Genomic DNA, 265,000 nt, shown 5'->3' with positions numbered 1-265,000 from the left:
CCAGTCTCAGTCCTACCCATTCCATTAGCCCTCACTATGCTTGGACTCACTCCACTCCCATCCCCTGCCCTACCCTATCCCCATTCCCAAACATCCCCACATGCACTACACTTATACTCTTTCCTGACTAAGGTCTTCCCTCTAGACATCCCCAACCTGTCCTAAGCACCAGTCAAGTCTTACCCCTCACTAACTAACACCTCCTCCTCTTGCTCATAACCTTCAATCTAATCCTCTCTTTTCTCAACCTAACACCACCCCTCTCCTAAAAGTGCCTCCTACCACTGACATCACTCTACCCCCCTTAGCCACTTGCAAACACTATAGACCCTTTCCACTAACCACCTTTCCCACCTCACTGCCCAGCAGAACAAATCTTTAAATATCCTTAATCCACATTACGTTAGCTCCATATTATAAATCGTCTAGTCTATTTATTCACATTTATCCCCAAATATCGCTACATAGCTTAACTACTTTTAGCAACTTACCCACTCTTCTCCACCTGTTCTCTTTTATTATTCCCTCTCCACATGCTTACTCTCCATCCACAAAATGCTACACATCAAAACCTCCACTGGCCTTCTTCTTCGACTCTCACACTTGACCTCCTTCCAGACAACACTTACTCCCAGGATTGTCACACCTACCCTTACTGACTCACTTTCTAAGTCACTGACACCACACACCTTGGAAATTAACCCCTTACTATTCAACCACACTAATCCGCTCATACTCAAAATCAAACTGGTCATACACCCAACAACAGACCCCAATACATAACCCTATACTCTAAGATTCCTACGCTAAGATTAAATTCCAAAAGAAAACTCCTAATAGGAGACATCCACCCAAATCCATGCCACCTCGGTAGTACCTCTCCAGACACTCCCCCCTTCCCACAACTCCCTCTCCAAACTCATAATACTATATCCCCTAAACATACTCAATATACTCAATAAAATTACTGAATTCCACTCTTGGGCTCAACACTCCCCGGACATAGGAAATGTAACTGAAACATGGCTTAAACCCCACAACACTGACAATGAAATCACTCCCCTTGTTACAATATCTACCTTCCTGATAGGAACCACAAAAAAGGTAGTGGAGCAGCTATACTCTGTATCAACCATCTTAAGTGTTCCCCAGTCAACATCTCCCTCCCTAATTTTCATTAGAACTCTTTATAGTCCACTGTAAACTTAATACCATAAAACATAATCACCCACAATAATATCCCACTACTCAAATAAATAGTCTCCTGGCTAACACGCTCCATACCTAACTAAACCATAATCTTAGGTGATATCAACATCGATAGGCAAACCCTCACCCCAGCCTGAATCTTTGTCTCTAATGCTAACCTTTATCATAAGTCCAAATCACTACCTGATTCCTTAAGTGACTACTCTCCCATCATTGCATACTCTCAAAATTCAACCCTGACATATTCAATAACATGCTCTCCTTTATAAACTGGTCTTTTCTGCTCTACCTACCCTTTGACAAAGCTGTGCACAAATTTACACTATATTCTTGGAAACTCAAAGCTCCCTAGCTCCCCCAAGGAAAGTTAGAATAAAATCTTACTCTTCACCATGCCTATCAAAATCTACTCACTCTCTAATGCTGGGAAGAAATAAGGCTTGGAAACGCTGACTTAAATTCAAAACCCAGTCTCTTTTCCAAAACTACCAACACCTCAGCTTACCAAAAGCGAGTAATCACTAGTAAGAGCAATTTCTGTCAAAAACAATGTCAAACCACCACAAAGATCCCCAAAAAATTTTGGAACAGTATGAATAAAATTCTCAACCCTGGTAGCTTTAGTTCCGCTAACCCCTTTCCTAACAACACTACCCTGGAAACTGCCTCCATCCTTCACTCCTACTTCATTGACGCCAGCACTAAACTACCCCACAACAACACTAACCTCCCTCATTCCCCCCTCCCTCAACTGAAAAAACTACCTTCTCACTCAAGATCATCCCCACCACCTACATAAAACTGCTTCTCAGCAAACTAAAACCATGCTCTCCCTCAGTTGACAACCTACCCCTCCCACTTCCTAAAAATCACTGCTAGCTCTTTAGCTTGACATGTTTCCATCCTAATTAACCAATCTATCCAATAATTTTCTGTCCCCTCTATCTGGAAACAATTCTACACTATTCCCATCCACATGGGAGGGCACTCCACTGACCCATCTAACTTCTGTCTTCTAGCTATTCTATCTCCCCTATCAAAGTTACTGGAAAAATGCATTCATAAGAAACTAATAGACTACTTCCTGCAAGAGAATCTACCCACACCCACGCAACAGGGTTTTTGCCCTAACCATAGCACTAACACTGCTCTAATCACATTCACTCAAACTATCTCACAAGCTACAGACAACAATAAAATCATCTACTATTTATTCCTTGACCTCTCCAAAGCCTTTGGCACTGTCTCCCAACCCCTGCTCCTTACCAGACTGGCTGACCTCAGTATCTCTAACCATACCCTGATATGGTTTTCAAGTTACCTCCAAAACAAGCAGCAATCTGTCAAATGGTGCCTTAATTCTCCTCTTTTCTCCCCATCTGCACTGGTGTTCCTCAGAGATCCATCCTTGGACTAAAACTTTTCAACATTTTTACCAACTCTCTTCACACCTCCTGCTCCCACTCCACTCTCATGCAGTATGTTGATGACTCAACTATCATCATTACCTTGGGCAATATCTCTGGCCTCCCCTCACATATCCAAAACTCCTTTCACTCTCTCAAAAGTTGGCTTACTAACAGTCAACTTATACTCAAGTCCAAAAAAAAAACTTCTCCTATTCCTGCCAAGTCCCTTTTTCATCAAAAAACATCATCTACCATTACTTCTGTGACAGAAGGAGATTCTTCCAGCCCAGCTATCTGAAATTTGTAAAGAATTGCATGTAATTTGTGAATATCAACATTATTCATTTAAGATGCTTGTGTTACAAATGTATTAGAACTGTATGTCATGTGTATATCTAACTGGTTTGTACAGTTTGTACAGACATGTATGTTGAAAAGATATTTTATAAAGTGTATGTGTTTGAGATGCATCCACATGTGCCCTCCTGGAGGAAAACAGAAATGTGCATGCACTACTGTAACTGTTTAAATGTATATTTTAACAGTGGAAACTGGAATACAGGAGGTTAACTTCAGAAAAATAACTGAAATTAAATTACTTTATGGCTAGGCCATAAAAAGATGGTATATTTCGGTTTCAATGCAGCAAGGAGACACAATGTCTAAAACTAGGGAGATTTCTGTATTGTCTTTAGGGTGAAGTAATTACAAGTTTTGCAATGAGAAGGAATGCAATTGTTTTATGACTTCCAGTATCTGCCAGAAATCTTAGATCTATGTATTTTCACAGGTAGATGCTAAATGCTACCAGCTCCCAGCAGTGGAGGTTTCATCTGGCAACTAAAGCCAGATGAAAAGAAAAGGCCATCAGATTGGCTTCCAAATAGAACCAAAATGTTCTCCAAAAAAAAGGAAGCCAATCTGGTGGTGCCCAGCCATCAATAAACTCTACAACAGAAGGAAGAAACTGTTGCAGAAAAAAGTGAAGTCACAAGACTAGAAAAACTCTCTTATCAGCCTCAACAAAAAATTGAGATTCCTCATAAAATCCTCTAAAGCCAGATATGAAGACAGAATTGTGGCTGACACCAAAAACAACAACATAGCTATATAAAGAACCTCCAAGGCAATACCCAGATTTGCTCTGGGTTATTGCACAATGGTATCTCCTGTACGGAGCCAAAAGATATATAGCCAACATACTATATGACAGATTGAGTGCCAACTTTACCCCCCAGGCCCTGTCACAATACCAGAAGAAAGTCTGGTACCCAACATTTCTGCAGCTCAGGTAAATGCTGCATTGTCCAAAGCCAAGAATACAGCATCCATGGGAACTGATAATATCCCTGGCTGCATTCTACATGAGCTACAAAACAAACTGGCACCACACGTGTGTGCCCTGTTCAATCACAACCTTACCTCCAGGCTTTGTCCCTAATGAATGGTGCACTGCTACAGTCATCCCTCTCCATAAAGGGGGATTGACTACAGACCCTGGGAACTATCGCCCCATTAGCCTGATGAGTCAGGTATGCAAAGCTATGGAGTGCATCATCATGGACCTGATTAACAAAGATATAGGCAATCTCTAATCTCTTGACCCCACTCAGTTTGGCTTTGTCAAGGGGAGATCCTGCCTGCTGAACCTGGTTGACTTCTTTGAGGCAGTCAACAAGGCTGTGGATGAGGGTAAGATAATGCATACAGCCTACCTCAACCTGGCCAAGGTCTTTGATACCATTCCCCACTCGGGTATCATTGATAAACTCACAAAACTAGGCATCAATCCTTATATCACTAGGTAGGTTGCAAATTGGCTCACAGACAGGATCCACAGAGTAAAAGTTGTAGACTCTAAGTCAGACTCTTGACCAGTCATGAGTTTATTCCCACAGGGCTCGGTTCTCAACCCTCTCCTGTTTGACATATACTTCTCAGAGGTCCAGGCCAATACAGAGGGACTTTGGCTGACCACATTCATTGATGACTGCAAGCTAAGAGTCATTATTAACTCTCCACGTGATGCAGACATCTCACAAAAGGGCCTCACTGAGACCGATGACTGGTGTTGGAATCATGGCCTTAAGCTTAATGCCAAAAAATGTGTTATCATTCCCTTTGGAAAAAAAACTCAGTCCCCACTAATTACCATGTTGATGAGAGCCCACTGAACACTGAGGGGGCCATAAGAGGTCTGGGCACCGATGTTGACAGCAACCTCACCTTCGACCACCACATTGCCACTGTGGTCAGAAAGGCACATCTCATAACCAAAGGTTTCGTGTCCAGGAGGAAGAAAGAGGTCATTATCCCTCTCTACTCATCCCTCATTAGACCAATCATCGAATATAACACCCCATTTGGCATGCACCTGAGCAGACCTAGGGCTTAAACACATGTCTTACATAGACAGATTCAAGAAACTTCAGCTCTTCTCATTCTCTTGTCATCTACTTAGAGGTGATCTCTGCTTGACTTACAAAGCCATGTCTGACCCAGCCATACTTGAAATGCTACACCTAAAGCAATCCCAATCTCCCCACGCCACATGCTCCAGAAATCATAACCTCATTACCACAATCAACAGAACATGCTGGAGGGACAGAGACTCAGAGATGGCCCGTACTCTAGAATAAGGTTCCCATTCATGTCTAGCAGAGCACCTCACTGGCCCTTTTCAAGAGAAATCTCGACAAGTGGATGGGTAACAAAGTTCATCCCGAGGATCACTCCAGTTCCCCTACTAGATAGAGGCACTGTGAACTAACAATGGGTGGTACAGCATCAGGGCAATTTTTTGGACTAGGCTTGTAAATGCTCCAAGGCCATTAGTCTAGTACACACCTATGAACCTATGATGTCATTCTGCAAGCTATCCCAGCAGTAATATTAGAGATATTAATTTCAGAAGTCGCTTAGTGAAACCGTGCATTCTGTATTTTGTCTTGGACCTGACAAGAATCCTTCACCACACATTTGCCTTGCTCTGTCAGTCAGTTTCTAGGGTACAGTAACTCTCTTAGATTCACTCAGGAATATAGTGAAGCATAGTTTAGATGTTTTCTTTATTTATTTGAGACTGTCCTGCAATGTTATTTTAAATAGTTCCTGTGATTTTGAACTCTGATGCCACTGTGAATATTTACTGAGTATTTTCTTGTTCTTTTATTATTTATTATTATATATATTTAAACCGTTCAATGTGGGTGAGTTGTGTAGAGATATTTCAGTGTTGAGAGAACTTGCATATTTATTTGGTGACATTGTGTGGGTCATCCTAATAGCCTTGCTCTTGGACAAACTACCATTTGTATTAATCTTAATATTACACTGTAAGATTAGACACCCTTTGTTAAGGGCCTTAAAGTAGCAGATAAGGAGTTGGCTGGTGGCAGGGCTAACTACCTTATAGTCTGGGCAAAACGGGCATAGCTAGTAAACCTGTGCCAGCCTTTCCCAAGTGTGTGTGTGTGTGTGTGTGTGTGTGTGTGTGTGTGTGTGTGTGTGTGTGTGTGTGTGTGTGTATAAATCAAATTTCAAAGAGTGTGTATGTCAGCTACTTGGGCAGGGACATGAAGCACTGGTTGGACAGAGAGGGTGCTGGAGGTCTTGGCTTGGCCACTCAGCTGAGTTCTCAACTCTATAGCTGTGCCAGTGGGGAGTGTTACTGGGGATCTGGAGAAAAAGTGAGAAACCAGCCCCAGACTGACTGTAGTCTCTGTGTGCTCTTAAGGGAAATTGCACTTGTTGCAGAGAGCTGTATCTGGAAATACTGCATGTGTACTTGTCATCCTCCCAGTGAACATCTCCCACTGGTGCCAGTGGTGAGGATTGAGGGTCCATGATTACTGGTCCAGTGGTTGAGAAACACAACCTCACTCAAAACCACTGTCATAAACATTGAAACACACACTTAGCTACAGGGTGCAATCATAGACAACCAACTTAAATTTGATCTACATGTAATAATCTGTATAAGCAGGCACACCAAAAGCTCATACTGCTTTACAGAAACAAAAAATACTTCACAAATTACTCAAGACCTTCTCTTGCCTATGCCTTTCCTCTCCCCACCCTCTTCTATGCCTTCCCTATCTTGACCAACCTACAATCCTCTCTTAAGGGCAAGGTAGAAGTAACCTATAACAAAGTTGCCAGGTTTTCCGCTAACCAGCCCTACAACTCTCACCACTGCCTTTCTCTACAAACTCCACACTTGCTAGAACTCCCCCATCTACTCTTACTCCCTTAAATGTCCCTGATTCACTCCATCCTAAACAAACCCTCCTTCTACCCCACCATCTATTCCCTTATATCGCTATACACCCCTTTCTGAACTCTACAGAGCTCTGATCAGCTTCTCTTAGCAATCCACAAGCCAAAAAGAGCTATATGACAACACTTATATAGCTACTCAGTTGCCTTAGCTTGGAACAAACTTCCACTAAACATTAGAAATCTGCCCCATACCCATAGATTCAAAAAGGTATTAAAAAAAAACTACTAATCTCCTGGATCTGTGCTTGCCAAAAGCCCAGCTTAACATCTTCCACCTACTAACTGTCTCTCCTACTAACTAGTTCTCCCTACTCTACTCATCTTAACCCCTGTAACTAGCACTCTATTCCCGATTACTGACTCCTACTTCTCTACACCTCGCTTCTTTACTTTATGTCCATCTATTAACTCCCTTCCACTTTTTTTTTTCACATCTTCTTCCCCACTTACTGATACCCACCTCATATCAAACTACATATGTTTATCAACATCTGTTAAGTATTTAATCTAACTTTCAGGTGTATTCTATGTATTTCACAATCAGCTGTGATTGTTGTTATTCTCTCGTATGCCACCGTATTTGTAACTGTTTTTGTATTTGTCTGTGTGGGAATTTTCCCCCAGGCCTCTGCTGAAAATGGGCTACCACTCAGTCAGACATACTTGGCTAATAAATGTCAAAATAAATAAATAAAAAATAAATAAAAAATGCTTCTTGTATTCAATCCAGAGATGCGGAAAGCTTTCTAAGAGACTTTGATACTATACAATGTTGTACTTATACAGAAATGGTAAAAATGGATAAGACATCTAGCACTGGCAATGAGAGTAGAGAGATCGAGAGGATCCTCATTATAGGTTCATAGGTTCATAGGTTGGTACTAGGCTATTGGCCCTAAGACCTATACAAGCCTAGCCATAACAGTTCCCTGACTATTTCTTCCCACAGTATTTACTTCCCTGGACCCCTGTCTAGCAGGGTGACTGACGTGATCCCCAGGGTGAATTTCCTATCTCCCATCCAATCATCAAGGTTCCTTTTGAAGAAGGCCAAAGAGGCGCTATGCTTGACATGTATGGGCAGTCTATTCCAGAGTCTGGGGAGTCTCTGGGTCAGGAACCTATCCCTCCAGCATGTTTTGTTCATTGTGATGACAAGGTTTAAATCCCTAGAGTGTGTGTGTCTGAGGGATTGGGATTTCTTTAAGTGTAGCATGTTCAACAGCTCTGGGTTTGACATGGCCTTGTATGTTAAGCAGAGATCGCCTCTGAGTAGACAATATGCGAAAGAGCATAGGTGGAGTTTTTTTAGATGGTCAGCCTAGGGTATATGCTTTAGGCCTATGATTCTTTAATGAGGTATTTCTGCAGCCTTTCCAGTTGTTGCAGATGTCTTAAGAGGTACATACCAAATGGGGCATTGTATTCTATAATGGGTTTAATGAGGGATGAGTACAGTGGGACAATGACCTCCTTCTTTCTGGATGAAAAGCCCTTAGTGATGAGGTGCGCCACATAGAAGAATTTCCTGACTGTTGTGGTGATGTGGTTATTGAAGGTGAGACCACTGTCCACCTGTGTCCCTAAGTCTCTTATCACACTTTCGGTGTTTAGTGTACTGTCACCTATGTGGTAATTCACAGGTACATGTTTTTTCCCAAAGGGGATAACTATACATTTCCTGGCATTGAGCTTGAGCCCATTGCTCTGGTACCAAGCATCTGTTTCTGTAAGGCTCTTTTGTAGAATATCCACATCATTTGGGCATTCATTAATGGCTCCCAGTTTGCAGTCATCTTCAAACTTTGTTAGCCAGAGTCCCTTAGTGTTGACCTGCACTTCAGAGAAATAGATGCCAAAGAAGAGCGGTTCTAGAACTGAACCCTGAGGTACTCCACTTGTCACTTGTCTGGAGCTGGATTAGATCACTGTTGCACTAACCTAAGCTATATGGGGTTTATTCAGCCAAAGATAAGGCAACCAGCTAGTGTAGAAAAGGTTGGGGGCACCTTCCACAGACCATAGCCACTGTATATTTCATTGACAGCTATAGAAAGTCAGTGTTTAGGCCCCTGAATCTTCAAAACTTTCTTGCTGATGAAGTAGACCCTTCCCTGCTGGTCTTGATTGATCAACAGTTATAAATAAAGTTTTTCTGATCAAAAGTTAGTTAGCACTTCTACAAGGTTGGAATGATAAGTAACCTGCAAGGAAATACCTTTCATTTCATCATTTTTGTGTAAAAAATAAGTTGACTTTTCTAACAACATTTTATTTATTTAAAGCTAGGACTGGGAGTCTCCTTGGTTGTTACTAAAAAAAATTACCTGAACACTTTTATTTTTAATTAGAGTTCCCTGTTGGGACCTTCCTTTCAAAATATCACTTTTGTGAGAAAGATTTACTTTCCTGAAAGAAACTATAGGTAGGGCCTAGAGCTTGAGGTTTTGAGCAGGGCTATTTTAACAGCATTATTAGTCCCCAGACAAAGCAGTGCACTGGGGCCCCTACCTACACAACCACTCACAGGATTAAAAATGAAAATGGCAGATAAAATTAAACATATTTACTGATAACATCAAAAAAACTCATTGTTTCAACATTAAAAGTTATGCTTTACAGCAAAGATTAGTCAGCATAAACATTTGAACAATATAACATGAGCTTTGAAAAACACAAACATTTCAAAAAATTATGGCTATTATAAATAGTAAACCATATAGAATCAGATGGCACCACAAGTGTTCAACATAAACGTTTGTGAAATTTGTTTGCACAGAATTGCTTTATAATTGACTTGAAGTCAATGGTCTTCAGGATGTCATTTTCCATACATATAAATGAAATCCGTTTTAAATGCTGCTGCCCCATTGTGCTGTGAAGATGATTTTTTATAAGTTTCAGTCTTAAAAATTAATGTTCCCATGCACAGTTGGTAACCATCATGTACATGAATTGAGTGCAAGTCCAACTCTGGGAAGCACAGATTTCAAGTTGGCCAAAATTATTTTTCTGTACGATGAAGAGAATCTCACAATTAACACAAACAACAACATAGTGCATGAAGAAAGTAGACAGGAGTATAAGGAGATGAGGTGCATGGTAAAGAGAGAGGTGGCAAAGGCTAAGGATACGGTGTATGGAGAGTTGTATGAAAAGTTGGGCAATAAGTAGGGAGCAAACAACCTGTACTTATTGGCAAGAAAGAGGGACCGAGCTAGGAAAGATGTGCAGCAGATAAGGGAGATAAAGGATAATGAGGGAAACGTATTCACTAGCGAGGAGAGTATGTTGAACAGATGGAAGGAGTACTTTGACGGGCTGACGAATGAAGAGAATGAGAGAGAGAAGGTTGGATGATATGGGGATAGTGAATCAGGAAGTGCAACGGATTAGCAAGGAGGAAGTAAGGACAGCTATGATGAAGATGAAGAATGGAAAGGCTGTTGGTCCAGATGACATACCTGTGGAAGCTTGGAGGTGTTTAGGAGAAATGGCAGTGGAATTTTTAACCAGATTATTTAATGAAATCTTGGAAAGTGAGAGGATGCCTGAGGAGTGGAGAAAAAGTGTTTTGGTACTGATTTTTAAGAATAAGGGTGATGTGCAGAGCCGTAGTAACTACAGAGGGATAACATTGATCAGTCACAGCATGAAATTATGGGAAAGAGTAGTAGAAGCCAGGTTAAGAAGGGAGGTGATGATTAGTGATCAGCAGTATGGTTTCATACCAGGAAAGAGCACTACAGATGTGATGTTTGCTCTGAGAGTGTTGATGGAGAAGTACAGAGAAGATCAGGAGTTGCATTGCATCTTTGTGGACTTAGAGAAAGCATATGACAGGGTGTCTAGAGAGGAGTTGTGGTATTGTATGAGGAAGTCGGGAGTGGCAGAGAAGTATGTAAGAGTGGTACAGTATATGTACAAGGGTAGTGTGACAGTGGTGAGATCTGCAGTGAGACTGACAGATGCGTTTAAGGTTGAGGTGGGATTACATCAAGGATCAGCTCTGAGCCCTTTTTTATTCGCAGTGGTGATGGACAGGTTGACAGATGAAATCAGACAGAAATCCCCATGGACTATGATGTTTGCAGATGACATTGTGATATGTAGTGAGAGTAGGGAACATGTTCAGGAGACTCTGGAGAGGTGGAGATATGCTCTAGAGAGGAGAGGAATGAAGGTCAGCAGGACTAAGACAGAATATATGTGTGTGAATGGGAGGGAGGATACAGGAATGGTGAGGATGCAAGGAGTAGAGGTGGTGAAGGTGGATGAGTTTAAATACTTGAGATCAACAGTTCAGAGTAATGGCAAGTGTGGAAGAGAGGTGAAGAAGAGTGTACAGACAAGGTGGAGTGGGTGGAGAAGAGTGTCAGGAGTGATTTGTGACAGACGAGTACCAGTAAGAGTGAAAGGGAAGGTCTACAAGAGGGTAGTGAGACCAGTTATCTTATATGGGTTGGAGACAGTGGCATTGACAAAAAGGCAGGAGTCAGAGCTGGATGTGGCAGAGTTAAAGATGTTAAGATTTGCACTGGGTGTGACAAGGGTAGGCAGGATTAGGACTAAGTATATTAGAGGGTCAGCCCAGGTTGGATAGTTTGGAGCCAAAACCAGAGAGGCGAGATTGCGTTGGTTTGGACATGTGCTGAGGAGGGATGCTGGGTATATTGGGAAAAGGATGCTAAGGATGAAGCTGCCAGGTAACAGGAAAAGAGGAAGGCCTAAGATGAGGTTTATGGATGTGGTGAGAGAGGACATGCAGGTGGTTGGTGTGACAGAGCATGATGCAGAGGACAGGAAGAAATGGAAACAGATGATCCACTGTGGCGACCCCTAACGGGAACAGCTGAAAGAAAAAGAAAAAGAAGAACAATGTAGTGCTGGAGATGGTCACATTCATTTAAAAGGTGAGCATAATCAAGGTGTTTGTGGTAGACATTACCCAGATTTGCACTCTTTTCATTTAGCTCATCAGAACCAATTGTTTTCAATTCACTGAAGAAGGAAAACACATTTCCATTCGATAAATAAGCTTCTGCATGTTTTGTCAACTCAAAGAAAAGAGAGTCCAGAACAGAGAGGAATATTTATACCTTTTAGTAAGAAGTACCTCTTCTTCTGATCTGGCATATCTAGTAAGACACACACCACTTTCATTCCCATTTTTTCACATAGCTAAAATCTGAATCTGGACTCCTACTCCTGTCTTTTAATTCGTATTCAGTAAATGTGTCTCTAATTTCCTGAAGATAGGTTTTCAGAGACTAAAAAAGATTCATGGCAACAAATATTTTAACATTCTCTGACTTCAGGACATACTTGTTTTGTTCAATCTTTCAAGAATGTCATTCCAAAGAATTGATAAACATAATTTCCAGGTTCTCCATTTTCTCGCTCAGTCCTTGTGTTCACTTCTTGCTCAGTGTCAGCTGATACAGAATCCCATAGACATTTAATTTACTTGAAACCCCCATACAGAACATGAACAGCATCAAAATGTGAGGACCATCTCATGTCAGACAGATGACTGACCACATCTTTTCCTAAAGATGATGCCAGAACATTCCATTGATGTTTAGAAGCTGAGAAAAAGAAATACAGATACTAAACAAAGCCAAAGAATTTTGCAGTCTGTAGACAACACTCTGCTGCTTTTACTCACACCAACTTCAGGCTTTATCCAACACAGGGGGTATAGATGGCAAATTCATTCAGCTGATGAATCCATACTTACAATCCAGTATAGCTTCCAGACATATTTGAGGCATTATCATACGACTGACCATGGCAGTTTGATAGTGGAATTTTGTTTTCATTAAAGAAATCCACAACAGTGTCTTCTCGATTCTTTGTTCCATGAGAAAAGATGGGGATGTACTTAATGAAATGTTCCATAGGCTTACATCCTCGAATGTACTGGACAGTGACAGCAAGTGTCAGATGACCAATGTGTGAGATGTCTGGAGTGGAATCCACACTTATTCAGTAATACTTTGACTCTTTTATTTCTTCAGGAATAGCACAAAAAACATGATGTCCCATTAATTCAATAAATTCCTCACAAAAGTTTGCAAATAAATATCATGGGTTCCCTTTTCCACGATTTCCATACAGTTTGAGATGTTCTTCCAAAAAATGGTCAAATTCACTCAGCAGCTCTAGAATACCTAAATAATTTTCATTTTTTTGCTGACCCAATAATTTGATTTTCTCCACAAAATGGCAAACCTCTAGAGGCAAGAAAACAAATTACAGAAATACATGTGCCAACACTTTATGCCAGTACTCCTGCTCTGAGCGATGATGTTCAAGTAACAAAGAATCTACACTTTCATTATGTCGGATCAAATATGCTATCATGTACTTACGATGTTCTTCTCCATTTTCATGTTCTACAATAACAGTGGTGTGTTTCCAGTCACTGAATCCTGATCTAGAATAGGGAGACTCTGTCTTGGACAATACTTGACATACAAAGCAGTACAAACGACCTTGGGAATGTGAACAGAGTGGCCATTCACGTTTTACACACTTCCCATTCCACAGTTGACATTTGAACACATTCTTTGATAAATACCTTGTCTGAGTATTCTCTCCTCCAGCTCCTTTATATACTCTGCATGAGTCTGAAAAGTTGCTATCATGATTCTGACATGATGATGGCCCGCTATGAATCCAGTAATTAACTGTGTTAGTATTGTTAATGTCCCATAGCCCCAAATATGTCTTGGATCGCAAACTCCTTTACTGTCTCAGATTTGGATATTTCCTCTTGTGGAATAAACCAAGCAGTAGGAGCAGGTAATGATATCACCGCTATGCCCGCTGGAACTGGATGATTGGATGCAGCAGTAGATGTAGATGTGGATGCTATATCTGAAGTAGCAGTATTAGTGGCTGATGACCTTGCACCTGGGGTTCAACCCGGATGTTAATTTTGGAAGTTTGTACATTTTCTCCTTCTCCTCTGCAGCTCTTTCGTCTTCTGCACTCCACTCAAAACACTACATTTCATTTCTGCTCAAAAGGTTATTCACTGATATTTGAAGAAAAGTAAAAAATTAAAACACGGTTTAGTGCAGATTTAGCTCTAGAAAATGTAAGTCAGTGAGAAAAGTAAACACCTTCAAAATGTTGTATGTACAGTAGTGGTCTAGTACTATTACTACCTACAAATAGGACCAATCCACAAAAGCAACCACAAACGTTGCCACACTTGTTAAAAAATTATAATCAATATTTAAATAATATATACATATATATATATATATATATATATATATATATATATATATATATATATGGGAACACTACTAAATCTCAAACTTTTGAAATCTCGAATTTCAATAGCACATTACCGAAAGACCAGAAGCACGAAATTCAAAATCCCGATGGTAAGGGATTTTGAGTTAGCGCTTCTGGTGTTGCGGTTCAGGTAAGTATGTGTGTGTAAGTGTGTTTGTGAGCGGCTTTAGTGTGTGGGTGTGAGTTTGCCTTGTGTGTATGTTTGTGCGATCTCGGAGTTAGAATATTAAAGTCGGGGGCTGTGGGGGGGTGCAGGGCGGCCCTGCTTATCTTTAGTGTAGGGTGGTTTGTTTGGTTATGGGGGGAGGCTGTGTATATGTTTGTGTGTGTGCTGTTTGTATGTAGTACTTTCGCGATTTTGAATTTCGCACATTTAACATGTTGGTAATGTGGGGTTTAGGGATTATAGTCTCGGTATTGTGGGCTTCGGGACTGTGTACTTTCGGGATTAAGTAGTGATTCCATATGTATATATATATATATATATATATATATATATATATATGTGTGTGTGTGTGTGTGTGTGTATATATATATATATATATATATATATATATATATATATATATATATATATATATATATATTTGTGTATATATAATTTTAAAGGAGCAGCAAAGGTATTTTGGATCACAGCTCATGTATAGCAGAGAGTAGATTATCCAAACTACTTGGAACCTAGGATAGTTCAGATAATTTGTTCGGATAATCAAACATATAATTGAACCAGATAAAAAGCAGTATCAAGAATCCATCTGCATAGTGTGAGAGTAAAATTCAAGGCCTTCTACATCAAAAGCAAGTACACTCCAAGTTGTGCTACTAACAATGGTTTTAAATACTTTCTCACAATAGTGATATCATTTGCTAAAGAATAGTTGCACATTGTAAACAGACTTGGCATAAGCAGCACTAAACTTCTCTTCCCCTGAAACTCTCAGCTCCTTGTAAAATGCACTTGACACTCAACCATATCTCTCAACTTTGTAGCACAAGAAATCTGGAAAAAGCCAAAATTTATGGCGGGGGGGGGGGCAAAACCAGGGGCACATTTTAAATATTGTTTGTATAATCTTGGACTGTTGCTAGAAGAAAAGGTTTTGTGTTATCATGCATTTCCTGAAAGACAGGAAGACTGAAACTTAAATGGCTGTCGTGACTGTAGTTAATGAATTCAGTCCCCAGTGATTTGCCAGAAAACCACAAATTTTAAGAGGAACAGACCAAAAGTATGAGTCAAAAATTCCAGACATTCTATGAATATCTGGACAGTTGAGAGCTATACACTCAACTCCTTTAAACACAAGTAGTGGTAGCGGTACAGAATTCAGACTCTTACCCTAATTCTACTGTACACTTTCTAATATTTATAAGTTTCATAATTCTTCAAATATTTGTAATGTAGTATAGTGTAGTATTTATTTATTTATTTACTGACAGCAAGTCACAACATACATATATTAGCATGAGGCCCCCATGCTCGTGGGGCACGTAAGCAGTTGCCCATTGTGCCCATGTTTGCCCATGCGTTAAGACGGCACTAGCTGTGAGGGTTATCATTAAAACTTTTACCTCAAAACTTAACATTTCCAGTCAGGTTGTTTCACTCTCCAATGCTTTCGTACTCACTTGTCAGGTATTCCTTTCAACAGAACATGGACAAGGCTTTGGGAGTTTTAGTTCTTCCTTTTCTAGCTCACAAAAAGAAGAAAGTTGTACTGGAATCTTTAGTATGGGATTGGCTTCTCTTCACCTCAGCCCACCAATTAGTGGCTCTGCTCTGGCCATTTCTGGTACCTCAGACTGGTAATTGATTTTTTTCAGTCCATCTAGTGTTGCTACTCATGATGCCACTAAAAACCAGGAGACAGACATGGCCATTTTGCTGTCCTCAATAAGCATGAGCGAACCACACTTGTCATTATTGTGTGTATTTATTATCCTTTCCTTCATATATGAGATGCCCTCTCTGGTGTTAGTGGTGAGGATTGAGGCTCCTTGATTGCTGGGCCAGAGCAAGTGCGTCACAATTATCATGGACAGTGAATGTACATATATGCTTCTCTTCCCTTTCCTCTGATAATCCAGTGTCTTCTAAAGATTTCGAATGACTCTCCGGAGACAGATGCATGAGCCTTGTAGAATTACCTAGTGAACCTCTTAAACAAATACATACAGTAAATTAAGCTGGCAGTTTAAAAAGAGTTATAGATAAGTTGTGTAATGCTTACTAATATTTGTTGTAAACCAATGCCTCCCAGGTGTCTCATATAAAGCATCAGCTACCTCAACCTACCTGCCTGCTGTTTATCAAATGTGGAACTAACTATTCCCAAGAAATTCTTTGTTTAATAGTCACTCTGAGTACTGGGAGCTTAAGTGACCTATTCAGACATTCATATGTACTGTCTTGTTTATACACACACACACACACACACACACACACACACACACACACACACACACACACACATAAAAGCAACAAACATGAACATCTGACTTTAAATAGATGGAATTTACCTCTTCCGTTATAAGTGGAATTTCTGTTTCTGAGCCCTTCCCTTATAGATGGAATTATAGGTTTGGAGTTTTTGCCATATAGATGGCAATGCAGGCTCTGAGTTCTTGAGTTCTTTCCTATATATGGAAGTGCAGGCTCAGAGCTCTTCCCTATATATGTAAGTGTAAGCTTGGAGCTCTTCCCTACATATGGAAGTGCAGGTTCGGAGCTCTTCCCTATATATGGAAGTGCAGGCTTGGAGCTCTTCCCTATATATGGAAGTGCATGCTCGGAGCTCTTCCCTATATATGGAAATGCAGGCTTGGAGCTCTTCCCTATATATGGAAGTGCATGCTCGGAGCTCTTCCCTATATATGGAAGTGCAGGCTCAGAGCTCTTCCCTATATATGGAAGTGCAGGCTCGGAGGTCTTACCTATATATGGACATGCAGGCTTGGAGGTCTCCCTATATATGGAAGTGTTGGCTCAGAGCTCTTCCCTATTTATGGAAGTGCAGGCTTGGAGCTTTCCCTATATATGGAAGTGCAGGCTCAGAGCTCTTCCCTATATATGGAAGTGCAGGCTCGTAGCTCTTCCCTATATATGGAAGTACAGGCTTGGAGCTCTTCCCTATATATGGAAGTGTTGGCATGGAGCTCTTCCCTATATATGGAAGTTTCGGCATGGAGCTCTTCCCTATATATGGAAGTTTCGGCATGGAGCTCTTCCCTATATATGGAAGTGCAGGCTCAGAGCTCTTTCCTATATATGGAAGTGCAGGCTCAGAGCTCTTCCCTATATATGGAAGTGTTGGCACGGAGCTCTTCCCTATATATGGAAGTGTTGGCACAGAGCTCTTCCACTATCGGTGGATGTGTTGACTCTGAGCTCTTCCTCCATAATATCTTGGCTTTATTGTTAAGTGCTGCTAAGTAAAATACTCAAATTTTACTGCATAGTTAACAAATACTGCATTATACAGCTCCAAAACATGAATATACTGAGTGAATCCTAATGTGATGATTCTATTAACTGTTCAAATCAATGAATGTTTTTTTTAGCCTTTCCAAGCAATGCATAGTTTCAAAGTCATCCCTTAAACTAGAAAAAAAAAAAAAAATGAGAGATGGAAAACTACCTGATAATAAAATTTGCATTTCTGAGCAACAGATATAAACAGTGTACAACTCTCATTTCTGCCAAATTTGCATGCAAATTCCAGACTGTCAGAAAGAAAAGGAAAAAAAAATACAGAAACATAGCCCCAGGTCGCTTAGACTGTATTTCACTGACAGTGATTAGCACGCATAGGTCTGTTTTTTTAAAAGCCCTGATGGCCTTTGTTATCAGCTTTATTAAAATTGTATTCACTGAGGTCTAAGGCCAAGGATCTCTATTTTCCTAATGGTACAAACTAAAACTATGCAAATATAGGTTTTCCATATCATCCAACAGTGGATGAAATAACAGTCACTAAGTTAAGTCACGTGTGTCACTTAGGAAAGTTAGCGGAGTAGGTAGGACATACATACAGTAATTACAATAAGTAACTACTGTCATTTTGGAAAAATCTAAATAAAACACATTCCAAAAATATTGCTTTCTTATTTAAATGAATGATAAAGGAATACAAGTATGTAAAAGACAAAGTATACTATGAGATGAGCGCAAAAATAAGGAAGATACATAGCTACTGACATATTTGCAAGCACACAGACACATATACATACACATGCAGACAGAACTATTTCAGAGTTTTAAAAGCATGGAAATAAAGATACAAATGTTAACGTTTATAATCATAGCTGCATATCTATCTTTTCATCTCTGTCCATCCCAAATAATTTCAACTTTCTGCAACCCACAAAAGGAACATGGGTAGTTAGTAGGCATGCAGAGAAGGAGACCTTTGAAGAGCCCAACCCAGCTTCCCAGTTGTTCTGGAACATTGTCTGGGTAAGTGACTTGTTCACAGTCGTACAACAGGCCAAGAGACTCGAACACTAGACTACAGTAAGCAACTTGCAGCATCAGTCCTTTGCGCTAACTGCCAGATTTAAATTTTGTTCTGTACATATTGCTGTCTAGTCTGTCACATCACAAATCATGTATTTGTTTGTCAGGATAGAGCAGTGAATCACATGGACATATTTTCAGACTCAGCTCAAGAACACAGCCTTGCAAATGACTTGATCTGAGTCATAAAACTGACAGAGGGAATCTAATTCTGTACACAAGAAGCAACTTATTAACAGCTCATAGCCTTAAACCTCAGAACTAATTACCAGAATGACAGCCACACTTCAGCTGGGCAGACATATGCCCAGCAAACTCAAACCCTAAATACAAAGGAACATCACTGTTGCTTCAGTGATAGTCCCTATCACTCATCTGGTCAGTATAACGCAAACAAACATATGTGAGTTCTGTTCAAGCAGCCTTATTATGTACAAGCACATCAGGATTGAGGCTTAATAACTTTAACTTAGGTAAACTTAGAAACTAACTAGCTTTCCCATTAATACATGCTCACACTCTGGCTGCACTCTCAAAATGGCACTGAAGCTAGCACGTGCTTGCTATTTATATGTGCGTGCTGTCCTTGAAATACTTCTTAAAGGTACAACATGCACACACTATTCTACATCCCCTATTCTACATCTTTGAGAAATGGTCATGCATAGTTGAAAACATCAACTGACATGCAATTAATACAAAATAGTTCTTTGTCATGCAATTATACAGAACTAAATACATATAGACAATTATGTCCAGGTTGCTGTGTATTTCACACTAGGTCTGGAAATACAGTAAATTCTCAGTTATCTGGCATCTGTGGGGATTGGTAGATGCTGGATAACTGCAGTTTCTGGTTGCTTGAGAGTATTAAAAATAGGCCTGACTAATACTGTACCCTATACTATTTGTTTGGTTTGACTTGTTCTCAGGTTGGTAAGAGAGGGAATTTATTCCTATCTTCCTTTTTAAAACTCTAAAACTCTAAAAAATGTAAGGTATATTTCTGTGTTTGTTGGGGGGGGGGGCAGAAAGTGAAACACATGAAAACTGTACTGCACTTCTTGAATATTTTTTTTGCCAGTTGCTTGAGTGTGCTGGTTGCTTGAGTTTCAGTTAACTGAAAGTTTAGTGTACAACCAAATCATGTGACATAGAAAGTAGAAATAGGTCTAGCAACTGGGACTGTCTCTACTGAACGTTCAACTTTAGGGACATCAGGAACATCATCAAGAATGGAAGTAGAAGTTAAGACACGTTCTGCAACAGGTATATTATCTGGATTGCTCCAAGATCTAGAGTCTGCATCACAGGAACAAAGCTGCAATATCAGTTCTGATACAGGAAGAAGATGTCTGCAATATCTCCTGTACTCCACACCCTCAGATTCTATGAAATAGGATCTTGGTTCAGCACATATACCTGTCATTTGACCAATCTTGTCAAAACTTTCACTATTTCATAGGTTCATAGGTTCATAGGTAGATACTAGGCTATCTGCCCTAGGGCATTTATAAGCCTAGCCAGAGTGCATTTGGCTTCCGCCTCCCTATTAGATTAGCCTACTGTGCGTCTGTAAAGTAGGTCACAGAAGGTACCCTTTTAAGATTAGTTTAGTATGCCTCTGTCTAGCAGGGACACAGAAGAGATCCCAGGGGTGAATTTGCGATCTCCCATCCACGCGTCCAGATTTTGCTTGAAGAGGGTCAGCGAGGGGCTATGTCTAACATGAATTGGGATTCTATTCCAGAGTGATGGGAGCCTCTGGGAAATTAATCTGTATCCTCACTGTCTCTCCTTCTTTCAATGGATGAACAAATCTGCTTGATTTATCATATCTGGACTACTGAAAAGAACAATTACTGAATAGATGGGCTTTAATTGTTCTGTTGTTTTTGGCTTTAGGCCTCAACAAACTGGAACTGATAGGCAATGTGTTCTGGTTTGCCTAGATAGAAGTCTCTGAGCAGGCAAGGCAAGTATATCATCATGGGGTATGTTTCTGGGATTAAGTATAAAAAAAATGGTATTATCACACATTGACTTCTCTAGTAATTGCATTGCACTCTGCATTGCACATTCAGCTAGTCCATTTGACTGTGGGGATTCTAGACTACTAGTAACATGTATAAAGTCCCACTCTTTTGCAAATCTCTGAAACAGTTGACTGGTAAATTGGGTACCACTGTCAGAAATAACTTTGTGTGGTCTACCATGGACTGAGAAATGACATTTCAACTTCGTAATAAGAGCAGTGGACATTAGATTAGGTAGTAGATTGATCTCAAAACAGTCTGAATAAGAGTCTACCAAAACTAACTTATGCTGATTGTTCCACTTGAATATATCAGTGGCTACTGTTGACCAAGGTAGTTCAAGAACTTGACTTAGCTGAAGTGGTTCTTTTTGCAAATGTGGTTTACTACTATTGCACACTGATCAAGAAGAAAGTACTCTATCAATGTTTTTTGCTAGAGAAGGCCAAAATACTAGTCCTCTCGCCCTTCTTTTGATAGATTCAGAACCTTGGTGACCACGATGCAAAATCTGGATATATTCACATTGTAAGGAAGCAGGAACAACAATTTAAGACCTTTGAAAATAATGCCATCTTCCATCAACATCTCATCTCTGTAAGGAAAATAAGTTTGCACTTCAGGCAGTACACTAGATTGATTTGACGGCCATCCAACATCAATGCAGTGGTTGAGCTTTTGCAAAACTGGATCAGTCTTTGTATAATCTCTCAGCTCATCAAGTTTTGTGGTAAAAATAATTACACACTTCCACGACATCAAAGTCAAAATTCTCTGTATTAACCTGTTCCATTGTATTTCTGGGTTATCTGGATAAGGTATCAGCCAGATAAAGAAATTTGCCTTTTGTATAGACCATTTTGAAGTTGTCATTTTGCAATTTGAGCATCATTCTTTGCAATCTCACTGGAGCGGAATGCGTAGGCTTCTTTAAAATAGTGACTAGAGGTCGGTGATCAGTTTCAATCTGAATGGCTTGACCATAAATATAATCATGACACTTTGAACATGCAAATACTATTGCCAAAAGTTCTTTATTGTTCTTTCTCAATTTAAGTATATTATTCAGTTTGGGTAAGAGTTCTAGATGCATAGACTAGTGGTCTGCCTTCTTGAAGAATAATTGTGAAAGACCAAATTTTGAAGCATCCCTGGAAAGAGTTACTGGTTTATTGACATCATAGAATCTTAATATAGGTGGGGTGGCAATTCTCTGCTTAAGGTCTTTAAATGTTCTCTGGTGCTGTTCCAACCAAGACCATACAACATTTTTGCATGTCAGCTCTCTCAAAGGTGCTGTCAGCTCACTGAAGTCTGGTATAAACTTGGCTAAATAGTTGACCATACCAAGAAAACATTATAGAGCTCGAACAATATCTGGTGCTGGCATCTCAAGAATGGATGATTGCATGGACAGGTCTGGTTGCAAGCCAGTGCTAGTAAATAATTGACCTACATATGTAACTTCTGGTAGCCTGAATTTGCACTTCAGAGGACTGAGCTTCAAGTTCACTTCATGTATTCTGTCTAGAATTTTCTTAAGGTTTCTCTCATGTTCTGCTTCACCATTGCCTCCAACCAATAAATCATCTATTATGACACAAGGATAACCCAAAAAAAGTTACTCCATTACATGCTGAAAGACTTCACTTGCAGAATTTATTCCAAATGGCATCCTGAAGAATCTATATCTTCCAAAGGTGGTACAGAAAGCAGTCAGTAGTGAAGATTTGCGATCAAGCATTACTTGCCAAAATTAACTTTTTGATTCCAAGACAGAAAAAACAGTGGTATTTGGTATTAGGGCTGTGGCTTCCTGAGCTGTACAGATGGGATGTTGAGGTCTCTTTAATGCTTTGTTCAAATCTCTTGGGTCAATGCATATTCTGATTTCATCTGAGCATTCAGTTGGTTCTGTAACTGGACAGATTACACCTTGCTACACCATTTTATCCAACTGACCTTTGACTTTATCCTGCATAGCTATCGGAACTTTTCTTGCAGGTTTGGACCAATGGACTGACCTCTGGGTCTAACATCATAGAATACACAACTGGAAGTTTGCCTAACTTGTCATCAAAAACATCAGCTCTGAGAAATAGCTTCAATAAAATTGGAGCTGAGACATGTGCTTATATGATGAACTTCTTTGGTAAAAGAAAGCAGATTCATTCTCAAACTGTCTCTGAGACCCAATAATCACTGCACAGGTCTTCGAACTACATAGAATAACAAACTATAACAGTTCTTAGACAGGTAACATGAAAGCATTACTGAGCTTTTGGTTTGAATTTCTTCATCTCCATAAGCAACGAGTTTCACGCTACTGGCCACATTGAGTTCCTCATTAGTTCTCACTTTAGCAAATGTGTCTGCTGATATAACATTACACTTTAAACCAGTGTCTACTTTAAGCTTGGTGGATTTACCATTGATCTGGACTGTACAAAACACTACACTTTTTGCCAAAAAGTTTGCATCAGCTATTCCAGCAATTACTGATACACAATTTACGTAGAAAGTAGGGTTGCAGCTCTCTATATGATCAGTCTGCTTTTTAAGTGACCCTTCTTTATAACTGTGTGAGGTTTACTTGATTTACAAAACATTTGAAAATGGTTCAATTTTTTACACTTGTGGCATTGCTGACCAAATGCTAAACACTTTTCTCTTTTAGACTCAGTTAACAATAAAGCTTGATTTGGGTTTAGCTGACTCACTCTTGTACTGCACTGAGCATGTCCTTCTTAATGAAACAGTCTTAGAACTTGCTGAAATACTATGGGTTTTATCAGCCACACAAGCAGGGGTTACAGCTGTCTTGTGCTTAGGCTTGCTTCTGCTAGCCACATTATGCATGCTGTCTACATTTGCTTTGGAGCTTGTTGAAACTATGCTCTTATCACTTGCAAACATACTTGTGTGCCTTTCTATAATGGATTTGACAAATCTCAATAGCTTTGCTCAGCATTAAATCACTGTCACAAAGCAAAATCTTTCTCACTGCAGCACTATTAATACCACACACAAGTCTGTCCTTTATTAACTCATCTTATAAGTAACCAAACCTGCACATTTTAGCTTTGTTTCTCAGGTCAGTAACATAAGCTGGAAAAGTTTCCCCTGGCTTTTGATGTCTTGTGGAAAACAAATGCCTCTCTAATGTAACATTTGTCTGGCTGTTGCACATTTCCCTGAATTTGCATTTCAAACACTTGGGGTCCTCCATTGATTCAGCCTGTACACTGATATGGCAGCTTTCCCCTTCTCTTTCATATACAGCTGGTACATACATAAATGAAAGCTTTCTTTCAATGACCTGTAACCCATTTATGTTTAGCAAAATGAATGCCCTGGTGCATGCATTTCTGTAAGAATAAGCTGCTTGTATAAAAATATTGTACTCTTGCTCAAATATTCTCCAATTCTCTGCAATATTCTGATCAAATACAAGTGTACCTGGTCTGAGAAATGCCTCTGCCATATTAACACATACAAGGGAAGGTTTTTGCAAGTATGCACAGACACACACACATATATACATATGCAGCTTTTATGCCAGTACTTGTAACTATGCCCAGTAGCACAACAAACCTCTGAATAACTGAACTTTGCAAAATAAGTCTTCTGGGCACAAAAATACTCTTGAAATTACTGTACTGTAAGAAATCACCTCTTATCAGTGTAAAAAACATTTCAAAATAACTGCACTGTGTGAATAAACTGGGCAGAAGAAGCTCAGAATAACAAACATTTCGAAATAACTGTACTTTGTGAATAAACAGTACACAGCACACTGAAACATTCCCAAAATGGCTCTACTTTGCTAAATAACCCTTTACAGTGCAAGAAACACTCTGTAATGGCAGCACTCTGTGAATAGACACACTCGGCACAAGAAACCTTTTGAAATGTCTGTATTTTGACTGCACTTTAAAAAATAATTGTGCTTTGCACACAATAAACTCTTAAAAATAAATGCACAGTAATAAGCACACATTGTAAGCAATTTTACACACTTTGAGATTCTTCAAATAACTCTAGTTATGCCCTGAATAGCTTCAATCAATGTGAAACAGTAGTTATGCCAAAACACAGTACTTTGCCAAAAAACATGCCACTGCTTTGCTTTATGCTCAATGTGCCCTTTTTTGCCCTTATTATATTTGTTTTGCTTGTTTAATAGTTTTTCATGCCTGTTGTACCTTTCTTGTGCTCGTTTTACTCTAAACATGCTCATTTAACTTTAAACATGCTCGTTTAACTCTAAACATGCTCCTTTAACTTTAAACATGCTCATTTAACTCTAAACATACTCCTTTAACTTTAAACATGCTCATTTAACTCAACATGCTCATTTAACTTTAAACATGCTCATTTAACTCTAAACATGCTCCTTTAACTTTAAACATGCTCATTTAAATCTAAACATGCTCCTTTAACTTTAAACATGCTCATTTAAATCTAAACATGCTCATTTAACTCTAAACATGCTCATGTAACTTTAAACATGCTCATTTATCTCTAAACATGCTCCTTTAACTTTAAACTTGCTCCTTTAACTTTAAACATGCTCATTTAACTCTGAACATGCTCATTTAACTTTAAACATTAACAAGAAAGTAACGGCCAACCTCCGCTCAGTACCAAACCAAAATAAAAAGTTCGAAGGGATCCAGAAACTGCCACAGACCACAAGTTGATAAATTCATAGCTAACAAGATGTGAGTCAAAGGCATTTAAAACAAACCACTGATTTTCTCACTTCAATATTAAATCATTATCAGTTAACAAGAAACAAGTGGATCAAAAGATTTCAACATAATATAATGCTAGTTTAACTTTAAACATGCTCATTTAACTGTGAACATGCCCTTTGACTTTAAACATTCTCATTTAACTCTAAACATGCTCATTTAACTTTAAACATGCTCAGTTAACACTAAACATGCTCATTTAACTCTTAACATGCTCCTTTAACTTTAAACATGCTCATTTAACTGTGAACATGCCCCTTTGACTTTAAACATGCTCATTTAACTTTAATCAAGCACATTTAACTCTAAATATGCTCATTCAACTCTAAATATGCTCATTTAACTTTAAACACGCATATTTAACTTTAAACATGCTCCTTTAACTTTAAACATGCTCATTTAACTCTAAACATGCCCCTTTAACTTTAAACATGCTCATTTAACTTTAAACAAGCTAATTTAACTCTAAATATGCTCATTTAACTCTAAACATGCTCATTTAACTTTAAACATGCACATTTAACTTTAAACATGCTCCTTTAACTTTAAACATGCTCATTTAACTCTAAACATGTTCATTTAACTCAAAACATGCTCCTTTAACTCTAAACATACTCATTTAACTCTAAACATGCCCCTTTAACTTTAAACATGCTCCTTTAACTCTAAACATGCTCTTTTAACTCTAAACATGCTCATTTAACTCTAAACATGCTCATTTAACTTTAAACATGCTCATTTAACTCTAAACATGCTCATTTAACTCTAAACATGCTCATTTAACTGTAAGCATGCTCCTTTAACTTTAAACATGCTCCTTTAACTACAAACATGCTCATTTAACTCTAAACATGCTCCTTTAACTTTAAACATGCTCATTTAACTCTAAACATGCTCATTTAACTTTAAACATGCTCATTTAACTCTAAACATGCTCATTTAACTTTAAACATGCTCATTTAACTCTAAACATGCTCCCTTTTCAATTCCAAGGTAATTCCAAACCCCTTATGTGCTTTTCTGATAATCATTTTATCAAATATCTTAATTTCAAACATTTTGTTTAATTTACCAACTTTTTGTGCCTCTCACTACCTTAATAATGCATTCTGTGCCGTTGTAATGCTCGGTTTTATCTTTTTTTCATAATTAAATCATTTGTCCAAGTTTTCATTACCTTTGGAATCTTTCTGGCCTTTTTTTTTTTTTTTTGCTCGGTTCGCTTAGCTTACCTTCACTGTTAACTCTGCTCTTCATAGCTTTGTAAAGCAGTCTCTGGAATCCCTGTTCTGGTACCATGTCACATGTCTGGTCATGATAAAGCAGATGAACATACTTGGGTTCTGTTCAAGCAGTTTTGCTATGTACAAACACGTCATGATTGAGGCTTAATAACTTTAACTTAGGTAAACTTATAGTCTAACTAGCTATCACATTCATACATGCTCACGCTCTGGTTGCACTGTCAAAATGACACTGAAGCTAGCACATGCTTGCTATTTAGCAAGCACATACTGTCCTTAAAACGCTTCTTAAAGGTACAACACACACATACACTACTCTACAGTCCCTTAATCATATTCCAATCTGAAGGCACAGAAACACAAAACTAATTCTGAGAAGAGGTGGGGGTGATGTGGTCGCTGCCATGATAATCCACTGCACTTGTTTGGTGATTTTTTTCGTGATGTAAATACTCTGCTTGTGGTGATTAGAAATGTCTGGTTGCTCGTGATCTTAATGATTTGTGGCTTCAGTAGTTTTTTTGTCCCCTCCTTTGCAGTTCAGAAAGAAGTATTGTAAGAGTGTAGTGCAATTTGCTAAGAAGAGGATTGTGATAGTTCTCCACATCTTTTTGACAGTTTAGCATTTAAATATTTTTTAATGTGAAAGGGTGTGTGGCCTGTAGTTTTACTTAAAATTAACAATTAACAGTGAACTTTGATAGAATGCACAATACTGAGTAATACTGCAGCTTTGTGTACCCCCTCCCAATTATGTCACCTAAAGAAGAGGTACTGCTTGGTCATTTACCAGTAGGACTAGACCCGTCTGCCCTCTGCCAAACATTTGCAGTATTTCAACATTTTTATGTCACAGGAAGTATTATGTGCACCTCTAGTTTAATCTGCTATTATTGCATTAAACTGTGATTTTCATTTAGTAGCAAAATGTTTGATTTTTCAAAACCCCGATCTCTATAGCACAGTTTTTTGATGTGCAATGTGAAAGGGTGTGTGGCCTGTAGTTTTACTTAAAATTAACAATTAACAGTGAACTTTGACAGAATGCACAATACTGAGTAATACTGCAGCTTTGTGTACCCCCTCCCAATTATGTCACCTAAAGAAGAGGTACTGCTTGGTCATTTACCAGTAGGACTAGACCCGTCTGCCCTCTGCCAAACATTTGCAGTATTTCAACATTTTTATGTCACAGGAAGTATTATGTGCACCTCTAGTTTAATCTGCTATTATTGCATTAAACTGTGATTTTCATTTAGTAGCAAAATGTTTGATTTTTCAAAACCCCGATCTCTATAGCACAGTTTTTTTTAGATTAACATTCAGATGGTATGTCAGGTTTTGTATGATTAGGTACAGCTTACATATCTTACAAATTTTATATGTTGTACATTTTAAACATTGTTGTCTGCTAATCAGGTTTTTGTTTCTGGTCATTTTAAAAAATAAATAATTAAATAACTGAATTACTTGATCAGGAACTATCTATCTATCTATCTATCTATATATCTATCTATTACAAATTAAGTGGAGGGCTAGGCACCCCACACTCCCAATATAACATAACTAAACCCACTAAAACTCATATGATTATTACATTGACTTATTTAGGAAAATTATTAATGCAAATATAGATTTAAAAATCTGGTTTGATCTTTTAACACCATTTATAGTCATAAAGAACTTTCCACATAAAATATATATAGAGAAATTATTAATTCTTGGGAACAGAAATGATTTGTTTGTTGGCTCCAATGTATCAAAGAACTAAAAGTTTTAGATATGCAAGTAATAAAAACAACATACAAAATTCCACAACAGGACTGGCTAACTTCATAGAATATTCTGTCATATTCGCAAGGTTTAAGTAGAATAACTAACAATTCTTCATTTAGAAAATATCTAAATTTACGAAATACATATATGAAATCATATAGAATGACTTTGACATGGGAAACAGTATTTCAAAACTTTACAAAATATTGATAAACTATGAAACAACACCCAAAACCTCATATTGGAAATATATAACAAAAGGATACACAATACAGTTAACTGAATATATTAAAACAGATTATTATAGATAACATATACATCCTTTACACAATACTGGAAAGTTTTTAATTGGAAATGCTTGCACAGAGCATTCTTAACCCCAGATAGAATCAGTAAAATTAGTTCTTCCATAAAAGGAATATGTTGGAGATGTGAAAAAGTACACAATGCAGATTGGAACCACATTTTCTTTGATTGTGTTAAAATTAAGCCATTTTGGAATGGTATTAATAATTTTCTACAAGCTTTATTTAATTAATCATTTTATTTAACTAAAGCTCTTGTATTATTAAATGTGAACAAAGGTCCTCATTTGAATAGGTCAAACATGTATCTAGTATGGAAGGACTATACTTGAAATTTAAAGGAAGTGTATAACAAGAAGATGGAATACAAACACAATACCAACTTTGAAAGACTTCTACCACCTTCTGAAGACCACAGCATTATTGGAAATTAAAATTAAAGAACTAAGAATTTATCCAAAGCCGTTTATCAACAACACTTGGGGAAAAGTCTTATTGTTGATTGACACTATACAATAATTGATCAGACACTCTGATAATGGATTGGACAGACTTATAAAATAACTGTATACATTAAGATCTGTTATAGATTCAGGCTAATGTAAACAGTGTACATAATTATTTAAGACGTTATATATAAATACTATGGAATTCATTCAAATGTATTTGTTTGCTCTTCTTTTGGCTTTTCCCGGTTAGGGGTCGCCACAGCGGAACTCCGGTTTGCTAATGATTGGCAGTAGATTTTTTTATGGGTGCCGAGGTGCCAGCTTGACACCCAACCTTCAGTGAAGGCACACCCATTCTACGCATTTCTTTCGAATGCCACTCGACCGCGGGGAGGACATGCAGACTCCACACAGAAGGCGCTCCAGCCAAAAATTGAATAGGAGAACCTCTTGCTGTGAGGCAACAATGCAACCACTGCACCACCATGGCTCATTCAAATATATTTGAAAAATAAAAAAAAAAATTTGAGGAAAAAAAAGAAATGGCTGATTTACTGCATATTTTAAACCTGTGGTTTGGACCAACAATCCCTTAAGCTTCACAACTGACCATACAGTGCTTAGAGAACAGTAAGGTCAGAAATGGCTGATTTACTGCATATTTTAAAACTGTAGTTTGGACCACATGTATATAATGTAAGTGACATTGTAAGGACACTCTCTGGTAGTGTAAGAAACTGATTATTGCAGAATGGTCAAAAGTGCTTTGAAAGAAATTGCTGTTTTAGAAGAATGTCTGTTGCAAACTGAAATTGCATGCCCTAAATTAGACTTGCATGGACTAATATCAAACCTTCACCCAAACATGATGAAGTCTATGTTACACCCTAGATAAAAGCTCTTAAACCCATTCTAATTGAAATACACTAAAGTAGTTGATACTGTTATTGCATCTGGCTCAGTTTTTCTTTTGCTCTTCAACTGGAGTTTGTTTTTATATGTTTTGTGTGGTGGTTCGTAGTTGGCGTCAAGTATGTCTTCACCCAAAATATTTCTTTGCCTACAAACAAGTTAAAAAATGTCACCATCTGAACTGCCTGCTTAAAGTATGATATAAAACGTTATCTACTTGAGTACTACACAGTTAGTGACAACTGTACTATGAAGGTAAGGTTGTTAATGTTAGTCGACAAATTATATCTAAAATTATGCCTATGTAATGGGCTCATAGGTTTATACAAAGATAAAGACCACCAGGGCCTTTATAAGCTTAGCCACACAACCCAACCCAATTGTGTCCTTATGTATCATAGGCATTTATTAGGAGGGGTATTTTAGTTTAAAAGTTTCTAAAGGTTATGTGGGAGGTATATTAATCTGAGCATAGCTTCTGTCTATCTGAAACATGGAAGCCAGTCCTGGGGTGAATTTCCGATTTCCTATCCATTGGTCAAGGTTCCACTTAAACTGGATGAGAGATGAACTCTACTTCACATGTGCTAATCTTTTAACTAATATGACTGTAGAATCTGTTTTCTTTCACTGTGTTATTACTAAACTTGCTCAATGTAATAATGTGGCACTGGGAAAGAACTGCTGAGATTGCTAGATAAAGGGAGCATGGTTACATAAAACCACAATATATTTGTAAGCATAACTCAGCTAACAAGCAGAAAATTGAACTTATATGTGCATTTGAGGACAAGAGGACATATTTTATATCACAGGTCAAAATACAAACCTTTCTAGGCATAGAATTACACCCTGGATAATAAAGCATCATAAAGCATGATGTGATGGCTGGCGAGTTCTTTCCTCAGTCTAATGAGCTGTGGAAGATATGGAGGAAGGCTCTACTATATTTTTTTATTTTTTATTTATTTTACATTTGTTAACCGGGCTAGTCCAACTGGATACAAGTCCATTTTCAGTGGAGGCCCGAGGAGAAAAGCTTCACTATCTACTACATGATAACAAAAACAGTAAATACAATATATATATATATATATATATATATATATATATATATATATATACATATATATATATATATATATATATATATATTGAAAATATACATACTGCCAGTAAATAAAATAGTGTAGAGTTACAAGACACAACACATCTGGTACCTGGATCTGGTGGAAGTTACATAAATCTGATATTATGTCTAACCAAAAGGCTTCAATTGTTAAAATAATAAAGGAATATAGTACATAGATGAATACCAATCCAGCAAATGCAGCTGGAACTGAAGCACTGAAATGCTTTATGAGTTGTGAGTGGAACTGGTAAAATAATAGTCTCCATAATAATTCTCAGTCCAGAAAACATAAAAAATACATGTTACCCGGCTTGGCACTATAACGATTTTGGTATACCCAGTTTTAGTTCAGTGATCCAATATGTCTTGATGTAGAGAACTTTCAGAAGTGTTGGTGTTCTGGTTAATTTGTGGACAGTTCAAGTAATCAGCTGCTGTACTAGATTTCTCATTAAAATAAGCCATAAGTGATTACTTGAGCTAGAGCAAGTATTGCCTCTTAAATTGTCATTCTCGTATAAATTTGTAATATTATGTATCTGGTACATCAGTTAACACTTACCTTCAAGATCTCAGCTCCCATATCTTTCAGTGGGACTGTTATATTTATGTCTTCCCTACTACAAAGAGAGAGATCTGACTGCCTGATAAATGTATCTTATAGTTATGATAATAACAAATTGGGTTGGGAGGGTGGCCTAATGGTTAAGGTGTTTGCCTTACAAACACAAGGTGCAGGGTTTGAGTCTCACAAGGGATAATTGGCTAGGCTTAAAATGGCTCGCAAGGGCAGTTAGCTTAGTACTAACCTATGAACCTATGAACCTATTACCAGACTTGAAAACAACGCCAAATACTAGATGAGCTCACTACGGCTCTGTCCGTCACCACTAATTCTAGTCTACCCATACTGTTAAAAGCTCCCTTTGCTGGATCTCTTGTGATTTTTTTTTTAATTGTAAGTTTAGATCCTAAGTTTAGAGCCATACAAGTTAACTGTGAAAAACAAAAAGTGAATAACAAGTCATATGCTTTGGCTCTGGGCAAGGCATATTTTGCCCCATTTGTCATTATTTGCATGCATTCAGTACTGTAACTTCATGCAGACTACAGTTTATGGAACTATGCGTAGTTCTGATCGGACTCTGTTGTAATTATACCCTGGTCTTGGTAATGATGTTTCTGTAATTAACCATCACTGATAGTACATAGCAATAGTAGCACAAATCCAGTAACCATTAAAAGTTCTTACATGTCACGCATCAAGAGATCACATAATCTAGTTTTAAATTACCCTTTGTAGCAAAGAAGAAGGCAGTTTAACACACTGTCCAAATGACATTTTAAATAATAAATTCATAATGGTTAGTGAATGCCTGTAGTACACAAAATTTAAAGTGGCATTAAACCTTGTCTTACCTTTATGGATGTTGGGGAAGAATTCTTTTTCAGTAGATTTGTCAGACACAGAATGTAGTAGAACTTTTGAATAATATGGACCTGTTCCATTTCCACTGATAACAGAGACATCAATGTCTAGACCATGATTATTTAGCCCATCAGTTCTATTTATTTTATTTATTTATTTTATTTTATTTTACATTTGTTGACCGGGATAGTCCAACTGGATATTGTCCATTTTCAGCAGAGGCCCGGGAAGAAAAGCTCCACATACCAAAAAATAGACAGTACATACATCACTGAGTGACAAACTCAGACAGACATGTTTAGAAAAATATATACAAAGAATACAGGCAGATATCAATAAACACAATGTGCAGACTTACATCTGATTGGCAAAGATGTATCAGAAAATGGGAACATAGAATACAATCAGATCTTATAATTCACAATGCTTAGACATTCAAATTCTATGAGACATAGATACTTGGATTAACAGCAGGTTGGGTAGCAAGACATGTATTAGTGAAGTTGTTAGTCAGGTTTAGAACAAGAGCACAGCCAATGAGATGTGAGGTATTTTTTGAGTTCTCTTTTAAATAGGGGTAGTGAGGTTTCCTTGGTAATGGTAGTAGGGAGTAGATTCCAGATTTTACCAGTTGAGTTGGCAAATATAGCATCACCTGCAGAGCTGTTGGATTTTTGGGTCAGTATCATTAGTTTATCAGCTGAGCGTAATGGCCTGGGGGCACTATGAGGGGTGAGAATATTTTTGAGGGCATGGGTGTTATCAGGTTGATGGAGTATTTTATGTGCTACTATAAGCTGGTTGAAGTGTAGAAGGGTAGGATACTCTAGCCATCCCAGTGGTTTGATGTTCTGGCAATGGTGGGTCCTAAAAGTCATGCCAGTAGTGAATCTGTTTATATGATTGTAACATCCTGATAATTTGTTGAGATTGGTTTTGGATAGGTTGGTGAGTACTGGGAAGGTATACATAAGGGTAGAGAGGAGGTGTGATCTTGCAATAGCTACCCTAGCTAGAGGGGTGAGGAAAGGTTTGGCTCTGTACAGAGAGCCAAGTTTTTTGTTGACGGACTTAATAGTGTGATTGACATGTTTATCAAATTTAAGGTTGTTGTCTATTTTTACGCCTAGAAGCTTTGTATGGTCATCAGGGGAGATAATGGTGTCATTGCTAGATTTGATGTTAAAGGAAGGAGGAGAAATTCTATGGTTAGGGGAGAAAAGTAGTAGCTTGGTTTTGTTAGGATTTAGAAGCAGGCATCGATTAGCTAGCCATGTTTCTACCATGCTGAAAGTGGTCTGGGTGAGGGTTAGAAGTTGTGTGGGAGAGGAGGCGGAGCATATTAGCATTGCGTTATCTTCATATTGGATGCAGGTGGCTCCTGGGATGGTGGCATGCAGATCATTGATAAAGATAGAGAAAAGAAGGGGACCTAGTATGGACCCTTGTGGGACAATTAGGGTTAGAGGAAGTTGGGATGACAGCTTGCTCTGCCGTAAGACAGCCTGCTGTCTACCGCATTTAGGTAGGAGTGAAACCATTGTATTGCATGTTGGTCTAAACCGATAGTTTGTAGTTAGGTATTGAGCAGTAGCTGATGGTTGACCATATTGAAAGCTTTTGAGAGATCTAGGAAGAGTGCTGAAGATAGTTTGCTGTTGTTACAATGAAGACTGATGACATTAGAGAAAGATAGAAGAGCCGTGGTGGTACTGTGGAATGGCCTAAAGCCGTGCTGAGAGTCTGCGAGCTTTCCGTTTTGAATAAGAAAGTGCATGATTTGTTTGTGTATGCATCTTTCCATGATTTTAGCTAGTGGTGAAAGAATGGCTATAGGACTAAAGTTAGATAATTCTGTGGAACTTCCTCCTTTATGGAGAGTTATAATGTGATATTTTCCATATTGCTGGGATGGATCCTTCTGAGATGGATCTGTTGATCAGAATAGAAATGGGAAGTGCTATGGCATCAGCTGCTTTTTGAAGCTATTCAGCTGGGAGGTGGTCGGCAGCTAGTGTAGTAGGTTTTAGTTTTTGAGTAAGGTCTGGATCAGGTTGGTAGGTATGGCTTGAAAGGTAAATGTGGGTTGGGTGCTGGGTGGATCAGGGCTAGATGTGCCAGAGCTGATGTTTTTATCCGATGGAGTGAGATGGGTAGCTAGAGACTGGATAGTTTCAGTAAAGAAGGAGTTGAAGCTGTTTGCAATTTCTACAAGGGATTTATCAAGGGCAGCCAATGGAGTAGGAGTGGTGGAAGAGCCTGGGTGGAAAAGATTGTTAATACTAACTCTGAACTTTTGAGGTTTTAGCTGATATTTTTGTTGTAGGAGGGTGTAGTGATTTGTTTTGTCTAGAATGACAGATTGTTTGGTCTGGTTCCTTAGCTGCCGGAATCTTACTTGGTCTATAGGGGCTTTGGTAACATGCCACCTGGCCCAGGTGTTGCTTCTTAGTTTAATTTTGTTTTTTGTTTCTTTAGATAGCCACGGTGCAACTGAGGCTTTTACACGGATGGTAGGGGTAGGAGCATGGTGGTTAAGGATAGCCAGAAATCTGGTATTGAAGTATTCAACTGCTTCTTGTAATAGGAGTTGTTTCAAGACATTCTAATTACATGTTTTGAGTTCATTTTGGAAGTTGTCAAGGTTAAAGTTCCTGATGTTTCTTATAGTTTTGTGGGTGGGCTGGTTGGGAATGTCTGCTTTGAGCCTTATAATATAGGTAAGGCAGTGATCACATAGATCATCGGGTAATGTACCTGAACTGTACTTTTGGAGGTGGCTGTTAATAAGTATCCAATCAAGGATACTATCTTTGACTCTATTTTTGCTAAATCTGGTGGGGGTGTCAATGATCTGAGTAAACCCATGGAGGTTTAAATGGATGGAGGGAGTTTCAGAGGAACAGGTGTTCCAATCAATGTTAAAGTCTCCCAGCACAATGGTTTCCTGGGGATAGTTAGAAGCTAGCCAAAGTAAGATATTTTCTAGAGTATTATCATTCTTGCCGGGTGGAATATAAATGCAGACAATGTATCTGCTTTTATTTTTGTTTATTATTAGTTTGGTGCTGAGAATGTCTGCATTGCCAAACTGGGGTGGCTGTTGGGTGTCAGTTGTTATTGTTAGGGTAGACTCGTATAGTACAGCTACCCCGCCACCTTTCCTGGAGATCCGGTCCAGTCTAAGGATGTTGTACTGTGGGGGAGTTATTTCGTTATCTTTTGTTATTGGTTTTAGCCAGGTTTCTGTGAGGCAGAGGATATCAGGAGAGTGAACAGCTAATAGTCCATGTAGGCTATGGATCTTGTTGTTTAGGCTTCGGATGTTGAGATGACAGACCAGAAATGAGTTTGGAAGTTTATCAATCTGGGTAGTACACATTAGGTTGTTAGATGGTGTGCTTAGGTCTACTGTTGTGAATGGGCCAGGGTTGGATGTCTCCATCCTTCATAAGATTAATTTTTAAGTTGCTTATGAGTCTTAAAAATTTGTTTATGATTTTTTCATAGCTTTTGGTTTTTAAGCTAATGTAGCAGTATTTAGTCAGGTGATGGTAATTGGGGGGTAAGAAATTAGGAGAGGGGGTAGTTATGTGTGGATAAACTTATTAAATGCTGGGTTGGTGTCTGTTTGAGAGTTCTGGATCTGTACTTACTCAAGGTCTTGTGTTATTCATTATTTTCAGTAAAAGAACTCAGTGTGGACTAACATGGAATGCGACTCTAACCAAAAGACCTCAGTGAATAAAGTTATCAAAGAAGTCCGTGTGGGAATGGACAGGGAAGTACATATAGTCAAGAAAATGCTAACAGAAGTGAACAGAGAAACTGAGGAAGAGACAGATGAATCTCATGCTGAAGAGATGGGAAACTGAATCAGGAAAAAAGCATATGCCTCTAAGGGTAAAGTAAATAAAAATAATGGAGTAGAGAAGAGGAAACTGCCAGTACCCCTGATAGAAGGCAGTTATTTTCATGATTTACCTTTTATAGGGGATGGACTAGATAAAGAGGATAATCCTGTGTCTGTATTGAGAGGTGGGGAAGTCATGGCATCCACTTCATGCCAGAAGTCTGAGGATGTAATGCTGATTTGGTTAACCTTCACATAAGTAAGGTCTGTTTCATTGAAAATAAGTGGGAAAACATTACATTAAATAGAACAACAACAACTAGGTAAATGGTGAAGCAGAAGAACAAAACACCCCCACTACATACCCATGCTATAAAATGAAAAATGACCTGCTCTGTAGAATAAGCCAGACAGAAAGCAGATACTGAGATAGCTGTTAGTCTAGAAACTCATAGAGTATTTTCAATGATGTTGGAAAATCAAATGTCTATGAGCTGTCTTCCCATACTAGGCATCTAAATTAAATTTTCAATACTGAGTGTGCTGTTCTTTACCTGAAACATTAAATCAAGGTCTTTCCTGCATGAGTTGGTGTATTGCCACAGACAACGCCTTCTTTTTTTTCATTATGTTTAAAAGATAGAAAAAGTAAGGGGTTCTTTAAAATTTATAGCATAGTGCATCTGAATAAATATTTTCATTCACAATTCTTTAACTTCCATCAACAGTAATATGCAGTAAATAAAAGGACAAATGTGCACCCCCTTCTATATATCATAGGAATCATTGGAAGCTCAAGACTGCTGAGTCTTGTGACCATCATGCTTTGCCAGTTCCCAGCCGAGATGGCTGACTTGTTCTTAAGAAGGGCTAGACTAATTAAGGCCAGGATAAATTTACGAGTATCCATCTAATTATCCAGGCCCCATCTGAAGAAAGTTATTATACCACACTGCCATATCTACAGGAAAGTCTATTTCTGAGGTGAAGAGATACTGAGTAATAAATCTCTCTTTCACTTTTTTTATTGGTCTGTCGAGGCACATTTAGATTACTCTATCTGGTATTTACAGGACTGTTTGATTTGCAAAGGTTTATTTATTTTATTTGATTTATTTAACATTTGTTTACTGGGAAAGTCCGACTTGGAACAAAGCAAATTTTCAGTGGAGGCCTGGGGAGAAACACGCCAGACGCATGTCTTTGTAATGTGGGAGGAAACCAGAGTACCCGGAGGAAATCCACACAAATGCAGGGAAGACATGCAGACTCCACACAAAGTACCCCAGCAGAGAATCAAACCAGAGAATCTTTTGCTGTGAGGTGACAAAGTTACTGCTGCACCACTGCGCCACAGGTACAACAGATCCTGGACTGCTGAGGTCCTGATTGTTTGGAAGCTAAGGCTTAGATGTCCTCTGAGCAGCATGTAAGACACAGAAAACAGAGAGGCAGTGATTCTAGTCGTTTGTGGCAGCTTAACAGTTTTAAGCTTGTGATCCTCTTTGCTAGGAACCTCTGGGGTGTGTCTAACTTTGACATATTTGATGAGGTGCATCTCAAAGGGGCATTGTATTCTATAATTGGTCTAATCAGTGCTGAATACCAGAGGGCAATATATATTCTTTAGATCTGAATGATATTCTCTTGGTGATCAGCTGTACCATGTAGAAGATTTCTCAACAGCCATTGTTATGTCATAATCAAAGGAAAGGGAATTATCAAACCGGGTTCTCAGGTCTCTATGTACATTTTAATTTTGAAGTGGAATATTTTCAAAGATATATGGTTTATTTGACAGAAGCAACAATGTTGCATTTTTATAAATGTAGTGTAAGTCCATTTTTCAATTTACTGGACGTTTACAAGTATAAGTTCCTATTGTAGGTCTTCTGAATCAGATAGGAATTTGATAATGACTCACGGTTTGCAATTATCTACAAACCAGTTAGCTGTATGCTTTGTTTTTTACTCTGTATGTCAAAGAAGTAAATATTGAACAAACATTTTCCAGCACTGAGCCCTGCAAGACACCAGTGGTCATCATCATGTTTTCTGATGCTGCACCTACTACCCACACCATAGAGCATTCTCTTTTGGCCAATTTGCTATCTATCCCACCACATGGGGGTCTATCTGTAATGCATTTAATTTATTAATTATGTTAGAATGTGGGGTGGTGTCAAATTCCTTGGCCAAATCAAGGTAGGCTGTGTGTATCTTATGATATCCATAAGGGGTGCACAATTCAAAGGAATTTACCAGGTCCATTAGACAGGATCTACCTCTTACAAAACCAAATTGTTGTGGATCTAGCCTGATGAGATTTTTAATGCTACTGTTAAATAAGTTTGCTACAATGTGTCCCATCGTCTTACAACTGAGACTTGTTAGGCTGATGGGCCTATAATTTCTGGATTCAGTAGTAAGGCCAGCTTTTTGGAGTGGTATCATGAATGACAAATACCAGACTTCTGGGACTGACCTTGTTGCCAGGCTCAAGTTAAAAAGGTTATGAAGAGTTTCATCCAGGGCAGCGTTAGCACTATTTAACAAACATCCTGACATGCTATCCTGTCCTAGGAAGGAAGTGTTCTTAGGTTCATAGGTTCATAGGTGTGTACTAGGCTAATGACCACTAGGCCTTTTTAAAGCCTAGTAATTCATCCCAAATCTCTGACAATTTTAGGTACTTCTGATAGTGTAAGCAGGAGCTTGGAAGATTAACTACTTACAGGCTACCTGTGTCCATTAGAGACATAGGATGCCAAACCAAGGATGAATTTCCTGTTACCCATCCAATTGCCCAAGATATACTTGAATTGGATTAGGGAGGAATACATAGATGGGGAGCCTGTTCCAGAGAAGGAGTAGTCTCTGGGATATATACCTTTCTCCAGTAAGTCATATTTATATTGCAGGCAAGATTTCTGTCATTCGAAAGGGTAATTTTGGTGCTGGTTGTTTTGAGGATATCAAGGAGGTCCATCAGAGTGGGGACTGATGATGCCCTGTATGCCAGGCATAGATCTCCTCTCAATAGCCTGTAGGAACACAAATAAAATAGTGTACGGCAAACAATAAAACAAAACCAATCCAAAAAAAATGCCAAAACTGGGCTAATAATGGACTTAAAAGGCTGATAATTTATTAAAAGCCAAAACTCATAAGCGCTTTCATCCTGTGATAGACACTTCTCCAGATAAAATAACAGCACATCAAACATCATTATATACTATCAATTTCCTGTCTCCCTCCAATTAACTAATTAATAACTTTATATACAAAAACGTAATCCTTCTTAAGGTGACCCTGAAACACTTAATCATGCAAGTTAAAATCATTGCTTTGAACACATGTTTAATACGTGTGCAACACATAAAAATGTATCTGTTAACAATATCTATTTCACAAATATACATAAAACAAACCACATTTGAACATTGTCATTACCTTTGAATGGAAGCTGCCCTCTCTTTTAAAATAGGTTTGAGGGACACCAGATACATTTTCAGAGAAGTAAAGGTCAAATAACAGTGATCCTAGGATTGATAACTGAGGGACTCTGTTGGTGAATGGGCTCTTTGTACCGGTGTACTCTCCAATTCTAACTTCACAGGTCCTGTCCATGAGCCAGCTGGGTATCCACAGGGTGACATAATGGTTTATACCAAATCTCTTGAATTTGGGAACATTGCCAAAGTGGGGTGTTGTGTTAAATGCCTTGGCCAGGTCAGAGTAGGCAGTGTAAACCATTTTGCCCTTGTCCAATGTTTTGATAACAATCTCAAAGAAGTCCACCAAAGTTGAGTATGCATGACCTGCCATTAATGAAATTAAACTGGGTTAGGTCCAGTGTCTGGAGGTTTCTTATGTTATTATTTATCATCTCCATGCTAATTATTTCCAATGCTTTGCATATGAGACTAGGGAGACTTACGGTTTTAATTTCCAGGGTCTGTAGATGTTCTGATATTGTATACAGGAATAATAGTTGCTATTCTGCATTCACCAGGCAGCCTGATATATTATGTTTCAGACCATTTTGAAAGCAGCCTAGGATATTGTTTAGGTTCATTGATGCAGTGTTTTTGGCCTTAGAGAGAGAGTGTCTGGGACCTGTTCCCTAGTGAACCCTAGTTGGGGTGGTCATATTTGGTGGTATTTCCTGAGGGGATGCTGGAGGTTGTAGGGGTTCTTAGTCTTGGGTAATACATTTAGTACGTTCCTTAGAGAATATGGAGAGTATTGATAAATACGTGGATCATAGGGTTTTGTATAAACATTTCAGTAGTGAATTTTGCACTAAATTTATTTGCAAGTCAATTGGAAATGTCCTCTAGGTTCAAAAAGGTTTTTCTATTAAGTATGAGGTCTATAGTTTTGTTTCTTAAGTTTTCTAGCATAATTAAAGAAAGATTTGTAAGTGTCATTGGCTTCAGATGTCAGCCTGAGTTTATGAGATGACTTATAAAATCTAATAGTCTTTTTTGAATTCTTAGTCAGATTCCCAATAGTATCCTTGACTTCATTATCGCTGGATCTGTTGCTTATTCTAATGTCTTTTTTGAATTCTTAGTCAGATTCCCAATAGTATCCTTGACTTCATTATCGCTGGATCTGTTGCTTATTCTAATGTCTTTTTTGAATTCTTAGTCAGATTCCCAATAGTATCCTTGACTTCATTATCGCTGGATCTGTTGCTTATTCTAATGTCTTTTTTGAATTCTTAGTCAGATTCCCAATAGTATCCTTGACTTCATTATCACTAGATCTGTTGCTTATTCTAATGTCTTTTTTGAATTCTTAGTCAGATTCCCAATAGTATCCTTGACTTCATTATCGCTAGATCTGTTGCTTATTCTAATGTCTTTTTTGAATTCTTAGTCAGATTCCCAATAGTATCCTTGACTTCATTATCGCTGGATCTGTTGCTTATTCTAATGTCTTTTTTGAATTCTTAGTCAGATTCCCAATAGTATCCTTGACTTCATTATCGCTAGATCTGTTGCTTATTCTAATGTCTTTTTTGAATTCTTAGTCAGATTCCCAATAGTATCCTTGACTTCATTATCGCTGGATCTGTTGCTTATTCTAATGTCTTTTTTGAATTCTTAGTCAGATTCCCAATAGTATCCTTGACTTCATTATCGCTGGATCTGTTGCTTATTCTAATGTCTTTTTTGAATTCTTAGTCAGATTCCCAATAGTATCCTTGACTTCATTATCACTAGATCTGTTGCTTATTCTAATGTCTTTTTTGAATTCTTAGTCAGATTCCCAATAGTATCCTTGACTTCATTATCGCTAGATCTGTTGCTTATTCTAATGTCTTTTTTGAATTCTTAGTCAGATTCCCAACAGTATCCTTGACTTCATTATCGCTAGATCTGTTGCTTATTCTAATAGTCTTTTTGAATTCTTAGTCAGATTCCCAATAGTATTCTTGACTTCATTATCGCTGGATCTGTTGCTTATTCTAATGTCTTTTTTGAATTCTTAGTCAGATTCCCAATAGTATCCTTGACTTCATTATCACTAGATCTGTTGCTTATTCTAATGTCTTTTTTGAATTCTTAGTCAGATTCCCAATAGTATCCTTGACTTCATTATCGCTAGATCTGTTGCTTATTCTAATAGTCTTTTTGAATTCTTAGTCAGATTCCCAATAGTATCCTTGACTTCATTATCGCTGGATCTGTTGCTTATTCTAATGTCTTTTTTGAATTCTTAGTCAGATTCCCAATAGTATCCTTGACTTCATTATCGCTAGATCTGTTGCTTATTCTAATGTCTTTTTTGAATTCTTAGTCAGATTCCCAACAGTATCCTTGACTTCATTATCGCTAGATCTGTTGCTTATTCTAATAGTCTTTTTGAATTCTTAGTCAGATTCCCAATAGTATTCTTGACTTCATTATCGCTGGATCTGTTGCTTATTCTAATGTCTTTTTTGAATTCTTAGTCAGATTCCCAATAGTATCCTTGACTTCATTATCGCTAGATCTGTTGCTTATTCTAATAGTCTTTTTGAATTCTTAGTCAGATTCCCAATAGTATCCTTGACTTCATTATCGCTAGATCTGTTGCTTATTCTAATAGTCTTTTTTGAATTCTTACTCAGATTCCCAATAGTATCCTTGACTTCATTATCGCTAGATCTGTTGCTTATTCTAATTAGTTTCCTTTTTCCTAGATTTTATTTATGTTGGTGGACCACTAGGGTGATTTGCTTTTAAATTCTCAACTGTTCTTGTATCTAGATTGGATTGCCAATCTATACATTTATTGGTGTCTGCATAAATATTTCTTGCAAATCTACCTGCTGAGATGATGCCTGGGATGGTGTTGTTAAACTGAATTTCAGGTCTTCATCATAAAATCTGAGGGTATTTGTACAACTGAAGTCTTTGAATTTCAATGTATCAGTTTCAAGGGTTTAGGTAGTTTGAGCTCATAGTCTGATTTAATTAGAGAGGATGTTTCTTGTGGAGTTGTGAATGATGTATCTAGATTTGTAAGTCCCAGTTAAAAAATATTTTGTCCTCTAATTAGGTTAGTATTATACCATGACCCCCCATTAATATTCCAAAACGTGCATGCTGATTGGCCAGCATGCACGTTGTAAATCGACTTATACTAATGGAAAAGGTCCGGTCGCGGACTTTTCCATTAGTATAAGTCTTTTTAAACACTGTTTCGCTATGTTAAAAGAGTTTAACATAGCGACACAGGTTTAAAAAAAGCAACAGAGATCTCCGTTGCTTTTTTTAAAGCTGTCTCGCTATGTTAAATGGGTTTAACATATGACAGCTTTAAAATAAGCAACGGAGATCCCGCTGTTTATTTTTAAAGTCTCGCTATGTTAAACCCATTTAACATAGCGAGACAGGTTTAAAAAAAAAGCAAAGGAGAAAGCAAGATCTCCATTGCTTTTTACTGTTTCGCTATGTTAAATGGGTTTAACATATCGAGACAGCTTTAAAATAAGCAACAGAGATCCCGTTGTTTTTTAAAGCTGTCTCGCTATGTTAAACCCATTTAACATAGCGAGACAGGTTTAAAAAAGAAGGAGAAAGCAAGATCTCCATTGCTTTTTGTTTCGCTATGTTAAATGGGTTTAACATAGCGACAGCTTTAAAATAAGCACGGACGTCTCCATTGCTTATTTTAAAGTTGTATCGCTATGTTAAACCCATTTAACACAGCAAAACAGTAAAAAGCAATGGAGATCTTGCTTTCTGTTGCTTTTGGCCACAGCTCTGATGTACTGCATAGGCATACGCAGTACATCAGAACTGCCGCGATGCCAGACAGCTGCGGAGGAAGGCAGAGGCGAAGGGGGAAAGAAGATTATATATGCCATTATTTAAGAAAAGTGATTGTTTCTTCTTAAATAATGTCATAATATAATAGCATTTTCTGGGTGTGGGTAATGGATTACGGTTGTCTTGGTTTGGTCCTCGAGCCTCGGACCAAACCACGCCAACCGTGGGTAAATCCCACATTACCCACACCCAGGCGTGGGTTATTGCTATAACAATCTGGTCCACTGAGTGTTTATTTATTAGATCCAAAAACTTTTGTGCATGTATACATTTTCATTCAAAAGGTATTTTGATATCATCAGACTTTCTTAGCCTTTCTTATCCCCGCAAGCTTTATTCCTTAGCAAATATTTTAAATTTCATGCATCTTTATCACCTCAACATCCCATCCAAATTAAGAATATACAACTCATAATAATCTTCTCGACTCTGGCTACTGACTCATCATGGATATTTTTTATAATTGCCATATTTTATGACATCCATATCTAACTGAAATAGTTCCCTTTCAAATATATTTGCTTTACACAAATCCTTAAAACTTCATTCATCCATAGTGAATAAATATGTCTCGATGTTTCCTCAACCGTCTACCTCAAACGAATATATTACTTCCAAGTACTGTTTCTACTTCATTGTTTTTTCACAGGCAATTTTAATTGTATCCTCCAAATAAATGTTTCCCATCCATCAGCTTATTTGCATCTTTCTTGTCATTCATATAACAGTTTTTTTTTTTTTTTGGTCTTCTAAGCCCTGCAATGCAAAAACATAATGATTTTTGACATTATGTCCTGATACTACTTTTGGTCTCTCTTAATAAGTCCACATAATAATGTTTCCCATTCTCTACACTTCATATAATATGCATTAAAATATCTTCTTTGTACATTTCCTTTTATGCTGAACAGCATTTTCTCACAAATCATTATGCTCTTGCAATAAAAAGTACTTAGCAAAGCTTTTTCATTACACCCTGTTTTACTGTATGTTGCAAATCGAATGACATGAAAAACACTGCTGGGTTTGCTACCTTTGACCTTCCTTTCTTGTTCCATTATAAATAATACTTATTTTACATATCCCCAAAGAAAGGAAATAATAACTTTATCATGTGTTCTAACCTAACTGTCAGACTATATAGTCCTGGCCAATAAATGGACAGACCCTACTTTAAAAGAATACTGTGAAGGCTGCCAGCCTAGCTAGATAGAATTCTATAGATAATTCTCTCATTTGTAAATATCAATGTTCGACACAGGCTTGTTGTCTTAAATGGAAAAAAAACTGCTGTTAAATGTGGAACTGAAAAAAATGAAACAAGAGTGCTCTCTGCTGACAATAGTAAAGCATGTTGTGACCCTTTGATGTAGACAATGGTGCAGAAGGGTCTAGATGAAGGAATTCTTTCTATTGTTTTAACCAAGAGTTAAATTGCTAGATTTAAACATGCAAATGCATTTTTATTGCTTTCTGATCTTTCTGTTTCACGCTGCACGTCTGTCTGATATTACGAATACTATACTATCCAGTCCGAATATGTATGCTAGTTTCTGCTAGTTTCTGCTAACTTTCAATAGTTTTAAATGGTCTTCTGCTGTCTGCTTTTAAGCACCTTCAGTTATTAATAGTCTTTTTTTCCCCTGAGTTTTAGCATTGAATGGCATCGGTCAAGTGTTAAATGATACTGCCGTCCCACGACATAGCGGTTAGAACTGTGAAACTCAATACAGCAATCTGCACTACCCATGTAATAACCATTTATGGTTTTCGGACAAGTCTATGTGTCCAGCTAAAAAGCCATAATGGAAGTCTTTCGGCTTTTCTCGGTTAGGGGTCGCCACAGCGGAACTCCGGTCCGCTAATGATTGGCAGTAAATTTTTACGTGCTGGCTTGCCGGGCCTAATGCACAACCTTCAACGAAGGAACGTCCATTCATGCCTGTCGATGCACAGAAGACGCTCTAACTGAGAATCGAATGTGCAACGTCTAACTGTGAGGCGACAACGCTACCGCGGCACCACCACCGCAGAGTTTAAATTGATAAAAAATTGTTTTACAGGGAGATGAGTAATTGAAGACAGGTTAGATATGACATTGAGATCTTACTCAGAACTACTTTTCAATAAGAAATATTTTAAAAGTATGAGGGTTGCAATCTAGAATAATTATCTTGGAGGAGATGTATAAACCAACAGAAAAAAGTTAAGGATATTGGCTAATCTACAATGTATATACTGTACTTGTGTACTATGTATGTATTCTACCTATGTTCCAAATTTCAGCTGTACACCACAAATCTATTAATTACCTTTATTTTTAAATTAATATTTTTTGTTTGTTCTCTCTACTGTGACTGTTGATGTGCTGCATACCATTGTAAAAACATGTCTTTTGTAATTTGTGTGTATACTGATCATGTCTAAATAACTAAATGTGTCTGTAATTTTTCTTTGTGAAGCTTTTCTCCCCGGGCCACTGCTGAAAAAGGGCCTTTTTGGCTCAATCAGACACCCCCGGTTAACAAAAGTAAAATAAAATAAAATAAATAAATAAATTTTGAAAAACACAGAAAACAATGAAAGAAACGACATCCTTCACTCAGTGTTGGTTTCTTTTTTCCTTTCTTTTATTTACAACATTTTGTTTCAGGAGTACCATCTATAGTCACATCTTCAACACTGGCAAATGCTTGTTTTATGTTTAGAACTTATAGATGCCTGCCAGTGTCTTATCACTAAGGGATTATGAATTATCAGGCTAACTGTAGTTAGTGTATGTGGTAGAATTCATATTACAGAAATGAGTTGGTAGGCATTCTGTATAGTACATGCTTATGCAAAAAACAAGGCTAAATTAGGGACTGAGCAAAGCAATTTAGAAAAGTAAGTCATCTTTTAAAGTTCTTACAGTACATTATGTGTGTGTGTGTGTGTGTGTGTGTCTGTGCGTGTCACAAAATGATAGACTATATGAGAAGGTACCTTCTTTTGTCCAGGCAATATCTGGTCACACATCTCCCATTCCCTCTTTCTTGTCCTCTAATATGTACAAACTGACAGAATATCAGTATTTTTATTTATTTGTGTTTTATTAACCAGGTTGGTCTAACTGGGTCGGTGGCTCATTTTCAGTGGAGACCCAAGGAGAAAAGCTCTACACAAACAGAAAATAACAATAATAATCACAATAGCTAAGTTACATTACAAGTAATATGAATATGATTACATGGCTCCATACAGTCCAATCGAGCAGAAAGAATAGCTAAAAAAGCTAGGGGTAGAAACATAGTGAAATTTGGGTTTACAATGTGGATTTACAATAGGCATCAGAAAGAAATAGCCACAAAAACAAATATCTGTTATGAAAATCTGTGTTATAGACCTGCAAGCTACAAACTATTAATTGGGGAAATAATAAATAAGAATTAATAAGGTTTACTAATTTTTTTCTTAATTTCTTCTTTTTTTTGAAAAATCTTTTTATTAAAGTTTAAATCAGAATGAAAACAACATATAATATTTAACAAAACATAACAATAAAAAACTATACACAAGATACATAACAAAAACTTAAAGTAAACAAAACAATTAATACATTTTGAGTAAAAAATCTAAATTTTTGCCATGCTAAATATTATGTGTAACATTTGATATCCTCCTATAAACAGTTTGCAATTATTTGTTACATACAGTCTGTGCTAAACAAATTTTAAATTTGATTTCTTAATAACACATCTTTGATGACTTTTTATATAATGTTTAGAGCAATTAAAGCAAAGACAATGCCTCTAAAAACAAGTTAATATTATTTAATTGTATTAAGAGAAATCAAGTTTTGCCAGGGTTAGTGCATGTTCAGATCACTAGTTGCCAAAGATCTTTGATTAATAAGTGATGACTCAGAACGTATCTTCCTGAAGTTGATTAATAAGAATTGTTTACCTTTACTAGTACATTACTGCTTAAATTACTTGTATAACTGGCAACAGAGCTTCTGTTTCATGAACATGAAAAATGTCCACTTTATGTAGAACATTTATTTCACAAATGTTCTTTCTGTTTTGAGAGGCATGTATATTATGATGGTATAATTGCTAATATGCTAAGTATCTGTGGTAAAAAAATGGAGGCATTTGTCACACTATGTAAATTTTACTGAGGATGGTAACATTCAGGCAATGTTCAGAATTCAACTTTAGGGGTAAAATTCTGTCATTTTCTTCATAACACTTCATGAATGTACTATATGCTAGATTAAATTAGCCTCCTAATTTGCAGCCAGAAAGAATGATTCATCATTTTGCCTTAAGATAGCTATATAAGACATCTCTCAAAATGCATGCACATATAATGGGGTCCAGGGAAGTAAATAGTGTGGGAAGAAATAGCCAGGGAATTGTTATGGCTAGGCCTATATATGCCCTAGGGCTGATAGCCTAGTACCAACCTATGAACCTATGAACCTATAATGTAAGTTAATTCATTTGTAGAGAACAGAGCTGTAGATACCAGAATAACCCGGTTCTTATTAGTAGTGGGCTCTGCTGAGGTGAGTCATACGTTTTTCAGTGAATTAAAAAAGGTATAATATGTTCTCCAGTTTATTTAGGTATATCGCCTGATGAGGTTCAATTTCCTGAAGCCAGGAGGTAGCCCACACAGAACCGGGACACAATGAAAGAGGCAATGAAGGAAATGTTTCTTACAGACCCATAACGTGTGCCTGTATAAAAGAGAAATCATGGGATCTGTAAAAAAAATGCAAAATAAGGATATCTTATAGACACCTAAAGGCAGAATAACAGACTGCACATGTGCTGTCTTTGTGGAGTTTACCCAAATAGCAGGAAATATTATGGAATCTATACTGAGGGAATGTAAAGTAAGATATCTTAGAGGTGGTAGGATACCAGATTGCATATTATCACTGCCTCCTGTCTGCAGAAATTAACAAGGACATGTTAACAAGGAAAATCATGTACTTTGTACAGAATGAATGTGTAGTGACAGATCTTAAGAAATACAGAGAATCGGGATTTCAAACTCAGCTGTTATTGTTGGTGTAAAGTTTGCATGTTCTCCCTCTGCTGTATGTGGCTTTGTCTGAGTAGGTAGGTTTTCTTTTCTGAAGAGATGGTAATTAATTAGCTAGTCTAAAACTATCCACAGACTTTTCATGGCCTGGGTTATGGCTAAAAAGAGATATGCTAGGATCATTTCACTTATTAACCTAAGATTGAAACTGGGCTGAGACTAAAATCGATCCAATTAGCTGAGTGTTCTATATCAGTTAACAAACTGCATGTATAAATAAATACATACATACATCATACATACATACATACATACATAAATAAATAAACCGGTTAGCAGGCAGTCAAACAAAACATCAAAATATTTAAGGCATAGATATAAAATGCTTTGTTGGATAGTAAATCTTGAATCAAACTTTATTTAAACTTTTTAATGTAATTAAATATTTGCTTGCTGGAAGTATTACATCTTGCTTGGCTTAACTATTTGTCCCATACTAATATAAACAAATTGTGTGCATGACTAACTTAAACCTATTTGTACTAGTTGTACTGATGTACCACTGCTTTCAGGCATGTTTTCAGGGCATATGCAGCTCAGATGCTATCTATCACATGCAAATTGTGAATTATTGGTTTCAGGAAGATCTTACACCTTCCTGAACTCTACAACATGCCCTGAAGTCATGCCTGAAATGCAGAGGGCTGACTCATACACCCTTCCCTCAAGTCAAGAAATCTGTCTGTATAGTGCAAAGATAGGTATGCTTTATCAACATTTCTAAGCTAACATTATCTCATAGAAAATTAGGTTATTGAAAGAAGTGTAACTAAGAATGCAGGTCATTAAACCTTTTAAACATATACACTTTCCAAAAGTTATAATCAACCTAGGTTTTATTATATATATTGCATAATATATTGTATGTAATATACACCATTTAATATCTAATATATAATATGTAATATTTATAGTGGGTCTGTAGTGTTAGATAAAGTAAATTAAGCCCTTGTCCCAGAAGTGGATTTGCACAGTTATACTTTGTCGTTTTTTGGCTGGCAAGTGTTGTTAGTTTGTAGGTCATCGGTGTTTCTTGTCAACACTTCTTGACCAGTCCCAAAAGACAGGGAACAATGAGAAAAGTGAACAGGTTTATGGGTATATATGATGTGGATCTTGTTTAATACCTACTTCTATGCTACTGCTAAAGGATTAGATGTGAAAGTGTACTTCTCTGCAGATGATACCACAAGAAATGCAGTTATAGGTTTAGCAAAAATGTTCCAACAGGAAAAGTTGCAGAGGTCGTGTACTTAAGGTAAAACAGTCCAAAAATACTGAAAATATTACCCAAGAGCTAACAGTTACAAATGAACAAGAGAATAATTATATCAGAGGAAACTCAAAATAGTGAAGCAGTGTAACCTGACTTATGTGTAAAATATGAATGCTTTATAAGAAAACAGGTTTGCAGTAGGAAAATACAGATTCAAATGCCATTGCTGGCATTATCATATCATTCTTGAATCTGTTTTACACACACACACACACACACACACACACACACACACACACACACACACACACACACACACACAATATATGTATGTGTGTGTGGGAGAGGTGAGACTGGTATGTTGAAACGTTTATCCCAAATGAATCAGAGGTAGTTTATATAAGTAATGTGATGTTGCAAATAAGTCCTTCACAAAATGGGGGGGGGACTAAAGGGCATAGCTCCCCCTCAAAAATGTTAAATTTCAGTTTTGGACTGCCCTCTGTTGCTTAATTTTTAACATAGACTCTGCTAAAAGTGATGGGAGTATTCCATGCCAGCAAGGGTCTCCCTCCTTCTTTCATGAGTTTTGCACTTTGCAGTGAAGACCATACAGTATAGTGCATTGCAGTGAAGACCATACAGTATAGTGCACAAACTTACGGTCAGTCCTTAACCTGCATCTGGGCACTCGGTCTGTCCCACCCTATGTCTGACAGAACACCCTGGATACTGATGTCACATTCAGTGCTTTGCATCAACAACAAATGAGGATGAAATAATTTTAAGAGATGGAATATAAAAGAAAATTGGGCAGTAAAGCATTTGTGTAGCTTAGCTAGGAAGAAACATTAGAAGGAAGCACTGGACTTCAGTTTGTATTCATGAGAGAAGAGAGCATCATTGAGAAATACAGCAGAGGCCAATCAGTTATTTCAAACCCATAAAGATACAGAATGCTACTTATTTTATTTATTTATTTATTACAGTTTGTTTACTAAGATAGTCTGACTTAGAAGTGCCCTTTTTCAGAGGAAAAACTCCATTATACAGATATCACACGCATGATGTGCATTGTTTCATCATTAACAGTCAGTTTTGTTCATGAGCAACAGTTGTACTGTTCATATATCCTTGACATCAGTTAAATCATTTACAAACAGTTGTATATGTCAGCAAAAAATATGTATATGTAAAGCAAAATGTCACTCTCCTGGTTAAACCACATTGCTGCACTATTGTTGGGATTCCACTCAAGAGCAAACAGTTGCTCCCCAATTTCTTTCTCTTTTTCTATTATTTTACCTAAATACTAATCCACTAAGTTCCTACTGACTAATCAATCAATGTCTCTTTAATTCCTAAAGAATTCTTATTTGTATATCCAACACTGACAAGTGCCTACTACTACACACCTAGAATGTTAGAACATACTAGCATGCTCTAAAGTATGTAATTATGCATGATGTTTTTGTTTCTTTGTAAGTATGTATGATGTTATTTCTCTATGTATCTCACTTTTCGTACTATATTGTATTGGAGCTTTTCTCCCCTGGCCTCCACTGAAAATGGACCTGTGTCCAGCTGGACTTTCCCGGTAAACACATGTAAAATAAATAAATAAAATAAATACGAATATATTTGTATTAAATACAAGGGATATATATATAATTCAGTATCATCAGTATACATAGATGGGTAGGTTTCATGTACTATACTATACTGGGCGATGCAGTGGTGTAGCAGTTACCATTGTCACTTCACAATAAGTGGATCTCTGGTTCAATTCTCGGCTTGGGTGCCTACAGTACAGAGTCTGCATGTCCTCCCTCCATTTGCGTCGGTTTCCTTTAGGTGCTCTGGTTTCTTCCCACATTCCAAAAACAGGCATCTGTTGCATTTCTCCCTGGGCCTCTGCTGAAAATGGGCTCTGTCCCAATTGCACTTTCCTGGTAAACAAATGTTAAATAAATAAATAAATACATGTAAGTGTATTTCTTACTATAAAAAACTATTTCACAATCTAGGACACAGGGAAATAAGACAGGCCAAAGAAAGGGAGGGAAGAAGGAGGATAGGAAAGATGAAAGAGATGAGATGATAGATGAAGGTGCAGTTGCCATAATAGTACATTACGTTTTATATAGCAGAGAGTTATGGTGCAAAGTCACGTATATTATTAGCTATATTACTACCAGTTTAACCAAGCATGGTGCAGGTTCAGAGACATTTATCTATCCAGTGTTGCTTCATCTGACATTTAAAGTCTCTCAGGTTGCAGACTGTTCTTAGGTGGAGTGGGATGGTATTCCAGCTATTAGCAATGCAGTGAGAATACAGGGAGTATCCTGAATTGTTGTTGGTTTTAGTTATGGAATGTAAAGATTTCAGTGGAGCATTGAGGTCACTTAGTAGTGTAAGGCTGAATGATGGAGTGAAGAAATGGGAATTTTTCAGCGCTGTGTAGTGGTTCGAAGATTGGAATTAACTGTGAGTAAAACAGAATTATTTAGTTTGAGAAAGTTTAGTTACTTCAGAGAGAGAGAGGCAGTGATATCGCCTATACTGTTGGCTGGTTGCAAACTTGGTGATTTTATTGTAGCATTATTCCAGTTTGGTTGATAGGAGCTAAGCTTGGTTAGGAAATGAGAGGCATATAATAGGGCGGGGTCTAGAAAAAAGTGACTATGTTTTGTCTAGCAGAGTCACTAAGTTATTTTATAAAGACAGCATCTTAGAACAGGCTAGTGCAGCATAAAGCTTGAATGTTAGAAGGTTTGGAGTAACATATGCATGTATCACAGGTGCAACAGGCAGAATTTTCATCTTTGGTGCTGGATACCAGAAGACTGTGGGTTCTATTCCCATTCCTGGTCACTAGATTGTTGACAGTATGGTGCTTTCCTTTCCAGCAGACTCTGGACTGTTTGCTGTCCTTCTGTTGAGACATTCAATTGAGGTTCTAGCTTCGTGAGTTGATGGTAGTTCGGGTGGATCTGAAAATTCCCACAGTGCTTTTGGAAAAGAGTATGGGGAAGGTCCCTGATGCTCTGGCCAAATTTTCCTCAGCAATAGAAATTCCACCTTGAGTCTCTGCTGCAAACAGGCCACTAGCTTAGTGGGTCTAAACTGATCAACAAAGGAAAAATAAACCAATAAAATAAATGTATCCATCCGTAAAGGTGATAAAAACAAAACAGTAATTTGTTTGAAAAGTAAAATCTCTGTGAAAGTTTTCTTGACATAATGTATATGTAATAAACATGAGAAGCATAACAGTTTTAAGAGTATAAGTCATGAGATGAATTTAAAACTGTCTAGATTTGCAGAAAGTAGAAAATAGGAAGAGAAGATACGCATAGACAGCTTGCAGACAAATGAGTAATCGATGAGGCAGGAGAAAAATATCTTATTTTGTGAGTCCACCCTCTCCGCTGCTGCATCTCATGCACACTGTCATTATTACCTGAGAGGTACACCTGTCCATAACTATTACCTGAGAGGTACACCTGTCCATAACTATTATCTGAAAGGTACACCTGTCCATAACTATTACCCAAAAGGGACACCTGTCCATAACTATTACCTGAGAGGTACACCTGTCCATAACTATTACCCAAAAGGGACACCTGTCCATAATTATTAGCTGAGAGGTACACCTGTCCATTATTCAGGGAAGTAAAATGACTTCTTTTCCAGGAAGACGTTTGCCTGATCTGTAAGCTAAACTTGCTCAATATAATCTCTATATCACACTCCCTTCCGCATTGACCTTTCATCCTAAGAATGAACCTAACTTCACATCCTAGGAATGACTCTAACTCCATGTGTACTCCAGAGTTAAAGTTATGCTCTTTGTCTTCCACTTTCTGGGCTGTAGAAATTGGAAAGCACAAACCTGCTCTCATATTCTATATTATCCCTGTTCTTAAAAATCATAATGGTCCTCCTTTACACCCCTTTTTAACTTATATTGTTTTGTGATAATCTCCAGAATTATGCACACAGGTCTGCAGATGCATCCTTGCCAGCATTCTGTGAAGGTCTAAACTAAGATGTGAGTCACTGCACAATTACTCTGCCAGGTACATTGTTGGATACGTTTTTACACGGCAAACTTCTACTTTAAATGTCCTCACTAGGCATCTCTCAGCACACCCTTCTGTAGTTCAAAAGCTACCTGACCAATAGGTATCAATCAGCAAAATGGCATTCCATGCTCTCTGGTTACCTCTCAGTCACCACTAGTGTACCACAAGGCTCTAGCCTTGGTCCCCTCCTCTTTAACATTTTCTCCAACACTCTCTATACAGCCACAAAACAGACCACATTAATACAATACACAGATGATTCCAGTCTCATCTACACATCTGACAACATGGTACATCTCCCAAAAATTACTCAGGAAACTTTAGCAAACACTGAAACATGGTTTTGTAACTCACAACTCATGCTCATCCCAAAAAAGACCAAATCCCTCTCTCATGAGCAAACAAAATTTAAAGTTCTCTCTTCTGATAATGCAATTATTGCAGTTGCATCTCATAACAAATTATTAGAAATGATAGGGGATGGTAATTTTGCACTCGACCTAAATTGCAAAAAAAAAAAAAAAAAAACTAGGAAAGCTTCACAAAACCAAAAACGTTCTCACCGACACAACTAAAACTACACTTGCCACTGCTTAACTCCTCCTCTCACTACTTTATGGCTCTCCCATACTCACTAACCTCCAGGCTTCACAAAATTAAAACACGAGTGATGCTATAGCAAAGTTGCTAAATTTCAACAAGTACCACTTTCAGAACCCACCACTGTGAGGCACTAAAAAGCCTAAATTGGTGAGAACTACTTCATTAACTAACTATATACAGCTTCTTACCAACTATAAAATTATCCAGCATCCATCTGTCTGTCCAGCACTGAAATCCATTCCTCACAACTGTGTTCCCAGTCAGTCATTGCAATACAGTGACCAAAAACTCCTGTCTACAAACTTATCAAATCTTCTTGGCCTTTCTATATTTGTACAAGGTTGCTAAGGCCTGGAACTCCTTACCTGAATCCGTCAGGTTAATATCCTCCCTCCCATTCTTCAAAACCATTCTGAAAGACTTCTTAGCTGAAATATAGCTCTGTTCTTGCTCAAAACCAGGATAAGCTATATCCCTAAAACTGAACGAGTATCTTTTCATTCCTTATAACTCCTTAAACCCCCCTTCTTGACTTACTTCCTACTTCTATCAAATTCTCTTCCCTGACTCTCTCCCTCTAAATATATCATGTTATTTTTCCCTTACTTCATTTTGCAATTCCTGTTTGTATTGGACTAATTTACCTTTAACCTCTCAACAAATTGTCAAACATTTCTCTAAATATTAAATGCTTGTCATATAACTTGCATCGATTCTTAACCAACGTTATTATATTATGTCTAATTTCTTCTAATTATTTAAATGGCAGATGGTTTTGTTTTATTTTTGAAGATTGTAAAATTATTATTCATTAAATGTTTTGGAATAATTTGGATGTAATAATTTTGATCTTTTCTCCCTGGGCCTCCACTGAAAATGGTTTTCTACCCAGTCAGACTTTCACAATAATCAAATGTCAATAAATAAATTAATACACTATATATATATATATATATATATATATATATATATATATATATATATATATTTATATGTGTGTGTGTGTGTGTGCATGCGCATCTGTGTGTGTGTGTGTGTGTGTGTGTGTGTGTGTGTGTGTGTGTGTGTGTGTGTGTGTGTGTGTGTGTGTGTGTGTGTGTGTGTGTGTGTGTGTGTGTCTGTGTGCGTGTCTGTGTGTACTTCTGTTGAACTCCACTGTAACATCTGGTTCCTCTTCAAGGTCACTATAAGAAATGCAACTTTCATTGGGGTCAGAATTTTTAGATGCATTTGTTTGTCCCTCCCTTCATGTGTTTTAGAATAGCCTGTAGGTACTTTGCTGATGGGTAGCATATCTTGGAGAAACACTTCTCACAGTCTGCAGTTTAATGCCTGATAATGGCTTGTGCAGGTGTGATTTACTGCAGTTCTTAGCTTCTGTAAAAGAAACACCAGTGTTACAGTGAGTACATAAACTAAGTAAGTAAACTAAATAACTAAACAAATAAATAGTGAAAAACACTTAGATTGTGTAGCTATTATACATTTCAACCTTCTGCTATTAGAAATGAGGGGAAAACACTCAGAATGAGTAAAAGTAGGGACTGGGAAGGGCTAAGACTGGTAGAAAAAGAAGTGCGACAGGAAATAATGGACAATGACCATTAAAATAAGGGGTGGTGACTGATAGTGATAGATAAAGTTCACCAGTACAGGGAACAGTGAATGGCAGAAATCATTAGAATAACAGACAATGAATAATGGTTGGGAGAGAGAGAGCCGATCACAATGATGTACTGGCCATCATGATAAGGGGCTGTGAGAAACAGTGACAGAGAAAATTTTTCACAGTAAAGGACAATAAATAACATGGGTCATATGAATAAGCCACATTCAGGGTACAGGAGGGCACATGTCTTCAAAAGATAAGGAGGTACCCTGATCATGATCTTGAAAGATACTGAAGAACAATGGAGGCACAGATTATCTGAATAATCGACAGGAACAATCAGAAGTAAAATAAAACAAAATGAGGGACACAGGTCATTGGAAAGAAAGATGGTGAGGGAAACTGAGAGATACAGATACCACTCTAATGAAAAGTAGGAATCATAGCTCATAAGAGTAAGGAACATAGAAGAAGCATGGAAGAGTATGTCCCTTGATCACTGGAATGACAGAGAGACAGAGGAAAGGACCATAATAATTTCCATATGTTTTCCTGCAGCCAGAAATCAGGAAAAGTGTAGACAGACTAAATTATGGATGTCATGGGTGTTCACCACACCCTGCAAAATAATTATTAAAAAACACATGCATTTACTGAGTATACTGATTGTAAAACTTTACATGTTAGTTTTTACAGCCCAGCAGATGAACACCTGCTCTTTACAATATCAAACAACAGAATGTTGAGAAGATTCATGGAGGTGGTAAGGATGCAACCAAGTATAAGAAAATATTCATATAATAAATGATTTTAATTACAACAAACATCAGGAGGTCAGCTTTATATTGCAGTGTTGTGGCAGATAAGACTAGTGTATAGATGTTTGGAGGGACACAACCTTCTCCACTTACCTTTGAAAAAATACTGGTCAGTTCGTTTGTCTGAACTTTAATGTGAGCAAAATGTCTGTATTAACTATAATAGTCTGTATGTGGTAGCATCACTGTATCATTTGACTCTGAATGCACATACATGTATGCTTAAACTGTTTGCCTGTCTGTCTGTCTTTTGCCTGGATCATGAAATGCCTACAAACCAGCTAGCCTAACTTGTTATTAAATAAATGCATGAATAAATATGGTATAGCATGAGTAATGTTAGTCCAGTGGTAAAATAATACATGCTAAAGACAATGGCAATATAATATCCCCAACCCATTAAAGCCTGTGTGCTTTTAATTCTTACCTGACTTGCCCTTGACATTTTCCAAACTTTGAACAGCTGAATTCCTGAATACCCCGTCTTTTTTTTCGCCTTGATCAACTGCTGGTCTGGCAATATTGCTCAATACACCCTGTTGTGCTTTCTTGTTTAATAACATCATAAAACATGCCTCTCAACTGAACAGATTTTCGCAGAATGTCCAGATGTCCCCACATGACGTCCCTCTACTTTACCCCTACTTCCCTACCCCCCACTCTCTTAACTTAATTATAACACTGATCTGTACTATTTTTATCTACCTTTTCTCTTCAAATGTTACTCACTCCCTGCTATTTCTTACATTCTCTTATACTTGCAAGACTCATAACCCTGAATTCCCTTGTTTCTCTAAAATTCTTAAATATGCTGTGTGAGGCTCATTGCCTCTACTATTTTACACCACGTGTAACCTACTCATGTTTGTCGGTACTACCTTGATGCTCCAACAGAGCACGTTACACCATTTTTTTTGTTTTATATATATATGTTTTGTTTTACTTTCATTGCATACTGTAATTTCTTAAATTGTGCAATAACTTGTGAACATATGTTAACTTTTCAATTTCTATACTGTTTAAGGAGCTTTTCTTCCTGGGCCTGCATTAAAAATGTGCTCTTCTTGGCCTAATGGACTATCCCAGTAAACAAACTGTAAATAAAATAAATAAAATACATTTTTGCCTCATGTTTTTTGGTCTGTTCTTCATTCATCTTGTAGTTTTCTGGCAAATCACTGATAATTGAAGTCACTAAATAACAACATACATTTGGGTTTTGGACTTCATATCCTTCGGAAAATGCATGCTAACACAAAACCTGTTATTCTAGCAACTAAGTTCATAAGATCTATATGTAAAATATGTCCCTATTTTGGGGTCTTTGTCCCAACATTATTTTAAGTTTTGTCCAGATTTCTTGTACTAATAGGTTGAGAGGTATTAAAATTACATATTCTGCTTTGTTCTCTGATGTGTGCTGTAACATCATTACTACTACTTTTTTTCACAGCACTGATTTCTTAAATGTCTCTATAGCATTGTGAGATTAACAATTACTCTTTTGTTAGCAGGTACAATGTATGGGCACCTTTTCTGTTTCTGTCTGCTGCAGGCTTGTCCTAACACTACAGATTAGTGTCTCCACTTTACATCTACATTTGAATGAGTGTTGCAGTTAAAGAGTTAATTATTGCACCTGTCTAGGTGTACCTGTCTTAAGGCACCTGTCTCATCATCCAATCAGCACTTGATCTTAGGAAAGCTACCTGTCAGCACATACCTCTATAGTGAACTCAACATAAATCACATTACTTTCCACGGGCAGTCTCTAAATGGTGTAGGTGTTAGCACTGAACAGACTGGATATTGTCAATATCTATTCTAGAAGGGCTTCCAGAGATAACATGTCTAAGGAACTGGAGTAAGTAGTTTTTTTTTACAGTAACTGCTGTAACTGTGTGTGTTTTTTTTTTTCTTCCTGTGTTTGTACTTGAATGTTTGCATGTTACATTACCATGACATATGCTGAGAGAGGTAAAGTGTGGTAATCTTGGCAGTAAATGCTTAATGCCATGGTTGCTATAATTTAAATCAATAATTTATCTTGTAAAACAAGCATGAAGTTTTAGGTTGTTAAGCATTTCTCAATCCCTAAATACAGATACTTATGTTTGCAGTATTTGTTTGCTAATCCCAGTTTTCCCATCTTCATTCTATGAAAACAATAAGGTGCTTTGTATGTTTCTATGACAACCACAACAAAGCATAGTATTTGAAACACACATATACTTTATTCATTTTATGTATGAACATGTCTGCTGTACAGGAATGAATGAAGAGAAAAAAGTTGTTCTGCAAAACTGTCTGGTTCAAGCAGGTGGAGACTTCTACATTCCAGCGGGAACATTGTCAGTAAAACAGGTTTTGTCTCTTGTGTTGGTGATGGGAAATATGTGGGAAGGGGGAGGAAGGGGGGATTCTTGACAATAGCTAGAGGCAAGCGTTCTCAGCAGGAAACCCACAACATGATTGCCTTTTGCTTTGGAAACTCTGTGATTACAAATGTTTTAAGCTGTTGACTAGAATGTATTTCTTTTCAATACCTAAATGCTGTTACCTAAAATGATAGCTAACTTTCTCAGCAAAGTGTAAAAGGAGCTGATGTAAAAAAGACCACGTAGTGAACTTTGCATGGATTATAATTTTCAAAATACGTGTCTTAGTGCAACTAAAGCCATATATTAAGAATTTTCTTTTCTGTGTAAAAGGTTTAGAATATTAGGCGGTGCTCATATTAGCATAATTTATTTGCAGTGTACAAGACTTGTAGTATTTCATAAAGTTATTTGTACCATTCATTTGGTTTGCTTATGTGTTTGTTGCACAAGTACATCCATTACCAAGAGACCATCAGGCTCTGAATGGTAATAGTTTTTGATTAAAAGAATGGAATTAGTTTTTGCTGTCATTCTGTACAGCTTGCTTAAGATGCTGACATTCGCGCAGAAGCAGCGTATTTCTTGGGAAGCATAGCAGTTAACTAGGAAGTGGATTTGGTTTCCTTACCTACTCAGCATAAACTTAACAATGTTTTGGCAATATTCCAGCCTTATTCTTACTGGCAATCTGTCTATATATATATATATATATATATATATATATATATATATATATATATATAAATCACACTACTTTCGTTTCATTATGAAGGCAGGCTTTTAAGTGTTTTACGAGCTAATACTTTAGAGGAACACAGCTGATATTGTCATGGTCCAGAAGCAAATATTTTGCTGTTGTGTTACATAGATCGCTGTAATATTTGGAAAATATTATTTTGTTGTTTTTGTATAACTAAGTGCCACATAAGCACATACTGAATGGGTGACATTTTAGTTTAGTGTTTATGATGAGGAGATGGTCAACAGCAGAAATGTCCCAATAAGGGTTTGAATCCCACAGTCTCCACTTGTACATTAGTGAAGTCATCAGCCTATTACAGCTGAAGAGACAATCATGACTCAAGCAGTTGTCTTTACTGCCTATTGGTTTACTACCAGACACAGTAAAATAAAATATAGAAAACAAACTTGTAAAGGTGCTTACCTTAGAAACACAAGGTGCAGGGTTTGATTCTGACATGGGGTAATTGGCTAGGCTTAAAATGGCCCATAAGGGCAGTTAACCTAGTACGAACCTATGAACCTAAAGTAGCAATAAAAGTTTGTCCAAATTACTTAGTGCCTACAATTAAAATACTTGGCAAATCAGAACATAGTAGTAATTAGTAACTTCCTACGATCCTATGATCCTGTACTTGCTGTTAAAAGTTGGACCGATAGATGCTGCTTTTCATTTTCTTTATTTATTTAGCTTTTCAATTTCTTTATTTATTTAGCGGGTAACTGAAATTGGACCATAAAGACCCTAACACAAAGTCTATACTATTTGGATAAATCCTAGAACAGCACAGCATATATACACGAACATAATGTATATATGTTTGAGTTTCAGTGTAGACCTAAGTTACTAGCTCTTGTGAGCTGGGATAGAATATTTTAGTTAATTGCACTAACACATCTGGATTATGTAACAATACATGCTTTGTGTTGTATGCTGCTGATGGCATTGGCATATGTATTATGATTTACATTTACTGGACAAGCAAGGCCACTAGCATATTTTCCGTAAGAAGAACAAGAAAGCAACCATCCATTGTCTGTGACTATCAGCTGCAGATGCAATATGCGACTGATATTATATCCTGTCAGAATTTATGTGACACAGTACTACTAGTTAAAGTGGGCACCAAAAATACAGTCAGATTTTAATCCAGACCCTGACTACCATACAATGTTAGGAATTTTATTTTTACATTATTACAAAATGATTAATAAATGTATGTTTAAAAAATAATTCATGTTGACTTATTTTTATTTTTTTCATTAACTAGGTAACTGAAATATCGATGGGTAATTTAGTCTAGGCAATCAACCAGCAGGTGTTTGTTAGATGCAAAAAACTGGAGTAGTCAGAGTGAACCTATACTGATGGGGAAGAACTTACAACCTCCAAAGAGACAGTGACTGGAAGTCAGGACTGATCCCAGGACCAGAGAGATAGACACCTTATAACTGAATAACTGAGGCATTATGCTGCTCAAGTTCCCTCCCAATAAACAAACAAAAAAAAAAAGCAAGAACAAACCAAAAAACTAGCCCACTAAATTTTAATGTTATTACAAAAATAATGTAATATTTATTTATTTATCCTTTATTTGGTGGGTTAGTCCCACAAGCTGTTGGTCTCTTTTCAGGGGACTCCTGGGGTAGTACTTAAGCTAGTAGAGAAAATTTGCTTGGAACATCTCTTACTTTTTCAATAGGTGCCATAAGATCTTTAACATCCATCTGAGCTACTACAACCAACAGGGCCTCAGTTTAATATCTAGTCCAAGGGATGATACTTTAAGGAGTATAGTAGCCCCCCACCCCTTATGCTGCACTGCAGTGTGAACAACTCATCTACCTATTGTGAGAATAGAACCCACAGCCTTCTGCACTAAGGCTGAATGGGCTGACTGTTACACCACTGATGCTGCTGAAATATACTCTTACAGTTTTAGTGCATAATTTGAGTTACATACAGTAGCTATAGTATTTTTGTGGTGATTATTGAGTGAACAGAGTAGAAAGCATATGCAGAGTGTAGAAAGGCACCTCATGAAAGCCTGGAGTTCACAAGCTTATCATTACTGCAGAATTATGGGGGCAGAAATAAAGGTACCTTGCTGTATCTGTACATCAGCTTAGGTTTCATTTCTTCAACATGTCGAAGTTTCTTTACTGCCTAAACTCTTGAGGAGAATATGTGTGTCATGTGAAGTGGTTATGGATTTGTCATCTTTATGTAAAAGTAATATATAAAAAGTCCAAAGGGTATCTGTGTATCTATCTGTCTGTCTGTCTGTGTGCATACTTGTTCTGCATGGCATCCTGTGCTGAAGTTCTTTATATTCGAGTGTTTTCATTATTTTCAGAAGATGGCCAGTCATGGTCTTCAAAATAACTTTTGCAAAAGTGTTCCGAGACTATTCATTTTCCTTGTGGATGTCCTGTAAGCTGTATACTGTGCATAACCTCCTGAACAATAATTAGATGCATATCACATCATATGGGCTATAACATGGCAAAACACTCATCACAGTGAAATACTGTCTTTAAGGTACAACTGCTTTAAAATGAAAGCCAAAACTGTAGTTTCTGGTTGCTTGAGAGTTACTATTAAAAATAGGCCTGACTAATACTGTACCCTATACTGTTTGTTTGGTTTTATTTATTCTTAGGTTGGGGAGAGATGGACAAGATGGAATTTATTCCTATCTTCTTTTTAAAACTCTAAAAACGTAAGGTATGTTTCTGCGGGAGGAAGGGGGGGGGCAGAAGGTGCAACACATGGAAAATGTACTATATTTCTTTGATTTTTTTTTTTTTTTGGCAGTTGCTTGAGTTTCAGTTAACTGAGAGTTAACTGTACTGGCAGATTTCCCAAAATATTTCAATAAAAAATGTGAACATTTTCTAAATATCTTAACTAATTGATAAAATATTCTGTGTGTGTGTGTGTGTGTGTGTGTGTGTGTGTGTGTGTGTGTGTGTGTGTGTGTGTGTGTGTGTGAGAGATAGAGAGAGAGAGTATGTGCATATCAGAAAAGACAGATTACGGGCATCAGTAGGCTTATGTGAATCCTGCTTTTCTTGTGAAATTTAAATAACTTTTTAAGAAATAGGCAGTATTCCAATCCTTGAAAAATAGTATTTTTTTCTAAAAAGTCATAAATATATGAGAAGTTAGAATTCAGCTATAATACTGATGCCTATATAATTTTCCAGTTTATGGAAAAACATTTACTTTCAGATTGACACAACAGAAATCCTTAAAGTGTGTTTTGCGAAGTTTCCCTGTGTCTGGTGTAAATACCTTTTTAACATGAAATTGTAAAACCCTACTTGGGAATTTTGGGTGGAACAAATTCTTGTTACAGTCCACGAGGTCACCTGCTCTGATTTATGCTTTTACAAAATAAAGATACCTCTGTTTATTTTTCAAATCTATTAGGAAACTACTCACGCTTTGATCAAAACTATAATATTAGTTGTCGCTACAAAGTTATTTCTTCAAAATTTTAAAATGACATTATGAAACTTCTACAGATTGCATTTATAACACTGAATGTACCTGTAAAACAGACATGAATAAAATTCATATCAATGACCCTGGAAACCCCTTGCAGAAGATTAGAGAAAGCACCACTTTTCATTTCACTGCAGCATATATTTTAACATGTAAATTTAGTAGCAAAATCTTCTGTATAGACTTGTTCAGTGGTTTCAGAGGTTTTGCTCTGGTAAGCAGCACATTGTCTTATTAGAAAAATCAGAAAACATCTATGAAGCTAAGTCAGAATGCAAAAATCTTCATTTATCCTCAACCCCTTTTTCCCATTTTTTACATGGGGTCTGGGTGTCAACAGTGGCAATCTTCGAGAGCCAAAGTTTACACCACCGGGTGGCATGCCTTGTCACAGGTAACGATCTTAACATAATGCATGAATAACAGCAACTTTAGTTTGCCTCCTTGCTGTAGAAAATCATGCTTCTGTCATTCCTTCCTGCTATGTCTTAATCCTGTAGAACAACTTGCATGTACTGTCACTCCCTACATATGACACATTTAGCTGAGCCTGTTGCTTCCTGCCTCCTTAAAAGGCAATTGCACCCCCAGTTATATGTTAAACATGCCCCATCCATTCATTTGCCAAAATCTTCCCTCTGCATTTTCCTTCGTCAATTTTGGCTTTATGTCTGACGCTGAGATACCCGTCTTTCCACACCCTCCTATTGAACTTTGATTTTAGTAAAGCTCTCCTAATTTGTTCTCACTCACTGCTGATTACCACACCATTTCTTTACCCATGTCTTGCTCTTAGGTTTTATTCTTTGACCACATTGTTGCTTGCAACAGTTTTTTTTTTTTTTTTGAATTCTTACACAATTCCTTCTAATCAGTGTCTTAAAATGTTATTTCTGAAATTCTTTCTACTGCTGCAGTTAAAAAATATGGATTAACTAAATGAGAACTTTTCTGTTAATGAATTATTTCAAATGAATAAAGAAGGCACTGGTGACCCCTGTCTGGTGTCTTTTTCTTTAGACAGAATATCACCAGTTTATTCTGTAATGGTGTGCCGGGTTAGAAGCATTGCTAAAAAAACAGTTTATAAATAATGCAAACAAGCATTGGGTTATAAAACTATATGCAGTAATTACGTATCTCCTCACAAAATCAATTGATTATTTCTCATACTACACTTGCTTTGTTACGCTAAAATATGCAATAATTAAAACTTTAATACCAGAAATATATATTTATAAGTGCTGTATGACAGCTAAACGTTAAAAAAAAAATTTAAAAAAAAGTACTTATAAAGTATAATGTAGTGGTGACCTTAAGTCAATGCAGCTATTAAGATATACCGTGTAAAATGCATTAGTAATTGGGAAAAGAATGAATTTGGCAAGGGAAGAAATAAACAGTACATCCAGGCAGGGAATTTATAATAAATATTTACATGAAAATCAATAGAAAATTCTTAAAGGATAAGAACAAGAAAGTAAAAATGGGAAAGAATGAATGTCAGCCAGGAGGAGATGAGTGCCACAGTCTGAAAATGTTGGTTAGATAATGATTAAAGATATTGCTATTCTTTATGCCAGTATGTCCATGACAAGTATGATAAATTCCAACAAATGAATTGAGTCTAGATATGCTGTAGTTTGAAATTCTGTCTTTAAATATATGAAAACGAAAGTTCAGAAAATATGTAATGACTTGTAGAGGTTAACTCTTAACTGTAATTTAACATGTTTAATACCCCTGAACTCAAAAAGAAAAAAAAAACTGCATGGCTTATCTCTTTTTCATCATAAATGTTCAGCTAGCAGAAAACTTGAAAAAAAGAGTTTAGGATGTCTATACACACTTGAACAGAGCAAGTATTAATAATCAATGATGCATACATAAATATTCTATGCTAGATATTTTCTAGGATAAAGGTAAGATGTGGCAATGCAGGAGAGACGAAGTAAGGAGGCTAGGTGGGCAAAACAGTCTTTGCCTGATAATGGCTTCTGTTTTCTTTGCATAAACAATAAATAATGATTCACTGTCAAAATCTATGCAACAATACCAAGGTAATTGTAATACCTAACTAGTATAGCTTACAAAGTTGAACATATCTGAGCCCAACCTATCTGAACCTGTCTAGATGAAGAACCCTTTCCTTTAAAAAATAGTGCATTGTGTATACAGTAATTTAATTATAACATGATTATCTATCAATTACTAATGAAAAAAAAAGCTGCATTTAATGGAGAAATCAAAGGATCTATAGCAAACCACAGCATTTTCATCTTTCTGCACACTGAGAAAGATATAAATAAATGCATAAATAAATGCTACATGTACTTTAGTTTTAGTTGCCTTCTTTTCTGAGCACCTGGGAACTTTAGTCTGCTTGTTTGATTGTCATATAGTGTAATGTGAAGCATCCCCACAGTCAAATTGAACACAGGTCTTCAAGACACAGTTTCAGTACAGTTCATTAATAATAAATAATGCTAGATTCATCTTTTAAGCAGTAAGCAAACACCATTAACTATATATGCAGTAATTATAAAAAGATGCATTTATTTCTATATACATTTAACAGTTATACCTACATTCAAAGATTGCACATTTTTTATCTACTGTTACCACTGTAAAACACCCCGCATTAAATGTGGCTCATCAAAATGGTAAACAGGCCATTTAAGTACCAGTTATACAAAACAAACAATAGTTTAATCAGATGTAGGTACTAATCAGTAGCCTAGATTAACTCTAATAGTCCCAAATAAAGTGATAACAATAACAAAAGTAATAAAATTTAAGAAATCTTTTTTAGAAACAAAAACAACCTAAACATCCATAGCATATATGTTTGCCTGCTAGAAGGGGTTTGCTAAAAAACTGGCATGTGCACAGGGCTAGTCTTTGGTCATACCTCACAAAATAAATACCCTTTTTCTGTGGTGCCTATCTTAAATATGTAAATTAAAATGAGGTGAGTGCCGTGAATTCTCAGACAACAACCATTTATTTGAACAGCTACTGATATAATAAATCCTTGTGGGCAAATTTACCTTCTTTGCTGGTTCATTTGCCACATTTTGTTACAGTTGTGTGCTTTGAAGACTGTATGTCATACTTTCGTGCAGATCAAAGTGCCTTACCCCCTCAAAATTGTTTCACTTTTGTGTTGTATACCTGGCTATACCTCTGTACATTCTCCCATGGAAATAAGGTTATTATTGCTGCCAGAGAGGCTACACCCACACAACCACATCAGTAGTTTTTTTTTTTTTTTCAGTAAGGACCTGACTCCTGGTTCTTGTCTGTATAAGAGTAGCATGTTATTGTTGTTGTTGTGTCTTTCGGCTTTTCCCGGTTAGGGGTCGCCACAGCGGAACTCCGGTCCGCTAATGATTGGCAGTAGATTTTTACGTGTCGAGTTGCTGGCCCTGATGCACACCCTTCAACGAAGGTACACCAATTCATGCATGTCTCCACACAGAAGACGGTCTAGCTGAGAATCGAACAGGACAACGTCTTACTGTGAGGCAACAATGCTACCGCAGCACCACCACTGCAGTATGATATGTTAAATTAACAGATCTTATTCTCTGTAGCAGAGAAAAAAAATCCATTAAATCTATCAAATTATAAATTTCAGATAACACAAAAAGTAAAGCTACCTTAGCAATCATAGTTTGCATACTATGCAGCTAATTGTGTGCAGAAATACCAAGGTAAAAATGGGAAGAATTACTATTAAAATGTTAATGTTTACTGACAGTGAGCAGGGTTTTGAAATTTGTTTCAAAACCTGGTACAGTTAAGGACTAGACCATTTTACTCTGACTGTAATTGATGTTTCTTAACCAGTATGATTCGTCTCATATAATACTAATACTGCAGAATAAGAAGTGGTTGGTCTCCCGCTCCGATAGCAAGATAGTACTTTAACAATCTGAGTTTGTATGTTCTTGTCTCTGAAAATAATATCGCATGATTGAACCGACAGGCAACACACTACATGTGTATGACTCTTCAATGGGGCTGGGGATGCAGAGAAGAAGCCAGTGTTGGAATAAAAGCACTTATGTGCTCAAAAAAAAAAATAAAATAAGAATTTAAGCATGATAATAAAAAGGTGAAGAGCTGATAGGGCAGGTACATTTGGTGTCAAAAAATGAGGAAAACTGTCACACTGGAAAGGGCATCTGTATTTGTTTGCTACCACCCTTTACCTTTGTGTTTCTAGTGTGGTATGGCAGAGCCATTCAAAGTCACAGTTCTGAGTCCAAGCGAAGACATATGCTAAACGACCAATTCATTAAACCCCACATAGACCACCCTACTATTCCAGACTAACTAGCAAGCTTCTTTTCCGCTCATTGCTGAAAGCATCTTTGCCTTTGAAAAGATTTCCTCTGTCATTGTTTTTTATGGTTTCTTAAAAGTAAGAATCATCAGCATTGGACAAAACAGTTGAGAATAATTGGATATTTATATTTTTAAATGCATCATTAATAATGAAGGTCTGTGGATGGAATTTCCAAGGTTAACTCTTTTCTGGTAGCCATGCAAGATTTCATGATCTCCAATGGAAAGATTGTACTAGCAACATCACACTTTCCTGTTTCTACTTTTCAGTCAAGAGGAAGTAAAATATTGATATGTTCAGAATTGCAATCATTTACAAAAATAAGTTAAGTGGATTAATTATCTTCTGGAAACAAGAAAAGCATACTGGCCCAAATTCCAAAAGACTTGATCTCAGTATAAGTGACCCTTACACTGATAGCAGGTCTTTTGGAATCTATCCTGTGGTGTAAGTTAATTCGCTTACATTGACAACAACTCTTTTGGAATATGGTATACTGTCTCAGTATGATCTGCCTACTTCAAAACAATAAGCTGTGAAAACCGTAGACCTAAAACTATTTGCAGATCCAGAAACAAATGTAAAACATGTATGGAAATCATAGGGTCATAGGAGGTTACTAGGCTAATGGTCCTGGGGCCCTTATAAACCTAGCCAAGAGTTTATGCCCAAAAAAGAAAGAAACCTTAGTCAGCACCTTTCACCCCTGTCAAAGAGGGACAGCTGGAACCCCTGGGACAAATTTGTAGTATCCCATCCATTCATCAAGGTTGCACTTGAAGAGGGTCAGTGAGGTACACTGTTTGACATATATGGGAAGTCTATTCCAGAGACAAAGCAGCCTCTGGGAGGCAAACCTGTCACTCCAACAGGTTTTGTTGATATTGCATATTAGATTTAGGCCTTTCAAGTGGGTAATGCGTGAGGAGTTAGACTTATAGATATGGAGCTTCTCTAGTAGGGCAGGGTCTGATATCACCTTGTAAGCAAGACACAGATCACCTCTGAGCAATCTGTATGATACCGAGTAGAGTGATAGTGATTTCAGCCTGTCTACATAGGACAGGTGTTGGAGGCCATGGATTCTCTTTGTGAAGTATTTCTGTGGCCTTTCCAGTTGGTGCAGGTGTTTGGAGAGGTACATACACAAAAAAAAATATGAATTCTAAGTTATGACTGTTTGTTATGTTATAGGTAAACTATGAATTCAGAAAAAAAGAGACAGCAGTTGCAACAGACATTATATTATTAATTTGGTGTGGGGGATCTAATTTAAGGTGCCAGTTAATAAAAATGATACCTAAACAAAACATTTGGGGATTGTCAATGCAAGAATGTAGAAGGCATCTACATTGGAGAAACAGTGAGAAATGAAATAACAGCAAGAGTGACACACACACACACACACACACACACATATATGATGCTGAATTTGTCAAATATGTGCCAAAGTAGAGACATCTGTTCCTGGAACAACTATGTTAGTCAGGAGATACCAAGCAGCCAGTTCTAGAACTGCTACAGAATACACACATGGCTACTACTAGTTGGTATAATACTACTTTGTATTGCATATTATATGGGACATGAATTTAATCAGATAGCTCATATTTGGAAGTACGAGGGTAGTGTGACAGTGGTGAGGTCTGCGGTGGGAGTGGCGGATGCGTTTAAGGTGGAGGTGGGATTACATCAAGGATCAGCTCTGAGCCCTTTCTTATTTGCAATGGTGATGGACAGGTTGACAGACAAGATCAGACAGGAGTCCCCGTGGACTATGATGTTTGCAGATGACATTGTGATCTGTAGTGAAAGTAGGGAACAGGTGGAGGAGACCCTGGAGAGATGGAGATATACTCTAGAGAGAAGAGGAATGAAGGTCAGCAGGACTAAGACAGAATATATGTGTGTGAATGAGAGGGAGGATAGAGGAATGGTGAGGATGCAGGGAGTAGAGGTGGCGAAGGTGAATGAGTTTAAGTACTTGGGATCAACAGTTCAGAGTAATGGTGAGTGTGGAAGAGAGGTAAAGAAGAGAGTACAGGCAGGATGGAGTGGGTGGAGAAGAGTGTCAGGAGTGATTTGTGACAGACGAGTACCAGTAAGAGTGAAAGGGAAGTTCTACAAGAGGGTAGTGAGACCAGCTATGTTATATGGGTTGGAGACAGTGGGACTGACAAAAAGGCAGGAGTTTGAGCTGGATGTGGCAGAGTTGAAGATGTTAAGATTTGCACTGGGTGTGACGAGGATGGCCAGGATTAGGAATAAGTATATTAGAGGGTCAGCCCAGGTTGGAAGGTTTGGAGACAAAGCCAGAGAGGTAAGATTACATTGGTTTGGACATGTGCTGAGGAGGGATGCAGAGTATATTGGGAAAAAGATGCTAAGGATGAAGCTGCCAGGTAACAGGAAAAGAGGAAGGCCTAAGATAAGGTTTATGGATGTGGTGAGAGAGGACATGCAGGTGGTTGGTGTGACAGAGCAAGATGCAGAGGACAGGAAGAAATGGAAACAGGTGATCTGCTGTGGCGACCCCTAATGGGAGCAGCCGAAAGAAGAAGAAGAAGAAGAAGCTCATATTTGGAAATTATGTTTAGTAGATCGTATCTAGTTATCAAAGATTAAATAGCAAGATATATCTGAGAAATACGTTTAAAACAGGTTGCTTGCAATTAAACAAAACAGGTGTTATTTTATATAGTCGGGATTATTTATTCAGGTGTTGGATGCCTGATTTGCTGAAATTCGCTCTGCTTGCAGCTATCAGTGAGAGAGTGATTTGTGACATGGTACAGCTTCAGTTTTCTTCCAAATCCTAAGAACATACTTGTTGACTGTCTAAGCAAACTTTGCATTTATGTTGCATTTAGCCTTGCAAGCCACAGTTGTAGCTGAAAAAGGTCTGAGAAGAATGTCTACACTTAGCTGGTTAAAATACATTTCAATTCAGTTTAGATTTAAATCTGTTTACCTTCACAGAAGAGGTTTAGTTTGCTTGGTTGCTTCCTATAAAAATCAAGAAAATAAACAATGCCCTATAAGTTTTTAACTTTCCTCTGACTGTTGCAGAAAGCTATGCTAATTTACCAAACACGTTAATGTGATAAGAAACAAAGCTAAAACTCTACAGCAAGAGTTTTAATATGATTGTAAAGTGAAAACAAACCGTTTACAATGTAAAAAATGTAACTTGCCTTGTAAAATCCTACATTTCAGTAAAATATCTCACTTTTACTTGCTGAAATATTCACTGTTCCAGTTGCACCTGATTTCACCTTTAGATCCCCACCCTCAAAATTGCTCCTGCACTACAACCCATACCCTATATCATTTCATTTCAGTTTTGCATAGCTGCGGTGGTGCTGCTGCTGCGGTAGCGTTGTCGCCTCATAGTAAGACGTTGTCTCGTTCAATTCTCAGCTAGAGTGTCTTCTGTGTGGAGGCATACGTGAATGGGGCGTGACTTCGTTGAAGGTTGTGCGTCAGGGCTGGTAACCCGGTACGTAAAAATCCACTACCACTCATTAGCGGACCGGAGTTCTGCTGTGGCGACCCCTAACCGGGAAAAGCCGAAAAAAAAAAAACAAACTACATATGCTAAAGCTGAGACACTGAACAAAATGTGAAGCAAACTGCATTTTCAAGTGTTTATTTACTGGGCTATATCTGTATGATAACATAGGTTCATAGGTAGGTATTAGGCTATTGGCCCTAGGGCCTATATAAGCCTCGCCAAAGGTACCCTGGCTTTCGCCACCCAAAAAGGTCTGAGAAGAATGTCTACACTTAGCTGGTTAAAATACATTTAAATTCAGTTTAGATTTAAATTTGTTTACCTTCACAGAAGAGGCTTAGTTTGCTTGGTTGCATGATTTCATAACCTCCTTGGCTAAAATTTGTATTACTACTGATTTTTTTAATACAGTTTGTTAACTAGGTAAGTGAACTTAATACTTCAATGACCTTTTTTCAACCATAAACTGTGCCACTATAGTTCGTCATCCGCATGGTTTGGAGAAAGCCCACCATATCAAAGAAAATCCAGATTTACACCGGGACAAATTGGGCAATGGATTTTATCACACCTAACATGATGTAGTGAAAATGTATTCAAAATCTGGCTTCAGAAATATGCTGTTTCCCAGTAAGGAGTCGCCACAGCGAAACTCCGTACCGCTAATGATTGGCAGTAGATTTTTATGGTGCCAAGTTGCCAGCCAGACGCCCAACCTTCAAAGAAGGTACGCCCATTCACGCATGTCTTTCGGAATTTGGAAGCCACTCGACTGCGGGGAGGACATGCCGACTCCACACAGAAGGCACTCCCCGCACACTAGCTGAGAATCGAACGGGAGAACCTCTTGGTAGGAGGCATTAACGCAACCGCTTTACCACCGCGGCTTACTAGCTTCAGCAGTATAGACATAGGAAATAAATTTCTCATTTCTTTCACATACCTAACAGTCACACAAGCTATGCAAAAGAAGAAGAAATCAAGCACCATTATCCTGGTAGCAAATTATTACTTATGAGCTGCAGACATATAAAATAGAGTTGCTAGAAACTGTCCAGTAGCAAAACACACTTTCAGTGGGATTATATTCATTTAGTTAACGTGCTCAGTGAATTCATCAGTCTATAACCCTTTTCTACCAGGCACAGGCAACAGAGGCAAGATAAATTAAGTTTACATAGACACTTTTAGTCAATCAGTGTTTTTTTTTTTTTGGCAGGGCAGGTCTTACTTAGGCTTGCAAGATTCTTCAGATTCCCGAAAAAAATGCGTTCCACTGTGCATTGACCTTCCAGATGAAAGCACAGATAGGCAAGAAAGAATACAGTAAGAAAGTACTACACTGAAATAAAATGAATGCTGTGATCTCACACATTTGTAATAATATCTCCAGTTTAGTCTCTAAAGGGTTAAGGTGAATATGCATTTTTTTTTTCATTTGTGGGTTGTGGTCGAAACCATTGTTGCCAGAAGCAAATTTTTTCATGCATAAGGTGTGCTGTTAAAACATGACTAATATTATGCACCATGAGTTTTAAATCCATTATTATGGTTTTTTGCACAGATCAAGATCTAAGTCCAAGCTTATATCTTTCACTATTGGATCACAACATTATAAATAAAGAAAAAAGACTTAGGATGGACTAATTGTTGGGCATTATACATAAGGGACAAGGTATAGTTTAAAAACATCTCTGTTTCATTTAAAACCTTTTTTTCAACAGATACTTCTGGGAAGACAAGCAGAAAAAAAAAGAAAAACATTACATCTTGAGATCTTTTTTTTCTTCTGGGGAACAACTGCTGATGACTGTGGGAAGACGTAACTTACACAATTCACTGGAAAATGCTGAATATTTATGACTATCCACCCAAATAAGACTCTTGTGGGCAGGGAAGGGGGAGTAACCAAACATTGCAAACAAGTAAATCAGTTGAAACATTCTTTGTTTTGTTAGGAGACATATAATGTGAGCATGAGCATCTGGAAATGTATGTTACAGTATGCACACTTTTTAAAATAATGAGCTGTGAATGAACTACATTCAGCAAACCTGAGTTTGATTAAAAAAGGCAGGAGTCAGAACTTGACGTGGCAGAGTTGAAGATGTTAAGATTTGCACTAGGTGTGACGAGGATGGACAGGATTAGGACTAAGTATATTAGAGGGTCAGCCCAGGTTGGAAGGTTTGGAGACAAAGCCAGAGAGGCAAGATTACGCTGATTTGGACATGTACTGAGGAGGGATGCAGAGTATATTGGGAAAAGATGCTAAGGATGAAGCTGCCAGGGAACAGGAAAAGAGGAAGGCCTAAGATAAGGTTTATGGATGTGGTGAGAGAGGACATGCAGGTGGTTGGTGTGACAGAGCAAGATGCAGAGGACAGGAAGAAATGGAAAGAGTTGATCTGCTGTGGCGACCCCTAATGGGAGCAGCCGAAAGAAGAAGAAGTCTCTGCTTGGAAATAGTTTAGTTACGAACAATCAGATTTTCCAGACCAAAACTGCTAGGTAAAACCAGAAACCAAGCAATTGTACAAATAATCTGTATCTTGATATCAAAATCCAAATAAACAAAAAATACCCATGTACTGTACTTATTGTTTTGAAAATAAAGTTTGTTTTAATATAAGCAAACAATGTGATCAGTTAAACACAAATCCATGGCCCAGCATAAACAGTTTTTTGAAAGGACTGTTTGTCTTTCCAGGAAAAAAGAAACAGCTCCAAAAAATGATTTGTAAGTCACCTAAGCATGAAAAAATGTACTTCACTAGAGCTGGGGCATCACTTCTCTTTCTGAAGAAGTTTAATTCATCTGTAATTTGTGCCTGTTGACAGTAGTGTGATCTGTAAATGAAAATATTACAACAGATCTGGCTGTTCTGTGTTAAATGCTCTTTGCATCTCTGTTTCTTGTGTGACTGTGAGACCCAATTAACTTCCACAAAGGACAAACAGTAATCCTGCCACTTGTGGGTGCAATATAGCTGAAACTAAAAATTAAGTAAATGGGTTACAAAGCATTTAAAGGTTACTGAGACTATTACCTATCCCAGAGCTTCACACTTCTTCTTCTTCTTTTGGCTTTTCCCGGTTAGGGGTCGCCACAGCAGATCACTGTCCGCTCATGATTGGCAGTGGAGTTTTTACTGTGTCTAGTTGCCAGTCCAGCGCCCAACTTTCCACAGAAGGCGCACACACACACACACGCGCACACACACACACACACACACACACGCCTAGGGCCAATTTTAGTGTGTCCAATCCACCTGCAGCATGTCTTTGGGATGTGGGAGGAAACTGGAGCACCCGGAGGGAACCCACGCGACCACAGGGAGAACATGCAGATTCCGCACAGAAGGCACCCCAGCCGAGGATTGAACCGGAGAACCTCTTGCTGTGAGGTGGCAATCCCAGAGCTTCACACAGATTAAGGTAAATTCTAGTAGCTACACAGTTTAATATATTTGTGAAGTTCTGTGACAGGGTACCTAAACCATCTGTCACAGAACTTCACAAAATATTAAACTGTGTATTAAATTGTCTTAATCAGTGTGTTATGCATTTCCCAAAGCAGATTGTACACATATACTATTAATTATCAAATTCAGATGACTTGCGAAGTCTGGTTTATGAATGAATCTTATTAATTGAAAATAAATTCCAAAATAATATTAGTGGGAGACATTGTAGTTCCTGAGCCATTGGGACTCCACTGCCTTTCCTTATTTTTCATTTCATGATGTTAATGAAAAACAACGCCATGATTTTATTTATTTTGATTTGCATTGTAGTAGCTTATAAAATTCTCTTATGTCTTTTCAAGAATATTTTAAGTGGAGAACTATTAGGGTTTGGCTGAAGAGCGCCAGTATAATGTAAAATAGATCTTAACTTGCTCACATAATAAACCTATGAAAATTAACTTGAAATTAAACAAATCATTTGACATGAACTTGGGGTGGGGGTGGGGGCACCTAACAGATCATATGGCATTTTCAGAGGTAATTGAAGGATTATGATTTCTTTATAAATTCTAAGTACAACATTAACCAGTCAGCTTTGTAAATTTCCATGTATACCCAGATTTGCATGTATGAACTTCTGATCTCTGGAGCAAAGTGATGTGAGATGAGTCAATGTAGAATCTGAGAACTCCACCTAAATGAACCTCAGAGCATATTTTCAGCATGTTTCATACTGCTGGGCCCTGAACTGTTGATGTAATGCCTAATTCATAAAGGATTTCTCCAGGTTCTTGCATTTTAGACACAGTCACTAAACTTATTCGTGCATTTTGGTTTTGTTCTTACAGTTTCCTGGAAATACCTCAACGTTTTTCCCAGAATCCTGTCAATCCTATCATTTTCTCTGACAGTTTCTTCGCTTTTTGCACTGTTAAGCAAGAAGGACATCACTGTTCAAAGTTAGGGAGACTAAATTAACCTGTTATTCTCGCAATCAACCTGCCTTTGGTAGTGCTGTACAAATAAGAAAGTGTCCTGTAATGGATATTACTTGTTTTATTCCAGATGGTTACTCTAGTATTAGATGGGTTATAAAACTTTTGTTTGCCATCTTTTTTAAAACCTCTGCTTGGTTTTCACTTTACATACCGTCTTACTTCATTGTTTTTCATTGGAAGGTTATACCATTTTTCAGTATTTGATTGCTATTGCAAACACTGTCATTGCCATATACTATGCAATGATTCTTTTTAATTGTTTATGTTGACAAGATTATGCACTGTTTTATAATAACTTTGTATTTGACTCCAATGTAAATCTTGCTGTTGGGGAACAGTTAAATACCTAATTAACTGTTATCCAGACAATTTGCATTTCTGCATTCCTTTGATGGTTGGCCAACTTTATGGCTGAAATAGTTATTCAGACCAGCCAGTCCTACAGTCCTTTTAACAAACAAGCAAATAAATTAATATATAAAATCATTTGAAACCACAATATCCTTTTTTTGTTTTTTGCTAACAACCAGTTACATCTTCTAAATTTGTATGACCACAAAATGACCAGGTACTACCACGTTTACTAGCAAACCTTAGTTGATGACCCCTTCTCCATGTGATATTACTGTTGTGCAAGTCCAGGTGTATTCATAGTGCTCCAGGAGATGAGCACATTTGGTGTGCGTTTTTAAGATGCCACTTATCCACTTTCAGTCACCCTTGTCATTTTCTAATGCTCTCTTTATCCTATTCAGGTTGGAGGGGACCGACAGTTATCTGGAAGGTACCTGGGAATAAGGCATGAAATTAATCCTGGATGGAATACTCATCCATAAAAGGATGCACACACTTCTATACACAACACACACCTATGGACAGTTTGCAATAAAGTTAATTAAATCTGCAGTGTAAGAGGAGACTAGAGCCAATGGAGAAAACAATATTGATAAAAGAATGGCATGCAGACTCCAGACAGAGAGTACCCAGCTGGACACTGACATGGAGAGCCAGATGAGAGTGAGTTGCCTATGCTACTGTACCCATCCCAGGGGGAAGGTGTTGGGGTAACACTGACTCAAGATTCAGAATACATGGTACCCCAAATCCTCTGAATTCACACTAAGGGAGATGGAGCCTGTTAAGGAGACTCCATGTGTTCTAGGTAGATGTCACAGATATGTTGAAGTATTTACTCACACTATGTCTAATATAGTGGAACCTGCAATTTCTGCCCAACAGGAGCATGTGTCAGGTGAAAAAAAAATATGGCTTAACCACCACAAGAAGATGACCAGCTGACTTTTGACTCTATGTCTTCCGACACCTGGAGTAAGGAGGGGTGGGGTGTGAGGGTCCAAAAAGGAATGATTAATAGAAGAATATGGATCGCCAATTCATTTTTGGACCATGGCAGAACAAAAGTAATCCCAATAGGATAAAAGCCAAACTGTGTTTTTTTTTTTTTCTGGGGACAAATCCTCTTCACATCACTATACAGATTAAGGCAGCATCTGTTGCCATCGGAATTATTTAGCAAAGTTGATGATAACTCTGAAAAGGGACAATGCACCAAGTTTTCAGAGGAAGGATTGTCCATCAAAAAACTCAATTTTGTCAGTAATAAACGGATTTAGAACACTGTAAAATACAGAAATAAATAATACACTGATGCATGGCTGAAAATAAAAACACATAATGGAAGGTAAGCAGTTTCATGATCATATGATCTCATCACACCATAATGTAAACTAAAACACATTGCAATAAATATGCAACATATCCAATCAAAATCACATTTCAAACATACTCATCCAGATCACTTCCTCAAACCATAATATGCTAATTATATTAATATGAATAAACATGACATACAATCAAAATCACATTTTAAATATATTAATCCAATTGGAAAAGAACAACAGCCTACCCAACAGTTTATCCCCAAAAAGAAACCTCGGTCAGCACCTGTCACCCGTCAAGGACACAGGTGAAACCCCTGGGACAAATTTGTGGTTTCCCCTCCACTCATCAAGGTTGCTCTAGAAGAGAGTCAGCAAGACTATCTTGCACATCTGTTGACCATCTGTGTTGCTGACCAATGTCCGTTGACAATGCAGGGGTCAATTTAACTTCATATCAAATGAATTGCACGAACTCCAAACTGATAAGCAAAGTGAAGCAGGAACCAAAACTGGTAAGTACCACAGCAAACAAATTTTATTTAAGCACTTTTGCCGGCCTTAAGCCATTGACTTCATCAGAAACAATAAGCACATAGTATACAATGCTTAAATAGTCACCCCATCACATGATCACATTTGCAAATCCCATAGGCTCATATGGGAATGAAAACTTGAAATAATCTATGCATCTATTAAATACATATATATCTTTTCTAACACCATAAAAATCATACACATTAATACACATAATAATATACAAGATAAAAAAAAATTGTATGAATAGTATAATAAATATAATAAATATATATGTAAATAGATAGATAGATAGATAAATATATAAATAAATAAATTCCTACTGCCTGCATATCCATGTGTTTATGTATTTAAAAACATAACTAGATAAAAAACATCAGTAAGTAAATTAATTAATATATATTATATTCTAAATATGGAATTCGGACCTTAATTTTAATAAGCTTGCAACAGAAACTGACTCATTGAGTCCTGGTGAAACTGTGGCATTGCAACTAAGCTGCCATAGTAACTCTCTATATTTCAAAAACATCCCCCACCCCCCACTGTCCTTGTTAAATATTTGCTCCAACCCAGCAAATTTAAAGGAATGGTCACTACATTCAAAAATATGCTTGGCTAAGGCATTGTTTAAATTGTATGGGACCATGTGATTATATGTTGCTGACCCATATGTTGCCCACCTTCCTTTATCCCAGTTGCTCCATCCATCCTTCTCCTGATCTGTCTTTCCTGATATTATTATTCTGCCCCCCCCCCCCCAATATCCACACTAACTCCTGGTATCCTGCTTTATCTAGTTGGTCCTGCCACTGCTGCCTGAATGCAATATTTTTCTTGTCATCAAAACCATGCTGCGGAGTATAAGCAGAGATTATGAACACTGTTCTGTCTGTACACTGAAGTCTGCTATCACTAATTCAGGTGACATCTCTCACTGTCTTCAGAAGACTTTCTCTCACCACAGTTCCTACATCATTTCTAATTTGTCCTCCCCTGAGTAGTAGACTCTGGGTCCCAAGCCAAATGGTTTTGCCGCAGTGCCCTTAGTTTCATAGTTTCATAGTTTCATAGGTAGATACTAGGCTATCTGCCCTAGGGCATTTATAAGCCTAGCCAGAGTGTATTTGGCTTCCGCCTTCCTATTAGATTAGCCTACTGTGCCTCTGTAAAGTAGGTCACAGAAGGTACCCTTTTAAGATTAGTTTACTGTGCCTCTGTCTAGCAGGGACACAGGAGAGATCCCAGGGGTGAATTTGCGATTTCCCATCCATGCGTCCAAATTTCGCTTGAAAAGGGTCAGCGAGGGGCTATGTCTAACATGAATTGGGATTCTATTCCAGAGTGAGGGGAGCCTCCGGGAAATGAATCTGTCCCTCCAGCATGTCCTATTTATTTTTGTGCTGAGGTTTAGGTCCCTGGAGCATGTAACTCTAAGGGACTTGGATTTTTTGAGGTGGAGCATGTCCATTAATTCTGGGTTTGACATGGCTTTGTATGTCAGGCATAGATTGCCTCTGAGTAGGCGGTAAGCAACTGAGTAGAGCTGGAGTTTCTTTAGTCGAGCTGCATAGGACATCTGTTTGTAGCCCATGATCCTCTTGGTGAGGTACTTTTGGGGTCTCTCCAGTCTCTTCCACCTTGTCTCCCAGATACACAGGATGTCCAACCTCCTCCTTAACATAGGTTCATAGATGGTTATCAGACTATTGATGAGAAGGTATTTATAAGCCTAGCCATGTGATCCCAATATAATGCTAGAGAAACCCAACAAAAAGGATCTTGCCTAGACTCAAGATCTTAGTTAGCAATGACTGCTCATATCTATGAGGGTCATAGGTGAAATCCCTCGCAAGAATTTACGGTTTCCCATCCAGTCATCCAGGCTTTGCTTAGAAAGGGTCATAGAGGGGCTCTGTTTGATGTGAATCGGTAGCCTATTCCAGAGGAGCTGCAACCTCTGAAAGACATAACTGTCTCTCCTGCAGGTCCTATTTATGTCGCAGGACAGGTTAAGTCCTGGAGTGGGTGGCCCTTGTCCCATTTAACTTGCAGATGTGCAGCATATCCATTAGGTTTGGGTCCAAGACTGCTCTGTAGGCCAAGCACAAGTCTCCTGTAACTATTCTGCATTCTACTGAGTACAGTGACAGTGACTTCAGTCTGCCAATGAACATGTGCTGGAGACCCTGAATTTTCTTGGTTGGAAATCTCTGAGGTCTCTCAAATTGCTGCAGGTGACTGGTAAGGTACATACCAAAGGGAACATTGTAGTCAATTATTGGCCTGATGAGGGTTGAGTACAGGGGAGTTATGACCACTTTCATTCTTGAGGCAATGCCTTTGCTAATGACTTGTGTGATGTAGAATGCCTTCTTTACCACAGTAGACACACGGTGGTCAAAGTTTAGGCTACAGTCAACTTGCCTTCCCAGATCTTTCACTACTGAGTTATTATTTAGGGTATAATTATTTATATGATAGTCTGCAGGGATATCATTTTTACCAAAGGGGATGTTAATGCATTTTTTAGCATTCAATTTGAGTCCATGACTTTGGCACCAATCATTGGTTTGTATAAGTACCTCTTGAAGTATATTGACATTGTTTGGGATTAAGTGATTGCATCTAATTTTCAGTCATCAGCGAACTTAGTCAGCCACAGCCACTCTGTTTTGGGCTGAACTTCTGAGAAATATATTCTAAACAATAAAGGGCCCAGCACTGACCCCTGTGGACCCACACTGGTGGCAAGTCTGCTCATTGAGGTAAAGTCACAAGTTTGATTGAGTGTGATCTGTCGGTGAGCCGGTTAGCAACACATCTCACAACATAAGGGTTGATATTCATTTGGGAGAGTTTATCAATAATGGCCAACCTCATACCCTTTTCTTCCAAGCTGCATCCTGTCAGTGAGCCTATATTTAGTGTAGCAATCCTTGGTTCATGTTTGGCAGGTTGATTGATTTTACTTCTAGCCTTTGGTCAACAGAGCTGTCCTAGATAACCCAGGCTGGGTAACTAGACAGCATCTTATTGACCTAAGGCAGCTGGGATTTATGATGGACACATATGCCTAGCACAGGCACATAAATATGTCCCGTTGTTAGCATGGGTCCATGTTGTATGTTGGAGTAAGCCACATCCTCAAACCTACATATCATTGGTAAATGACCATTCCCATTTTTGACAATATTGGTCAATGTCACCTGATTACTGACTGCCAATTTTTACAACATTGATTTTATTCTCTAAGCAAGCTAGGTGTCTGTGATCTGTGTTTTCCTAGTTAGAGGACACTGCACACCTCAGTTTATGCCAAAAGCCGTTAGTCCACACAACTCTTCCCCTGCTAGGTACCAATTTGAATCTGTGCTGCTGCCTGTGACGCCATTTGATTTTTACTGAGTTTAAGATAAAAACATCCAGGTTAGAGCCCCACAGAGACATAAGGGGAACATACGTACTCCACACAGTCATTAGCCAGAAGTTAGGATTAAACCCCATATCTTGTGCTTGGGAAGAAAATGCCTTAACCATTATGACCATCATGATGTAAATTTGTTTATATAAATTAATAAAACAATTTAGTCATGCCTTACCAAAATTGAGGCATTGTGCTCTTTTTCTGTAGTAGTAATTGTTTGTTAAATCAAAAATCTTCTAACATAATTTCTGAAATAAAAAAAAAAACGATATCAGTTGCCATGCATCTCAACATGGCACAGGACATAAGAATGTCGGAGACGGCAAATGCCATAACTTACCCTGACATCATGTAATGAATTTGTCATATGCCATAACTTATCCTGACATCATGTAATGAATTTGTCATATGCCATAACTTACCCTGACATCATGTAATGAATTTGTCATAACTTTGTTAACAGAAAGTGAGGTTAGATGGTCTCTGATTTCAGTGTAAACAAGCATGCAGCACCAAAGCAACTACCACCATTTTATGTAATTACTGTTTACCTATTCAACAATTTACTGAAAATGATACTAGAAATAGGACCAAAGGAGAAATTACACTGTTGTTTATCAAATAAATAAAAGGCTACAATGGAATACAAGTGCACTGCGGCAGGACATAATGTCTGTAGCTGCACATGAAGTAAAAAGCTTCTGTAATTAGTTTACTATAATTTTAGTCAGAAACACAGAAGAAATATGTCATTTAGATGTCCTTAAATGACTATTATTTAGGCAGAATGTGCATTACAAGACTGCTACCGACCAGTGTCCTGTATTTAAGGTTAATGGGCACTGTGATGTTAAACCACTAATTTTGTACGGACACTTTGATGATAAAGCTCTACTCTTATGCTTTATTGACTTTAATGCGGACCTGTCATCTAGCAAAAAAAAATGTTTGCCATCTCAAGAACAAAATGTTTTATATTACTATTTATGGAAGCTTTAAAGCAAGTGAATAGTTGTTAGAAACTTGTGAGAACAGCACAAACCTTGGTAAAGATTTTATTGGTTATAACTGCTTATCTGATATGCTAATTTTCAATGATTAATTTATTAGTTGAAATAAATGTTGTTTCTGAGCATTCTTGTGATATTTACAGTGTGGTGGAAAGGTTAAAAAGGAATTTGAATAAACTATGACTATTTGGACTGTGTGAGGAACCAACTTGCCAAGCACAACTGAACTGGTAAATCAAACTGACAAAAGAAAATTGTACACAAACATTTTTTTCAGAAGGGTAAAGCAACTCTTAGCAGGAAACATATCTTTCATGATAGCATGTTTATCTTAGATGTTGGTCATCTCACTGAGGATTGCTGAGACTAACACTGTTCAGTTGTGACTTTAGAAATGAAAAGCATTTCACAGCTTCTTTATGTAGGATGTAAGACCCTTCACAACCTCCATGCAAAGGGCTTTACTTCCATAACTTCCACTGCTTCATATGTTATGTACTGTGTTCATGACACGTCATAAAGAAAAAGCTAATAAAACTAAAATTAAAATGCTTTCAAAACCACTAGAGAGCTCCAGTCTGTTGGCTTCATTTGAACCATCTCTGAGTCAATGACCACCATCATAACCACCATTCCAACACGTCATCTAATGTCATCTACCCATGCTCATAATCAGTGTAAATAGTGTATACAATATGTCAGTCTGTCTGTCAATCCACTTATCTGTCCATTTAACCAAGTAAAATAATGTTGGACTGCCTGCACAGCGTTTAATAGCTCATCTATAATTGTGATTGCATTTGCTAGGTCACTGCAACTAAGGACAGCATTTACAATGAGTCTAGTTTTCCACAGTTTTCCCACTCTTGGTTTTCTACCTGAGTGCCGCTTTTGCCCAGGCTACTGTCTTTCTAGGTTAAAGTGACGTGCTTAGCTGTGATGTGATTGCTATCATGAGGTGGCTTTCATTCCTCTCCCTACTTAGATTTCCACACAAAAATGCTGTCTGAATTAGGTATTCTTTTTTGGAAAAGTGCATGACTTTTTGATTTTATGCATCTTGGCACTGGGCCTATGTGACACAAACACCGGTCAGGTCATGAACCTTTAAATCTCCATTCTGCAGTTCGTTTCTCTTCCTGCTGCATGACTATGCCTTTTTTTTCTTTTCTTTTTTCCTTTTTTTGTGTTTTTCTTAATCATCCCTGGAGGAGGAGCTTTTAAATCAACATAGCAGGACTCTGTTTTGCCTAAGGGTTTGACTCGTTCAAATATTTTACTATGAAATACTAAATGCACTGAGGCTTCAGTGTCACTGCCAGGAGAGGTGGGACCCATCTATTACTCAAAAAGTACTGAAGCAGGAACAAAACTTACAGTTATTATAGTCTTTTAAAATATCAAGCTACAAATTACAAAAAAGCATTAAGAAACTTTATTGGACTACACAATTCCTTAATCTGCAGACATCACAATGCTATGGTCAGATCCAAGTGATGAGCTAAACCAGTAAAACAGCTCAGTTTTGTAACGTTGTTTGGGTCATTAAAATGTATCACATTATTTGACAGAGCTGTCAGTAAAAGAGACATGGTTTATCATTTTTTACCTGTGTTTTCCTCATAGCTTTTGCAAATGCAGAAAGTCTGCTTTATGGCATGTTGAAAGCACTGGCTGTCCCTTTTTTCTTATACTGTTCCTTATCTATTCTAGATGAAAGCGTGCATATCAGTGCCTCACTATACATGTCTTACATTCAGCTACATTTATAGTAATTGCATTTTATCATCAACCATTGAGAACAGTAAGGTGTGTGTGTGTGTGTGTGTGTGTGTGTGTGTGTGTGTGTGTGTGTGTGTGTGTGTGTGTGTGTGTGTGTGTGTGTGTGTGTGTGTGTGTGTGTGTGTGTGTATGCATATATGTGTGTGTGTGTGTGTGTGTGTGTGTGTGTGTGTGTGTGTGTGTGTGTGTGTGTGTGTGTGTGTGTGTGTCTGTCTGTGTGTGTGTATGTGGGAAGGTATTTGAAAATTGTTCTGTGAATCACTTTTGTAATGGCATATAAAACATTTCTCCAACAACTTATTGCCACAGAACTAGATGACTTCAAATCTAAATTCTTCTTCTTCATCATCTTTTCGTCTTCTAATGTTTTAAGATCTTTTTTCTACAAATGAACAAAGTTTCATTTAGTGAAATAAATTCACCAGATTTTATTTGACAAACTTTTTCAGTTAAGGACAGGATACCTCTAAATTGCACTTCTTTAAATCTAAAAACATAAATTATGTTGTTTGTGCAACTGAGGTGATTCTTCTTCCTAAACGTCACTGTAGTCATTACCCTTGTTGTTACACTAAAGTTTCTGAGCTTATCAATGTCCTTTCTAGGAGCAGATTAGTTAACATAAGGCTTTTGTCTCTAACTACCGTCTTATATCCAGAAGGAGATACAGTGAAATAATAGAAATCAAGTCTGCCAACCTTGTACCCGGCTTTAAGTCCATATCCAAGTTCTGAGGTCCCATTACCTGAAAATTCTGAACATCATTTATGAAGCAGAATGGCTATAGCTCTTCTGTTTTGCATTTTGAATTTAAAAGGCTATTTATAGGGTAGCACTATGCTAACTGCTCTTGTCGGTCATTTTAAGCCTAACCAGTTATCCCATTTGAGAATCAAGCTTTATATTTTGTGTCTATAAGGTAAACATCTTAACCAATATGCCACCCCCAACCCCCTGAGTTTATACTCTTGATATGATGCGTATTTTGATGGCATAGTATTTAATCCATATTCATAGGTTCATACTATTAGGTGTTAAACCATCAATTGTTTGTCAGTTGGCTATCTAGATTATTTGATTTTAGTTGCATATATTTTATAACCATTATATAAGGTGGATTATTTAGCTTTACATTTTGAATATAACATTCATGATTAGAGACTGAAGACTTTACTACTTCAAACCTACTTAAAATACATATTTGCATCTATTTACATTATATGCAGTCAGAACTAAAATGGATACCTTTTTCCTAAGTCTGAGATATCTAGCCATCCTGTTCTACTGGGGTAGATGGTGGAAATGCATGTCCTATAAATGACTATCAATCAGGTAGTCCAGAACAAATCACAAATGTGTCATGCATCACCTAATCTTAAATTGTCTACCTAATTAACTAATTTCTCTAATAGGTGTTTAAATTCCTACTTCTGAACTACTAAATTATCTCTCCATATCATGGATGAGGAAGTTTCTGGGGAGTGGTTTTAGTCCTATGCCCAGTTTCAGTCTCATCTACCATAAGATCTGGTATATTTGTATTTAATTTTTAATGTTTATTTCTCAAACCATTTCTGTCCTTTTCTTATAATGCTTAGTGGGTATGGTGACTCCAATTTGTCTTCAACATTACTCTTTCTGTCTTAACAATCCCATTAATAAATAAATATTAATTTCTTAATTTTTAATTGTCTGTGGTCCATTATGCTCTTCAAAGAAAAAATGGAGGCCCATGATCTACATGGAAGGACTGGAAATCATAATTTCATTCAATTATCTGAAAAGACATGAAGGGTAAATGTTTAACCAATTTACATAACAACATCTTGCATTAGAGTTATCACTGTATTCCCTAGGCATAGCTACCTCATTAAAAATAGTTGAACCAAGACAAAGTCCAAATAGGAGGAATTAATAAACATCAAGACAAGATCCCTAATAGTTGCAGGGTGATTTCTGTCTTCCACTGGTGAACAGTAATCTGAAATAAATGTTAAGGATATGTGAGAACCATCTTACCTCTAGTAGCCCAGAGATGAAAAAGATGACATAGGGGAAAACAGATCATTTGCTGGTCAGAGAACATGGAAAAGGTCTCTAGGCCTTGATTATTATTTGATTTATGCTTATGCATTCAGTTTTTATAAACACTACATGAACTCATATGCATGTCTGTCTCTTGAATATTAAATTATTTGGCACATTCACATAACATATGTAGACTGAAGTGCACTTAAAATCATCTGTATATCTTTTCCTTGCATACTTTTGACTTTATGAACAGAGTTATGCCCACTGTCACACCCAAAACAGGATTGTGGTCCAAGTGGGATTCCTGCTGCAAAATGGGAACATGTATTTTATTCATACATATATTGTTCAAGTCTGTAAATATATATCCAGGAACATCACAGACTACTACCATCACTGGATTTACTATGACATTTGTACTAACGTTCACAACTGCATCTAGTCAATGATTTTTAAGAATATTTCAGCATCTAAAAACAAATTGTTTTTCTAATTTTGTTTTTTTACGTTTTTGCACTGCAGCTGTTTTTCACATATACTGTTTTTCGGTGGTGGAGTTATTTTTTTCATCACATGGTATTTGACTTTTCTCCATGGATATGTGGCCCTGCAGTTAATAGGTATGGAGGTAAATGTGCAGGGAACATAGGTTACTGTATATTGAAATCAATGCAGTTATAATGTCTGTGTTCTTTTTCTGATCTCACTTGCCTTGATGATAGTTTTACTGATTTCTTGTATTGAACTCCATTGAACAGAATGCAGTCATGCTATTAAAAATATATATTTTCCTGTCCTTTACTAGAACTTAGCTGGCTTATGTGCAGTTCTTGCACTGAATTTTCTCAAAATTTTTCAATTTACTATATCCTGTGAAAAATGGTAATTACCCTCCCATCTCTAAGAAAAAAATTCCCCAGTCTGGCCTCAGTCATCCAACCTATATTCTTGTTATAGCATGTGTCTATATCTCTCAACCTCTTAGAGCAAGAAATCTGGACAAAGCCATAAGTCGTGTGGGGGGGGGCAAAGGCCCACAAAAAGGACAATTTTAAATATTGCTCTTACAAACTTAAAACATTGATAGCATAGCAGGTTTTGCATTAACATGGATTTTCTGAAGGCTATAAAGTCTGAAACACAAATATCTGTCATTATTTTTAGTCTTAAATCTTTAATGACTTGCCAATGATTTCTCAGGAAACACAATTTTATCAAACGATGGAGCAGAAATATGAGGCAAACATTTGCACATTATGTGAAAATCTATACAGTTGAGAGGTATGCATGTATCTTTTAATATCTGCTTTTATTTTAAATGTTTTTTGCCAATATACTTAGGTAAATAAAGAAAAGCATTTCCTACCTCCAAGTCAAAGCCAGTCATCAGTGCTTCTGTCAAACCAGTATCACTTAATTTATTTTCATGTTTATTCCTTTCTCACCCTCTCTATCAGAATTCCTTTCATAAATGACAAATGGTAAGTAGGTAATTTATTACTAGTGAAGGGTATATGAGTTCTGATTTCTAGCTACCTGTTCTCTTTATATATCATCTAATCATTTTTTCTGAAAATGTATCCCTCTGGGAACATAAAATATGAACATTTGAAATGGGTATAAATGTTCATGCATGACTTTTGGTAATTCAGACTTTTTGGTATTATTACATCATTGCAACCTCCACATATCATATGTCTAAAAAATAATAATTGTATATAATCCACCTTACGTATACTGTTCTACACTAGTTGCCAACTATAAGCTGTTTTTAAATCTTTCCTGTTTGTGTAATTGTTGTGTTTTGCACACTAGGCATTGTTTGACAAGGGTCCACCATGGGTCAGTACAGTTATCCAACAACACAGTAAAATACTGACACAAATTTTGAACAATTACTCATGCTTAGTTGGATGTGATAATTTAAATATGGAAAGACAAAAAAAAAATTGGGATGACAAAATGTAAGGTTTTATCAGCTGTAGGATATATGGAAGAAAAGCAATTAATGGAAAATAGATATTGAAATATAAAGTTGTAATGGATATTAAAACAGACATTTTTGTACTAACATTTGAATGTCTAGAGATGAAGGCTTAAAATATATAAGCAAATTAAGACAGATGGTGGAGAAATTGTCAAATCTGGCTTTATGCAGATTCTGGTAAAGGAACAGTTGATGAATATGGTGAAAAGAAGGAAGAATTGGTTTAGTTAAGAATTAGGGAGAAAGAAATTTGGGAATAGATTTGGGTCATGTAAAAGAATCGATAATTTCGGATAATTATGGAAAGACACCTTTAAATATGAATGATGAGTCTAGTTGTAGAACTTGAATGAAGCTGCTATTTCATGTGGTTATTACAAAGTAGAAATAAGTAGTTTTGTAAAATATGATAAAGCTGTATGTTATAGTGTAATGTAAAATATAGCTTATATGATAAAACATACTACAGAATTCAATTTCAAACAACAAGGAGGTTTGCAGAAATGTTATGAAGATTTATGAAATGTGATTTATTTTAATAAATACTGATAGTGTAATGGAAAGAAAATAACTAGGGATGTGTTTTATTCTAAAGCAAAATACAGCTACATTTTTGAGTAAGTGCCATAAGTTCTTTAATATTCACCTGAGCTACTGCTAACTTAGGCAGACTGGACTTCTGTTTAATGTCTCCTATAAAGGATAACAAAACAATATGCAATGGTGTCTCACCCCCTTCTGAGATACTGTACTGTAGTGTCAGTACTGGAATCTATGACCAGCCACTGAGAGTGGAACAAAAGCTTGCCGACATTGCATCAGAGATGAGTGTACAACTTGTTAAACCTCCAATACCATGCCTGGCAAATGTACATTTATTTAGTGCATAAAAGTTTGAATTTACATATATAATTAGTTAGAGATTCATGTGTTGTAATGAGAACTGAACTTTCTGCCTTTTATTTTATGCTGCCTTAACAAACTTTTACATTTTTTACAAGCTTTCCTTAGTGCACACAGTACCTAGGTGTAACCCCAACTCAGCATATACCTGGGCAGTACCTACAGACGGTCAGTTGTTATTCATGTACCACCTTGGTAATCAAATGTAAAAAATAAAAATCTTGGTGAGTAATGTAAACAGTTGCTATGTCCAGTATATGACATACATATTAGGACCATGGGGACATTGCTGGGTTAGGATTCCAGTATATGACATACATATTAGGCGCAAGGGGACATCTCTGGGTCAGGATTCCAGTATATGACATACATATTAGGAGCACAGGGACATCTCTGGGTTAGGATTCCAGTATATGACATACATATTAGGAGCATGGGGACATCTCTGGGTTAGGATTTCAGTCAATCAGGCACTGTTACAGTATACATTTCTTTGTGGTATATTAATAATAAGATTACAAAAATTTGTTTTTTTTTTAAATGTAAGGAAATATTTTAAAATTGCTCTAGCTCACTTGTACAAAATTTCTAACCACACTACTACATTTCTTTCAACAGCAACTTAACTTTGCATCTACATTTAATAAAAGAAAAATGCTTAGACTAGTTACTTGTATATTGGTACTTAAATACTAGTTTGTCTCTTAAGATTTGTTTCAAATATAATACTAATAATAAATACATTTCCTCTGCTTCCCTGTGAAATTATCAATTATATGATTTTTCTGAGGATGCGGTCTTCTATTGCAAAGTGACTTGCAGACACTTGCTGTTATTTTTTTAGTAACATTCGTACTGCTTTGTCTTTTTTCCCTTTGATATCTGCTCTTTCACCTTTGGCTTATTGACTCACTTTCTGTTTGTAATCATCCATATGTGTGTTTCCAGGATGATAGGCCATCTGTGTCTTAACAACCCTAAATAGTATGTCATCTACAAGAAGTTGCCTATTAACTGAAGATTCTGCAAAGCAAAAAGCAGTTTAGAGGAATGTAATCCGCTTCTCCGATATACATATATTACCACATCCCCAGGCATTTTGTAAGGCAAATTATATATTTATTCACTCTGAACCAGAACCTTTTGGTGTTGTTCTTAACCTGCCTGCTTGCCACCAAATGCAATTAGGGAACTGTGTAGTAACAGAAAAAAAGGGGGATGGATAAACATATTAATGTTAAACAAAGAAGAAGGGTAATGTTACATAATTGTCAGAGAAAGAAAATATGTACTACAAAAAATCAAACTCTGTGATATTGTCTACAGATCTATATTCTTTAATTAAATTTTGAGCCACTGGTTACATGATATTACCATACCAGTGGTTATGGTTTGGTATGTTGCAAACTTGCCTTTGATATGAGAAAATCAGAAGACTGCATGGCAGCAACCCTTCCCAGGTGTCATCCTTTAAGAAAGACATTTTTTGGTCGATGGTACAGGTGGGCAAACAAGTTCCTCATGCACTCAGTTACACCAAAAAGAAGAGTTTGCCCTTCTGTCCTGGCTAAATATTCCATTTTCACCATAGTTTTCACAACACTTTGTCAATGAGAAATTCCAAACAAGTTTGCGAATTTACCCAGTCAACAGCAATACAAAAATAAAGAACGTGTATAGAATTAAACATTTTCTATTAGTTTATGTGTTGCTGTTTTTCTCACCTCATTGAAGAGCTCAGTCATACTTTACCATATCAATGTATTGTTAGACTGGTTATTAATTTCCTCTACTTTTGAGCATAACATTTGCCAGTGTACTATTCCATGCTGACTTTGCTTCTAATATATGCTTATCACTCATTTATATAAGAATTTTGCTGTTGCACACTGACATCACCATAATTGGTTGATTTGAATCTCACTATATCTTTTTTTTCTGTCCCGGAGATTTGTTTACCAGTGATTCTGCTGAAAATAAGGTTTCTCTGGTAGACATTTAAATCAATTCATTTGTTTATAAATAAAAAACAGAATAAATGTTTACTAAAATTAAAATGCGAGCCCACTAAGACCAAGGTGGCACTTGTAACAAATAAAATAAGGCTACATTGCCATTAAAACTTCTCTCATTCATCATTTATATTGAAACATTCCCCGTGCAAACCTAGTATGTGTTTCAGTCTTCATGGAGTTCATCAAATTGATTAATTTGTACTAAACATTTTGCTGTAGCATTCATGGTTGCAAAGAAGACACAAAGGGAATGTATAACAAGTTATCATGAGTGACAATGGATGGGGTTATCAGCTCTCTCTGTAAAACCGAGGAAAACTTAAGCAAGGAAGAGATGATCTTTTTTCTTTTTGATAGAGACTGACACCCACCGATGTTATAAAGTAGACGGAGGAAACTGTCAGTTGAAAATGGGAAGAAACACATAGAATAGACAGAAATATTTTTCTTGCTTTTATTTTAAACTAAAATAATATTGGAAGTTCAAAGACAAACATACATTAAATAGAAATGTTTTTACTTGCAGTAAAATAATATTTGAGGTTCACAGGCAAAAACAGTGCTGTAATACTCTGCCAATGCTGCTGAATCTCTACAGATATGACCAGATTACATATTTAATAGCTCTGGCCTGCAGAGGTGTTAGCACTACACCTCTAATGCAAATAAATAAGTCACAGATGGCATTCATGCCATCCACAATATGGCAGACATACTGCATATGTCATTAACACAGTCTCAAAAGGCAGAATGTGTGACATAAGTGAACTGCAGATGTTTTATTCAGTAACATTCACTTCTACTAACTGGGATAACAGCCTGATCCCTTCATTCAGCACAGGTCGCCACCAAGAAATATTGATGCAGGCTACTGTTTTGACAGAGATCATGTGAGCTAGCACTGATGGTGATTTCTTGCAGCAACATTCAGCCAATGTAGAAGCTCCATGCATCCTATCTGCCCTTTCTAATTGCTGTCTTTACCATAGTATGAAAATTGCATTTAGTTACTATGGCACCTGTTTGTCAAAATTAGTTTCTGCTGTCACTGCTGAGTTGTTGTCTGAGCAATGGATTTTGTTTCTTTCTTAAGCTTACTTACTCTAAACAAAACTACAAAGTGCAATGAACACTTTGACTTTTTGGAAAATGTTTAAATAAATATATTCAGTTGAACACTAAGATTTTCTCTCTTTTTGTAGCAAAATATCTCTTTCATTTAGAACGGTTTCATTATGGATCAGTATTATATAAATATAAGACTTTAAATAGCTTCATGTATGTCAAAAGGCTGACTTAATGATTCTGAATCCATTTTGGGCTCCAAATGATCTACATGCAATAGTGATGAAAATGTGTAAGGAGGTAAGCAAAATTATAACAATCAGCACATTCATTCGCTTAGCTAAGTAAAATTTCTTTTTTTTTTCACCAGTCTGAGAACTGTGATGGTGCTTCCAAATGAAAACAGCTTCCCAAGGTTTGGCCCCAGTGAAGATGACGCTTGGAAAAACTACCTTGAAAACCCACTTACTGCAGCAACCAAGGCGATGATGAGGGTAAATGGTGATGAAGATAGTGTTGCTGCTTTAAGCCTCCTCTACGAATACTACAGGGTATGCTTGGCTTCAAATCTTTGGTAGCTATGCTGTGTTATGGCTTTACTTTGGCAGGTATCTGAAAGGATTACAAGAGTCTGTCATATATATTTCACTTTCTATGCTGTGATCATGAGACTTTGTACTTTATTGTTCACTTTCTATGCTATAAGACACTGAATGTGTTGGGGATTGGCAGGGGTTGGCAATTGGCATAATGGTCAAAATGTTTGCCTCACAGACAAAAAGTGCAGGGTTTGATTCTCATTATGGGAAATTGGCAGGCTGAAAACAGCCCACAAGAGGAGTTAGCTTATTACTTACTTATAAATCATATGAATCTTACCAGTACATTCGATGTGTTTGTCTTTTTTAAAACATAGTTTCACACATACTTTTCTCACTAAAAATAATGCGATAATGTGAAATGACACTCAATTCCAGTCTGACACCGCCCTTGTAATATTAAAGTTTACTTCATTTTGGTAAAGGAAGTTAAATATGACAATGAACACATAATTATTTTTGCACAATACAGTGCTTGACATATGACTATGACCTAGTCATTTAACTAGACAGTGCTTCAGTGCTACACCTGAAAAGGGACACATATGCTTGGTGGGCTTACCTGAATAATAAACAAATATTCAGAATGGCAAGAGGTTCTCTGGTTCTATCCTCGGCTGAGGTGCCTTCTGTGTGGAGTCTGCATGTCCTCCCTGTGGTCATGTGGGTTACATCTGGGTTCTCCAGTTTCCTCCCACATCCCAAAGACATGCTGTAGGTGAATTGGACACTCTAAATTGTCCCTAGGTGTGAGTGTGTGCATGTGTGTGCCTTCTGTGGAAGGTTGGGCGCCGGGCTGGCAACTCAACACCGTAAAATTCCACTGCCAATCATGAGCGGACAGGTGATCCGCTGTGGCGACCCCTAACCAGGAAAAAGCCGAAAGAAGAATAAGATTCAGAATAGATAAATAAGTGATAAATGTGTAATTATTAACTGAATTAGCCCATAGGCAACTAAAAGATAAGCTGCAGTAGGGAAGTATCTAATATGTCATTCCCATAAAAGAGTTTCCCCTGCTGCACTCGAATTTCAGATGGAACATGTTCATAGTTCATAGATGTGACTTACTGTAACCAATGGTCCTGACTAAAACAAAGAGTGGAAAAGTAGAAATATTGGTCAGGAGGCATCAGTGGAATGTTGAATGTCCTGATTCTTATATCTTGTTCAAAGAAGATGGACTGATTTATTCTTTTAGAAATATATTGCCATTCATTTCAAAGTAATAGCATGTATCACTTAATATACTAAGAATAAAAAGTAGATAGATTTGTAAAGGATACCGTGTGTTACCAGTCATTTGCAGTGACTTCATCTAAACTGTCTCTGATTTTCGTGGACATCCCTGACTTTGACTCCAGTTTTAGCTCTGTCAATCTTAATCCCTCCTAAAACTAATGACTTTTGGAGGAAAAAAGTAGCAAATTACCCTTAACACCTAATGACTGCAATTAGAGTTACAGACTTCATTTACTACAGAAAATGTATATTAATTTACATTCTCTTATTCTGTCAATGTTTTAAGTTAATAGTACTATTATTTTAAAAAATGCCCTGATTGTCCCTGATTATTCCTGGCTTTGTCCCTGATTCTGTTGAGATCTGCCTCTGATTCATTGAGAGCTATGTTCCTGACATTGTGATGGACATTGTAGGTAATTTTGGATTTCATATGCTATCATCACTAGTGATATTTCACCATAGCTAGTGCATACATTGATATACAAAGTTTCTAACAGAACAGCGTGTTTATGAGGCCCCTCAATGTAATAAATGTAAAAAAAAAAAAAAAAAGCTGCACCTTACTACAAGGGTTCAAGAAGTGAATGAAAAATCAAATAATGCCAAAGCTTGTCCAAGATGATGGCATTAAGGAGGACTTAATATGTCAAACAGAGGTTCAAACCCCATAGAGCCATGCTGCTGTACAGTCTGGTTATTATTATGATAAATCTGTGCAGAAATGGAGGTAATTTATATTTTCTAGGGAGCCCTACTCCTACTTAGAAGTCCAGTCACAGGATGATAACAATGGGATAGCAATGTGCTCATACAGAACTGCTCTGTTAGCCTGAGTACATTCTGATGAAGTTTCATAAAGTTACTGCTGCATGCCTGTTTATATAACTGCTTGTAATAGAAGCAGAAACTGGGCAACACAATAAAAGAGCATGTTTTCATATGTGACCTGTGATCTTTATATATCCTTTCTCTGACATAGCTGAACTGTATATTTGAATCTACTCACACTTGAATGTACAAGCAAATGTTCGTCTGTAAATAGCAGCTGAAAACATAATCAGCCATAGGTGAATCTGTTCATGTGTTTTCTACTGTGTAAAAATGACTTGGTTACTGCTTTTGTCAGTCTGTGCATATCATGATTGCTGACATATAATGTCACAATTCAACAGTACGATGTCTGGGAAAGAGTCTGCCTAGTACATTTACATATGGTAACTACAATATTTTAAAACTAAAATTAAAACTTATTTAAGACTCCGAATTTGTGAGCAAGTTTATAAAACAATTTATGTTTTACTTAATTTTTTTTATTAATGAGATAAATTAATGTATTTACTGTGGATTCCTTTTAGCCCTGAGTTAAGGGATAAATGAAAATTATATGATTATATACACACACACACGTGTGTGTGTTTGTGTGTCTGTGTATAAACTGAGAGATATTAGATAAACTACCCAACCAGGAAGTTTTAGGGAGGTGAGAAGGTAACTGAGTATCCAGAAAAATGCACTTAAGACGAGCACATGCTGACCAAATGCAGGCAGTAACCACAAATTCTAAACTGAGTTTTGGAGTTATACGGTGGGAAATATAATGACTGAGCAACCCTGATGCTCTATAGTCCATCCAAGCAGCTGTTCCACTTCACTATAAATGCCCTCTTCATAGCATGCTGGGTAAACACAAGCCTCTATCGGTAGATATCTTTATGAGAATATCAATTTTTTGCCACTTAACAAAGGAAAGGATGGTTATGTCTCACATCATATGTCATAATATTCAAAACTGCCAACTAAAAGGCACATTTGTCAAAAAAAAAGTAGGGCTATATATTTGGCATAGCGCAGCACAGTGACACAGTAAATAGCATTGTTGCCTCACAGCAAGAGGTTCTCAGGTTCAATTATCAGCTGTGGCACCTTCTGTGCAGAATCTGCATGTTCCTCCCTATGTTTGTGTGGGTTTCCTCTGCATGCTCTGGTTTCCTCCCACACTTCAAAGATGTGCAATATGTGGACTGGATACTCTAAATTTGACCAAAGCTGTGAGTTTGCATGTGAATGTGTGGTATGGATGAAGTACCACGGCAGGACTAGCCACTAAAAGTGTAAACCTTGGCTCTCTATGATTGTCACTGTTGAAGTGACACCCCAAATCCATATGCAAAATTGGGGAAAAAGGGGTTGTAGATGGCTGGATTGATATACTTGCCAAATTTCATCAGACCAAAACTTCCTCATTTTAACTTCAAGACATTACAAGTGTGTACTTCAAAAATTATTAAAATATGATTTCTACTGCAATCTTCTAATATACTGTGCTACATTCTAACATATATATGTATGTAGTTATAGACCTGCATGTTTGTGTACATATACATTTGTGAAAACACATACATACATGAACACACATGTACTCTCTCTCTCTCACATACACATATGCACATATACACGCACTCTAACATGAATTATATGTTTGTTTAATAATGATATGTTGATAAATAAGTTAACAATAGGTCTCAAATTCTGAAAAAAAAAAGATAACAATGGAATGTGTTTAGCAGTAAATAGTGCTTCCACATTATATTTAATCATACAGTTAATCATCATTCAACTCACCTATACTGCACTTCGGATATTACTGTAGCATATTTTAATATTTTTGCAGATGGAAAGATGAGCCCAGCATTCACAAAGATAGCAGCAATACAGGGAGTTGTATAATTAGTACCAATTTGACTTGTAATATGATTGAATGATTGCAGGCAAACACATTTAACATTAAACATATTTTTTTTCAGGTGCCAAAAGATAAGAGGCATCTTCCAACTGTTCCAGTAACAAAAAAGTAAGAATGTCTAATATTTTCTGTTTTTAAATCAAGTTTTTGTTTGTGGTATATCTGTTAAACCTACTTTGTCAGTGTTCATACAATACTAATAAAGATGTATGTTTATAAAATATAAATAATCTTAAACAGTATTTGTTAGGCTTCAGCTAAGGATTAGATGTTCTTATCCCTATAAAATTACATTATCAGAATCATGTCCAATGTTTTATAAATGTACAAAACATATATTTAGCATATGTAAGCATTGTAAAGGGTAAGGCATGAAGGTCAATAATGATAATAGATCAACACTCCTGTACCTCAAAGTGTTAAAAAGGTTAAGCTTCCCTTGTTATGGTCTATTCTAGCAGTGGCTAGGAAAATGATAACTAGAAATTGGATTTCAGATACACCTCCTTCGTTCAATGAATTTAAAAATGTTATGAATATAGTGTGCCATATGGAAATAAACACAATTAGGACAAGAACAAATAGAAAAACATCTTATTACATTGTATGGGATAATTTACAAAATTTGTTAAAAAAATTTTAATTTCAATAGCATGGTATTTTAGTTTAATTAATTGATCTGATTGTAGTGGATGTCTTTGTAAATACTTTAGTTGTTTTGTTGAATATTATAATAATACCTATTTTAATTACTTGTATAAATTGTTATGATATTTCTCTTATATGTTAAAACAATAAACCTGTTTTGAAAAAAAAAATAATGATAATAGAAAGATCTAGAAACAATCATAAAATAGTATAATGGTCATTCAATTAATTATAGAACCCAGTCAACTATTTCTGTGTACTTATCTTTGCAATTATGACATAAAGTGCACTAAATTTACAAGTTGCTTTTTTTCAGTAGAAAGTGTACTTTAAACTATTTTGTTTATGTTATGTTTTAAATGTTTAGGCCTTTTTAGTTTTTGTATTGAATTGTTTCAGTTTGTATGCTGCAGAAAACTTTAACATATTTTATGGGTGCAATTGTTTTTATTAATTGTAATATTATTATTTGTAATCTTCTACTGGATTATAATTTTCTAAATGAGAAAAAAATTAACTTAAAAAATCAACATTCCTTTGTCCTTCAGAGGTGGTCAGATACAGCTAAAATTATTTCTCACATTAAAGTAACCAAAGGCTACAAGTATTAGTTTTAAATCTATTTGGAGACATATTATAGCTAATAATAAGCCTAATCAAATTTCTACTAAATTAAGAAGAATATTTTTCAAAAACTAGCCTATTCTTCATTTCAAGGTAAAAAAATCCTTAACTTCAAACAGTACAGCAATTATATTGAGATGTGTGTGTGTGTGTGTGTGTGTGTGTGTGTGTGTGTGTGTGTGTGTGTGTGTGTGTGTGTGTGTGTGTGTGTGTGTGTGTATGTGTGTGTGTGTGTGTTATTAAATAAGGCAAATAAAACTAAACTGTCTTCTGCAAGTGGACTATATTAACAGATATGATCTGATGACATTACCTCTGAAATTTCTTTTCTAATATAATAAAGCATGTTCATTGTTCATTGTTTTTAGGCATTACAGTTCAAGTGGAAATGACATAACAGACATTTCAACTCACTCAGCCCATGAGGGATCAATCCATCTTGTAAAACCTTTTAGTGATGGTACTACCATGCCCCAAGAGTATCAAGAACTCACCAAACGAACACACCTAATTACTCAGGATTCATTGACAGGAGTCAACAAGTCTCCATTGCTTCATAGTTCTATTAAAATGGACACAAATCATGATGACTTTATACCAACATCATGTGGGATTTATGACAAAAACCCTCTAAATGCTCTTTTTGAGTCTATAGACTTACAGCCTCAACAAGAGAGATGGAATCCAGATAGCACTTTTAAAGAGGAACCACAAGAGGTGAGACTTTTCAGATACTTGCTAAAATGGTTAAATTATTTATATGTTTTATTAAATATATGCAGAAAATCTCAATGGCAAGAGTTCATTAACACATTTTACAGATATGTATAATGAAATATATCAAAACTCTTATTAATGTTTTGCTACATAGGAATAACATTTGGATTTCTGCTATGAAATTCAGTTTATATTTTTCCCTGCCTCTTAGCTGCAAACAGAAAGCATTGTTAGTTTTGGGTATATTTATCAATACTGCAATTTTCTCTGGGGGGGGGGGGGCTGCATTAATCCACCACTGCAAGGTATCTTGGGGAATTACATATGTTTTCATGAAGAGCAACATCCCATATGAACAAGCCAAATAACAGCATTTTATTGCAGCTAACATTTTAGTCTCATGAATGTAGTTTTTGAAGGTTCTCATGCACATGCTAAGTGAAATGATGTGATCCCTTTCATTGCATATCTTATATTACTGTTTTTTTTTTTTTTGCAATATTCCTCACATACAATAAGTAGCAGCAGCAGACTTCTCACTTCTGAAACTCATGTCAAGGTGCATGGGAACATTACACTTTGAACTAGCAAGCATATAAAATGCTGGTGTACATTATTTATTAAATGTGTAGTTTAACTGATAAGGTATCTTACAAGCATTTCATTTTGATGGTATGTGACTGGTAATGTTTGGATTTTATCTGTTATAGATAGACCCTAACCATGTGTATGACCATCTTCAAGTGATAGATATAAATGTTACATAGCAAATAAGACTTCCAGAAATATTCTATAAATTATAAGTCACAGAGTAGGCAACTGATGATGCAAATACCTTTTAAAAGGTGTTATAAGGTGACTGTAAGCCTTTGTTCAGGTAACATACTTCTGTACCTCTACTTAAAGTGAAAATATTTTTCTAGCAATTTTGCCATGTTTTTATTAACATATTATGGGTATCAGTATGAAAGAACTGTTAACAGTTTCATCTCTGACTCAGAAGTCTGTGAGTTCTAGTCCCAGCTAAGAACTGAAATTAAACATTGGTATCTTTTTACTGTTTATTGTCTCTAGTACAGCTCTTTTAAGTGTGTACCTTTAACTTTCAGTGGGTGTAGCTTGAACCTTAAAAAAATGAAGTCATCACCTTACAGTTCTAACAAATACTCATCAACAGAGGTCAAACATCAGTACAATTTTATTTATTTATTTTACATTTGTTGAGCAGGATAGTTCGACTGACTACATGTCCATTTTCACAGAGGCCCAGGAAGAAAAGCTCAAGTTACATAGATAGTTACATAGTCTGACGAGCATGATCTGCAAGGGCATGGAACGCATTATCATGGAACTTATAAACAAAGACACTGGCAACCTTCAAATGCTGGACCCCACCCAGTTTGCATTCGTAAAGAGCCGATCTTGTCTACTGAACATGACTGACTTGTTCGAATCAGTCTCCAGAGCTGTGGACGAGGGTAAGTCGGTCCACACAGCCTATCTGGACCTCGCCAAGGCCTTTGACACCATCCCTCACTCTGGAATCATAGATAAACTTACTAAGCTGGGCGTAAACCCTACGTCACTCAATGGGTTCCCAACTAGCTTACTGACAGTAAAAGTAGCCGACTCCAAATCCAGATCCAGAAAAGTGACAAGTGGAGTACCTCAGGGTTCAGTCCTGGGACCAGTCTTATTTGGCATCTACTTCTCTGAAGTACAGGTGAACACTAAGTAACTCTGGCTAACAAAGCTCGCAGATGACTGCAAACTGTGAGCCATTACTTAATCCCCAAATGATGTGGATATTCTACAAAAGGGTCTTACAGAAACAGATGCTTGATGCCAGAGCCATGGGCTTAAGCTTAATGCCAAGAAATGTATAGTTATCCCCTTTTGGAAAAAACATATACCCATGAATTACCGAAAGTGTGATGAGAGACTTAGGGACACAGGTGGACAGTGGTCTCACCTTCGATAACCACATCACCACAACAGTCAGGAAATCCTTCTATGTCTCACACCTTATCACTAAGGGCTTTTCATCCAGAAAAAAGAGGTCATTGTCCCACTGTACTCAGCCCTCATTAGACCCATTATAGAGTACAACACCCCATTTGGTATGTACCTCACAAGACATCTGCAACAGCTGGAAAGGCTGCAGAAATACCTTACAAAAAGAATCACAGGCCTAAAGCAGATGCCATATGCTGACCGTCTAAAAAAACTCCAGCTGTACTCTGTGGCATATTGTCTACTCAAAGGTGATCTCTGCTTAACATACAAGGCCATGTCAAACCCTGAGCTGTTGGACATGCTCCATTTAAAGAAATCCCAATCACTCAGAGCCACATGCTCCAGGGATCTAAACCTTGTCATCACAATGAACAAAACATGCTGGAGGGATAGGTTCCTGACCCAGAGACTCCCCATATGCAGGGGGTTGGGAGGGTGGCCTAATGGTCAAGGTGTTTGCCTTACAAACACTAGGAGCAGGGTATGAGTCTCACAAGGGATAATTGGCTAGGCTTAAAATGGCTCACAAGGGCAATTAGCTTAGTACTAACCTATGAACCTATGAACCTATACATGTCAAGCAGAGCACCTCCTTGGCCCTCTTCAAAAGGGACCTTGACGATTGGATGGGAGATAGGAAATTCACCCCGGGGATCAAGTCAGTCACCCTGCTAGACAGGGGTCAAGGGAATTAAATATTGTGGGAAGAAATATCCAGGGAATTGTTATGGCTAGGCTTGTATAGGCCCTAGGGCCGATAGCCTAGTACCAACCTATGAACTTATGAACCTATAAACAAAGCACTTATGAGAGAAGCATATATACAAAGTATGTACAATGTAGTCTTCATAAAGGGACTCACAAGATTCACAGTGTTTATGATATACAAATATACAAAACTGGTAGGGTACAACAACGGACATGAGCAAAAATGCATACACTACAAAAAATTGAATGTTAACACAGATAAAACAAAACACTAATGAGACAAGCATATTTACAAGGTATGTACACTGTAGTCCTTAAGAAGGGACTCACAAGATTTGTGGTGTTTCATAATGTACAAAAAATAGTGGGTTATAACAACAAATATGAGAAAAAAACAAAATATTACTTATCCCGGTCCACTTCAATAAACACATTACACCAAATGATATTTGATTTGACGACCTTTATTAAATTTTCATAACATAACTTTGATAACCAATATTTATTAATTACAAATGAACGTAGTATTGTTTATTTTATTCACAGCACAACCAGCCATGAAATGCTAATCAGGGCAGTGTGACCTTATTCATCCTGACCTAATAAGTGACATCCATACCTCCACTCACTTACTTTACTTTTGAAGCAGCATCCAACAATTCACTTCATATCCCATTTATTAAATTACACATCCAACTAATTAAGTCAGGACAGCGTAATGTGACCTTACTTAGCCTGACCCCGTAAGCTGCGTCCATAGCTCTACTCACATTACTTATGAAGCAACGTCCAACAACTCAGTTCCTATACCATTTATTGAATTACACCTGCAATCAAATAAGCAACGTCCTTACCTCCACTTGCTTATTTATCAAACAGCATCCAGCTGTTCACTTTTCTCTCCCAACTTATTGAAATGAAACATCCAAACACCGGGGGGGGGGGGACAGAAGGCAGCAAGCCTGTCCTTCTTCTCTGCCCTACCTGGACTAATAAAATACCCACAATCCCCATCAATCCACCAAAAAGAGGGAGGGATTGTGGGTAGCAAGTTCATGCCAAAATGTGATTCCTTACCCAGCTACACTTGCCTAAACCCCTTAAGTCCCTCCCTACCCTTACCTCATTTTGTCCCAGTCATCTATCCTTCCATTTAACCTGTTCATACCCCCCACCTTCTTAATTCACACTAATATAGTTATCTAACTCCTTTTTGAAGATGTTCCTGGACAAATTGGTTTGTAGCCAAACCTCATTTCTGCTTTTTGGCTACCACTTACATCTACCACTTTGTTGACCTGCTATTCTGTTTTCTAGTATAATGCCTTTGAATTCAGGGCTTCCAATTAAATATTTGTATCACTTAAATGTTAAAAATACAAGTATATTATTATGGGCTGTAAACAATATTAGTCTAAATCACTGAAGTTTTATCAAAATAGTTCAGGGATTCAGAATCACCATCAACATTTATTTTTCATACATAAAATAAAAAAGAAAAAAATAAAGTTGTGGGGATATAATATCACAGGACATAAATAATTATATTTTAAATAAGAAATATATGGCTGCACCTTTGCCCAAATGTAATAGATAATTATCTCAGGATTAGATAATGTATTTTTCTGTGTGCATTGCTGTGAAATAAATTATTTAAAGTCTGGGTCATTCTCTTGTTTTAGTGTTTCAGAATGTCACATACTATTATGTAGAAAAATCTTCTCATCTAACTGGTAACAAAACATTCTAGATGATCAAAAATCTGATAATGTACTAATGATGTCACACTGTAGTGAGTGCCAGCAATATCTAAGGAATAACAAACGGTCAAAATAAAACAGAAAATAGAATAGCTAGCCAAAACAAAAAAAAAAGCAACAGGAAAAAATATGACTTAGTAGCTAAGAGTTTAGTAAGTTATATGATATTGGATAGACAACCCTTCAAGATACTGTGATATGAACATAATTTCACAGGTGAGGTCTAAGACAGTATGTGGAAGATAAAACCTGAGGTTCAGATTATAAGAACAGAACCTAATTATCGATATCAGGCTTAGTACTGAGCCCTTCTCACAGATCCCACATAAAGCCTTGGTACGGAAGGTGAGTTTGATGCATACTCTAATCCTCTCAATTTGGATTTTGTTTTAAATAAAAACAGTGATGTTTCCTCCCTGCACAACCTAAATTCTATATTTTACTTTATTAAAGTTATTTATTATATAAGTTTATCTCTGCCCATCTAATCCTGGATCCAAACAAAACTAAATTATTACTCTTTCAACCTAACAAGACATCTATCTCATGCCCACCGTTTAATATAATAGCCAAAGACAACACTGTCACCTCCCTGACAACCCATACAAAGCTTCTAGGAGTGGAAATAGACAATAACCTAAAATTTGACTTGCATGTCTCCCTAACTTTAAAAAAGTCCATAAGAAACTAGAAAGTCTATATAGGCAGAAAAAGTTTCTGACCACAGTGGCCAAAATTACATTAGCACAAACCTATCTGCTCTCCATTCTACTGTATGTCTCTCCAATTTTAACTAATCTAAGGAAAACTGACTTATGTAAACTAGAAGCATGTTATAATAAAATTGCTAATTTTGCATCTGACTGCCCATATCGAACACGTCATTGTACAGCTTTAAGGATACTAGACTGGCTTGAGCTTTCCAACATTATTCTTTACAACTAACTCTCTCTAATTCTCTAAAATTGTAACACAACCAAACAGAACCCCTGCACTATAAAAGCTCATCCATCCTTACAGTTTCAGCAGACCACTTCATTCTAACAGTAAGAACTTATTCACCATCTCCAAGGCCAACAACACTGCAGGAGAATCTTTATTTTATTACATTTGTTTACCAGGAAAGTCCACTGGGCCTAAAAGAGCCCATTTTCGGATTTTCCAACTGTATATCTCATATATGGAACTTCCTTCCTAAATCCATTCTCTCAGTCTTATCAACTAACCATTTTAAGCCATCACTTAAAGCTTATCTAAACAATAAGTGGCTATGTTCCTGTACTAACCCCTCATGAGTGTTCTGATACATCACAGTATACCCCAACCATATCCAACGTCTTCCCTGGTGTTTAATCCTTTATTCCTACCGATCTGTCTTAACTTTATCTTAACATAATTCATACTTTACAACTAGTACTAGCTATGTTCAAAGCCTAGTTTTTGTTGTCAAGATGTAACACATTTGTATTTTCTTATGTATACTACATTTGGTTTACTTTATACTTTATTTATTATTGTAATGCGTGTATCAAAATTTAGTCTTACTCATGGAGCTTTTCTTCCTGGGCCTTTGCTAAAAAATGACCTGTGTCCAGTCGGACTTTCCCAGTAAACAAATCTTAAATAAATAAATGGCCCTGGTTATGAAAATGATCCTGTGGTAACCCCCACAAGCATGGTTAACAAATAAATGAGTGCAGGCAATAGCTAAGCATACATCATTGCTCAAACTTCAGTGCAGAAATGCGCCGATGTCAAGTGTCTTTGTTGTTAATAATCATTAAAATTCTGTTTGTCTTGGTCACTTTACTGAAGTTCTGTTGTGATGCTTATCAACTACGGGTCTATATCACTTCATTGAAATGGCAGAAGTACGAACACCATATGTTCGAACTTCTGACCTCAAAGTGCAAAACCATTGAAGGCTTAGAACAGCGATTTTTTCCCAGGGAAAAAAATTGCTGCTCCAAGAAACACACACACAACACAAGCACACCAAAAAAAAAGCAATCCACACACACATACACTTAAAATCCTACATCTAAACCTACACTAAACTGAACATACACTACTATCTATCCACTTACCTTAACCCAAACCCTAACCCTAAGATCCATCACTATCGCACACTCACCTGACCCGTGCCCTAACCGTAACTCACCTATGCCGTCCTAACCCTAAATTCTGTCACTATTGCACACCCACCTCTCCCGCACCCTAACCCTAACTCACCTAACCCGCACCCTAACCCTAACGTCCACACAATCGCACACTTACCTGAACCCGACTCATAACTTTCCACCACAGTGCTGAAAATTGCGAAGCCACAGAAACGGCCCACCGAATTCTTTTCCAGGGAAAGAATTCAGTGTTCTGCGGCTGCGTGATAATCAGTTTTCGAACTTCACAGTTCGAACATATGGTGTTCGAACCGCTGAAGTTTCGATGAACTGATAGGAACCCATCAACTACATATGGAGTTACATATATGAAAGAGTACATTTGTAAGTTTCAGTCAGTCAGCTTTTCATGGACAGTTAACAGTCATGAGATGTATTTGTTTGCCTGGGGCATTTAACTAAGATGGTTATTAATTTACAAGGCAACAGATTGTTAGGCATTGTTTCTGCTACTATGAGCAGTCAGTTGAACAAGTTTTGAAAGTGGACATGTACACTGTAATTTGTTGAGATTATAGTTCATTATCTGAATAGTAATTATATGTAACTGCCAAAGAGACTGTGGGTACATTTATATTCAGCTTCTCTGATTTAATTTGTAGGTACTGTTGCCGCTTTACCAATGGCTAAATTTGTCTTTGTTATTCTGAATTATTTACTATCACTAATTTCAGATACATGTTAATTGGTTCTCTTTATGTTATGCAACTAAGGTCAAACCGTTCCCTTATTTAAAGGGGTGGGAGGTTGACATAATGGTTAAGGTGATCACCTTACAAACACAAGGTCCAGGGTTTGAATCTCAGATGGGATAAATGGCTAGGCTTAAAATGGCCCGCAAAGGCAGTTAGCCTAGTACTAACCTATGAACCTTAAAGTGAGTCACTCATTTCTTCAATATGATTGCTGAAGTAAATGTGCATGTGAGAGTGTGTGTGTTTTGTATAACATGTGTGTGTTTGTAATGATTGTGCTTGCTTGTGTCGTCAAAGAAAATGCTGCCGGTTCAAGTGCAGAACACAATACATCAGCAACATACATTTCAGCATGCTACTATTTATGTGCTGAGAAACAACCTTGGTACATGCAAAATTTAAAACAAAATTAAAAAAATAATAATAAAAAATAAGAAACACTTTTTTTGCAAGGGCTAACACCCCTATGCCCTCCCACAACCCTGCTCATTATATATACTAACTCAAGATTGCACTAAATCTGGGAATGGGACTATGAATTGTGCTATACCTCACACCTGTCAACCACTTGTTTACAGATGCTGACCAAACACACTATCAGCAAAAAAATGCATCCACATATGATTCACACATGAGTGTGTGTGTGTGTGTGTGTGTGTGTGTGTGTGTGTGTGTGTGTGTGTGTGTGTGTGTGTGTGTGTGTGTGTATAAGTGAGTAAAAATGGTCCCCCTAATAACATTTTTAGTCATTTCCAAAAATTATGGTTAACTGCTATTGTCTTTTGTTCCTTTTTTCCTTCACTGCTACTTTTCAGAATGTAGTTGATTCATTGACTATTACTCTTTACCTCCTAGTCTTTTTTTGTAGTTACCTGTCTCAACATTTTCTTTAGAAATGCACCAATACTGAATATAGATTGTGTTACATTTCTTACAAATCCTATTTTTTATTATTTAATATATTTTATGTCATTTGTGTTATGTATTTGTTCTGCAGTATTGTTTCTGTAATACATTTTATGTTTTATTTATTTGTTTATTTATTTATGTATTTATTTATTTAGATTTATTAACCAACTACAGTGGACTGATTTCAAGATACATTGCCATGTGTACAAGTCTGATACACACTTTATATTATGATTATTATTATGTTAGCTACGTTTTTATCAATATTTTGTTATAATTAAATTCATTTTTTTTTCAGTATATCATTTATTTATCCCAGACTGGACTAAATATGGTCAAGCTGAATCAGGTATCTATGTATACGCATGTACCCCGGCCTGGACTGAATATGGTCCATCTGGATCAGGGATCTATGCCACTTAACAGTCAGGAAATCTCAAAAAGGTTTTCTTGTGTAGTCGAACACAAATAGCAGCAACCAAAGAATTCTGCAATAAAATCCACTTTAATATTAAAACAGGAAAACCACCGGATTGAGTGCTTTCACCCCTGACCAAGGATTTCATCAGAATCAACACTCATTTTATTTGAACCTATTTATACACACATAAAATGACATCACAACGTAATTAATTAGTAATAAATAACAGTAAAAACACTTCTACCAATAAACTCATGTGTAAAAAATCATATATAAAAATAGTAGACCTAAAAAGTTTTTTTATCTTATTAATTTAATCAGCATATCTATGACTATGTCAGTCATTAAATTTGGGAAAATTAACATAAGACATACAGGTTAGATAACTTGGGAAAATGAGCATAAGTCATACAGGTTAGATAGCTTGAGGAAATGAGCATAATACATACAGGTTAGACAATTTGGAAAATAAAGAAAAGGAAATTTTGGATCAGATAGTTAATAATGATGCAATTAGAATTACGCATCCCGACAAGGGAGGTGGTATGGTCATTTTCGGTAAAATGCAATATTTACAGGACATTTTTGAATTGTTGAATGACACCACTGCTTCTGCCCATACATCTCTTAATGAAGTGAACATTGGGTATAGTCATATAGACCACTTTTTAGAGGAATATTTATTGGATGAGAGAATTGTGCTCAGCATTTATAGCTTTTTAAAAGTTAAGGATCCGACTGTGGCAACTATTTTTGGGATCCCAAAAACCCACAAGGGTATAGAAAACCTTAGTTTAAGACCAATTGTTTCAGGGAGAGGTTTGAAAACATACCCCTTTGATGTTGTTATTGACAAATGGCTGAAGCAAGTAGTGAACAATGCTCAACATTTACTGAAGGATTCTTGGGATTTCCTAGGAAGAATTTCTAGTAATCTATGGGATGACAAGATTATATTTTTGACCATAGATGTTGTCGACTTGTTCACCTCCATTCCCAGGGAGAAAGGCATGGAGATGTTTGAAAATAGTATTAGGAGAAATACAACTTTCGACAATGATAGGATAGAATTAATCCTTGACTTTATGAGAATTGTCCTTGATTATAATTTTATTTTGTTCGAGGGTGAATACTTTAAACAAAGAAGAGGAGTTGCTATGGGTGCGTCATGCGCCCCTATATACGCTAATTTAGTTTTGCTGGAATGGGAGAACCATAAGGTATTTAAGAGTGAGTTTTATAAAGATATCAAACTTTATGTCCATTTCTTGGACGATATCTTTGTGCTTTGGTCTGGCACAGCTACTAGGGTCAAAGAATTTGTTGATTATTTAAATCAAACATCTAGTTTTCTGGGATTTATCCACACTAGTAGTAGCCAAAGTATCAATTATTTGGATACATGCATAGAAAAAGGAAAAACAGGGTTTAATTCAAAAATGTATAGGAAACCCACTTTCAGCAACTCCTACCTCAAATATTCTAGTAACCATCCACAACACCAAAAGAAAAGTATCATCAAAGGGCAATTCATCCATGTACACAGAACGACTTCCCAGGAAGAAGATGTGAAAGAAGAATTAAATAAGGTAGCCAATATGTTTTTAGAAAGGGGTTACCCAAATAATTTATTTAAGGAAAACCTGGAATATGTTCTTAAAGAGTGGGAAAAGAGATATAAACCCGTCCTAGGGATTCCTTTTACATCTCACAATACAGTTACAGTAGGAGAGAATGCAGAAAATAATAGTTATGAAAGAGCCATGGTTGTCCATATTGGACTAGGGCAAATGAAGTTATTAATATGGTAGAAAAGAACTGGGTCATTTTGAAAAGTAATCCATCCCTGTGGCCCATAGCAGGACCTAAGCCCATATTTGTTTATAAAACAGGTATAAACTTCAAAAACATTGTTTGAGGGAAAGTCTAGAGGTTATGGTAACCTCAAACAAGGTACCACAAGGTGTGGGACATGTTCCCAATGCAGATACATTTGTGATAAGGTTAATATAACACTACATAATACTTTAAAAATCCAAAGCTTGGTTTGGCAAAGGAAATTGCCAGACAAAAGGGGTTGTGTATTTGGCAGTGTGTAAATCCTGTCCTGCGTTCTACGTTGGAAAGACTGAGAGATGCTTGAGGGACAGGATTTATGAACACATTTATCAAATTTCCACACACAACACCACTAATGCACTTTTAAATATTCAGAAGGATGCACCAGTTTTTATGGTTTTACATTTGCTATTTTAGAAAAAGTATTGCCCAACCCTAGAGGAGGTGACAATAGAAGTTACATAGAAGCAAGAGAAACAAAATGGCAGATCATGTTACAAGCCTGTCACAGCCCAGGCTTAAATGAAACAATTTCCCTTAAACCCATCTTGGTTCACAAAGCTACATTTCACTAAATTAAATTTAATGACTGACATAGTCATAGACATGCTGATTAAATTAATAAGATAAAAAACTTTTTAGGTCTAACATTTTTATATATGTTTTTTTTTTTTGCACATGAGTTTATTACTAGAAGTGTTTTTACTGTCATTTATCACTAATTAATTAATTTGTGATGTCATTTTATGTGTGTATAAATAGGTTCAAATGAAATGAGTGTTGATTCTGATGAAATCCCCGGTCAGGGGATGAAAGCGCTCAATCCAGTGGTTTGCCTGTTTTAATATTAAAGTAGATTTTATTGCTGAATTCTTTGGTTGCTGCTATTTGTGTTCAACTACACAAGAAAACCTTTCTGAGATTTCCTGACAGCTGACAGTGTATATTTTGTACTAGTGGTTTTGGTCAACACTGGTCGCTCCATTTTGTACGTTTATCTATGCCACTTAAACTGACAAATGCATACGTGCATACATACATAAATACATAGTTGAGTTAGTTAATGATAAATAAATACTTACATGAATGCTTAATGTATCACACAGTGTGTTTTCTGTGTACATTTACATTCATTATACTTTATATGGACAGTTGTATTCAGCGTGGTTTATAATTTGTATTTTATATACCTCTTTCTTGGCCTTCACTGAAAATATTACACAACTGAATATGCTGCACCCAATTTTTTTTTTCTTTTTTTTGCAAAGAGTTTTCTGTATTTATTATTATTATTGCCATTATTGTATACATTGATAAGCAAAATATTTTTGCATAGCCGAGTAATACCCTTGGCTCATAAGGATCGTCTCTGCTTTACAGTTCCATGGTTTGAGGCATGGTCTCGAACCCCATCTCATCATCTTTGTAAAGATTAGCATGTCCTTGCCACATATTCTGTGAGATTTCTCTTTGCATTCTAGCTTCTCCCACCTAATAAAAACATACTGGTTCATTGTTTCTACTAACTAAACTGTCCATATATGTTTTATTGACCCCTGCCCTTGTGATCATGGCTTGGCTGGAAAGAGACTTTCCCACTGAGTTAACAAATGATAACTAAAAGCTTAAAGAATGTTTATCTGTATTATTTGCCTTTTAGTACATGTAATGAAGTTTAGTAAATGAGATTAGTGCCAGAATGTAGAGTGATTATGGCACACAGAATAAAGTCACCGATATTCTACTTGCACGATATGTTTTACATGAATTGTGCATTTCTTGCAGAAGGTGAAGTATTAATACAGCTCTCGCCTTGCTACTTTTGAACCTTGAGAAGAAGCGATCAGCTAGAATGTGAGTTTTGTAAAACTACTGCTGAGTCATTTATGGTTTATTCATTTGTGTGCCAAATTCAGGTTGTGCAGTTTAAAAGGAAAAAATCGATTCCTTCAGGGCATCAGTAGTATTACCAAGGTGTTAGTTATGGTGACCACATGCTATAGCAATAAGGGCTGCAGGATGTCTACATATGTCCCTTGAAGGAATTGACAGAATTCATACATATGTTGAAACCTAAGAAAAAGTGGGCTTTTAAGTCATTGGAAGTACTATTTGCCGAGACTAAGAAAAATAGCTGATATCTTCAGACATCAGTGACAGGCACAAAGGTATGATGAGATATTTAACACCACAGTATCTAGTACTCTATTTTCATGGGGGCTTAGAAATTAGACATAATATAGCAAATATGCAATAATAGGCATTATAAATATGAGTGAGATTGCTTTAAGACAGACAAGGAAGTCAAACATCATAGTTCAGTTGTGTGGACCTGAATTAAAACAAAATTACAAAAAAGTGCAATGGAGGAATGACTGTCTACACATTGTAGCACTTTAAAGACAACAACAGTAATGCAGCTTTAGTGATATTCAATCAGCTATATAGGATATACAGCTAAAGAGGTGGTGTGTTTATGCGTGAGAAAAGAAACAGCCATTGACTATCACCTTTCCTTTAAAACAGGATGATAAGTCTTTTTCTAGATGTGTGCAAACTATGCTCCATCCTAAATGGGTATTGCATATGGTAAAATATGCCAGTCCATATGCAATTTCATAAGATGGAGTCAAAATGGATGAACTTTTTAATTAGGAAGGTTATGGTGTGTCATTATTGCTGATTACAAAATATTATACTTATATCATCAGTTTCCATTGGGATGGCTACTTTATATACAGTACGTTATCCTGTTTAACCCCGGTGTATCCATCGGCATATTCTCATTATGACACCCAACATAGTATAATTAGCCAAGGTCAGCACATTTCTAATACCTGAAGAAGCACTTTTGTGTGAAAGCTTGTATTTTGTACAATCTCCTTTTTTCTTGAGTGGCATCTGGTTTTATATTTCAAGCTGGATCAATTGTTCCTGGCTTGGTTTACCTCCTTGAGCTCCCTCTTTGATACTTGCATTCTAGAAATTACTCATTTTATTCTCATAAAGTGGGTGCATTCTATCACCATAAATGCACTTACCTATTTCCCTCTCTGTCTGTCTGTCTGTCTGTCTCTCTCTCTCTCATTTTTATATACATATACAAAGCGGCCTTTGGTCAACTGGTGCTCAAGGCAAAAGGTCTCCACAGCACCCCCCAATACCACCTGGTGCCCCCATCTTGGTCTAACTACACCATCCAGAGTACTGAAAAAGCACATCTGCTAAAGTGGGGCCCTAGGTGGCCACTTAGTTGGCCTCTGCCTAAGGCCAGCTATGTACATGTATAGCTATCAGAATCATTGCTAGATATCCTGGAACCTAGTACCATTTCTGACACCCTCCAGAACTTATGTTCATGTGTATGGACAAAAAAAAAGTCCTTCTTCTTTACATACACGTTGCTTACTACAAAGGCAACAAGAAGGTCGACACAGCTCAATGGCACACATACAGATCACTGAGTACTAAAGCAAGCACAGCCAGTGTCAGCATTTATTTCTGATTGCTGGTACTGCATACACTTTCACACAGATTGCTGAAGTGTTTCAGACCTGACCTCAAATCCAGTATCAGCATTCAGAAAATGAACTCAAGTACTGCTTTTCAAGACCCCTGACACCTTTCTCCTTGGCAGATGTGCAATTCATCCTTTACTAGCTACATTTGAGTGCGTGTGTATGTATATGCCTGTGTTTGTATGTATCTGTCTGTGTATATGTGTGTGTGTGTGTGTATGTGTGTGTCTGTATGTGTGTGTGTGTGTGTGTGTGTGTGTGTGTGTGTGTGTGTGTGTGTGTGTGTGTTTGTATGCACATTTATCTCAGGTGATAGCCTCCTGAGTTAATATGTCCATAACTTAACATAGTAGAGCACACATTACATATTTTTGTATGTGGAAAAAGTTAAACCATACCTAAGTAATTTCTCACATGATCATATAATGGAAATTATAAGACCACAAGATCAAATATGTCCCCTCCCCAAATGTGACTCTAAACTGCACTAAAGTGTTGTTGATAAGTCTATAGCATACACAGTTTGCAATGTCTAACTTGCTGATTTTTTTCTTGTTAATTTTTTTAGTTGTTCAATGACATTCTTCGAACATCGGCTGTCTCTTCTTGTACGGGTGATTATCCTTCTTCAAATATCAGGTATGCTATGGCAGTGAGTGCTTTATATATGTTGACAAATTATTTATACTACCAACTAATAAAATAGGCCCCACATTTGCTGCGTAAGCCATTGGATATTTACATTTAAACAAGCAGGGCTGTTCTGCAAAGATGTGCAAAGTACAGAATAACATTTTAATTTATGGGTAACTTGTCTTTCTTACTTTTAACTTGTTTTGAATTTGCTTTTGTACAGCTGTAGGATCTTTTTATTTATGGTTTCTCTACAATGTAGAAACCTTATTTTTATGCATAGCATTTTATATGCATGTAACGACATTCAGGTTAGAATCCTCTTGTATGCCTACTAAGGGATAGCAATTTTGACTAAATATTATAATTTTTAATAATTTAAGGTATCATTCTGGCACTCATTGGTGTATATGTGCCCTATAATGTCACCGCAGTATTTGACACTCGTATATGATCCTCGCTTAGTATCTGACACTTGTATAGGATCCTCACTTAGTATCTGACACTCGTATATTATCCTCACTTAACCTCAAACTATTTGAGAAGTAATTTTAAAATTACAATACATATTGATGATATTAACATTAATTTATTTTATTTGACATTTGTTTACCAGGAAAGTCTGACTTGCAACGAAGTCAATTTTCAGCAGAGGCCTGAGGAGAAACACTTCAGATGCATGTCTTTGAATTGTGGGAGGAAACCAGAGCACCTGGTGGAAACCCACATGAAAGCAGGGAAGACATGCAGACTCCACACAGAAGGCACCCCAGCCAAGAATCGAACTGGAGAACCTCTTGATGTAAGGCAACGATGCTACCGCTGCACCACTATGCCATCCTAATGTTGTGACCTATCTATGACACAGTTCTGTAACACTATAGTTTTAGCCTTATACCATTTCCTAAATATCTGGACAAAATGCTGGGAATAAGTAGGTCATGGTCAGCTCCCCTATTTTTGGGATTGGAGTAATAAGGTTTTTATCTGCAGTAGCTCCCCTGGTGCAAACCAGAAGGACTGTCCCAGGCACACAAAGTATACTGGCTGAGAGTGTATGAATACAACATGTTGCAAAACAGTACTGAGAGTACAGAGTGGGGCAGGAACTTGAATGCAAAATATATCTTACATGCAGGAAGAACTTTAGGGATATTTGTAAAATGTCTCATCAGCTACAATTGATTACCATCTGGTACTTGATTCATGTCTCCTGTACTTTGGTACTGAGTGTGGTCTTCAAAATACATGAAGGCATTTCTAAAATTTAAATTAAAACCACAGGAAATCCTGATTTGGAAATTATAACTAGAGAAAGACAGAGACTGTTAAATAAGTTACTTACAAGCATTACTGCTTAGCTGGCTGGAAAACACCCCTATAATGGAAGAAATCCCCAGAAAATTATGTGAGGGAGCTACATTTCACAGCATAGGAGAACAAATGAATTCCTTTATGGGCCAGAAATACTACATATCAAGCTGGCAGGTACAAAAATAAGACATAAAGTCAATTAATTTAAAAAAATGTGTAAGTATTGATTTCTTTTAAATTCTGAATATTCATAACAAAAAGACAATCTACAAATGTAACTCAGCAGCCACTTCCAAAACAAAGAGGTACAAACGTCAGCAGCTGCGCATTTTAGGTGGATTAAATAATTGAAAATACTATGTGTGACATAATCTATCATTCTGAATAATAAGTCTGGTTTCGTCAGTCTGCTGGAGTCAGTCGTAAAGTAGTTAACATGTAGGAGTACAGATGTCCAGCACTTTATTAAAGTAGCATTATGAAATAGTATATAAAGCTGTAACTATCTAACTAGGAAGATTAAACATCAACAGCAATTCTAATTATGAAACATAAAATGTTACAACTACTTGTGTATATTACAACACTTGTGTTGGGTAACACAAATTACAACACAAGTAAGTTTTTGCAGGAAATGTCCATAAATATTTTAGACTTGCTATTGGACATTCTCAGTAGTAAAATATGGTGCTAAGAATTCTGAGGTTAATAAAATGAGAGGGAGAAAGATGTGAATATCAAATTAAAATGGAAAAAGAAATAAGGATTTTAGTATTTATATTTTTAGGAATCATTTTAGCCATTTGTTCTGTACTGTTTGCATTAACTGATATAGTGTTGACAGAACATAAAGTAATAAATATGGAAAGAGTAACTGTGTAGAGGGGTGCAACAAGGATTTGACCTCAAGAAAGATGCCCCAGCTATATTAAGATGTATGAAATACTCGTGTTCTACAGACTGATATAGTGACTCCCCCACCTATACCTCTCAGCAGTCCAGATTTTTGCAGAATGTCCAGATTTTTGTCTCATATTTTTGGTCTGTTTCACATGAAATGTGTGGTTTTCTGGAAAATCATTGAGGACTGAGGTGACTAAATAATGACAGCCATTTCAGTTTCAGACTTCATATCCAACAGAAAATGCATGCCAAAGTAAAACCTATTATTCTAGCAACTTTTTATGTTTATAAGAGCAATATTTAAAATATGTCCCTATTTTTGGCCTTTGCCCCCCCCCCCATTATTTTTGTCCTTGTCCAGCTTTCTTATGCTAAGAAGCTGAGAAGTATGCCCCACCACAAAGCAGCACAGTAACCTGACATGCCCTCTTTTTCAATGCAGCCTGACAGACTATACCCCAAAGCAAGGCAGCTATCTTGCTTTTATTTCCAAAATAGAATCTCAGAGTCCCTTCAGGCAGTATAATACAGCCTGATCTCTCAATCCAGTGATGTTTTCTAGCGGGCTAAACAGTGATGCCTTTAACTAACAGACTTCTCTCTCTCTCTCTGTCTCTCTCTCTCTCTGTCTCTCTCTCTCTCTCTGTCTCTCTCTCTCTGTCTCTCTCTCTCTCTCTGTCTCTCTCTCTCTCTCTTGTCTCTCTCTCTCTTGTCTCTCTCTCTCTCTGTCTCTCTCTCTCTCTCACTCTCGTTCTTTCTCTCTCTTAGTTAGAAATGCCTTTGTGTTTCCAGAGTTAAACACTTCTTGTGGAGATGGGAATGCCAGCAAGTTGCTGTTCAAACAAGACATCGGCATCATGTGACCTGGCCAGAATCTTCTATGTCATTTTATATAGTTCCTTTACATTACTTTTCACTGAAAACACAAATACAGAGTAATGTGATTTAATTTTTGAACAATTTGATATACCTTTAATATACCTAGTTCACTTTTTATGCATTTTCCTTTTGAAAATAGTTTATTACAGCTTTCCTAAGGACTTCAATGATAATGTACCAAATTATAATTTGAGGATTTATGCCTGATTTCATTCCTCAAAATTCTTAGCAGAATCAGTCTCTTCATATTTGGCTAGAGATCCTTGAGCCTTGACATCCGGGAGAAGGCCTCAAGGTTCTCATTACCAGTATTTGTCAAAGTATTAAACTATAAACTGAGTACTCTACAATTTAAGATGTAAGTGCAGAATTAAGGTGTTGTTGCAACTAATGATGTGTGTACATTATATATATATATATATACACATGCGTATATACATATCTATATCTATATATATATCTATATATATATATATATATATATATATATATATATAGACAAATAGAAACATATGTTTATCTATATCTAATATTATATATATATATATATATATATATATATATATATATATATATATATATATACAGAGAGAGATAAAAAGATACATTATATGCAAGAAGTCTTAAGAGTTCTTTCCAAGCCGTATAACATCATTGTAAAACTAGAAGAAATAATAGGTATGCTTGACACTATTATATCTTAGTCATGGGTACTCTGCACAAAAGTTTTCTCAAGGTAGCCCACTTGGCTCTATCTTTTTCCCAACAGGAAGACAGGAAGTAATATTCATTGTACTATTACAGTTATTAGCCAAGGTATCTTGCTAACCATGAGCTCCAGGTTTATTTGTGAGTTACGCAGCTTTATTTCTTGCATTTAGAAAAATGTCTAGCTGAGTAGTTTCTTCAAATGACCCACAGGACCACAGATGGAGAATATTGCATCTACCAATTAGTTTTGTGGCGATTTTCTCCTTCTTGAAAATTATGTGTAAATCTGTCATAGAGTAGCTGGAATGTTTCCTAGCTTTTTATCACAGAGCCTTAAACCTCTCAGATGGAAACAAACTTTATTCTATAGACCTGAATTTCATTCCTTGTAATCCCAACTTCCATTCATGTGACTCTGAACAGGTCATTTAACCAAGTATTGTTTATGGATCTGTTATGATAAGAAGTACAGGGGCCTAGTAAGGTTGTACAGAGCAGGTTGTCCTAGTGTTAACTGGGAGTGACATAAAGCCTTTTCCAATGTGGTCTATAGATGGAGATTTTTTGACACAGTAGGAGAGACTTGAAAGAATTGCAGGTTTCCTTGCCTTTGGTATTATATTGCTTTCTTTTTTTATGCAGACATATTTTATTAATGTATATAACTTGATCATCAATAATGAACTTTAGCAATAGTCTACCTACCATATCATGAACCCAACCTGCCAACAACACTACCCCTCGCAGACATTGCAGTACTACTGAACACAAAATAAAACCTTTTTAGTTTCTTTTTTGCAATTAATAAATCTGTAAACAAATGCCTAAACACACACACACAGACACACACATACGCGCATGCACATGCGCACACAGCGGTAATAAAGCTGAACGTATCTAATATTATCAGAACTTAAAACACTTAATCAACCCAGAATAACTCGCCTGCCTAAAAGCAGAGTATAAACATGCTTACTAATTAAAAGTGCTTTACACAGGGGACTATGTCCTCCAATCCCCCAGCATAAAGATCATATCCACCTTGATAAAACTGAATGCAGCTACTGCATTCAGATTTTGATGTTTTAACAATGTTCACAGATGGATAGGGGCTAGTTTAATCCTAGTTTTGACATAAAATAATGATTTTATGTGAAAATACATTTTCTAAATTATGTCGCTGTTGCTAGCAATGCTGTCACCCTATGTGAGTTGCAGCTGTGATTGAAACATGCATTTGGGTACAGACGATGATACAGGAAAGCTTCCACCTGTGAAAATGCTGATTGTCATTTCCTGTTTAGGCTGATGGCACAACTGTACACTGACAAACCCATTTCCCCTGTTAAGGACTCTAGTGATTTATAAAGGGAAAATGGGTGCACCTTTTAATTACCCCAATGTATTGTTCTTTCCTTACAGTACTGTAGCAACACATCATGATCCTAAAGTGATGAAAGGCCACTTTGAGAACACTTAAGGAACACAGCTTTGTGGAATTGTTAACTATTTCATATTTTCAAGTGGCAATCTGCCAGCATTATATTATTTTTTTATGTAATATCTTTTTTTTCATTTTGTGTCCCACCCAACCAGAGAAGCAGGAAACCCTGAACTCACATCATCATTAAGCAAGACATGATGACATGTGTAGCATACTATGAGGTCATGGGTAATGGCTGTCTTTTTAAAAGAGAGTAAAAACTTGCAGAAATACTTATTTTCTAATATTCAGAAAACTATAAGGAGGTAGCTGGATGCCACAGGTGCTTCAGACAGTGAATGTGTTTCAGATACATGCAGGCAACTGCACATCATCTTTAAATATATTAACATCACAGCTGCACAAGCATGACCACAGTGAAATCAACAGTATCATCGCAAAGTCGACCACTGTCACAGTGAACTGTCCACGACACTCACAAAACAAGTATGCTATATAAAGACTCATCACTTTGCACTGCATTGGGATATATGATATATAAAACGGGTCTATATTAGAAGACCGAAGACGCATTCTTTCGAATGCGTCTTGGTCGAACTTAGGCTGAAAACGCAAAATTTCAAAGCGGCTGTTAAGCAAATTCTTTCCCTGGGAAAGAATTTGCTTGGCCACTTCGGTACTTTGGCATTTTCGGCACTATAGTGCAGTCTCGGAGTTGGTATATTTAAGTAGGGGGTGTGTGGGGGCACATTTTTGAAATTGATTTTTTTTTTGAACAGATATTTTTTTTCCCTTGGAAAAAAAAAACGCTATTCTGACACTTCGACATTGTAACCTTTCACTTACATAGGGTTGATTAATCACCGTTCGCTTTTTTAAGCATTCGGTGATTTAATATAGACCCATATAAAACACCTGACTTAAATGAAATAAAGCAGTAAAAATGACGAACAGATCTTCCTCCTGCAAATAGAATTAAATTAACAAAAGGTTACAGATGAAAAGAGAAAAGAAGGGGTGCCCCATTTAGTAGTTTAGTAATTCACTGATTATCGACACCTGAGTGTTTCTGGTTAAATCTAGATTTTACAAACCCATATATAGTTGAGTTGGATATGAAAACATGTCTCTTATTTTTCTCCCTTCTAACGCATACAGTGTTATTTATTATTTTGTTTATATATTTGGTGTAATGTTTATGTAGGAGAAATGCAGGCTGTCTTTCTGTGCTTGTAAAAGTGTTACAAGAGATATCCATATTCATACAGTATAATTTGTTTGGGGTTTGGCAGAAGTCACGCCATGCTGAAGCAAATTCTGTAATCATGTGTAGTAAGTGGTTAATAGAATTCAAAGAATTATTAAAGAACAAGTTTTATCTAAAGTGGCTATCAGCCATGAGTGGAGGTTCTCAGATATCAAAAAATAATATAACTTACATGAAAGGATAAAAGATCAGATGATCATACACAATTCATGGTGTTCATTTAAATTTCCCTACTTAGACTGTAATCGTTTTTAAGAAGTTTCTGCCATGCTAACTGAAATAATGAATACAAGCCACCAGAAAATATCATCACATAAGAAAATAATGATTTCCCATTCATACCTTCTGAGTTAAGTAAAATAAGTCAGTTACATATTTTGTAAGAGTGTGACGTGTATTCTCAGGTGTAGAATTTTATGTCTATACAGTGTTTCCATTTATGTAATTGTCCCTTCTGAGTTAAGTAAAATAAGTCAGTTACATATTTTGTAAGAGTATGACGTGTATTCTCAGGTGTAGAATTTTATGTCTATACAGTGTTTCCATTTATGTAATTGTACATGTGTGCATGCATGTAAATTCATGTATACAAATGTTTACCAGAGGTGATGTTATGGCACAGGTGTTATGCGCATCACTTGACATTAATTGCATACTTTCTTCTGTTAAAGTGACTTTGAATACATACTGGGATCCCCCAAAGCCGTACCAACCAAGCCTTCAGACTCACCCATGGCATATCTAAATAAGGGTCAGTTCTATCCCATCACCCTGCGAATGAGTGGCACCGATAAGTGTTTAGACCTCTCATCATCCAAAGTAAAGGTAAAGACATTAAACTGTTCTTCTGGTTTTGTCAGCAAACTTTGCCATGGTTTAACACACCCAAACTACATGCAGTATTTGTACAACTAACAGCTTAGTTCATTTCAGGAAATAAATATTCTGGGGTACATTTCTTTAAAAAAAATCATTTGTAGATGTGGTCTATCTGACCTTTTCTGTCTTTTTCATCGTGTATTGGTAAAAATCAGTACTTTTCATTTCCACTATTATAGTATTGTTTTTTAGAAAAAAATATACACTGGGGGAGGTAAAGACAGAAGTATTCTTGCAGTGCACACAAAGGTATGGCAATATCATTACATGTACTCAGCAAACAAGAGCAACATGGGTGATACATTTGAGCTTCATGCTTCCTGGCAGCAGTTCTGCCCCTACATGCTTTACATGTTTGATACTCTCACTTCTGTGTCCCGTGTTCACATCTCTACCCCTTCAGTAGTCCATGTCTTCTATGAGTCTTTGTATCCTTCCTGTCACTGATATGGGTCTGGTTCCCACCCTGACATTCTTCCTGTCAGTGATTTGTGTGGTCTGCGTTCACCACCCTTTCCTCCTGTCAGTGGTACCTGTCTTGCCTGCCTTCCTCTTTCCTCATATCAGTGACGGTTTTGCCCTGTCTGTCTCTCAGTTTCCTCCTGTCAGTGATACGTGTCATGTCTGCCTTCATCTTTCCTCACATCACTGATGTTTATGCCTGTCTGTCTCCCCATTTCCTCCTGTCAGTGATACCTGTCATGTCTGCCTTCATCTTTCCTCACATCACTGATGTTTATGCCTGTCTGTCTCCCCATTTCCTCCTGTCAGTGATACGTGTCTTGCCTGCCTTCCTCTTTCCTCACATCACTGATGATTATGCCTGTCTGTCTCCCCATTTCCTCCTGTCAGTGATACCTGTCTTGCCTGCCTTCATCTTTCCTCACATCACTGATGTTTATGCCTGTCTGTCTCCCCATTTCCTCCTGTCAGTGATACCTGTCTTGCCTGCCTTCCTCTTTCCTCACATCACTGATGTTTATGCCTGTCTGTCTCCCCAGTTCCTCCTGTCAGTGATACCTGTCTTGCCTGCCTTCCTCTTTCCTCACATCACTGATGTTTATGCCTGTCTGTCTCCCCATTTCCTCCTGTCAGTGATACCTGTGTTGCCTGCCTTCCTCTTTCCTCACATCACTGATGTTTATGCCTGTCTGTCTCCCCATTTCCTCCTGTCAGTGATACGTGTCTTACATGCTTTCCCTTTTCCTTACATCACTGATGTTTATGCCTGTCTGTCACCCCCATTCCTCCTGCCAGTGACATGTGTCTTGTCTGCCTTCCCCTGTCCTCATATCAGTGATGTTTATACCCTGCCTGTTGCCTCCATTCCTCCTGCCAGTAACACGTCTGTCTCATCTGCCTTCTCTTTTTCTCACATCACTGACATTTGTGCCCTGTCTGTCTCCCCATTTCCTCCTGCCAGTGACACGTGTGTCTCGTCTGCCTTCCCCTTTCCTCATACCAGTGATGTGTGTGTGTGTGTGTGTGTGTGTGTGTGTGTGTGTGCGTGTGTGTGTGTGTGTGTGTGTGTGTGTGTGTGTGTACTGCCTGCTTCCCCTTTTACTCCTGCTAGTGATGTGTCCATCCTGTCTGCCTACCCTTTTGTCTGATTTTCCTGAATTCCCATGCACTCCTGTCAGTCATCTGTATCCCCCACATGCCTCCCATCCTGTCAGCAGCAGGTATTCTTTGTCTGAGTATTCATCTAATAATCATCTTGTTTTCTAGTGACTGTCAAACAAAAAAAACTGTGTACACTGTAGGACATGCCAACACACTCCTCATTACTTAATCATGCAGTTACAGTACTGACGGTTTAGACCCCTTTGGCTCCTAGATATTGTTTTGTAAACTTAGATTAGATTCTTATTATTTTTGTATTAGAAATATATTGTGTACGAGTAGTGAAAAAATGATGAAATGGTTTGTTGTAGGTTTTCTAAATCGAATGCGTCCTTTTTGTTTTCATACAGAGTGTTATTATGGCTGTTTTTGATAATGATAAAAATGCAGAAATGCAACTGAAATGTTGGAGACACTGGCATTCTCGTCAGCCCACCGCTAAGCAACGAGTCATTGACATGGGTATGTTATACGGAAGCATTTTTCATTTTAATTTCAATACTTCATATCTATGGAATGTGGACAGCATGCAGACAGGCTTTGACTTCTGTCATTTTCAGTTTTCATCAGAGCAAAATTTAGTTGAAGCAATTCTTTTCTTTGAAAAAGTGGAGTGGCAGAATTACTGAACATAATGATCTTTATTTATTCTTTGCTAACTTTTTTGTTACACGAGCAAGCACATACACTGTCTAGGTATAATTATGTGTGCGTCAATTAGTAAGACTTGTGTTGTTCAATAGATGTCATTGTTTCACATATATAGTGAACAGAATGTCTCATACAGAGGGACAAGGCTGACAAGACAGGCAAGAGTTGCTCATTACAATGATTTACTTTAGAGTCAATTTCACATTTACGTCTGTTTTGCTATTTGATACAGAGAAATTCAGTGAAGATGCCTGGAGAAGAATTTAACTGTGAAACCTGTCCTTAAGAGATCACTACACATATGAAATTCTGTGCAATGGCTCTGCTCCCTTTTTTATATCCCTGCCCACAACACATGTATAACGTCGTCAGTGACTCTGATGACCTTGAAACTAATGATCATTCTGGATCTTTCTGTCTGTCACTTGCAGATTGCAGAGTATGCCAACCAAAACTGGAGTCACTGTAGTTTTAAACAAAGTAAATCAGGTACAGACTTCTTTCGGTAAGAAAATGTGTTTTCAAAATTCACTTCTTAGCAAACTTTTTTTTTACTTATCTGTTCAATAACATGTTCCAATTAATCAGGGAAAGTCGTCAAGGTACTTTTGTAGCACTGCAAAGCTATAGAGAGAAATTTAGTTGAGAAGTAATTTCTTGCCCTTTACTAACAACTTATCTCACACTTGATGCAAAACTGTAATTTACAGTTGCTTCTACTTTAGTGGGCTAGCATGTACCAGAGTTTCCACTGCATATAAAATATTATTTCTTCTTTTTTGGGGGGGAAATCTTAGAAACTATAGAATATGTTATTTTTCATAATAATTCATTTGAACAAATAAATAAAAGCAAAAATAATTTCCTCTGTTTTGTCAACAATGAAGTCAAGTTTTACCTTAACCCATTAAAAAAAAAAGAAAAGCAAACAAAATCAGTTCTTCATGTGTTTGGTCAGGAAAGATGCAGAAAAATTCATTGGGTAGCAGCTTCTAAATATTGTCCCCACTCTGGTGGCATAGAGGCATAAAGACCTGACTATAGACCACACAACCCTAGTTTGATTCATGGCTTGGGCGACTGATGGAGTGGTAGGCGAAGGGATGTCCATGCCTATCCAAGGGGGTGGGTGGAGCATGGGTGTCTCTCTACAGTAATTGTCAGTAAAGGCCAGGGACATCATTTGAAAAGGGAAGGGCTTGGTCCAAGGGTGGAAGGTAGGCTTGGCTGAGCTGCTGCAGAGGCAGGATGATACTCCACTTGCACACTGTTTGCAGACCTAGGCTTTACCACTTTACAACATGAGAGGGAAACAGGTTAGATCATAAGAGAACCACCCCTGGATAGATAGTTATGAGACCTGTGAATATTACATGTTCAGTGATAACACTAATACTATAGACTCTGTAACTGTGAAAATAAAGACAACCCTGGAACATATAACGATTGTTGGAGTATATCGACCACCAAAGTCAAGTGCTGATGACCTAGAAGAAATCGTACATTTCTTGCATGACACACAGGAGGGAAGAGTAGACTCAAATTTACCAGAAACAGATTGGAATAATATTGATTCAACAACATTAGTAAGGAAATTATTTACAATGTATAGTCAGGAACAACAATTGCTTCAGATTGTAAAAAAGAAAACTACCAGGGGATGGAACATACTAGACATTGTTTGTGTTCCTAAAGAAATTACTGTTACTTTAAGTCAAGATTTAGCACCATTGATGTGCAGTGATCATGGGGTTATAAAGGTTAACTTGTTGCTAGATAATGCTGCCAAACTGAAATCTAAATCAATGCACAAAAGATTAATTAAGGATTGTACAGAAGTAAAACAGTCACTATGTAAAACTAACTGGAATGAGGTGTTCAGTTGAAAAACTGCAAATGGAATGTGAAAAGTTTTGAAAGAGAAATTGAGTGCAAAAAATCCAAAAAAAAAAAATTTAACATCAGGATCTAGGCATACATTGTCAGTGGGATATATTTCCATAAGAACAAGATACCTGATTAAGATGAGAAACAAAAAATATAAGAAATAGAAGAGTTCGAACTACAACCTTGAAAACTGAAATAAACAAGCTGGACAAACAGATTAAGCATAGTGTGAGACAAGACCAAGAAAAATTTGAAGAAAATGTCTAAAAAGAAATTGAGCATAATTGGAAACCTTTTTATAGATATAAAAGATGCAGGAGGAGTAAAGACGTACAAATTGATAAACTGTGTGCAGATTCTAAAATTTATTCTCAGACACAACAAATTGTAGATATTTTTACAAAATCTTATGCAAAACAGTTTGGCTCCACAAAAGGGGTGATAAGTTGTCCTAGTGACATCCAGGTAACCTCGGATACTGGAATCAAATTAGGTTATAATGAAAAAGAACTGTGCAAACTGGATTCAAACTGAAAAAGAACTGAGCAAACTGGATCCAAACAAAGCACAGGGAGGACACGAAATTAGTAACAATGACCTGAGAACACTTCAGCAAGAACTAATACTACCATTATATCTATTATTCACTAGGTCATATAAATATGGGAAGATTCTTCAAGACTGGAGACATACACTATTAAACCTGTCTTCCAGAGTCATATATACCCTTAAGTCTACTTTCATGTTGTGGAAAATAATGGAGAAGGTAATATTGGATAAGTTATTTTCAGAATTGGATAGGGCAGGATTGTGAAGTTTAATCAGATTCTGAGCATTGGTTCTTAGGAGTCTGTTAGGTAGTTGCATTGTAAAGGTTGGGGCAAGGGAGGGACAGAGAGAGAGGGACTGAAAATTAGAGTAGATCAGGTAGTTGGGCATCTCTCTGTGATGAGTGGAGGATCTGGGTCCAGTGGTGAATTTGGCAATTTTGTTGTAGCAGGAAGAGAGTTTTGTTTTAATAGAAGATTGTAGGTTGGTTAGGAGTGGGGCACCATAAAGGAGAGAAAGGATGAGATATGTGGTAGCGAGAAGGAATTGAGTAGATGGAGTAAGGCAGCGAATGTGGCGGTAGAACATACCAAGTTTCTGTTCTGTTTTTTAAATATTTGTATGTATATGGTTATCAAATTTGAGCTTGTTGCCGATGATAACCCCTAACAGTTTTGCATTGGATACTATCTCAAGCAAAGTGTTATAATGACTGCTTAAGGAGAATGAATTTATGTTGATAGTTGTGGTTTTGGAAGGGGTAAATATCATGAGTTTGGTTTTTGATGCAAGTGCCAGGTGGTTATCTAACATCCATTGTTCAGTGGATGAGAAGGCATCTTGGGTTAATTTTATGAGGGTGAGAGTGGAGTTAGCAGAACAGATAATTGTTGAATCATCTGCATATAGGACGATTTGTGCTTTAGGGATGGCGTAGTGGAAGTCATTTATGAAAATATTGAATAATAGGGGACCTATAATAGAACCCTGGGGTAAACCAGTGGGAGTGTTGAGGAATGGGGAAATGGCTTTCTTCCATTTGACTGCTTGTTGCCTGTTGGAAAGGTAACTGGTAAACTAGTTGATAAGAAGGGGGTGATAGATTTAGATTAGAGAGTCTGGATAGGAGAAGGGTGTGAGAGATGGTATTGAAAGCCTTAGAAAGGTCTAGAAGGAGGGTGGATACAATACAGCCAGAGTCATGGGCTTTATTCACAGTTTCAAGGAAGGAGAGTAATGCGGTAGTAGTACAGTGACCAGGCCTGAATCCATGTTGTGTGGGAGTTAGTAGGTGATTGTAAATGAGGTAGGGTAGTAGTTGTAGGTGGATACACTTTTCCAGTAGTTCAGAGATGGGAGGTAAGATGGCGATAGGTCTAAAATTGGGGATGTTATTATTGTTTCCTCCTTTGCGGAGGGGAATAATGTAGGCTTTTTTCCAGAATTGAGGTACATAGCCTTCTTGGATTGACCGGTTTATAAGAATACAGATGGGGAAGGCAATGGCATATGCAGCTGTATTTAGGAAGAATGAAGGAATATTGTCGGGGGCATTGGAGCATGGTTTTAACTTCTGAATGAGTTTTTTATAGTTGATACTGGGGTGGGTTTTAGAGAGAAGTGAGGAAGGTGGGAAGTGGATGTATCTGAGGAGGAGGAGATAGTGGAAGGTGTGGCTGAGTAAGAAGGGTTTTTTGAGAAGGATGATGTCTGTCTGGTTATGGAGTCAATGAAGAAGTTGTTAAATTGGGAGGCTAAGTTGATATCAGAAGCATTGTGGACAGGGCAAGGGTTCTCTTTTTTTGTCTGGGTTAAAGAGAGTCGAGATACTTTACCAGAATTTTCTAGGGGTCGTCTTATGGTTATTTTGGAGTGTGGTATGGTAGGATTTCTGATCTGAAGTGATGAGCTTCTTAACTCTGTTGTGGAGGCTTTTGTATTCGTTAAGGGTGACTAGGGTTTTATTTTTATAGTGGTGTTTCAAGGCTTTATCATGGAGGTGCATGACTGCTAATGTGTCTTTAGTTGGTCAGGGGACAGTGTTGCTTTTAATTCTTTTAGATTTCAAAGGAGCCAAGAAGAAGGAAGGAGATGTGGGCTAAAAAAAACAATTAGTGAGGGCGGGAGTAGAAACATGAAGGTAAGGAGATGCAGGGGATAGGCACAGGGCACAGTGTGTATGGGTAGGAAGAAACAGAGAATTCACAGGGGTATAGAGGTAGATATTCAGGTAGAACAGGGCAGGTGAAGGTTAACTGAAAAGTTCTATGTTTATAAATGAGACGTGAGAAATGTATTAGAGGGTGGATGCTCCCACCTGTTGATCACACTGAGTAATTACCGGGTTAGGCACAGCACTCAGAGGGGTAGGATGGGATGGAGCTTGTGGATCAAAAGGGAGCCTAGGTCTGTGTTGGGCTGCTGGCTAGTGCACGCAGGATCAAAAACAACACGTAAGTGGGATAAGTACACATTTGGAACATACACTCTTTTATATTCTGGCTCTTGGTGGGAAGCAGAGTAGTTTCCGAAAGCACTGCAGGATCCCTTGAGATTGCTGTTTCAGGAGGGGAAGCCAGGATACTATGTAGAACAAAGTAGGACATCTGGGGTAGTGTAAACATAGTAAAAGCAAACTATAAAAGGAACAAAAAGAGATCATTAGTACTATTGAAATAAAGAGAAGTAATAGCTTCTGAGAGGGAAAGACTGCAGGTAGGTAGTGTGGTTTGTGCAGTAATGGGTAGCCTAGGGGTGGTGTGAAGTGAGGGTGTATGTTTGCAGGAACTATAGAGTAAGAGAAGACTATAGGGGAGGATAGGGGTAATAAAATTAATTAATCTGGAGCAGATAGGTAATACAGTACAGCAGCACAAATCTGGGCTAGAGCCAGTGTATCATAGTAATCTAGAAAACAATCAATAATGCATAGAAACATCTACCAACTAACTGCATTTAAACACAGAGCAGGGCAACATCTACCAACTAATTGCATTTAAACACAGAGCAGGGCAACATCTACCAACTAATTGCATTTAAACACAGAGCAGGGCAACATCTACCAACTAATTGCATTTAAACACAGAGCAGGGCAACATCTACCAACTAATTGCATTTAAACACAGAGCAGGGCAACATCTACCAACTAATTGCATTTAAACACAGAGTAGGGCAGCACTCACAATGCAGTTACTGCATGTACATTAGATGTTAACAGATTAACCAGCAGTTTAGGTTCTAAACCCAGAGTGGGGCAGCAGTTACAGTTGAATAAACACAGTCGCCCAGAAACAGATAAAAATGAGGACAAACAAATGCTTATTGAACCCTCTCCTCTCTCAAGATTGTAGCACTCTACGTTCAGGCTTACAGTTACAACAGCATGATCAGTTCAGTTATTAGGCACTTAAAACATACAGTAACTGGTGAGCGTTACATAAAAAAAGCAGTTTATTTATTTATTTGTTTATATTTGGTAACTGGAAAGTCCGTCTGGGTCAAAGACCCATTTGCAGCAGTGGCCCAGGGAGAAAAGCTCCACAATAATTTAAAATTGACAATAATAGAACAGTACATTTAATTTGAATAACATTTAAACCTATGATGTAAAGTTATGACAGAAATTGAATAGATACATAAGGTACAATAGTAGATCGATAATGTACATATTAATTTTGCATTTTTTTTTTGTTGGAAAAAGAAAAACTTTTGATGTTCTAGAGATGAAAGGATTTAGTGATTAGCAATATTAATGCAAGGGAAAGGAGTAAAAAGGATAGAAGTAAAAGTGAAAGTTAAAAGTTAGGTTCGGTTATGGGGTGACGTTAGATCTGCTATATTAAGAAATTTAAGTGAAAAAAAAAGAAGTGGAAAGGGATATAGAAGGAGAGGAAAGATATAGGTGGGATGAGAGAAGAGAAAAAAGTTGTAAGTAGGTTAAAAGGGTGGGGTGTAAAGGTGAGGCGAGTGACACCAGAAACATATGAAAAATGGGATTAGATGTTTGTTGCAGAGCCGAAGCAGATTCATGTGTTGTCAAGGTAGTTTTTTTTAGCGTCAACTTGAACCTTTTGGTATTTTCTATAGTGGTGATGTTGTTCGGTAGGTTGTTCCAGAGCTTAGCTATTGGATAAGAGTAAAGACACAGGCCAGCTGTTTTCTGTGGCTTACATACATCTAGTCAATAGACAGAACAGAGGTTTCTGGTGGGAATGTGTGTATGCAGAATAGATTTTAATGCAGGACAGCTATCGGGTTTGTATATTATTTTTTGTGCAATAGAAAGTTAGTGAAGGTAGTCAAGATAGTGGGGGAATTCTAGCTAGTTTAGCTCTTTGAAAGAATTGCAGTGGTGGGAGTGGTATGATGAGCCTGTAGCAAATTTATTAATTTTATAAAAACAAGACTGGAGTTTGGTTTTGAATTAGTTGTATAGATTATAGATTAGTAAAAATGTGAGCAGAATAGAGTAAAGAGGGGATAAGGTAGGTATTTGCAAGAGTCTTTTTGGTATTGGGATCCAAAAAATATTTGTGTCTATAAAGTGTCTCTAGCTTGTAATATTTTTTTAATAGCATTTTGTATGTGTCAGTGAAATGTCAGTTTGGTTATTTGTCTAAATCTCAAAATAAATACAGGCATATGTGTATGTATGCATGAATGGATGTATTCCCAGCATCTACAATTTTCTCTTCTTTTCATCCTACCCACTAAAACAGTGTAGTTTATGGTGACACACACTTTCCTTTAATACTATATGTACAGTACAAGGCACCGATGTGTAATTATCCATTGTGACCACTGCTGTAGGTTAAAACTGTCCTTCTCAGAAGGTATAACTAAACAATATCCTACTCAGTTAAATATGACTTTCACAACCTCCCTTTGTACACTGACTGTATGTCAGTTATACAGGTTAACAATCCTTAGTCACCTCTTAAAGCAGGCATTCATAACTACTCTATCATTAGTTAACAGGAATTAGAGGGGAAAGTCAAAAACAAAAAAAAAGTTGTGTCTATATTAGTTTGATTAAACCTATCTTCAGCGAACACTTATTCATCGAAATGCATTCAGCAAAAATCATTTCCACAATTTGCTATTTTCCAAAGGCAATAAAGTAGTTGGCCAACTACACAACTTTGCGTTTTCCTCCATTGTAGTGCAATCTCAGCGTTGGTATATATAGTTAGGGGAGTGAGGGGGGGGGGCACAGCCCCCTACTTGTGTGGGTTTGATTTAGTTACTTGTGGGTTCCATTGTGCCATGGGGCAATTGTTTCATTGCCCATGGAAAATTCAAAGAATCGTGGAAGTGATTTTCGTAGAATACGTGTCGATGAATAGATGTTTGCTGAAGATACATTTCGGCGAACTAATATAGACCCAAAAAAATCTGACTATCTCTAATTTCTTTCCAAGATTATGGCCAATTTGACTAAAGGTGGTAATTGAGGCACTCATGAGATGAGTTCTTTCCGGAATCAGTTTAAGATTAAGCTTGCCATTTGACATTTTAAGTGAATTACTAGTAATTAAAATTCATGCTTTACTTATTCAGGGATCAGATAATCCTACTTTACAGAATTGACTCACTTTGGTGGTAGATCAAGAATTCTTGGTAAATAACTTGCGGAGAATCTTATACTATGGAGGTAGATAGATAATGAGGGAATCTAGGCAACAGGATGACGTTTATCAGAGGCCCATTTCTTAACACTATAAAATGCCTTACAGATAATACTCTTTTTATGTAGTCATGTTCTTTCCTTTCACCTAGCAGTTCAAGCCCAACCTTGTTTATGTACACTCAACTCCACGCATTACCCTTCTGCATACACACACAAACACATGTACGCATTTTTTCTAGTGATGTATCACGTTGCGTTAAAATTTTTTCTAGTGATGTATCACGTTGCGTTAAAATTTTTTCTAGTAATATATCTTGTTGTGTTGCAATTTTTTCTAGTGATGTATCGTGTTGTGTTTTATTTCTTTTGCTTTTTTTGTAGCAGATTACAAAGAACGGTTCAATGTCGTGAGTGATGTGGAGGAGGTGGCATACAATGCATTGTCGTTCATGTGGGATGTCAACGAGGAGGCAAAGGTAAACAAATGACCATTGTACTGTATGTTGATCACCTAATGAAGTGCTAAACTGGTTAGCATCAGCAAACATGCAAGGCCCATTGCTGGCATAGCGAAAAACAAGAGCAAGAGCCAAAGCTGCCAGCGTTGTGTGTGTAAAGTAGAATGTAACTGTCGCTCCACTTTGTGAAAGACCGTTCTGACTTCTGATTTTGGACAGCTGTATGCTGCAAAAAAATCAATACCATAAACCTAATAATTCCATATAAAAATATTGTATAACTTTCCTTTAAGTGTTATTAAAAAAAACTATGATGCTATAGTTGAAGCAACTGTGATATTATACACAATAGTAAAAGCAAATTAAATTTTGGAGCAGTAAATCATCATTTTATTAAAGTAAAAAGTCAAAAGTAATTTGCAGGTAGATGGTGTGGAATAACCAGAAAAAAATTACATATTTCACTTAAGAAAGTCTCTGTTTTGAGTATCTACAAAGGTGGATGCCCTAAAATATTTCTATTATTTTAAATGTACTCCAGCAGTCCATTCAGGAAGCTAGCTGAGTTAGTAGGTGGACATTTCAGATCTGTACACCAAACAGTACAGTATTTTATGTTACACTGCAAAATTATTGCTGTGTTTCTGTTTGTTCATTTAAGTGTTACAGGTCATCACTTTGATCCATTGAAGTTACACCTGCATTTGGGTAAAGTTTGCTTGCAGGCAGATCTGAGTATTTCAGGTAGTAAATAATAATAAAACATTGCACGGCACCAAAGTTGAAAGGTAATGCACATGATGCAACCTCTGGAATTAACATTTAGCTACCTGCTAACATCCATTGTTCTATATGATTACTCCATAAATATTCCTTATGTTTCTTTTATGATTTATTATTTAAAATGAATATACGGTTCCTATAAGACATCTGCATCAGCAAACCAGACTGTTAAGCTCAAATCAAAGAAAAATGAATAAATAAATACATGTAAGCCCACAAACCTATTCAAATAGTTATTTTATAAAACATGTTAGCAGTTAAATAACTTTTAAGTTCAAAGAGTATGCAAGAAACACTGTTGGAAACAAATCCTCCCCACTTGGATGTACAAAGTTGTTTCGCAGCTCATATACGTTTTTTTTTCTAAAATATCTTCTTTTATAAGATACATAGCAAGAATTATTGACTTAGACCTTAATCAACAATTTTATGGCATAAATGTATATTTATTGGAAATTAGTTATGTTAAAAAGATCAGATTTGATTATCTAAACGAAAACATTTTGACGGACCAACATTGCCAAGTTATAAGACAGGAAAGCTCTCTATAGCTGAGATTTATATCGACATGCTTATAATTGTGGAAAATGAAAAACAATAAGTCTAGCCTTTGTCTTAGCCTCAACAACTGCTATTTTAAACCACTCAGTCCTGTTTTCCAATCCCTGTTTAATTCTTGTGGTCAACCCAGAGCCAAATGTGTGGATGTTTTACAACCCTGACATGTTAACAAACATCTGCAAGGCAGAAGCTGTCAGCAAAATGAAAGCACTTGTGGTATGTCACACCCTTGGGGCAGCTCTTGTAAGAGCGCTCTTTGAACAGTTAACAGAAACTCCTATTTATGCCAAAGCCAGAGGCTGTTCAGGGTGGGACCCTCTTATTCCACATTTTCTACAGCACCTGCCTTTCAGCTTTTGGCATAGTTAGCCTGCAACAGCAGGTTGGATTGTTTCCAATTAAAAGTCACCTTTAGGTACCTTATATCATTCAAGAATTTGCTACGTAGTCCCAAACAAAGTCAAAATTAAATGAGGAAACGGTGAACAAAATGATCAGCTGATTGCTGTGAAATTGCAATAAGTGATACTTGATTGGCATACTAGGTTTTGAAGAATTTTCCTATGGAAAATGTAGTGTTTGTGTACAGTTGCAGGAAATCAGTCTTGTAGTTTTACCAGTCTTAAATATTAAAGTTTTAACATTTTTTGTGGGGTAAAGAATTCACAGAATACATGTATGTTAAAGTTACAATAAAACAAACTGGGAACCTAATCACTAAATGCATTAATTGAATTGTGTACTTTTTTTATTTTACTATTTTTTTTTCTGTTGTCTTTATTATTTCTGTGGGCCATAGGCACTGGGACAGGTACCTTTAGAGATACTCAAACTGTGAACAGTTCTCTTCTGTAAAGCAAACCATACAATTAAGCAATGCAAAAGCGCTCATTTGCACTTTAGTGCCAAAATAAAAACAGACTATTTTTAGCATTTTCTTCTGTTTTATATCATATTAACATGTTTCACAATATTGCACCATAAAGAAAATTAGAAGATATTTTTTCTTCTAAAATATTTGGAAATTTGCAGCTTTTCACCTCCTTCCCACAAGACACAGTTCCCAAAATCAGGACTTTCCTGCAAATAGTGAAAGATGACTCAACCCTTATTTAGAACCACCAGTAAGTCTGAGTCTGATAAGGTATTTTATTTATTTTATTTTACATTTGTAAACGGGCGGTTGCCTGACTGAGCCGAAAAGACCCTTTGTCAGCAGAGGCCCAGGGAGAAAAGCTCCACATAGAAAAATTACAGATACATTTAGTTATTTAGACATGATCAGTACATACACAAATCACAAAAGACATGTTTTTACAGTGGTATGCAGCATATCAACAGTTACAATGGAGAGAACAAACAAAAAATATTAATTTAAAAATAAAGGTAATTAATAGATTTGTGGTGTACAGCTGAAATTTGTAACATAGGTAGAATACATACATAGTACACAGGTACAGTACATACATTGTAGATCAGCCAGTGTTTGTGAGTAAGATTGAAAACTATTATCAAGTGCTCTAGATTTAGTATGTATATGTTATCCGCTTTCACTAGCCTGGGGAGCAATCATGGCACTGCCAACTTTGCTTGAGATGTTGCCTGATGAGGTCTTTAAAGGAGGCTTTGGATGATGTGTTTTGAATGCTAGTGGGAACAGAGTTCCATTTTTAACCACTGAACTACTATATAGTGCATCTCCAAAGCTATTGTAGCTGTTGGTGACTTCTAGTAGTAGTTTGCTTGATGATCTAAGAGGCCTTTTGGCTGAGTGATGTTGTACTAGGTTTTTGAGGGCAAGACACTTACTGGGGAGGTAATGGATAGAATGACAGAGGCAGAGCTGATTGTAGGTTAGGAGGTTGGGCAGCTCAAGCCAGTGGAGCTGTCTCAAAGCAGTACAGTGATGAGTTCTATATGAGCAATTTGCAGCAAAGCAGGCAATTCTGTTATAGCAGGCTTCCATTTTGCTTAGTTCAGTTTTGTTGAGATTAGTCATAACGGGAGATACATAGAGTAGGGTGGATAGAAGTTGGGAGCGAGCAATTGCTGATCTTGTGTTGTTTGTAAGAAATGGTTTGATACGGTAGAGTGATTCCAGTTTGGCATGTACTTTTTTAATAGTTAAGTTGAGATGACTATCAAATTTTAGGTGGGTGTCTATGGTTATTCCCAATAGCTTAGCCTGTGCCACTGGAGCGATTGGAGTAGCATTTGTGGAGTAGATAGTGAATTGAATGTTATCAGTGTTTTTGTTAGAACTGGTTATAATCATAAGCTGAGTTTTCTTTGAATTGAGGATAAGTTGGGCTTTGGTAAGGTAGTTTTCAATGTCAGAGAATGCTAGTTGAGTTGTTTGCAGGAGGGTGGGAATGTTTTGTGCAGCACAGATTAAGGTAGTGTCATCTGCATACTGAATGATAGATGCATGTTGTGTGGAGGTATGGAGGTCATTTGTGAAGATTGTGAATAGTAGTGGTCCTAAGATAGAACCCTGTGGGACTCCTGTAGTTATGGGCAGCTGAGGAGAGAGAGAATTTTCCCATTTTACAGCTTGGTACCTGTCAGTTAAGTAGTTTTGGAACCAGATAAGAGTGGAATTTGATAGGTGATATTGGTTTAGTTTGTTTAGCAGGATTTGGTGTGAGACTGTGTCAAATGCTTTGGACATATCCAAAAAAAAGAGTTGACACCTGCAGACCTTCATTTTTAAGATGGTTTACTGTGTCTGTGAAGTAGAGGAGGGCTGTAGTGGTACTATGGGCAGGTCTAAAACCATGCTGAGTAGGTGACAGGATGTTGCTGTCTAGGTGTCTAGGAGATATTTTAGCATCTGGGTATGGATGCATTTTTCTAGGATCTTGGCCAGGGGGGAGAGCAAAGCAATGGGTCTGTAGTTATTAAGTTCAGTGGAGGTCCCGCCTTTCTGTATGGGTGTAACATAGGATACTTTCCAGAGTCTGGGCACATAGTTTTCAACAATTGATCTGTTTATGAGAGTGGGGACTGGGATAGCAATAGCATCTGCTGTGAGTTTCAAGAAATAGCTGGGGAGTAGGTCGGCTGCTGTTGATGAGGTTTTTAGTTTGGAGAGCATGCTTTTGATTGAAGTGGTGGAAACTGTTTTGAGGGTAAAGCTTGTATTAGTGTTATTTGTGTTGGGGGGATAGTGAGGAAGGAACTGTCCTGTGATACTAAGGATAGAATTGAGTTCACAAAGTGGGAGTTGAATTGTGTTTCGATGGGAACTTTAGTGTCAGGGGTGGTTGGTTTGGGGTAGCCTTTTGGGTGGATTTTAGTAGCTGGTTTACATTTTTCCAAAATTTTTGTGGGTTGTGTTGGTATTTAGTTTGTAATGTTGTGTAGTAGGATTTTTTGTCCAGCCTAATGCATTTTTTGCACGGTTGTGCAGTTCTTGGTACTTAGTTAGGCTTTGTGTTTCTTTGTTTTTTTTGATAGTAAAGCCAGGCAGTGTCTCTGGACTTGAGGATTTGTTTGGTTTCTTTACTGAGCCAGGGGTTTGTAGAGGTTCTAACCTTGATTTTGCACAATGAAGCGACAGTGTCTAGGTGTTATAGAAATGTTTTGTTGAAATATGCTACAGCCTGGTCAAGTGGGAGGCTTTTTAGGGGGGGGTCCAATCACAGTTACAAAGTAAAGTATTGAGGACCTCAGGAGAGAATTTTTTTGTGTTTCTAGTGGATATATAGTTAGTGGTTTTGCATATGCTTGTTCTACTATGTATAAAGTATATTATGTTGTGGTCACTTAAGGTGCCTGGGAGACTGCCTGCGTGGGGGTACAATGTGGGGTTGTTAGTTAGGACCCAGTCAAGGATGGATTCCCTTTTAGATTTTTTATCACATCTAGTTGGAATTTGGACTAGCTGCTGGTAGCCATGGAGATTTATTAGATTACTTGGTGGTTCCGATATGCAGATGAGCCAATCTAGGTTGAAATCCCCCAGAATAAGGGTTTCTTGTGAGTATGTGGAAGAACACCAGGATAAGAAGTCTTCAAGGCTAGCAGGTGTATTACCAAGTGGAATATAGATCACAATTGTGGTGATGACCTTTTTAGGGTGAAGTTGAAGTTGTGAGATAAGTATGTCCCAATTATTGGGAAAGGGGTAGGAGTTTGGTAATTGACGTACAGTTAAGTTGGACTTGTACAGTAAGGCAGTTCCACCCCCTTTACAAAGTGGTCTGTCTTGTCTAATGATATTGTAGCCAGTAGGGAGAACTTCTGAGTTAGCTATGTTTTTATTTAGCCAGGTTTCTGTTAAAGCAACTATGTCTGGGGGGTAGTGTGCTATTGTGGCCTGGAGTTCAGATATTTTATTTTTGATACTTCTAATATTAATATTTAGCATTAAAAGATGGTTGGTTTTGCTGCTGTTGTTGATTTGCCCAGGGATGAAGAATGTGGGGGTGTTATGTTCTGACATTTGTGTTGGAGCAGTTTGTGTTGGACAGGATGGATTTGGGCCTGGATTGGGGTGGATATCCCCACTTATAGTGAGCCTGGAGTTAAAATGGTTATACAGATATTGGAGTTTGGTGAGGAGTGTGAGAAAGTATTGTGTTTTTTTTTGGAGTAGAATGAGAGCATATGTGTTTAGTTCTGAACTGGTCCGTTATGTAGTTCTTGAACAATTGTGGGCAGATATTATTATAATGTGTGGTGTCTGTATATGAGAGTGCATAATGTAGTGTTGTGCTACTAAGTTTAGGGATATTGCTAGAGTGATAACTTGTGGTGTTATAAAGAATTATGAGAAGACAGACTAGAATTAGCTGTGTGATAAAGTTTAAGTTGGTTCTAAGTGGAGAGTCTGAATAGGAATTATAGGGTTGCACTATATGTGGATGGGTAAGTAGTGTGGGTGATGTAAAAAATGTCTAGTGGGAATGAGAGTGATTGGGAGCATTTTATGTGGAGCAAGTTGGTGTGGTATAATGTGATCTGACTTGAGGAGCTGTGATTGGTGGAGGTGATGTGAGTGTGAGCTGTGGGTGAGGCTGTGATTACTATAAATGTGGAGGTAGTGGGGGCGGGAGGGAATAGGGCATGGGAGCGGAGAGAGCCCAAGTGTTAGCGAGGGCGAACGGAACGGGGCAGAGCCCACCAATACAAGAGTAAAAAAGTAAGTATTACTTTACAAATCTGAACACTTGAAACAAATTCCTGAGGTCTAATGGCTTACCAGCAAGTAGAATGCAATTGCTGAAGAGCACTTGGTCGGAGACTAGAAATTTAAAGATAGCTCCATGCTCAGCAGGATTCTAATATAGACTTAGTATTGGGGGAGGGAGATAGCACAAGGGTTGTAAACCAGGTGGAATGCAAAGAAACCAGAGAGGCAATCAGTGGAAAACTATCAGTGAAGGCATCACAGGGGATAAGTAAGAATTTAAACTACCTATTAAGTGAAGGAGAGAAGAGACAGCAACATTTATTAAAGTAGGGAGTCTGTCTTCACATTGACTTGCTGATTAGTAACCAGTTTGTGCACGGATTAGAGTTGGGAAATACATTAGCAATGAAGGGGAATGTATAGAGATGCAAATAAACAGGTGGGCCTCCAAGTGATACAAACTAAGGCAGAAAGCACTGAGAGGGCTGCTTGATGGTTAATTTAGTCACAGGGATCTGAATTAAATGTATACTGTCTATTGGACAGTTAGGATTATTGCACTAGCTGGGGGGGACACAAGGCTACAACAGTCAGTTTTATTAGCACGCTGAGAACTACTAAGAAATACTGCTAATGTAATAGCTTCACTCTCATAAAATATACAAGTAGAATGACTGGGTGAACTGACCCGGCTCTTGAGGCTCAAAATGTATATCCTTGTTTAGTTTGCAGTACTGATTCCTTCTTATACTGTATGGGTGGAGTGGTAGCCGCAGACTGCAGATTTGCTTGAGTGTGCTCCTGCTCTTGAGGCTCAAAATGTATATCCTTGTTTAGTTTTGCAGTACTGATTTCTTCTTATACTATATGGGTGTGGTTGTGATGTTTAAAATCATCACTGGGGAAAGATAAGAGTCAGGCTATTCTTTTTTATTTCAGAAAATGCCATCAATTACATAATGGAACTCTTATATCATTAATAGGAAATTCAATGCCAGTGTTAGCACTTAACCTTTCCAATGACCATTTATTTAATTGCTCCCTTTTCGATTGTATTGCAAGTAGCAAAATATCACTGTACCTTCTTAATGAGACGTACTGCAGGAAGGTCAGTGAACTTTCCAGAAATATGCTTTGATTGTCCTCATATAAAACCATTTAGCGGTAATTAGAAAATGCCCAGGCAACTATTAAGTTAAAAACTAGACCACAGATTACTGAATGTCTTAGTGCTGTTTAGGTGGTTCTGTACATGTAAATATTCTAGCATTGCTCTGCAGTCCGTGTATTGTAATATGTAAAATCCACTGAGATGACTCTTTCATATGTCTGTTTTGTTTACCCTTCCTGTTTATGCCTAGCCATCACTCATTCTTCTACAATCCTTTTACTGACTGTTAATTAAGAAGGACATGCATTTTTTTTTCTGTCCAGAAATTAAGTTTGGTTGTATCCCATTCCATAGATGAAAACAGAGACTAGAATTTGCTTATGTGGATTAAACTTTATGCTGCAAATTGCTAGATCTTTCTGTGTAACTGACATCAACCATGGGGGGGGGGCATACAGTACAGCAATGCATAACTCTACCACTCTGCCACCATTTTCTTATAACATATGGTATCCTCCAGTCTGTCATCTCATCTCTCTGCCCTCCTTATGGCAGCCATCTTGTGCCTTTGTCATCTGGCTGTCTAGCCATGCCCACCACAGGGCTATTACATAATTTAGGGAAATGCAGTTACTTATCATTAAATCTACAGATGATAACATTTGCAGATGATGCTAAGATAGGATCAGTGGTTACTGGTTTGTGGGTGAGATGAAACCACAGCATTTTATTTCTTTACCTGAACAATCTAGGTCTAATGGAACGAGTTTCAATATCCAAAAGGGGAAAGGGTTTCTCTTTGACAAAAATAGCAGTCAATATCCTTGTTCCCCTTAATAATGTCATTTTACCTGCATCAAAGGCAGTCTATTATAGTGAAGGCTTGATCCTGGACATTTGCCTATAATGCCAATATGTTACTTGGCTAAAATAATCTCTTCTAGATACGTTGAGATTCTGCTGGCTTTTCTTAAACATTGTTAAGACCTAGTATACAGTATAGGGCTAATGTTGTACTTACTGGCCTTAACAAATAAAAAGATGGAATGCATCCAGAAATGTAATACTAAAAGAAGTGCTGGTTGTAATACATGCTGATATATTAAATAAACTAAAAGTATACACGATTACACAATGATTGTTTTGTGCAGACATGATAATGATGGTCATCAAATGTATAAAAATGTTAGCCAGTACATTGAATACTGCCTTCTTAAGCAACTCGTATTCATATCAAAATAATAACTATTTGGAAAATTCAACAATGAAATTCAAACATTAAAAGAAATTGTTTTAGCAGAGCTGCTAGATTATTGACTTCACATCCTTTAAAAGCAATACAGGTTAATGCAATTAATAGCTTTAATGTTCTCAATAGATGGGATAAGGGTATGACCAAAGGAAAACAGAACATTACTAGGCAGTTAGTCAGTGGGGCCATATGGCTAACCCTTAACAAACTAATGCTAAACATCACCTCCTCTGTCTATGAAGGCCATGCAGGTACTCTGTGGAGTAAAATTCTAAGTACCTATCAATTAATCTAAGTTTGCCTTGAAAGTGGCGACAGTACTGCACAGGGGATGTTTGTTCCCTATATGGGGAATAAATTGGGTTATGAACACATCTCACAAGTGCAATGCTGTTTAACCTGTTAAGATATACGAGATCAAACAGTAGTAGAGTGGGCTAAGGTGTACGTAATGATATAGAGCTTATGATCCACAATACAACTAGGTACAGACATTATGATAACTTTTATTGATCACGCATCTATTTAAATCTATTATTAACCACCCGTCCTATAGCTGAAGATATGGGTTAAGAGAATAGCACAGTGGGATTCTCTGTTAATGAAAATGTCTTTTCCAGGACTTGCAAAATACTTGCTAAAACAGAAACACCATTTCCTAGTATATGAAGTCCCTTAGTATGAATGAATGACATTTCACAGCACATTCAGTGTGTGTCATAGACCTGATTATAAGAAATTAAATTATCCGCAAGATAATTCTTTAAATTTTATTTACAGAAATGGCATTCAGTGAAACACTTTCTAATATATCAGCATGTATTACAACCAGCACTTCTTTTAGTATTTGTTACAACACCTGTGGGTTTAAATGTACTAACTCAAAAGTCACATGGTGTTTGGGAAATGAAGAATGCTATTTTTTCAGATAAACGGAATCTATATGAGTCTCTGCTGTTGTGCACCACAGATGAAAGTCATACATTAGGAGGATGTTGTCTCAAAGTCTTTCATTTCGCACACTGATATTTCTCTTAATAAATGTTTCTACAAATCCATTCTGGCAACCATTTTCAGGCCACCTTGAATTTTTCTGTCACAAGTCATTAATCTTTCTATTCATTAGCCAATGCTTTTTGGTAATGTTGCAGTACTAAACAGCTCTATCCATCCTTGCAACTTGCTTAATATGATTTGTCAAGCTCTTATTCATCACTGATTTGTAACATAAGCATACACTGGGTTCTATATTGTCTTATCGAAGAGGCATTACAGTGAATGCCTCATCATCGACCATTAAATAAGAACTGCCAGTTCTGCAAACGGCCGATTCAGCTTTTTTTTTTTCCCTAGGAAAAAAAATCACTGATCCGGTCAGAAACAAAACATCACTACAAACACATTTGCCCCCCACACCCCCTAACTAAATATACCAACTGCAAGATTGCACTACTGTGGGGAAAGGGGCAAATTCACGCTGATGACCAAGCGATTGTTTTCCTAGGAAAAAATTGCTGAATAGGCCGTTTGTGGAACTGGTGGTCATTCTTTATGGGTCGATAAAAAGGCATTCACTTTAATGCCGCTTCAATAAGATAATGTACACCCAATATCCTGCACATGTTATTATTTGAGGCAGTGTCTAATGTAGGTATTAAACTGGGTATATCCCTTACCAAAGTTTGGATTTCTTAAAAAAATATTTTTTCTGCTCATTCAATCACTTTTAAATATGATAAGATATATCAGGCAGTGTTTTTGTGGAGATTACAGCAAGGCATCTCTTTCCGTAGTGTACTGAGTATTTAACAAATCAAACTCTATACTAATCTGCATATTGCTCCACTGGTAATACAAGGGCATCAGAGTAAAGTGAGCCTTAAACAAATTTATCTTTTAATAAGGAAAGTTCTGCATAACCATTTCTCCAAAGAATGTCACAAATGTAATACATTCTATTTCCATTTCATATGTAGAGGAAACTGTTTCTTCACAACTCAAAATGAAAATATTATTTGATTTGTACACTCAGTTTTTAGCAACACCTGCATTAGCTCAAAACCTTTACTCATGCATTATGATAAAAACAGGACTGCACTTCAACAACTGGGTTACATTTGGTCAAACACTGAGCAATATTTATTTGTTTATTTATTTTTATGTGATCCATCCATTTCCTGTAAAAAAAAAAGCTTTGAGGAAGCAGTTTGGCAGAATTCACATATGTTCATTGTTGATGGCACATTTTGCAGGCCTTGTGTAGTTAAGTGCTTTTATATATAGCTATAAAATTTATTTGGAGAAACCACTCACACACATGCACGCACACCCATTTGCCAGGAACACAGCAGTGTTACTAACAATGACATTTGCTTTCAGTTCTCCACCCAGCAATGTAATCATCAAGGGCTTGCCTCTAGTTCCCATTGTGGGGGTGGATAACAGCTTCAGGCATGTAGGGTCTTAACATCATATTGCTTTTATTTCTATAGTCATGCACGTTGACTACCACAGGCTGTCACATGTGATCCTAAAGCCAACTCTCCTGTAGAGTTTCGGGTAAGATAATTATAAATCTGGGAGGTTTTCTACAAAGTTTTAACATGCTGCAACTTGCAGTGTAGACCATAAAACATGAGAAATTATTACTGAACTGTTTTATATATAACAGAGGATTTCATGATCCATTCTTGTTGTCGTTTTCTTGTTATATACTGCATAACTTTGACCAAAAAGACATCTACCAGGGCAACAAGCATGACATTTCTGTGTTTACTTTAAACAACTGTTAGATGTTGGAAAGGAATTTATTTATGTGCACATGTATTACCTACATAAGAACAAAAGGTGCAGGTGACACTTTTCTAGGTGGATACAGAAACATTGGGTTCATTAAGTGACTTCGAGAGATTCACATATTATACAGGTAGAAGCAGAGGAAATGAGGTCCAGAACTACAATATAAAGCTCATTGCAGACATATAGAATCAATTCGTAACTGACAAAGCACCTTTAAATATTAATTTTCTAAATGACTTCAGTCAGGCGTTTCCATTCATTGCCTGAGAAACACAAAGCTAACATCTACCCACTAAACTTACTTAGCTCTGAGCCGTTAATTCATTGAGAAAGCAGTGATGCAGTATTTCTTGTTACTACCTCACACCTCTTACAATCCAGACTGCTTTTATGGGACTTCTGCATGTCCTTCCTCTGTCATTGTTGGGATTTGAAGAAGATTCTAGCTTTCTACCACATCCAAAAGACATGTACATAGTTGGAATCTGATGTTCAAATGGCAGTGTGTATGATTATGTGTGTATATGTGTACTGAAGTGGACTCTACAGGCTAGGTTCCTGCCGTGTGTTTGCTGATTGTGCAGAGCTGGAGCTTATGCTATTAATCTTAAAATGGGTTTTAAGAGGGAGTTAAAAATGGATGGAGATGCAGTTAAATCGAGTCATGCTGTGCAAACAGAGACTGTGGAACTCAAAGTAGGATCCTCAGGAAATGGATCATTCAAAACAAAGAATGTTGGCTACTACACTAATAATGGGATTCCACGACCAATTGTTTGAACAGCATTACTCTCTGTATTCTTTTTTGTGTTTCATTTATTTTTGTTGACTCTTTAAAAATATCAAACAGTAAGTTGTGTAGACCATCTTAAACCATTTCAGCCATGACTCAGGTGAGATGGTTTCTTTTATTTATTTTTTATTTTATGTTTTGTTGATTGAGTTAGTTCAGCTTAGATTGTGGCCTATATTCATGGCAGACCAGAATTAGCATTCATACCGACTAGGGGTAATTTGACCAGGACACTGGGGAAATTCATCTACTCTTCCTTTTAAGTGCTGTGTGATTGTCCGTATCAGCTGCCACTTACTCAGCCAGCTATATATTCTATAATATACAAATTTATCAGAAAGCTAACATGAAATTCAGGGAGTGATATCCATAATAATGACGTGCACAGTATCTAGTAATACGTTCAGTATGAAATGCACTATACAATGTACAGAGAAATGGGGATTTGCATTCTGATAGTATAACATTATGTAATTTATTAATTAAATACATTCACTGTAGGAGATGCATAACTGAATGCGCCATCAGTTCATCAGTTCTTATTTAGAATTGCTTTAGTGTCCCACACAGTAAAACCTTTAACAACTTTTATCAACTTTTATCAAACTATGTGAAAAACAGAGTAATAATACCCATTTGTTAAACAGGCAGGCCAACTGATCACACACAGTCCATTTTTAGGAGTGACCCAAGAGATCTGTCTGGTTAAAGGACAGAAGACAAACGAGGGAATCAAACTCTGTATCATTGGAGCTGCAGCTCACAGCTTTAACTCTCTGTACCCACTGCAAGGGTAAACACCATCTGATGCATAATATATGACAGGAGTTGCTCTCATTTTATGTCTGACAATGATTGTACTTAAAATTGTAGCCAAATCCCAAATGTCAGACAGAACCCATAACTATTGCACCTGCTAACTAAGCTCTCAGGGGTGTGATTGGGAGATGTTGCACATGCTGGTGCATGAATGCAGTGCTGGCACTGCTTAACGAAGACACAAGCATATCCCAGCTTCATAAATGAATGCCAATACTCCAGTTGTGGTCACAGCTGAAGTACAGAAGCACTCTCATTTGTAGCAAGCAGCTTGCTTCAGTTACAGAAGTAAGGGCAAGCTTTTTCTTTTAGGTCTTTAACTTTGAGAAGACTTTGTTTTTCCTTCAAAACTCTGAGTTCAGGGTGTACCAGTTTGAGGATATGTACAGGGTACCAGATGACATATCAATGTTTCTATATCAGAGACCCAGACAATAAAACCATTTCTGTCACCTCGACTAACTCTGACCTATCACCAGCTATCTACCCTGAAGTCAACTCTCCTCACCTTAGAACTCAACAAATATATGTATATACTCATGTGTTTATCCAAATACATGGCATCACTACTGTCACATCTATAGCTGACTGTAATACATTGTAATACACTGTAATACACTGTAATACATTGTTGCCACTTCTGCCACTGCTTTTCCTTTCATGTCATACTACTACCCATTAGTACTTGATCCTACACATTAACACAGTCTACTCTTGCATATAGTTATGGATTTTTGTATGTAATTAATGGAATGGCATTGTCCTATGTTTCAGCTTTGTTTTTTACTTTTGTATGTATCAACATTGTTCTATTACTTATGTATGTATTACTGTGGAGCTCCTCTACTGAAAATGGGCTCTTCCTAGGCCCAGTGGACTTTCCCAGTCAACAAATGCAATAAATAAATAAAATAAAAATAAAACCAAACTCTTTTGACACAGCAGAGACTGAGATATTACCTGCTATGTAATTTAATTCAGTTTCAAATGGCTCCTCTTTTAGATGCATGTATAAAGTTCTTGCTGACCTCAGGGGATCTGTAGAGTTGCAACCCTCATAGTGGAAAAAGCTCATTTGGTATGGCAAAGGACAGAAGAGGTCTGATCCCAGAAAATGAACCTGGCCCTGAGCTTGACAAAGATACCTTCTTCCTCCTTCCTCCCCAGTTGTCATTCATAGCTTTGGTACTGGTAATTCATGAACTAAAACTCAAATGCCTGATTAGCCAGTTCACTGATGGACGGGCATTCTGATCTCTGTAGCGCAGATAGTGTTGCCTGACAGTAAGGACCAAGGAGTATGAATCTGTGGGTGTGGTTAAATAAATCTTCTGTACATGAACATATTTGGGTGAGCCAGCAGCTCAGGTGTGAATCCCCCTTTCTAAGTGGTAGGTGTAACATATACCTTATTTACTCTTCTATTTTCTGTTTGGGGACTTTATACAAACAAGGAAGAGATGCAGAAAACACAACAGCAAGGACTTTAACTGAGGTCACCTAGAATATTACTGCAGTTTTACTTCAAACCACACTTCTACTATAACTAAATGTCCACACTATCTACAAAAAATGAGTGTTAATGTAAAAACAGGATAGCATAGCGGTCTCAGAATATGGAGACACTGGTTTGGATTTGAATCTTAACAGTCCCTACTTGCACAAAATGTATCCCTAAGAAAGCTATTAAATGTCCCTTCCACAGAAAGGGATTGCAGAATTTCAGGGTGAATTAATTTTAATTTATTAACTAGTTAACATATTCCTCTGTGCTCCTTTTTGGCCATAGTGCAAGTCAGTGGGACATGAATAAATGCGATATACAGGGGAATTTAGTATAACCAATCAACCAGCAAGTTATTGGAATGAAAGCATCCTATGCGGAGAACAAACTTGCATTTGGAATGAATATGATAAAAGACAGGAGATTAGAAATAATTTAAAGCTTAGCTGCCATGAAAAATTGTTATATATGTCACTGAGCCTTTAATCAGTCAATACCAAAAATAGCTGCCAATATGTCACATACAGCAAATATATGTACTTTATGTCAAACATCCCCTGGTCCTCCCATCATTATAAGGAGGAAAACCAAATAGGAATCTGATCTGAGTAATGAACACCTAGCATATTTGCCAGCTTTGGTGAATTAATTTATATTATCCAACTGGAGTTTTGTCTGTCACTGCTCTTGATTTTAAAGTTGGCAGCCCACTAACTGTAGAACTGACTGCCACTTAGATATGCATGAAAAAAAATCTTCATTGCTTTTGAATAGTTTATAGTTGGAGGCAACAGCGAATACCATCCCTGTCTGATAACATCATTCAAGTAATCATGTCTCATTCCTTCCTTACTTACTTTCTTTCTACTGAAAAGAATGTCTCAGCTAGCTACAGCATATTTAGAGTAAAGACCTAGAAAAAAAAGCTGCAAGAACACATGCCGATACATATAAAATACAGCACAACTACTAGTAAACACTAAAACAAACGACTGCAGCAACGTGCCATCTTTGGATATGCGATGCACTGGGACTGACTTACACATGAAGTGTCTTGTAAGTGTAAAGTCAGAAGACTGAGCTGTGTTTTTATTTATTTATTTATTTATTTGTTTGTTTTTCATCTTACATTATGCATTCTTTGTAAGCTTTCACTTCAATTATTTAAAATTTTAGAATGTTTAATGTCACTTGCAGTAATAATTGTGAAATAAGGAATTAATAATAATATGGAAGTGGCATATAATTGATATGTATAGTAATCAGACAAGCTTTCCATTTCAAAGCAGTATATTTTCTCTTTCGAGATACTGTATTTGTTTCTTGTATGTACTTATATCACTGTAGCTATATAGTATGTGGGATGCAAATTAATACTGATTAGCATAACTTTTTCCATTCATGTGAAAATCTAATCAAATTATGGATTAGTGAGGCTGTAGCTATTATGTGTATTTTCTGCCTGTGTGGTAACTTTCTATGCATTCCTAGTATTAGCAGACAGAATCATAGCAGCAGTGTATTTTCTTGCTCAAACTTTATTAGCACTTCATTTGAAAGTCAGTACCACGGTTCCGACAGTGTCTATTTTGTTTGCTCATAAGTTTAGTAAGAAACATAAACACCCAGTTTCTCAATGGGTTGTTTGATCACATGTTTTTGTCCATGTGCATATGGGGGAAGATTGGATTTTGGCAATGTTTAAACTACTTTGCTCAGTGAATAAAATCAGGGTATTTTCTTTATATTAACAGTACATTACAATATTAACATACTCTGGTGACTAAAATTTTGGTTTAGTGCTTGTCTGTGAGTGGAGAGCTATTTATCTGATGCTGCCACCAAACGAGGAAAAAGGAAAAGAAACCGGTTACCGAAATTTTAAATTGTCAGTCTTTTACCCTAAGTCAGTAAGTGGTTTACTTAAGGATAAGAAGTGGTCTATGCAATCAAATTTGTGGGATATTTTTTTGCTACTGTGTAGCAGACAGTATCATATTATAAGATTTGAAGTAGTGATGATAGAGGTTTGTCATGTGTTCATCATCATCATCATCTTCTTTCGGCTGTTCCCGTTAGGGGTCACCACAGCGGATCATCTGTTTCCATTTCTTCCTGTCCTCTGCATCATGCTCTTTCACACCAACTGCCTGCATGTCCTCTCTCACCACATCCATAAACCTCATCTTAGGCCTTCCTCTTTTCCTCTTACCTGGCAGCTCCATCCTTAGCATCCTTTTCCCAATATACCCAGCATCCCTCCACAGCACATGTCCAAACCAACGCAATCTCACCTCTCTTGCTTTGTCTCCAAACTGTCCAACCTGAGCTGACCCTCTAATATACTGATTCCTAATCCTGTCCATCCTAGTCGCACCCAGTGCAAATCTTAACATCTTTAATTCTGCCACATCCAGCTCTGACTCCTGCCTTTTCGACAGTGCTACTGTCTCCAACCCATATAACATAGTTGGTCTCACTACCCTCCTGTAGACCTTCCCTTTCACTCTTATTGGTACCTGTCTGTCACAAATCACTCCTGACACTCTTCTCCACCCATTCCACCCTGCCTGTACTCTCTTCTTCACCTCTCTTCCACACTCACCATTACTCTGAACTGTTGATCCCAAGTACTTAAACTCATCCACCTTTACCAACTCTACTCCCTGCATCCTCACCATTCCTCTACCCTCCCTCACATTTAGACACATATATTCTGTTTTAGTCCTGCTGATCTTCATTCCTCTCCTCTCTGAAGCATATCTCCACCTCTCCAGGTTCTCCTCAACCTGGTCCCTACTCTCACTACATATCACAATGTCATCTGCAAACATCATAGTCCACGGGGCCTCCTGTCTAATCTCATCTGTCAACCTGTCCATCACCACTGCAAATAAGAAAGGGCTCAGAGCTGATCCTTGATGTAATCCCACCTCCACCTTAAATGCATCCGTCACTCCCACCGCAGACCTCACCGCTGTCACACTACCCTCGTACATATCCTGTACCACCCTTACATACTTCTCTGCCACTCCCGACTTCCTCATACAATACCACAACTCCCCTCTAGGCACCCTGTCATATGCTTTCTCTATGTCCACAAAGACACAATGCAACTCCTTCTGACCTTCTCTGTACTTCTCCATCAACACTCTCAGAGCAAACATCCCATCTGTACTGCTCTTTCCTGGCATGAAACCATACTGCTGATCACTAACCATCACCTCCCTTCTTAACCTAGCTTCCACTACTCTTTATTGTGAACTGAAAAAAGCTACTGAAAAAAGCTATGTAATAACGTCAAGTGTCATTATTCTAGATAATAAATGGAAAAAATGCAGCCAACTTGTACTCATGCAGTCAGGTTGTTTTAATCTGCAAAGTGACTTGATCCTTTTTACTCACAAACTACAAATGCATTAGATATGCACCGTTTAATGCACGCAGTCAGCTGACAAGATTTTTGGAGATGAGACTGAAGCAACAAAAGTAAATTCAAGACTGCACATTTCCTATTACTCTGAGCAAAAGCCTCAATCAGTGAGGCATCCTGCGACCTGTGACACCGAAAAGATCTAAATATTTCACTTGAGAAACTATGTTATATTACTTGCCTACAGGCTGAAAAAAAATAGATGTTTTATTTTATTTTGCTTTATGCATTTGCTTTATCTGGCTCGTTAGACATGATTGCCTATTTTTAGGGATAATCTAGTGAAGATATATTCTCCAAATCACAAATTATATATAAGAAGAGTACTGAGAAAAACAAACGGCACTGCAAGGCAGCCCCTATCTCTGCATCATTTGTTTACTGGTCAACATATGGTTAGGTAATTATCTCAAAATAACCAGCGGTGTGAATTTTGGCTCTAGCTGATTATCACAGTTGAAGTGACACCATGACCCACTTTGCAAAAATGGGAAAAAGGGGTTGTAGATGTATGGATGGATGTGCCAGAAATCATCACATATTTGCATTTAGATGAGTAATGTATAATTTTATAGTATAGAACAAACCCGAACAGTAGGTAAGAGAGAGAGTCTGTGTGATCCCATGTATGCTACCACTGTTGTTTTAAAAGTACCTGTTATTCTGTATTGTATTGTATAAACACAGGTCCTTGAAACGTGGCCTTTGACCTTTCCATCATGTTTGTGTTCCCCTGAGCTCCTTGGTTGTCAAAACAGCACTTTACAACATAAAGAGAAAAAGGATGAAAAAAAAAGAGCTCTTTGTCAGGAAGCTGAACAGGTGCATGTAGTTTACTGTTCAGTGTGTGTTTGCCGAAACTGACCTAAGGTAGATGAAATCCTATCAACTCCAGCCTGATAGCATCTCATGCATTGCATAAACAGCGCTTGTCATGGCCTTCTTGTTTACCACATTTGATAACTGACTATTATTCAATTTCTCACCAATATTAACATTTAATAACATTTAAAACATACATAAAACGTTTTGTGGAAAGTGGTTTCAGTATGTAGTGCAACCCCCCCCAGTTTAACGGCGGAAAAATGATGGGCTTTAAGATATGTGAATTGTTACCTGCAAGTCAGGTGAGATGAGGAATGTGGCCCAAATCAGGCCCTCTTTCCAATTATTCATATTAAGTTTTAGTACTATGTATCCCAGCCTAGTGTTAGCCACGTCAGCTGTGCACTCTTGAATCAGCATTACAAGAACTAGACACAACAGTGCCCAAGACCAGACACAGGGTCACATCAGCTATAAGTAAAACAACAGGTATAGTCACCATAGCTTACATTTTTGTAATCCCTTTGTGTGAAATATTTAGAACTTATCTAATTGTACAGAGTCAATCATTAGTTATCTGCAAAATACTATAATTAGCTAAATTTCCATGAATTTTATCTAAGTCCTGTCTAAGCTATTCTAATTGCCTTTCTAACCAATGTAGAACAATTTCACTAAGGGTAAGACAGCCATCTATAAACATATCTGGGTTCTCTATGACCATGTCTGCTTTGAGTGTACAACTCTCAGGTTTGCAATCAAATATCATTTTCCCATTTTTACATTAAATTCCAGATTTCTTTACATTAAATAACACTCTTGTTAAAATAACATAAGTAATAGAGTCTCTGATTTCTCACCATGTGCTTATATTCTTTCGGGAGGTAACAAAGCTAATAACCTTGCTATTGTCTTTGTCTTTTGTCAGGTGGTTAAGCAAGTTTTCCTCAGAAAAGCAACAGTGAATAATAATCATAGATGTCCCAACTCAGAGCCCTTTGGTACTCCACTGTCTAGTGCATCATATCCAAGAAGAATTGTTAGATTCATAGACTGTTTCACTGTGTTGTATCATTATATTGTAGTTCTGATTATAACCCATCTTTTCTATTCTGATGTAGCTGAAGAAAGCTTTGTTAATCTCTAAATGTTATGTTTTCTTTAATCTGGTTTTAGATTTTGTTTGTTTTTCCCCTTACAGGCTATTACAGTGTTTTAATTTTCAGTTGCAAAGTCTAGACGTGTTATGCTTTCACAAACAAGGGATAATTTTTGTTTAGATGCATATCGAGTTTAAAATGTCTTGGATCCACAGTCTGACACCTGCTTTATTTCTTCAGTGTTTTGTCCGGCATAAGTTGTAATGAGAAGCTGTTTTTAAAAATCTTTGCCAGAGGTCAAAAAGTCATGCACCGTTTTTACCTTGCACTAAAAAATAACTACCAATTTTTATTTAATTTTTTTCTAACCCTCTGGCAGTCAGCTGAGAATATACAGTTCATAGTAATGATCCAGTGTCTATACCTCTCCCCCTCTCTCTCTCTATATATATATATATGTATATATATATATATATATATATATATATATATATATATATGTATATATATATATAGGAACAATTTTGGCATATGAATTACTATTGTCATAACTTCTTACATAAGATTCAATTCAAGGATCACTTTGCATGCTTATTAAAAATAAAAAACAGGATAAAAGCTAGGATAGCTTGAATAAATCACAGTTTATTAAGTTAAAATAAGAAATGAGTGCATTCGCCCTTGCCAGAGCTTCATCATATAATATCTATTTCAGTGGTGTGCAAGTTTTTCCCATGTCAGGGGGCAGGGAGTGTATTGCTCATTCAACTAGTAACCTCCCAAGGTTTTTGATATTTTGAAATCAAATAATCACCTGTCAATTAAACAAGACATTTATTCACAGTGGATTCCCTACATATGCATACGTATGGCAACACTGAATTTTGTTCACACTTGCTTTGGTTGACATCTATTTAGTCATCAAAATTTGGTCGACTATGCAGGCGAGTGAAAGGTGTGCAATACTGCACAATTCTCAAGGGTGGAGACATACCTTTTCCCAAATATTGTGCCATCTTAAGAATTAGGATATAAAATTAGCAGGGGGGTGTGGGAGGTGCAGGTGATCAAAAATTGTCATAGTTTTGCGGTCATTTTGAAGTTTGGGTGTTTCAGCTATATTCAGTGCATCTAATATGTGCGTGTGTGTGTGTGTGTGTGTGTGTGTGTGTGTGTGTGTGTGTGTGTGTGTGTGTGTGTGTGTGTGTGTGTGTAGTATAAAATGCAACAGGATAAAGCATGGGAACTCATAACTGTTTTCTAGTCATTGATGGAGAAAGCACTGATGAAAAAGCAAAATAAATGATACATATTGTATTGGAATATCATCCTTGAGATGGTGTGAAATAATTTATTTTTGTAACACAATGCCTTGAGTCATTTTACTTCTCAAGTTTCATAATTTGATTTGACTTGGTGAAGGCTGTCTGTGCTGCTGAAAACATGATCAGAATTAAAAATTCAGAAAAGACAAATATGTGATGACAGTTCCGTGATTGCCAAGATACTTAAAAAATCTTGGCTTTGTAAGAATACATCAGCCAACATGTGTACAACCCCAGTTTCCACTGCTAAATATTGTTATTCAAAGACTTCCATACCTCATACTAGTTAAAACTTGGTTCTGGAATAAAATTTAGTTTCACAAGAAAAGGGGTGTCTTTAAAATCACAGCCTTTTAGAAACTTAGTTAATTGCCTGGTTGCTGACATTAAAAATATGACAAAATAAAAGAGTGCAAGATTATAAGAAATGGCTTTTAATAGAATGTGTGTTCATATATACAGGGACATCTCTGAGCATGCTTGTTTTGTTTATATGTGTGTTATAGATTAGTACTAGTGCAACTGGCCTTTACAGGCCATTTTAAGCCTAGCTAGTTTTCCCATGTGAGAACCAAACCTTGCACTTTGTGTTTGCAAGGTAAACACCTTAACCATTATGCTATCCTCCCTCTCTTATGTATGTGCAATCATGTAAGCATAGCATTTTTTTCCTTATTTTAGTCAGTTTTAACACCTGCAGCTGGTGGAGAGAGAGAGAGAGAAAGAAGGGAAACAAAAAGTTTTGTGTTTTTTTTTTTTTTTTAGATACACTCATTTACCAGTTACTAATAAAACATATTTTAAAATTGTGTACCAGTTAAATGTATCACACACACACACACACACACATACACACACACACACACACACACACACACACACACACACACACACACACACACACACACAAAAGCATTATCACAAAACACATGCATACTGACATGCAATCTGTTAAAAGAAGCTATGAAAGTTTTCTTTATTTTTTAGGTGTATGTTGGTATTAACTGCCTCAGCACAGACTTCTCTACACAGAAGGGTGTTAAGGGCCTCCCTCTGAATTTGCAGATTGACACATATGACTGCGGGACAGGAATGAATAAACTGATTCATCGGGCAGCCTGCCAAGTTAAAATATTTTGCGATAAGGTAGTGTAAGCTTGATTTTATGATTCTGCTACAGCTGTGAGAAAATTTTAGTTTCTTTAATACGTGACTTGTTGCAATTGGCTTTGAAATGAGACACACCTTAGCAGGAAAAAAAAGAGGTAATGTTTTAAAGAAAAAATGTTTTCTGATGAAGTTTAACCAATTACATCCTTTGCTGCTGTCTCAGTTAAAAGAAATTTCATGTATCTCACAGTGCCTTTAGGCAGAGAGGGGGTTATTGAACATGTACTGCAAAAGTCTTAATTCTATTTTTTTTATCTTAAATGTTTTCTAAATGTAATTTTCACGTATATTCAAAAGTAAAAGTAACATACTCAGACTAAGGAGGATGGCCATATATTTATCACTTTTGTTGTGTGGCAAAGCTTATATACCAGGAACAATGAAATTATAGGTCAGTTACACAAGCTTTGGATCTGTTAAGGAGATGCATTTACATTTTTTAGACTGGCAAGGCTGGCCCATGCCTGGTTTACTGGGCATCTAGTAACTTCTTGGGACTTAAAAAAATATGCTTACAGAACCACGAGACATTATAAATCTGAAACCTGTTGTTGCTAAACATAGATATTTTTTTATATTCATTCTGCTATGTTCTGCTGTTGTCATATTAATCCATTTATTCCCTCTGGGACTTAGGGTTAAGTATCAGGTCAGCTGGGAGCGAGATTGTTCTCCTTGAAATGGACTGGGATTTTCTGCTTAGGCCGTCTTGTCATACAGCTCATGGTCATTAACATCCGGGAAGTTTGTGACGGACTTCAATCCCTCCTTAGGAAAAGTGATCAAACAGACTCCACATTCTCAACAAGTATGCCTGCGTGAGTCCGAGTCTTTAATGGGGTTTCTATTCATGATATGAGTCCTCACACATGCCCACCCCCCACCCCCACCAAAGAAACGCAGGTTAAGCCCCTTCATTCCTTTCTTTCCCTGTTCTCTCTCACACCAGCTCTAGCAGATGTATGAGCCTCTAGTTTAACTATGGTCACCAGGGTTGTAGTCAGGACATTTATCTCTTTATGCAACCAGAGGTGGAAGCTCCATTTTTAATCCTTAAGCTGCTGTTTTGCCACAGTCTTTATTTGCCTACTGTGTGACTCTAAGCAAACCTGTTAGCCAAACTGCATTCCTGTATTACTACCGAAAAGGGACAATTGTGGCCAGTATCCTTATCCAGTTAGTGACCAGGTAAATATATACATATGATTTGACCATATTAGATTATTGTGAAAGTTAGTGCTGGCTGGTATCAACTGCAACCAAAAATGATACTTTTCCAGTTTTTTTAGAGATACGTGGCTTTCCATTTGGTAATATTGACTAACACAGTAAATAGTCAAAAATAGCATATCTTTGTCCTGAAACATTTATTCCTTTCAAATACGTCTTGCATGACTGAAAGGCAGAATTATAAATGCTTAAAAATGAAAATGTGACCTTTAAATCTATGGGTGAAATGACCATCATCCTTGAAATGTGGTGGTCTTTAACAATGGTCCCTGAGGGGCAGTGAGAGAATCTGAAAATCCATTCTGGGAAGTTAATTCCAAGTGTAGCTTTTGTATGAACACAACTCCTGCGATCAAGCAATAATGTTTAAAATAATTATTGCTAATCTCCAATTTTTCAGGTAAACCATCTTCAGACTTGAGACCACTTTATGTTAAACACAAAGTAAGGTGACAGATTTTAATACGAACTTTGAAGTGCTCACACGTTCAGCTTTGAAGTTTTGTGGTTGGGAAAATGTTTCTCCTTTGTGAAAACAAGTGTTTTGGAATTAAACAATGACATTGTTCAGCTTTTATTCAAAGAGCTGCACAGATAAAAAGATAATACAGACCTGTCAGAAGTGAAGACTTAATTAATTTCTCATCTGTAACATTACAACCTACAAAAAACCCACCGAGCATCCATGTAAAAGATCAGGTGTTCCCACTGCTCTGCTATGTGACACAAGGTCATGTGTGGGCAGATTACAGTGCAGAAAGTATTTTTTTTTCTTTAGAAGGTCATATGTTCAAAGTGTGTGAACTTGTAGCATAAGCAGTAATTTCCTGCTTTTAACCATTCTCAGTAATGAACCACACTTTGAGCTATATGTCGTAATGATGATTTCCCACACTCAACAACTCTACAGAATATTGAAAAATCTATCCTGGAAAATTTTTTTTTAACTTATGACTTGATGAATGCCCTCTATATGGAATAACATTTGAGTTCTTGTGATACCAGAGGACCCCACAATGCAAACATTTAAAAAATATTTTTAATTTATTTCAAGAACGTCTATCTCTTACTAACAAATGGTGCCAAAACCACAATCTTAAACTCAAAGCTAAGAAATGCACAGCTGCACCCTTTGGGAAGTCAACCATCCCAGCAAATTACCATGTTGATATTACACCTGTACCACTTGACCCACTAGTCAGATCTATGGGTATGCATGCAGACAGTAGCTTTACCTTTGACCACCACATGGCCACAGTGATGAAGAAATCTTTTTATGTTGCACAACTTATAAATAAGGGCATAGTATCTAGGTCCAAAGAGATCATTATCCCAGTGTACTCTTATCAGACCAATCACAGAGTACAATTCTCAGTGCGTACCTGTCCAGGCATATGCAGCAACTAGAACAACCTCAGATGTTCTGTACAAATAGAATACAATGCATAACAAACATCCGTTATGCATAGTGCCTTAACTCCCTTTCCCTTCTACACATTATTCTATAGGATGCCGAAGGATGATCTATGCCTGGCTTACAAGGCATCCGAGCACCCCATACGTATACATTTCCTGCATATTCATAAGTCAAACAGAGCCAGAAATACAAGGTCTAAGCACCTGAATTTTGTCTGTGACTTAAACAGAACATGCTGGGGAGACAGTTGTGCATCCCAGAGACTGCCCCTCCTATGGACCAGGCTTCCCATCCATGTAAAGCTGAGTTTGTCTGTTTCCCAGTTTAAATGCAACCTAGACAAATGGATGGGGAATAGGGAATTTGTACAAGCCTGGCACCCATGTTCCTTATGGACAGAGGTAGCTTATAAGTCCATGGCCCTCAATGTCCTGTTTGGATGCAGGTCATCATTATTCTTTCAGGAAAACCTGGCTAGGCTTAAAAAGGCCCACTAGGTCATTAGCTTAGTAACAAGCTATAAATCTATGAAGAAATGGAATACCATATGCTTTTTCTGGAAACAGGTGAGTTACAATTGCTTTGTGTCCTACAGACTATGAGTTCCTGCCACAGTTGCAAGTGAATTCCAATTTAGAATATTAAAGAAGGGAAATGTAAGCCTGCGGAGGTCAAAGCACCCCATAGAAACAGGTTAATCATCTTGCATGTTCTGTAGTACTAACTTACACCTTAGACCAGTCCAAAAGAAGCTGTTCAGAGATCTGGATTTCAGAGTTTTAGCCTTGCAAAGCCTTAATTTGAAACCCAAAATGTTTATGCATTATAGTGGCCAGATTTCTAATTATATTCCTTAGGTGTTGAGATAGTTTCTGATATTACCACTTCTTGGAATAATAATATAATAATGATAATAATAAATAAATAACATGCATGTGTATGTTCACTTGTAAACTATGAGAAAGCAGAATAATAACAGTAATACTATACAGGTGTGCTTTATCAGAAGACCATTTTCCAGGATCAGGACAGTAAAGTAGTCTCTCCTTTTGTTAAATGAGTTAGTACACCTAACATAAGCACCTAACTGAACAATCAGGCATCATTAGCCACAGTAAATGACGTGCTCAAAGTTGAACATTAAACAACAGAAGAACAAGGGAATCAAACCCAAAACTACAAGAACATTTAAGTAGTACTTTGTAGCTTTAACCTTCTAAGTTATACTGGTACATATCCAATGCTATATGTTATAACCTTACTATCCATCTGGAGACTGTAACTAAAGAGAAACTAAAGTTAATATTCTAAAATTAATTTTGGCAGTTGCATGCATGTAGGGTGCAAAATCCATCCTCATTCTCAGACAAATTAGTCTGGGACCATAGCATTTATCACCTGCATGCCTATCTATCTATCTATCTATCTATCTATCTATCTATCTATCTATCTATCTATCTATCTATCTATCTATCTGTCTATCTATCTATATGTCTGTCTATCTATCTAGTTATCCATCTTTTTCAAGAATTACAGAAAACATCCGATTGTTATGAAGCAGGATAGCTTTTTTATGGGGGAGGGGGTTCTTTAGAAGTGTGTATATTATTAAAACTCAGTAGTGGAAATCTAATCCATATTCTGGCTGGAGTCCATGGTACAGAACAGATCTAATGTAATGGATATCTTTTTTTTCTGCCAATAAGATATTCAGAAGCTAATAATTCTAATCATTTAAGCCTGAATTTCATACATCGTTTTATTTCTTTCTGCTGTGGTGGAAAACTGCTGTCCTTGTCATTGCTCTGTTTAAATAGTTTTAGATGCTGTCTTGAGAGTGAAAGAATTTTCATTGATTTTATTATCGTCTGCTTTAACCAAAGTCCTCACTGTAAATGTGCCAAATGCAGTGGTTAAGATCTCTGCCTCACACCTTCTGTCTCTGGTTCAGTTCTGACCTCTACTCACTGCATGTGAATAGTTCACATGCTCTTGTCTGTTTCGGCATGGGTTTTCTCAGAAAGCTTTAGTTTGTTCCCACTTCTGGAATACATGTTTTTGATTTCCTGCTATAAGCTGCATCTACGCTGCCCTTGATGTGCAGGTCAATGGAAAATTAAAAATCAAAACATTTATTTTCTCACTTTTGCAAATATTGGCAAGTTCATCGTATAACATGTATATTATAGCATGCAGTATGCCAAAAATCTGTAAAATATTAAAGTAAACATATTAACAAAACATGTTTCACAAATGCAGAAATTAGCGTACTAAGAGGTTGTAGTGCCAGAATGCAAAACTAAAAGGAAACTCTGAAGGAAGTGTAGAAGAAAGAACAGTCACTAACTTAGATTTGACTTTCCTGCAATGGCATTTATCTCTGGGGTCTATACTTCAACATTTCATTGAACAAATGCATTTTCTTCCTTCTCTGAGCATGTAGTTTATGAAAGAAATGTTGTTTCATGGAAACATCTGCAGTTTTGCTTTAGCTGTTAACTAGTACTTGGATTAGCTGTTAACTAGTACTTGGATTATCAAGCCTCTCTATATCTGCTGCCTGTCATGTAAGCTGCTGATTGTAAGTAACATGCATACATCACACAGAAAGTGACCACAGGTCAGGATTGAACACTGAACCCAGAAGATGATTAGAAAAGATCACAGTCAGCTTGACATCAGGCTGCTATAGTAGCATATTTAGCACTTTGCACAGAAGTGCTTAAATCCTCAAATATATTGAAGGTAGGCTTGCTGTTCATAACAGGGAGGAATATTCTCTAGTCTGTGATGGAGAAAATGGACATGGGATGGTGGAACAGAGTTTTTGAGAGTTCTTGTCCAGTTTACCCTTTAATTTGCACAGATACAACATTGTCTTGACCCATTTCTTGTTCAGTGTAGACTGCTTAAGATAACTATCTTTGTCATTATTGTTGACTTTCATATTTTTACATGGGGTTGGGCCCCAAAACAAAGACATAATATTCACAATCAATGGTTTCATCCTCTGTCAGGCCTATTCTAGGAACACTCCTTCTTCTGCATAAAAGGTCACACTGCTGCAAGCACCTTCAGATGTATTCTCAACACATATGTTTTCTATTACTTTAAGGTCTCCAGACTCATTTTTAATTACTTTCTTCTGTTTTGTTTTATTGCATTCTTACACTTTCGTTTATAGTTACTTAGTTACTTGAACATGATGTGAAACTCTTTCATGTAAAAGTGGCTTGATTTACATGTTTTTTTTCTTTTCTTTAGGGAGCAGAGAGAAAAATGAGAGATGAGGAAAGAAAACAATTCAGAAGAAAAGGAAAGTGTCCTGATTCAAGCAATAATGGTTGGTACTGGTCATGTGCATTATTGCCTTAAGTATGTCAGCAACTCTCCAGCATAGACATTTTTCATTTCAGTGTCACTGAAATATTCCATTCTATGTTTTTCGTTTTTGTTTTAGATTCTAAAGCAAACGTATTGGCGGGGATGAGACGAAAGGACATGACATATTTTAGGCCACTGACAGACTTTGAAACACATCCAGTTCTCTTTATACCAGAAGTCCACTTTTCAAATCTCCAGAGATGTGGTCTGGTATGTTAAACAACTGTTAAATTACTTTTAATGTATTAATGTACTACTGAGAAAAGAATAAGGTTGTTGCTAATGTCTTAGAGATAACTATTTGTTCACATAAACAAGAATAAAAATGATTAGAATTTTCAGAAAAAATTACATTTTCATTTTTTCTATGCTGGGCTGAAATTAAAGTTTTTTTTTTTTTTAATAAAGTAGAGTAAAATACTGCAGCACAAATTCCTAATTTTGGTTCCCTGTTTTTCTACCAAGGTACTTCCGGCAATCCCTGATGAATCAGAACAACAGTAAGTGGAAACATTTTCTTATAATTATTATCTTAATTCTATGTGTAGCTGTTAAAAGAATGCAGTATTTCTGTAATGATAATAATAATAATAATAAAGTTAATAATGGAAGTTTCAGTACAGCACCTGACGTTATTAAAGCGGATGTTATTGGGACCCTGACCATTCTCAGGGTCATAGCACATTGCTAGGCAGTGCTGCTTTTGCTTTTGATGAACTTACCATAGGCATCATTGTTGCTACTAATTGCTAGATTTATTCACCATCAGAATCCACATGATTATTTTATTTATTTATTTTGCGAAGCCCTTAATTAGCATGGTGAGCCATTTCTTAAATCTATTCCATTAATGTACATTTCACTTGTTTAGAAAAGGAATGCAAGGGTGTTAAGACAAGCTTTATGGGACACGTTTTCCACAGGGAATATATCTCAGACCATAAGAAAGGTTGTTTCATAGTCCACTGGTCACAGAAAAGAATCATAAGTGACCAAATCGCTTCTAGGGTATATGTATCATAACCCCTTGATTCACTGAGGCTTGAAGTTCACAGGGGAACATCTTCATGTGATTGTAGTATAGTAAATGGGACACTTGAGTGTGAGAGTTTGTGAGTGAAGGACACTGAGCCGCTAGGTAATAAGTGAATTCAAGCCACAGTTGTGGCAGTTATGAATCCCAGAACTGAATTCAAGCCATGATCGTGACATTTATGGATCCCAGAACTGAATTCAAGCCATGGTCATGGCAGTTGTGGATCCCAGAACTAAATTCAAGCCTCAGTCATGGCAGTTATGGACTTCAGAACTGAATTTAAGACATGGTTGTGACAGTTATGGATTTCTGAACTAAATTCAAGCCACAGTCATGGCAGTTACAGATCTCAAAACTGAATTCAAGCCACAGTTGTGGCAGTTATGGAACCAGGAGTTGTACAATACATGTTTGTTTGCCATTAGATGGTCATATAGAAATAATATTTTAATAGCAGCAATTTAATAGAAGGATGGGATGACTGAAACAACAAGCACTTTGTGACTTTTTCAAAAATAAAGGTATGATAACATTAAATAATCAACTAGAAATGTGAAAATGCAGAAGTTGATAGTTACTCTGTCACGCAGGCTATCATAAGCTGCTTAGGTCTATGCTAAATGGCTGTATTTGCAATAAAATGAGGTCACATATAATATGAATAATGAAAGAAAGCTCAGATATTGTTGCTGTCCTAATCCGTGTCTGTTATTATTCTTTGCCATTTAGCAGAGGAGAGAGAAAGCAGCCTACATGGTGGGTGTTTTGCTGTTAGCCCAAAGTGGCATTAGTGGAATTCCTTCCATTTATTTGGTGAAGAACAATGACCCATATTGCTTTTGCATTTTAGGTTACCGCTTAAAAGAAATAGCCAGTCCTTCACAGATGACTTAAGTATTTCACCACCTAAACAGTCCAGGCATGATGGACCACAAAGAGGTAATAATCCTATAACTGTCTGTGCACTCTTACTTATTTCACACAAAGCCTGTGTTACGTTTTGGTCACACACTTCAACAACAGACTGAATTTTCACAAAGTTTTTTTTTTTTGCACAGAATAATTCTGACTCCCAAAGTTGAGGGACTGTCATTGTTTTAATCAGCTCTTAAATAGTGTGTATCTTATTTCAGTACATGGAGAAATGTTTTAATGCTCGGAAAGCTCTTTTTCATTTTTTTTCACTGATTACCAAGCTCATATCACTTATAGTTGTGAAATATAAACCATACCATCTGAGGAATGTCTACATCAGCTAAGCACGTTTAAGTTGTGCTCCACTGCTAAGAAATAAATAATAAAAACCCTGGCTATATTATATTTTGCTGGCACAGAAAATTAGTCAGTCATGTGTCAAATGTTTTAGAACCCTGAACTTTGTTTGACTTACTTTATGCAAAATAATTCATGCTGAGACGTCAGAGGTCCAATGTATTTAAATGCAGGCTTTTTCCATAAAATACAAGTTGTAAATGCTAATAATTCTATGTAGAAGTTTACAAATGACTGCATGTAAGTGTTAAAAGGGTATTATACAATGATTGGCCATTAACATTCAAAAACAAGCACGCTGACTCGTCAGCCCAACCAGCGTGCCTGATGTAAATTGAGTATGTACCAATGGAAAAAGGTCCAGTCACCCAGACTTTCTCCCACTAATATATGCAATAAAAATGTTACTTTTTTTTCATTTTTTTTAAATAAACTTACAAAACCAGACACTTCAAAACAGAGTGAGATGAAACATTCCTGATTACCCTTTGATTTCCCTGTTCCATCTCTCCTGTATGTTGAATGTCTCCTGGCTTCACAAAGTATCCAACATTTTGGCAATCTAAACTGACCATATACTTCATGCACCAAATCTACTAGTATCAGTTTTCCTGTTTAACATGTAACAGTGGCTTTCACAACTTGTAATACTTGTCTAACTATCTGTCACCTCCTTAAAGAGTGTTGCTTTACTTTACGTATATACCTATGACTGTCGTATTTTAGTTGTTTGTAATCTAAGTACTGGAATTTTTTCCCTGGGCCAATGCTGAAAAGGTAGTTTTGTATAGCCTAGTCAGGCGTTCCCTGTCAACAAAGTCAATGTTGTTGTTGTTGTCTTTCGGCTTTTCCCGGTTAGGGGTCGCCACAGCAGAACTCTGGTCCGCTAATGATTGGCAGTAGATTTTCATGAACGCTGAGGTGCCAGCTTGACGTTCAACCTTCAACAAAGGCATGCCCATTTACGCATGTCTTTCGAATGCCCACCCAACCACAGGGAGGCCCTGCAGACTCCACACAGAAGGCAATGCCCGCATTCCAGCTGAGAATCGAATGGGAGAACCTCTTGCTGTGAGGCAGCAACACTACAACAAAGGCAATAAATAAGTAAATAAATAAAATAAAGTTGAGGATAATGGATCATCTGAGAGCGAGATTAGAAGCAAAAAAAGTAAAAAAAAAATATTGCAAATGTATACAAATACTTACAGAGGACTTTTTATTTACAAAACTTCTTCTTCTTCTTTTGGCTTTTCCCAGTTAGGGGTGGCCACAGCGGATCACCTGTCCACTCATGATTGGCAGTGAAGTTTCATGGTGTCGAGTTACTAGCCCAGCACCCAACCTTCCACAAAAGGCACACACACATGCACACACTCATGGGTTCACTTTATAATTTCGAAATCCTGAAATCCTGAATTTCAGTATCCCGAAATTATAAAGTCAAACTTTTAAAATCACGAAAGTGCATAACCGTGAATCCGAATATCTCGAATTTGCGGTTATGGCTTTGTGGTATGTTACGTGCGGTGTTGTGAGTGGATGGTGTCTGGTGTTGTGTGTGGATTTAGGTGTAATTTAAGGTAAGTGATTGTTTTGTAAGGGTTTTGTGTGGGAGTTTGAGGGTGTGTGAATGTATTTGTCAGTTGTATGTGTAGGTTAGGGTAGGCAGGTGAAAGTATGGGTGTGTAAGTGTTGGATGTGTTGGTGTTTGTATGTGTGATGTTTGTGTGTGTGAGAGAATGTGTGGGTGTGAGTTTCCATTCTGTGTCTGTGCGATCTTGGAGTTAGTATATATAAGTAGGGTGTGTGGGGGGGTGCAGGGTGTGCAGGGTGGCTTGCCCCCCTGCTTGTATGTAGTGTAGGTTTGTTTGTGTTTTTGTGCTTGTGTGTGTGTTTTGTCTGTTGTGGTGTGGGTTGGATGATATATGTGTTGTGTGGTGTATGGTGTGCTACTGTTCATGGTTTTGTGTTTCATGATTGTGTAGTTTCGGGATTTGTGATGTTTGAATTTATGGTTTCAAAGTACTAAAATTCAGGATTTCAGTATTTTGAGATTATAAAGTGAATCCGTACTCAAACATATGGCCAATTCAGAGTGTCCAATCCACCTACAGCATATCTTTGGGATGTGAGAGGAAACCAGAGCACCCGGAGGAAATCCACATGACCACAGGGAGGACACTTCTTCTTCTTCTTTCGGCTTTTCCCGGTTAGGGGTCGCCACAGTGGGTCACCTGTTTCCATTACTTCCTGTCCTCTGCATCTTGCTCTGTTACACCAGCCACCTGCATGTCCTCTCTAACCACATCCATAAACCTTATCTTAGACCTTCCTCTTTTCCTCTTACCTGGCAGCTCCATCCTTAGCATCCTTTTCCCAATATACCCAGCATCCCTCCTCAGCACATGTCGAAACCAATGCAATCGCACCTCTCTTGTTTTGTCTCCAAACTGTACAACCTGAGCTGACCCTCTAATATACTTATTCCTAATCCTGTCTACCCTTGTCACACCCAGTGCAAATCTTAACATCTTTAACTCTGCCACATCCAACTCTGACTCCTGCCTTTTTGTCAATGCCACTGTCTCCAACCCATATAACATAGCTGGTCTCACTAACATTTTGTAGACCTTCCCTTTCACTCTTACTGGTACTCGTCTGTCACAAATGACTCCTAACACTCTTCTCCACCCACTCCACCCTGCCTGTACTCACTTCTTCACCTCTCTTCCACACTCGCCATTACTCTGAACTGTTGATCCCAAGTATTTAAACTCATCCACCTTCGCCACCTCTACTCCCTGCATCCTCACCATTCCTCTATCCTCCCTTTCATTCACACACATATATTCCATCTTAGTCTGGCTGACCTTCATTCCTCTCCTCTCTAGAGCATATCTCCACCGCTCCAGGGTCTCCTCAACCTGTTCCCTACACTCACAACATATCACAATGTCATCTGCAAACATCATAGTCCACGGTGACTCCTGTCTGATCTCATCTGTCAACCTGTCCATCACCAGTGCAAATAAGAAAGGGCTCAGAGCTTATCCTTGATGTAATCACACTTCCACCTTAAACGCATCTGTCACTCCCATGGCAGATCTCACCACTGTCACACTATCCTTGTACATATCCTGTACCACTTTTATATACATCTCTGCCACTCCCGACTTCCTCATATAATACCACAACACCTCTCTAGGCACCCTGTCATATGCTTTCTCTAAGTCCAAAACGACACAATGCAACTCCTTCGGACCTTCTCTGTACTTCTGCATCAACACTCTCAGAGCAAACATCGTATCTGTAGTGCTCTTTCCTGGCATGAAACCATACTGTTGATCACTAATCATCACCTCCCTTCTTAACCTAGCTTCCACTACTCTTTCCCATAATTTCATGCTGTGACTGATCAGTTTTATTCCTCTTTAGTTACTACAGCTCTGCACATCACCCTTATTCTTAAAAATTGGTACCAAAACACTTTTTTCTCCACTCCTCAGGCATCCTCTCACATTCCAAGATTTCATTAAACAATCTGGTTAAAAATTCCACTGCCATTTCTCCTAAACACCTCCAAGCTTCCACAGGTATGTCATCTGGACCAACAGCCTTTCCATTCTTCATCCTCTTCATAGCTATCCTTAATGCCGCCTTGCTAATCCATTGCACTTCCTGATTCATTATCCCCACATCATCCAGCCTTCTCTCTCTCTCTCATTCTCTTCATTCATCAGCTCCTCAAAGTACTCCTTCCATCTGTTCAACACATTCTCCTCGCTAGTGAGTATGTTTCCCTCATTATCCTTTATCATCCTTACCTGCTGCACATCTTTCCTAGCTCGGTCCCTCTGTCTAGCCAGTTGGTACAAGTCCTTTTTTACCCCCTTAGTGTCCAACCTTTCATACAACTGTCTATACGCCTTATCCTTTGCCACCTCTCTCTTTACCATGCACCTCATCTCCTTATAGTCCTGTCTACTTTCTTCATCTCTCTGACAATCCCACTTCTTCTTCACCAACCGCTTTCTCCATATACTCTCCCATACTTCCTCATTCCACCACCAAGGTCTCCTTGTCCTCCTTCCTCTGTCCAGATGTCACACCATGCACCTTTCTAGCAGTCTCCCTTACTAGCTCTGCTGTAGTTACCCAACTATTCGGTAACACTTTACTGCCACCCAGTGCCTATCTTAACTCTTCCCTGAACTCCACCTCATAATCACCCTTTTTCAATTTCCACCATTTGATCCTTGGTGCTGCCCTCACACTTCTCTTCCTCTTCTTGATCACCAATGTCATTCTACAGACCGCCATTCTATGCTGCCTAACTACACTTTCCCCTGTCACCCCTTTACAGTCTCCAATCTCCTTTAAACTGGCCCTCCTGCATAGGATATAATCCACCTGTGTGCATCTCCCTCCACTCTTGTATGTAACCCTATGCTCCTCTCTCTTGTTAAAATACGTATTCACCACAGGCATGTCCATCCTTTTTGCAAAATCCACTACCATCTGACCTTCTGCATTCCTTTCCTTAACACCATACCTACCCATCACTTCCTCATCCCCTCTGTTCCCTTCACCAACATGCCCATTGAAATCTGCTCTGATCACCACTCTCTCACCCTTGGGTACAGTCATCACCACTTCATCCAACTCACTCCAAAATTTTTCTTTCTCATCCATCGCACACCCAACTTGCGGAGCATATGCACTAACAACATTCATCATTACACCATCAATTTCCAGCTTCATAAACATCACTCTATCTGACACTCTTTTCACCTCCAAAACAATCTTGGTATACCGTTCCTTCAGGATAACCCCTACCCCATTTCTCCTCCCATCCGCACAGTAATAGAACAATTTGAACCCACCTCCAATACACCTGGCCTTACTTCCCTTCCACCTGGTCTCTTGTACACACAATATATCAACTTTCCTTCTGTCCATCATATCAGCTAGCTCTCTCCCTATACCAGTCATGCTGCCAAAATTTAAAGTTCCTACCCTCACTACCGCACTCCTTACCTTTCTCCTCTCTTCCTGCCTTCGGGCATGCCTTTCCCCTCTTCTTCTCCTTCTCCTCCTTCGGCCAGCAGTAGCCCAATTTCCGCCAGCACCCTGTCAGCTAACATTACTGGTGGCAGTCGTTGTTAACCCGGGCCTCGACCAATCTGGTATGTAAATCTGTATTGGTTTCCGCACATCTCATTTGGCCGATGTTTTACACCGGATGCCCTTTCTGACACAACCCTCCCCATTTATCCAGGCTTGGGACCAGCACAAAGAAATGCACTGGCTTGTGCATCCCCAGTGGCTGGGTTCTGAATGCTAAATCCTGTTTCTGGCAAACATGAATGTCAGGTATAGCTACCTTATTATTTAACATTTACCAGCATAATACCAAGGTTTTATTTAAAATACTTTTTAGTTTTACTATAATACAGTTAACTGATGTGTTTTAAAAATTATTTTGCTTATTTTAAATGAGAAAAAAAACTTTAGGTTTATAATATCACCTGTTTCAAGTACAATTACTTCAAGCTAATATTCGTTTATCAAATTAATGTAGTTGTACAAACTTATAATAGCTGTTTGGTAGTTTTATAACATTATGTTTATATATGATTGAATACTTTTGATTTGAAAGAAATGCTTCACACAGAGGCGGAATCATATATATCCCTTTATAAGATGTACCAAATGAAATAAGCCTATGTATATAAGATTTGGTTCCAATTTAAGAATTTTGCTTGCCTAATTTCAGTTTTGTGTTTTTGATATTTCAGTATTGTTATATGTCCGGAGGCACTCAGAAGAAGTATTCGATGCCCTCTTGTTAAAAACACCAGATCTAAAAGGTCTACGAAATGCAGTAAGTTTTCTTCCTTACCTTTTCCTTATATAATGTATGTTAAGAATTTAAAAAGATGAGAATTATGAAGAAAAAACAGAATACTGTCCAAAGATAGTTACTTATGTAATGTTAAGATGTTAAAGTGTGTAATGTTTAAAACTGTGGAATTAAATCTGTATGCAGTTTTCTTTCAAACAGGCATTGACAATAGAATAAAAAAAGTTACATTTTCTAGAATCTAGTATTAGTCACGTAAACTACGACACTGCAAATTCTGCAAATATGGCATGTTATATCAATTACTAAAGCCCATGACACTGAAATGCATTTCAGCTAAGCATTTGTTCTGAATGTAAAGATCTAGGCAGAGATATTTACAAAATATTTAGGTCTGATTATGCCATGGACTGCAAAACACTCTACCTTACCTACCACCACAAGTAAAGAAGATTCAGGCAATATATCACTGCTCGACAGAGGCACAGCAAAATAATGGGTATAGTTCCCCATACTAAAGGGGTGGCATAAGCCACGGCAGATAGCCTAGTATGAACCTATGAACCTATGAACCTATATTGAGGGGCAATATAAAACTATATTGAGGAAAGGAATTATATTGAAGAAAGGAATAATATACTTTTCTAGCACATATTTGAACTTTTTGCAGGAAATACTGGATATTGCCATGCTGTGTTACGTTCAATGTTCTTTTCTGTCATTTGATCATATTATTGTGGATTTCAATAACAGACAGTCCAACTTAATGAGTGCGCTGTGTTGGTATAGCTCTTATAATCCAGACAGTGGCCATATATTATTAAAATCAAAATTTATAGTAGAAAAGTAGGAAGATAAGTTGTGATATAAATGCAAGAGAGGATGGTATTGTCAATAAATTTACCTGTTAGAGTCAGATAGACTCTACAAGGTTAAAACAGAACGGATGGAATCACTCAATCAATACTTTATATTTGTTTTTGCAAAGGTAAGAAAAAGAGCATACTGCTGCAGAAGGGTAAGATGTAAATTAGGCAAAACCTGGTGAAAGGATAGCAACATTACTGCTGTAGAATGGTAAGGTGTACATTGGACAAAACATTGTGAAAGGATAGCAATATTGCTAGATATATTGAATGAAAACGTATGCATTATCAGTGGAACAAAGTATAGACTTTCAACTGATTATCTCCCCAAATGGGATGGTCAGGTTCCTAGAGGTGCTGTTGGTCAAGTGGTGAGGTACCCAAAGACTGAAGTCTGGTAACCAGTGTCCATTTCCAATGAGGTGTCATCCGAGGAATTTTGAAACTGCAGGCCAGCAAGCTTGACTTCAGTATTGAAGGTAGTTAGATGACATCAAACCTTCTAATTGTTTAATGAGTCAGCATCAGCCATACTTTTAACCAAGAAAAAATTGCCACTCGAATGTGTCTCTATTCTGTAACTGGATTCAAATTCAGACTAAGCAGAGGAAATCCACTGCATACGAAATATCTGTACTTTAGTAAGTGTTATTGCTTTCTGTGTCAAACATGGCTGGCATCGAGAAAAAGAAAAAAGTTGATGCAGGGGTATGATGGACAAAAAGGTAGCTCATCTATTACATTGCAAAGAGCAAATAACAAAATAAAAGGCATAGAAACAAGCAAACCAAACCACCTTAATCAAGAAACCAATAAGTGCTTTCGTCTACATAAGACTTTTTCAAACTGACATTTAACCCAGCTTTTAAAACACAGAAAAAGTTTGAATTACTAGAGTGTTGATTAAAGGTGTGTGATGAATGACATGACAAGTTAGCATAAGAGGTCACTACTGCTTTATGTGCTAAGGGTGCAGGGTTTGAAACTTATGTTCAAGCAATCAGTGAAGAGAATTAAGGTCGGGTGTTGCTAACAAGCTATTGTATAGTAATTTGTTTGCCTACTGTATGGCCATCAGCAGGTCTCTTAACAAAACAGTGCTTTGGGGGGATTTGGGAATTTGGGCTTTGCTCCTTAATAGTGTCCTGGACTCCATGATTAATAATGAACTGTGAACCTAAGAAACCATAGAGTAAATGTCTCAATCATCAGTACAAATTTTTGGTGTATTTCTTTAGAGGAAAACCCAGGGGCTGAAGAACTAAAGAATAATTGATCTGTTTACAAGTGTCATCACAACTGCCATGAAACTATTTTTTTTTTTTTTTTTGCATTGTTTTTGCTTTCTTTACCTGCAACTGCATTGTAGAGCTTATAGCCTTAACATGTTCTTCTTGCAAGTGATCAGTTTTGTTTAAAAAGTGGGCATGCAATAGCTGGCTGATGTCTAGACATATCACTGGTGTGACAACCCTCTACTGGACCAGAAATCAAGAAGCCTCAATCCTTACCACTGGCAACAGTGGAGGACATTCAGTGAGAGGATGACAGGTGCCCACACAGTATTTCCAGTATTTCCAGATGTATCTCTCTGCATCAAGTGCAATTTCCCTTAAGAGCACATAGAGACCACAGTCAGTCTGTGGCTGGTATCTTACTCCTTTTCCAGGGCCCAGTAAGACTCCCCACAGGCACAGCTATAGGGTTGAGATCTCAGCTGAGTGACCAAGCCATGACCTCCAGCACCTTCATGTCACTGCCCAAGTAGCTGACACAAACACACACACATACTTTGCAGTTTGATTTACACCTAAGCACACACACACACACACACACACACACACACACACACACGCACCTGGGAAACGCTGGCACAGATTAACTAGCTATGCCCCCTTCTACCCAGACTATAAACTAGTTATTGCTGCCACCAGTCACTCCTTATCAGCTACTTAGCCCTTAACAAAGGGTTTCCAATCTTACTGTGTAATATTAATACTAATACAAATTGTAGTTTGACCAAGAGCAAGGATCTTAGGAGTGGCAAACACACAGTGCCACCAAATAAATATGCAAGTACTATCAAAACTTAAAAATCTCTACACAGATCAGCCATCATGAAAGGTTGAAATATATTTAATAATAAATAATAAAAGAACAGGACAATATTGAATATATATATATATTCAAAGTGACATCAGACTTCAAAACCACAGGAAATGTTTAAAATATTTAAAATAACATTTCAGCATAGGCTCGCACAAATATAGAAAAATATCTAAACTAAGCTTCATTATACTCTTGACTGTATCTAAGAGAATTATACTGTAACCTAGGAACTTACTAGTAGATTAAGACAGATGTGGTGAGTGGTTCTTGTCAGGTCCAAGACCGAATAAAGAATGCCCTGTCTCACCTGATATTCTTCTCAAATTAATATCTAAATATTACTGCTAGGACAGCTTGCAGAATGATATCATTTCTGGTCATCTGACTTCTAGTTCCCAGGTCAAAACCCTCATTGCTAGAAGCTGGCAGCATTTAGCATTTACCTGTAAAAATATACAGACAAGGGCTTTTCCTCATATCTTTGACAGATGATGGAAGTCATAAAACAATTTCATTCCTTCATGCAACAAAAGTAAGTTAGTTCACTCCAAGGACAATACAGAGAGCTTCATAGCACAGACCCTGTGTCTCTAGCTGCTTTGAGGTAGCCTGTTTATTGTGTCCTATAAAGTAATTTAATTTCAGATATTTTTGTAAAGTTTGCTAGACTGAGGTTAATCTGGTGTATCCCCGTTTCCACTGTTAAAATAAATACATTTAAACAGTTACAATATTGTGTGTACATTTCTGTTCTCTTCCAGTAGGGCACACGGTGGATACATTTTAAATACAACACTTTTACAAATACCTTTTCAACACACACGTCTGTACAAGCAGTTTAATATACAAATGACAAACAGTTCTAATAATGTGTAACACAAGCATCTTATATAAATCATTTCAGTATTCACCAATGACATATAATTATTTACAAAAGTCCAGCTAGCTTTGCTGGCAGTAACTCCTTTCATCACAACTGGCTTTCAATGTATGATATAAATCACAAGCTTTCCTGTAAGTAGATCACCTACAGGCTCCAAAGTTCCAGGTAAAGAAGAGTGCAGCAGAGACACACTTCCGCGCTGTTCCTCAAAAAGAGGCAATTGAACATCGGCATATCATGCTTTACACTTAGAAATGTTCTCTCCCATCTCCTTGAATACTAACTGAACCCAGATCATCTGGCAGATGGGGTCTGCCTGCCTGTGCCACTGGGGATTTTATAGTTGCAGTATCTCATGAGGGTGTCAGACTCAAGGAAGGTCTCTATAAGATGGAGGCCCATTAACCAGAAAGCAATTAGCTTTTAATTTCTTCACTCATTTCCTGATTACCTATTCAATCCAGTATTGGGTTTTATGGAAGCCATATCCTGTTCATTCACTCAGTGAGTGAAAGACATAAACACAAACATACCAACACATGCACATGAACACTCACACACACACACACACACACACACACACACACACACACACACACACACACACACACACACACACACACACACACACACACACACACGCACACACACACACACACACACACACACATACATACACACACACACACACACACACACACACACACGCACACACACACACACACACACACACACACACACACACACACACACACACACACACACACACACACACACACACACTCATAGCCCCCATGTACACACACAAAATGAGCATGTTAACACAACTACGGGCAATTTAGAGGATGAAGCTACGTGGATAAAGCATAATATAGTAATGCGTAATATGATGTGGCACGCCATACTGTTAAACTTTTGATATTGGGCAGCTGATGGAATTCTCATACTGTGACACTTTTGATATTGGGCAGCTGATGGAATTCTCTGAAGTAGTGCAGTCAGCATCAGTATAAACAATTGATAGGGCTCTCTGGTACTGTAGTTGAGTTTGTTTTTGAATAGTCCATGAAATCTAATGAATGATGATGCTGTATATTAATATTGCACAAGTTCTATACTGGATGCACATGTTGCATACAGTAACACAACCAAAACTATATAAATTATTTTTTTATTATCACATCCTTTTGTTGTAACTGAATTGTGATAGATTTTATAGACTGAATAGTAGCTCTCAACTGTCCAGATTTTTGCAGACTGTCCAGATTTGTGCCTCATATTTTTGGTCTGTTCCATAGAAAATTTGCATTTTTCTTGCAAATCATTGAAGATTGAAGCCACTAAATGATGACATTTATTTGAGTTTCTGACTTCATGTCCTTAACAAAGTGCATACTAACACAAATCCTGTTATTCTAGCAACTTTCTAAGTTTCTAAGAATAATATTTATAATCTGTCCTATTTTGGGGCATTAGACACACCATTATTTTATGTTTTGTTCTGATTTTTTGCTCCAAGAGGTTGAGAGATATGGATTGAATGAGAGCCATGGACTTAAATAACCTTTGTAGTACTGAATTACCTGAACTGCACCTGGGACAATGGTATAAAGGGATAAAACCCTGATGGTGACTAAGAACATCAAGACTGGCTAATAGGTCCATAGATTAGTACTAGGCTAACTGCCGTTGTGAGCCATTTTAAGCTTAGCCAATTATCCCATATGTGAATCAAACCGTGGACCTTGTGTCTGTAAGGTAAATACCTTAGCTGGAGTCACTGGTGAGAGAAGGGAGTCACTGGTGAGAGAAGGGAGGATACTGAGTGATTAATACAGGCCTGCACATCCTGGTTAGAGAAATGGCAGTCTTGAAACATTGCAGTACAGACTTACATTGAAAACTGTGTCATTTAGCAAGTTCAGAGTAAAACCACAGAAATAACCCCCCCCCCCCCAACAATGTATAAGTTCTGTGGCAGGCAATGGACTATGAGGCTTCCACTAATTCAGACTACCACAGGAAAGGGTATAGGCCACCATTTCCAACCAATGAAAATGAATGGTCCAATCTAATCAGAGGAGGCCCAATGGTTGGCATACAATATGAAAAAAGCTAAATTGTTATTTTATCATCAATGCCCCATACTAATAATTTTAAATATAATTAATGTATGCCCATGAGTTTAAGGGTCCCAAGTTTTCCAAAAGAATAATATAGAAGAACATTAGTGTTTCACATTCTAAACAGATTGGAATGTCTTATATTTCAATTACTCTAAAAATGTCTGAGACATACTACTGAGGCCTTAAACTCGTAACATCGCAATCACAACACTTGTTATATTTTTTAGATCTGTTCCTGGTTTTGTGCTGCTATGTTTTTAATAATATACTTGCTGAATTTGTGATTTTGTATATTTTTTCATTACCAGCATAACTGATGTTACCATATTTTAGAAATGAAAGATATAAACAGGAAATTGATAGCAAAGCCTTTATTCTTTTTTAATCAAAATGACTGCACCTAAGTGGGGGTGTAGAGGTTTCAGCTTACTGATACTCTGAAATGCCTTGCAAGGTTTATAAAGTTAAGGTCATGAACTTGAATTAAATGTTGTAAAATACCTGAGATCACAGACCTGGAAGAATCTGGTTAGGAATTAAAAACAAGTGCATAACCCTGTTTTGTCTTATTAACTTCCTGAGCATTATAAGGTTTCTGCATGTTTACAAACAAAGGTTTGTACTATAGATTCCATTCATTGTGGCAAAATCTGAAGTTACAGACCACAATAATGCAAACCAACTAAGAACCACACTCGCGTTTTGTCACAGGGTTCTTTCTTCTTCTTTCGGCTTTTCCCGGTTAGGGGTCACCGCAGTGGATCACCTGTCCACTCATGATTGGCAGTGGAGTTTTACAGTGTCGAGTTGCCAGCCCGGCACCCAACCTTCCACAGAAGGCACACACACATGCACACTCACACCTAGGGCCAATTTAGAGTGCCCAATCCACCTACAGCATTTTGTCACAGGGTTAATTTGTTAAATTGACAAGGAGACTGTCATATGACACTGATACTAATTTACCTGTTTCTGCATTACTCAGTTGAGATTTTCTATAACATGTCAATACACACTATAGAGACAAATACATATTTACACTTTAACAGCATAGAAAGTGTTTTGTTTTCCCACCTACCTGGCTTACCTCAACTTTTTGGATGAAGCTGCTTCACAAATAAGAAACATGTCACTCTAGGTCAGACCACTTGTTTCAGAATTCAGTGATTTTTACCATAAATAAAAAGTTGTATAGAATGTGGTGTGTGTGTGTGTGTGTGTGTGTGTGTGTGTGTGTGTGTGTGTGTGTGTGTGTGTGTGTGTGTGTGTGTGTGTGTGTGGTAATGTTGTAATTAGGTTTCAGTGGTCACTTCTACATATGAACAAATGTTTGTTCTATCATGGTTCAGTTGCTGCATCAAACAGTGAAGAGAGCTTGAACGTTCTTGTTTGCCCTTAGAGTTATTGAATAAAGACAGCTACGTTTTAGACATTTTCCAAAGATCTAATAATGTCTTAGCCTCCTTAGAGCAAGCACTCTCTATTCTAAATCCAAAAATATGGGACATATTTGCCTCAAATATTAGGAACAGCGAACCAACTTCAGAGATCTGAAACAAGCGTTCAGCTCACTCAGAAGAAAGAATTTTTGCAGTTTCTTACAAATGAACTTTCCCTACTTCCCATTCAACTGTTTATGTAATTCCACAGCTTCACATTGTACTCAATTAATCCAGCAATCATAATTTACAACTCCCAGTTGTATTTTGCAATGTAGGACTGCTTCTCCTTGCTTGCTAGTACTTAACACATTAATAAGATACATGTTCTCTCTCCCCCTTTCAAAATTGCACTGTTTCTCTCCTTTGTTTTAACTACTATGTCTGGCTGTTATGGTATGATAATTACCTTGAAAGTGGGTTTCTGTAGAGTTTGTCTTCCACTATACACATTACTTAACCATTTTTCACTGTTTCAAAGTTTATTTTTTATTTTTTATATAGTGTAAACATTTGACAATCGTCCGAATGTAACCTTTCACTACTCTTTTGGGTGGTGGTTGAATTGGATCCTTTGTTATCAGTCCACTACTCATTTTATGAAATAATTAAATACAATTGACCAATACAATCCATCAGCTTTCTGATACAGTTGCATATATAGGTTCACAGGTAAGTACTAGGCTATCTGCCCTTGTGGACCATTTTATGCCTAGACAATTTCCCAAAGGTGAGAATCAAACTCTGTACCTTGTGCCTATGAGGTAAATACCTTAACCATTATACCAACCATGAGCTTAACCTCATGGAGTACAGGATTAATGGCCTGATTGTTACACATACAGCATGAATTTATGTAGCAGCTGGTTTCTGGAAAGATTTAGCAGGGGTGGATAGAAGTGAGGGGCTGATGGCATCATGTTCATCCTGGAGAGAAGAAGGAGGTTGGACCTGTTGAAGTACAGATACCTAGCACATGCTGAGTACATATTAGTCAACAGGTGGACATCACCAGCGGCTGGAGCCTGATGGGATGTGGGCTCCTGTGATTGATTTGCTTATTCATTTCCTCCATAAGCTGAGAGCCAGTTGTCCACTGGATAACAGTTCTGCAGTGCAAAACAAATGCAGTAATTTTGCTTCTTTCATAGTCACATTTAGAATCTTTCCTGGCAGCCAGGGCTCTGTTTTAACCTCATTATAAAGACATATCCCATTGGATAACCTAGAGTCCAGTTAATGTACTTTGTAGTTAAAAATGGATGGGGCTAAAACCTGTTACATTGGACTATACACTGGACTACCCAAAGAAAAAAAATAAAATCACTGCATTTGCAAGACGTTCTTTCTACTTTGTACGTGCATTCATGGCATATGGATATACATACATGCATCCAAACAAACATAATGATATCAATAAATACATATCTGTATATAGGAGTATATGCATGCATGCATATCTATACAAACATGAACATACACATATGAGCATCTGAATGCATGCATCCACACATTCTTGCAAAAGAAGCCTGTGAAGCTGCTGTCATGGCAGAGTGACAATTACAGAACAGCACTCAGCTATGCCACTACATCAGCTTCACAGCTTCTTTTGCAACCCCTCAGTAACCCTTATGCTGAGTTTTGCTGATTGGTATCAGCACAGAATGTAATCACGCGGGACCAGCCTGACTGCTGAGTATTCTTTGGAATGTAAATAAAAAGTCCTACAGGCCTTCTTTGATGAATGATATCTGCAGGCAGGTGAATTTTTTCACAGTAAGACAACTGCCAGATTTTCTTTGATTGATTTATAAGATATGATAATGTGCTACTGATAGCAAATGAGGAAGATTCACCTTTACTAAAAGAGTGATAAAACATTTTATATATAGATATGTATACAATTATTATTATTTTTGTTGTCAACAGGATGTGCACCTTTGTTCTGCCAGAAACTTTTAAAACATAATCCAAGCCACTCAAAGAAATAAAGTACCACATTAACAAAAAAATTCAATTCCATTCAGTAATACCCAACAGGAACATGCATTTTCTACATTAAATTTTAAGAAGTCTTAGTTCACATTAGTTAATTTACTCATTCTAAAAAGTGCATTCAGGCTTGTAGCCCTTCCAGTAGATCCCATCCATATTATTTTTCCACACATTTTAGCTCCTCACAGCTGACTAACAACTGCTCTCAGGGACATTTCTACTCATCCACTATGTCTACTGAATTTGACTTAGCCTCCCGAGACTATGTTTGGACCCTTGGGGAGATCAAGGCTTCCTGGAGTGGTAGCATTTCTGTCTTATTCATAGCCCCTGTGCATGCCTGTACTATGTCAGGGGTTGGTGTACAATGATCTCTAAGGCATAATGCCCATACCTCCACTGTAATTCAGAGTTCTGCCACTCTACAGATGACAACCCCACCCCTGCACATCCCAGGACTCTATCTGAGTGCGCATACCCCCCTACTGCCCTAGCATGGGCATTTCCATCTTTCCTGGTTGACCACCAAGCACCCATGCCATTCATCAAACTTTGGTCACGTGGGCCATAGCTAGGGCTTTATCCCTCTACACCACCAATGCAGGCTATGTCCTTCTATATTACTGCAGTGAAAGCAAGTAACACGCTTATAAAGTTCTAAGACATGGGTTTGCTCCAAAGAATAAACATATTCTGCGAAAACATGGCCCTTACCAGAAAAAAGAGATGACAGATTAATAGGAAATGACAGCATTTGCATTTACTTTGTAAAGATGCCAGAGACTGCATGCAGGTTATACAGGTGTACAAGACAACTTTTTTCATCAAGAAAGGAATGAGGAAACTTAAAATAAAGTCAAGAAGGAGTCAGATTTATGTGACAGACTGACACACACACACACACACACACACACACACACACACACACACACACACACACACACACACACACACACACACACACACAAAGACTGAGAGAAACAAGTCCAAGTTGGCAGTTCTTCAAAAACAATGACTAACATCTGCAGCTGCCAGGTTGTTGATATAAATATGATACCTTTTGAAAAGAACTGACTACAGAACATATAAAGCGATGATGCAGCAGGCAGAGATTATACACCTACTGTCTTACAGAAAGTACTTCTACATTTCTCAGTTGTCCCCAAGGAGTTGCAAATGCCTTGGATAGTACTCCAGAATTTTATGGGGATAGCCGTTTTTAGCATCAGGCATATGATGACTTTTTAGGGAACCCATACTTAAATAGAAGGCTAGGGTTATATAATGAACACATTCTGCATGACATGTGACTGGTAGGGGACATCTGCTGACTGCTGAGTGAAAAGCTAAACTATCTAAATTTAATGGGAATGTGCTAAACGATTTATAATACGTCCTCATAATTAGAAATTTCATGCTCTGACACTCATGGGAAAGTGACAAGCAGCTCTGAACAGATTCACCTGAAGCCAATACTTCTAAGTCAGGTTCCTCATAGTTAGCAGAGTACATAAAGATGAAACTGCAATTTATTAGAGATGTTATTTCACAGGGCTGCATTATGAATTCTTGCTACTACAAAGCTCACACAACAGTAATCAAAAGAGCCCATAAGTGATAGGTTCATAGGTTCATAGGTTCATAGGTTCATACTAGTCTATCTGCCCAAGGACATTTATAAGCCTAGCCCATAGTTATGTGGCTTTCACCACCCCTTTAGTTTGAATAAAAACTATGCCTATCATTTTGCTGTGCCTCTGTCAAGCAGTGACACTGAAGTAATCCCTGGGGTATATCTGCGATCTCCCATCCATTGGTCAAGATTCCTCTTGAACAAGGCCAGCGAGGTGCTCTGCCTCACATGTACCGGGATTTTGTTCCACAGCACAGGGAGTCTCTGGGTGATGAATCTGTCCCTCCAGCATGTTCTATTTATAACCGTGTCAAGGTTTAAGTCTCCCGCCCTTGTGGTTCTGAGGGATCTAGATTTTTTGAGGTGAAGCATATTCATCAAATCTGGGTTTGACATGGCCTTATATGTCAGGCACAGGTCATCTCTGAGCAAGCGGTATGAGACTGAATAGAGCTGGAGTTCTTTCAGTCTGGCAGCATAAGACATATTTTTGAGACCCTTTATCCTTTTGGTGAGGAACTTTTGGGGCCTTTCAAGCTGCAGCAGGTGTCTGGTCAGATACATTCCGAACGGGCCATTGTACTCAATCATAGGTCTAATGAGTGATGAGTACAGGGGGATGATGACCTCCCTTGATCTAGATGTGAATCCCTTCATGATCAGGTGGGTGATATAGAAGGTTTTCCTAACTACTTTAGCAACATGAGTGTCAAACGAAAGGCTACTGTCAACCTGGGTCCCCAGATCCCTGATGACTTTTTCTGTGCTCAGTGGATTGCCACCTATATGGTAGCTAGGGGTAACCTTGTTTTTCCCAAAGGGTATGACTATGCATTTTTAGGCGTTTAACTTCAGGCCATGGCTCTGGCACCAGTTATCCGTTTCTGTGAGGCCCTTCTGGAGGATATCTGTGTCAGATGTGTTTTCGACTATGGCACCCAGTTTGCAGTCATCTGCAAACTTTGTCAGCCATAACCCTCCTGTGTTTGCTTGTACTTCAGAAAAGTAGATGCCGAACAAGAGTGGACCCAGGACTGAGCCCTGTGGGACACCACTTGTGACAGGCTTTGAGTCTGACATGGCTCCAGCAACTCTGACCCTGTGGGTTCTGTCACTTAGCCAGTTTGCAACCCATCTTGTGATGTATGGGTTTACATTCAAGCTGATGAGTTTTTCGATGATACCTGAGTGGGGTATTGTGTCGAAGGCCTTTGCCAGGTCGAGGTAGGCTGTATGGACTGCCTTTCCCTCATCAATGGCCTTGGTGACTGTCTCGAAAAAGTCAACCAAGTTTAAGAGGCAGGATCTGCCTTTGACAAAGCCAAACTGGGTTGGATCCAAAGTCTGCAAGTTCCCTATGTCTTTATTTATGAGTTCCATTATGATCCTCTCCATGGCTTTGCAGATAAGGCTTGTCAAGCTAATGGGGCGGTAATTTCCAGGGTCTGTGGAGGCACCGCCCTTATGAAGTGGGACCACAGTCGCCGTGCGCCACTCCTTGGGTACGTATCCTGAGGTGAGGCTAAGATTAAACAGCTGTCCTAACTGTGGGTTTAATTCCTCATTGAGTTCATGAAGCACACAGCCGGGGACACCATCCGGTCCCATGGATGCTGTGTTTTTTGCCTTAGTGAGGGCAGTTCTCACCTGGGCGTTGGAGATGTTTGGGGGGCTACAATCCTCTGGAATAGATATCTCTTCTTTTGGGGGGGAGGGGTGAGAAGTTTGCACTGAACCTGTCATCCAGTATGTTGGCAATGTGTGTAGGTTCAGTAATTTTCAAATCATTTTGAACTAATTCTGAGCATATATGGGAGTTTCCTCCTAAGTTTCTAACATAGCTAAAGAAGGCCTTATGATTGTCTTTAGAGTCCTTGGCGATTTTTCTCTCAAAATTTGCCTTGGATGATTTTATGAGAGCTCTTAGTTTTTTACTTATAATGATCAAAGGTGTCTTACTTTTCAAGGATTTTGCTCTATCTTGTAGTAGCTTCCTCCTTTTGTTGTAGAGCTTGTTTATGGCTGGGGTCCACCAGACTGGATGCTTGCCTTTGGTACAGAGAGTCTTAGTTTTGTTTGGGATTGCCTGATCCATGCAGTCCTGTAGGTGCTGGTAGAAGGCATTTGTAAGTGATTCAGTGGTTTGAGTAATGTTTACCACTGGCTCAGGGGCCTTAAAGGAGACCACACTAGTTTTTAGAAGTGTGAAATCGGCTTTTGAGAAGTTTTTCACTGTGGTCTTTTTGGTTCAGGTGGGGACGGGATGAGGACCTCCAGTGAGATTAGTTTATGATCTGATCTCACCAGTGAGGGGTATACTTCCGGTGTTGAACATTTTGATCCCATGTTCGTGATGATGAGATCAAGTATGTTTTCTCCTCTTGTGGGGATGGTGACTAGTTGTTCCATGGCATTTGAGTTTATGAACTCCAGGAATCTTTGGGTTAGAGTGTTCAGGCTTGTGTAGTGTTCCCAGTCTATATTAGGGTAGTTGAAGTCACCTAGTATGATGGTGTTTGGAGATACATTTATCCCTCCAATGTTTTCAGGAAGGCCATGTGAGGTTCCTGAGTTTGAGAGGGTGGCCTGTAACATGCTACAAATTGCAGAGCAGTCTTGCCTATGGTTAATTGCACCTGGATGGTCTCCGATGCATCGTGCGTTGCCACCAACCTTGAGGTGTGGGTGTCCTTTATGAATATGGACACCCCCCCTCCTTTCTTGGTGTTGTCCAGATTTTGGGGCCGGAACGCATGATATGAGGTGAAACCTGTTAGTGCTGGGGTGCTCTCAGGAGCCTTGAACCAGGTTTCTGTCACAGCACAGACATCGATGTTCTCCATATTGAGAAGGGCCTCGAGTGCGTGCATCTTGAGATTGAGACTTCTGGCATTGAGCAGCATTACCCTTAGTTTTTTTCCTTTTTGGTGTTCTAGGGTGGTAGGTTTAGAATTTGAGCCTTGCCTAAAAAAGGCACTATGGGGGTGGCAAGAGCCTTTGCCAATATCCGGAAGCCCAGGGGTGACAGGTGCAAGCTGTCCCTTGCGACGCAGCATGGCTTGTCCAGCATGTCATCCCAGGCAGACAGACATTGGATCCCCTTTGAATGACACCAGAATTTAAGCCAATTATTAAATCTGATCATCTTATCACTGTATTGTGGCATCATTCTAGGTGAAGGTAGGATACTGCTCAAGGTCAGGGTCATACCTGCCTGGGCTACATAATCAGAGAGCTCCTTGATGTCCCTTTTCATGTAGTCCAAGGAGGTACATCTCAGGTCGTTGACACCAGCGTGGAGAATGACTGAGTCGTACTTGTACCTGCTGTTGAGAGACCTGAGTGCTTGCGTTATGTGGCGGATTCTAGCGCCCAACAGGCAGCTTACTGTGACCTTCTCCTTACTCAGTCTCGTGAGCGGGATGTCAGTGTGTCTGACTATGGAATCACCAATGACAAGTGTGTCTGGCATTTTGTTTGGCCTTAAGGGCTGTGACTGTTTGATACTCTGACTGTGTGGTCTATGTGTTTCATGTGTTGGGTCGTGAGGTGGTAGTTGTTTGGGTGTCTGCTTTGGTGGCCTCTGCTGTTTTGGTAAATTTTTGATCAGAGCCTCCAAGTATGTCTTTGTGTGAGTATGTGTATGATTTGAAGTTGTGATGGTACCATGTGTGACTGGGTATGTATTGTGTGTGGTTACCTTCTCCTCCTGTCTGGTCTTGCCAGTCCTATGTTGAGAGAGCTCAGCCTCCAGTTTGGCCGTATAGTTGCATCTCTCGCATGTATTTGTGTTTTGTGGGAGAAGGAGAGGATTGTCTGTGTACATGAGGCAATTGTAACATTGCCTCAATATTCCCAGGTTCACCAGTTGAGCTGGAGAGGACACTAGCAACTGATCCCTCGATATACTAGAAGTAGTAGATAAAGAGACTTTCAAAGGACTCCGGGGGAAGTGGGTTTTAGGCTGGTGGGGTACTATCTATAATAAGAGTGCTTTATCAAGGTGCAAGTACTGTAGGAGTAAGTGCTAGGCTTTACAGATAGAGAATAGTCTACTTGGGAATCAAGTAGAGATGAACTTTTCAGTTATAGGATATGCTGGTTAGATCAGCAGTACAGCTCGAGGAAGGTAGTTCTAAGGGAAAATTTGAAGAGTGGAATTTAGATGGCCCGAATAGTTTAACCTTGTTTAACCACCGCTGCTCTTGTGTGCAACAGTGGCAACTCCAAGCTAAATCACGCTAACACACATTTAGCGTGTTTTATAGCAGGGGGCTGAAGGGAGCTAGGAATTGGCCCAAATCGACCAATGGACTACTAGTTTCTGGCTGAAACTTCACCAAATCGGACAAAAAGGCCGCTCAGTGCTTCCCACTCCCACTGGTAAGCAAAGAAACTTCCCTCCTTCCTAATAAGGCAATGGATCAGTAACAGGAACTGATGGCATGTGTGCAGACATTCTTAGGATACGTGAACCTGTTCTGCCAATTTATGACCAACTGTGATAAAAATATGCACTTTTGCAGAAAAGCAAGCCTCTCTGTACAGGTCTGCACCACATCCCATATCAAGGACAAGCCCCAACCACCAAAAATGTTTTAATCCATTTCCAAGATGACTTCACATTGGAGATAGAATGGTGCACTCACTACCTTGCTGTGTCTCAGAGCTAAACTCTGACTACCCAGAACTCACTAATAAGTGAGTGTTTTTCATAGCCTTAAGTGCACATTTGGTGAATGGAGGCTGAGAGTATCAAACCTTGGACTACAGGAAACAGTTATTAATAGCTCATAGCCTTAAATCTTGTTCTTCAAAGAACTAAGCACCAAAACACCAAGGAAATCCCAGATTGAGCCAGCATGTTGAAGCAAATGTGGAATGAGCTTAAGTGAAAGAGCAAATGAATGTAAGCTAGCTTTCACAATAGAGCAAATGAATGTAAGCTAGCTTTCACAATAGAGCAAATGGATGTAAGCTAGCTTTCACAATAGAGCAAATGAATGTAAGCTAGCTTTCACAATAGAGCAAATGAATGTAAGCTAGCTTTCACAATAGAGCAAATGAATGTAAGCTAGCTTTCACAATAGAGCAAATGGGTGTAAGCTAGCTTTCACAATAGAGCAAATGGGTGTAAGCTAGCTTTCACAATAGAGCAAATGAATGTAAGCTAGCTTTCACAATAGAGCAAATGAATGTAAGCTAGCTTTCACAATAGAGCAAATGGGTATAAGATAGCTTGCAAAGTGTTCAGGGCTTGATTTTCTTATTATCTGAACATGATGCCTGATTTATATAGGACACTGCTCTGCACAGAATGCTAGGATATGTATGCTTCAGGCTTAAATATTAATTTTGTCTTTAACTTCTTTATTCTTTTATTTACTGTATGGTCATTTCTTAAGCTGCAATATTAATTTCTGATTGTATATATATCACACAGTTAGTTAACTAAATAAAAAAATGCATAAACACACACACACACACACACACACACACACACACACACACACACACACACACACACACACAAATGTATGAATAAATTAATAAAATAAACCACTTCTTGCAATATTCTGAACAGTATTAATATGTTTTAATTTAAATGCTGGTCGGATAAGTTACTTTACAGAGAACTTATGCAGTGCTGTTTCAAGTATGCATCAGATCTTTGTATTTTCTCAGACACCGTTTTCAATATCCTTCACTTTGTAATTTAGACATATATATATATATATATATATATATATATATATATATATATATATATATATATATATGTTTCTTCAATTGTTCACGGAACTTTTTGCATTTTCTAAAGAATTTTACTGTTGTTTTTCTGATGATGCAGCTGCTGTAGCCTGCTGTAAGCAAAGCTCTTTCCTCACTTTCTCTATAATAATTTTCTGTTGTTGACTTTTGCAGTTCATTATATTATTCTAATCTTAGCTTCTGTCTCTCTTTCTCTCCAGACTTTTATTAATCACTATTCTTCATATTAAGTACATTTTGTATTTTATTAAATTCTATGATTTTTGGTGGTGATTTTTTTTTTTGAATGCTAATATGTAACAAGTGTTCTGTCGCTTTCGTAACTTGAATAGATTATTTCATTTCCGTATTAGCTTTTAAGGTTTATGATGTGCCTGACAACAAAACTTGCTAATGTCTGTAACTAAAATCCTGATTTATGTGTAACTCTTTTATTTTCTGCATTATATAATGGTGCCATTTAACAAATATAAAAAAATAGTGTAGTTTAAAATCATAAGTAAGAGCAAAACAATAATCTAAACCGCTGTGTGGTTATTTGCAACAGATATAGTTTCATGGGTTCATAGCTAGCTACCAGGCATGCAATCCAGATGACTATTAGTATGCCTAACCCAGATTTCCAGTGCCCCAAAGCATTGTCCAGTTAAGTGATTTGCTCAAGGTCACACACACTGAGCAGATAAAGACTGAGGGAATCATTCTCTGTAGCACAGGAAGTAACTCTTTAACAGCTCATAGCTTTAATCCTCTCCACTGACTGCCAGTCTGAGACATAAAGGATGAGCTCTGTCACATGGCATACAGAGATAAATCCATGAATATGACCTAGTTGAGCCATGTTGAATTAGCAACATGGATGGGGGGAAACAGGCAGGGATAAATAGGTTTGAGTAGCAGATACTGGCTCAGCTATTCTGGGGAAAAGAGGAAGAAATGGCCTGTTGCAACAGAGATATCTGCTGGAGAGCTAATTTACTGCTAAGAGCAGTGAGTCAAGCTGACTCATTTGGAGTTTTGTGCACCTCACCATTCTAGTGTCCCTAAACATAAGGTTGTGGAGCAAAAAAAAAAAAAAAACATTAACTATTTTTTAATCTGGTGCTCCATGTTCTAATGCCCTAATTCCCTCATGTGCTGTGTGGAAGCAAAAAAAAAATAAAATAAATTACATTCTGTCATCTGGTTCTCCTTCCAACCTCTGGGGGAGGACCGGGTTCAAACACCCTCCCATGCTACTGCCTGCCCTTGCATTTTCATGAGGAGCCTAAAATTGACACCTTGTACCCAGGGTGGCTGCCTCCTTTCCACCCCAGCTACACTTCTGGGGTCAACTTGTGCTTGCACTACCACAAGCAATGATGATATACACAGTAGGTGTCTTATGATTCCATGGAATGGCAGCACTTGAAAAAATTGCTGTGCCACTATGGAATGTGGTTAGGCTAGGCCCACCTGACATTCTGATTGGCCTGATTCTTACCACCCAACCCTCACTTCTCATGAGGCACATGTGTGGTGAACTCCAACACAGAAAATGAATAGGCCTTAGGGATCTTGCCTTAGGTAGGAGATGGGTCCACTTTTTACCACGAATGCAGGACCTGCTTATTTCACCAGGGGGAAGTAATGAGTAGAAACACTATTGAACCCTACGCAGGAAAGTATTTACGTATGTCACTCAAGTCCTGCACAGAAAGGTATTTACTTATGTCACTCAAGGTCTGGAGGACCTTAGGTCAACTAGTGCCCTAAGCAAAAGGGCTCCACAGCGCCCCCCACAACTCCACCCTGTGCCCCCATCCTGGTCTACCTATACCAAATAAATACTGGAAAAGCACCCCTACTAGAGTGGTTCCCTAGGCAGCCGCCTAGATGTACTATGCCTAAGGCCGGCTGTGCTCAAGGTGATACAAATGCACTAATTGGATGAAAGTAGAGAAGCCACTGGATTTGGTCAGGTGGACATGAAAAAAAGGGGAAATGCAAAAAAAAGATGTACTGTGTGGTACTCAGATGAAACATTTAATAGTACACTGACATTATAATTGTATGTTGAAATCACTTGGCTTCTTCTACAGAAGAGAGAATGAGATGTTTATCCAAACATAATGTGACATAGTTATAGCTTGAAAATAATGGGGAAAACAAATGACTACAACTCATAAAAACAGAATAACAAGGGCACAACTCTCAACCTCTGAACATTAACAAATCTTATTACTGGCCTTAAAATGTATAACAGACATTGTAAAAAGGAGCACCTATCCCCCTTCCAGCACTGTGTTAATTATTTCTAGCCGCATTGTCCTGTTGTACTGCTGAAGTTACCAATAGAGCACCTCATCTAGAAGCCCCCCTGTGCACTTGGTCCATTTGTCTATCTGCACTCAACTGTCTGTTCAAGAGCGACCTCTTCTGCATTAAGCTGAGCACTTCCTGTGGACTTTGTGGCCAAAAGAAAGAAAGAAGGCTGGCAATGGTAGAAAGATTGTTGTAGTGAGATCTAGACAATAACAACCATCGTAATCCTTTTTATGCAAACTGTAAAGCTGTATCAGAGGTAGAGATAACACAACAAATAGTTACCAGAGGTTTGTTCTGCATGACAGGGGCAACTGCATTGCTAGGACAGTGATGGACATTTACAGCAATGAGTTGATTTTAGTGGTAGTGATTTTCTGGTTTGAAGGGATCTAAATGTATGGCAGAAGGGTCTAGTGACTTTTATGTGAAAGACTTTGATAAACATACCTTATTGAACCAAACTCAGCAAAAGTATTTGTCTTTGAATATACACACGAAGAGGATAAATATTTTCTCCTTGAAGTTGTGGCTTTGGAGTTGATTAAATTTGTAAAAGGGGTACAGACTGGATATCCTCCAGGATGGGAGCTTTGGGAGACTTTCTACCTCGAATAAATCATCTTTTGGTGGTCATAGGTCTATTTGACCCTGTTGCATCCCCATAAATTATTGTCACTAAAAAAAAAAAAACACTTGCCTTTTCTGTCTTTTGGCCATAAAATGGATGGCAGAAGGATCTTTCATTGTTGGGATTACGAGTAAAAGTGAAACATGTGCCATGGGACAGCATGCAAAACAGACAGTAGGAGGAAGTACACAACAAGGTGGCAGGATTAGTGACGTCATTAGAAGTGCATGGTTTAGAATCCAGTCAAGAATTACCTGTTGATTGTTATTAGCAGCTTATAACTGTGATCTTTTGTATCAGAGAATTCAACCTATATGGGGCTTCTGTTAGAGACTAGAAAGGGGAGTAGTTTGACTGTTTAAAGAGGTAAAGGCAGGGGCAGAAAGAAATTTAAAAGAAATTGTGCTACAAAGGAAAAAAAAAGAAAGAAGAGAAGTATAATGACTTCATGAAACAGACAGTTTTGTCTGTCGGTGTTTATAAAAAGAATTTAGCAAAAGTTTTTTTTAATCACTGGTACTTGGAAGCACAGGCCAGATCCTGTTATCCCCAACATTGACTTACACTGTGCACCCATAAAAGTTTACAGTGTTTATAAAGAAACGTGAAGCATGCAGTCAAAACTCTGTAATTGCTTTCTTGATAAACTAAGTGCTTTGAATTTTCTTTCAGATTTCAGAGAAGTACGGTCTACTAGAAGAAAGCATTTCCAAAGTTTATAAGAAATGTAAAAGAGGGTAAGTGTTTGTCTCTCTCAACAGCTATTACCTTAGCAAAGCTGACAAACTGATAATCAGAGAGGAAACAAGGCTAAACCAATGAATAAGAATGAATGAATGAACTGATACAAAGATACATAATTGCTGGATCATTTTATTCATGTATCATAAATAGGAGTACAAGTGTGAAGTGTGTATGACATACAAGTGAGTTACAAGAGTGTACAGGCCCTACATTACAATATGTTTATAATATGTAAATAGTGAGCCTCACATACTCCATTTACAGTGTTTTCTATATTTCTGCGGGTTGGGATTTTGTAGTGTATTTGTAAACAGTTTTTGAGGGTTTTCTGGTTGTAGGTATGAAACATTCCATAATGATTTAGCAGGTATGACAGCTGGAAGACCACAATCACCAGCTGTGTGGATTCTATATAAATAGAGAAAAACAGAGAATATATTGCACTTGTTAAAAAATAACCAATCTACAATCTGTGACCATTTTCAGTAATAGCTCTTTAAGCAGTCTGCTTTTTTTGTTTTTTTAATTATGAGAAACAAACATTTTATATGTTTCAAACCCTATTTCATAAAGAACAAGCACACATCTCACGCACACACACACACACACACACACACACACACACACACACACACACACACACACACACACACACACACACAAAATGACAAAGGGTACAAATTACAAGCTGCTAATGAGTATCCATCAAATAATTCTGGATTTGGTTCTAAACTGTGTGGTTCTAATCAAGTCGTGTAAAAATAAAATATTACTCTCAGTTATCTCTAAAGAGGAACTAGCTAATTGGTGTAGGTGGTTAACAAATTTACACAATTTCTGGCTACTTTTTTTTTAATTTCAATAGATAGCCCTTTCTTTCTTCCTAGCAGACATTATGTTATCCCATAATGAATATAACTCAGGTGTACTTACTCAAAATGAATATTTGTTTCACAAAAATGTACTAAGTACAGCATGTTTGTGTTATCCAGAAGATCTATGAACATACAACCTTAGACAGAGAAAGTGTGCTTTATTGCAATTTATTGTAACGTTAAGAAAGCTAAACAAAGTAATATTAGCATTTCACACTCGTATCCCATAGCCAGCTTGAGGCTGTTTTCTATTTGTGATTTTAATGCTGTCGCCATAGCAACGGCATACATTTTTTTTTAACACAAGAGGCATAAGTTTTATGAATCTGTTTCATGTGAGTCACAGACACATGACCTTTGAACTTTGTATAACTAATAATTAAATCTTGTTAGATCATGTTTCTTGGCAGCCCTATAAAACAACAACAGCACGTCTGTTTGTGAAATAAACTTAGTTCTCCTTTTATGAAAATCAGCTTCAGCAAACCAGGCAGTTCATTTCCAGCTGTGTATGTAAACCACAGTATGTATTAGCTCTATAAATCCCAAGTAATAGCAGCTGATAAATCTGTAATATGCATTAAGGTTTCTTTTGCCCAGTAAAGAACATATCATATATTTTAAGTTGTTCTAAATATTCCACCTGTTTTTTTAAACAAAAACAGATGCATCATAAGTAATTAGTATTGCAGGTTATGAACCCTGTGAATGAAGTTGCAAATAAAAGCAGTTATTATGTATACCTTATTGTAACATCACAATAACGCTATATAATTTGGTATTTTTACTATTTGGAATGAAAGTACTTGACTTATGCCTACCACTTTGATTAAATATGGCTGCCAATAATCCCTTCCATTAATTAGCATTTTGTACTCAGTGGCATATCGCTTACTCAGAGTTGATCTCTGCCTGACTTACAAAGCCATGTCCAACTCAGAATTGATGGACATGCTCCACCTAAAGAAATCCAAGTCACTGCGAGCCACGCGCTCTAGTGAGCTAAACCTCGCCACAACAATAAATAGAACATGCTGGAATGATAGATTCCTGTCACAGAGACACCCCATGCTTTGGAACTTAATTCCAAACTACATTAGGCAGAGCCCCTCACTAACACTCTTCAAGAAAAGCCTTGACGAGTGTATGGGTAACAGAAAATACAACCCTGCGATCACTTCATTGGCTCTGCTTGACAGAGGCTCAGTTAATTAATCAATGGGGTGGTGAAAGCCGACACACTCTGGCTAGGCTTATAAATGCCTTTGGGCAGATAGCCTAGTACCTACCTATGAACCTATGAACCTATATATAATGATGATTCTGTATGACTAAACCTACGAATGACAAACTGGTTTTGAAAAAAAATTGATTTCTCCTATTTTTCATTATTTCATTCAAACACTGATTCAGTTAAAGCAAATCGCCTCATTATTGCATCAGATACAATATTGCATTCAAGGTATGCACAGCTATCTTTTTTATTTCTTATTTATTAAGTTGTTAATTGTTTAAGGCCATTAAGGTCAATTACCTCTATTCTGGATACCTGAGGATCACTCTGCACTTAACTTTTCTGGTACTAAAGCATGGAAAGGTGGAGTTGGTTGCTAATTAGCTGTTTCCTGTAGTTTTGGGTTTGATTCCGACAGTTGGCATTTGCTATGTTTGTGACTCTGAGTCATTTGATCAGACAGTGATTCTGTGCATCTCTTTAAGAAATGCATAAAAATAAATAAGCTGTACTTTTCAAGCAGAGACCACTATAAACAAATTAGGCTACATAAAATGTAATGGCTCATAGCTTTAACCCACTGTGGTAAGCAATCAACTATTGGATTAAAATGTTTAATGACACTGAAGATGAACTGTTAATAATCTTGTCTTTTTTCCATGGTGGGGCTCAGTTCACTCAGGTATCTTGTGTCCTTGAGTAAAATAGAATATAAATGCTAGCTTGTATTTAGGGTAGCTATGTTCTTATATTACTGTATTATCGAGTACATGACCATAGTGTTTTACTTCTAATCTGAGAACCTGGCAAACCCTCAGACCCTAGCCCAACTGATGATGTGAAAGGATGAAGCTCTGATTTGAACCCAGAATACCTGAGTTTGCATAGTGGCAGTGCCACAGCTGAGGAAGAGGCAGGTATTGCGTGTCACAGGACTGGCACACTGGTGGCATCTAGTCCACAAATTCTAGGCCATGACACAGACAACACAGACTAATAGGATATGTATATTATCATACAAATGCGTATGTAGTGCAGCATCAGGCTGGCCACACTGCACATTAGCATTACCATACCCACAGACATTAGGAAATGGATAGTGGTGTAGCCATCACCATTTACACTGGTAGAAAGAAACAGTAACATGTGACTGCAGCGGTATCATATGGGGTATAGTTATGTGAGGTGAATTTCATAGGCATATTGGAAGGAGTCAAGGTACACTGCGGTGTGTACTGTTGGGGTTCACTGCTGTGTGTGGTAGGGTTGTGTAGGACCCCAAGGGATTGTGTACTTGTATCCTGACTCAGCATTCTTGTATTAAGCCTGAGGAATGTCATTGCCCATGACCTTGATGAGAGCCATGACTTAGGGGGGCAAGCTGTGTCCCCAAAATAACAAAGATGGGGTAGAATGGTGGGTAAGCCCCTACAGCAAAACATATCAGTAAGTGTGTGTGCATGGTATGCTGTAATATACACATAACAAGGCCACTGCTTAACCCCCCTTATGTATTTGGTTGACATCTTCATTTCGTACGATGTACTACCAACCCCATTCACATTTGGTAGTCTTGGCTTGCCACAACATGTGATCCTTGAAACCCACACCTCCCCTGTAGGAGGCCCTTCCCATGGTCTCTTATGTTCAGTCTTTGAACCCTCCCCAGTCACAGGCAGACAGTACAGTGCCATGTCAGTGTCACAGGTTCTTAGCTGTACATAGACCATGACATCTGCCTCACCCTCAGTGACATTCAGCACAGGTTTTGTTGTTATTGTTGAGATACTCTGTTGGACAGAACTCCTTCCTTTAGCCTGGGAAGCTAAAGTTTACAGATGCTTCACTGATAATCATCTCTTTCAACACTGGCCATTTAAAAGTGAAGTTGCACAAAATGGCACCAGTGCTTTATATAATTTATAAATAAAACTTGCTTCCAGGAGATAATTTATAAATAGACATTTTGCATGGTAGTTATGCAAATGCAGTCACTTAGTCCCACTTTCTGTGACTCACTGTTGTTGCATGTCAGTGCACACTGTTATATCCATACACGTTATTGTGAGCTGCTCACATCATGGTATGCACAAATCATGTGACCTGTATGCTTGTGTATGTCATGTATATGGTACATATATACACACACATATATATATATATATATATATATACACACACACCTACAGCATTATGCTGCAGCACTCTGACCATATTACATTGTAAGCATTTTTTTAACAGCTTTGCGTTCTACTGTTTTATTTTATTTACTTATCCTTTTTTGAACAGGTTTGTCCCATTAAGCTAATAACCTCTATTCAGGAGAGACCAGAGGTGGTACTTATATCATCATCATCATCATCAACAATCCCATTTTTCCCATTTTCTACATGGGGTTGGGGGTGTTAACTGTCACCATCTCTCTCAATTCAGTGCTACACTCCTGCCTTCTTTGACACTCATGTCTGCCTGGCACAAATCTTCTCACACACAATCCATCCATTTCTGTGCAGGACACATTAATTTCCTCTTACCTTCTTCCTGTCTATACCAAATCTTCTTCACCAGATTGTTTTCTGCTTTTCTGCGCATGTGCCCAAACCACCGTAATTTTTTATCTTTGATCTTTTCTACAATTGAAGCTACGTTAGCTTCTGCTTTTATGTCCTTATTTCTTCGCCTGTCCCACAGTGCGCATCCTACCACTCTCCTCAGGCACTTCATTTCCATCACCTCTAACTTTCTCATCTGCTCTGTCTTTACTGCCCAGGTTTCTGTAGCATACATTAGTACTGCTTAAACCACTGTTTTGTACACCTTACGTTTCAGTTTCTTACATAAACTACACCTGACTCTATTTATATTACTACTATGGGAAATTTGTCTGCAGCATAAGGAATTTTCCCTACTTTTTTCAATAGGTGCCATGGGATCTTTCACATCCACCTCAGCTACCTCCAACTCAAGTAAATGGGGCCTTGGCTTAACATCCCATCCTAAGGACAGTACAATGTGGAGTGCAGCACCCCCTTTATGCTGTGCTGCAGTATCAGTAATCAATCTACATCATGTGGGAATATAACCCACAGCCCCTGCACCAAAGGTGACTGTACTACATATTGCACCCCAGACACTGTCATAACAGGTACATACTTTGTTTTCCAACAATAGCAGAGTGGCAGCTGAACATGGTTGGGTCCTGCAGAAGGCAGGATCACCTCTTCTGGCAGCAGGTTATACTGAAGTCTGTGCCAGTTTACTGTACAAATGCTACTGTGTTTGCAATCCATGTGTGATCATTTTTCCAGTTCTGCCATCCTTCTTTAAGTTCACTTCACTGGAGAAGGTGAGGCCCCAGTTACTTCAGTCTGTTCCAGCCAATGCTCCAGTGCTGAGCCATCAGTGATCACCATTAGCCATCTGAGATGTTTGGATCCATTACAGTGAGTCAAAACATGGAGGATGAATAGCCAAGAAAATGGACTTCACATGCTAAGTCTGAGATGGACATTTCTTGGGATATTCCCTTTTCTCCAATGTATGGCAATCTTGCAGTTAGTATATATAAGTTCAGGAAGGGCGACCCTACATCAGGTGGTGCTGGGGCATTGCTCCCCTGAAAAAAAGAAATTTAAAGGAGAAAAGTGAGGCTCTAGATTTGCTCTTCTCTTGCAGTTTGTCTTTCTTTTTGGGGGCGTGTCAGCACTTGGCATGTGGAGTACCAACATCTTAATAGTGAGCCATCATCACCAGCTTTGCCTCTGTCCACCTGAAGGAGGTGATTTGGAAGGGTCACTATCATCTTAGTTGGTGCATCTCTGGAGGTGTGGGAGTGAAGGCTGCTGTCCTTACATTGGATTGGAGAAGTGTTCAGTTGTTTCATGGAATTAGTTTCAAAGGCTGGTAGCAGCTGAGTTGCATTAGCAATTGGATGCCCACCCTGGCAACACAGATTAACTTCTGGCACTGTACGTTGAGTCACATGACTAACAAGCTTTGCCTGTGAAGCCACTATGTGGCAACCCAAGCATAACATTGACAACTCAGACCTAGGTTTGTTGGCCTTTGAGATGGCCTAAATCTGACCATGATAGGAATCTACTATATCCTACCCTGGTGTTTTCACTTTTCCCTCCATTATGTGTCATTTCCCTTCATTGTACAACCCTCCACATTACCATTTGTCTGCCATCTGTATGTATGCATGTGTGCATACAATTTCCTCCCCACATTTTGACGGCATCCAACCCTTGTCTGACAGTACCCATGTTTTATGTTTGTATGACAACCCTTTTTACTTCCCCTTCTCCATCTGTATATTATTAGCTGTATGGCTCTTTGCAAAACAGTTTCTTCAGAAATTAGCTGAATCCCATATTTGATAATGTCTTCTTGTTACCTATACCTTTCAGACTGACATTGCAGACATCAACATCCTTCAAAAAATAGCCCAGTGCTTAATAAAAAAAAAAAGCTAGCAAAGGTTTATAAGAAGTGACATCTGTGATGTCGTTTTGAAGGCAGGAAAGACATGGATTATTACTGTTCCATTTGTTAGGTTTAAATATATAATTATAGTAACAGGCAATTCATGCTAAGAGGTGTATGATGGTTTACCTCAGTCTTTGGCAACAATACCTTTCTTTCATGTTTGTGGTAATTCATCAGTAAGGCCTTACAGCCTAATGTCATGTAGCTCCTGTTTTGTGATTATTTCTGCTTTTTTACTTGTACTGAATATGCTGACAAAAAGCAAAATGTTTTAGTTCCATTGTTCGGTGTTTCTCCCATCAAAACGGTCTCTTTGTATAATATTTTAATAATGAAATGTAATAGTGCAGCTATTCAAGTTATTCTTTCAGAGTGCTACATATACCATCAGAAAGTATTTTTTGTTGTGAAATGTGATTGCAGTGGTAGTATTCATCAAAAGGGCAGCAAAGTATTCTTTGTACAAAAGTTACAAAATGATTTGTATATATAATACAGCTGTGCAAGTTATCACACAACATTTGTAGTAAGAAGTGAACTGGATACCTACAGTGCTCATCCCAGAACATGCCGACACTCTGAAAAGAAGAATAAAAAGACAGAAAAGAAATCTAGGCTTCCTACACATCTTTTTTTATGATTTAAGCAACATCTTCTATAGTAGCAATGTTTAGACCACAGTAAAATTCAAAAATGTCACCTCTTAATGAATGAAACTGTGTTCTACAAGAGAACTATAAAAGAAGTCAGGAAATTCCGTGAATTCCAGCAGTAGTGGCACTTCTTACATAATTTATTTTGCCAGTGCTGCATTTGTACATTTCACTGGGATTTACCATTGGGTACCAATTGGGATAAATGGTAAATGTTGCTTTATCAATATATTCCCTCAGTGAAGCCTTGTCTTTATGTGTAGATTTCATTGATCCTGCCTGAAGATGCATTTAAAAAAGGGATCCCAAATTGTGAAATTTCTCATAAGTTTAATTTCTCAATTCATTCATCTGCATCTGCAAAAGGAATGACCACAAGTGAGAATAGAGACATTAAGGTAATCTGAAGCTAACTGGTGTGTCTGTGTTATGCAACCAGGCAGGGCACATCTTGTGAGCACTACAGCTGATTGTTTGATTTGCAGTTATGGAATTAAAACATGGTAGTGGAAGGACTGCATGCTTTTGGTGTCAATATTTCACTACTCTACAAACTGTTTTTTGTTCTGCTTCACAGTTGGAGAAGAGTGAAACATCTATTTTTGTTTGTTTTACACCTCCCTTCTCTCTAAGTTTGTGTTGCCTCAGAGTTAGTATATAAAGCTTCAGGTGTCTGGGTTAGAGTTCATACATAGGGGTATAGGAAGATTGAGCTCCCAGCAAAAACAGTTGCTTTAAAATCTATCACAAAAAACTGTAATAGTAGTAAAAAATATATATTTTTAGTTATGCTTGATCAGGTACTGACTGAGTAGGCTGAGAATAATAGTAGTCAATACACAGTTTATACGGAGGTGTTGTTAGTTACTTACAAAAATATCTCCTGACGTGGTCCTAGCATATCTACTTCAAGCATACCATTCCTTCTGGGGGAATTCAGATGGAGAGGCAATTGTTTCAGATATTCTTTACTGACCATGCTTGCTTATAAACCCAAACTCATAATACCAAATAAACATCTATTTAGTCTGAACGCTGCATTCTTTCTGAGTAAACGTTAATGATGAGCTACGTGAAATGCCTTTGAAAGGTAGAAAAAATATTGTACTAGCATGGTTGCTGTTTCCTCTAGCTTTTTAGATATAATTTGTACATTTAATCAGGGAAGTGTTGTACCATGATAGCAAACCTCTTGTCTTCCAACATGATAAACCTAGACATCCATACTGTATAATCTTGGGACTCAGCAGTAAAATTAACCACCAATTGTTTTCAAAGCCCAAGAGATCAATCTTAGAGAGAAATACCAGTCAAGAATCTTTCTGTATTAAGGATCAAAGCTTTCCTTCAAGGACTGACTGATCACGAACACCAGTAAGGCAGATAGAGCACTCACTGTCGAGTGCTGAAACATTGATATTATTTCATTCACAAGACAGTAACTCTTTGTCTTTACTTTGTTTAAAACTTTCTGGATTTCTTTCTTCATATTCTCAAGCAGTGTTGCCACAAACTGCAGTGCCTTGTTTATTAGGCATTTATTAAGACTCTGCTTCTAGTAGCAACAGATAAGGTTATCCATCACTTGAAGTCCTGGTTGAAAGCAATAGTCATATCAACAGACCTATTTCAGAAGTATAATATTTAAGGCCCTAGGAATCCATCAGAGAAGTTACATATAGAAACATTTATTTTGCATCAAAATGTTTTCATTCGGAATTGTAGGAGGCCAGCAGTTCTCAGAGGCACACTTCTTACAGTTTATTTCACTTAGATGAGCTGTTTTTTGTCTGATTTCCTAAGTATACATTCACAGGTATTAGTTCATCCAGACATTTTGCATAAACCACAACTTAATTGTAGTGTAACTTATCTTAAGGTAATTATAGGTGTGTTCTATTTCCCTGAGGGTACAGGCAGCGGCAAAATTGTTACCCAATTTGCTATAAAGCTTAAGTGGAAGTACCTGAGGCATCATTTAAGCTTAGCTAGTGACTGAAGTGGGTAAATGTTTACCATAAATCCTTCAGCAGGGAAATTATGCACCAAAAAGGAGGATGGATTCAAAGATAAGGATATTTTGGTTTCCCAGGTGTTAAACTTATATCCCTGCTCATTCATATAGGCAGTGTATTTACATTTTGAAATGTGTACAGTGTTTCTACAGTGAGTTCAAGAGTGGAGTCATAGAACTGACAGATGTGCAAACACACGCACGCTCACACACATACCCGCACATGCACACACACACACACACACACACACACACACACACACACACACACACACACACACACAAGCACATACACACGCACATGTGCACACACACATGCACATGCACACATACACACACAAGCACAGATCATACAAAAGCTGCTCCTTTATACCATTTATTTACATGACCTCTCCTGTATTGACTTCCTTAATGGAAATGGTTGATGTACTAAAGACATGTCACATGTTGTGGCTGCAGCAGCATGGCTGGCATTATCCCACCTGTAGTGCTACTCCCATCAATCATTTCTTGATTACTATAAATTAATAATAACAATAATAATAAAAAGTTAATAATAATAATAATAATAATAATAGTAATAACAATAACACAAAAACCTAACTTTTCAGTAAGAGTACTGACTACTTCCTGACTTCACAACCACTCCTCATGGCTAGTTCAGATATTGTTGTTTTTAGGCCTGGTAGTGAGAGCTGACCAGTGCTGAAAGGCATGGAAGCAAGTCAGCGTGTCTGATGTGTATTTATTTATTTATTTATTTTGTCTATTTATCTATGTATAAAAGTATATATCTATTTGTCCATTTAAGGCAGCTGTTTATCTGTTTATCTGTTTTTACTGACCTACTATGGTAGCCCTATGAGTCTAGCTCATTTAAAAAAAATAATTGACTAAATGCTGCCAAGGTGTCATAGAAAGTTCAGTATTTTGAATCTCAAGACAGGATTTGAAGATAGCTGGAGCATTTATTTTCTACATGTTTTTATAGTTCACAGTACTTGTTTGAGAGGAGGCCATGGACATAATCATATGATTTTAGAAACAGAAAGAATCATTGGGTGCGTCAGTCAGAATTCAGTGGTAATTATTGTCTGTCATTATGATTTTCTAAAAACAAGTGTCTGAGTCACCCCCTTCTAATCTTGTAAATGGGAGATCCAGGAAGCCATGTTGCTCAGTTTAGTGTTTCAGCACAGAAGGTTCTCCAACAACAAAAGATAGCATCAGACTTACTGAATCTGCCAGTTGCTTTAAGGATTAGTTAGCTTAATGTTTTTGTTGGCATGTGTTCAGTTTATTTTTCACTATAAGCCAAGCCTCACTTTATTGAACCCCGTAGTAGGTCATGCATGAAAAGGAACCTGTGCTTTGTCATTTTCCTTGGCAATGTCACTATGACACTGAATGATTATAACTTGACAGTTATAAATGGGGGAATTATACCTGACAGCTTACCTAAGAGGTTACAATAAACCTTCCCTGTGCGATGAAACATTATTCTTTTAACATTAAAACGTGTGTGAAAGGCTGTACGTACAGCATATGTAGTTGAGTTACTTTTGTTAATCAAATCTGTATGGAATAAGCCCTTTGGTTTTAGAATATGCACATGTAAGGCTTCTGGCTGTAGAATATGCTCAAGTAAGTTACATTTTTAATCAAGCCAAAGGAATAAGGACTTTCATTGTATCTCATGATCCTGCAGGATTGGGTTAATCAGAGTTTACCCAGCTTCTTCTTAACGATGTTTTCATCCCAACTCTGCAAAACATTTTCCTGCTAAATGTTTGTAGCATTCCATTTCAGAAGTACAGCCAGTGTAAAAACAGCATGTCAATTCTGTTTATGTTCTTGCTGTTGAGTACCCACAGTAATCCAGTGGTCTTATATTGACCACCAGTATGCTGCAAGACAGGAGGCCAGCAAGCTAAAGAAAGAGGCTTTTTGTGCAATGCCTGTGTGGAAGGAATACAGAGCTAACTAATACAAATTGTGTACAGATCTAACCAGTAAGACTTAACAGATCAGATAGGCAACAGCTGTAACAATCTTGAAGTGTGAGGGCCCAAGTGTTGGGGGAGTTCGGTGAGACCACGAAAAATTACATTTGAATAGCCTCAAAGAGGTGCTAGCATCCAGTGACTCATGAGATGAGGAGTGACACACCATATGTGGCTGAAATTCCTCCCTACAAGCTTGGGAGGAAAAAATAAGACTAACTGAATACATTATCCAGAAATGGAAAGAAAATGTTGAACATGGTCGGCATGCTTTCCTTTGGGGGAATAGTGCTGGAAGCATCTTGTGGGATTAGACTTATTTTTGTAGTTGAAATCACTGTGAAAGAGAGCCATCTAAAATTGTCGGATATTGCTTGGGAGTCATGGTTAGGACAGTTTTTCAGCGTAACATAGAATGTGAGGACACTGCTTCTGGACTGGGATTTCTGGATGATACTTTCCAGTTTCAAAAAGCCAAACAGAATGGTAGACTTTGTTTCACAGCCCCCTTGGAAAAGACAGTGCCAGGATTGTCTGATAGTTGAGCATATGTTGCATAAATGCCGAAAGGGATGTTGTCCTGGCCCTGAACAGTGGCTCATATCCTTGCACAGGTATTGGAGGGAGGGTCATTAGAGATTGCTTCAAGACTCCAAATGTGAAGTTGACGAGGTACATGAAACCTTCTCGTGAAATGTACTTTGAGAGATACTGCACTAGGGTGGGATACAAGGGCTGCAGCTGCTTGGCATTCTTACTCTGCATTTTGTAAGCAGGAAATCTGCCTCCATTCTCAAAATAAAGTCAAAAGCATTTAAGCTGAGTAGAGGCCTCCAGCAAGGGTGTGCCTTTTCCCCCTCTTGTTCATTATTTTTAATGACAGGATATCAGCATACCTATCTAAATTTTGTGAGATTCCAGTTTCCGGATATGAGAATAACATCCTAGTTGTTTGTAGATGATGCTGTGCTGTGACTGTGATGATCTATATCACACAGTCAAATGTTTGCTGTAAATATGAAGTATCTGGGATTAAAACTAGTACCTCCAAACGTTTTGGAAAACAGTGGGTTATATTCTGAGGTATAGTTTTAAGTATAGATGTGTGTTAGGGCTAGGATTAAGGTTAGAGTTAGGTGTAAGTGTTAAGATGGGGTTAGAGTTAGCGCTATTGTTAGGTATAGCTATTACTGATGTATCTGGAAAATTGACTTGGGTTAGGATAGGGTTACTGTTGCAGTCATTGTTAGGGTTGGAGTTAAGGCTAGGAATAGGGTTAGAATTAAGGTAAGCTGACATAAGTAAGGATGATCCAGGGAGGCAAAATATCACAGTCTGTCAAAAGAAGAAGAAACATCTCTAGTTCAAGAACTGAGTACTGAGAAGGAAAATTGGTGCACCTGTAGGCTCCTGGCTAGCCTGGAAAAAAAGCTGTCATTACATGAAAGCTGTATATTATTATCATCCAGGCATCAAAAATTACTTATAAGGTTTATAGATAATGTAGATGCAAAAGAAAACTCAGGTGTTATTCCAAGGTGAACCAAGGAAACTGTGGCAAAGCCAGCAGGCAGTTTAAAATAAATGTGAGTCGCAGTTGGTAAGGGAAATGGTGTAAATAGAGTAGAGGTCAAAGGCACTAAACCATTGTCATTGTGACACAGAGAAATAAAGGTTTGACTGTGACCTGGATGACCTGAGATTGGTTAGTGACCTATGTGCTATGGGGACCACCAGAGTAGGATAGGAATAAGTGAATGACATTGACTTACCCATCCTGAAGGATGCCAGTAGGTTAGTCTGCTGCAGTACTGACACCTATTGGAAAATAATGTGAACTGCATATCTCATGTGAGCTGGAAGCATTTGCTAGACTCTGGCAAGTCACATGCACACAGTCAACTTCTATTCAGGGTATTAAACAAGGCGTATCACACTGTTGTGTAAATAACATGTATGCCAATCATTGGTTTAGATGTTAGGGCTTGCAGCAAAAACACTAGCCAGCTCACCCACTGTGACAATTCCTTGAAAATTATTTTTCCCACTGAAATGTCCTACAAAGGCTGTTGAGGGGTAGTCCCACTAAACAGGGGAGAAGCATAAGTGGAGTGATGCAGCAGTTGCTAAGGCACAATGTTTGGAGATGTTGAGATTAGAAAAATAAAGACATTGCATCACTCATGTCCATCAAATATATATTTTATAAATTTTTAAGTTACCATACATTTTATAACATGCAATGATAGATAGCAGGTAATATTAAAAGCATTACCCAGTCAAAATTGAGATACTAATAATATATCCCCCCCCCGTCTTTTAACTAAAAACTGCTCTTCTTTTCCTTTGACACCACTCTTTCACATCATTACTGCACTTTTGCCCTATACTGCGGAGGTACAGCAGTAGCATTGTTGCCTCACAGCAAGAGGTTCTCCTGTTCGATTCTCGACTGGAGTGCCTTCTGTGTGGAGTCTGCAACATGTGTGAATGGGTGTTCCTTCGCTGAAGGTTGGGCATCGGGCTGGCAACTTTGCACTATAAAAATCTGCTGCCAATCATTAGCAGACTGGAGTTCTGCTGTGGAGACCCCTAACTGGGAAAAGACAAACAACAACTGCACTTTTGCCCTAATATTATTAATAATATACTATGTGATGTCAACATTTATTGCACATTTATAGCTACCCAACTACCATGATTTGTTTTGCAGTAGCAACAGTTGCAATCAGATATTTGTTTTCATTAGCACTGAGTTCCTAATTACTGTGTAGTAAACAGATTTACTTTCACTGTAGGGTGTGTAAACTGAAAATGTTTGCTTAATGTACCCAGTATAAGGAACAATAGGGAATATTCCTGAAACCCACAATTTACAAATACTAGCTATCTGTTGAAGGAAATTTTGTTAGACTTTAATTTTGCTACTGACATTACTGATGTGATAATAGACCACGTGCCTAATTGAAAAATCAGTCATTTAGCAGTTTCACAGCTTGAAGGCTTTTGTGCTTGAATTCTAGCATAGTTTGTCATTTGAAACCTATTGTTACTTAAAGCTTCTTTAAGAAACATGTAGTTGTGAGGCAACTATGCAAATATGTTTACAGTCAAAGAAAAAAAATCCTGCTACAGACAAAAAGGTTAAAAAGCTAGTTGAGAACATAAAGCTGTTTGTTTAATAGTACCAGACTAACAAAGTTGTAACCAAGATTTTTTTAAATTTATGCCAGTTTCCTTCACCAGCTCTCACCCATAACTGTAACCCTTCCCTCAAAACTAGTACTCCTGAAGTGAAACACTAAAGTAAGAAACACTATCCAGCCAGAACTTTCAAGATATATAACAATAAATCATGTTAAATGTGACTTTAATAATGTAGGAACTAACAGATATGAGTGAAGTGGGGAGAAAACTGATGGTAGGTATGCCTATCAGGAAAACAGTCATCGAAAAAAATCCTTGCACATCAATTTGTTCATAGCCCCCCTCCCCCCACTTAGTTTGGGTATATATTGTCTTCTGGAAAGACTTAGTCATTGGTGTTGTAAGTATGCATCCCTATGGTTTAAAATGTATTATTTTGAAGCTTTTGGTGAAATATAATATAAAACCAAACTAGGTGGGGGGTACACCCCCCATACCCCCCTAATGTGGGGGGATGTGCCCCCCACCTCCCTAACTATATATACTAACTCCAGGATCGTACTACAGTGAGGAAAAGGGCATATACCTTTTACTTGCCTTACAGTACTCTACACAGTGCCAGTACTTCCCTTCAGTGAAATGAGATTTGGTGAAATGAGTTTTTAGAAATTTAAGCTTTCAGCGATTTGGTCAGGGTGAATTCAAATATTCAAATTCAGTGAAATGAGCTTTCAATGAAACAAAATAGACCCATATATATATATATATATATATATATATATATATATATATATATATATATATATATATATATATATATATATATATATATATATATATATATATATATATATATATATATATATATATATATATATATATATATATCTATATATATATCTATATATATACACGTATAAAATACACACACACATGTATATATATATCAGTAGGGCGTAAACTATACAAACTATTTGGGACCTATAGTAGTTCAGATAATCAAATAATCAAACATATACTGAACCAGATAAAAAACTTCTAAAATCTCGTTTTTTTCTCCACACATGGAATAGACTTTTCAACCATTCAGTGATTCCAGTGGACAATAAAGAATATTTTTCACACATGAGCAGGCTGCAAGCTCAAAAAACATGCACAAATGAATATGTATAATGTTTACATGTTTACATATTCAGACTTTATGATTTTTTCCTACCCAAAAACTTTGGAAATATATATTATATATATATAAATATATATATATATATATATATATATATATATATATATATATGTATATATATATATATATATATATGTGTGTGTGTGAGTATGGTTCCACTTTAAATCATCGAATGTTCAGAACATCAACGTTCTGATTATCGGGAACAGAACATCGAAGGTTTAAAGTGGAAGTGCCAGGTAAGTGAGATTGTAGAATGCTGGGTGAGTATGCAGGGCAGCAAGGTGCCCTGCATGTTGTGTGTGTGTGTGTGTGTGTGTGTGTGTGTGTGTGTGTGTGTGTGTGTGTGTGTGTGTGTGTGTGTGTGTGTGTGTGCCATCTGAGTGTTGGCAATGCAGGTAGGGTACAGGAAATCTCCCGTTTAGCACTATATAGCTATATAGCAGTAGCGGGAGATTTCCCTTACCCCACTGTAGTGCAATCTCGGAGTTGGAATATTAAAGTAGGTGGGATGTGGGGGCACAGCCCCCCACATGGGGGGTGCAGGGGGTGAAGTCCCCCTGCATGACATAGTTTTTATGAGTTTTTTGGTGTTTTTATGGTTCATTTTGAACCTTCGATGTTCTGAACATCGATGTTCTGGTCTCAATGATCAGAACGTTGATGTTCTGAACATTCGATGATTCAAAGTGAATCCATGTAGATATATATATATATATATATATATATATATATATATGTATATATATATATATATCTATATATATATATATATATATATATATAGAACTATCTATATATAGAACTATCTATATATATATATATATATATATATATATATATATATATATATATATATATATATATATACTCTCTCTATATATATATATATGTGGAGTCTGCCACTTTCCAGTTTCCACTGGACATCTCTCTTGGGTTGGAAGTGTGGCATGATGCCAGCTTCCACTGTTAGTGACCCAACATGGAGCTGTCTACCCGCATGTCTAAGACTGTGCATACATCTGGTAGAAATGTTGATGGGCAATGAAAGCTGATTACTATTTGGAGAATTCCCCTAGGCCCTTCAGATATAATCAATGAAGAGGTGCCTGGTACTGCTTGTTTGTAATCAAGGCAGGGCTCTGAGCCTCCAATACTTGTCAAGATAGATTATTTTGTTCCTTTAAAGAAACAACCAAACCTGTGGCTAAGGATCCTTCACAAAGAATGGCAGGATGTTACCAGTTGTCACCCGAGACATATTATAAATTCTTTGCCCTATGGAGAGTTTTTAAGAATCTCCAGATTATGTAATGAAGAAAATAAATTTCTAAGGGAAATTGAACAAATGAAAAATATGTTCATTACTAGAAAATATGATATCAGATTAATTAATAAGGACATACAAAAGGTATTTAATATTAGGTATCATAATAATGGCTATAAAAAATTTTTTAGGAATTAGCAAAATAATGGGATGAATTATGATATAGAATCAGAAAAAAATGTTTTATAGTCCCTACATATAATGTTTGTAGTGAAAATATTAGGCAGTGCATTTTGCACTTTTGGGAATTTTTAAGGAATTTTAAAGATCTAATAGGTCTAGCGAATAAAAAGTTAGTCTTTTCCTTTAAGAGGGGAAGGAACATTAAGGACCTGTTAGTTTATACCAAATTTATTAGACCAGAATTGAGATTGTCTACACATATTGTGGAAAGAGGCTTTAAGCCTTGTGGGAAGTGTAGTATTTGTTCTTATACAGTGAATTATTTTCCCTGTATTAATAATATTTCTTTTTCACCTAATGGTGTTTATAACTGCAGAACAAATGGCGTGATTTATGCAATTAAGTGTAGTTGTGAAAAATTTTATATCGGACAAACAAAAAGAATGTTCAAAGTGAGGTTGTTAGAACATTTAAGAGACATTCGGAATAACAGGGAGGATAGCCCTGTAGCCCAACACTTTAAAGAATATCATAGTAGTAACCCTGCGGTTTTAGAAGCGACTGTTTTACAACATATTATGGCATCTGATCTTGACAAAGATAAAGTTAGATGCATACTTTTAAAAAAGGAAGCTATTTTTATATTAAAGTATAATACTTTGGTACCCAGGGGGTTGAATGTAGAATTCTGTTGGAAAAGTATTCTTTAATAGTGATGCTGTATTTTTAAATTTTAATTAGATTAATTGTTTAATTGTTTAATTGTCACTTCATGATGTGTATATATATATATTGTGTGGAGTGTATTTTTTTTTACTCCTTGAAGGCTGTTGGCGGCCGAGGCACTAGAGAGAATAAATCTTTTACTGCTTGATTACTGCCTGATTCCTGTTCTTTCATTTTGTGTTGAAACTTAGTCCTTTGACTTTTTTGTCCGAAATGGTTGTAGTCTTTCTTTTGGCAGGGTGTTTTGCTGAGGCACATGCCAAAAGGAGCTTTGCACTCAGTAATGGCTCTTATAAAGGAAGAATACAGGGATGTTATGACCACCTTCTCCCTGGATGAGATACCCTTACTAATGAGGTGGGGCATGTAGAAAGCTTTCCGTACAATGGAGACAACATGGTGGTCGAAAGTTAGGTTTTTATCAACCTGGGTGTCCAAGCGTGCTTACAACATTGTTATTAATGTGATAATTTGTGGGGACATCACGCTCATAAAAGGGGATGATGATGCATTTTTGGCATTTAGCTTGAGGCCATGTTACTGGCATCAGTCATTTGTTTGGGTGAAACCCCTTGTAGCTTATTCAGAATTGTTGAAGTCAGTAATGTGAATTCTTTACTTTATTGCAAATCTGTTGGCTTATTTTTGTGGATTATATTATTGTAGGGCTGCTAATGTTGACTTTTTATGTAGTTGGACTGCTAGAGTGGTTTTCCCAGTGAGAAATGCTAGTGCTGTAGTGAATATCTGTTTATTTGTAAATATATATATATATATATATATATATATATATATATATATATATATATATTTATATATATATATATATATATATATATATATAAATATATATTAACTAAGATATTATAGTTAACTGTTAGATCAGAGAATTAGAATTAGAATTTTAAGGCAAATATTAGGCATTTATTCATTGTGCGAATGCACCTACAGTACAGCCAGGAGGTCGACTTTGGTCACCCGTGACAGCAAAAGCGTTAACTATATGATGTATTTTATATGCGGCCCCAAGACAATTTCTGTTCACTCAATGCGGCCCTGGCAAGCCAAAAGGTTGGACACCCCTGCTCTAGATTCCTCTCTTTAAATGAGCATTGGCCAGTAGTAGCCACCCTGGACACCAAGGTATAATGAATGAATACATAAATAAACCCTGGACATGAAGACGTAATGAATGAATACATAAATAAACCCTGGACACCAAGATGTAATGAATGAATACATAAACCCTGGAAACCAAGGTGTAATGAATGAATGCATAAATAAAATAAGGTAATCATTTTTCAAGCTTCACCAGTAACAAGATTAGGTTTATATTGTAACAGATTATTAATATCAGTGTCAACAAACAGAGAAGCTTTATTTCAAACTACATAAAAGCTCTCACAATGAATAAAGCCCATTCCAAAGGTACAGCTGTGTCAGGTTTGTTGACAAAAGTTTTGACATATGACAGATCTTTGCTTGAATATTTTATATGTGTACATTTTCCTTAGTCATAACACATATCTAAGCTGTAGACAAACCGCATCTGTTATCAGTAAGATCTGTCAGAACACCTTGGACAAAAAGGTACATACCTGAATTATAACAGTGGCACTTGTATGATATGCTGTAAATAAGCTGTGGTAGATATTATGTCTCTCAGCCCATGTTAGTACTGGAAAGATATTGCAAATGTAATAAACAATGAATGTTAATCTGTTAATATTGCAGTACAACGGCTGTTACCACAGTAAGGTGGTACTGTGTACTTAATTCTTCACTGCAAGACCACGTAATATATAAAGTTTAATATAATATGTTTATAATATTTGCCCACCTCTTGAGGTTTAATGGTAACTCTATTAGCTGTTCCAGAGTTATATATGTATATATGAATGTATATATGCACGTGTAAATATATATATATATATATATATATATATATATATATATATATATATATGTGTGTGTGTGTGTGTGTGTGTGTGTAAATATGTGAAATTAATAAAAAAACATATCTCAAGAATGTTATAACTTAAGATCTTCAAAGTGCAACACAACGGCTAATACTTCAATATAGAATTTGTGCATTAATTTAAATGTGTAAATGTCATAATACAAGCATCACCTTCCTACAGATTTTAGTAGAACTAAGTCTGTGGAATTTGTGTTAAACCTTAACAGTCCCTGTAAGAAGATTCTGTACTGAATTAAGGGCACCCATGCAGTGCTTTACTAAGACAACACAGAGTAGCCAGCATACGTACTACTGTGGATTTCAACTAAGGCAGGGCACTTCACTAGCTCAATTCACTTTATCAAAAAATGCCACTAAAGATATAATTTTGCAAGTATGGATATAAAGTTTCATGTTGTAAAAGGGTGAAAAAATAACATTTTAACCCACATCTCCTGTTTCCTAAGATGTTATAATATTCTGAAGAATATGCTGCCATAATATTTCATTTTTTTCTAAACATATCTAGCCCAGAAACCTATACTAAAGAAAAGTTTAGGGTCTCCACCTTAGATGACTACTGTTTTATTTACATTTTAAACCATATTTTAAAATTTCTGGGATATCTCCTCTTGGAATTTTGTTCTGGAATTGTAACTGGAACACCTCCTGTTGGTGTTAGTGTACAGCAGAAAGCATGATAACTTCCATTGATGCATTTTGCAGGCTAGCATCCAGCACAGAAAAAGTGGTTGTAATCTGCAATAAACTGCGTGGAAAAGAGAATGGTAAACCAGTTTGTTACCACTAAAAGATGTAGGATGTCAAATAAAGTGTACATAACATCATCTTTCAGTGAACGTTTCATGAAAAGTTCAAGGTAGCAGTATTTGTACATCACTTCTGAAAAGACAACATATCTATAATTTAGACATTTAGTTTTAATCTTTCTTGTATATATCATCTTAATTATCCATCCAAATCCACTCAAATGTAATAGAGCTATTTCCCTGGGCCATGAGACAGAACCCCAGTTACTGCAAGAGCTGAATAAAATATACACAAATCTATAAGTCCAGCATGACCTTAATGCTAATCATAGCAAGAATGGCGCCTGGCTGCTCAGGGAATAGGAAAAATGTTCCACTGAAGTGGCCATTTGCTGCAATATCCCTCTGTAGCATATAACATAGGGTATTATGACCTCAGGATAATTAATATTGCAGTTCATGGTGCAGGTCGATCTCTTCTCACATTGGTGATGGAGTTCTCCAGCTCAGAAACTTTTGTTCAACCTCAATTCAGTGAAATATGTTCAGTAAACTGGTTTTGCCTTTTTCCAATCAGCTTTTTGTTGTACTATATTACTCAGTTCTAACTGTGTTTGTATATGTGTATGTATCATCATCTTCTTTCAGCTGTTCCTGTTAGGGGTCGCCACAGCGAATCACCTGTTTCCATTTCTTCCTGTCCTCTGCATCTTGCTCTGTCACACCAACCACCTGTATGTCCTCTCTCACCACATCCATAAACCTTATCTTAGGCCTTCCTCTTTTCCTGTTACCTGGTAGCTTCACCCTTAGCATCTTTTTCCCAATATACTCCGCATCCCTTCTCAGCACATGTCCAAACCAATGTAATCTTGCCTCTCTGGCTTTGTCTCCAATCCTTCCAACCTGGGCTGACCCAGTAATATACATATTCCTAATCCTGTCCACCCTCGTCACACCCAGTGCAAATCTTAACATCTTTAACTCTGCCACATCCAGCTCAAACTCCTGCCTTTTTGTCAGTGCCACTGTCTCCAACCCATATAACATAGCTGGCCTCACTACCCTGTTGTAGACCTTCCCTTTCACTCTTACAGGTACTCGTCTGTCACAAATCACTCCTGACACTCTTCTCCACCCACACCATCCTGCCTGTACTCTCTTCTTCACCTCTCTTCAACACTCACCATTACTGTGAACTATTGACCCCAAGTATTTAAACTCATCCACCTTCACCACCTCTACTCCTTGCATCCTCACCATTCCTCTATCCTCCCTCTCATTCAAACACATATATTCTGTCTTAGTCCTGCTGACCTTCATTCCTCTTCTCTCTAGAGCATATCTCCATCTCTCCAGGGTCTCCTCCACCTGTTCCCTACTCTCACTACAGATCACAATGTCATCTGCAAACATCATAGTCCATGGGGACTCCTGTCTGATCTCATCTGTCAACCTGTCCATCACCACTGCAAATAAGAAAGGGCTCAGAGCTGATCCTTTATGTAACCCCACCTCCACCTTAAACGCATCCGTCACTCCCACCGCAGACCTCACCGCTGTCACACTACCCTCGTACATATCCTGTACCACTATTACGTACTTCTCTGACATTCCTGACTTCCTCATACAATACCACAACTCCTCTCTAGGCACCCTGTCATATGCTTTCTCCAAGTCTACAAAAACACAATGCAACTCCTTCTGACATTCTCTGTACTTCTCCATCAACACTCTCAGAGCAAACATCACATCTGTAGTGCTCTTTCCCGGCATGAAACCATACTTCTGTTCACTAATCATCATATCCCTTCTTAACCTAGCTTCCACTACTCTTTCCCATAACTTCATGCTGTGACTGATCAATTTAATCCCTCTGTAGTTACTACAGCTCTGCACATCACCCTTATTCTTAAAAATTGGTACCAAAACACTTTTTCTCCATTCCTCAGGCATCCTCTCACTTTCCAAGATTTCATTAAACAATCTGGTTAAAAACTCCACTGCCATTTCACCTAAACACATCCATGCTTCCACAGGTATATCATCTGGGCCAACAGCCTTTCCATTCTTCATCCTCTTCATAGCTATCCTTACTTCTGCATTGCTAATCCATTGTACTTCATGATTCGCTATCCCTACATCATCCAACCTTCTCTCCCTCTCATTCTCTTCATTCATCAACCCCTCAAAGTACTCTTTCCTTCTCCTCAACACACTCTCCTTGCTTGTGAGTATGTTTCCCTCATTATCCCTTATCACCTTTACCTGCCGTATGTATGTGTGTGTATAATTGAATTTCATGTTGCAAAATAAATGTCTGTTGAGTAGGAAGAATTTTCAAAATGAGAAAAAGCAATAATACAGATTGTACAATGAGCAACAGCGAGCGATAGCCTGAATATCAAAAGAGTAGTAAGAAATTGCTGGCCATATGAAGCAAAAATAAAGGTTAAGAAGGAAAAATATGTATGTACATAAAACCAGCAATTTTAATTCAGTGTAATGTTTCTGTTCCTTTCTTTCTCTTGCAGAATCCTTGTTAACATGGATGACAATATTGTACAGCACTATAGTAACCAAGCGGCTTTTTTGGTCGAGATGGCAGAGGTGTTAGGCAGAATCCAAATCACACTAAATGAGATATGACTTTTCTAAATGAACACTAGGAGAAGTTTTATACTACATGTGTATAATATTGATGTACATAAGCTCTGAAACACTTATTGTGGACCTCCATGTCGTGTCCGAAGTTATGCACTGGGTCATACAAGACCCACGTCAGATGGCACTCACATCAGATGAGACCCACGTCATATGAGATCCATGTTATTAAGCACCACATCAGAAGTTATCCAGTTCTAAAAGTCACCAAGTCATGGAGAGGTTTCATGAAATGGAAAGACCGGAGTTGTGTACATTTTATCCACTATATGCACCATCATTTAACTGTCTGGCTATACAACTCTAAACTTTGATCAATGGATGGCATACAGCTTCGCAGCTCCTTTTATGACTCCACTCAAAGTACACATGCCAGCATCATACATTAACAACACTAATGTATATCTGGATGCACTTAATCTTCAAGTTGACTTGAAGAACAAGCTTCTGCATTGTAATCTTCATCTCAAGTTTCATTATAGTCCACAGAATATATGACAAATATTTGTTTTTGTGTATATTAGCTGATATATTAATGTTTGGTTGAAATCCAGGTCTTTAAAGAGCTGCAGGGATCCATGACTTTGATTCTTTTCCTGATGGTGAAAAGTGTTACAGGCATTGATAAAACGTGAATGATAACACAGGTAAATGCTTAGTATTTCCTGTTGATATTAACTTCAGACTAACACTTTATTCCATCACTCAAGTGTTCAGGAAATCCTCTCACAAATGCATGTTTGCACAACAGATGTACACACACACACACACACACACACACACACACACACACACACACACACACACACACACACACACACACACATACACACACACACACACACACACACGCACACACGCACACACACGCACACACACACACACACACACACACATGTATATATTACATCAATCAGAATATGAAGTAGGCTAACATAAGATGGTTTTACTATATCACTATTTAATTATGCAAGCCATCTGTGAGACTGCAGTAAGACAGACTAAAAACTGTGGCAAATGATACAGCCCATAGAATAAATGTTTACACAACATAAGTTGCAGAGGCCTTGTATGCAAATATAAATATATAAAAGTGACTTGTTACAGGAATATTCAAAACTGAAGAAGCAGAACTACAGATAATACATATTCATACAAGTGCAGTCTAAAAACTAAGAGCATCCCAACTTCATTTATAAATACAGTTTCAGCAGAAGAGACATTTTAAGCTGTAATAAGTCATGATGGTCCCACCTGACTGTCCACAACCTTCCCACCTTCTCACACCCACAACCACCCCAGGATGTGTTTGCGTTAGATGACACTGATAGGCTGATAGTTTTTCCACAGATTTCATTGAGGCCATGAAAGTAAAAATGGTGCCCTTGAGCTGTAAGGCTAACTTCTGGGATGATTAATTTAAGCTCCAGGAGACTAAGGGTAAAATTTATTCCCAGTATACACAACTGTCTGTTAATTTTAGAGGTAGGTTACATTTTTTAATGAGTGGGGGAGTTTGTTTTTCTTTTCAAGGGTCTAGGTATTCTTTTGGTGTGTCGACATGATGGTACCATCATTAAATTAGTTTTTATGTAATGGCCTATTACCAAAGTTGTTGCCAAGCAGATGCGCTGTACTAATTTTGAGTATATCTTTTTTTTTATGAGTCTCTCTTGAAACATTTCTCATTGAGCACAGACTATCCAATACTGTCTAACAACATCAACAACACAGATCTCCATGTGATATGCTTCTTTAAAGACAGCGTTTTTATGTTGGGAGACAACAGCTAAAACAGACATATACATTTCTTAAGAGTTTAGAGGCAACATGTTGAAAGGTATGCATTTTGTACATTTTAAGTGACCAAGAAGGAAGGAACACTGTGAGATCTGAGTATAGATTAGAAATTTCTGGTGACATCCATTTCTTTTATGTATTCTGTAGAAGACACTGTCCTTGTCACATAAAGAAGTAACTATGTAAACTTCCATTCCACCCCTTTTAAGCATTTTTGCATGTTTCTCCAGTATTGAAAATGACTTTCATAGCTGTTGCATATGCACCGCCATGTGCATCCATATATATTTATGTGTCATTCATGCTGTATAGCAACGTTTCTTTACTTTGTTACAATGTTTACATGCCCTTTTGGATTGGGCTAAATAAAACGTATGTTGTATTTTATTTTCAGTTATAAAGGAAAACTGTACAAAGGGATAAAGCATGTTATTGGTTAGATCTGGACACACTGCCTGCTGCTTTGCCAAAAATGTGCATATTTTGCTCAGGTGCTTATACAGACATCATTGTTTGTCACACATTTCCTACTAATTTTTTATATATGTCTGTAGATTTTTATATCCAACTTTTTTATTTGTATCATTTCAAAAGAAAACATGACTTTTCACATTTTCATTGTGTATGAATGTGTCAGCTCTACAATTTTTATATGTTATTTGCAATAATATTTAGTAATAAAGCTTTGATAGACTCTGACAACCACCTTTATTTTATTGTGGTGAATTTTGTATGGATCCTTGTGTTCTCACTTTATAATGTATGATAAAACACAGCAATATGAATTGAGAAGTTTAAAAGCTTGCTTTATTCAATGAGCTAGAAAAACAAACAATGCACTCACTGTCTGTTATAACACAATTGTGTAACTATTTAGTCAACCTAGGAACTTGAACAGACTGTACTTTCTTTGCTGAGAGACAGGAATTTGCCACATGAAGCAGGACAGATAAAATACAAATGTGAAAGGGTCTAACCATAATTTATAAAAATGTCCCATAACATTGTAATATTTTGCAGTTCCAGTAACATTTCTTTCCCTTACTTTTCCAAAGTCTGACTTCCATCACTGTAAAGTTTATATCTGCTAACTTTACTGCCTCACCAAAATACTCACGTCTTTATTTAGCATCAAGTGCATTTCTTTGTCTTTTACTAACTCTAACATTCAGCTTCTGTTTCTTTCTAGTAAAACTATATAGTCTGCATATGATATAACCAAAGGTATGCTCATTTTATCTTTAAAAATATATTCCCATCCTTAAATTTATTTATTTATTTTACATTTGTTTACCGGGAGAGTCCGAATGGGCATAAAACCTTTTTCATCAGAGGCCCGGGGAGAAAAGCTTCATTGTTAGTAGACTATTATGTTAGTAGAAAGAAAATCATATAATACAATAAAGAAATAAAATAGTAACAGACATTCCTAATGGTAAAAAGACTGAAACAGAATAAATTGGTCAAGTGGGAGAGAAGACCAATAATCTTGTATAACAGTGCTTCTAGAAGATAATTCTTACGGTAGTAGCAGGTAGTGACATTGTATACAATAAGAGTGCAATTATGATACTTAGTCTTATAAATATATTTATACATTCCCTGCTACTGTACTCATTAATAATTGGTATAAAATACTAATCATGGAGCACTGATTATGTAACCCCTTTTCAGTTTTAAAAGTCCTATTCAACCATACATTTATAAGACTTTTTCAATGTCTTCTACTATAACTCAAGTTTAAGAAATTCAGTTTTTTCACATACTTCATATTCATATAATACATTATATAAAGGAATGTATATCATATTTAAATAATGTGGCTATATTTCATATATCTATACCAACTTCTGTTTCTTACAAAATGCTATGCAACAAGTCTTTTTTTAAAATATTCATTTATTTATTCGGATGCTCTTTACCCAATAGATCTTTTCAAAGTATTTTTTTTAAATATTAATTTCTTTATTCTGATGCACTTGGACTGAAACATTCTCAATCCTTTTTTGCATAATTGTCATAATTTATTTACAGTCATTGTTATTCAGAGTAATAGACCACCACTTACTTAATTTCCTTTATTATATTTCTTCTACAATAGTCTTCTCACACCATCACAAATCCTTTCCTTTTATACCTTCACATTTCTATACTTTTAATACTTTTAGAAAAATAACCTTTTTAGTTCCTTTCCTATATTTCTATAGAACTTATAACTCAATCCACTTCTTTAATTTATCCAAGTCTTTTGAGTTTATAAAACCATGATGGGAATGAACCCCATTCCTAAGTCAAAGTACAATTAAAGTTCATGAAATTAGTATTGTTTCAGTCTTTGATGTCAGCCAAAAGTGCTCTTCGCAGCACCTGCAGTGTGCCCAGTAATGATTCCATCTGCAATTCGTACGGGTTCCATGTATTGGTAACATATCTAAAAGATAAGATCCATTGCTCCTGCTACTTTTGGAACTGTCTGGGTATCTTTCTTCCACATTGCTCTCATTTCTGCCTGCAGATCCTGGTATTTTATGATTTTGTGTCTCTCTGTACACAAGACACTGTAGTCACTGGGTGTGGCAATTTCAGTGATTAATGCTACTGTTGTCTTCTTTTCATGGACTACTATATCCAGTTTTCTAGCATCTATCTTTTGAAGTGTTGGTACTGGATGATCCCATGTGATGTAGTCTTCATCATTTTCTATGGTGCTTTGTGTCTCATGTTTCCAGTATTTTTCAGCCACTTCAAAAGTTCATAGGTTCATAGGTTGGTACTAGGCTATTGGCCCTAGGGCCTATACAAGCCTAGCCAGGACAATTCCCTGGATATTTCTTCCCACAATATTTATAATACTTTCAATACCATAATGTTTGCACAATCCCCAGTGCAACAGTGTTGCCACATTATTATGCCTTTCAGTATACAGTCCTTCTGCCATTATATGTCACAACCAGCAATGACGTGTGCGACTGTTTCCAATTTGCTTTTACAAAACCTACTCTTGTCTGTTTCTCCCACAGGTTCAGTGGAATTTGTGAACCAATATGTACATAGCTCACTATCTTGGGCTGCCAATATTAACCTTTCATCTCTTGGTTTGAACTCACCTCTCCTTAACCAGTCCTGCAATTGTTCCTGATCAACATGAGGTTCTTCCATAAGTTTTCTATACTTGCAACTATATTTATGCATGATATCTTGCCATCTCATCGGCTCCTTCACCTTATATTCTTTCCTTTGTTTTTTCTCACATTCAGTTGCTGACTGTTTTTTATCTACTTCTGGTTCGATTTCCATCCCTGCTTGATGCCACCTTTACTGTGTACTTAATGTTCTTTAAAGTTCTGAAAACGATTTGAAGTTCGTCTTGCAACACATCTTTTCTAATATATCTTTACCATCCTTACTCAGTTTTTAACAGCTCACACATTTTGTCCCACTATTTTTTTCTTTGCATATTTATTTTACTACATACTCTTCTAAACCTCATTATCCTTTCTTTGCCACATGTTTTCTCTTTCCTTTATTAACAGGTGATTAATACCTTAGCTTTTCTACCTTTTCTTACGAAGATGAGCATTATGTTAAATAACATTACTTTGATTCTTTTTTTCCAATTTCTGTACATATCTTTCACTTTTCAGATTTCCTGCATCTTCCTTTTCCATTAAATCATCAAATTATTTAAATAAGCTTCAGTATTTCCTTCTCTTATTCTGTGCGTTCATTTTCAAAACTTCCAAACAACATTTTCCTTCTTCTTGACATAACTTCCTCACCACTTTGCTGAAGAATCATACAATGGCTTCATTATAATATGATCCTTCAACGTTTCCCTCACTTCTCATTTAACATTTCTTCATCCACTTTTGACTTAACTTCTTAACCCCTTTTCCTACTATCAGTACAACAGCATTATTCCCTATCATAGCCCAGACAGCCAGATTATCCATAAATCTGCAGCTTTACCTCTCCTTGTATTTCATGGGATGATTCAGAAACAAATCACATAATTAATTATATCACATTCATCTACAGGATAAAAGGGCATGAGGCAGGTCATCAGAAATAACCCAGTCTATATCTCCATTTACAGACCACACCTGTGACCTAATGTTCTAATTTCTTCTCCATCGATGTGTAGTATGCCAGAGAGAAAATATGTACCTTGGGTAAGGAAATGTCTACTTAAGAAAGTAACAGCTGAAGGCATAGGAGAATAAGAGTGAGCAATATTCCCTCCTGGATCTTTTTAATTTTTTTTTTTTAGCAGAAGTCAAAGTCAAGCAGGTACAGTATTTAAATGGATGCAGACGCAAAAATGTAAAAACCTTTACCTCCCAACAGGGAAGAAATCTGTAAGAGTGAGTGACTGACTAGAGACTGTCATATCCCTGGATAAATGAGGGAATCACAGTGATACAACTCATGATAAGTACGTCCTTCTTAACGATGGCTCTGTATCAGCTACCTGTCAACCATCAAATGTGAAAATGCTTTGTAAGGTTTCTTGTCAAAGAACCAACTTGCACTCAGGCTTTCAAAAATGGCAAGAGAATTTAAAGCAACCCAGAGGAAAAAAATCTCAGAGATCTGGAGCTTCCTTATCAGCTCCTATGTAAAATAAGATCAAATACAGCAGACTGACAAAATTGCAAAGTTAGAAACTACTAAACATGGAAGTCGTGCAGCTACATTGTACAATGCGTGCTGTAAACTGTACTTAAAAGACACGTGCTGTACAATGTGTGCTGTAAACTGTACTTAAAAGACACGTGGTGTGCAATATGTGCTGTAAACTGTAGTTAAAATACATGTGGTGTACAATATGTGCTGTAAACTGTAGTTAAAAGACATGTGGTGTACAATATGTGCTGTAAACTGTAGTTAAAAGACACATGGTGTCTCAGTTTAAGTGAATATAGCAACAAATTAGCACTAAAATTATCTTAGGATAAACCTTTCTTACTGCTCATTGCAATTTCAATACATGAAATTATCCCTCCCACCACTAAAAGAAATCCCAAAAATATAAGTGACCAGGGTTGTGTGTTGTGACCTCTACTGAAAAAGTTTGAAATTAGAGGTGTAGCAAAAAAACAATGCACATCATAAAATTATGCAAGGTTGCTGATTTTGGGCCTGCCAGTAACCTGCCCTGTACATACACTGTAAAAATTATAGCTTTGTTCAAGAGTGAGATTGCAAACCAAGTTTGCAATGAACATTTAGTAATCACTGAAGACAGAGATCCAAATCATTCTGCCAAATGGGACTCTGCATGTGTGTGAAAAGAGACAAAGCTCTGACAATAAATATGTTATGCTTTCTTAGTGTTTTGTAATAGTCTTAGTACCCTCTGGAATCTAAATTTGAGAGTCAGGAAATATAGCATCACTCAACACATATTCCATTTTTATGCAAGTGCAATAGAGGGATAAACAGTAACCATTTTTACTGAGTGGCTATCCCAAAGTCATCGTCTACTTTTACACATTGTCCCTTGCAGGCAAACTGTTTACCAACTGTCTACAGATTGAAGGACAGACTCCTTACACCTCTAAGTGGCAAAGTGGACCAGATATGGAAGAGGATGCAAAGTTACTGGTACATAAGTTTATAATAGGCCAGCAGTGTTTGAAACACTGGGTTTCTCAATGTGTGCAGAGAGAACCAGAGTCACCTCAAATGAGGTTCATGCATTTGTTTCTCAGATATGGTGCTGTCTGTGTGGAGGCTAAGTGTCCTGTCTGTGTCATTTGGATAGTGTCCTGTCTGTGTCATTTGGATAGTGTCCTGTCTGTGTCATTTGCATTTTCTCTGGATACTCCATTTCCTTTCCATCGCAACGACATGCAGCTGTTGGACTGGGAACTCTAAACTGTCTGTAGTTGTGTTTGTGTGTGTGTGTGTACATGCGTGCGTGTGTTTGTGTGCGTGTGTGTGTATGTATGTACGTGTTTGTGTGTGTGTGTGTGTGTGTGTGTGTGTGTGTGTGTGTGTGTGTGTGTACATACACAGAACCTGTATTTATGAATGCACATATGTGTGTGTGTGTGTGTGTGTGTGTGTGTGTGTGTGTGTGTGTGTGTGTGTGTGTTTGTGTGTGTGTGTGTGTGTGTGTGTGTGTGTGTGCACATGCGTGTGTTTGTGTGTGTGTGTGTGTGTGTGTACATACACAGAACCTGTATTTATGAATGCACATATGTGTGTGTGTGTGTGTGTGTGTGTGTGTGTGTGTGTGTGTGTGTGTGTGTGTGTGTGTGTGTGTGTGTGTGTATGTGTTTGTGTGTGTGTGTGTGCACATGCGTGCGTGTGTTTGTGTGCATGTGTGTGCATGTATGTACGTGTGTGTGTGTGCGTGTGTGCGTGTGTGTATGTGTGTGTGTGTGTGTGTGTGTGTGTGTGTGTGTGTGTGTGTGTGTGTGTGTGTGTGTGTGTGTGTGTGTGTGTGTGTGCGTGCACGTGTGTGTTTGTGTGCGTGTGTGAGTATGTATGTATGTGTGTGTGTGCTTGTGTGTGCGTGCGTGTGTGTATGTATGTTATATGAGAAAGGCCCAACTATCTATTTCTGTTTTTTCCTATTGAACTCCATTAAGAGCAGCTGTTTGTGAGGCCACTATAAAATTCACATCCAGTTTGATGCACTGGATGAATTTCAGCTATTGCAGGCTTACCCAACTGTTCTAAAAAAGAAGAATCTTTCATGATGAATTAATAGCTTGCATGATGGTACAAATAAAGTTTATTTGGATAGTATAGTTAACATATTTTAGACATGGTCACATTACTAAGAAATTAAATGGATTTAAATGGGAAAAAAGGAAGGAAAAAAACAAATAGAAGTAATAAAGAGGATTTAAATGTGATGATATTTAGTTTAGCATTGTCAGAAATGTCTTTATTTATTGTTTATTAACTGAGTTTGTGTGCTGGCGCAAGACCCTTTCCAGCCACTACCCAGGCCAAATAGCCAAACATGTAACAACATAAATAGCACAATGCCAGAACATAAAGCATAGTGTATATAATGCAGATATATATATATATACATATGCTGTGGAAGACAAATGCATCAGCAAAAAATAAATAAAACTTACAAAGTACAAGGCAAGTACTACTGTAATAATAAAACTATGGAAGATGAGCTTTCATGGAATTTAGGATGTAAATCAACCTGTGTCTCAAACATAGAAGCATTTCTGATTTTAAGTATGTGTTATATTTTTTTTAAATATTTTCTTTACTTTTTAATACAGCCAGGTTATCTAGTGCTGTGACATCATTAGGTAAGGAATTCCATGAAGCAGATATAACGTGAAAAGTACTTTTCACAATGGCTAATAAACCCTGTGACTATGTTATTTTCAGAGAAATATTGGAATTCAAAGTGTAAGGGGTATTTTGTAAAGAAAGCATATTATCCAAAGGAGTGCAGTACTTCTCACTGAGTAATTTAAGTATTAGTGTGCTGAGGAAAAAAGGAAGCTCCTGTTGAAATTAGAAGCCATTGTAATCTTTTGAATGGAAATGCAGTGGCATTCTTTTGGATTGGCTATGTGTATAAGTATGCATATTTTGTTTTGGTATTTTGATTTGCTGGTGTATTGGGGTAGGTCATTATAAGTAAGCTATATATGAGTCTAGGTATAAGCCCGTTGATGGTAGTGGTCTGTCAGAACTCTGTGGTGAACAAATTTGAAATGCTATAAGCAGCTTTAAATTTTTGCAGGACTTTTGTAGTGGTTAAGACTGTATGTTTGTGAAAAGTAAGAAAGTAGTCTAGAAATATACCCAGGTATTTCTGTTTTATAGAAAAATGAACCACTGATACACGTGGGCAAGATATTTGTAGACAGGAATGCTCTAGAAGCCTTTTGGGTATTCAAAATAACATGACTGTGGATTTGTTTGTGATGATTTACAATGTTTCCTTGGATGAATTTATGAGACCTCATCTATTCATCTAATTTAAGTTTCAATGCTAGTATGGTTTTATGCTACTATATATATGCTAATATATACTATATATTATATATATCCAACTCTAACCAAAGGAATTGAGAATTCAAAGTAGCTTCTTTAACGCAAAAGTTTTTATTCTTAAAAAATAGCGTTTTCGCCGTGGCTCCTGCCTCAGCTTCGTCAGAAGGAAATACAAATGGAAACAGCTAACAAAAACATTTAAATACTCTCATAGAGGAAGTGACAAAGCAAACCTAATCATGTGAGCTTAATTAAAAACAATTACATAATTAAAAATAAACCGAAATAAGTACTTATCAAAAACTGTTTGTACTGAAATTAAAAATACATTCATTGTGTGTTGTAAAAATGTTACTATTAGTAATATAAAACCATTTTTCAAAAGAACCTAACAGTATTACTAAACAAGAAGTCAGTAACATTACTGTTCTTAAAGAAGTCTGAAACATTTACCTAAAATGACTTTTCAGCTTCAATATACATGAAATATTGCAGTTCTCATTTAGGCCAACAGGTCTGAATGCATCTAGATTCAACTGCCAAGCTAATTCGGTACACTCAAGAATGGTTTCAACAGGACCACCCCTAATGTTAAAAGGTACCTGGTCAATTCCCATAAATCTAAATGAGTGCCCTGGGTTATTATGTACATGTTTTGCTAAAGCATTCTCCAGCAGTGGTTTTTTTAATGCGTAAAGGTGTTGGTAAACTCTTTCTTTTAATTTGCGATTCGTTTTTCCTATATAAAAAGATGGGCAACAATTGCACAAAGCAATGTAGACCACCGATTTAGATTCGCAAGATATCCTATGGTTTATCTGGTACCTTATATTTCTAACAAAGAAAGAGTTACCTGTCATTATAACTTTACACATATTACAATGGCCACATTTAAATGAGCCTCTAGTCCTTGCTGTGACATGGGAATGTGATGTTCGTTGCAATATTTCTTTTAAATTATTACTTCTTCTGTATATAACAAAAGGACGTTCCCCTAACTTCTCAATAAGGTTAACTGAATTAATGACCAATGGCCAGTTTTTTAAAATTATTGCCCAAATATCAGTAGAATTTAGATTGTATTGAGTAATAAAACTCAAGGAAAAATTCCTACAGGTAGTAGAACCATTTTGATTTGTTGATTGGTTGACAGTAGGAAATAGGGCATCAGTACACTGATTCAACAAAGGTTTGTATATACCGCTAACTCTCTTAGAGTCCACCTCTAAAATGAGGTCATTTAGAAGCTCAATAGGATAACCTCGGTTTAAAAATAAATCCTTAAGGAACTGACACTCAGTTCTAAAGTCACTTAAAGTAGTACACATCCTTCCTGCACGAACAAGCTGACCCTTAACTATGGATTTTTTCTGTTTGGGTGGATGTAAGCTAGTGTAGTGCAGGAAGGAGTTGCAATATGTTGGCTTCCTAAAAATCTTTGAAGAATATACTCCTTCAGTGAAGTCCTTCGTTAGTCTCACATCTAAATAGTCTGTTTCAACAGTGGAGAAATTAAATGTAAATTTTAACCAGTCCGTAGTGTTGTTTATATAATCAACAAAAGACTGTGCCTCCGGTTCAGTTCCTTTAAACAGGATGAATATATCATCCAAGAATCTAGTGTAGTATTTTATGTTCTGCATTATAGATTCATTGGATAGAATAAACTGCTTCTCCCAAAAGGCTACAAACAAGTTAGCAACGCTCGCCCCACAGGGCGAGCCCATGGCTATTCCACATTTCTGTAAGTAATATTTTTGGTCAAATACAAAAAAGTTAGAAGACAGTACTATGCTTAAAAGCTCAGTGATTATGTATATCTCCTCCTGTGGTGCGTTTAAACTTTCCATCAAGAGTTGTAACCATTCCACTGCTTCATCATGTGGAATGGATGTGTATAAATCCGCGACATCAACAGTTAGGAAGTTCAACTCAGGGTTGAAGTCAATACTGTTGATGTCACGGAGAAAGGACCAAGAGTCCTTGCAGATTGTGGAAATTTTTTTCACATATTTTGATAAAATGTTCTCTATTAATTTCGAACAGGGGTAGGTCATAGAAGACCTACCATCTATTAATGCCCTCATGGGGGGGTTTTTTTGGTCTTTGTGTATCTTTGGTATTCCAAACATAACAGGCAACTTTGGTGTAATGATGTCAATGTAGTTGTATGTATCTAAATCAATTTTGCCTGCAAGAAAAAGATCACGGAAGTATCCCCTAATACGGCCTTGAGTTACATTAACCTCATTTAAAATAAAAAAATAGAGGCTTTATACATCCGTATGGATGCCATTGAACGTAAACCTACCACAACCGGAAATATTGAACAAGAAGTAACACCCGGAAATACTAAACAAGTTGGTGTACCAGTTTCCGTTCCAGTACCACTTTCGGATTCCGAAAGTGCTATTCCGGCAGCTCAACCGCCAAGAGGATTACCTCCACGGAGTAAACAACAAGGCACTGTGCGTTCAAACCATCGTGAAGGTTGTTTGCCTACTATGAGTGAGACAGTGTCATTTCCTACAAATTCCCTAGTGCAGAACGACACTGCACAATCTTTCGCTGCTGTTGTTAATTCTAACATACGCACACCACCAGTCTCTGGTTTGAATACTTTACATGAAGGCGAACCGGAGCGTGTCGATGTATCTTTGTCAAGCTGGATTAATAAGGAAAATCCCTTCTCTTTCCTTCCAGTCGATCAGACTGGTGTGGACTTCCAGAACACTTCAGCTATAGAGAATGATGTGAATAAACTTAACGACTGCCTAAAGGTATTTGATCTAAAGTTGCTTAAATTAAAAAAACTGCAGCTGGAGGCTGCCTATTTTAGGCAATGTCTAAAAGAAAAATTAATACCAAAGGGTTTAAGGAATAACTTTACCCCTTCGGGACTGTTAGTAGATCATGCCTATATTGCAGAACTTGAATGTTTATTCCAGGAACAAGGATTCCAATTACTAAATGTTATTGTGAAGCATTACGACATACATATTTTGTCGCTTATATCTGAAGTGAATATACTTGATGAAGAAATCAAAAACAACATGTCTTTTTTGCAGTTCAAATTTGATTATGAACGTATTTTTTCGAGTATAGATGCCTTGTTAAATAAGTTAAAAAGTAATAAAAATAAAATATTAGTTAGGGACAGGGCAGTGTACTCATCTAGTCAGGCTTACCCTAATTTAACTATTAGACTTCCAGTTTCTAAGAATGCAGAATCTAATGAGGCTTCCACCATGCCTGAAACAGAGCAAACATTTAGTACAGGTGAAGAAGGTGAGCTTCCTTCTACCTCTGCTACGCAGGGAGTGAGAAGAAGCAACAGATTAAAGGGTACTTCAAAAGTTTATAACAATAATAGATTTCAAAAAACAATGGGGGGGCCTGGACAACAAAATCAAGGCCAAGCCACAGCCACTAAAGAGAATGTTTTTTTAGGGAACAACCAGAGGAAACAAGGGGCGGCTACGAACCGGAGGAGATAAGGACAGAGAATAGTACCCTAGGAAGACCTAGAACTCCCCCACAAGTACCTACCATTTATACCAACCTTAAAAAAGATTTCACTATCTATAATTTTTCTTCTTTAGAACTAAATGTAGACTCTGTCGAACTACTAGCATTTGGATACACTTTTATCCCTAGTACATATGGAAATTTAGCAAAAACTCTTATTGACTTGAAATGTTACATACGTAAGTTGAATTTGAGAATGTTATTTAACAATGAGACCACAATAGATTATAATAAACTAAGGTTACCTAGTGTATTTAACCCTCCCATTCAACCCAATCTACTGCTTTTTGAGCAGATGTGTGAAATTGACATAAGACATCTTTTCACTGTTTCTAAAACAAATATGGGCTCTAGAAGCATGAATATTTCTGACGAACAACGCCACTGGTTAAATAGCTTGCGTTGTTTACCGGTTAGGTTTCTAAAGCCAGACAAGGGGGGAGGTTTGGTGGTCTTTGACGACTCCCAATACAAGGAGAAAATGCTTGAGATTCTCACATCCCAGGCTTATGAAGTTTCCTCCTTAAATGAGGTTAATGTAACTCAAGGCCGTATTAGGGGATACTTCCGTGATCTTTTTCTTGCAGGCAAAATTGATTTAGATACATACAACTACATTGACATCATTACACCAAAGTTGCCTGTTATGTTTGGAATACCAAAGATACACAAAGACCAAAAAAACCCCCCCATGAGGGCATTAATAGATGGTAGGTCTTCTATGACCTACCCCTGTTCGAAATTAATAGAGAACATTTTATCAAAATATGTGAAAAAATTTCCACAATCTGCAAGGACTCTTGGTCCTTTCTCCGTGACATCAACAGTATTGACTTCAACCCTGAGTTGAACTTCCTAACTGTTGATGTCGCGATTTATACACATCCATTCCACATGATGAAGCAGTGGAATGGTTACAACTCTTGATGGAAAGTTTAAAGCACCACAGGAGGAGATATACATAATCACTGAGCTTTTAAGCATAGTACTGTCTTCTAACTTTTTGTATTTGACCAAAATATTACTTACAGAAATGTGGAATAGCCATGGGCTCGCCCTGTGGGGCGAGCGTTGCTAACTTGTTTGTAGCCTTTTGGGAGAAGCAGTTTATTCTATCCAATGAATCTATAATGCAGAACATAAAATACTACACTAGATTCTTGGATGATATATTCATCCTGTTTAAAGGAACTGAACCGGAGGCACAGTCTTTTGTTGATTATATAAACAACACTACGGACTGGTTAAAATTTACATTTAATTTCTCCACTGTTGAAACAGACTATTTAGATGTGAGACTAACGAAGGACTTCACTGAAGGAGTATATTCTTCAAAGATTTTTAGGAAGCCAACATATTGCAACTCCTTCCTGCACTACACTAGCTTACATCCACCCAAACAGAAAAAATCCATAGTTAAGGGTCAGCTTGTTCGTGCAGGAAGGATGTGTACTACTTTAAGTGACTTTAGAACTGAGTGTCAGTTCCTTAAGGATTTATTTTTAAACCGAGGTTATCCTATTGAGCTTCTAAATGACCTCATTTTAGAGGTGGACTCTAAGAGAGTTAGCGGTATATACAAACCTTTGTTGAATCAGTGTACTGATGCCCTATTTCCTACTGTCAACCAATCAACAAATCAAAATGGTTCTACTACCTGTAGGAATTTTTCTTTGAGTTTTATCACTCAATACACTCTAAATTCTAATGACATATGGGCAATAATTTTAAAAAATTGGCCACTGGTCATTAATTCAGGTAATCTTATAGAGAAGTTAGGGGAACGTCCTTTTGTTATATACAGAAGGAGTAACAATTTAAAAGAAATATTGCAACGAACATCACATTCCCATGTCACAGCAAGGACTAGAGGCTCATTTAAATGTGGCCATTGTAATATGTGTAAAGTTATAATGACAGGTAACTCTTTCTTTGTTAGAAATATAAGGTACCAGATAAACCATAGGATATCTTGCGAATCTAAATCGGTGGTCTACATTGCTTTGTGCAATTGTTGCCCATCTTTTTATATAGGAAAAACGAATCGCAAATTAAAAGAAAGAGTTTACCAACACCTTTACGCAATAATAAAAAAACCACTGCTGGAGAATGCTTTAGCAAAACATGTACATAATAACCCAGGGCACTCATTTAGATTTATGGGAATTGACCAGGTACCTTTTAACATTAGGGGTGGTCCTGTTGAAACCATTCTTGAGTGTACCGAATTAGCTTGGCAGTTGAATCTAGATGCATTCAGACCTGTTGGCCTAAATGAGAACTGCAATATTTCATGTATATTGAAGCTGAAAAGTTATTTTAGGTAAATGTTTCAGACTTCTTCTTTAAGAACAGTAATGTTACTGACTTCTTGTTTAGTAATACTGTTAGGTTCTTTTGAAAAATGGTTTTATATTACTAATAGTAACATTTTTACAACACACAATGAATGTATTTTTAATTTCAGTACAAACAGTTTTTGATAAGTACTTATTTCGGTTTATTTTTAATTATGTAATTGTTTTTAATTAAGCTCACATGATTAGGTTTGCTTTGTCACTTCCTCTATGAGAGTATTTAAATGTTTTTGTTAGCTGTTTCCATTTGTATTTCCTTCTGACGAAGCTGAGGCAGGAGCCACGGCGAAAACGCTATTTTTTAAGAATAAAAACTTTTGCATTAAAGAAGCTACTTTGAATTCTCAATTCCTTTGGTTAGAGTTGGCTTTCCGGCTACAAGGTTGCTGTTTCCAGTTTCTTGCACCAGTTTGTTTGCTTTTTTTACTACCATATATTATATATATATATATATATATATATATATATATATATATATATATATATATATATATATATATATATATATTATATGTGTTAATATATAGGCAAAGTTTGTTTGTTCCATTGTTGAGGAATTTATTGCTAAATTGGGATTGTTGATATTTTGGTATAAACTTAGGTTTCTCAAGTATCAACTGAGGAGTTTATTTTTTTTCTTTTCAATGAAAAAGAGGTGATGGAGAGCAGGATTAAGCATAGCTTGGAAGGTAAGTCACAAACTATTTTGCAAGAGTTGATATGGAACAGGAAAGAATGACCAGGATTTTAGTCTATCCAAATGACATCTGTTCTATAAAACTTGGGTTATTTTAGTCATAAAATACTTGTGCCTTGCTATTTGGGAGATTTGTTTAGAGAAATACATGCCAGATGGCACATTATATTCTATGGTGGGATGAATGAGGGCCGTGTAAAGGGATATCGGGAACACTGGAATCTGGGCAAGAACTCACACCAGATAAAAAGAGTGAGGTTTCAGGATTTTTTAATCATCCTCTCTAGCACTTTTATGCAGTGTGACTGATGTTTGCATTGTCCAACTTTAAATGACCCTCCTGTCTTTGTTTGCTGGCAGTAGAATTCATATTCTACAGTAATCTGAGATACTCCTTTCTCCCATACTGCTGTGAGTACCCTCAGGAGCAATTTCTCCACTAAGTCACCCAACATCTTACTCATATCTGCTGTGCCTACATCTGAGTCTGCTGCTTTAGATACAACCAGCAGCAAAACCAGAAAAATAGTCCAAAAACGACAATAGGATTCCGTTCCACAGTAAAATGTATTACACCGACTTAAGTCTGCTGCTTTCCCTGACTTAGTTTTCCTTCTAGAAAAACCACTATATCCTACATGGGAGCAATTCCGAAACACATTGAGTGCAATTGTGGGAAACCTGAGAAACTCCATGGTCACCATTATATGCAAATGGCAATATAATGAGATAGAAATGACCATCAGCATTTAAAGGAGGGCAATCAGAAATACAAATGAAGGAGAACAATATGGATGAGTCTTTCCAAAATATATCTATTTCATGACAGTAGATGCTAACTCCAGAGTTACTGAGCACAGCAAAAACGTGAGGTTAGGAGAGACAGACTGAGAAGATATATACTGATAACCACTGCACTAGTAAATGTGCATTTGAAAGAGGCTTTTATCACTGATGGTAGTCAAGTGTTGCTCATTATTGCCATCAACAATGCCAAATCATTCATTCTTGCCCAGGTTATTATGCCTTTTATGATACACAAATTGTGGACCAGTACTGTGTGGACAGAGGCAGCAGAAGGAGCTAATTAGGGTGTGTCATCCACATATTCAGGCCTGAGAATGCATGGGATTCCCTGCCATCATCAAGATATGTGTTGTTTTGTGAATACTAGCTACAAGGACCTATCAGTGATAAACAGGAGACATGGTGGGTATATCCCAGACATCTGCTCTAGGATAGTTCACCAATTCCTCAATGGCACTCTAAAACATGTGGAGGAGCATATGTGATTTCCAAGTACCCGAGAGGAAAGAAGTAACATCAGGAATGATTTTTATGGTACAGCAAATTTAGTTGTGGGACTGGGGTACATAGATTGCACCCACATTGAAATAAAGGTCCCATCTGGAGAGCAATGGCCGGTTAAGACCTGCATGATATCAATTGAATGCATAAGTGTAGCTAAGTAACTTTTATCTGCACTTTTTAAAGTAATTTGTTTGTGTTGCATTGAGCAATATCTAGCTAGAAGTTGACTGTTTTTTCAGTAGGTCCCCACCCACCGTCCCTGTTTTTGTCTTGGTGTTAATATTGGTGGCTTTGAAACTGCCCGCCCGTCTTGTAAATTTGCACTTGGATACTCCTCCTGGGCCCATCTCATTTGCTCACTCAAAAAAAAGAAGAAGGTTTGTGCTCTGCACTGTAGTGTCAGGACAGGTAGCTTACATCCTTCTAAGTTGGGAACTGCTGATTGAGGGCTCAGTGTTTGTTATTCTAAAAGTGTATTAATTCTGGTTTAAGCACTTGGGCTTCAGGCCAGTTATTTTACATTAAGAGGGTTTGTGGTCTACACTCTTGTGGGAGGAGAGGCTGGACTCTGCCATTCTGAGCTGGGAATTTCTGGTTAAAGGTTTATAGTGCCTGCATATTTGTACTGCTTCTTACTAAATTGGTACACCTTGTTTGCTGTAGCATAGACTAGATCCAGGCCTGCTGAATCTAGTTTTGTTTGTATAACTTGAGCACTAATCCAGGCATTCTTTAAAGTATTCAATTGTATTTATTACTGCTTGGTAGTAACTTGATTAAAGTGTAGCTATCATTCAAAGTCTTTTGGATTAAGCACTTGGGCTCAGACCAGTTGTTTTACATTAGGAAGATTTGTGGCCTGCACTGTGGTGGCAGGACAGGTAGCTTACATCCTTCTAAGTTGGGAACTGCTGATTGAGGGCTCAGTGTTTGTTATTCTAAAAGTGCATTAATGTAATTAAGTGTAATTAATTCTGGTTTAAGCGCTTGGGCTTCAGGCTAGTTATTTTACATTAAGAGGGTTCGTGGTCTGCACTCTTGTGGGAGGAGAGGCAGGACTCTGCCATTCTGAGCTGGGAATTTCTGGTAAAAGGTTTATAGTGCCTGCATATTTGTACTGCTTCTTACTAAATTTGTACACCTTGTTTGCTGTAGCATAGACTAGATCCAGGCCTGCTGAATCTAGTTTTGTTTGTATAACTTGAGCACTAATCCAGGCATTCTTTAAAGTATTCAATTGTATTTATTACTGCTTGGTAGTAACTTGATTAAAGTGTAGCTATCATTCAAAGTCTTTTGGATTAAGCACTTGGGCTCAGACCAGTTGTTTTACATTAGGAAGGTTTGTTGCCTGCACTGTGGTGGCAGGACAGGTAGCTTACATCCTTCTAAGTTGGGAACTGCTGATTGAGGGCTCAGTGTCTGTTATTCTAAAAGTGTATTAGTTCTGGTTTAAGCACTTGGGCTTCAGGCCAGTTATTTTACATTAAGAAGGTTCGTGGTCTGCACTCTTGTGGGAGGAGAGGCTGGACTCTGCCCTTCTGAGCTGGGAATTTCTGGTTAAAGGCTTATAGTGCCTGCATATTTGAACAGTTTCTTACTGGAATTGGTACACCTTGTTTGCTGTAGCATAAACTAGATCCAGGCCTGCTGAATCTATATTTGTTTGTATGCTTGTTTGCTTGTTATTTCCCTGAAATGCTAATTCCACCTAAAACGTGGCTTTTCAGCGCTTCTGTGGATCCCTAGTGACATCTGCATTGCTTACTGTACTTATTTCCTTGTTTCACTTGAAAGTTACTATTTGTCATTTTTGCATTTAAGTTACCTGTAACACATTGCATTTAAGTTACCTGACACTTGCTTACTAAAGCAATTATATAAGTCAGCACTAAAAAATTAAAAGCACTACACCCTCACAAACTCCCCTTGAGTACCTTGTTTCCCATTGGCTTTTTTTTTCAATTATAAAGGAATTCCCAATACTATTCTAGCATGTCCAAAGGTCAGTTGTCAATCTCCTCTCCGGTCCAGCTGGTGAATCTGGGAATCTTGAGGCAATGTTACAACTGTCTCATGTACACAGACAACCCTCTCCTCCTCCCAACAAATTCCAACACATGTGAGAGATGCAACCATATAGCCAAACTGGAGGCTAAGCTCTCTCAACTCAGTACTGGCGAAACCTGTCAGGAGGAGAAGGAAACCACACTCACTACAATTCCAGTCTCACATAGACCTACCACGACAGCAAACCAAACACATAAACACACAAAAACATACTCGGAGGCTCTAAATAAAATCTGCCTAAGCAGCAGAGACCTCCAAAGCAGACACCCAAGCAACCGCTACCCCAAAACAAAACACGTGCAACACATAGCTCACAAAGCCAGCGGGCCGAACAGTCACAGCCCTTAAGGCTAAACAACACACCTGATACACTTGTAATAGGTGACTCTATCGTCAGGCACACTGACGTCCCGCTCACCAGGCTGAACAAGGAGAAGGTCATGGTGAGCTGCCTGTCGGGCGCTAGAATCCGCCACATAACACAAGCACTCAGGTCACACAAAGGCAAGTACAAATATGACTCAGTCATTGTCCATGCTGGTGTGAATGACCTGAGACGTACCTCCCTGGACTACATGAATAGAGACATAGAGGAGCTCTCTGAGCATGTGGCCCAGGCTGGTATGACCCTGACCTTGAGTAGCATCTTACCCTCACCAAGAATGATGCCACAATATGAAGACAAGATGATCAATTTCAACAATTGGCTTAAGTATTGGTGTCATTCAAAGGGGATCCAATGTCTGTCAGCCTGGGATGACATGCTCGACAGGCCACGATACTTCGCTAGGGATGGCTTGCACCTGTCACCCCTGGGCTTTCGGATATTGGCAAAGGCTCTTGCTACCCCCATAGTGCCTTTTTTAGGCAAGGCTCAAAAGACAAACCTACCTCCATAGGTATCACAAGGGATAAGAAACTAAGAGTAATGCTACTCAACGCCAGAAGTCTAAACCTCAAGATGCATGCACTCAAAACTCTCCTTAGCATGGAGAACACTGATATCTGTGCAGTAACAGAAACCTGGTTCAAGGCTCCCGAGAGCACCCCAGCACTACCAGGTTATACCTCTTACCATGCTTTTCGGCCCCAAAACTTGGACCGAACCAGAAAAGGAGGGGGAGTATCAATATTCGTCAAAGATACCCACACCTCCAGGTTGGTGGCACAGCACAAAGCATCAGAGACTATCCATGTGCAACTAACAGTGGGTAAAACCGCCTTCCAGTTTATAGCCTGCTACAGACCACCCTCCCAAACCCAGGAACCCCACTCGACCTTCCTGAGAACACTGGAAAATATGAAGGTCTCTCCAAATACCATTATATTGGGCGACTTCAACTACTCCAACATAGACTGGGAGCATTACTCTAGCTCCAACACCCTAGCTCAAAGGTTCCTAGAATTTATAAACTCAAATGCTATGGAACAACTTGTTACCACTCCCACAAGAGGGGAAAACATACTGGACCTGATCATCACCAACATGGGGACTCTATGCTCCAGACCAGAAGTGTATCCATCACTGGTAAAATCAGACCATAAACTAATCTCACTGGATATTCACATCCCGACCCCACCCCCTGCCCAGAAAACCACAGTGAAAAACCTCTCTAAAGCAAATTTCACACTCCTCAAAACCGAGATGGAATCCTTCAAAGCCCCCGGGCCTGTGGAAAATACGGCCCAGACCGCAGAATCCTTTATAAACACATTCTATGAACACCTTCAGGAATGCATGGATCATGCAATCCCAAATAAAACCAAGACCCAATCCTCCAAAGGCAGACATCCTGTCTGGTGGACCCCAGCCATAAACAAACTATACAATAGAAGGAGGAAGCTACTACATGCTAGAGCAAAATCCCAAAAAGGGAAGGCATCTCTGATCAGTGTTGACAAAAAACAACGGGTACTCATAAAATCATCTAAGGCCAGCTTCGAGAGAAAAATTGCACAGGACACTAAGGATAATCACAAGGCTTTCTTTAGTTATGTTAGGAACCTGGGTGGGATTTCCCAGATATGCTCAGAATTAGTCCAAAATGACAAAAAATACACCGAACCCACAGACATTGCCAACATCCTAGCTGACAGGTTCAGCACAAACCCCCCCCACCAAAAGGGCAAATATCTATCCCAGCAGAGTGCTGCCCCCCTGACATCTCAGATGCTCAGGTAAGAGCCGCCCTCTCCAAAGCAAAAAACACAGCATCAATGGGACCAGATGGTGTCCCGGGCTGCGTTCTACATGAACTCCAAGAAGAGCTAAACCCAAACATAAAACTACTGTTCAATCTCAGCCTTACCACAGGATATGTACCCAAAGAGTGATGTACAGCAACAGTGGTCCCTCTCCACAAAGGTGGTGCCTCAACGGATCCTGGAAACTATTGCTCTATAAGCCTGACTAGCTTGGTCTGCAAAGCTATGGAAAGGATCATCATGGACCTCATAAAAAAGATATTGGGGACCTACAGACACTGGATCCTACCCAGTTTAGCTTTGTTAAGGGCAGATCTTGCCTCTTAAACCTGGTCGATTTCTTTGAAACAGTCACCAAGGCCATTGATGAGGGGAAGATGGTCCACACAGCCTACCTGGACTTCGCAAAAGCCTTCGATACAATACACCACTCGGGCATTATAGATAAGCTCACCAGCTTAAATATAAACCCCTATGTCACTAGATGGGTTGCAAACTGGCTCAAGGACAGAACCCACATGGTTAGAATTGCTGGAGCCATGTCAGACTCCAAACCAGTTACAAGTGGCATCCCACAAGGCTCAAGTCCTGGGACCTCTCCTGTTCGGTATATATTTCTTGGAGGTACAGGCCAACACGGAAGGACTGTGGCTGACCAAGTTCGCAGATGACTGCAAACTGGGTGCTATAATCGACTCTCCATCCGACACAAGCATCCTCCAAAAGGGCCTCATAGAAACAGACAACTGGTGCCAGAGCCATGGCCTCAAGCTAAATGCCAAAAAGTGTATAGTCATCCCCTTTGGCAAAAACAAAGTGCCCACAAATTACCACATAGGTGGTAATCCATTAAGTACATAAGAAGTAATTAGGGACCTAGGGACCCAAGTTGATAGCAATCTCTCATTTGACAACCACGTGGCCAAAGTGGTTAGAAAAACATTTTATATAGCCCACCTAATCATGAAGGAATTCACATCTAGATCAGGGGAGGTCATCGTGCCTCTTTACTCATCCCTCATCAGGCCCATAATTGAGTACAATGTCCCTTTTGGGATGTACCTTACCAGACACCTGCAGCAACTGGAAAGACCCCAAAAGTACCTCACCAAGAGGATCAAAAGGCTCAAACAGATACCATGTGCTGCCCAGTTAAAGAAACTCCAGCTCTACTCAGTGGCATACCGCCTGCTCAGAGGCGATCTGTGCCTGACGTATAAAGCCATGTCCAACCCGGAATTAATAGACATGCTGCACCTCAGAAAATCCAAATCCCATCGAGCTATGCACTCAAGAGACATGAACCTCAGCACTGAAATAAATAGGACATGCTGGAGGGACAGATTCATAACCCAGAGGCTCCCTTCACTCTGGAATAAAATCCCAGTCCAGGTTAGGCAGAGTCCCTCATTGACTCTCTTCAAAAGGAATCTTGATGAGTGGATGGGGGATCGTAGGTTTACCCCGGGTATCACTTCTGTGTCACTGTTAGACAGAGGCACAGTATACTAACCTCGAAAAGGGCATAGCAAAATTAATTTAAAATGGGTGGTGAAAGCCAAACACACTCTGGCTAGGCTTATAAATGCCCTAGGGCAGATAGCCTAGTATGAACCTATGAACCTATAAGGATAGGTTTCACTCTATCAACTGGCAGGTGATCTGTAATGCACAGTGTATAACATGCATCTGCAGGCCATCCAACCAGAGCCCACAACTTCCACATATGGCAAACAAGCAACTTACACCTGTTACTTATAGCTCTCATCTGTCCAGATCTTTACAGAATGTTCAGATTTTTGACTCATATTTTTGATCCGTTTCTCATGAAATTGTGGTTTTCTGGCAAATCACAGATCAATCATTAATGACTCGAGTTTGAAAATAATGGCAGACATTTGATTTTTAGACTTCTTATCTTTAGAAAATTCATTATAATGCAAAACCTATTATTCTATCAACATTCTCAGTTTGTAATATATAAAAAGTGTCTGTATTTCTTATCCCCCCGTTATTTGTGGCTTTGTCCAGAGTTCTTGTTCTAAGAGGTTGTCTGTGGGGGACGGGTGATTTTGCCCAGAGTCATCCTACTGGTGATTCCGGATATGCCATTGAACCATGGATAATGACATCTATTAGAAAGTTCCAGACCATGATGGAGAATAGCTATAATACTGCCCCATCATAGACCTAAGTCATTGACAAACATTTATTTGACTTGCTTAAGGCCTGCTTCCATTGTTTGAATTGAATGGACAGCACACTGCAGAATGAAACTGCAACATGCAATAAAATATTTGCAGTCTGTGCAATGTTACACAACATTCTGATATGCAAACAATTACAGCAGGGCAGAGACATTCACAGGAAGGGAATATTAGACTCAGCGATGGAGAAGGTGCCTAAAGAGGAACCCATGGATGAGTCAGTTGCTAAGGATGATTATGCTAGACAGATCGGGCAGCCTGCCATGGCACTGACTAAGAAGTGGTGTCTTGATTTATAACAATGGGCTATTAAAGCATCACATGTAAGATTAAAATGATGCATACAAACCTATACCCAGGCTGTGCTATGTAACATGCATAAGTTGGCTACTTTGTCATTAGATCTGGGCTACCTCAGTAACAGAGTACTGAGAGAAGAGCTCAGTTATCTTTGTGTGTACAGGTGAGGAGAACTATGGTGACAACTTTTAACAACAGGAAGCATGTGTGTGTGTGTGTGTGTGTGTGTGTGTGTGTGTGTGTGTGTGTGTGTGTGTGTGTGTGTGTGTGTGTGTGTGTGCGTGGTAAAGCAGTATTAGTGTGTGTATGTGTGTGTGTGTTAAAGCAGTATTAGAGTATTAGTGTGTGTGTGTGTGTGTGTGTGTGTGTGTGTGTGTGTGTGTGTGTGTGTGTGTGTGTGTGTGTGTGTGTGTGTGTGTGTGTATGTGTGTGTGTGTGTATGTCTGCTAGGACACAACCTCAGCAAATGATGCAGCACTGTACTGTTAGGTGGTGTGGAAGTTGTGGCAGTACAGGTTCCAGGCTGTGCACTCCTCCTTCCATGGAGGGCCTCCACACCAGAGCCAGTTGTGGACCGACCACAAGAAATGCTTCAGCTGTGACGTGTAGCCATGCATGGGCACCTCCTATTTGTAAATCCCTATGCCACATGTTTGTGAACTTATATATATGTAACCCATGAAGTCTGTCAGGTCATCACACAGACCTTGTACCACCATAAACAGCTCAGCAATACCTGTGTTCATCTCTGTTTGTCAGTCTGCCTGTCCCTGTATTATGGCTGCAGATAAACATGGGCTACAACCATGAGCACACTTAACTCATTAGGTGGACAGTATCCATGGCATGGTCAGTCACCAGCACACCTTCCCCTAATGTTATCTTCTTGTCCTGTGGATCTTATAGCAGCCATGATCTATTGTGCAACTGATGATGAGACCCCTCTCCAGGCAGATGTGTCTTCATTTTCTTGTCCAAATGTGTTATCCTGGGTTTGATTGGTGGTTTGCATTGCCACATAAACTGTGTCCATTGGATTGACAGGGATGCAGATATCATATTTCTATTTTTATTTATAATTTACTGACCTGGGCAGAGCATTGACCCAAACTGACCAATTTCAGTCTCAGCCCAGAGAAGACATTGCCAGAGTCTTCGACTGATACTCTGACCCATGATCATTCAGGGGTTTAGTCGCAATCCTGATCAGAGCTGGATAGTTTGCTGATATCAGGCAGGTATATATCAATGGTGGAGGACCCTAATAACAAACTATCTATAAAAACATCAAGAAATTACTCATATTGAATAAGCATCCTTCACCAATACCTGAAATTCAATGAATACACTAGCACTAAATATAGTTGTAAAGAAAAACAATAGGTAACATATCTTGGGTAGGTGGACTCTGAATTTGAACCACTTATGTTTCTGTAAAAGAAAGTTGTGATTGTAAGTTGTCTTAAATAGCACCATGAAGTACTTTGACAGATATTACTTCATTTTAAAACATGCACACTTAGGACATCACCAACAGATATGTAAGGTGGCCTGCTTCTCTGGACCGATGTCAATCAGTCCACTGTAGATGCTAGAGCTGTCTAGAACCAATTACAGAAATCTCAGGAACTCTTACATCTATATCAGTTGTGATTCTGATAGTGGTTTGCCTCTCATAATGCTCTGTTCCATTGCTAGGTAGGCTGCCCAGAAGTGATCATGGGTTCATAGGTGATTACTAAGGTAACATCCACAGAGGGCCTTTTTAAGCAGATTCTTCTTCTCTAAATGCATCTGACAAGTTTTGATATGCTACATTATTTTAACATGTGTATGTATAATTGAGCATGGGTGGTCAAACATTTACAGTCTGCCTTTATCTATTAGAGAAAAATGCCAGACCAGGGGCAAATTTCTGAATCCCCATTCACTGGTCAAAAATTCGATTTGAATTGGGTTAGGGAAGAATGCTGCATCACATTGATCAGAAGCCTGCTGCAGAAAAGGAGTAGTCTCTGAGACCCATATCTGTCTCTCCTACATGCCCTATTTATGTTGCAGACAAGGTTTAAGTGATTAGATTGGGTATTTCTGATGCCTTTTCTTTTGCATATGTGCAACAGGTCATTCAGCGTGGAATCAAATAATGCTATCTAGGCCAGGTGTAGATCGCCTCTCAACAGTCTGTAGGAGACAAGTACAAGGATCAGGATATGAGGTGGCCCACTTAAGACATGTTCATACACACTGTATTCTTTTTATGAGGTTCCAGTTATTGCATATGGTTGGTCAGGTACATACTGAAGGGGGTGTTGTACTTAGTGACTGTCCAATGAGGGCTGACTACAGCGGACCAATGATATCATCGGGCCTAGATGTTATACCCTTGCTTATAAATTGTGCAACTTTGAATGTTTTCCTTGCTACTGTTAACACAAGATAGTCAAAGTCCAGGTTTACTGTCTACTGAGTTCTCAACTTCTTGTCCACTGGGACACTTTTAAGTGTGTATTATCAATGTGGTAGTTTCCAGAGGTAGCTATCTTCACAAAGGATACTATTATGCATTTCCTGGCATTGAATTTCAGACTGTGACTCTGACACCAATTACTAGTCATTCTCGGGCCTTTTTGGAATTCATTTGTGTCTTTGTCAGAGCCTATAACTGCACCTAATTTGCAATCTTTTACAAACATGGTCATCTAGAGACCCTTGTCATTAGCCTTGACATCAGAGAAGTAGATGCCAAAATGGAGCAGTCCTTCCACTCAGCCTTAAAGAACTCCACTAGTGGCAGGCCTCTTTACAGAGGTAGATTCTCCCTAACCTAACTTATTGGATCCTGAGCCAGCTGGTTGTCCAGAGGGTGATACAGGGGTTTATACTTAATTTCATGCATTTGTCTAATAATGCCCAAGTGAGTTATTTGTCGAATGCTTTAGTCAGGTCAAGGTAGGTAGTGTACACCATTTTACCTTCATCCATTACTTATTTTGGCATCCTTCCTAAAGAAGATAATCAGGTTCATTTGGCATAACCTACTCTTAAAACCGAACTGAGATGGATCCAGTGTCTTAAGAATTCCTATGTTAAGGTATAACATTTCCATGATAATTTTTTCCATGGTATTCCAATGAGACTAGTCAAACTTATGAATCTGTAGCTACCCAATCACTGAAGTAAAGATCATTCAGATTAGACTTTGTGGGGACTTTAAGGTCGCAGTTAATTCAGCACTGCAAGTTAAACAGTATAATTTAACATGTATTGAGGATGTTTTTGCCAGTCTGCTAAATGAGCAAAACTTTTCAAAGGTTGGCGGAGATGATCTGTTATGGCTAAGCTTGTATAGGCCCTAGGGCCAATAGCCTAGTACCAACCTATGAACCTATGATGCCTATCCATTAATGGAGATGAAAGCAAATGTCAAGGTATTCCTAACAGTCAGTACAATTAATGTTCTCTGCTTTTAAAGCACATTGTTGTTTGGGGTAGATTCTCCCCCAACTATCTGATAACTGATAATCAACCAGGTACTTCAGAGATTGGTCAGAGTCCAGAGTTATCTTGATGATGGCATCATCATTGCAGGATCACAGATGAGAACAATTAGAAAATATCCAGAGGATTCTGAAGAGAGATGTAGGTGAGATGTGTGTGAATTCTTGAAGCCCAGACTCACATACTAGGAGTATATTAGAGATGCCCAAAGACTGCATAAATGCTAAGGTAAAATTCAGGCTGAACTAAAGATTCTACAACAACAAGATGTTTCACAGCTCAGGTCCTCCTTGGGCTTTGTGAGTTATCATGGTAGATTTTTGGCAAATCTGTTATCCCCTAAAAGATTTACTCAAACTATTAGGCCATTGAAGTGGACTAAGGAATGTTGATATTTATTTTGTGAGGCCATGATGCTGGTCACATGTGATACACTCCTGACACACTGTAATCGATCTCTTTGGTGAAGCTGGCATGTGATGCCACTCCATATATTACTGGAACTTTGAGGATGGCAGTGAGAAGACTACAGAATTCAATTCATGCTCCTTTTCTTCAGCTTATAAAAATTAATCTCACACTGAGAGAGGGGTATTAAGTCTTGTGTGGGCTGTCAAGCATTTTAACCAATATCTGTTTTGACTTTATTCTTGTTACTGAGCTACTAGTCTCAAAATTTTAGCCTGCAAAAGGGAGTTTTTATCACAGCAACTACTTGAATTCAACAATAAGCACTGTTGTCAAATGCACATGAATACAACATCGGGTATAATTGCACAGTGTGTCATGCAAATGCTGAAGGGTTGTCTTGATCACACATACAGATAAATGATCAATATGACACGTTGGAAGCAGTCATTTTCTTCTCCCTCAGTCAAAGTGAGATCCTTCCATTTATAGTACGCACGGTAAAAGCAGGAACCAGATGTGGTAAAGCTTTGTCACAAAATAGCTGGACTGTCAAACACAAATCTCTGTTATCTGACTATGATCCAATATTGAAGAATTTCCTTAATGCAGGAGGTGTAATGTACAGGGTATGGAATATCATACCCACTACATCATGACCCAGGTTGTTATGAAAACCTCATCAGGGTCATCTTGGAACAACAAGAATGCAAGGACTGCCTGTATTTTATGTGTATTGGCTATGGATTGATCAATAGATAGAACAGTTGACAATAGCTCATGGAAATCACAGGAATTTATAAGAAATCCAAGGCAAATGATTCTTGTGACCATTTATGCCTTGCCAGTGTCCACACTTACACTGTACCCTCTATTTCAATGAAGGTTGGGCCACTCAAGCCAGGGATGAATATATGAATGTCCATTCAATTATCCATCTCACATATGAAGGAAGACAATACATCACAGTGTTATTTAAACTGGGAGTCTATCATCTGTTCCACAGGTGGGTAAGGCAATGTGTAATGAAACTGTCTCACTACCATGTTTTATTTGCTAATGAAAATGTAGATCCTTTGTTCTGGTATTTGTGGGACTATTTGACAGTGCAGATACAAGAGATCCAGGACTACTGGATCCCTAATGGCATCAATGACAAGATATAGTTCTCCTTTAAGATATCTGTAAGATACTGAATAATGAAATAATGCTTCCAATCTTTTCTGGTAGTTTAGGGATTTTAAACCAGTGATTGTCTTAGGAACATATGTAATCTTTCTAGTTGTTTGCTATGATTAGTATGATAGTTATAAAGCAAATGTATTCAATAATTGGCCTAATCAATGCTGAATATTAAGAAACTATGACCTCCTAAGATCTTGATGATATCTTAGATCTGAAGAATATTCTTTAGGCAATTATGCATGCTAAGTACGACTTTCTGGGTATTGTTGTTACATGATGATCAAAGGAGAGGGAATTATCTGTCTTTTAGCCAGTTTAACCTTAATTAAGCCAATTGCTCATCACTGAGCAAGGTCTACAGCTTAGAAAGTTTTAGCCAGCATCTTTACATGTAGGAGGCTGTGATGGGAACAGTGGTGGACCAAGCGGTTGGTGGCTTATCCTGTCTTATGGGGGAAAGGCAACGTATAGCATTACATAATGAAAAATTATTTATGACATATGGCAACACTTCTTTGTACTACTGTAAGAATAAATTGCACAGAAAGACAAATGCATATATTTATATTTTGGATGTCATGAAATCACTATACTTTAAGGGACAGTAGACAGTGATGAAAAATTCCAAACCAGAGCACACAGAATGAAAGTATTTAACATCCACTACTCCCTTTTATTTATAAATGGAGCAGCAGAAACTGCCAAAGGGTCAACATATAGGACAATTCTTGGAAGAATTAACTCCTGAGGATCAAGGCTTGAATTAGTAGATAGGACAATGGACTGAATAAGAATGCCTGGTAATCTTTATTTATCTTTTGCGCATTTTATCTTCCACTTCAAGAGAGGAAATTGCCTTACAGAATGATTCTATATCCTTCTCTTGTCCAGACGTAATGATTTCAGAATTTATTCATAAACCTAAAAATTCAGTATCAGACAACAACTCAGAAGAGAAATACTTGAGGAGGTGGATAAGAAAAAATCATAGCTACTGCTGGCCTCTTATGTTGGCAATAGCAGCAGGGAATGTCATGGACAGAAAACTGAGAGGAAGGCTTAGAGCATTTATAATGGAAAACAACCAGCATCGATTCATTGCAAAACTGAGCTGATCCAATTTTATGAGTGGGTTACAGGTAGCCTTGACAAGGGAGTATCCAAAGATATAGTATACCTTAATTTCAGCAAAGTCTTTAACTTGTTCCCACACTGGAGACTGATAGGAAAATTGGAGGGATTAGACCAACACTGGGGAAATGGATAGTTACATGTTGAGAAGGACATTGTTAAGAAGTAGGGAAGTGATTAGTGCAGTACCTCTGGGGTCTGTCATTGGTCCAGTATGGCTCAATGTATTATTTTCAGACCTGTCTGAGGAAATATAGAACATGATTAACCCCTGTGTTGATGATATAAACACAGGTGGAGCATTTAGGATTGGCAGTAAGAGTCCAGTGGATGATTTGAAAAGACTTGAATAAGTGGCCCAAAAAGCTATCAGCTTAGGTTTAGTGTAAACCAGACACAAAATACAGCACCTGGGCCTCAGCAAAGCCAGACTGAAGTATCAGTTGGGATGAGTGGAATAAATTGCAACAGAAGGAGAATAATCTGGGAATGTTATCCACAGCTGGATTGAGGCAGAGTGAGAGGACAGTGGCAAGTAGGGAAACCATTATGGGATGGATTCTTAAAGGAGATTAATACTTTCAGAAGAAAACAGATAACGTGTTTACTCTTTAGGACTTACATCATACCACGCAATGAGTACTAAGTACAACTCTGCAGCCCATATAAGGAGTAGAACATTAAGATGCTGGGAGGGATTCAGAGGAAAATTACTAGAAAGATCCATGGAATAGAGGAGAAGGAATATGATGAAAGGTAAGAAGAGCTGTGGCTCTTCATCTGAAACCAGAAAAGACAGTAGGGACATGATATTTGTGCACAGGATCATGTCAGGAGGCTATAAAGGGCGTGGTTCTGAAAAAAAGTGGATGAAAGAGGGGGCACAGGCAACAGATTTTAGGGCTATCTATTCTCTCACTCTCTTAAAGTACATTTTCACAAAAAGGGTACTGGAGTACCGGACTGATGATGAAGAGGAAATACTAAGAGGCATTCAAGAGGGAATAGCACAGGTTAAAATAATTACTATTATACAATGGCTGGCCATTAATATTCAAAAAGGAGCATGCTGATTGGTCAACCCAACCAGGTGCCTGTTGTAAATTGAGAATATACCAATGATAAAAGTCCAGCCACTAAACTATCATTGAGCGGCCAGACTTTTTTGTCTATTATTATGTACTAGGCATGCATTAGTCTGAATGAAACAAACTGTATTTTGCAGTTTCTCTCGTACCTCTAAACTGTAGGGAGGTTGCACTTTTTTTTCTTTCAAAAAAAAAATAAATAAATAACAACAGAGATTGTCCCTTCTCCATTGCTTGCTTGCTAAACCAGTGATGTACTGCATGAGCATGGGAATACAAGTCTCATACGCGTGAGCAGTGCGTCATGCGTGAGCCTGGGCACACAAGTCTCATACGCGTGCGCAGTGCATCATGCGTAAGCCTGGGCACACAAGTCCCATACACATGCGCAGTGCGTCATGCGTAAGCCTGGGCACACAAGTCCCATACGCATGCGCAGTACATCATGTGTAAGCCTGGGCACACAAGTCCCATACGCATGCGCAGTACATCATGCATAAGCCTGGGCACACAAGTCCCATACGCATGCGCAGTACATCATGCGTAAGCCTGGGCACACAAGTCCCATACGCATGCGCAGTGCGTCATGCGTAAGCCTGGGCACACAAGTCCCATACGCATGCGCAGTGCGTCATGCGTAAGCCTGGGCACACAAGTCCCATACGCATGCGCAGTACATCATACGTAAGCCTGGGCACACAAGTCCCATACGCATGCGCAGTACATCATGCGTAAGCCTGGGCACACAAGTCCCATACGCATGCGCAGTACATCATGCGTAAGCCTGGGCACACAAGTCCCATACGCATGCGCAGTACATCATGCGTAAGCCTGGGCACACAAGTCTCATACGCATGCGCAGTACATCATGCGTAAGCCTGGGAACACAAGTCTCATACGCGTGCGCAGTACGTCATGCGTAAGCCTGGGCACACAAGTCCCATACGCATGCGCAGTACATCATGCATAAGCCTGGGCACACAAGTCCCATACGCATGCGCAGTACATCATGCATAAGCCTGGGCACACAAGTCTCATACGCGTGTGCAGTGCGTCATGCGTAAGCCTGGGCACACAAGTCCCATACGCATGCGCAGTACATCATCAAAGGGCACAATCAGGAAACAACATGGAAGAACACCATGGCACCCTTATACAAAGACATTATTTAAGAAAAGTAAGGATTTTTTTTCTAAAATAATGTCATTGTATAATAGCAATAACCAACTCTGGAGTGTGGTATATTGAAGATTTACCTTTGGTCAGCTTTGTTTAATCACTAGGGCTTCACCCTTGTGATTAAACCACTCCAAATGTGGATAGATATTCAATATACCACACCCACATCATTGTTTATTGCTATAATAATCACTTTTAGCTAGTGTCATAAAGAGAAAGACTGCACTGAACATTTGTTAATATTTATTAATAGCTGGGGTTTTGATTAACAGATTTAAAAACAGAGATATTCTAAGCAATAAGACTAGGAGTGTTACTTTTGTGCTGCACTGGAACAATTCAGTCTAAATCTGCAATTTGACCTCATCAAGCAACAGAAAAATATCCATTGGCGTTTTAAATGAGCAGCCATAAGATTTGTTTGCATTTTAATATATGTATTGTGAGTCCAGCATAATGATGCAGACTGTACCATGTTTCATATATCAAAAACAATTTACATGCACTTCCTTTTAGCAAGAGGGGTTTTCACTCAATTATGGACATGGACCATGATATAATTGCATCTAACAGTCCCTGATGCAATACAAAATGTGTCAAGTGGCTAGAGACAGTTCTTCCTTTGAGTTTCAAGTGGCTTTTCCTTAGAGTTCTCCTCTTGTCATAATACCATGCAGATAATTCCAAGGTTTTATATCCTTCCTAAAATAAAGACATGGAAGTCTGTATTGGTAGTGGAGAGATATTGTTAAGACCACATGTGAAATATTCAGTATGTGGCTGTGCTTGTGTGTGTGTGTGGCTGTGTGTGTGAGTGTGTGTGTGTGTGTGTGTGTGTGTGTGTGTGTGTGTGTGTGTGTGTGTGTGTGTGTGTGTGTGTATGCAAAATAAACTTTATCAGGTTTCAATTACTGTTGATAAAACTGCATAAGAAGATACTGGGCTCAGTCCAAAATACATAAAATTCTGAGATGTCAGTTATTATAATTCTGATCTGATCACTCAGAACATGTCTTCCATTTTCTCCTACATACTGTTACTTTTCCCCGGTCTATCCTGTATCTGTGTATATTGGAAAACTGAGGTAGTCCCTAAGATCCCCAATAATTTCTGCTGCTCCACTACAAAAACTTCGGCCCATGCCCCATCCCAGCCACAAATTGTTTAAAAAATACCTTATTAAAAGCTACACTACTGCAGCTTTAAGTAAGTTAAGGTTTTTCATATAGCTGTGCTTTGCCAGGTAAACTTTGTAATGAGAAATGAGATGAACCACTTCTACAAACATATTTATTTCTGTTAGTATTTCCAGATCTTAACTTACTCAGCTACCTGTATTGTTCTACTTAATGTGTCCTGACAGTAATTTCTTCCTTAACTCACTTCCTACATTTCTATGGTTGATCTGAGTTAACTCTTCAATAATTTTCTTCCAGAGCACATTTGTTGCCATTGAGGGTTCTTAAGCCATTTTCTCTGATTGTTTTTTGTAGTGTACTAACTGGCCCACTCCACTCTGCCATGCTACTCATGGCTTCAATTCGCTCCCTACCCTACCCCACCCCGATTCCCACACACCCATATATCATCAGATGTATACTTACCTAACCACTCTTACAGTCTGTTTCACTGGTACTTGACTAATCAAAACTAAATACATCACTATACCTATTATATCACTCGGCTAGCCTTCTGCCAGTAAGAATCTTTTCTGATCTTCATAAAGCTTATCCAGCAGGCCTAGCCTCTGTTCAAGAATTAAACACCCAGTCCCAACTCAACTTATTCTCACATAATTCTTGACATCCTGACTCCACCTAATGTTTGCTTTTAATCTGTGTAGACTTTGACTCTGTTACACTCAAAACCCATTATTTCTCAATCCCACTGCCCAGGCAGTATAACATTATTATATTCTAGAATCTCTTAGCAACAGACTGCGTTTCACTACATAGTTAATACACCAACAACAACACAATTCTTACCTTATCTAAAATTAAACAAGAGTACAAAGGATTATTCCAGATAAAATCAAGCAGTTCTAGGAGACTGTCTATGTCTGATACCCTCCCTCTGGGAGAAATAAAGATGCCTTGTTGAAGTTTCAAGTAGTTTATTCAGATAAGTAGGTACATGGAGAAGTGTTAGACTCAACATTAACCCATCTATAACAACACTTCCTAATAATTAACTTAGTGAGATCAGAGATCTCGTTTTGCCTAAGCACTTCCCTTTTCATCTCAAGACAAACTCTATCTTCACTCTCCTTACAGCTGTACTGTAAACATTTCCATCCTATTGTAACTTCTGCATTTCTCTTCTGTAATTCCTTTCTTCCTTTACACAGGTCTGGCGTATACAAGTACGCTGCTGCTACAGTAGTAATTTTATTTAAACAGAACTTGTCTAAGATAGACTGCCCCCTTCTTTTTCCCTTCTTCTTCCTTCACTATATCCCTCATCCTTTCACTCCACTCTTTTCACCTTGTGCCAATGTTTATGTTCTTTCACATTTTGCCTATGCGTATGTCCTGTTTATTTCATTTCATCCTTTATACAATTTTTACAACAGGCTAGGCAGTAATTTTGACAAATCCTCTTTCTTCTTAATCTTCATTGCCGATCCTAACAGCTCTTCCTTCTAAAATTCTACTTTTATAGTCTAGGTGGCAGAGGGACTGTACCACTTATCTTTGCACACAGCCTAGGTGACAAATAGGCCTATCTCCTTCTCTTATTACATCCTTTTCTGCTTACTCTGCCACTCCAACAATCTAAGCAGCAGTTAGACTCTATAATTTAACCTCTGCACACAGCCTGGGTAGCAGATATTGCTAATCAGATCGATTTACTTTATTGTCTAATAAATAGCAACTAGTTGTTTCACTTTTTTTTGATTCCCAGCTATTGCATCCTCTGTACTAATACTCCAACAGTCTAGGTGGCAGATAGACTGTACTACCTAACCTATGCATTCAGCCTGAGTGGCAGGTAGGTTGTGGTCCTTCTCTTATCTGTCCATTTTAACTCAGCCTAGGTGACCGTATGTATTTACAGTTCTTTTAGCTCATAGCATAGGTTGCAGATATAGACTGCACTTTCAGTTAATTTCCTGACACAACCTTTGTAGATAATATAGTATACTATCTTCTGTCTACAAGTTCTACTTTTTAATTGACAGGAATGCACTGGATTTACATCACTCCCAAACGTTAGGCAGTTGTGTTTATTTTACCCACCCTTCTACCTCCTCTTATTAGGACAGAAAATACATTGCTACAGTATTTATGGTCATAAACTCCTAATAGCCCCATCTCTCCATTTTACCACCTCTCTCACCCTCCAGCTACCCTGCTATATTATCCACCTCACCTCTGACATTTCCTCATCCACACTCTATATCTGTCTTTACAAATTATAAGCAGAACTATCTTGTAGACTCAAAATGCCAATTTTTGATCTCTCGACACATTAATTAGCATGCTGTCTCATTACTTTGTATGTCACTTTAGCCCTCAGTGCATTAATTACAGATACTTTACCTCTTTCGTATCCATATCAGAAACCCTCTAACTATATTCAGGCCAACTACCATCAAAAAAGAATACACACTCTATTGACTAACATCAAAAATAAATTCACTTATGTTACTAGAAAGTAATTTCTACTGCAATCCACGCTCCTTCAAAGGTCACCAATCTCCAAACCAAAATTAAGGATCTTCTCTCAAAACTCCACTGTCTCCTACTTAAACTTATTTAAGACATCTAAGACCCAACTCATGATCTTCCAAGATTTAAACACCCACTCCCAACTCAACTTATTCTCACATAATTCTTGACATCTTGACTCCTCCAAAACTTTCACCCCTAGCTCGCCATTCTCAATAACATCCTCCAACAATACCCTTATCACACCAGTAACCCAAGCCAAGCTACTAGGTGTAACTATTGACCAAAACCTAAAATTCAACAAACATATAGTACTAACAGCTGTCAAAGTTCATAAAAAACTAGGTTCACTCTGCCGCTGCAAGTGCTTCCTCATACAGGAATCCCAAATCACTATCTCTCATACCCATCTACTCCCCACTTTACTATATGCTTCCCCAGTTCTAACTAACCTAAACAAATCTGACCTTCTGAAACTATCTACCTGCTACAATAAAATCTCAAAATTTGCAACCAATGCTAAGTTTCATTCTCATCACTGCCTCTCCCTAAGACAACTAGGAAGGTTAGGACTACCTAACCTACTAAAATACAATCAATTTCTCTTGACCCATCAACTGCTATACCAACCAAATAAAATACCTGCCTTTTCTGGTCTGCTTACCTTCCATAATACTGTGTGTCAACTAAGATCTTCCAATACCGCCCTACTGACTGCTACCACTTGCTTACATAGCTCAGGCCAATCTCTTTAGTCCTATAAGACCTGGAACCCTCTACCCCCTGACATTAGATGTCTAAATAGTAAATATACTTTCAATCTCTTATTCAAAACTTGGATATGTTCCTGTACAGAACCAGAGTAATTTCACCTGTTCCTAACTTTCAACTTCCCTAGATCACAGGTGTACTGTGTAGTCTCACACAGTAACACATAGTAACACATTGCACTCAAGTTACCTGGCACTTGCTCACTAAAGCAATTATATAAGTCAGCACTAAAAATTAAAAGCACTACACCCTCACTCCCCACTGGCCCTTGTTTTCAATTAAGGATTTCCCAATATTATTCTAGCATGTCCAAAGGTCAGTTGTCAATCTCCTCTCCAGTCCAGCTGGTGAATCTGGGAATCTTGAGGCAATGTTATAACTGCCTCATGTACACAGACAACCCTCTCCTCCTCCCACATAACACAAATACTTGCGAGAGATGCAGCTATTTAGCCAAACTGGAGGCTGAGCTCTCTCAACTCAGGACTGGCAAGACCAGACAGGAGGAGAAGGCAACTACACACACCACAAAACCAGCCTCACATAATGCTACCACTCCACTGAATCAAACACATAAACACACAAAGACATACTCGGAGGCTCTGAGTAAAAATTTACCTAAACAGCAGAGGCCTCCAAAGCAGACACCCAAACAACTGCTACCTCAAAACACCCCACAAGCAACACATAAACCACAAAAGCAGTATGCAAAGCAGTCACAGCCCTTAAGGCCAAATACAACACCAAACATACTTGTCATAGGTGACTCCATAGTCAGACACACTGACATCCCACTCACCAGGCTGAACAAGTAGAGGGTCACAGTAAGCTGCCTATCGGGCGCTAGAATCCGCCACATAACACAAGCACTCGGGTCACTCCACGGCAAGTACAAATATGACACAGTCATTGTCCATGCTGGTGTGAACGACCTGAGACGTACCTCCCTGGACTACATGAAAAGAGACATAGAGGAGCTCTCTGATTATGTAGCCCAGGCAGGTATGACCCTAACCCTGAGCAGTATCCTTCCTTCACCAAGAATGATGCCACAATATAGAGACAAGATGATCAGCTTTAACAATTGGCTTAATGTCTGGTGTCATTCAAAGGGGATCCAGTGTCTGTCTGCCTGGGATGACATGCTTGACAAGCCACGCTGCTTCAAGGGACGGCTTGCACCTGCCACCCTGGGATTCCGGATATTGGCTAAGGCTCTTGCCACCCCCATAGTGCCTTTTTAGGCAAGGCTCAAATTCTAAACCTACCACCCTAGAAAACAAAATGGGAAGAAACTGAGGGTAATGCTGCTCAATGCCAGAAGTCTAAATCTCAAAATGCACGCACTCGAGGCCCTTCTCAGTATGGAGAACATCGATGTCTGTGCTGTAACTGAAACCTGGTTCAAGGCTCCTGAGAGCACCCGGCACTATTAGGTTTTACCTCATATCATGCCCGCCCCAAAACCCGGACCACACCACAAAAGGAGGGGTGTATCCATATTCATAAAGGATACCCACACCTCCAGGTTGGTGGCAACGCATGAAGCTTCGGAAACCATCCAGGTGCAACTAACCATAGGCAAAACTGCTCTACAAATTGTAGCATGCTACAGGCCACCCTCTCAAACTCAGGAACCCCACACAGCCTTCCTGAAGACACTGGAGGGTATAAATGTATCTCCAAACACCATCATATTGGGTGACTTCAACTACCCGAATATAGACTGGGAACATTACTCAAGCCCTAACTTTCTAGCCCAACAGTTCCTGGAGTTCATAAATTCAAATGCCATGGAACAGCTAGTCACCGTTCCCACGAGAGGAGAAAATATACTAGATCTCATTGTCACAAACATGGGGACAAAATGCTCCACACCGGAAGTATATCCCTCATTGGTGAGATCTGATCATAAACTAATCTCACTGGAAATCCACATCCCACCCCCACCCCAAACAAAAAAGACCATAGTGAAGAACTTCTCTAAAGCAAACTTCACACTACTCAAGACTGGTGTAGTATCCTTCAAGGCCCCTGAGCCAGAGGAAACCACAACCCAAGCTGCGGAAGCCCTTACAAATGCCTTCTATGAACACCTCCAGGACTGCATGGATCAGGCAATCCCAAATAAAACCAAGACTCTTTCCACAAAGGGCAAACGTCCAGTCTGGTGGACCCCAGCCATTAACAAACTTTACAATAAGAGGAGAAAGCTATTACATGATAGAACAAAATCCATAAAAGGGAAGTCACCCCTGATCATTATTAGTAAAAAATACGAGCACTCATAAAATCAACTAAGGCCAATTTTGAGAGAAAAATTGCCATGGATTCAAAGGACAATCATAAGGCCTTTTTCAGCTATGTTAGGAACCTGGGTGGAAACTCCCAGATATGCTCAGAATTAGTCCAAAATGATACAAAAATCACTGAACCCACAGACATTGCCAACATACTGGCAGACAGGTTCAGTGCAAACTTCACCCCCCTCCCCCCCCCTAAAGGAGAGATAACTATCCCAGCCGAGTGTAGCCTCCCGGACATCTCAAATGCGCAGGTGAAATCTGCTCTCTAAAGCTAAAACACAGCATCAATGGGACCGGATGGTGTCCCCGGCTGTGTGCTACACGAGCTAAATGAGGAATTAACCCCGCATAAGGCAGCTGTTTAATCTCAGCCTTACCACAGGATACGTGCCCAAGGAGTGGCGTACGGCAACTGTGGTCCCACTCCACAAAGGCGGCACCTCTACAGACCCTGGTAATTACCCCCATAAGCTTAACAAGTCTAGTCTGCAAAGCTATGGAGAGGATCATAATGGAGCTCATAAACAAAGATATAGGGGACTTGCAGACATTGGACCCAACCCAGTTTGGCTTTGTCAAGGGAAGATCATGCCTTTTGAACTTGGTCGACTTCTTCGAAACAGTCACCAAGGCCATTGATGAGGGAAAGGCAGTCCATACAGCCTACCTTGACCTTGCAAAGGCTTTCGACACAATACCCCACTCGGTATTGTAGAAAAACTTACCAGCTTAAATGTAAACCCATACGTCACAAGATGGGTTGCAAACTGGCTTAAGGACAGAACCCACAGGGTTAGAGTTGCTGGCGCTGTGTCAGACTCCAAGCCGGTCACAAGTGGTGTCCCACAGGGCTCGGTCCTTGGCCCCCTATTGTTTGGCATCTACTTCTCAGAAGTACAGGCCAGCATGGGAGGACTTTGGCTGACAAAGTTTGCAGACGATTGCAAACTGGGCACCATAGTGGAAAGTGCATCGGACACGGATATCCTTCAGAAGGGACTCACGGAAACAGATAGCTGGTGCCAGAGCCATGGCCTGAAGTTAAACGCCAAAAATGTATAGTCATACCCTTCGGGAAAAACAAGGTAACCCCAAGCTACCATATAGGTGGCAATCCACTAAGCACAGAAGAGGTTATCAGGGACCTGGGGACCCAGGTTGACAGTGGCCTTTCCTTTGACACTCACATTGCTAAAGTGGTTAGAAAGACCTTCTACATTGCCCACCTGATCATGAAGGGATTCACATCCAGATCTAGTGAGGTCATTGTTCCCCTGTACTCTTCACTTATCAGACCAATGATCGAGTACAATGCCCCATTCGGGATGTATCTCACCAGACATCTGCAGCAATTGGAGAGACCCCAGAAGTTCCTCACCAAAAAGATAAAGGGACTCCAAAATCTGTCATATGCTGCCAGATTGAAGAAACTCCAGCTCTATTCAGTCCCATACCGCCTGCTCAGAGGTGACATGTGCCTGACATACAAGGCCATGTCCAACCCGGAATTAATGGACATGCTCCACCTCAAAAAATCCAAATCCACCAAAACCACTAGAGCAAGCGACTTAAACCTTAGCACGGATATAAATAGGACGTGCTGGAGGGATAGATTTATCACTCAGAGACTCCCTATGCTGTGGAATAAAATCCCGGTCCATGTGAGGCAGAGCACCTCGCTGACTCTGTTCAAAAGAAATCTAGACCTGTGGATGGGAGATCGTAGGTTTACCCCGGGAATCATCTCTGTGTCACTGCTGGACAGAGGCACAATAAACTAATGGGCACAGTATTTTTTCATATAAGGGGTGGCGTAAGCCACAAAAATTTGGGCTAGGCTTATAAATGCCTTAGGGCAGATAGCCTAGTATAAACCTATGAACCTATGAACCTGTGAAGTACTGTGAACCAGGTGTTTAGGCCACCTTTATAGTTATGATTTCTAGTTTATGACCCTGGAACCAAACAAAAATACTTTAATATCTAAAAACTTGAATAAACAAAACAAAACAAAAATAATTCAACCGGCATACACAAGCTTCATGCTAAAAACACTGATTTATTAATTATTAATACCCAAGACACAGCAAAACACTATGACTAAGCATTTTCACCTCAAAAGGCATAATCAGAGTCATGTGCTTTCACTCAAACACACCTTAAATACTATACATCACTTCCTTTTTTTCCAATGCCTTCAGAAATTCAACACTTGCCATACATAAACATTTTCAGTTATGTTGGTAATTTCATTTAGGTCAAGGAATACAGACATAAAAAATGAATAAAATAAAAAATAATAAAAAAATACCACATAAAACTTCGAAAAAAGTATAACAAATAATAAATAATAACCGACTTATACATCAAATATATGTAATATATGTGCTGTAGTGCCTCAGTCTTGCAGAACTAACAAAATCACAGTAAACAGTATTTCTAAAAACAGTAGTTCCATAGTACTCACATGCATGTCCATAACCTAACACAGTTGCCTCTTTTGTTTTAACACACTGGCTATAGAAATCTATTCATTAATTCCAGGTTCCACCTTGGCATTCAGTCTAAGTTGCCATTTGGTTTCCTTGCTTTCTATGTCTAACTTGGGGTTACCCCTCTATCTTCTCTGTAGGACCTGCCAATTGCAAAAAAACAAAAATCTTTTGTAATTTGAACATACAGATGAGTGTAGGAAAAGTGAACTGGATGTTTTCTTGATTTTGATGTCTCTGGTGTGCTCAGCAATCCTGTGTCTCAACCATCTAGTGATTTTTTCCCACATAGAATGCCTGACAGGAAATGCACGTGGCCACATAGACGACCATCTTGGTGTTACAATTATACCTTCCAGGGCATTGCAGGTTCCTATGAAAACCTGCAATTTCTACATATGGCCCTCATTCTTGAATTATAATTTCCATTTGTACTTTTGTCATCCAATTCCAACCATTCCCTAATATTCCTATCTTTGCTGTATACCACTCTGGGACTTTGCCCCAACCTACCCCTAAGCTCAGCATCAAAAACATTCTCCCAAATAATGTTGAACTTGAGGATCAATTGAGGCATTAGTTGGTTGTAGGGTACAACAAATACTTCATCTTTCAAAGTAGTTCCCCTACAGGTGTTCACTAAGCTCTGTCGTGTTCTCAAGATGGCTGCAGATTTTGAGGTACTACCTTTATTCACCTCGTTCTTTGTCTTATACAGCATTTTGATAGGGTACCCCTAGTTTTAAGCATGCCAATAAGGATATTCATCTCATGTTGGAACATCATGTCATCACTAATTAACCTTGAAATCTGAACCATCTGGCCCTTAACCACACTTATTTTTTGGTGGGCCGGGTGAAAACTATCAAATTGAAGAAAGGTACTTTTATGACTCTGTCATAGTCCATGTTGGTGTGAATGACTTGAGACATACCTCCCTGGACTATATGAAGAGAGACATGATTGAACTCGCTGAATATGTGTCCCAGGCAGGTATGTCCCTAGCCTTAAGCAGCATTCTACAATCACCTAGAATGATGCCTGAATACAAACAGAAGATGATTGATTTTAACAACTGGCTTAGTTTCTGGTGTCATTCCATGGGGATCCAGTACCTGACAGCCTGGGAAGATATGATTGACAGACCAAAATGCTTTGCCAGAGATGGCCTGAATCTGTCTCACATGGGCTTCAGGATTCTGGCAAAGGCTCTTGCATCCCCTATAGTGCCTTTTTAGGAAAAGTGATGAGGTTAAAACTATCAACATAAAAACTTCAACAAAACACAAATTAAAGGTCATGCTGCTAGACACTAGGAGTCTAAATGCGAAACTGCACTCATTGCAAGCCTTCCTAACCCTGGAAAATGCTGAAATTTGTGTGGTCACAGAAACCTGGTTCAAAGCTTTGACGAGCACCCTAGCCTTAACTGGTGACTCATCATATATATTAAAGGCATACACTCCTCCAGGCTGGTCAAACAGTATGACACACAGGAGACACTCCAGGTGCAGTTAACTACTGACAAAACCCCTATACAAATCATAGCTAGCTACCGGCCCCAAATCTGACCCAGGATGCCCAAACTGCCTATCTAGACCTCTTTGAATCTATCAAAATTCAACCCTTTACCCTGATTCTGGGTGACTTTAACTACCCAAACATAGACTGGAAGAACTACTCTTGCCAGAACACAAATGCCCAGAGATTCCTCAATTTTGTCAATGCAAGTGCTTTGGAACAGCTAGTCAATACCCCCACAAGAGGTGATAATACCTTGAACTTGGTATTAACCAACATGAATAACCACTGAAGCATCCCTGCTGTATCATCCTCCCTTGTAAGATCCGACCATGAAGAGGTCAAATTTGAAGTCACTGTCTCCCCCGACCCCCTCCTCTAGCTAGGGTCAGTCAAAAAACTTCTCCAAAGCTGATTACAGCCTCCTGAGGGATGGTATAAACAGTGTCACAGCCCTCTCCCCCCTCTCTAGGAACTGGCACCAGTATCCAAAACTATACCAAATTACTATATGAACATTTATATAGATGCACTGAATCTGGAATACCTGACAGGACTAAATCATCCTCCGCAAGGAAGAGTAAACCTGTCTGGTGGACATCTGCAATAAATAAACTCTATAACAAAAGAAAAGAATTGCTAACCAGGACCAAGAAGTAGCAGGTGCCCAATTGGAAGCAAGCTCTTCTTAGCCTAAACAAGCAAATAAGAGCACTAGTGAAATACTCCAAAGCAAACTTCAAGTCCAGATTGGCCACATCTACTAGAGACAATCATAAGATCTTCTTCACATATGTCCGTAAGTTCAAAGGTAGCACCCAGATCTGTTCAGAACTGATGGTCAAGGACACCACATATACAAATGTTGTAGATATAGTAAACTTGCTGGCTGACAGATTCAGCGATAATTTCACCCCTCTGCCCCCCTATCAGTAAATCAGGACATTCCCAGTACCTGTCCCCTTCCCCTTATATTGAGGGATCAGGTCATCACTGCTCTCCCAAAGGCAAAAAATACAACCTCCATAGGACCTGATAGCATCCCAGGCTGCATCCTACATGAACTCAAGCAGGAACTTGCAGCATCATTAGGCACCCTATTCAACCAAAACCTGAGTACCAGTTTTACCCCAGCTGAGTAAAGGACAGCCACTTTCATCTCTTTACACAAAGCTGGAGCATCCACTGATCCAGGAAATTATAGACCCATCAGTCTAACTAGCCTGGTCTGCAAGGCCATGGAACTTATTATCATGGACCTCATTAACAAGGACATTGGCAACCTCCAAACACTCGATCCCAGCTTCATCAAGGGAAGGTCATGTCTGTTAAATTTGTTTAACCTTTTTGAGAGAGTCACCAAAGCCATGGATAAGGGGAAGACAGTGTACACCTCCTACCTTGACCTGGCCAAAGTGTTTGACACTATGCCCGAGTCGGGCATAACAGATAAACTCTCTCAACTAGGCATCAATCCATATGTTACAAGATGGGTATCCAACTGGCTCACTGATAGAACCCACCTAATCAAAATAGAGGAAGCCACCTCACGTAGTAGACCTGTATCGAGTGGCATACCCCAGGGTTCAGTCTTATTTGGGATATACTTTTCTGAGGTACAGGCCAAAACCAATGGGTTATGGCTGACCAAATTTGCAGATGACTGCACGTTGGGAGCTGTCATCAATTCCCCTAGTGACGTGGACATCCTCCAAGATGGTCTCACCCAAACAAATGACTGGTGCCAGAAACATGGCCTCAAGCTGAATACAAAAAATGCATAATCATCCCCTTTGGGGAGAGTGACATCCTCACAAATTATCACATTAATAACAACATTCTAAGCACATAATCAGTCGTGAAGGATTTGGGCATCCAGGTTGATAGCAACCTGACTTTTGACCACCACGTTGCTTCCATTGTACGGAAAGCTTTCTAAATGGCCCACCTCATAAGTAAGAGTATCCCATCCAAGGATAAGGAGGTCATAACATCCCTGTATTCTTCCCTTTAAGGCCCATTATTGAGTACAACACCCCATTCAGCATGTATCTCGCAAAGCACATGCAGAGGCTGGACAGACCACAGGGGTTCCTCACCAGGAGAATCCAGGGCCTCAAAAATCTAACATACACAGATAGGCTAAAAGCCCTATGCCTCTACTCTGTTTCATACAGACTCCTCAGGGGTGACTTCTATCTGATATACAAGATGATCTCGGACCCCGCCTTGATGGGACTGCTGCATATTTGCAAGTCAAGCTCCACTCAAGTAACCCGCACACTCAGCCTCAACCTGGTCTGTGACATCAATAGGTCTTCCTGTCGGGGCAGATTTGTGTCCCAGAGACTCCCCCATCTGTGGAATAGACTCCATCTCCACATCAAGAAGAGTACCTCTTTACCCCTTTTTAAGCGCAATCTGGATAACTGGATGGGAAATAGAAAATACATCCCTGGGATTCCACCCGTGTCCCTGCTGGACAGGGGAATCAGGTGCTGATTTGTCTATGCAAACTCTTGGCTAGGCTCACAAGGGCCTTAGGGCCAATAGCCTAGTAACATCCTATGATCTTATGATCCTATGCATACACATAATTTTACATATTTACATGTTTTTATTGTTATATTATTTATTTTGTCTGCATTTATGAGTGAAAACTGTGCTTTGAATTTTTAACTGCACAATGTTCCATTTACATGATTGCTTGTTTTCACTTCAATTGGACTGTTTGCTATAGAGTTAAATTCACAGCAGTGGGCATTACTTTTTTTCTGCTAATGGTTCTTTTCAATTGAATGTAGGGGAGGGGTTTTATCTATAAAAAGGAATTTTCTGAGTTTTGTACTTATTCTGAAGTCCCATTCACCAGAGATGAAGGCATTAAATGTGTTTTACTTGTGGATTAATAAACGTCAGTCTGATGGTGTGCATAGCCAACCTTAGGCATAGGCCAACTAGATGGCTGATTAGGGCACTGCTGTAGCAGGGATGCTTTTCCAGTAATCTGGATGGTGTAGACAGAGAAGAATGGGGGCATTGGGTGGTGTGGTGTGGGGCATTGTGGAGACTTTTGCCTAGGGCACCAGTTGACCAAAGGCTGGTCCTGCTGGTGTGCTTTTGAAACTTCTGTGGTGATTTTTGCACTTACAATTTAGCCTGTCCCAAATAATACAAGATCCTACTTGAACCAATACAAGAACTGTCTCTAGCTTCATGTTGGACCTAATAATAACCAACATGCAAAATAGATACACTGAAATATTTCCCAATTCTCTGAGTGACCAGTCACCCATTAAATTAATTTGCTCATTCAGAACATGTCAAAATGTCTTCAAATAATTGAAGGAAGCTCTTTCACCTATTAATACACTACCAGATCTCAACAGCCTACTCAGTGCTATAGATTGGACTTTCTGTTTGACATGCTTGAACCCACCCCTGCTTTAGCATGTTTCAACACACAACTGACCAGAATTCAGGATACACTGTACCCCCTTACAAAAAGAAGGTTTAGATCACAGTTTTGCCCAAGGCATTCAGTGGATATTAAAAACAAAATTAAACCCAGAAATTTAGCCTGGAAGAACTGGAAAAGGAAATCCAACAACACAAAGCTACACCAAACTTTTATGAGGTTAAGTAAAGAAACAAGCATTGCAACAAATACTGCAAAAGCCATGTACCTTAGACATAAACAGGAAACAAACTGGTCTAGATCCAATCAGTTTTGGAATTAAGAGGGATATTAAGTAATTCTTCAGATTCCAAGAAGGAGCTAATCAAATTGAATCATTCCATCTTTGCTAATGCTTATGCTCAGTTTTTGCAGTCTGCCATAACCAACACATCTCAAGCCTTTCTAACAATGTACTCCTCTCTCACTAATGTACAAGTAAAACCTTCATCCCCTGATCTTTATCATCTGGATTCCTTTGCAGCAACCTTTCACTTCTCTGAAATTTCAGTAAAACAGACCAACCCCGGGATTCATGAACCTTGCGCCAGGCGCCAGCATAGCGTCGGCGTTATAACGCCAAATATGGCTGCTTAGCGATTCAGGTATGAATGAATCCCACGTGCACTACTGGCGTGCGCCGGACCGTCTCCGCCCCCCGGCGTAGGTATGCAAAACACACTGTGTGCGGTATTGCACCATGCAAATGAGGGCAAATAGCGATCCACGAAGTGGCGCAGGCGTAGCGTAAGGGCACGGCAATGTAAACCAAAAAAAAACGGTTTACATTTACCCAAACATACCGGAGGAGTAACGGAAGGCTGTCAAAGTCAGGTATCATATAGGTGCAATATGCCAATGTGGAAAGGCACCGAGAATGTCCAAAGAAAATATGCACAAAATGTAAAAAATGACATTAATGGCATGTACGTAGAAAGAACAGCAGACCCCCGGGATATGTGCACAGAAGTTGCAAAGCAATGAAATAATATGACAATGTCCTAAAAGAGCAGTAGAACACAAATCAGCTGCACAGCCACCACACACCATAGTATGTATGTAAAGCTGCAACCCCAGCGCAATGGTTGTCAAGGAGTGGAGGCGGTGTCCGGCGCCGTAACCATGTATTAGTAGTCAATTCCATGCAAATGAGGCAGATAATAGTGAATCGCAAAAACGGCGCCGGCGTAAGGATGGAGCAAGCGTGGCGGTACTACACCGAGGAGTGGCCTACACGAGATACATGTCAACCACAGAGGGTGTGCCACTGTAGGAGGAAGGATATTGGATGTCAGCAAATCTGGGCTGTACAATGCACATCACAGCATCAGGACTGGCGTGTTAGGAAATAGATGTGCTGAGAGTACATAATGCGCGCACAAATGCATGTGCACGAGTATGACTACGCTCCTAAACCAGTCATGTGACGGCCTCACCGTCAACAACCACGGATATAGGAAGGTAATGCGGAGAATACGAGGAAATGCGGAAGCAGTGTAAATGGATCCGTAATGAGCAATTAACACCAATCAATGCAGGAAGGGCAAACGCCGGCAGCTGATAACTCTGCATGCAGACTCCTGCATAACGGGAAAGGGGAGGCATATGAGTGCAAAGATAGTAGGGGATGTAGTAGAAATGCAAAGAGCAAAGAACCGAAATAGCACAGCCAAGTACAGAGGTAGCATAACTGCGGCTGCAGATAAAATGCATCATATGCCATGTGCCTGCAGGATGCAGTAATGTAAGATGCAAGGCGAAGGCAATGCAGGCAACTATAATGTAACACTACAGGCAGTACCGTTGCAGTTGCAGCCGTAAAACCACGGAAATAATCCATGGATACGGCCGCACAGACACACCCAATGACATCACCGGGTATACAGCACAACAGTAATAAATGTGAATGCACACAACACACAGCGATTTCCCAAACGCCGCACCGTAGGGTGTAAACAGATGGGGAACTTTTAACATGTATATGCTGGGTGCCGCCGTGGCCGTGATGCATAGGTATGTGGCAGAGACAGACGGAGTTGCGGAGGGTGGTGCCGACAACTACCGTAGGCCTCACAGGAGAAGGAGAGTGTTCAGACCAAGGGTGACCTACCAGGGGCTGCGAGATCTGGAGATAGTAGAGCGCTACAGGGTGGACAGGGACACGTTACAGCAAATAGTGGAGCCAGGCGCGCCTGAGAACAAGAGACAACAGAGGGGAGCCCATCCCAGTGGACACAAAGGTATGTGTGAGCTTGCGAATACTGGCTACAGGTACCTTTCAAAGGCCCACCGAGGACATAATGGGCATCTCACAGGCATCAGCATCCAGGGTACTACACCAGTTCCTGGATGCCATGTTACCACATGCCCATGAGCACATAAAGTTCCCCACATCTCAGGAGGAGTTGGCTAGCAATATGCGCCGCTTCCACCGTGTGGCACAATACCCGGAGGTCCTGGGTGTGATAGACTGTACGCACATAGAAATCAAGTCACCACCTGGGGAGCAGGGTAGACGCTACATAAACCGCAAGGGATACCCCTCCATCAATTGCCAGGTCGTGCAATGCGCAGGGCATTATCATGGATGTGTGTGCTGGCAGCCCTGGAAGCTACCACGACTCCCATATCTGGCATGCCTCACAGCTGTATCAGGTATTCGCCAGTGGGGACATCACACAAGGTCACCTTGTGGGGATGCTGGCTACGACTGGAGCCGTGGTTGATGACACCCATCAGAAATGCACACACACACATGCAAGAACGCCATAATGAGGCACACGCACAAACGAGAATAATCATAGAGCGTGTGTTCGATGTTGAAATCACGGTTCCGTGCTTGGATACATCCGTGGAGCCTTGCAGTACTCTCCAGGCACAAGTGCCCACATATTCATAGTATGTTGTATGCTACACAATATGATTCTGCGGAAACAGCTGCTGCAGGGACATAATGCCGAGGGCCACCAAGCCCGCCACAACTGCCAGGGCAAGCACAGGCACAGGGCGCTCAGCGCCATGGACACACTGAGCCAGCCCCAGTAGGTAGACAGAGGCGCATCCAATATGCCTACGCCCTGGCAAAGAGGGAACGCATAGCACATACTTTGACAGTGTAGGCCCCATGGACTGACACCTCCTGACCTGCACACACAGTAAAATGGACGCCACACAAACATGTCCGCCCGTAATGTGTACCGTATGTGCGGACGTATGTGTGACTCCAACAAAGGCACCACCCAAACACTGCACACCCAATAGCCAGCAGAGCATGGAACGCCAACACCTCAACGCACGCCGGTTCTACAGCACACGGCGTAGCCATATGCTGCCACTATCGCCGCAAGTCGACCACACATGTACGCATGTGCATACACAGATACGGAAATACATATCAGTACACATGTAGAAATATATGTACGCATACACAGATATAAAGTACAACAGGGTAATATGGAACCCAGGGATGCAAGTTCACAGATAAGTAAGACGCGAAATCACCACATAGTAAACATAGTGACCGACAACCCGATCATCCTGGAGGGTGGGCAGGGCAGGTAACGCCAGCCATGGAAATGTTAACCTGCATCAATACATATCCGCGTGTCGGGATGGTCACCAGTCCACGGTACAGTAACGGGATATGTGTAGGGTTACCACCTGTCCCACGCCAGAGGGACAGTCCCCTTTGGGCAGTTGTGTCCTGCAAAAACAATGACAAAATGGCAAATGTCCTGAGATTGTAGGACAAAACCATTTCCCATAATTACTTTATTAGTTGCATAAAACAGTTATTTTGTAGAAGAAACATCTAAATATGATAATAAACAGAATAAGCAACTGTAATGCTACAGGTTTGTATTCTGTCAAAAGTGAATCGCTGTCCTTTGTACTGGCCGTGGGTATGTGTTGGCATGCAAAATCTGACGTTTCTACAAAAAATGTCCCACTTTGGCCATTTGAAAAGGTGGCAACCCTACATATCTGCGTGTCATATCCATAGGATATGAGTGCGGAGATACACGCCGGCACCGCGATGCGCCAACGAGGTATTGTGTTCAACCGTCGGTGCGAAGCGAAAGCATACCAGTGAAGTGTACGACATCATGAGGAACGCACTCATGTGGGGTGTAAAACAGTTCATGTTCCTCGCAGTTCCTCCAAGTTCCACATTGAAAATGTCTCTCAAACATCCATTGTTAGGAATGTATATAAATGACATCCTGGTAAATAGAATGTACTCATAGTAAGTCAGTAAAGGTTCTTCACTGTAAGTAAATCAGCATATTATAATCAACCTATGACCTACTTAGCTGAAGTTGTCACTATGCCATTACTATGTGTTCCACATTATGCCCATTTGTTTCACATTACTACTGTGTGTGTTCCTCACTCTGGAAATAGAAGGTTGACAGCCATGGCGGCAATATGTGTATGTGTGAGGTGAGGTTGTCGTGTGTTCCGCTGTGTGTGTGTAATGTGTGTGCCAGTGTAAACTGTGTATGTAGATGACATGTCACAGGCGGAGTGTAATAACAGGTGTAGGCATACAGTACAGGAACCATAGGCGTATGTACAGCAGTACCCACAAAGTAGTACTGACATCTCCTCAGTGGCTATGCACGTGGCGACGTAAAATGATGCAAAGCGGAAATGTCCCAAAGTGTACCACAGGGCCATAGCAAACAGGAGATGCAAAGGACGCATGTACAAACCATGACCGTAGGTATGGCGGCCATAAGGTAGACTCCACACGGTCCGTCGGCAACGTTACACAGCATCAGGCATGTACGGCGAAAATACGAATGTGCTATCCCGGCACCGATCGTGAACACTTACGGTCCGGTAAATACCGCGGTGTGTTCCACGACCGTGACTTAAGCAAGCGGCACACGAATAGGAGGCTACCGGTAGCATACAGGCCGCCCCAAGTATAGGACCACATTCACCGTAACTATCAGCGACAAAATGCCAATGGATAGTAGGCACGGACGAACATCTGCAGATATATAACCGATGTGAAGGAGGAATACGTGCAGGAAGCACACATGCAGGTGGGGTAAAAACAGCATATCTGGTATGTATAAATGCAAGACTCACACCCG

At 38.1% G+C, this 265,000-nt stretch overlaps 1 protein-coding gene across 4 annotated transcripts; it reads left to right on the top strand.

The window, feature by feature from the left end:
- Positions 1–59,120: 59,120 nt before the first annotated feature.
- Positions 59,121–213,522, top strand: GRHL3 (grainyhead like transcription factor 3). Of its 4 annotated transcripts, none has more exons than XM_044083212.1 (17): positions 59,121–59,245; positions 93,157–93,337; positions 97,435–97,481; positions 99,014–99,362; positions 113,977–114,047; positions 121,231–121,384; positions 123,412–123,523; positions 132,162–132,253; positions 154,665–154,823; positions 160,759–160,837; positions 160,955–161,088; positions 161,344–161,378; positions 162,644–162,670; positions 162,765–162,853; positions 168,988–169,073; positions 189,483–189,547; positions 212,595–213,522. In XM_044083212.1, exons 1-17 carry the CDS (start codon positions 59,229–59,231, stop codon positions 212,707–212,709), a joined length of 1,812 nt encoding a protein of 603 aa, XP_043939147.1. In that variant the 5' UTR covers positions 59,121–59,228; the 3' UTR covers positions 212,710–213,522. The 4 variants fall into 4 exon arrangements, with proteins under 4 accessions (XP_043939147.1, XP_043939156.1, XP_043939138.1 ...); XM_044083221.1 differs by having other exon boundaries at positions 132,159–132,253; positions 162,647–162,670; XM_044083203.1 differs by having other exon boundaries at positions 59,122–59,245; positions 132,159–132,253.
- Positions 213,523–265,000: the final 51,478 nt, after the last annotated feature.

This window comes from Protopterus annectens, chromosome 1.part1, assembly GCF_019279795.1.
Source record: "Protopterus annectens isolate FY-2018-M chromosome 1.part1, PAN1.0, whole genome shotgun sequence".
NCBI classification, from domain to species: Eukaryota; Metazoa; Chordata; order Ceratodontiformes; family Protopteridae; genus Protopterus; species Protopterus annectens.
This window is presented reverse-complemented; position numbering and strand designations above follow the sequence as displayed.

What these genes read in the sequence shown, in the direction of transcription:
- GRHL3 (XM_044083203.1), top strand. An exon ending in ACTGTTCCAGTAACAAAAAA is followed by an intron (nt 97,482 to 99,013) that starts GTAAGAATGTCT and finishes CATTGTTTTTAG; the next exon opens with GCATTACAGTTCAAGTGGAA. An exon ending in GCAACGAGTCATTGACATGG is followed by an intron (nt 123,524 to 132,158) that starts GTATGTTATACG and finishes CTTTTTTTGTAG; the next exon opens with CAGATTACAAAGAACGGTTC.